The 288,358-nt window shown below is 41.8% G+C and overlaps 2 protein-coding genes across 4 annotated transcripts; one reads left to right on the top strand and one right to left on the bottom strand.

Annotated features, from left to right (window-relative positions):
* Positions 1-18,444: 18,444 nt before the first annotated feature.
* LOC125465745 (rap guanine nucleotide exchange factor 5) lies at positions 18,445-189,749 on the bottom strand. Of its 3 annotated transcripts, XM_048559525.2 has the most exons (26): positions 189,466-189,749; positions 169,593-169,649; positions 164,066-164,172; positions 160,744-160,865; positions 150,092-150,263; positions 143,561-143,645; positions 142,110-142,158; positions 140,841-140,905; positions 131,336-131,485; positions 92,745-92,860; positions 92,318-92,406; positions 78,759-78,837; positions 65,523-65,670; positions 65,341-65,438; positions 60,952-60,982; positions 52,388-52,460; positions 45,545-45,694; positions 44,538-44,635; positions 42,698-42,820; positions 38,746-38,915; positions 33,474-33,564; positions 27,662-27,712; positions 25,105-25,192; positions 22,070-22,134; positions 20,758-20,812; positions 18,445-19,651 (listed from the first exon to the last, which is right to left on the bottom strand). In XM_048559525.2, exons 1-26 carry the CDS (start codon positions 189,637-189,639, stop codon positions 19,533-19,535), a joined length of 2,625 nt encoding a protein of 874 aa, XP_048415482.1. In that variant the 5' UTR covers positions 189,640-189,749; the 3' UTR covers positions 18,445-19,532. The 3 variants fall into 3 exon arrangements, with proteins under 3 accessions (XP_048415482.1, XP_048415489.1, XP_048415499.1); XM_048559532.2 differs by lacking the exon at positions 131,336-131,485; XM_048559542.1 differs by lacking the exons at positions 92,318-92,406; positions 92,745-92,860; positions 131,336-131,485; ... (6 more) ...; positions 169,593-169,649; positions 189,466-189,749 and adding an exon at positions 86,031-86,070.
* Positions 189,750-263,023: 73,274 nt separating this feature from the next.
* Positions 263,024-265,353, top strand: LOC125461092 (interleukin-6-like). The gene is made up of 5 exons (XM_059641095.1): positions 263,024-263,039; positions 263,142-263,308; positions 263,548-263,661; positions 264,044-264,196; positions 265,174-265,353. The coding sequence occupies exons 1-5, from the start codon at positions 263,024-263,026 to the stop codon at positions 265,351-265,353; spliced, it is 630 nt and encodes a 209-aa protein (XP_059497078.1).
* The last annotated feature ends 23,005 nt before the right edge of the window (positions 265,354-288,358 follow it).

A 288,358-nucleotide genomic window follows, 5' to 3' on the forward strand; every position in this document is an offset into this window, starting at 1 on the left:
TTTTTGTTACACAAAAGTTTAGGAAGATTGGAAAAATACTCAAAATTGAAAAAAAAATAGATAAATGGAACTGAGAGGCTGATCAGCCATAAGTGACAACATTAGAACAGGCTTGAGGATTTGAATAGCCCATTTCTGGTTTTTCATGTATTTTATGAAGGACTGTCATTGCTTAGTAATGTCAGGGACAATAATGTGCTAATTTTATTATTGTTGAACTATGCGGCAGCTGTAACGGAAATAAATATTCGTGTGTGCTATCAGTATTGCCTATTTGGTTGTATGCAGACCCCTTCTCCCACCACCCCCCCAACAAAAAAATGGATTGTGTGCATTCAATAAGTCACCATAAATCGCTGATGGAATATACTGAGAGGACTAGCAATCATCAGGGAGCAAGGTAAATTGAAACTGAGCAGCTAAACTGAAGAGAACTTAGGCCAAAAGGCTCCAAAAATCTCTACTGTTTCTAGGCTTACAAGACAATACCCTTAGAGATGGAACATTTCCCTTCACTTATAAGGTAAGTGAGGCCAATGAACGTAGACTGGAGATCAGCTTCTGACAGATGAACCATTCTGAAACATAAAAGCTAGGTACACGATCAAGACCATTCACTCCTCCAGGTCTGCTCTACCATTGAATATCATCATGTCTGATTCTCTATCTCAATGCCAAAGTCCTACATTGCCCCCATACCCCTTGATGCATGTAAAATCTATAAATGTATGTATCTCTTTGAATATATTCAGTGACTTGGCTTCCACAGCCTTCTGTGGTAGCGCATTCTATAGGTTCACTATCGTCTGAGGGAAGGAAGTTTCCTCCTGACAGTTATAACACTCCTAAATGGCCTACCCTATATTCTAAGGACATGTCCATTGCCCTAAGCTTCCAATCAGACCTCCAGACAGGCAGTGGTACATTCTGATTGGGAGGGGTGAGGAAAGGAGAAGGGAGAATGACACCAGAGAAACATCAGGCGGCCCCAAAAAATGGTATGATTGTTTCAGATATTAATTTACAGCAGCTAGTTATACAGAGGACCCCAAGAGGCTACATGGAGCTGGTTGAATGGCACTGATGAAAGATAGATATATTATGTGATAGGATGAAGCAGAAATAGCACCAATATAATCTTGACCCCACTGTCCCCACTCCACTTTGTCTATGGACTCCACTCCATTCTCTTCTTTCTGCCATCAGTTGTTCTGACAATGCAATCTTCCATACTAGTGTTTCCAATATGCTCTCCATTTCTTTCCTGAACCAAGGATTCCACCCACCATGGTTGACAGGGCCCTATATTGCATCCTTCTCATTTGCTGAACTTCTGCTGTGACTCCGACCCACCTCCTTCATGAAACCACAATAGGATTCCCCTTGTCCTCCCTTCCTGTCCCACCAGCCTTCAACAGATCATTCTTTACCGGTTACACCTCATCCACTATAATATCATTGCCAAACATATATCTTTCTCTTGCCTCCCCTTTTGAGTATTCTGAACGGGTTCCTCCCACTCTGACGCTGTAGTCCACTTTTGAATCCAGTAATCCATCCCAATACTCCTTCCTTTCTGATGTCTCCTCCCTATGCAAGGTGGAAGATACAACACCCGCCTTTTTAATCTCACCCCTTTACATTGTTTAAAGCTCAAAGCAATTGTTTCAAAAAATTCCAATTTATTTGCATTTCTTCTAACACTGAGTACTGTATTCACTGCTAATGGTGGAGCCCAAACAGAGAATGGGTGATTTCTTCAGTGAACAGACACATTCAGCCCACACATGTGACTCCTTGCTGCTGGTTTCCTGCCATTTTAATTCTTCTCTATCCTTGGCCTCTGCACTTTTTCAATAAAGTTCAATGTAAGCTTTAGGCACAGCATCTCTTCTGTTTCTTTTGTTTTGTCTTGTTGTCAACTCCCTTAGTCTTGTCTCACCCTACCTTCTACGGTTTAATCCCTCCTGTCTGATAAACCAATACAGACCTTCCCTTTTGTTAAACACTAAATAAAAACTGAAAGAACTGTGGATGCTGTAAATCAGGAACAAAAACAGAAGTTGGTGGGAAAGCTCAGCAGATCTGAGGAAGGGTCATCGGACCTGAAACATTAATTCTGATTTCTCTTCACAGATGCTGCCAGACCTCCTAAGCTTTTCCAGCAACTTCTGTTTTTCTTTCCTTTTGTTAAACTCACCATCCTGCATGCATTGTCTCTGCATTTATTTTAAAACATACAGTTCAATCTCTACCTATCTCTTTCCAGCACAGATCATCAGCCTGAAACATTGGACAAACTCTTCCTAGTCCTGTAGTTATGGGTTTAAAAGCTGGACTGGAAGAAAACTTGGAGATTGGGTCGACAGGTTGCTGGCCTACCCAGGGGTCAACATGACAGAAAGGGGGGATGGGGAGTGGGGGTTAGTGTCAGGGAAGACTCAAGTTAGGAACAAAAATGCTGAAGAAACTCGGTAGGTCTGGCAGCAACAATTGACAGCGAGTTAATGTTTCAAGTCGAAAATGAATTCTTCAGAACTGGACTCTGTTGAGACCTGTCAGCATCAGAACAAAGATAATAAAGTGTGAAGCTGGATGAACACAGCAGGCCAAGCAGCATCTCAGGAGCACAAAAGCTGACGTTTCGGGCCTAGACCCTTCATCAGAGCTGATGAAGGGCCCAGGCCCGAAACGTCAGCTTTTGTGCTCCTGAGATGCTGCTTGGCCTGCTGTGTTCATCCAGCTTCACACTTTATTATCTTGGATTCTCCAGCATCTGCAGTTCCCATTATCACAGCATCAGAACAAACTCCTCCAAGTGCCAAGTCCAGTACTCAATGGACAGGATCCTATTGGCAGGCTGGGAGACCATTAAGGCTTAAGGCACAAGGCCCCAATGAGAAGGAAAAATGAACCTCCAGGGAGGTTTTCGCTCCAATCCAAGGTGCTGACCAGCCTTGTCCCACCTCCAATATGACTTTAGTGTTGAAGGAAGCTCAGTCTCTCCATTCTACTTGTCAGTGCCCAGCTTTCTCAGTGGGACTGTAAGACTTCTATACTCTGGGTCTTCTGATTGGGCCTCTGGCCTCAGGAAGCCATCTGCCAACTTGACCGATGTTTGCCAGCTTGTCCATCAATGAACTGGCTTTATCCTGAATGATGGCACCAGAGGGCACACGTTGCACAGTCAGGACTTGGCCAGGAACTGCTCGCACACAAAAACAGTAGCTTGTAAACGTTGAAGTAACCCAAGCCCCAGTGACTAGCTTGGGATGGCTGCAACTATTTCAGCTCCGAGGAAAACAAGGGAAATGACAGAAGGGACAAATCCTTACTTAGTGAAAGAGTAATGAAGCAATGCCCTTGGGCTGGAGCCTATAATGAAAGGACACAGTCTCAGCAGATGAACCAGATCCAATGAAAGCAAAGCACCACAGTTCAGGAAGATAAGGAAAAATGATAAAAATGAAGGATTTTGGGTGTGCAGCCAATGAGAGCTCCAGAGATCAACCTTCGCAGAAGTGGAGGACCCTGAGTTGGCAGTGTGGACTGAGGGATCGCCTGGCCAGTGTGAACTCCTATTCTTGGGTATTAGTCTTTATATTCTGCGATTGTTCAGGGAACTTCAGACAAACCTAATGGATGTTTGCATAGACTTTAGTCTTGTATGAATTGCATGCCTGCTCTTAATCCTTTTTTAATTGAACAGTGTGAATTGTGTGTCTGTTTTTAACTAAATAAAGTTGGTTGTTAGTTGACAGAGATCTGACTGTCTTTCACTTTGTGCCAGGCCAATAACCATTGTCAAGGGCGGTAACCAGGAAGCAAAATGATCCTAAAAGAAAACAATCATCAGAAGATTGCTGCCATTAACTCCGTTTCCATCAGTACAGACGCTGTCTGACCTACAGCATTCTCTGTTTTACTTCAGATTCAGTGATGGCTGCTGAACACTCTAGAGGGCACTAGTGAGCACAATTCCAGTATAACCACTGGGGGTAGTGGGAACTGCCAGTGCTGGAGAATCTGAGATAACAAGGTGTAGAGCTGGATGAAAACAGCAGGCCGAGCAGGAAAGCTGACGTTTCAGGTCTAGACCCTTCTTCAGAAATGGAGTGGAAGGGGATTCTGAAATAAATAGGGAGAGGGAGGAGGCAGATAGAAGATGGATAAAGGAGAAGACAGGTGGAGAGGAGACAGACTGGTCAAAGAGGCGGGGATGGAGCCAGTAAAGTGAGTAAGGTGGGGAGGTAGGGAGGGGATAGGTCAGTCCAGGGAGGACAGACAGGTCAAGGGGGTGGGATGAGGCTAGTAGGTAGGATATGGGAGTGGGGCTTGAGGTGGGAGGAGGTGATAGGTGGGAGGAAGGATAGGTTAAGGGCACAGGGACTAGCTGGACTGGTTTTGGGATGCGGTTGGGGGAGGGGAGATTTTGAAGCTTGTGAAGACCACATTGATACCATTGGGCTGCAGGGTTCCCAAATGAATAATGAGGTACTGTTCCTGCAACCTTCGGGTGGCATTGTTGTGGCACTGCAGGAGGCCCAGGATGAACATGTCGTCCGAGGAGTGGGAGGGGGAGTTGAAATGGTTCATGACTGGGAGGTACAGTCGTTTGTCGCGAACTGAGCATAGGTGTTCCACAAAGTGGTCCCCAAACCTCTGTTTGGTTTCCCCAATGTAGAGAAGGCCGCTCCAAGAACAGTGGATATGGCATACCACATTAGCGGATGAGCAGGTGAACATCTGTTTGATGTGGAAGGTCTTTTTGAGGGGTGGGATGGGAGCGAGGGAGGAGGTGTGGGGGCAGGTCTAGCACTTCCTGCGGTTGCAGGGGAAGGTGTCGGGTGTGGTGGGGTTGGAGGGGAGTGTGGAGCAGACAAGGGAGTCATGGAGAGAGTGGTCCCTCCAGAATGCAGACAAGGGCAGGGACCCCACTACCAAAGACATTTTTCCATCCCCACCCTTATCTGTTTTCCGGAGGGAGCACTCTCTCCGTGACTCCCTTATCTGCTCTACACTCCCCTCCAACCCCACCACACCCGGCACCTTCCCCTGCAACTGCAGGTCGTGCTACACCTGCCCCCATACCTCCTCCCTCACCCCCATCCCAGGCCCCAAGAAGACATTCCACATCAAACAGATGTTCACCTGCACATCTGCTAATGTGGTATACTGCATCCGCCGATCCCGATGTGTGGCCTCTTTTCTACATTGGGGAAACCAGACGGATGCTTGGGGACCACTTTATGGAACGCCTACATTCGGTTCACGACAAATGAATGCACCTCCCAGTCGCGAATCATTTCAACGCCCCGTCCTACTCCTTGGATGACATGTCCATCCTGGGCCTCCTGCAGTGCCACAACAATGCCACTCGAAGGTTGCAGGAACAGCACCTCAAATTCCACTTGGGAATGCTGCAGCCCAATGGTATCAATGTGGACTTCACAAGCTTCAAAATCTCCCGTCCCTCAAATGCATCCCAAAACCAGCCCAACTTGCCCCCTCCTCCCTAACCTGTCCTTTCTCCCACCTATGCCCTCCTCCCACCTCAAGCCCCAACCCCATCTCCTACCTACTAACCTCATCCTGGTCCCTTGATCTGTCCATCCTCCCTGGGCTGACCTATCTCCTCTCTACCTCCCCTCCTACTGGCTCCACCCCCACCTCCTTGACTTGTCTGTCTCCTCTCCACCTATCTTCTCCTCTATTCATCTTCTTCCTGTCTCCCCCTCTCCGTAAATATTTCCAAAACCCCTTCCCCTCTCCCATTTCTGAAGGAGGGTCTAGACCCAAAACGTCAGCTTTCCTGCTCCTCTGATGCTGCTTGCCTGCTGTGTTCATCCAGCTCTACACCTTGTTATCTCAGGATATTGTTCTGTTGTTTTCGAAGACTCTCTTTTTAATTTTTAATTGCTTAAGTAGGCACTAGATGGTGCTACACTTCACTATAACAAACGCACTTGGGGTAATACATTAGCATGGTGTTTCATATAGTCAGGGTTGTTTTATTACCTGGGCTGACAGTTGGCAGAATGCATGGCTTCTCAGCCTGAGAGACACAGCAAGAGGTTGAAACCAATTCTTGTTTTTAATTAATGTCAATATCAGCTATTAAAGTTTACTGGTGCAAATTGAAGTAAAGAACATAGAAATTGATTAACATAATTTTTTGGTGGAAGAGGGATTGTCGCAGCCATTCGGGTTAAAATGGGCAACACAAAAACTGTGTGAAATAACTCAACAGAGGCCAATAACCATCACCCTTTATTTACACATGAATGGTCTTTGTCTTTAAGATGACAAAGTGTGGAGCTGGATGAACACAGCAGGCCAAGCAGCATCTTTAGGAGCACAAAAGCTGATGTTTCGGGCCTAGACTCTTCATCAGAGAGGGGGATGGGGTGAGGGTTCTGAAATAAATAGGGAGAGAGGGAGAGGCGGACCGAAAATGAATAGAGGAGAAAATAGGTGGATAGGAGCTTTTAGGTCGGGAGGGGATAGGTCAGTCCAGGGAGGACAGACAGGTAAAGGGGGTGGGATGAGGTTAGCAGGTGGGAATGGAGGTGTGGCTTGAGGTGGGAAGAGGGGATAGGTGAGAGGAAGAACAGGTTAGGCAGGCGGGGACGAGCTGGGCTGGTTTTGGGATGCAGTGGGGGGAGGGGAGATTTTTTTTTTGAAGCTTGTGAAGTCCACATTGATACCATTGGGCTACAGGGTTCCCAAGCGGAATATGAGTTGCTGTTCCTGCAACCTTCGGGTGGCATCATTATGGGACTGCAGGAGGCACAGGATGGACATGTTGTCTAAGGAATGGGGAGGGGGAGTGGAGTGGAAATGGTTTGCGACTGGGAGGTGCAGTTGTTTATTGTGAACCGAGCGGAGGTGTTCTGCAAAGTGGTCCCCAAGCCTCTGCTTGGTTTCCCCAATGTAGAGGAAGCCACACCACGTACAATGGATACAGTATACCACATTGGCAGATGTGCAGGTGAACATCTGCTTAATATGGAAAGTCATCTTGGGGCCTGAGATAGGGGTGAGGGAGGAGGTGTGGGGGCAAGTGTAGCACTTCCTGCGGTTGCAGGGGAAGGTGCCGGGTGTGGTGGGGTTGGAGGGGAGTGTGGAGCCAACAAGGGAGTCACGGAGCGAGTGGTCTCTCCGGAAAGCAGACAAGGGTGGGGATGGAAACATGTCTTGGGTGGTGGGGTCGGATTGTAGATAGCAGAAGTGTCGGAGGATGATGCATTGTATCCGGAGGTTGGCGGGGTGGTATGTGAGGATGAGAGGGATTCTCTTAGGGCGGTTATTGCGGGGGCGGGGTCTGAGTAATGTGTTGCGGGAAATGCAGGAGACACGGTCAAGGGCATTCTCGTCCACTGCTGGGGGGAGGTTGCAGTCCTTGAAGAATGAGGACATCTGGGATATATGGGAGTGGAATGCCTCATCCTGGGAGCAGATGCAGCGGAGGCAAAGGAATTGGGAATAGGTTTTCATCTTGGGGCCTGATGTTCACCTGCACATCTGCCAATGTGGTATACTGTATCCACTGTACTCGTTGTGGCTTCATCTACATCGGGGAAACCAAGTGGAGGTTGGGGACCGCTTAGCAGAACACCTCCACTCAGTTTGCAATAAACAACTGCACCTCCCAGTCATGAACCATTTTAACTCCCCCTCCCATTCCTTAGACGACATGTCCATCCTGGGCCTCCTGCAGTCCCATAATGATGCCACCCGAAGGTTGTAGGAACAGCAACTCATATCCCACTTGGGAACCCTGCAGCCCAATGGTATCAATGCGGATTTCACAAGCTTCAAAATCTCCCCTCCCCCTACTGCATCCCAAAACCAGTCCAGCTAGTCCCCGCCTCCCTAACCTGTTCTTCCTCTCTCCTATCTCCTCCCACTTCAAGCTGCACCTCCATTTCCTACCTACTAACCTCATCCCACCTCCTTGACCTGTCTGTCCTTCCCTGGACTGGCCTATCCCCACCCCTCCTCCCCATCTATACTCTCCTCTCCACCTATCTTCTCTATCCATCTTCGGCCAGCCTCCCCCTCTCTCTCCTTTATTTATTTCAGAATCCTCTCCCCATCTCCCTTTTCTGATTGAAGGGTCTAGGCCCGAAATGTCAGCTTTTGTGCTCCTAAGTTGCTGCTTGGCCTGCTGTGTTCATCCAGCTCCACACTTTGTTATCTCGGGTTCTCCAGCATCTGCAGTTCCCATTATCTCTGGCCTTTAACTTTAGTATGATCTCTTCAGCATCAGCTCTAAGAATTCAGCTCTAAGAATGTCAGTATCTCTGACAGTTCTCTTTTTATCTGCTGCCACATCTGAATGCAGGCTGTGACCCCCGTGAATGGTAAGAGGACTTGTCAGCTTTGTTCATAGATTGTGCTGCACACTCAGCCTTCTCTTAAACTATCTGAAAATATAACTACATGGACATAGCCTTGCGGTGTAGATATTTTTAATCCAAACTGTTCAGAGATGTTCTTACACATGTCTGGACCATGTGGAATTTGAACCACGACCACCAGATCTAGAGGTAGGCACACTACCATAGGAATCCCACTGTAAACTACTGCAAAATGAACACTAGGCCAGAGGGTTCCATAGTAATGGACGTAGTGCAGGAGTATTAGAGATGAAAATGAGCAATTGAACAGACGCCACAAATCAGCAGGGGAGGTAAAGTCCCCACAGGACCACCCTATGAAGGATTTGGGAGAAGGTGATCAAGAAGGTCAAACCGCAAAGTCTTGACCTGAAGATGTGACAGCAGCAGTGCCGCAGAAGTCTAAGAATCTCATCTGGATGGTATCAGGCAGTGAATGCATCTTTACATGATCTCCCCAACACAATAGGCTGTCACTGCTTAATGCAATATAGCCCCGATTAACAGTTTCCATGAGCATGGGATAAACACTTAACTTGATATTCTGCCTGTTGTCTTACAGGATGCATTTTTTTTTCTGTATTGTGGCATTAGCTATGATGAGGTCTATGGCATTCACTCCAGTGAGAACATTCAGAAGACCATTCGATTTTGTGCATTAGCCTGTTCTCGACTCTTACCCTATTCCAATGCTACAATTGGACATAATAAGCAAGCTGCTAATGGTGTGAGCATGGACTTCCTGTTTCCCACTCGTCTCAGTTCTTTCACACAAACGTTGCCCTTGCCCAGATACAGCAGAACCAGGAAGAGAGCGATAGCAGAGTGCACATGAAAAGCTCACTGATCTGATACCTTTAGCCAAGAGCTTAGAGCTTGGCACTGCAACTATCTCCAAAGGCCTTAAAGGTGTGATCAGCACATGTTGAGTCATCTGGCCATGAGTGGGCTTTAGCCAGGCCTAAGGCAGAAGGTGAGGTGGTGGAGAAATTCGGTTGAGGAGGACTCATTGGGGCAGGGGCAGCATCCTGGAGAACATTGCTAGTCATTCACATTGGGTTGCCAGGCACATTAGATGGCCTGTCAGTTGGCTTCTGTCACTATCAAGGAACAGGGGGTATCCTTGTATCAATTTAGCAGAGGACAGAATGTAGAGCTTGCCCTCTCTGCCACCTTTGTTCCATTTCCCTGCTGTGCTGCAGGCACTGAAGCAATGCAATGGAGCACCCATAACCTCTTTTGTATGATTAGATCATCTAGTACCCAACCCTAACTGCTTTGATCTGTTAGCCCCTTACCATAAGGATGTGACATCACTCTCAAAGACTCTGGAACTCACCACACCACCTGCAAAAATACTGCAGTCTCCTCACAATTGAAAATATTGTGAAAATTTAACTTTTCTGCAGTTAGGGAACCTAGCCCAATTAATGGCACTACTGCATGATCTTGTTTGTGTAAATAACAGAGACTGGTGGCAGATTAATGTCAAGATGTAGTATCAGGTTATCGCATCAGGTAGTTGGGTTGTGTGCTTGCATAAGGCTGAGTCAGAGACTTCTGGTGCATGTGCCTGTATCCTAGCAGGTATCAAAATATCACACAGGCTGTGCAAGAAGTGACCAGTGGCATGAGAGAGTACAGTCTGAGAAGTGCAAGGGATCTGTGCTGTAGCTACAGGTGGTGACATAGGAGAAATGTCCTATTCCCCTATTATGTGCTTAGGCCTCAATCTTTTGATTTTAAAAAAATGAGATGAAGGTTGCAGCTGCTTCCAATTCCAAACAATTGTCTTAAGCAATTCCTATTGGCTTCTTCCAGTTTTCCATGTTAATTTCACAGGAAGAGCTATGAAAATACCTACAGAAAAATGAATTGCTCTTTGCACCGTTGTTTGGGGCTTTATTGAGAATTCTGTCTCTACTGTCAGCCTTCAGTTTTGCGCTAGTTAACTCAGCTAAAAATTAGGAGAACCTTTCTACTGGGTGTACTGTTCCCAAAGGTAATTCAGTCCCAAGTTCAAGAAAAGTGCAAGGAATTATTGTATGTGGCCCTTCTTGACCTGATTAGCCCTAGTCTCTGATAACCTCCTGAAGGATTATGGATGTCTTCCCCAAACTTGGCTCCTGTAAAAATTTTGTTACCGTCCTCCAACTTTCCTGCTAAACTGCACAGCCACACAGCTGCTGGGAAGATCCACGCACATAAATCATTGTGCTGAAGCATTACTTCTGCTTCTAAAGGCTGCTGCCATGTGCAGATATGGGAGGTGGCTGCAAGAAAAGTTACAAAAAAAATGCTGCCCACTCCACATTGACATGCAAAGCCATGAATGTCAGCAATAGCACCACCAGATTCCCTATTTCAGTGAAAACCAGGGTTAAAACAATCTCTGTCATTGTATTGACTCTTCTCTTTTTCATTCCAATGCCCCTCACCTCCAGAAAATTTTTTTACAGGCGAGGACATACTCTCTAGGATAGACTGATCAACCCATATTTTCAATCTGAAACCCAAACCATTTCCAACTTCAGCCTCAGTACACAACTGATATTTGTTTGAGCACTCAATCAGAAACAGAGCTCGAGTTTGTTGTCAATTCTTTCCCCAAATTCTTTCACCAAACAGTCTGAAAGCTGGTCCTCTCCCTAGCAACTTCCATAGAAAAACATTGTTCCTGTCATTACAGCAAGATTGTCATAGAATCATAGAATCCCTACAGTGTGAAAATAGGCAATTCAGCCCAAAAAGTCCACACCGCTCCACCGAAGATCATCCCACCCAGACCCATTCCCCTAATTTCCTGTGTCTAACCCACCGAACCTAAACATCCCTGGACACTATGCACAATTTAGCACGGCCAATCGACCTACCCTACACATCTTTGGACTGTGGGAGGAAACAGGAGCACCCAGAGGAAATCCACACAGACACGGGAAGAATGTGCAAACTCCACACAGACAGTCACCTGAGGCTAGAATCTCTGGCGCTGTGAGGCTGCAATGCTAACCATTGAGCCACGTGCTGCCGATTGTCGAGTGGTCTTCTTGAAAGAATCTACAATCATGTTGTGGAAATTTACAATTGTTATAAAACATTGATCTTATACTTAATCAAAATTGTGAGTTAATGCTAGCCCAGCACTTATAGGCCATCATTAATTGCCTAGCCATCTCAGAACTTATTGAACTGGGAGTTGAAGCAAATCATGCTTGATCCTAAGGCACTGCCTTAGAAAGTGAATGGATATCAGAGGAGACTACATACCTGCAAAAATCCATTGAGATTAGATTTATTTTTAAATAAAAACAACCTCTTTCCTTGACTCAGCAAAGACTGCCATTATTCCCAGCGAAGTAGTAAGCTTGCAGCTCTGAGTTTGCATCAGCTGGTTGGGGGTCAGAATTTCCGATCCGCCTGTACATGTTTGGGAAGTCTGATCCAATGATTAAAATGCCCTCATCCTTTGGTTTTGGTGCTGATTTTATTTCCCATCTGTCTTGACCCAATGCACTTGAACTCAAGACCCACTCTTACCAAAGTCACAATACATGTGAGGTTTTAATGAAATTCCCAAATATCCCAATTTGCCTCTGATGTACGCTTCCCAGGATTAAAGCAAACTACACCAGGTTTTTTTTCAGCAATTAAAAGCAACTCCATGTAATGGAACACTGTCACAAATTGCCACCAGTAATAGTGTCCAGACTAACATAAATAATTGCTAACATATCACAAATCTGCTGGAAAATAAAAAAAATATAAACTGCTAAATTTCCACAAGAACAACATCTGCTTGTACGTTGGACAGTCTTAATTGACCTTTTTGTTGGCAGTAAGAACATTTTGAAGTTTTTGAAAAGATGCTGTTTTTTAATGCCTCTGTGTATGGTTGACTTACCTGAAACTTTGTCTACTCTGAATTGTAGTACTTTAAAAAATAACTTTGAACACAGAAAATAACAAATTCTAAATGCATACAGCTATGGTATAAATAAACTCATTGTCAAATAAAGTTAATAGGTTCAATGTCAAAGAATCAAAGACATACACAGATTAACATATAATAGAATCATAGAAACCCCACAGTGTGAAAGCAAGCAATTTGGCCCATCAAGTCCACACTGGCCCTCCAAAGTGCATCCTACAAAGACTCATCACATCTCTGTAACCCTCCATTTCCCATGGCTGTTCCACCTAGCCGACACATCCATGGAAGCTATGGGCAATTGCATAGTCAATCCACCTAACCTGCATGTCATTGGACTGTGGGAGGAAACTGGAGCACCCAGGGGAAACCCATGCAGACACGGGGACAATGCACAAACTCCACGCAAACAGTCACCTGAGGCTGGAATTGAGCCCCTAGGTCCCTGGCACTGCGAGGCATCAGTGCTAACCACTGAGCCACCATTCACCCTGGAATATAACAGCCCTGATTTTATTATTTATTATCACAACAGTAAACACAGGTCCATAATTGCTTAAAATTTCACCTGGGAACAGCCTTTTACATTAGGAACTGTTTAGAATATAATGGAAACATTTAAATTAACATATAAAGAATGCATGTGACAAGTTTTGTCACTTCTACTTAAATCAAAGCAGAAGCAGCCCAGAGGGAAGGTTATTGGCTAGCTCAAATCACTCCCGAAGGTATCTATTTATTAACTTCTTCAGAATAATACTACAAACAAATATATAAAGAATATATTTAAGATATTGTTACAAATTGTGGAGGTCAAATCTTGTTATTCTGCTTCTTATTCCTTTAGTGGATTGAGATTTTCCAATCAGTTGCGGTTAGAGGTTACTAGTTCATTGCTATTGCTATATCTCTTAACGAAATTAAGCAGTTTCCAAGGCTATTCAAAAATGTTTAATAAAACATCAGGCCTAGATGTTCATCACAGACCTTCAACCCAGTGCCAGTATCAGGCAGGAACAAGCTGAATTTTGTCAGGGAATGCGGGAATGTTGGGGGCAATACCACCTTGGCCATTTCCCATACCACATCCTGATTAGTTGGAATCAGTCAATTAACTGACTGGTAAATGGTTCCTTCCCTTTACAGGACATAGATCACACCTCCGAGAACTGACAGGCCATTGAAGCATCAGCAGCCCCGGACTAATAGCTATTTTTTTAACTGCAGCCAGCCCAGAACTTCGACATGGACTTGAGGGTATTTTCACGAGTGTGGCCCTTGGTAGGGTGGAGAATGGAGGTGCCATCTGTAGGCTGCAAAGTGTCCAATCAGGAAGGGCTCTGTCCAAGGCTCCACAGAGCTCCCTAAAGCAGTGGAAGACTTCTACTGCTGGTAAAATGTCAGTGGCAGCAGGAAGAGGCCCTTAAGTGGTCCTTACTTGATCACATAAGGGCTTCAGTTTTCTCCAGGCACAAAGACTGTTGTTGACCAGCCCTGCCTTTGAGGGAATGGTAGAGCACTGGGAAGGGGTAGACACACCCCCCACCCCCTCTGCCCCCTCCTCCGAATGGGGGTCTAAGGGCCCTGTTACATTCCAGTCAACTCCCCTCTATGGAGCATGATGGCAGTGAATATGGCTATGCGGTGTACAAGTTCTAAATAGGACTGGTAATGAACTAAGTATTCAAAAATTGGGGTGAAAGTGAAGAATTGTGAATTCACACGACCCTTCTAAAATGTTAGAATTCCACGAAAGCCCAAAACACCTCATCTAGGGTAGTGAGATGAAACAAAAATATGTTTCATCCAAACAGCAGTGGGTCTTTAAAAATTAAGGGTGAATGTTCATGAAGGAAGATGATATGAAAGTGGCAAACAGAGCTCTGTTTTCACTTTGGCCACCCATCAAGCTCTCATTGCCACATCTGTTATGGGTTAAGTGTAGAATGTAGCTCCCTTCTCACTGCTCTAAGACATGCCTCAGCTTGAACAACAGAGGACTCCTTTTCCTTTCAAGTGTGACATTTCAATACAACACTCATACACCATTTCTTTTGCTTCCCTGACTATTCTGATCATTTCATCACTTCACCTGACAAAACAGCAGTGCTCTGAAAGCTTGTTTCAAATAAACCTGTTGGACTATAACCTGGTGTCGAGGTGACTTCTGACTTTGTCTATCCCAATCCACCACAGACACCTCCACATCCTGGTTATTTCATTTCAGACTGGTCTAAAGTAGACGGTTTAGCCGTGCTCTTTCTTGGTATGCAACGGTGAATGAGTCAAAATTGCCCAAGTCTTTCTCCAGGCATACAGAGGAGATTTCTATTTTTTAATCTGGGTAGGATTGCAACAAGATAGAATACTTGGCTAGAATCTTCCTAGGTCACTGAATGATGTGGGCTCTGACAAGAAATTGGGAAAATCAGGTGAGATATTTAGCAAGGCCCTTCTTGACATCAAGAGCAAAGAAGGCATATTTTCTAACCAGTCCAGTTTAGGATTCTTGAGCAGTGCAAGGCCTATTTACAAGAATCATTGCTCAAAACCACCATTATTTCTTTCTCACATCTGACTGATATGCAATTTCCTATTCTCCCACTTGCTGGATAGAAACTAGAAGCCAACAATTCCTGATATGAAGGACAGAATGGATACCTAATGACTGCAGCTCATGGTTTGTTCCTCCAGAACTCCATCTCAGGACACACTTCCATCGTACACAACCCCCATGTCCATGGATACAGGCATTTGGTACATACCAGCTGCATCATGTCATCATGGCACATCCCCAATCCAGTTTCTGCACTGCCACGCTGCCCTTTAGAGTGTGTTATGTCATTGTCACATCTACAGCATGTGCTGGCATTCAATGTGAAAAACACAGTGCACATGCATCAACAAATAGCCATGTCTATAAGTCAGAGGACAATAGTACTCAGTCAAGGCAAGTGGAGTTGCCATCAGTCCTTGTGCAACTGATCAAAAGCAGCATCTGCAATTAATCCAGGGGTGTGGGCACCTTGAGACAATTAGATTCTCTCACTATCATGCAGGGACTGCACGATGGTCGGTCCTGTAGTTCCAATGCAAGCCGTCAGCGGGTTCATGGATCATCAATCAAGAGAAGCACAGATATCAGTGAAGGGTCTGGGCAGTCATGTATAAGGGCGGGGGGGGGGAGTCACAGTCAGCCCTAGGTGTCAATGGAATTAAAGTTAAGATAGGGTTTCAAGCCGAGCGGTAGTGGTAAGGAGAAAGGAACTCAATGCCGTGGAATGGAGGCAGCCAAGTGGGGTTCACAGAGGAAAAAGCCAGTAAAGCAGGGAAATATCGACTAAGTGGGTAGGAGCTGGTAATGCCTAGATGGATAGGAGTGCTGTGAGGAGAGGGGGGTTAGATATGGGCAGTCAACATTGTGGCCTTGATGGAGGAGTGGGTGGTGGCATGAAGGGGAATGTGGAGCAGTGGGCATGACCAAGCTGTGGACATAGAGGTCAGGAGGGGAGAATGAGAGTTGCAGTTATAATTTCAAGTGGTGACTGAGAACATTGGGGCTTTCAGGGAGTGCCAGTTAGAAGGGGACAGTGAAGTTCGGAAGGAGAGAGCCCTGATGACCAGGCTAAGGCTGGGAAGCATGGTCGCAAACAGAACCTGCAATATCTTTAATGATATCTAGATCACTTTACACAACCTACAAATGGATAGTGGCTAAGATCAGATCCAGACGAGGCAGACTCCATTCTGAGAGATGAGATGGTCATCAAGGGAGCAATTGCAGCAATCATGTTTCTGCACTGTCCAGTTTAAGCCCTTTTCATTCATATCATTGTGCACGGGAAATGCACACTGTGTACAACTGTGTGAAGTACAAATGCTGGCTGGATCTTATTTTGACTATCATTAGTTATTGCAGATTGCAGAGGGTATCCTAGGTGACCTTAAAAGATGTACCCATGAGCCACAAAACATATAACTAATGCAAGACCTCAAAGACTGTACAGAGGTAGAGAGCAGGGAATTCCCTCTCACCTTGAAATGTAAACATAATGCAATATGCTTTCATATACAATATGTTTCAAGGGTGATTCAGGCCAGAAGGAGAAGGGTTCAGTACTTACTCAGCACTTACAATCTCCACTTGTCACGTTGCAACATGACTGCTGCGACATTCATCACAATAAGGTGCAATGCCAAAGTATCAAGTAGAGTCATTCCACAAGGCGCCTTGTCTGAAGTCCCATGTCATACCATGAAAGAGTGGTTGAGGTAGGAATGTGCAAGGCAGTGTCAGGTATACCGCGTATGTACCAGGAGGAGCATTGCTTTGCGGTTAGTGTGCCACCACATGCATAGCGAAGGGCAACTTTGAACTGCCAATGCTTGAACATGGGCACAGCTGGGGTTCTAACATGGAGGTGGCACCTGGGATGCTGGAATATCCCTGCAGCAGCGAGCACATCTGCTAGTCATTGAAGTAAGTTTTGGATGATCAGATGAGAAAATATGAAGGGCATTAGTGAACCAAGCTTACAACAACTGATTATAGTTTCATGGTTACTATGATTGAGAGAACACCTTTATATTTGAGAGTTATTAATTAAATTAATTAGCTTCCATTGTAGGGTTTGAACCCATGACCCCAGAGCATTACATTCTGGGTTATAACCAAATAGCACTGCCATGACATCACCATCTTCCTCAACGGCACCAGCATGATTTTGCCTTGAAGTATTCGCAGTGTGTAACATCACCACCTGCTGGTCAACATACAGTATCACAAATACACGTCACAGACATGAGGTGAGATGGGGTTTGGTGGCAGACACAAATAGTTATTCGCCTTTCCTGCTCTGGAGCTCTTTCTCCCAAAAGGTGAATGTTTGGGTCTCTATAGAACTCATTTCTTCTTAAAGTGAACCCAACACCTCCTCGCTTTAAACATTGGCTTAATTCATGTAACAAATAATACTAATAATGTTCAAGGTAAACATTCATATGTGGATGTTAGTTGAAGCTGCAAAGATTCGAAAAAGTCTGTCCCTGCAGCAATAGCAAGGATACATTTCAGTCATGCCTGAGTATCCAGTTACTGAATTTAGCAAACACCAGTGTGAAATTAAGGGTCATTCAAGGTGTGGAGAGGTTTACAACATTGAATACACTGTTTAAACACATTGGGCTGGAATCTTCTGGAAAAATAACACTAAACATGCCATTCTGGTGTGCAACTTTGTCAAAAAGTGGAAGAATTAAATGACTTGGTGTGTTTTCTGAGGGTCCAGAATTCACTAGTCAAGATATGCACCTTTGTTGTTTGCAATTTGTCTTTAGGTTCCTGTTATTTTTAAAGGCGTCTGGATCTTCATATTAACTGCACATTAAATACCACACGGAATATTGAGTCTAGTAATTAAAAACATAAGTATCTTTTTAAATATGTGACTATTATTAATTGGTGACAATAAATGTCTCTGCCCCAGAAAGTACTTAACAGTTGACTCTCCTTCCTTCAGGTGAATTCTTGTTGGAGGTCTTTAAAATTTTATATTTAAATTTAAATTATCCACCTATTGTCTTTTTTGTCCTCTCTCACTTAATCTAATTTTTAATTACCTCTTTTTATTTCCCTTTCTGTTCGGATTTGGTTTGAATTTATCCACACCATTTTAACCCTTTTTTTAAAAGTTGTTCTGCTGCTAATTTATCATATTTTAAAACTCATTGATCAAAGAAGAACACTTTTGGCATTATTGTTGTTCATTCAGGTTCTAAATGTAAACTTTTTAACTGAAGGTGCTGGCCAGCAAATATCTGCCTGATGACATTTAATGTGTGATATCCTATTCAAGTGTATTCTAGCTCATTAATTTTGCTCGAAACCTCTTGCTGAAACTGCAGCAAGTGAATGTTGGAGTTCTGAGAACTGGTGTAAATTGCATTTTTAAAAAATTATCTGCAACATTTTTCTGTGGCTTCAGCTGGTCCCAACATAATATCTCTGGCAGTACAACATGAGAAAGTTAAAGAATTTTTGGGCCACTAGTTCGATATGCAGGTACAAACTTTACAAATGTGTTTTATTTAGTTTAATGCACAAATACTCTTGGTACTGTTTTGACTATGGGACAATAGGCTTCCACATCAAAGGAAGCTGCACCATCATTAGATATAAAATTTACTAAAACCTTAAACCATTAGCTTCATTAAACTGCTTAGCATGGCATTTATGTTTATAGCACTGTTATACAGTCATTTTTTTTATTCAGCAAACTCTTCTCAAGAAGAAATACATTAAAACGACTAAAATATCAGACAAAAATTTCTCTTCCCGGTTGCCCAATGGTGCGACATTCCACATTTTAATATGCATTAGGTTTTTACCATCACTGCTCCTGGAAATTTTGGTCCTGAAAAGTCCTGGCAGGCTTTTAGATATGGTGATAGCTTTAACATTTTCCATCCCTTTGACAATACTGATTGCTGGAAATGCCTACATTCAGTGGTGCACAGTGTTGCTGGGAGAGGCACAGCAAGTAATTTAAAGACTCAAGGCATGGTTAGCTTTCTTTTAAGCAGAATGGGCTGCCAATTCTAATTGATAGATTCTGCTCCTTTATTGGACCAATGGCATTTGTATTAAATATTTAAAACTAACTGCCTCTTTGAGTTGTTGTAGCTCAATGTTGTCTGCAGCAGTAACGATTTCCTTCTCTCTTCATGCAGGTCTGCTTCTGGGCATTTTCCCAGGGCCAGTGGCAGGTTCATCCAATTGATGCAAAGTCCAATTGCCACATGTCAAGATAGAGAAGAAGGTCCTCTGTCTTTGTGTTGAGAGTTTGGCACAAGAAAAGTGAATTAAAAATTGTCTTCTGACAAATATGGACAGAACTCTGTTTTGCTTAGTTTTAGCAAACAGTAGTTGATTGATTCTTAGCTTGTTCCCTGTTCAGTGCCTCTGCCAAAAGGTTCTTGCAACATAGCTTCTTGACTGAACACCGTAGAAGTGTCTTATTAAACTAATTATTGCTTTCTCACCAAGTTGTGTCGAATTTGTATGTAAACTGTGCCTATGATTTCACAAGAGACTCATCATGTAGCACAACGGTCCAGTCACTTTGCCACAGTTGTCTTGACTGCAATTGTGTAGCTTCTACTCAACATCAATACAGTGATCTTACAAGTTGATGGAACTTTGGTTAAGATCTTGGCTCAAGTCTGTGAGAAAGCTGAAATAATGTCTCTTGGCTTTCAATAACGTGCAAGTAGTGAACATATGCTTTCACATCCTGATGGTCTTTCTGATTATCTTCCATACCTAGAGTGAGGGCAGAAATCACTGTCATTATTGTCCCGCTGAAGCTTCCTTGCTTGTCATCTAGTTGTCTTATCTGTGTGAGCAGCCAACATTGTGAGAACTTTTCCCACCCACATACTGAGCTATATCCCTTTGAATAGCCTCCTTATGTCATCTTCATGATCTTCTTTCCTACCTGAAGCAGGGTGCATTCACACAGGCACGCTACAATAAACAGTCTACAGAATTTTTTTCTTAATTCTTCATAAAAACAGAAATAATAACCCCTGATGAAAGCAGGATGATTTCTCTAGCAAAAGGCAGAGTGTGGAGAATAATTATGTCCCAATTCTCTGTTGTCCAGAAACAATTCCAGTCACTTGCAAGCATGATTGATGGAGAAATTATCAAACATTCTCCCCATTCTGGTCAGGAATACTGTTGTCAGTATGAGCAGCAGTAGAGTTTCTGCATGGTAGAGTTTCCAATTTGTTCTACAGTGCATACTGTCGCCCACAAATCCAGATCAAAAGTTTACAGGGACCCTAAGATCACATTGGAGTATTTTTTAACACATGCAATCTACATTATGTTTCACTGAAATTCCATCAAATATGAAGTGAATTGGAATTTTCATACTGTCTGGATAATAGTTCTCTTGGAAAGCCTGAATTCAAGCTTTAAAACTATCTGACTTGGAGAGGTGCCCAATGGTAGTGGAGAGAGATTTGTTGTACTTAGTTTGTGAGTTCACTTTCCTAAGTGAATTTTGACCAAATGTTAAATTTTAAGGTGAGGATTTTTCATCAAGTAATCCATTTTTATGAACTTAAAATATTAAAGAATTAATTTGCCCTTCTATATAACTCAAATCCTGTCTTCAGATGCACACGTCCACAAAAAGCTGCACTAATGGCCAATTGAGGGGGAGTAGGACATTTTCCTAACAACCTGCTCAGAGATGTTATTACACACTCTGGAGCAGGTGGGCCTTGAACATGAGCCTCCTAGTCCCGAAGTAAGGTTATTACCGCTGCAATCCTTTTATTTTCTGCTTGCTGATACTCTGTAACACTTCCCCATTCCACATCCCCAGCTCCAGGTACACAACCACTGTTGATACTCACTGATCTGATTACTTCTGCAGTGTCTCAGCAACCTGATGGAGTCTGCAATCATGTGCTGGGAATAGAGAAAAATGGTTAAAACACCAGCAGAAACTGTTCACTGAGCCATCCGTAAGCCAAGAATTATTTTCAATATTTTCCCCTGGAAGACCACTTGGTTAAATACAGTTTCTGCAACAAAGCCTTTCCATTTGGAAGAAGATAAAATGTTGTGCTTGCCAATATAAGTCAACAAATAACAGGTAACATATGTTGATACAAAGATAAAACGCAAATTTCACTCAATATTGTCTTAATTGCTGCTACAGGTGAGAGATTAACAAAATCCCTGCAGCAGTTTAAAAAATATTTAAACCTTCACATTGCTCACTCAGGAGTTCTGCTGATCTCCCCCTTAAGTTACAATGGCAGATAGGAACAACTAATTTAGGAACAGAACATTTTAAATTAACCTTGAACTATTGAATGGAGCAACAACTCTCCCTTCAAGTAAAGTTAACAAAACCCTAAGCTCCTGTTCAATGCACCAGACATTGGTAAGTAGTGTTAGTACAGGAGAACAATCTTTTATGTATCTGTTCCAGTCTTTTAATGCAATTGAGTAATTGTACTTTTACTGCTTTTGTTGCTGAACTACATACACTGGAATTACAGTTGAGAATGTGGACAAGTACATGATTTTCCACCTAATTCACTTGTTAATAAATTATGTATTACCAATCCCTATGTGCTCACCAAGTGAATGACTTCCCATAAAGTAGAAACACAGGCCTTTTTAATTAAGCAATGATTTTGGCAAAACATTGAATTTCAGTAAATTCACCTTTCATCCCCAAGCGGAACTGGCTGCCATAATTCGCTCGAAAAAAGTAATCTAACATTGTTCAGATAATGTGAAAGATGTGACATTCCCCATTTGCAACATTATTTTTATAAAAATTTGGATTTCACTTACATAATTTAGGGAAGGAAATCCATCATCCTTACCTGGTTTGGCCTACATGTGGCTCCAAACTCACAGCAGTGTGATTGACTCTTAACTGCCCTCAGAAATGGACTTAGCAAACTAGTCACTCATGTAGCAATTAGGAATGGGCAACAAATGCTGACTCAGCCAGGACTGCACTCATTCCATGGACAAATAAAAGATGTAGCTAAAAAGAATGTTAAATCATCTAGAGAAGACAAACTTTAAATTCAATTGTCTTTGGATATACTGTAGACTGAGATATATCAAATACTTAAGCATGCTGGAAGGTGATCTTTGAGCGGAAGTCATTTAGGAAAGAAAAAGTAAGTAAATTGCACATACCAGCTTTTCAAAGTTGACAAGGTTGTCCAAAAAGGTTTTGTTTCCTTCATGAATAAATGTTACATCTAATGGGGCAAAGGAATGGAATAACAAAAAGTCACCAAAACAGCAAAATAATAAATGCAGATTAAATTGATTAGCTCAATAATTGTGCACTGACACAGCAGAGAAATCAATGTGGTCTGCAGTGTTGACTGGGATACTTATAATAACTTCAACTATTCAGATAACGCAAGACATGAATTATGGGTATATACAATTTAATTAAAAATTTGGGAAACTTGCTTAAAACAAAGAAATTAAAATTGTGCAACATAGAAGTTTAAAAAAAAATATTTTACACCAGTCTTATCAATTTCTATTGATAACTACACATACAACAGACATGCAAATTTTCATTTTCACTGGCTGGGTGGTAATCTGATGAAGCACATAATTGAGCTTCTATAGACGCAGCCCGATTTTTAATCTATTCAGTACATGGTATTCAATGGGATGAGTGCTGGGTTAGTTCAGTTATGAGCTGAGATTAGTTATCTAGGATCATAAAATAATAAAAGGCATCGAAGAAAACCAGCGGGCTCTGCTCAGTGCTCATATAGATCCTTCAAAGGTGATGACAATCCCATCAGCAGAGGAAGGTGATGGAGGTCCATTTGTGTGACTGGCAGAGATAGAAATGGTGAGGGAAAAAAAGTAGTAAGTTCAATGACACCAGAAATATGTAGGTTTGGTTTTTCAGAAAGTTTCAATGAGGTTCCTTTATTTTTCAAATTGTGAGTTGAGTATTGCTGCAGAGGCTAACACTTACTGTTCTTTCTTACTTGTCCTCAAGAAAATGGTGGTGTACTGCACTCTTCAATCACTTGAGTTTTGTGCGGTGGAAATACACCTAGAGTGGTGTTGGGAAGAAGTTCCAGGACTTTAATCCAGAGGCAGTGGAGGAACAGCAATATTGAACCTAGTCAGGATGGTGTGTAGCTTGGAGGGGAATGTGAAGGTCTTCTAGGTGATTGAGTTTTCAAGGTTTGGAAAGTAATGTTGAACAAAGCTTTGCAAGTTTCTACAGCATGCCTTGTACATGGGACACACTGATGCCACTCTGCACTCATGAAGTAAGGAGAAAATGTTTGAGGTGGTAGTTAGGATGCCAATCAAGCAAGTATTTACCACCTTCAGTGTTGTTAGAGCTGTACTCATTTAGGCAAGTGCAGAGAATGCCATCGCAGTTCGGACATGTGTTGCAGATTATGGACAGGAATTGGTGGATCAGGAGCTGTATTACTCCCTGTAGAATTCCCACTCTGGCTGCTGTTGTAGCAGCTGTATTTTTATAAAAACTGAAAGGACTGCAGATGCCGTAGATCAGGAACAAAAAGAGAAGTTTTGGGAAAACTCAGCAGGTCTGGCAGCGTCTGTGAAGTAAAATCAGAGTTAATGTTTTGAGTCCGGTGACCCTTCCTCAGAACGGGTCTATATTTTTATGACTGGTTCAGCTAAATTTGGGTCAGTAGTGACTCCCAGGATGTTTATATTGGGGAATCAGTAATGCTAATGCTATGGAATGTCAAGACATATTATTAGATTTTCTCTTGTGTAGATGGCCATTACTGGCACTTGTGTGGCATGAATATTACTTGCCACTTATATCAACCCAGGACAAGGAGCAAATGGGCACGACTTATTTCAATGCCCGAAGAGCTGCAACTGGTGTCAAACGTTGTGCAAAAATCAGTGAACTTCCCCATTTTTGACATTATGGTTGAGGGAAAATTGTTGCAGAAGAGCTGAATTGGGCTTAGACCGCCCCGAAGAGTTACTGCAGCTTTGTTTTGGAATTGAAATAATTGGCCTCCAACAATTACTTCCTCTTGTGCAACCTGCAGAGAGTTCCTCTCTGATTCCCATGGACTTCATTTTTGCTTTGGATCTTTAATATTTCCTTCAAGGCATCTTCAAATGTCTTAATGTCAAAAGCTGTCATTCTAACCTCAATTCTGGAATTCTTCTGTTCATATCTGGTTCAAGATGAAAATGAGACTGGTAGCTGAGTGGTTCAGTTGGAATCCAAACTGAGCAGGTCTTTGGTTAATAATGTGGTTGATGGCTTTATCAATGATATTTTCTACCACATTGCTGATGATTGAGAGTAAATTGATGGGTGGTAATTGGCCAAATGGGATTTGACCACTCTATTGTACATAGGATATGGCTACACGATTTTCCGTATTCTTACATGGTGGGGTGGGAGTGTGGCTGTTTCTGACTGACACATAGTCAGTACTATGGGATGTTATCAGGGTCACCAGCATTTGCTGTATGGCTCACCTGTACCTGGATATCAGATGGAGTGAACCGAATTGGTTGAAGGTTAACATGTGCAATGCTGAGCACCTCAGGAGGAGGCCAACATGGATCATCCACTCAGCACTTCTGGGTGAAGATGCTTACAAATCCAAGAGCAATATGGAACGAACAACATAAAAAGGACATGGCAATTGAGTGCAATAGAAGTCAGATTCAACATTTCTAAGTTTTATGTATTTTGTGATTGAATGTGATCTACCGTATGTTGACATTCTTAAATTTTTCACTTGTTACGCAGAGTTCAATACTGTCATCACTGTTCTTCTGATATTTAAATGAAAACTTTAAGGTCATGTCAACAAATAGCCAGCAGTCATTTTTACATTTAATCTTTACACCTGCTCACCTAATCTAATTATCAGTGACCCTTAGTTACTCCGCAAATCACTTCTGTCTGAGATTAACTCACTTGTTTTTCAATCACAGGATTATGTTGCCTTAGAACCAAACATGAAGGAAATCTACTGGCGTAATGGTAACTACCCAAAGGCCCAGGTTCAAGGCCCACTGCTCCAATAGTGTATCATAACATCTCTGAACAAGTTGATTACAAAATATCTAGAACAAAGAATGCTGAAGTAAATTACATTAAATTGATCTATTTTCATGTCAGATAGCTGTACAGCTAGCCATATTCAGTCCTAGGAAAGTGCCCAGTCTAAGATTACCTTTCAACAGCAGAGGCATGAAGGGAATCTTTGGTGGCTGCATCTTTTTGAAAGCATCTCTATATGCTTTATGATTCAGGGATGGATCCTGTAAAATAGTGAGATGTTTAATGTGCTTCATATAAAAAAAATGACAACTACACGCTACTTTGACAATGACAAAATTTTGACGCTTTCTGCATTTCTTAAAAATGTACTTAACAGAAATTTCCACGTAGATTTCTCAATTGCCTGCATTAAATTCAAAGCAAACTCCAGAGAAATTACATTAGTGATCATGTGTATTTCTTCTGGAATTTCTGCCAATCTTCCAAAATGATAGAGAGCAGCCATGGAAATACTACAGAAATGTAGGACATAGGAGGAGGCCATTCACCCCATTGAGCCTGCTCTGCCATTTAATACAGTCATGGTTGATTGAATTCCTCAAAGCCTTTTACCTGCATAATCCCCGTAGCCCCTAACGCCACTGATAATGAAAAAAGTATTGAGCTCTACTTAAATATACTCAAAGAGTGAGCTTCTTGTCCCATTTCTCCTCATCTTTGTCTTAATTGCATTCTCCTTATTGTTTATTGTGCCCCCTGGTTCTAGACTCCTTGATCAGAGGAACCATCCTATCTGCATGAAACGTGTCTATCCCTTTTAAGAATTTTGTAGGCTTCAATGAGATTATCTCCCATTCTTTGAATCTCCAGAAAATACTGGCCAGTTTGCCCAATCTCTTTTCAAACAGCAGTCCCACAATCCTGGGAATAAGTGTGGTGAATGTTTGTTGCACCCCCTCTATGGCAATAATACCTTTCCTGAGGTAAGGTGACCAAAATTGCATATTGTACTCCAAGTGTAGTCAAACCAAGCTCCAATATAATTGAACCAAGACTTCACTGCCCTGTACTCAAATCCTCTTGCAATAAAGGCTTCCTAATAACTTGTCGGGCCTGCATGTTAGCTCTCAGTGACCAACTGACAACAACAAAGTCTCATTCTACATCTATACTTTCTCACTTTGCACCATTTAAGAAATACCCTACAAATTTTCTTCCAGCTGAAGTAAATAGCCTCACATTTTTCTACATGATGTTTTATCTGTCATGTTTTTGCCCTATCACTAAAACTGTCCAAATTCCTGAAAATATCTTTCATCTTACTCACGGAACACATTCGTAATTAGTTTTGTATCTTCTGCAAATTTTGAAATATATTAGATCCCCCATAAAGGTGGTGACAGAAAGGAAGTAAATCTTGGCACTTATCAGGGCAATAAACATTATGTTGAGGTTTGAAAACTTTCCGTGTCAATACCCATCAATCACTTCCAGGTCAAACCACTGGTGAATCAAAACTGTTCCAACCATTTTGATGTCAGCCAGCATAGTCTTAGAGTTATTATGCCCCATTTGAGTCTTTTCCACGTGTCTGTAGCTGACAGGTTTCGCATGCCAGTCTGTGATGGTTGCAACTTGGTCTTCATGTCAGCTCACTTCAGCTCTCAGTTAATTCTTATTCAAGCCAAGCTGGCCAAATCTTGATTTCAGCTCCACGGTTAGCCAAGCACAGCTCGCCAGCGGTTAAAACGGTTCGGTTTGTTTTAAGGGAAAACTCTTGATGCTTTATTTCAAGAATAACTTTAATGTGGGCAATCACTCCAACTCTACCCAATCGTGCCTGAATTCCAAGTTAAAGGGAAGTCCTTTTTTTTGTAGTATCCAGTGATAAACATTTCCATTTTTCATCTTCAACCATTCTTAATTTCACTTTCTGTGACTCGATGGGTTAGGGACAGCTGGTGGCAAATTGTGTTTTTGTGTTGTGCTAATAAATTGTATTAAATAGGAATGAGGCTGAGAATGCCCAAGTTATTCCTGTAATTTGGAGCCACACTGGAACACAACATATAATCCCTGTGATAGCGAATTTAAAATCACAAATCATGGCCTTGTTATGAACAGAAGAGATCTCCAAATGTGTTTCATTGCTGGATGGTACCTCTCGTTATTTCACAGTCAATGATACAGTTTCGAAGGGTAATCACTGCTGTAATGTTAGAAACACAGCAGTCAATTTGCACAAGCTAGGTCCAATAACAGGAAAGAAATAATTGACCAGATTATTAATTGGAAGAAGGATAAAATTGGCTAAGACATTAAGAATTGCTCTGCTTTTCTTCCATAGTGCTGTGGAATCTTTTGCTTCTATCTGAGATTGTAGGCAGGACCCAAAAGACAGCACCTCCTACACTGAAGCATCTCCTTACTACAGTATTGAATTGTCAGCTGATTACATGCTCACATCTCTGAAATGCATTTTGATGCCATGACCTTCTTACAGAAATAAATGTTCTACCAGAGAACCAAAGCATGAAATCTCAGAACTTCCAAGGAGTAACACTTAGGAATTTGGGCATGGAGCATAGTGGACTCTGCAAGATTCACCTTCAAATTCATTCTTGGCATCAATATCTGCATTCCCAATATATGAAGCTTTGAATGTAAATGTATGAAATTACTCCAGAAGTTATGTTCTGAATATTTTAAGTTGGTGCACAAGCACTTACCGTAAAACTTTCAAGTTCAGAGAACAGCTTCTTAAATTTCCCAGGTACTTTCTAAGGAAAAAAAAACACAACATAAATATGAAATTCCAATTTGATAATATCTTTTAAGCAAAATGTTTAAATGGATAACAGACAGTTGTTCTCTCTCATAATTAATTTATAAACAGTGAAGAATCAGTTGAGATCCAACACAGACACAGCATTGAAATGTAGTTTATACAGCAGTTATTCAATATAGGGATCTGGCCAGAAAGGTAAGTTGACTTCTACATTTACTAACATCTTACAGTAGTTGCCATACATTTCAATACTTTTCCAAATGTCAAGTGCCGTAATGCATTAACAATGGAAAAAGAAATCCTGTCAGGCTCTCGTGTCATGTTTTGCTCTGCGATTTAAATCTGTTCACAACTTTGGCTATTAAAACCAGCCTTGCCTTTAAATAAAAAAAATGCAATATTTGTTCCCTTCATAAATTATAGGCACTTTGCTTTGAAATTGAAATGGGACAATATTCTATCCTGTCAATTTCAGACAATGCAACCAGAAATTTGTTTAATAATCCAATATGAATACGTGGATGGATGTCAAAGTGATTAATCACTTTAATTCAATAGGTGGTCTATTCCTCCTTTAATTATTGAGATATTTAAGTTATAGTAACAGAATAGGCATTGAATATAGTTTCTTGTTTGCGTATAATCCTAAACAACACTTAAAGATTACAATTTTTACACAGTCATAGGTTTTCTTCTTTTCCAATGTAATTAAAATATTTAAATTCAGTGTTTTATTAGACTTTTAGGAGTTTAACTTATTCCAATGATTCCAAAATGATCTCCCACTGCATTTCATGGATCAGGGACTGCACATGGCGGTCACTGGAAGAATGGCAATGGAGGGTACATGGCAGACATTGAGGATAACCTTTTATTTGTTCCCAGGTTTTGTGCATCGCTAACGAGGCCCACATTTACTGCCCATCTCAGTTGGGGTGGTGAACTTTCTTGACCTTGTCCTGCTGAGCAACTGGGTGGTGAGCTACCTTCATGAACTGCTGCATTACGTGGGGTGTAGGTTGATGCACAGTGCTGTGAGGGAGGGTGTTCCAGGATTTTGGCTCAGCAACAGTGAAAGAATGGAGATTTAGTTCCAAGTCAGAATGGTATGTGACTTGGAAGGGAACTTTCAGCTGGTGGTACACCATTTTATCTGCTGCCTTTGTACTTTTACATTGTAGAGGTTGATGATTTTCAAGGTGCTGTTGAAGGATTCTGAATGAATTATTGCGGTGCATTGTGCAGATGGTACACACTGCTGCCACTGTGCATAAGCAGTGAAGACAGTCAATGCTGTAGATGCTGTGGTGCCAATCAAGTGGGCTGCCTTTTCCTGGATGATGCCAGCTTGTCACATATTGTTGGACACTGGGAAGACACAAGATAAGTTATTCACCACAGAATTCCTAGCCTCTTACCTGTACATACAGCTACAATCGTTGCATCATTGGTCTGGTTCAGTCTGTGGTCAATGTTAACTCCCAGAATTTAAAAGTAAATGAATCACCGATGGTAATGCCATTGATCATCAAGGCAAGATGATTAGATTATCTATTCCAGGAAACAGACATTGCCTGGCACTTTTGTGGCATGAATGCTACTTACCACTCATCAAACCAAGAGTGGATGTTATCCAAGTCTTTTTGCAAATAGACACCAATTACTTCCTTATCTGCAGTCACGACTGGTGCTGAACATTTTGCAAACATAGTGAATATCCCCACCTCTGACCTTTATGATTGAGGGAAGGTCATTGATGAAGTAACAGAAAATGGTTGGGCCTAGGACACTACCCTGTGAACCTCTGGGATTGATATCCTGGGACTGAGATTATTGACCTCTAGTAACAACAACAGCTGTCTTTTATTTTGAGCTGGGTATGAGGTTCTCTGACCTGCAGAAAGATTTCCTGATTCATTTTGATTGCAGTTTTGCCAGGGTTCTTGATGCCACACTGTCAAATGCTCCCCTGATGTCAGTGACTGTCTCTCTCACTTCACCTCTGGAGTTCAGTTCTTTTGTTTGTGTTTGAACCAATGCTGTAAGGTGGTGAGGAGCTGTGTGGCCCTGGTGAAACCTAAACTGAGCTTCAGTGAACAGATGCTGAGCAAATGCTGCTTGATAACAGTTGAGGACACCCTAACCACATCACGTTGATTGAGTAGATTAATAGGTTGGTAATTGGCCAGGTTGGATTTGTCCTGCATCTAATGGGTAGGCCCTACTTGGGAAAGTTACAACATTTCAGGGTTGATACCAATGTTGTAACTGCATTGAAACAGGTTGGAGAGGGGTGTGGAGCAAACATTGACAGAATGTTGTTGGGGACCATAACTTATGCTGAATCTAGAAATTTCAGTTGCTTCTTCTTATTATGTGGAATTAATTAAATTCACTGAAGGTCTGAGGTGCCCAGCATCAGAAGAGATGGATCATCTACTTGGCAATTCTGGTTGAATTTGGAAGCAAATGCTTCAGCTTGTCTTTTACACAAATGGACTGTGTTCCCTGCCTCACTGAGTTTGGGGATATTTGTAGAGACACTTGCTCATGTTAGTTGTGAAACTGCCTAGCACTATTCATGACTGGATGTGACAGGACTGCAGAGTTTCAATCTGAAACGTATGCTGTGTGATCACTTAGCCCTAGTAGCTTCATGTTGCTTCCACTGATTGGTATGGAAGCATTCCGGTGTTGGAGCTTCACCAGGCTGACACCTCATTCTTAGTGAGGGGGCTCTGAAACAAATAGACAGAGGGGGAGGCAGTGATAGAAGGTGGATAGTGGAGCAGATTGGTGGAGAGAAGACGGACAGGTCAAGGAGGCGGGGATGAAGCTGGTAAAGGTGAGTTTAGGTAAGGATTTGGGATGGGAGTTGATCAGTGAAGTGGGAGGAGAGGATAGTTGGGAGTGAAGACAGACAGGTCAAGGAGGCAAAGAGAGGGAGGGCTGGTCTTGGGATGAAGTTGGGGCTGGGGATATTTTGAAGCTCAAAGTCCACATTGAGACCATCGGGTTGTAAGGTTCCAACGTGCAGGTCCTCCAGTTTTCAGGTGACACTGGAGGAGGCCCAGGATGGACATGTCGTCCAGGGAGTGGGAGGGGGAGGTGAAGTGGTTCATGACTGGGAGGTGTTGTTGTTTGTCATGAGCCAAGGGTAGCTGCTCCATAAAGCGGTCTCCAAGCCACCGCTTAGTTTCCCTGATGTAAAGGAGGGCAGCTAACAGTCAAGCACATCACTGTAGGTCTGGAGTCATTTTAGACCAGACCAAGTGCTAATGGCAGATTTTCTTCCCTAAGTGATATTAATGAATCTACAGGGCATTGGATGTCGAAGGAATTTAAGTCTGTGTTGAGTGGATACAGGATGGTTTAGTTGCCTGAGAGTACCTGGGGCGGTAGAGGTAGTGGGTGTGGAGAGACAAACGAGCTTTAGGGAATCTTTAAGCAACATTGGGAGATTGACTACTGTTGTGGAGATTTTAGGCAACCTGCCTCAGTGCTAGGAACCTGCAGCAATGCATCATGATTCACAAAGTTCACCGTGAATAGAACCCATCTGAACTGACATAAACCTCAGCAAAGTCACATGTTGATTGGGTATATGGATTTTCCAGAGCCCTGTTGAAAATCTTGTCCCTGGACACCAAATGATGTGAGGAGACATTACATGAACCAGAATTCAACAGGTTAAGGGCAATTTTATTGATGGCGTTGAAATAGTAAGGAGAATAAATGAAGTTATTTGGGATAAGATATTTTCTCTGGTTAAGGAGCCTAGTAATAGGAGGCATAGTCTTAAAAATAAGAGCCAGGATTGTCAGGAGTAAACTTAGGAAGCAATTTTACCCGTAACGAATGGGTAGTTGGAATTTGAAACTTAGAAATAGCAAATTACATAAATGATGCTATTATTTTTAAATCTGAGATTTGATACTTTTTACTATTAACTAAAGGCAGTATAAGATACAGGATAAAGGTGGGACAATGGAGATGAGGTACAAATCAAGCATGGTTCCATTTTTCGCTAGTGCTCAACAGGCTAAATTATTCGAACCTGCCATTGTGTTTCTAATGATTTGCGGACGTCTGATGCCTGTTTATATTGTCTCATTTTCGCAAGTTAATTATTTCATCCATAAGAGTTAAAAAGAATCAAGTATGGGTTGAGATCAAATTCTATTGTACCAAACAATAATTTTAAATGTGGATTACTAACATGCCAAAGGCAATGTCATGAAATCTGTGTGCGCACGCTGAGCAGAGTTCTTTTATTCTGGTAGTTTGACATCATTGACATTCACTTGATATTTTGGTCACTTATGGAGGGCCAAGGAGGATCTCAATGAATGAGGCAACATGTCTAAAGTTTAGTTGGCCAAGGGATAGAGTCATAGAGTTGTGAGCACAAACAGACCTTTCAGTCCAACTCAACAAGGCTGATCAGTTATTCAAAATTAATCTAGTCCCATTTGCCAGCATTTGACCCACATCCTTTAAACCCTTCCTAATCATGTATACATCCAAATGCCTTTTAAATGTTGTAACTGTACCACCCTCTACCACCACCTTTGGCAGCTCCATCCCATACATGCACCATCCTCTGCATGTGTGAAAAAGTTACCTCGTAGGTCACTTTTAAATCTTTCCCCTCTCACCTTTAAACCTACACCCTCTAGTTTTGGACTCTCCTACCCTGGAAAAGACTTTGACTATCCAGGCCCCGCATGATTTTATAATCCTCTATAAGGTCACTCCCTCAGCCTTCGACTCTCTGGGCAAAATAGCCCCAGTCCACTCAGCCTCTCTCTACAGTTTAAACCCTCCAAACTCAATGAATGAGACCATATTTACATTTTACCTCCTATCTCTTAACAGTTCTTTGTCAGCAGGATCTAAATTGATATTGAAGTGTTCTACTTCACTAGGGCACAGGCACACTTCCTGATCCAATACCACAGAAATGAAAGTAGGCCAGTATGCAGCAGATTGGACTGCATTCCCTAATTTGCTGAGGTCAAGGCAGCAGTTTAACATCAAAGCCAAAATCCCAAATGTAATATTAAATGCAAATTATGGTTCTTACTCACAATAGTCCACAAAGCTTTTTGCTCAATTGCCCTGACATCCTTTTGAACTGAGATAATAGGAACCGCAGATGCTAGAGAATCCAAGATAAAAAGGTGTAGAGATGGATGAACACAGCAGGCCAAGCAGCATCATAGAAGACCCCTCAAGGGCTAGGCCTGAAACATCAGCCTTCTTGCTCCTATGATGCTGCTTGGCCTGCTGTGTTCATCCAGCGCTACACCTTGTTATCCTTTTGAACTGATCTATTTAGCATGCATTCTTTCGGGGGGGGAAAAATAAGTTTGAAAGGATTACAAAATATCAGTGAATTAATTACAGCCAAATGGTTTAAAAATTACTGTATTTCATCAGCACGTAGAATTCCAAAAATGATTGGAAGTTTAGAAACAAAACATTGCGCTTCCAGTGTTTGAAAGATGCGGTTGAACTATGTCAGTCATTGCTGCTGGTTCACACCTCTCCAAATCTTTCTGCCATAAAGCAATGGGTGTGGTGTAACTGCATCCTGATTGATAGTATGTCCCTGCATGTTGACAAGAGTTAATATTGACACCAGTCTCAAACACACACTGATTCCCCATAATGTTAAACGTATTTGTATGTTTTCACTTGGTTACATAATGAGATTGTACATCTCTGATGACAATAATTTGACTGCTTACCTCCCATGTCTGAGAGAGTCGACAGATGGCAGCACTGTTAAGACCCATGATTATGGCGAAGGAAGAGTTAAGGTTCCTTAATGCCCTGCAACTAAGAGATGGAAGATGACACTTATTAACATGTAGTGAAATTAGAAGTCTAGCGTCATGTGCAAAACTGTTATCTACTGAAATGCTGCAAACCTCTCACAGAATACGGAAAGCTGTCTGCTGTCCAGTAATCTTGCAGTCACACATTGAAATCTAATTTAAATATGCCAATTTGGAGAAAAGTGGTACAGATTTTATTTTCCTATCCTGACTTTTCTGTCTCAATCACTGTAAAATATCTTTGGAAATCCAGGTTCGTGTCATTTGGTCCCGTAGGGTTCTTGATTACTTTAGGTAGGGTACAAAGTACTGGCTATGCTATTATCAATTATCTTAAGAAACTTACTATTTAATTTGATCCCTTTGTCACATCCCAAAAGTCAGGTCATACACATGAATTCTGATCTGCTGTTACGTATGACCACATAAATGTCACATCCTCGTTGGTACTACTACCATTATAGGAATGTAACAAAGGCTTTGCACGCCTCAATAGTTGTTACTAGCTCTCAAAGTGTAATGTACACAGATTAAAATGTGCTAACTGTACCAAAAAGAAAGGAAAATGATTGAAGCAGTTTCTGTTCATAACAAATTCCTAACTCTTATTTGCCAGCCCTTGTTATATTACAGAAATGCACGTGCAAGTTAGAAGTAACAGCAATATCTTGTAAGGGGTAGTGGGAACTGTCGATGCTGGAGAATCTGAGATAACAAGGTGTAGAGCTGGATTTCTGGAGAAGGGTCCAGACCCAAAATGTCAACTTTTCTGCTCCTCTGACACTGCCTGGCCTGCTGTGTTCATCCAACCTTACACCTTGAGTCAGCGATATCTTGTAATGTATTTTTCATTTCTAAGTGCATATGTGATTGAGTTAAGTGCTTATCATAAGTGTTTGGAGCTTACATGGGCATTTTTGGATTGTTGTGCAGCCACAAAGCCATGCATTGTGCAAGGAACATTGCTATCTAGCATCAATAATAAATATCATAAGTAGACACCCATCGAGAAACCAGCCAATTCCAAAATGCTGAGGATCTTCTTTCCCAGGTTAATTCAGCTCAGTTTAGATCAGACTGGTTGCAAAATCATGCAGAGTGTAAAATAAGTTCTGCTGGCCAGCTGTTGCCAGTCATCTAACCATCATGAAGTGTTAAGGTCAACCCCCAAACTTTAATGTTATTTCTCTTTACAGTTCCTATTCTGCTCCCTAAATTTCACTTTGGGCTTGGTAATTGGTTGGGCTGTCATTTGAGTTTGGTCCCTTATTTGCAGGGTTGAAGTGACATTTCTTTGGGTTGTGTTCTGTTGTTTCTAATTCCATACAGTTCATTTCTTTTAGAAAAAAAACTGCTCCTGATGACATTGCTGAGGATTGATGTCTGCAGTATTCAATTGTTTGGTGCTTGATTGTGTGTGTCTGGTATTTATTCTGTGTAAATTTTTTTATTCCTGGATGTGGTAAGTTGGAAAGAGAGACTGAACTGGGGAAAAATGTAAGCACAGTAACAAGATATTTTGAAGCACTGAATAAAACTCAGAGGTCATGGAATGTATCATTTGCATCATTTTGCACATAAAACTCAACAGTATCTTCATGACAGCTGACCAGTCCTTACGTCTTCAATCTATATCATTTGTCTTTATTGATCTTTGATGGCATTTCTACATTTAATGAGCATGTTGGTGAATATATTCTATTATCCACACAAACTGAAATATACTGCTTTTTGTACTAAAACAGGACCACAATTTTACAAAACAATCAATCTGCACAGTTTCAGTTATGAGTCTAATATGAGCTGTCTCAAATAATTTCAACCTACACTGCCCAAGGATGAGGTCAGGAAAGGATAGCTCATAAATTGTAAAAAATGTTTAAGCATCCACTTTCAGTTTTAATGGTAGCCGGGTGGTAGGGATGGGTGTGGCAACAAAACTGCTCTGCAGCCACAGACCTGCCATCTTAAATACAGTTACTAAGGTATGAAGTAAAATTAGCCTATAATGGGTTCGGAAAATACATGAAAGGGTAAATGAGTGAATAAGCAGGTGCAGATATTTCAGTAGATATTTCATATTGCTCAACCAAAACTTATTCCAGAAATAGAGGACGCATTGACCAAAATATTCCAGACTGGATTCCAGAAAGGTTACAGCAAGTGAGAAAATCACTAATACCGCACCTCTGTTCAAGAAGGGAGTGAGGCAGACAGCAGAATACTACGGGTCAGTTAGGTGCTTAAGTCCATTTATTAGGGAAGAAATAGCAGGACATTTTGAAAGAGAAATCATTTTTGACAAGCTTGATAGATCTCTTTCAGGTAAAACAAGCAAAATTGATAAAGGGGAGTCAGTAGATGTACTATTTGTGGATTTCCAGAAGGCACTTGGCAAATAGACACATTTTTTTAAAAATTGCACAAGATAGGAACACACAGTATATACAGTAACACAGTTGTACAGATTGAGGATTGGTAACACACAAAAGACAAAAAGTTAGGATTAACTGGTATTTTTCAAGTTGCAAAGATATAAATAGTGAAGTGCCATAAGGATCAGTCCAAGGGCACAATGATTTACTATCTACTTGTATTCCAAGTGACTTGGTGAAGGGGCAGAGTGTTATGTGACCAAATTTAATGATGATTCAAAATAGGTCGGAGGACATGTTGGGATGAGGGCATGAGGAATCTGCGACAGGGTTAGGGGATACACATAGGTTCAGCAAGTGGGGAAAAAAAACTTGGCAGATGGATTTCAATGTAGGAATGTGTGAGGTCATGCATTTTGGTAGGAAGAATCAAAAGATAGACTCTTATTCAAACGGGGAGACAGAAACACAAAATATGCATCATAGTGGGATCTGGGTTTTCTTGTACAAGAAACACAAAGTTAGTATTCAAATACAGCAAATAATTAAGAAGTGTGATGTAGACTATGAGATTTATATTCATAGAGACATACAGACTCTGAGTCCATGCTGACCATGGTCCCAAACTAAACTAGTCCTACTTGCCTGCATTTGGCCCATATCCCTCCAAACCTTCCTATTCATGTATCTATCCAAATGTCTTTTAAATGTTGTAACTGTACCTGCATCCACCACTTCCTCTGGCAGTTCATTCCACAAATGAACTACTCTCTATGTGAAAAAAGTTGCCCCTCATAACCTAGTTAAAACTTTCTCCTCTCACCTTAAAAATATGTCCCCTAGCTTTGAACAGCCCCACCCTAGGGAAAAGACACTTGCTATTCATTTTATCTCTGCCCCTCATTATTTTGTAAACTTCTATAAAGGTCAGCCCTTAACCTCCGACACTCATCAAAAAAATGTCAGCCTACCCAGCCTTTCCTTATAACTTAAACCCTTCATTCCCAGCAATATCCTAGTAACTCTGTTCTGAACCCTCTCCAATTCAATACTCTCCTTCATGTAGCAGGGTGACTGTGTACAGTATTCCAGAGGAGGTCTTAGCAATGTCCTGTACAATCTCAACATAACTTCCAAATTCCTATCCCCAAACCCTTACACAAAATATTATTTACTGTAACTGTGGGCTTTTGAGTTAACCACGGGTTTTTTGTTTGCCTGCAGTTAATAGTTAGCTTATAAGGATTTCTATCGTCATTATGATTTCTTTTAAAACAATTTTTGAAGCCTTGCTTTTAAATTGGTGTGTTATGCACATTGGTAGAGTAGGTTGTTGTTCTTTTCTCCACCTATCCAAATATCATAATCTTTGGCTTTCATTCAGGAAAGAGATCGTCAATGAACAGGATGCTTTCTCCTTAACGCCTAATGTTATATTTTTTACTTGCAAGCATGAATACAATGGTGTCAAGCATAAATGCTACTGAAGGTCTTTGTGTTTCATTAACAAACATTTGTAGCTCTGATTTTCTGGTGACGAGCTACTTGCATATATGATCCTTTGACTGGAAGTAAACAATTAGTGTTGTATAACAACAGAAGCCAAATAATTTCACCAAGTTAATCAACGCTTAAACCCCTTCACCTCCTGCACGATACCTTTCCCTTTGCCCCTTTGAGAATACAATTCTACCCTGCAGGATCTCAACAAAAACGTGTTTCTGGAAATTTTCATATTCTACAATTAGGCAATTAAAAATAAACATGCATCTGCTTTTTTTTGTTGAAACAGAATGCTCAGGGTAAATGAAAAAAAATCGTGGGAGTAAGCAATAACATACTTCCCCGTTGGCTGGTAACTCACACCAATGAAGTATAAAACAATAATCTATCCATGTAATGAATTATCACCAGAGAGTTGTAGTGTTCCAGGTATAAATCAAATGTTCCCTAGCATCCCAGGGCTCATTTCTGTTCATAGTGTAAAACAGAATGGCTCTCTGATGACCATGAATTCCAACTGTTCTTTCACTTGAGTTAAACAGACAATTATAACTCATTCATGGTCTTCCTCCAAGGGCCTGCTAAGGCCTGTGGCTGCTAAAAGAAGCCTTATCATCAGTATAATTAACTCTTAAGGCTCCAAATATTAGGAAGAGCATTGATGAAATTTGTTGTACATTAGTTTTTTACTTTTTTTTTGATTTTTTTTTTCTTCTGGTAATGGGTGATGACAATGTCATTGCTGAGGATGGCTCGTAGGAGTGACCAACCCAACAGAAGGAGGGAGCTGAATTAGCAAAGCAGCGAGACTGATTAACATAAGAGTGTCCAGGAGCTACCAGCTCAGTTAAATGCATGTTAGTGAGACTTCTCTGTGCTCAGGGCTCAGTAACTCTCAAGACAGATGCCCCTACTTAGATCATCAAGGAGCTCTCTTTTTTCAAATGGAAAGCACAGAAAGATAATTATGTTACAGTTCATTACTTTTCAGCAGAATTTTAAAATCGTTCCCACATTTTGGAAAAAAGATGTCAAATCTTCACATGTATCTCCACAATTAGAAAAGTCAGCATCTTACAAATACAATGCAACCATGTAAATATGCATTGTTAGCATAGGATATAATGAAAATTGTGAACAGCTTCTGCTTCCTAGTACCAGAGAAAATCTCTGCCAAACACAGACGTCAATGACATATCTCTTTTAGAGCCGCAGATGTGTCCCGGAAATAATGTGACCTTGGAACTGCTTTTGTTTTACAATCCTTTTTTAACCTTTTTGTACAGAATGCCTTTTCCACTTACTGAGCAGCAACCTTTACGAACTTTTTGACAAGCTGCACTCGTTTGGATAGCTGGCTACAGAGGAGGACTTCAGTGGCAACCCACAGTTGAACCTCATTGCACCGCTGCAGCAGAAAGTCAAGGTTGGCAGTTGTGTTCCTTCTGTGGAATGTGTAATAGATCAGTTCCTGCTGCAAAGGGCACAGAAGGAGAGAAAATCAGTGAATATCCCTACACATGTACCAAGGAAGAAAATAGCTGTTATCTAATGGAAGTGATCCACTGAACCAAGCAATATCTGCATATTCAATCTCCTTTAACCCAAGTGTTTGATTTCTTTCCGAGTAATACTTTGAGTTGTAACAAGCTGTCCTAAATCACTTTTGTAAAACATAATTTGATGCTCATTTAGGCAGCAACCATGGCTCACTGGGTAGTGCACTCACTTCTGACACAGAAGGTTATAGATCCAAATCCTGCTGTAGACTGCTGAGCACAAAATCTGAACTGACAACTGATTACAGTACAGGGGAAATGTTGAACTGTTGGAAGTGTGGTCTTTTGAAAGGGTTGTCAAATCAATACTTCGACTCTTTCAAGTGTTCTTTTTACCAATGTCTTTGCCAATATTTTAATCCCTTGAAGAAAATCACTAAAACACATTTTCTGGTTATTATCTTTTTTTTGTGGATCTCACTGCAAACAAATTCACTGCCATTTGGAGACATTGCAACATTAATTACAATCCAAATGTATTGGGATGTTGTGAAGCACTGAAAGGTATTATATGGACACCAGTTATTTGTCTTTGTGCTACTCTGTAGACAGTACATGGTTCAAAGTGACCGCAGTGGAGTTTTCATTGTCTTGATTTGTAGAAAACCTTAAGATCAAATCTAGAGAGGTATCTTGTGCAGTTGTTACATGAGCAACATTTTTTGGCTTTATATTAGATAATATTTCCAATACATAAATGACATTTTTTAGATTATTGAGTCTAGTATCCAAATGGGTCACTAATGTCTGGATTACATTTGACTACAGAACTGCAGCAACTTGGTTAACTGCCATCTGAAATAATCTAGCAAGCCATTCAGGTCAAAGCCACAAATGACAGCACTGTCCACACCCTGTATACCAACAATAACGAGGGGGTGCAGAATCCCAGTGCCTGAGTTGCTAGACCCCCCCCTCACCATGGGGCAAGATATGAATAGTTGGAGGAAATGACATCAGTGACATCCCAGATACATTCATGGATCGAGGATTGGGAGATGCAACATATGCCCCCAGTTCCTCCCCAAACTGAGCCACTGGCATAAAGACTGATGGAAGCTATGAGCAATTCAGGTGCTAGGATGTAGTTATCACCCACTCCTTCTAAGCACAAGTCCCTGACCAATAGATAACACATTTTGGTAATGATGGGCCTGGATAGCCTTAAATTGGTGTCTGCACTGTCTTTCAATCAGTTGAAGAAAATGGCAGTGAGGCCTCTACACGTGAAGTCTCATCATTCTCCTTCACCTCTTGGTGGACTTTCACTCATTCCTACTCCGTCTGGAAGCTGCACAGCAGCCAATGGAGACTTCTATTCCTGCTGAGCTTGTTGAAGAAGTTGTAATTACTGTATTTTTCTACACTGCCTTCAGAATAGCACTAGGCCAAAAGTTGTCCAGCAAAGGTGATGTCCACATGAGATCCACGAGCAGATAATTTATGGGTAATGTTAGAAAGATAAAGCAATTTTGATTACAAAGTTCCATGATCACAAAGACTCATGTCATGCTATCAAAGTGTGGTAGAGTGGCTCCCCGAGGAGATCATTTTCATTGCTCCATAGGGAGCTCTGAGGTATGTGACTTTCTCCAACTGTGCATTGCACACCAAAGCTTTGATACAACGTCGAGAGTAGAAACTCTGCTAGTACACCCCTTCCAAACTGCTATGGAATGTGACTTTGAAATGGGAAGTTAAGATTCTGCTTTAATGACTTGTTTTTAATATAGTTGCTCAGCTGATAATGACTAGGAGGTAATTTGAGCACACAATGTGATTGATTGATGTACTCCAATGCTGTTGACTATAATTTCCAAGCTGCAATCTTAGGCACCAATTGATGTGCCAATAAAGTGCAAATTAAAGATAGATGGGAGGCATTTCTGAGTCAATGGAAGCTTGAATAGTGCAATTACCCCAGGAGGAAATCTAATTCCAGAGTTTATTTGTTCCCAAAGGAAAAAAGCAATATCTTACTTTGCCCAATCTGCATGTAGTGTCTGTCAGTTTATGTGAACATTATTGTGCAATTGACTTTCAATTTGACATTGCAAAGTTCTAACTTTGCTTCAGTACTAGTAAGTTGCAAGCTTCACCTGTCATACATGAAGTTCCCTCATTCTTCATGTTTCTTGTTGTCAAGCTGTTGCTTTGGCCCTGTTGGCTGTCAGCCTATCCACATTTCTGTTATCTCCTTTTACATAATCATTAAGGTCCTCAGTTTAACTATAGAACCCAGACACAGGAAATTCCTGTCCTCTTTTTAGTCCAACACCTTCCCCCTGTCAATTTTGGAGTTGCAGTGAGCTGTTTGAACACTGTACCCAATACTCCCTGTTTCCCCCCCATTCACTTTGAGGCCTCACCCTGTTATCAACAATCATCTCTTACCATTGTCACGATCCCTTCAGGGATCCAATACAATGAAGCTCATCCTTAAATTCCAGTTGCCTGCTTTCTCCAGGACTACAAGGAATGTCCCTCACAAGGACACTGACCATTAATGGTCCAACCCCAAGTCTGACTCAGCAGGATAGCTGGCATAAGCACTGTCCATGCCCTGGATGGACAGTCTACAGCACCCCACCTAACCCACCTGTAATAACCAGAATGCTTGCATGCATCCTCCAATACAAACACTCATCCCTGGGCTCTGGGAGGAACAAGCAGCTATGTGATGTTGGCCAAACCCCTGAACTGATCTCAGGTAAGCTCCTTGTGTGATTATGATGGCATTCCCTGACTGTCTGTGGGCCCTCTTCACTCCACCAAGGATTTCTTGCCATTTATTTGAAGCACATGTAGTACATTTTCTGTGTAAAATGCTGGCACGTACTGGAGGTCTCACATTGACGCAGCAGAAAGTTGTATGTTCCTGATCTGACTGATAGATTGAGTGATGAATGCTTCCTACCAAACCCAGCTGGCTGTCTTTCCCTCTGCACTTAAAACATTATTAAGTCTTATTAAGCTACTTCAAATTTATACCTGAACGTTCACTCTGCTCAACCGAAGTCATTTGTTTTCTACTGAATTTGAATGACAATGTCAAAACAACAATTTGAGTTTATATAGTAACTTTAAAGTTGAAAAACTTTGAAACAAGGAAAGTGTTGTTATGAGGATCAACAAAAGGCTTGGCAGAAGAGATGGCTCGGTTTAAGTGAAGTTTTTAAGCAGAACGAAAGTGGAGAAATCCGAGGATTTTGGGTGTAGGCAATTTCAGAGCACAAGGTGCCTCAGTAGCTGAACACAGAAAACATTGGCATCAGAGGAATGAGAATTTGGACTCAATAACTTTTGTATAACATTTCTAATCAGACATATCCAATAGTGAACATTTTATTCAAATACAGAATGGTTATCAATTTTTATTAGTCGTGAGAAAGAATTAACTTTAACTTACTTAATGCTGTTCAGATTAATTTACAATCATCCATAAATGAAAATTAGACAAATTGCTAATGAGACCCACTTGTCAGTGTTCTCTAAGAAGCTAGTTAAAGGGAACAAACTGCACAGTGGCTCTCTCAGGTACCCTGCTTGGGGTATATTTAATTCAGAAGTTGTCCAGAAAAAAATCAACCACTACACAAAATGTTCACTTACAACAGTGTAGCTCCTGAACACAGCAAGTAAATGTTTTGACATGTGCAAGTAAATTACTCCATAGCATGTTTAATGAAACACTTACTTCACAAATGCAGTTGAACAAATCCCAATCAAAATTGGTTAATTTGTTGGCCAATTGCCAGGTATTCATTCCAAGTATTTGGATAGTTCGTTGTAGTATTTCATCATTTTCTGCTGTAAGAGTCTGGAATAGACACACAAGTATCAGATTAATAACTGTATATATGATTTCTGCTGGATAAATAATGAAGAAGTTGGATGGCCCTGGAATGTTGCTAAGGGACAACTGATATCACCATCTAGTTTTTCTGATGGCGAAATAGTCATTACTCCGCATAGATGGAGTTGTGCCTGGCAAAGCTCCGAATCCCCACCCAGGCAGGCTCAAAAGACTTCACTGGGAAAGTGAAAAATCCGTTAGCAATTTCTCTTTGCCTGGAACCTTCAGAAAGTCTCCATTTAAATCAGAATTTGCAAGGTTCTGAAGAAATTAATAAATAACTAGTCAGGAAAAATCAGACTATCTAGTGGTCTAACTCCTGAGTAACTATTTAACCGAACACACTCTAACCGGACACACTCTAACCAAATACATCTCCCCTAGATCACGCAAAGGCCCAGGCCCCAATCTAGTAACATCAGGACCTGACATTTCTGAATTGCTTTGCATCTGCCACCAGTGCTCTCCATCCTCCCTTACCCCACTGCTGAACACAACCTCCCTTCCCCCAACAACCCTGGATACTCCTCCCACACCAGATCCAACCTGAACTGATCCGAATCCAGTGCCCACTACCAGACCAGATCAGACTCAACCTTCCTCACCCTCAAACCCTGCTGGAAAGGACCAGCTCAGACCCCCTGTGCTCAAACTCACCCGGCCCAACCCTCCTCCCCAACAGACCTAGACCTCACCGACTACACCCTGCCAGACAGAACCTAACACTCCCCTCCCAACCCCATTGCCAGACCTTACCCACACTGTTTCTAACACACACACACACAAACACACACACTCCCATCCCTCAATGGACCTAAGTTCTCTCAGCTACAACAATGCATCACATACCTCATCGCACCCCCCCCCCCAACCTAGGCAACAAACAACTTTGCACACTACCCCCTTCTAACTTCGCATCCTACCCCTACCCAGCTGGAACCCTACTTACCTGGCACTCAACCCCTACCATCTGGCATCCCACCACCCTCCCCTGTCCTCCATCACCACCGCCCTGCCCCCCCACCCCAAACGAAGCACCCTACATTTTCTTAAGTACTTAAGACAGCAGGTGTCAAACTGGACTTAAAATGCTGCAGCTGATGGCTGAGAGAAAGGGGTTATGGGTTTGCCTTCCCCCTGACAGTTCTGGTCATACGAAAGAAGTGACAGAAAAGGAGTATGGCTCCACATTTCTGAAGAAGCCTGACCAGAATCTCCCCTCAGAAATATGGAGCTCTCTCCCTTCACACAAAAAAGGAAGCAGCGGCAATCTGTGCCTGTTTCCCACTGTTTGAAAAAAGCATCAAAGTCCCATCACATCCTGGTAATGACCTCCTACAAACTCTTACATCAGGCACAAGATACAGAATCCTGAACACGCACAAGCAGATTCAGGAACGCCATTATCAAACTGTTGATTGGACTCAAGCCTCAAATAATGTAATCTGTATGACTCTAAGTCTTCTTGATCTGTACATCTTTTGCTTGTTGTGATCTGCCTGTACCACTCATAAACAAAGCTTTACACTGTATTTCGGTGCACATGATAATAACATCAGAATCAAATCAAAACAAATCATTCTATACATGAACAGTTCTCAGCAGATATCACAGAGTAGTGAGATAAGCAAGGAATGTTGTTGTATGGTACACTGCATAAAATAGGAAAATTGTTTCGTACCAAGATATCAGTGGGATCTTTTTTACAAACAAATATGCGAGTAGTGGAATCCAGTGATGTAAAAAGAGACACATCATCAGGCTGAAGAATTTGCCTTTCTAGAAACAGGAAAACTTGAATTAAAAATCAGGCTAAACAACCACATCAATTCTTAAAAACCTGTTAAAACAGCAAGCAGTGGAACCACTTATCATCTGCATCAAAACAATCAATAGTTTCAAAATTAGGAACATAAATAATAATTGTATCTCCATTATTGTTGGAATTAGTATGCTAAGACAAAAGATTATAACCCTATATCACTTAGACATTTGAAGATTTAAATACAGGGTGTATTTCTTTTCATGTACTAGCTTAGGTTTGAATGCTGTGAAGGTCACAGTTAAACAGCTACTTTTGACTTTAGTCAAAAATATTCTTTTGCCCCAAGTGCTAAAAGCCAGTTAGCTAATAAACCATTCAAAAAGAAACAGGGCAAAAGAAGGATTGATTCAGTTTGATTGCTGCCAGCCAACAAGCGTCAAAAGGAAATACGACAAAAGAATTTCAACTAACCTGCAAATCCAAGAAACCCATAATAAACTATTTAACTATCAATAGTCCGCTGTTTATTCTCCCTGAATCATCAATACAGATTGATCTATGCATCACTTACAGTTTGGACTTATTACTCGTTTTAAATCTGTAAGTATGCATTGCATTATTATTTTTTCTTGCACTTAGCATGTAATGAACTAATTTCACTCTTAACTCGAGGAGGTCTGGTTAAAACGGGCTCCTTTTAAAACACAGGATCATTCGGCCTCGAAGAAAGGCATTCATAAAAGAGAGATCCTTTCTAAATTAATCCTGCTGTGACCAACTGAGGGGATGGGGAAAATACAGAGCGGGAGCCAGTTCATCTGACCTCATCCGGAAGCTTGATATTTTGGGGTATCCTGGTTAGAACCTGATCATAACATGTGACAGAATCTTTAAATTGGCAGGGCAAGAAAAAAAAAACTTACCATCAGTGGAAGTGACTGCCATGAGCATCAAATCTTCGTCAGATTGCTGGAGTTTCTCAGCCACAATGTGAAGAACTTGCTGTGCTGATGTTGACATCTTAGTTCGGAAACTGACATAAGAGTGATCTGCCACATAAACACGGCAGTAAACTGCCGGGAAAGGAACGAAACATTTAAAGATAAACTAATTCTCAGCATTTTGGGATATATGGGTAAAACCTGCAGACAGCATGAAGGTATTGATTATTTAGCCTGAAAAAGAGATAATCATTACTTTCTAATGTTGTCATATTATAGCTGTCTGTACTTTCCAGAGAAAACAGTAATATAATACAAGAAGTCAAATGGCAATTTCAAAACAACACCTTTCTGTAAATTCGCATTCTGCTTGATGAGTGTGGGCTAATATCATAGTGAGTTAAGTGTGCATCTTGCTCACTGGTAGGACTATTCTAAATTTACAGATCACTGCTGAAATGAAACAAAAACAGAGGTGTCTGGAGAAACTCAGCAGGTCTGTGGAGAGAAAAAAAGTAATCATTTCAAGTTCAATGACCCTTCTTCAGAAAGTTCCAAAGTAAATTTCCATTTTATTCTATTTTTGTAGCTTTGAGTTGTTTTAGCGGCGGGAGTCCAGGAGAAAGTTCAAGGGCAGCCTGGGAACGTAAGCTTCCACCCAATAAATTTGGGAGCAAACTAACACCCGAGACACTACACGCATAGTGTCTCCCGCCCTTCCACCTCCTCTAGCCTAATAATAATGACTAAGTGTGGTGAGCAGGTAAGCTATTTGCATTTTTTTCCTCATCTCTTCGTTATCTTTCGGGCTGGTCACCTCGACGCCAAACCCTCTGGGAGCCGGTAGGAAGGCAAAGCCGGACTCTGTTTGAGTACAGAACGGAGTAAACTTGCTGGTGCAGAAAACTGCAAAACTAAAAGAAAACCAACTAATTTTAAATAATTAACTAAGTAGAGATGGCAGGCCAGGTGATGTGTTGTAGCTGTATGATGTGGGAGCTAGTGGATCCCATTGAGAACGGCAGTGGCCACATCTGCAGCAAGTATCGGCTGCTTGAGGAGCTCCGGATCAAAACTGAATCCGAACTCCAAACAGTGCGGCACGTCCAGGAGGGGGAGAAATACCTGAATGCTGTATTCCAGGAGGCAGCCACACCTGGTAGTTTAACTAATGTTAATTCGATTGGCATGCAGGGACAGAAGTGTGTGACTGCGAGTAAGGAAAGTAGAGGGACCCTGCAGACAGGAGCACAAGAGGTGCAGCCCTTGACATTGTCCCACAGGTATGAGGCACTTACTCCTGCGTGGATGGGGTACAGGGCTGCAGGAAGGATGAGTCAATTGACCATGGCACCATGGTCCAGGAAGCCATTCAAGAGGGGGGAGCAAAAAGACAGAATGTAGTTGTAGGGGAATCCATCATCAGGGGGATAGACAGTATCCTTCGCGAGCAGGATAGAAAATGCCGCATGACGTGTTGCCTGCCTGGTGCCAGGGTGTGAGACATCGCTGACCAGCTTGAGAGGGTACTAGAGAGGGAGGGGCAGGATCCAGTTGTTGTCGTCCATGCAGGTACCTACAACATAGGCAGGACTAGGAAAAAAGACCTGTTTCGGGATTAAGAAAAGCTAGGAACAAAATTTTTAAAAAAACAGGTCTTCAGAATCATAATCTCTGGATTGCTGCCCATGCCACATGCAAATTGGCACAGGGAGGTGAGGATCAGCGGAGTAAACACGTGGCTAAAGACCGATGTGAGAAAGAGGGTTTCCTTTTCATGGGGCACGGGCATCAGTTCTGGGACAGGAGGGATCTACACCGCTGGAATGGACTCCACCTGAACAGGGCTGGCAAAAAGGGTAAATAGGTGGTTAATAGGACTTTAAACTAGTAAGTGGGGGGCGGGGGAAGGGAGAAGTGAGTGTAGAGGGAGAATAACAATTAATGTAAGGCAAAGCAGCAGGTTAGCAGGTGACGAGGAAGCTTCAACTCCATTGAAAATTAGGAAAAAAATTAAAGGGAAGAAGAACTCAACAGCTGTTAGTAATGGAGGTAATAGGACCCAAAAAGCAGGTGCAAAAACTGGCATAAGGGCACTTTATCCGAATGCTCAGAGCATTCCAAACAAGGTAGATGAGTTGACGGTGCAAATCATGGCAAATGGGTATGATTTAGTGGCCAGTACAGAGACATGGTTACAGGATGGTCATGACAGGGAGTTAAATATCCAGGGCTATCAAACTGTTCGGAAGGACAGACAGGAAGGTAAGGGAGGTGGTGGGATGGGCAATGAACATAGAAATAGCTAATGCATGTAAAAATGGTGCAGCAGTTATCAAGGGGGATTTTAAGCTACATATCGATTGCTCAAATCAGATCAGTCATGGAAGCCTTGAGGAGGGGTTCACAGAATGCATCTGCAATAACTTCCTTGAACAATATGTAATGGAACCTACGAGGGAGTGAGCTATCCTAGATCAAGTCCTGTGTAATGACATAGGAATAATTAATGATCTCACAGTTAGGGATCCTCTCAAAAGGAGCGATCACAGCATGGTTGGATTTAAAATACAGATGGAGCATGGGAAGGTTAAATCCCATACCTATGTCCTGTGCTTAAACAAAGGAGACTATGAAGGAATGAGGGAGGAGTTAGCTAAGGTAGAATGGGAGCAAAAACTTTATGGTGGGTCAGTTGAGGAACAGTGGAGGACTTTGAAAGCAATTTTTCACAGTGCTCAGCTGAAGTATATTCCAGTGATAAGGAAGAACTGTAAGAAAGGAGAGAGCCAGCCATGGATGTCTAAGGAAGTAAAGGAAAGTATCAGACTGAAAAAAAAGCAAAGAGTAGTGGGAAACTAGTGGACTGGGAAATCTTTAAAGGCCAACAGAAAGCCACAATAAAGTCATAAAGAAAAGTAAGACAGATTATGAGAATAAACTAGCTCAGAATATAAAAACAGGCAGCAAAAGTTTCTATAACTATGTAAATTGCAAAAGAGTGGCAAAGGTAAACATTGGTCCTTTAGAGGATGAGAAGGCCAATTTAATAACTGGGAATGAGGAAATAGCCGAGACATTAAACAGTTATTTTGACTCGGTCTTCACACAAATAACATGCTGAAAACTAACGGCAAGAAGGTTAAAGCAGGTGAGGACCTAGAAACTATTATCATCACTTAGGAGGCAGTGCTGGTCAAGCTAATGGGGCTAATGGTAGACAAGTCTCCTGGCCCTGATAAAATGCAATCCAGGGTGCTAAAAGAGGTGATGGGGAAAATAGTAAATGCACTTGTAATTATTTACCAAAATTCACTGGACTCTGGGGTGGTTCCCGCAGATTGGAAAACAGCCAATGTGGCGCCACTGTTTAAAAAAGGAAGTAGACAAAAAGCCAGCATCTATAGGCCAGTTAACTTAACTTCGGTAGTGGAGAAAATGCTTGAATCTATCATGAAGGAAGAAATAGGAAGACATCTGGATGTAAATTGTCGTATTGGGAACACCCAGCATGGGTACAAGGGTAGGTCATGTTTAAATAATTTGGTGGAATTCTTTGAGAACATTACTTGCTTCGTGGACAATGGGGAACCTGTGGATGTGGTGTATCTGGATTTCCAGAGGCATTTGACAAGGTACCACACCGAAGGCTGCTACATAAGATAAAGTTACACGGTATTATAGGTAATGTATTGGCACGGATAGAGGATTGGTTGACCAGTAGAAAGCAAAGAGGAGGGGGAAATGGGTGTTTTTCTGGTTGGCAGTCAGTGGCTAATGGTGTGCCTCAGGGATCAATGTTGGGACCTCAATTGTTTACAATTTACATAGATGATTTGGAGTTGGGGGCTAAGCATAGTGTGTCAAAATTTGCAGATGATACTGAGGTGAGTGGTAGAGCAAAGTGTGCAGAATACACTGAAAGTCTGCAGAGTTATATAGATAATCTAAATGAGTGGGCAAAGGTCTGGCAGATGATATTGATAAGTGTGAGGTCATCCATTTTGTTAGGAATAACAGCAAAATGGACTATGTTTTAAATGGTAGAAAATTGCAGCACGCTGCTGTGCAGAGGGACTTGGGTGTCCTTGTGCATGAATCGCTGAAGCTGGGATTGCAGGTGCAGCAGGTGATTAAAAAGGCAAACGAAATTTTGTCTGCCATTGCTCAAGGGATGGAGTTTAAAAACAGGGAGGTTGTGCTGCAGTTGTATAGGGTCCTGGTGAGGCCACACCTGGAGTACTGTGTGCAGTTTTGTTTCTTTACTTGAGAAGAGATGTACTGGCACTGGAGGGGGTGTAGAGGAGATTCACTCTGTTGATGCCAGAGTTGAGAGGGTTGGATTATGAGGACAGACTGAGTAGACTGGGATTATACTCATTGGAATTCAGAAGAATGAGGGGGTATCTTATAGAAAGATATAAGATTATGAAGGGAATAGATAAGGTGGAGGCAGGGAGGTTGTTTCCGCTAGCAGGTGAAACTAGGACTCGGAGGCATAGCCTCAAAATAAAGGGAAGCAGATGTAGGACTGAGGTCAGGAGGAGCTTCTTCACCCAGAGGGTTGTGAATCTATGGAATTCCCTGCCCAGTGAAGTGGTTGAAGCTACCTCGCTGAATGTTTTGAAGGAAAGGCCAGATAAATTTTTGAACAGTAAAGGAATTAAGGGTTATGGTGAGTGGGCGGGTAAGTGGAGCTGAGTCTCAAAGATCAGCCATGACCTTATTAAATGGCGGGGCTGGCTCGAGGGGCCAGATGGCCTACCCCTGCTCCTAGTTCTTATGTTCTTATTTTTGTTTTGGATTTCTAGATCTTTTACCGTCTAATTAAGGTTGTATTCATACAAAGGTAGATTCATTTCTTATACATTAAAAAATGCATCAGTTGCAGTCCTTTATTCATTCATGGGATGTGGGTGTTGCTGGCCAGGCAGCATTTATTGCCCATCCCTAATTGCCCAGAGGGCAGTTAGGATTCAACCATATTGCCGTGGTTCTGGGGTCACATATAAGCCAGGCCAGGTAAGGATGGCAGTTTGTTTCCCTAAAAGTCATTAGTGAACCAGATGGGTTTTTCCAACAATTGACAATGGATTCAGAGTCGTCATTAGATTCTTAATTCTAGATATTTACTGAATTCAAATTCCACCATCTGCCATGGTGGAATTCGAACCTGGGTCCCCAGAACATTATGTAGGTCTCTGGATTAACAGTCCAGTGATAATACCACTAGGCCATCACCACCCCCTGTCATCTGTGTAATATTTGTCAAGTTTGGATTATGTTTGAAGGCAGAGGGATGTCACTCAAATTAAATAAATCCCCTGATGCCCAAGGCTGTGCACAGTGTTCAGAACAGACAGGATCAAGAACCAAAATAAATTAGTCCCCAGAACTCAATGAAATTAATCAGGTGAACTGCAGGTTCCAGTCATTGCCTAATGAAACTCAGTCTGTGGCAGCAACATAAGACAGATCATTTAACCAACACAACTGACCTTTATGGCTGCTGATGTAATTGCAGTTCATGTTTTTGGATACAAAAGAGTCCAAACTTAACTGAAAGAACTGCAAATGCTGTAAATCAGAAACAAAAACCAAAATTGCTGGAAAAACTCAGCAGGTCCGGCAGCATTTGAGGAGAGAAATTAGAGGTAATGTTTTGAATCCAGTGAGGAAGTGTCACTGGATACAAAACGTTAACTCTGATTTCTCTCCACAGGTGCTGCCGGACCTGCTGAGCTTTTCCAGCGATTTCTGTTTTTGAATCTAAATTTAACATTATGTTGCTTGTTTTATGGACTTGAACTGGTCACAACAATAACCAATTCTTCTGTGATTTCTACCCTGGACGATTTTTTAGCGAGACTTAGTGAAACGAGGTTGCTATTTTGGTTCACTTGGGACAGTGAGAGGTTTTCAGGTTTGGAGCTACTTAAACGTAAATGAAGAGTTCTCAAAGAAAACCAAAACGTTTTAATTATTTCTGGTGTTCGACACAACAGGAGTGTTCCTGCTGGTTTAATAAAAAGAATGACGAGCTGTTTTTGCCCTAGACTTGCCCCCTCTTAAGATCACCATCACGGCCCAGTCTTATCCTGACACAGACTGAGTTTCATTAGACAATGACTGGAACCTACAGTTCACCTGATTAATTTCATTGAGTTCTGGGGACTAATTTATTTTGGTTCTTGATCCTGTCTGTTCTGAACATTATGCACAGTTTTCAATAACCCAGGAAGATTCTTCTCATTTATTTACTAAACTCAAGATCTGACTCATTTTCCCACATCCACCACAAAAGTCTGTTGTAAATGCAAACCACAGAGATCTGCTGATCAGCTACAACCAGTGAGTTCATAAATATTAGCTCCTTCCCTCCAGATTGCACCCATTTGAAGTTACAAGGTGTAGAGCTGGATGAACACAGCAGGCCAAACAGCATCAGAGGAACAGGAAGGCTGATGTTTCAGGCCTAGATGCTTCTTCAGAGAATGTCAGCTTTCCTGCTCCTCTGATGCTGCCTGGCCTGCTGTGTTCATCCAGCTCTACACCTTGTTATCTCAGATTCTCCAGCATCGGCAGTTCCTACTATCTCTGCACCCATCTGAAGACTGACTCGTTATCAAGGGCTGAAATTTGGAAAAAAAAATACTGAGCAAATCGAAGATCTCCACATGGTCTTCAGTTCAACAGAAAAGCTTGCAAGTATTTTTTCCAGAGTCTCAGGGAGATACAGCTGTTCAAGTTTAAATTCTATTGAAATGAATCTAATAGAGAGGTTGGGGTAGGTTCTTTATCCACAGATTCTCCCCCCGAACTAACCTTCTTCAGCTTGATATGCCTTAGGTTGCAGCCACTTCTCTCTGCAACTGAATTGATGGAAATTTGTTGTATTCTGTAAATAAAAATGGAATATATTGGCAAGAGAAATGATAAATATTGCTTACTAAATAAAATCATGCAGATTTGTATCTTTGTACTAATCTTAGACATTTGCTATGAACAGACTTTATAAATTTTTGGCAGGCATATACAATGGTCAGTTCACATTTAATGATCATCAAATTATTCATGAATTCCTATTGAAATAGATAGATAATGAATGCACTGGGAAAGCCTTGAGTAGTACACAAGCATCATGCTCGAGAAAGTTAAAAATAATTAATGTAATCTCTTCTGTTGATATCTTAAAAAAATGCATATAAATGGTTTTAGGTGTTGTGGTTTTCTGTGCAAGGTCAACTTTCCGCAGGAGCTTAAGAATAAGTTGAGCACAATAGGGGAAAAAAATGAATGCTATCTGGAGTCCACAAATAGTAGTGAAATAGTTGTCAAAACTCTTCATTAACTTTTGGTAAAACCCCTTCTTGACTTCTCCATTCTAATGAAACTGTCACAGTATCAAAATTGTGTTCTTTATACTTTAGGGACACAATAGTGGGAGGGTACAACTACAGAATAATAATTACAGATTACAGGAGAAATCTACATTACGTGTGAATATAGGAAGTTATACAGAAGGGTTGAGGAAAACAAGATCTTGATAACATGAATCAGATTTGGGCATCTGGGAAGTGAAAACAGCTGCATTTTTTTTAATGTATAATTATTTATCATGCAGTTAAATCTACACATTTTGTACAGATATCTTTTACACCTAGTTTCTCTATATTCAGAGACCTGACTTCAGAGCAGAATGGTTCCATCCTCTTTAATGCTTATAAAATCCCTTATTATTTCCTTTTATGTTATCTACTAGTATTTGTTCTTATTCTCTCAGAGCACTTGCTTGTTTTTAGCCCTCGCATTACGTTTTCCATATTCCTTATAATTTCATTGTTTGCTGCATCCTTATCATATACTTCTCCTTAGATTCCAATTCGGATTTAACTTCAGTTTGGCAATGGAAACTTATTTTTTTGGAGGACCCCTTTAAGCTTCAAAAAATATATTTATTTTGTTTTCTACCCATTTCCTATTTGAGGATTCCCCACTGGTGATCTGTATCATGCCTGTTAACTTTCCTGTTCAGGTCCTTTTAGACAGTTCACTTCTTATTGTGCTGAACTTTGTGTTTTTTTTCTATTCCATTTCCATTCTATTCAGCGCAGGATTTCTTCAGGGGAGCATCCAAGGTCCATTCTTCTTTAGCAGCTTCATCAACGACTTTCAGTCCATCATTAGGTCAGAATTGGAGATGTTCACTGATGATTAAACAGCATTCAATATCAGTCACGAATGACTCAGATACTGAAGCAGTCCATAGCCAAATGTAGTAAGATTTGAACAGTATCAGCCTTGAGTTGACGAGTGGCAGGTGATATGCACAGCATACATGTGTCAGGCAACGGCTACATCAAACAAGATATCATCTAACCACTGAGCTTTGACATTCAATGGCTTTACCATTGCAGAATCCCCCATTATCAACATCCTGGATGGATGCCATTGACCAGAAACTGAACTGGTCTAGCCATATAGATATTATAGTAACAACAGCAGATCAGAGGCTAGGAATCCTGCAGCCAGTAACTCATCTCCTGACACCCCTGTTCACCATCTACAAGGTACAAGACAGAATACTCTCCAGTTGCCTGGATGAGTGCAACTCTAAACTGAAGCAGCTGACAGCATCCAGATCAAGGCAGGCCTCTTGATTGGAATCGCATCCTCATTCACTCACCTACAACTGACACACTTGAGCAAAGTGTTAATTTTCTTTATTCATTCAAGGGATGGGGACATAGTTGGCCAGGCAACATTTATTTCCCATCCCTACTTGCCCAGAGAGCAGTTAAGAGTCAACCACATTGCTGTGGGTCTGGAGTCACATGTAGACCAGCCAAGATATCAATGGTAGTTTCCTCCCCTTAAGGACATTCGTGAGCCAGATGGGTATTCCATCTACAGAGTGCACTGCAAAAATTCATGAAGCATGCCGATACAGCTCCTTCCAAACTCATAGCCAGTACAATGTAGAAGGATGAAGGCAACTAATGCATTGGAAAACCACCACATCCTAGTATTGTTGCTACCCTATTAATCTAGAGGCCCATGCAATGTTCTGGGTACCGAGGTTTGATTCCCACCATGACAGGCAGTTTATTTTGAATTCTATAAAATCTAGAATAATGATATTAATGATGACCATGAAACTATTGCCATTTGTTGGAAAACCCATCTGGTCACTTATGTCCTTTAGGGAGGGAAACTGCTGTCCTTACCTGTTCTGCCCTACACATGACTCCAGACCCTCAGCAATGTGGGTGACCCTAAACAGCCCTCTGGGGTGGATAACAAATGTTGGCCTAACCAGTGACACTCATTCTGTGAGTGAATAAAGAAAAGCCATTCATTTTGGCTTGGAAACATGCCCTTCTTTGGTCTTTCACTGGGTCAAGTGCTGGAACTCCCTTCTTATGAGCACTGAGGGTGTGCCTACACCAAGTGGAGTACAGTGGTTCAAGCCGACAACTCATCACCACCTTAAGAGAACTAGGTGTGGGGAATGAATGCTTGCCTAGACAGCAAAGCCTGAATTTTTTCCTGAATTTTTTAAAAGTCTTAATTATGCTTAACATTGACTCTTCATAATTCTTTTTACTGTTATGCTAAGAATGTTGTGCTCACTATTTCTCAGCTGTTCTTCCACAATCAACAGTCATGTGGCCATTTCATCTCCAAACACAAAAGCAAACAATTATTCTTTCTTTCCTGAAATACAGCACATTGATCTAATATAAGTCCTGGATGTATTCAGCAATGTACTCTCAGTCTAACGAGGGAAATACAAAATCATTCCTTATTATTTCCATTTTGTTTCAACACATCAGTATGAATAGTCTACAAATCTTCCCTTCTCCATTTATTGGTGACCTGTAACGCAGACCAAGAATTGTCTCCTTTCTTATTGGAATAATGGCATCTGACATCACAAAAAGTAGGAGTTCAGCCATTGTACTGTTAGGTCTTTGGCAGTGCCATCTGATTTGACTTAGCGCTGGAACATTTTTCGAAAATACGTATAAAATTTCCTGTTGCAAGTTACCAAATGAAGATCCATAAATGATAATATTCCATGTAAAGCCCTGGAACAATCATGAAATTCCTAAAAAGGCAGTAATGGAAAATTCATTGCCAAATCTGCAAAGGAGCAGCAAAAGACTTACTACAGCTGAGAACATAAAACAATTAAATCTATCATATGAAGGTGGACCACAACCTGTGCACCAACAACTAAACAGCCAAAGGCATTACATTTATACTAGACCCATTCATTATACAGGCTGGACAGCACAAAAAACACATCATTCAGCACGATTGATTTATGCCGGTATCTATGCTCCACATGGATTTCCAAATGCACCTCCTAATCCAAACCTTTCATAATCCTCCCCCTCACGTGTTTATCTAACATCTTAACTGCACACGAATTGTTCTTGTATAACATAAAATCATTGTAATATCAGTGATAAACAATAATAGCCAAAGATAAAAACAAATTATGTTCCACATCACTACCATTCACCTGATACCTTGTAATAAATTCCAAGTTATTACAATGATAATAACGATCAGTGATTACTTCCCCAGACCACAAGGAAAAGCCTTGATTTTACTTATACTTAACTTTAATTACTTAAGTCGGTAAAATGTGCATCTTACGATTGGCGTATGATCTTTAATGTGCTCTAATGACTCATGCATATTTACATACTTTGTAGTTAACGATGTTATTAGGTTGTGCAAAAATTACTGCAGGAACGTGGATTATCATTAACTGAAGAGTTGCTAATCATTGAGGCTGTATGCCAAAACAACCTTTGAATTAAGAAATTAGATGTGGAAAAGTTACAATGCAATGAAAATGAATTACTAACTTGCAAACAAATAATCAACTGATCAATTAACATCGGGGAAAACCTGCAATTCATAGGAATCATGTTATATGTGAAAAGCATTAATTTGCTAATCAAGCTGATCATCCTGCATTTTAGTAGACCTGAATTCAGAAGTCTGAAATTTCTGAAGTTATTAGCTTTCAGAAACAGCAATTCAGTTGGGTTCTGCAGGACTACATTAGCATTAGCTGCCTGCACTGATTTCTCTACATTTGCACTTATATTTGTTAGCCAATCAAGGGATTAATTATCTGAAGTTTTGGCCGACACTGAGTTCCTGCAGGCTTTAATGCATGCACCAATATGATGCTGGATCATACAGTCATAATCAGAGTCAGACAACACAGGAGGCCCTTTGGCCCAGGTCTGAGCCACCCGATCTGCACTAATCTCACTTTCCAGCACATGGCCCCAAGCCTTGAATATTTTGACATTTCAAGTGCTCATCCACATTTTTTTTAAAAACAGTGAGGGTTCCTACCTCTACTACCCTCCCAGACAGTCCATTCAAGATTCCCACCATCTTTTGGGAGAAAAAAAATCCTTAAATCCCCTTTAAACCATGTGCTTTGCACCTTAAAATCAACTGTGTTGGGAAGGAGAGATAACAAAGTGTGAAGCTGGATGAACACAGCAGGCCAAGCAGCATCTCAGGAGCACAAAAGCTGACGTTTTGGGCCTAGACACTGAGTTGTTGATCCTGGTTTATTTGAATGCCTTTGCTTCTCGAAAATGTTATTAAAGGGTAGTGTTCAAATTAAATATACAGTACCCCAAAGTTTATTTTTATATGAACCGACTGTAGCTCAACACTTTTCCTATCTTCAGTGTAATGTTGTGTAATTATTTCCGAATAGTTTAAACTTAGAACATAGAACATAGAACATTACAGCACAGTACAGGCCCTTCAGCCCCCAATGTTGTGCCGACCTGTCATACCGATCTCAAGCCCATCTAACCTACACTATTCCATGTACGTCCATATGCTTGTCCAATGACGACTTAAATGTACCTAAAGTTGGCGAATCTACTACCGTTGCAGGCAAAGCGTTCCATTGCCTTACTACTCTCTGAGTAAAGAAACTACCTCTGACATCTGTCCTATATCTTTCATCCCTCAATTTAAAGCTGTGCCCCCTCGTGCTCGCCGTCACCATCCTAGGAAAAAGGCTCTCCCTATCCCACCTATCTAAACCGCTGATTATTTTATATGTTTCAATTAAGTCACCTCTCAACCTTCTTCTCTCTAATGAAAACAGCCTCAAGTCCCTCAGCCTTTCCTCGTAAGACCTTCCCTCCATACCAGGCAACATCCTCGTAAATCTCCTCTGCACCCTTTCCAAAGCTTCCACATCCTTCTTATAATGCGGTCACCAGAACTGTACACAATACTCCCAAGTGCGGCCGCACCAGGGTTTTGTACCGCTGTAGCATAACCTCTTGGTTCCGGAACTCGATCCCTCTATTAATAAAAGCTAAAACACCGTATGCCTTCTTAACAGCCCTGTCAACCTGGGTGGCAACTTTCAAGGATCTGTGTACATGGACACCGAGATCTCTCTGCTCATCTACACTGCTAAGAATCTTACCATTAGCCCTGTACTTTGCCTTCCGGTTACTCCTACCAAAGTGCATCACCTCACACTTGTCTGCATTAAACTCCATTTGCCACCTCTCAGCCCAGCTCTGCAGCTTGTCTATGTCTCTCTGCAACCTACAGCATCCTTCGTCACTATCCACAACTCCACCGACCTTAGTGTCGTCTGCAAATTATTCAACTTATACATAAGGTAAAAGGACCAAATACTAAATAGAGTGCAATCCATTTTTAACAATTGTGTAGCCTAATTAATTATGGACTTTGATAAAATTGATCAAATTTCATGATGACGGAGACAAAATGTCTGAATACAACCCTACTTATTCACTTAAGCATGAAACTAATACATTCACATGCTGTTAACATATGTTAGTGAACAATAAGTTTTGATTATTGTTTGAAGGTGTATTCACACTATAACAAAAACATAGGGGCAAATTACTGGATTAACTCCAGTAAATATTAACATGCATACAAAGCATCGCAAGGCTAAACTGCAATGGAAAAACACCTTAATCTCACTTCACTAAAGCAGCATCAACATCAATCTTAAAACAATGACTTGTTTAATGCCCTACTGGGTAGAATTTTTATTTCCTACATGCAAGCCATGCTTCAAAATCTAAGATTAAGGTAAGTTAAACTGAGACCTGTGTTACGCATGACAGTTTTAGTCTGAGGTTAGGGAACATGGTGGCACAATTTTTGGTAGATTTTGATAGATTACAAGTGATTTGTATGTCAGCAATTGCCCAGATATCATAATCAGTAGCATCTGCTGATCTTGATGCCGTGGACTGTTCCTTTTCAAATTGTTTTTTAAAACTAGCACCAAGGCAAAAGGATTTTCAGGCATGCAGCAGCTGTGATGTCAATAAATTGAGTAAACAGCCATTCACATGGAAGCATCTGGTTAAAAGTGCTTGATATGTCAATTTTAATATATGTTTTTAGTTTGTAAAGCAAGTGATCACCCTATAATTTACATAATGTCCCCCTGACATTCAACGGCGTTCTCAACTCTGAATTCCCACACAAAAATCCTGGGAAGTTACCATTCACCACAAACCAAACTGGACCAGCTATATATTAAAGTGTGGAGCTGGATGAACACAGCAGGCCAAGCAGCATCTCAGGAGCACAAAAGCTGACATTTCGGGCCTAGGGTCTAGGCCCGAAACGTCAGCTTTTGTGCTCCTGAGATGCTGCTTGGCCTGCTGTGTTCATCCAGCTCCACACTTTATTATCTTGGATTTTCCAGCATCTGCAGTTCCCATTATCACTGGACCAGCTATATAAATGCCATGGCCAAAGGAACAGGTCAGAGACTTGGAATTCTGAAGCAAGCAACTCACATTCTGTCTCGCCAAAGCCTGTCTGCCATCCATAACGTAACAGTCAGGCTTCCAGTAGCATTCTCTTATTGCCTGGATGAATGCTGCTCCAACAACAAAAAGGTTGACAACATCCACAACAAAGCAACCTGCTTAGAGACAGTAAGGGCCACAGATGCTGGAAACCATAGTCTATAGATGTGAGGCTGGGAAAGCGCAATAAGTCAGACAGCATCCGAGGAGCAGGAAAGCCAACAATTTGGGCCGAAACCCTTTGTCTGAACATTTCTGGGAATTTTCTGGCAAAGCAACCTGCTTGTTTGTTACACCATCCATTATCTTGAACAATCACTACTTCATTGACATATAATGGCAGCATGGTATACCATGCTGCACTGCAGTAACTGAAAAGGACTCCTTCACAAGTAGCTTCCAAATTGCTCCCTCCATCACATACTAAGACAAAGACAGCACATGCGTAATAACACCACCACCTGCCAGTTTCCTCCAAGCCACTCACCATCCCGACTTGTTGCAATATTGCTGCTTCTTCACTGTCACTGGGTCAAAGTCTTGAAACTCCCTTCCTAACAGTGGCCATGTTCACTTTTACTTTAAGGTCTGCATCAGTTCAAGAAGGGAGCTCACTACTACTTTCGTCGGGCCAATTAGTGAAGGGTAATAAACGCTACCCTAGTTTGTAATGCCCACATCGCATGAAGAATAAAAGTAAAGCAACTTTAAAAACATACCTTTTTTTCCAAAAGGGTGGACTTTTTATTATACTGGAGAAATCTGTCATTCTTCAAATACGGAATTAGTTTTTAGGGTCAATGAGAGTGTTTAGGTTCAATTATGAAAGCCAGTTGTATCGCATTGAACAAGCTGTAGTTTTTTCAAGGTTTTATGCAACAAAATTAACAGCATTAGAGTGGTAGTTCCAATTAGTTATTTTCCTTAGGCTGCAATCTGGTGTTGGAGAGACCTCGTCAGTGTCTTCTGGAAAAATGTAGGGTCGTTGACAACAAGTTCTGGATTTCCGAATTATTCTGAGCGTGTACAGACTCCACAGTTTTCTTTTTGTTTCAACGGAGTAATGACAGCAAACACTGACAGGCTGGTTATCTAATGTACTACAACATTCAGACCATGAAGTAAATCTACCTGCTAAGGAAGCCTGCAGTAGGAGATGCTAGCCAACAAATATGGGTCAGAAATATAAATTCAATGTGCTCGGAGATCATTTATGAAAAACTGAAGCAACATGCATGCAGAGGCATAAGACGGAAATTATTTTCTGCTAGATACAACACAATTGTTTGTAAATTATAATGTAAAGACATTCAATTTCACACCTATTAGTGATAACATTCTGCTCTATTTTGTTTCCTCCCAGAACCAGTGGCTATGTTTCACAAGTAATGCATCCTGTACCACCACCATCACTATACAAGGCAACTTCTCCTTTAGAATACAACACTGCAAAATTTTCGTGGTTAAGTGCAGGAATGCTGAAAGTAACAGATCTTGAATTTATCATAAATATGTTACCTTTTTGTGTGGTGAATATTCATCAATGGTGCTGAAACAGAAACAAATCAATGCTAACTAAGTGCAATGTCAAATAAATCATCACTTTCCTTTCCCTTTCATTGTATTTGATGATGTCTAGAAGACAAGCAAAAAACAACTTGCATAAATGTCCTGACTCTTTGAAATAACCCAGTGGGAAGTATGTAAAAATGGCTGAGATTAACCTAAACCTCACTCCTGCACTGTATACAGAAGTCAATCACGTACTGGCTGGACTTATTGTTGGCCCCTGGCAAGGCAGACCACGATCAAAAACTTACTACAATTGGTTATAGGTGGAAATCACCTTTGTTGCTAACAATCTGCTTTATGCATGCTTTTCCAGTCCCGATTCACATTGGCAAAACAACTGATGGAAGGCAGTGGAAAGTGAGCCATAATGCGTAACACATTTATTTTGAAAGAAATAAAGGCCCTATGTGGAGCAGGAGGGATGAGGCAGGGTGCCTTGAGAAACAAAATCCGGGATGGAGTGTGTGCTTTATCTAGGGTAACTCAGACCTTGAGATTCTCACAATTGGATCGTGTTGGAGGCACACACTTACATGATGACGTGAGAAGATCTGAATGAGCAAGGGATGTGTCAAAGAGAGGAGAAAATGAAGCAGGCTGATGCAGAATATGTCTAAAACAACAGGAGCGTGATGCCCAGTGTGGAAGTGTTTAGGACTGTCCTGGAATTTGGCCTCCTGCCTAGGGTCTGACCTTCCTGAGACACCATTGTACCTTATCTCCTCCACCGTCCTCGCTTTTTGAGTCTGCACATGTGTGAGTCTGAGGCCATTCGGCAACAAGAGAGCAGAGGGATTGTTCTCCTTGGTGAGTTGTTTGGCTTTGGAAAGTGTCTGTTTTGTGGGGGCTATTTCTAGCAGGCAGCCTGGGAGTGAATTCCAGTAATCTCCTCCCTGATACGGGGTGAGGTGTGAGTGGGTCGTGATTCTGTAATTAGTTTGAAAAGGAAAGGAGGTCTCAGGCTTAAGCCCCAACCCCAGTCACTTGCCTCATCCCCACCCCTAGCTATGCTTCTACGATATGGGCATAAACGCTTCAGCGCCATCTCCACTCTTATGGTCTTAGCAAAATGCCTCATGCACCTCTCATTGTTTTCTATGAAATGAATGATCAGAGGTCATGGGATGATCAGAATCAAAGAACTCAAGGGACAATCTTTGAAATCATTCCAAATTTAAAGCGCAATTACATCAAGAAGCAGTGAGACTCAAGGAAGGGACAGGCAGTCAGAGTCTCTGACTTATGTTTTGGGCTAGCTTATTAATCTTTCTACTTTCTCTCATTCCACATTAAGAACTGCTTGAGGTCAGAAGTCTGTCATTTTTCAGGTAAAGGAAAATGTGTGTTGACTATGCAGGTTTGAAGGTTCACAGAAGTGTTATTATCTAAGACCCTAAAGATGATAATAGGCCTCTGCTCAAGTGATATTGGGGGATGAGTGAAGGTTGTTGGGATTTAACTAATGACAAAAACCTTACTGGGACATTGATCTCATTCACTTTTTATGCAGGCGATCGGACATTTCGGGTTATTATTCCGGGCCAAAACTCAACTCTTTGTATATTGCATATAACTGACATGCATGAGATGAATCTGTACCTGAAAGCTGACCTCATTAAACACAATTTAAATGAGTGTAAAGGGCATTATACTTTGTAATCAGGCACAACTGTGAAATGTTAGCAGCGAAATGCCTGGGACCTCACCAAAACTTAAAAACTGCCATTTACTGCCAAAACTGAGCAACATATCTGCAGGGGGTTTAAAGCATGCTGAGAATTATGACTCCTCTGCCAAGTTTCACACTTTTCTAACAGGAAGGCGGCACTGCAATTTCTAGCAATGTCTTGAGAGAAGACAAAAGGTAGTGTGGTGAAAATTTAAATGACAGAGTTAACAATAATAGTTTGAGGTTGGATCAGATCAGGGCACCTGTTGTTGTTAGATCTGTCCCTACATCAACCACGACAAAGGACTTTGTCCTACTAGGTTGTTACTTGTTACATGTGAATTGACACCAGCACAACAAATAACATTGGATATCTGGGCCCTGAGTAAACAGAAAAGCCATTACAGTTGTTTCATTTACAAATCAGATTAAAGGACTGGGAAATAAATAATGGAAAGCGTAAGAATTAAATGAGGTGAATTCAGTATCCAGTGCAGAGAAGAAAACAGAGAGGAAAAGAAAGGTTGGATAAGCAGAGGGAAAAAATATGCAGAATGGAATTACAAGAGTTGTAAAAAATGATATTTTCTTAAAATTTCCTAAAACATTTCACAATTTTAAGGAATAAGGCTCCACACTTGTAATTGTTTGGTTTAGTACCAAAGGGATTGATTGGTAGTCATTAACATTTATCACCATTCAGTAGGTGCTTATAAACTTCCCTAAATATCAGCTTGGCTTTAGTTTATTTTTTATTGTGCAAACACTACTTCACATTGTTCAAGTTATGGCAATGGTGAGGAATACAACAAGATGCTATTTTTGTGAAACTGGTGAAGTGGCACAACTCAGCCAGTAAGTTATGGATATTGTTACTTATATTTAGTGGTGGATCTGTCTGACTAGACCATATTATTTACATATGAATGACAGTGAACACCATTAGTCTATTAAGTTGATGGTGTTATTTTGAAGAACATTTTCAAGATATTGTCATCTATTTGATGGATTGGGTCAGCCATCAATACTAAATCAAGTAAAAAGAAGTGAACATTATAATGATGCTACAATAAACACCCTTTTGTTTGCAGATAGAATCTTCAAATGTTTTCAATGTAAATATTGTTCTGCAATATTAGGGCCAAGGGAAATTAACAACAATAGGGACATAAGTTTAACAATTATAAAAGCTTTTTGAATTCAACTTTCAAGCCTCAACGTCATGTGAAGTAAAGTGCAGGAGTTCATTACTGTCTTGAGCATGATAGAATGGAAGCTTTAAATAATTAAGCCCTTGTTTTTCATGAGAGCACCTGAACTGTATTAATATTTTCACAAGGCCAAAAACCATTTACTGAACATTACTAAATGATATTTTGATGATGTAGAAACAGGTCTTAACCTCCGAAACTTACTCCATATACACTATTGTAGCAAGTGTGACTGGATTAAAATAAGCACACAATATAGAAACTGATTTTCACTTTTTAACTAAAGATATATATTCTGCTTCTTTAGAATGTGAACTAGACTTATAGCTTACTACAAAGCTCCTTAAATGAATAAAGTGGCAAGTGTACCTGTTCAGTGTAAAAGTGAGCTTCAAGGATCAGGGAGGACTCAAGCTCCATACCATGAATTAAGTAGTATCAATCTCCCTGGGCTAGTGAGGGGGAAGAATAATCAGGTAGTATTCTATCTCCTGGTCACTCTACTTAACGTCTGTGTGTGGACATCAGATTCAAAGCCTATTGTGCTTGATCATGTATCCCCTACAGTCCACGTATTCTGTTGACACCCATGGTCTACACTTTGCCAGAGAAACCCTTCCAATTTCAGGGAATACAAACATACTAGGAAAAGGAAAGAATTTGATCAGTCAGCCTGCAACTACCTCACCATATTCAAATGGCAGCAGGAAGGCCAGAGTCCAGGATTTGACTGACCTCCCTCCACTACCATCATCACTGTCTCTTAGAAGAATTTCAGGAATCAAATAGTAATGTTTCAGAGAACACTACTGGGAATCCTGCTATTCTTTGCAATTTGAATAAATATTTGGCACTCAATTTTTAAACTCAAATAAGTGAATCTTATTTTAAAAAGGACGTTTTAATCTAAGCAATACTAGAAAGTAAGTTAAACTATGGATGGGCACACTAAATTGGGGAAACAGACTTTTGAGAAGGACTTTTTAAAATCAATTTACCACCACATGGTACAAACTTATAAATTTATGTTGACTAATGAAATAGCAAAGAAAATAGCATGGTTTAATTGAAATATTTCAAATTTCGATCAACACAAAATAGAAATCTTGACAGAGATTACAGTGTTTATTTAAACAAAGTGAATATTCAGGTCACTGCTGGGCACATTCTTTGCCAGATTATGTAACACTACTTGATACTATATAAGAATTAAAGGTCACTGTGGGGAAATCTTGACCAATTACTGGGTAATAAAATGTCATAAAATGGAAGTTATTACCATTCTGTTGTGGAATGTACCCATGAAATGAATTGTTAAGAGTGCCTCATGAACTATGCCCCTCCCCTTGAGTTGTCACCACAATGAATGATAACAATGTAGCCACAATTCCTCAAATATTAAAAGCAGTAAACAGCACAGTTCCAGGCAAGAAATGTTATTTTCATTGTACTCACTGCCTGCGAGGAATCCAAAACAGGCTCTGAAGTTCTTTCAATCCCTTTTCCAAACTAGGATATTCATAAAGATCATCAAGTACGCACCTATAAAGGTTCTGTAGCACAAAAATTAGGAACTACATATTGTGAAGACTTTAAAAGAAAGACAGAACGTTTTTTTTCTTTCAGAAGTACTGTACCTTGAAAACCAACTTAGTATTTTCATCTTCTCGTAACAAAGTCCTGTAAAGATATACCCACTGTGAAACAATGCGTAGCACTTTGCGCTTTCGATACAAGCTGTTATCTGAGCCTTCTTGTTTTTCTGTAAATGTCTTTGAACAATAGGTAGCACTCAGTCAAGGAAAATATCTTTGTGATTAAGACAAAAACAATTTCTTACATGTATTGTACATCCAGTCTGTTTGTGGAAGTCAGAATATGATTTATTTTCTGGCTCTGATGTTTGGGAGAAGTCAATATAGGAGACCAATCTTTCTATGTACATGGGTTAATCAGTGACCAACTGAAATGATGCTGACTGCCATGAGCTTATGGAGCTGCTTCTGCCTCTATAAGTGCTGAAGAAGTCTAACAATCAATATTTAGTTCAATATGTCTGAACACCAGCAACAGTATGCAGTATTTAATGGAAATTCAATAAGCTTAACACAATGGTATGGTTACAAACATTGTCCACTGATGCTCAGTCTGTGTTCCAAGAGTAGCAGACTTTATCTTAACTTCTCAGTCTCTCAAAAGATATTCTTCCAGTATGAAGCTCCTCACATAAATATCGTGTTTAACACTTTCATCCACTCTGGGATTTATCTTCATCAATTTAAATTCACGGTTTCTAATTCATAAGGTAAATTGTTGTGCTTGTGCCTGCTGCCTATTAGAACAAAATTGCACCATTTTAGTTCAGCAATATTTATTGGTTCGTGATTCCTCTAAATGCATTCCTGGTTGGAGCACAAGGAATATGAGTGGACATGACATCAAAACAAACACGGACTGACCAGAATGAACTTCTCAATTGGGCAATTAATTTGCTAGGGATGCCCACGTCCCACTTAAAAACGCAGCAGCTGCTGTCACAATCTCACAAGAGGAAAAAAATTGATAAAATATTATCAGTGCCCTTTAAAATATTAATTAGTTCAAAAGAAATGATGATTATGTACTGCCCAGTCCCCAAGGGTGAATGGTAGCTCCTATAATTATGTCTGTCAAAAAATACCCAACAATGTTGTCCTAAATCAATTATCTTACTTCAATCAATTGCAGGATCATAGCCAGTCTCAATGTATGTTGTAACCAGGTTTTCCATTAAATAAAGTTACCCTCTTCTCGCCTGGAGAAGGGCTCAGATTCAAAGACCTTGCTTTTTGGGACATGAAATGATTTGCTAACTGCACTGGCAGTTCAAGCATCTTTCTGGGTATCAAAGAATCAGCTTATTTCCTGCCATTAATTTTTTCATCTCTTCTAACCTTTTTCAGATGATATAAATTTCCAGACTGTATTCATGTGATGAATGTGCAACCATTCTGTAAATAATTGGAGCTCCAGAATGTAAATTTGGACTTTGTAATTCAGATCCTGAATGTATCAGCTTATCTCATTCACTATGTAGGGATTTGGCAGCACTGAGTTTAAAATGTTAAATTTTGTTATTAGATATTAGCTCAATACTATACGCTCTCATGGCCTTTACTTTTCTTCTCTTAGATGTGCTGAATCTTAGTGGGTTAATGATCCACCAGCATTAACCACATATTGTACCTAAAATAAATGGCCATCCTTCACATGGCCAAGTAGACAATGAGTGATACAGATTCAACAACCATCAAGAAATATCCTAGCAAAGCCAACTCAGTTCTCATTCAAATATTTGCTATTTTCCACCAGCAGTCAGTCATGTTTATGGGGAACAGAAACCTTGGTCGATCTTCTTCCTCCCTTTTGGCATTTAGATAAATATTGACAATTTTACTCTTGTACTGACAAAGATTATTAAAGAAGCATGGACCAGCGATGAGATCTGGGTCTCTTCTGGTCAGGAGAATTGAATTTCACACTGGGCAGTGTCTTCACCATCATTGTTTGATGAGCAACGCGGACTATAGTGAGATTTGCCACAGAATTGGACAAGAAGTCCAGTGAAGACCATCTCAAGGTCAGAAACCTCTTGTTCCACCTTTTACGCTTTTTTCAAGCAGAGTGGTGTGTTTCTTGCTAGTTGGCAATTGAGGGGGTATTATTGCTTATTAAACAGCTTACTGAATACACCTTGTTAATATTCGGCTTCCTATTTTATGAGGTGCATTAGAGAGCTAGGCATCAAGAAAACTCAACGTGGAAATTACAGCATATACGTGGTGAAGCCAGCTGGCCCCTTGCTCCAAGAAAGCCTCCATTTTGGATACACAATGCCAACATCCCCGGATCCGCTCCACAGGCACTTGCTGTATACACTCCACATCCACAGGCATTGACATCTGACATTTGCCTGCCTCTACGAACCCTCGTTGCATATCTCTGATTCACTTACAAGATGCTTCTGCACTTTGGGCTCCAACTATGACATAACACTGCAGCTGTGCTGTCAGGAACACACTCAGCTCAGGGGCTGGACCAGGCTGTATCACAGTTCTTTGCTTGTTCTCATAGCACTCACTCAATGTGAGCTGACCTGGACGTTCACAGCAACTCTGCCTTCCATTGCATTGCCTTGCTGTGCCTTTTTGCACATTGCCCCCTCATCCAAAGATACAAGGCTCACATTGCTTCAATCTTGATCTTCCATCTCACACAGACAAAGAAGCAAAGAGGTTTAGTTGTCAGCAAACCTCAGTCAAGTCAAGAGGGGCAGTTTTTGCTCAGGGGGTTTCAACACAATATACTAACGGCAGCCTCTGATATCAGTCCAGGATCTTGGATACGGTCAATTAGCCACTGGGGAATGTCAGAGTCAAGATGCTCTCCACACAGTGAGTGAAGGCCATTAACTTCCTCCTGACAATATTCTTCTTCTGTACCTAGGTAGTGACCTCAAACCAGCTTGGCATGGCCTAATGTCACGGCCTCTTCTCCTAGTTCTGAGGGACCAGGAAATCCCACCTGTGCACCAACCTAGCCAACAGGAGACAATCACCTGCCATATCTGTTCAGACCTGTGTCCCCATACTTGGAGTATCACAGATGGGGGCTGTACTGGGAAATTGCCAAGACAATCATGTGGGACGTCAGAGGTCGTGAGCTGTTGTCGTGTAACATTTTGTTTTATCTTTCAACCTTCTCAAGTGTATGTGATATGATTTTGGTATCCATCAATGCTCTTTCAACTGAGAGAATAGGCTGTCAGTAAAATTATTAGCTGCTAATGCCGTTCCATCTTTTAACCAATTGCAAAGTACAAACACAGGCAAATCTCACTGTTATGAAACTAAGTCAGAAAGATTTCTGCAGATATACCGCAGAGGAAATGTGGCCATTTATACATCGTTTAGATCATTAAAAGCTCGGTACTCTTACATACAAGGACAAGAACCTCTCGTTAACAAGTTACGTAATCCCAAAAATTATAGCCCATGAAATACAAGAAGTATCCTTAACTGCAGTTTGAATTGGGTTTAAATGACTAGCCACAAAGATGCTAGGGTTCTCCCATGTTTTATACTATTATTGAATATAACATACAGTAACACTGTTTCTTTGTAGCTTTGGTGTGATACAGTATACAATTAATGTATCAGAGGAGCAAAGAAACAATGGATATACACTTTGCTTTTCTGCAACAGCTCAGGAAATGTTTTTACATTAATGGTACTTTATATTGTAAACCAATGTTTCGTGAAAACACACTGACCTTGAAATTCCTCAGAGTGTTTGAACAAGGGGAGGGCAGATGATGTAGTTTGCATGAATTTCTGAAAGGCCTTTGACAAGGTCCCACATGGGAAACTCAAAGAAGGTTAAAGCTCATGGGATCCAGGGAAGCTTGGCAAGTTGGATCCAAAATTGGTTTAGTGCTGGGAGACAAACGATGGTCATAGAAAGCTGTTTGTGTGACTGGAGCCTGGTGTGCAGTGGCATACCCAGGGATCCGTGCTGGCTCCCTTATAGTTTGGGATATTCACAAATGATATAGATCGTGGAAGGCATGATAACTAAGTTTGCAGATGACACAAAGACTGGCTGGGCAGTTGACAGTGTGGAGGAAAGGAATATTCAATGAATGGCAGGACACTAGGAAGCTCAGAACAACAAATGAATCTTGGGGTATTTGTCTGCAGGTTCCTGAAGGAAACAGGTCAGGTTAATAGGGTGGTTAAGAAGGAATACAACATACTTGCTTTTCTCAGTTGTGACAAAGATTAAAAGCAGGGAGGTTATGTTGAAGCTATGTAGGATTTTGATTCGGCCACAGCTAGAATACTGCGGGCAGTTCTGGTCACTGCATTATAAGAAAGATGTGATTGTACTGCCTCGGATAGAGCATTTCAATGATGAAACGAAGCTGCGATAGGATTAGGGTTAGGGATAATCTCAAGTTGCTTTCTTTCGAGCAAGAAAGGCTGAGAAGGAGCCTGATAGAGGTGTATAAGATTCTAAGGGACATATTCAGGGAAGATAAGAAGCAGCCATTCCCCTTAAATAAAGGAAGGGTCAAGAAGAGAAGACACAGTTTTAAATTTACAGGTATAAAGTTCAGAAAGGATTTGAAGAAAACATTTTCTCATCCAGAGAATGGTGGGGATTTGGAATGCACTGCCTGGGGGTTGGGGGGGAGGTTAGCTGAGGCAGAGAACCTCACAATCCTTTAAAAGGTAATTGCATGAGCATTTGAACCATCATACCATTCAAGGCTATTTGTCTAGTGTGGGAAAGTGTGACAGGTAAGGGAGTTGCGTCTTTTTGGTGGTACTGACTCAATGGGTCAAAGGGTATTGTATGATTCTATGAACCCACTGAAATCATCCTAGAGCCCACCACAGGTTTAGTCTGGGTTTTATTTATATATGTGTATATATATATATATATATATATATACACACACAAGTACAGACAAATGGCCAGATTAGGGGGAGATCAGTTGGACTGACTGATACTGCATGTACATTCCATTACACCTTTAAAACCTAACATTCATGGGTGAGGCAACGTTTCAACAACAACACTATTTATAATAAATGTTGTTGAAGACCCTACCCTAGAATTCTATGAGAAGTAAATAATCATCAATTAGTTAGTTGGAATGAAAAGTGTTAGAAAACGGTCTTTAAGTTTTGGTATACGACATTAAATTCAAACCAAATAGATGGATCAGAATGTTTTAGAACATAGAACATAGAACAATACAGAGTAGAACAGTCCCTTTGGCCCTTGATGTTGCGCTGACCTGTGAACTAATCTAAGCCCCTCCCTCCTACACTACCCCATCATTATCCATATGTTTATCCAAGGACTGTTTAAATGCCCCAAACGTGGCTGAGTTAACTACCTTGTCAGGCAGGCAGGCTGCTCCACGCCCTTAACACTGAGTAAAGAACCTGCCTCTGACATCTGTCTTAAATCTATCACCCCTCAATTTGTAGCTATGCCCCCTTGTACAAGCTGAAGTCATCATCCTTGGAAAAAGACTCTAACTATCCACGCTATCCAATCCTCTGATCATCTTGTATGTCTCCATTAAATCCCTTCTTAGCATCCGTCTCTCCAATGAGAACTGACACAAGTCCCTCAGCCTTTCTTCAAAGGGCCTGCACTCCAGACCAGGCAACATCCTGGTAAATCTCCTCTGCACCTTTTCCAATGCTTCCACATCCTTCCAGTAATGGGGCGACCAGAACTGCATGCTATATTCCAAATGAAGCCGCCCTAGCATTTTGTACAGTTGCAGCATGACATCACGGCTCCAGAACTCAATCCCTCTATCAATAAAACATAACACACTGTACATAACATAACATGATGCATTTTGGAAGGTCGAATTTGAAAGCTGAGTACAGGATTAAGGATAGGATTCTTGGCAGCGTGGAGGAACAGAGGGATCTTGGTGTGCAGATACATAGATCCCTTAAAATGGCCACCCAAGTGGACAGGGTTGTTAAGAAAGCATATGGTGTTTTGGCTTTCATTAACAGGGGGATTGAGTTTAAGAGTCGTGAGATCTTGTTGCAGCTCTATAAAACTTTGGTTAGACCGCACTTGGAATACTGCGTCCAGTTCTGGGCGCCCTATTATAGGAAAGATGTGGATGCTTTGGAGAGGGTTCAGAGGAGGTTTACCAGGATGCTGCCTGGACTGGAGGGCTTATCTTATGAAGAGAGGTTGACTGAGCTCGGTCTCTTTTCATTGGAGAAAAGGAGGAGGAGAGGGGACCTAATTGAGGTATACAAGATAATGAGAGGCATAGATAGAGTTGATAGCCAGAGACTATTTCCCAGGGCAGAAATGGCTAGCACGAGGGGTCATAGTTTTAAGCTGGTTGGTGGAAAGTATAGAGGGGATGTCAGAGGCATGTTCTTTACGCAGAGAGTTGTGAGAGCATGGAATGCGTTGCCAGCAGCAGTTGTGGAAGCAAGGTCATTGGGGTCATTTAAGAGACTGCTGGACATGTATATGGTCACAGAAATTTGAGGGTGCATACATGAGGATCAACGGTCGGCACAACATTGTGGGCTGAAGGGCCTGTTCTGTGCTGTACTGTTCTATGTTCTATGTTCTATGTTCTATAACAAAACATAACATCACTGCGAAGCCTCTTCCAGGGATGCCTAACCTGAAGAAGTTACCCTCCTCCCTCCGGACCAACCTCAGGGAATCTCTCTCCCACTGCAACTCTCTTGTAATCTCTTCAGCCTTGAAACTGCTCGACCATGTCCTGAAGCAAACCAGGTACCACAGCCACATCACCTTCCTCAGCACCTGCCTACGGAACCGGATCATCCCCATTGGACTACAGTCTACATTCAAGCCTTCCCAGTTTGGCCCCAACCGTGACCACCTCTACACCCAGAATATTCAGACCCTCCAAAAGCGTTTCTCCCTGCGAGTCCTGAACAGACACTCTCAGCCATGTGCCGGCACCTCCAGGCACTGCAATCCAGCCTGCCCCAGCTCAGAGCCTCCCTCTCCCAAACTGCAAAGGACCTCTGCTGTTTTTTGTCCTCCGCAGGATCCACAAACTGAACACCCAGTTTTACTCAGCTTTACTGGACACCAAAAATCTAAGTACAACAAACTCACTGGCTCCTGCCACCCACAAGGGGATTCCTGCGCCTCCCATATCCCGAGCCTATCCCTGCCCCTCCCCGACCATGCACCCGCTGCCACTGACCATGAGGACACGGCCGGACACCCCACCAATGACGTCACGCCCGCCTCCGCTGGGCACACCACTTCCGGGACCGCTGCTGCAGTCACCGCCTCCGCTTCCAGTTACAACACCACACACACCACCCTCACCGCAGCTGCTGCCGCCCACCCGGCTCCTCCCACCGCCGACGGAACCCCGCGGCCGACGCCGACGGAACCCTGCCGACGGCCGACAACCTCATGACTCTGCCCACAACCTCCACAGCCAGCAACCCCACAGTAGACAGCCACACTGAGCCCTACCGAATCTTCACCATCCCCCCAGACCTCCCACTAACTGAGGACGAACGGTCAGTCCTAAGCAAGGGGCTCACCTTTGTCCCCCTACAACCACACATCAATGAATACCAGTCACGGTTGGACATAGAACAGTTTTTCCGCCGCCTTCGCTTCCACGCTCACTTCTTCAACCGGGAACCTAACCCTCCCTCCACTGACCCCTTCACCCACTTCCAACGCAAGTCCTCCTCCTGGACACCACCCCCAGGCCTCCTACCTTCCCTCGACCTCTTCATCTCCAACTGCCGTCGAGACATTAACCGCCTCAACCTCTCCACCCCTCTCACCCACTCCAACCTCTCCCCCGCAGAACGGGCAGCCCTCCGCTCCAACCCCAACCTCACCATCAAACCCGCAGACAAGGGTGGCGAAGTGGTAGTATGGCGCACTGACCTCTACATCGCCGAGGCCAAACGCCAACTCTCCGACACCTCCTACCACCCCCTCGATCATGACCCCACCCCCGAGTAACAAATCATCATCTCCAACACCATTCATGACCTCATCACCTCAGGGGACTTCCCACCCACAGCCTCCAACCTCATTGTTCCCCAACCCCGCATGGCCCGTTTCTATCTCCTTCCCAAAATCCACAAACCTGCCTGCCCTGGTCGACCCATTGTCTCAGCCTGTTCCTGCCCCACTGAACTCATCTCCACCTATCTGGACACCATTTTCTCCCCTTTGGTCCAGGAACTCCCTACCTACGTACGTGACACCACCCACGCTCTCCACCTCCTCCATAACTTCCAATTACTGGCCCCCAACACCTCATTTTCACCATGCACCTCCAGTCCCTATACACCTGTATTCCGCATGCAGATGGTCACAAGGCCCTCCGCTTCTTCCTCTCCCGCACGCCCGACCAATCCCCCTCCACCAACACCCTCATCCGCCTAGCCGAACTCGTCCTCACCCTCAACAACTTCTCTTTCGATTCCTCCCACTTCCTACAGACAAACGGGGTGGCCATGGACACCCGCATGGGCCCCAGCTATGCCTGCCTCTTTGTAGGTTACGTGGAACAGTCCCTCTTCCACACCTACACAGGCCCCAAACCCCACCTCTTCCTCCGTTACATTGATGACTGTATCAGCGCCGCCTCTTGCTCCCCAGAGGAGCTCGAACAGTTCATCCACTTCACCAACACCTTTCACCCCAACCTTCAGTTCACCGGGACCATCTCCAGCACATCCCTCACCTTCCTGGTCCTCTCAGTCTCCATCTCAGGCAAACAGCTTGTAACTGATGTCCATTTCAAGCCCACCGACTCCCACAGCTACCTAGAATACACCTCCTCCCACCCACCCTCCTGCAAAAATTCCATCCCCTATTCCCAATTCCTCCGCCTCCGCCGCATCTGCTCCCACGATGAGGCATTCTACTCCCGCACATCCCAGATGTCCAAGTTCTTCAAGGACCACAACTTTCCCCCCGCAGTGGTCGAGAACGCCCTTGACCGCGTCTCCTGCATTTCCCGCTAGGCATCCCTCACACCCCGCCCCCGCCACAACCGCCCAAAGAGGATCCCCCTCGTTCTCACACACCACCCCACCAACCTCCAGATACAACGCATCATCCTCCGACACTTCCGCCATCTACAATCCGACCCCACCACCCAAGATATTTTTCCATCCCCACCCTTGTCTGCTTTCCGGAGAGACCACTCTCTCCGTGACTCCCTTGTTCGCTCCACACTGCCCTCCAACCCCACCACACCCGGCACCTTCCCCTGCAACCGCAGGAAATGCTACACTTGCCCCCACACCTCCTCCCTCACCCCTATCCCAGGCCCCAAGATGACAGGTTCACCTGCACATCTGCCAATGTGGTATACTGTATCCATTGTACCCGGTGTGGCTTCCTCTACATTGGGGAAACCAAGCGGAGGCTTGGGGACCGCTTTTCAGAACACCTCCACTCGGTTCGCAATAAACAACTGCACCTCCCAGTCGCGAACTACTTCCACTCCCCCTCCCATTCTTTAGATGACATGTCCATCATGGGCCTCCTGCAGTGCCACAATGATGCCACCCGAAAGTTGCAGGAACAGCAACTCATATTCCGCTTGGGAACCCTGCAGCCCAATGATATCAATGTGGACTTCACCAGCTTCAAAATCTCCCCTTCCCCCACTGCATCCCAAAACCAGCCCAGTTCGTCCCCTCCCCCCACTGCACCACACAACCAGCCCAGCTCTTCCCCTCTACCCACTGTATCCCAAAACCAGTCCAGCCTGTCTCTGCCTCCCTAACCTGTTCTTCCTCTCACCCATCCCTTCCTCCCACCCCAAGCCGCACATCCATCTCCTACCTACTAACCTCATCCCACCTCCTTGACCTGTCCGTCTTCCCTGGACTGACCTATCCCCTCCCTACCTCCCCACCTATACTCTCCTCTCCACCTATCTTCTTTTCTCTCCATCTTCGGTCCACCTCCCCCTCTCTCCCTATTTATTCCAGAGCCCTCACCCCAACCCCCTCTCTGATGAAGGGTCCAGGCCCGAAACATCAGCTTTTGTGCTCCTGAGATGCTGCTTGGCCTGCTGTGTTCATCCAGCCTCACATTTTATTATCTTGGATTCTCCAGCATCTGCAGTTCCCATTATCACTCCCAATAACACACTGTAAGACTTCTTAACAACACAATCAACTGGGGTGGCAACTTTCAGGGATCTATGTACATGGACACCAAGATCCCTCTGCACATCTACACTACCAAGAATCTTTCCATTGATCTGGTATTCTGCCTTCCTATTATTCTTCCCAAAGTGAATCACCTCACATTTATCCGTATTAAACTCCATTTGCCACCTTTCAGCCCAATTCTGCAGTTTATCCAAGTCTCCCTGCAACCTGCAACATTCTTCCACAATGTCCACCACTCCACCGACTTTAGTGTCATCTGCAAACTTACTCATCCATCCACCTATGCTTGCGTTCAAGTCATTTATAAAAATGACAAACAGCAGTGGATCCAAAACAGATCCTTGTGGCACACCACTAGTAACCGGACTCCAGGCTAAATATTTTCCATCAACCACCACTCGTTGCCTTCTTACAGAAAGCCAGTTTCTAATCCAAACTGCTAAATCTCCCTCAATCCCGTGCCTCTGTATTTTCTCCAATAGCCTACCATATGGAACTTTATCAAAGGCTTTACTGAAGTCCATGTACACCACGTCAATTGCCTTTCCCTCTTCCACATGCTTGGTCACCTTTTCAAGAGGTTGTCTCTCTAACAACCCTTAACGGTCATCAAATGAAATGTGGCTAGAGGACTATCAGTCCAGCATTCACTATCCAGGAGTTCACAACTCTAAACTGGTTATGAGTGTGCCTTGTTTAGCCAAAATCAGTTAAATAGATCATGCAAAAGAAAAATAGAATGTAAGGAAATAATGGGGTTAATGAGGTTGTTGCCAGGATAATGAAAACTGGTGAGGAACTGGACTTTAGCAATTTGATGCCAAAGTTACTTTCTTAATTTTGTTTGGTTTCCTCTCTGCCTGATTTATTGTGTTATAAGTTTTTCATGTTAACTCTCTGCACTACCTATTGATGTTATTCCACTTAGTTCCTTTCATGTCAAGTTTCTCACGTAGGATAGGATCCAACTCAGTATCACCACTGACCTTTGGCTGACATCTTAACCAGGTATTAATAAACCTGTTACATGCTGCCAGTATTTTCTACTTTTAATTCATATTTCCACCATGTCCCACCAACCATCCCTGGTTGGACCTGATTTCCTTGGCCGAAACTTAGAAAGGCCATAAGACTGGTTAGAACAGGAAGAACATCAACCACGTTCATCTCATGGGAAATCTATACTCAGGAACAAGAATCAAGCGCAAGTAATATACTTTTAGCTCTCGAATCCTCCTTTAATGACTGTTTCATTCTATTTCTGTACTCTATGAAGCAATTGTGATTTTTGTTAACTTTAATTTTAGTGTCCACTTTAATTGACAACAGAAGCATAGAAAAAAGCAGCACAAGGGAATACTTGATATTAAGACTATTGTTTCCTCATTGCTTGACATACTTGCATTGGTTAGATTTAACACTGTAGGATAATCCCAAGTCAGTTCATGTTTACTGCTGTCACTGCATGCAGTACATGATGCATTGTGTCAGGGAGTACTAGCAGCTTTCAAAGACCTGCTGATCACTATTAAAGATAGTCTTCTACAGACAGTTTGAAGTGGGCAGGAACAGGAAAACAAGGCAATTTAGACTGTATTTCAGGATGCAGCTGTACAGTCCTGCAAGGAAGCGTGCATTGTGTTGGAGCTGAGCCACATTTTCCGGTGAACTACAACATCACATCAAGCTGGAAGGAAGTGGAGCATAGAACCATCATCTGTTCGCAGCAAGAGATAGAATAAGGAAGAATTTACTGCTCAATGTGCACAGCACTGGTTCAGAATGGCACTATCACAGAGGCAGCAAACAGCATCCAAATTTCTAACTCAGAAATGATGTAATTCATAACTTCGCAGTTAAGATGGTCATTCGTACTGTTATTAATATGTCAGCACTCGTTTTGACCCCACATTCTTGTGATCAGATAGTTATTGGAGCAGCTTTTTGGAATTGTGTCAAATCAATGCAGAATCAGTGTCTCTGCTGACTCGGTGGGAATTGCCCTGGAAATTAAAGATTTTGATTGACATGTCCCTTGAGCATGGAAAGGCCTACTAAAGTAAGAGAATTCCACCTCACTTAAGATAATAGTTAATCCAGAAAAATTAGGGGGATTAAAAAATTAATCTAACCCATTCATGAGTATTAAGGAACACTGCCACCCAGTTCACCACTGATCTCCCCCTGACTACAACTCCACTAACCCCTACATCTTTCAGACCCCTGACAACCACCTCCTAATCTAACTCAATTCTTGGCATCCAATCCAACTGTACACGTCCCACCAACCCGTCCCTGATTGGACCTGATTTCCTGGGCCAATTCTGGGGCTCAATTCCCTGGATTGTCTGAATGGCCTCCCCACCAGACTCAAAACTGTCCACAAAGCTAGCGCTCCTTCCTCAGCAACTTGACCTACAATCCTTTGCATCCAAAACTCTGAACCCTAGCGGAGCACTCCATCATTTACCTGGCATCTACCACCTGGCATCCTAGAGCCCTACCTACCTGACAGCCTATGCACCTGATACCCTGGCACACTACCCCTTACCTGTCCCCTCACTCAACGTATCCATTTACCTTTCTTCAGTCTCTGTCAGAGTCTCTTTGGGACTTTTAATTCCTGAAATACAACGTGAGTTTGTGTAAAGGTTCAAGTCCTGGTCTGTAACTCTGCCCCTACACTGAGTGGATTTTTCTTTGGCTATCTTTGGTGAACATACTTGGGATCTTGGCTGGATGTATCAAAACTATGTAGGGACATGTTTTTAAAACAATCCACAGGTATCCCAGCTGCCATTGGCATATCAGGGCCATTAGTTTTCAAGTGCAAAACATGTAGGAAGCCACACTTGTTACAACACTGGTTGATTCTACAAATATTATTGTACAATATAACACATGTAAAACTATATGGAATAGTTTGAACATAAATGATTATATTAGCACTATTTTTAGGTTTATGACTTAATACTGCAGGTTCAACTAAGGCAAATAATTAAATCTAATTATTCTGAGGGGTACCTGTCCCTGTCGAAAGGTATTTGACAAATAGCTTCATAACTATAATAATTCTTTACATTTTAGTTGCTTTGCAGTCTCTCCAGAAACCTGAAAGGATATTGCCTCAGTAATGCGTGACATAAGTCATTGGTCGACATGAAGACTGTGTATGTGAGAAGAAAGTCATCCAGCAACGTATCTGCAAAAGAAAACTTTGTTAATCTGAGGCATCTGAATATTAAATCCTTGAATGGTAAATTATTCTGTTCACAAAATATCTGAACCCTGCTGACACCAACATTTCAATGACTACTTACTTTTCCTGTTTCTTCAGCAGGCGAATTGATTACTATTGGCTCCTCACAAAGCCATGTGCAATAACTGAGAGAAAGACTCATAAGTCTCTGTTTCACGTACTTTTTTAAACTAAAATTATGCGCAACTCTGAAATATTATTTTGTACTCAAGCGCTCCTGTAAACTTCTTTTCATACAGAGACCTATTTTTCTCTTATGAGCAAGATGTTTCCATTGAAACTGGGAAACTCAGGTTAAGGCTTTCATTGTCATTAGGTCATTATCAAGATATTCTGCAGAAATTGGCAGTTTAAAAAAATGTTCTAACGAGGTGCAATGCCTACTTAAATTAAAATAATTTCTTGAAACAATACACCTTACTGGAATTTGGCTGTAATTATTAAGTGTGGTGGATATTTGCAAAAGAAAATGACGTACAAACTGATCTTATCCCTGTGTTGTGACCACTAACCGATTGTGGCTGACTACAGCTAATGTTCATCAAATATTTTACAAGAACTTTTTTGAGTCCTTTGTCATAAACTGTTTGTTAGGTGAGTCAGCTAGATGGCAAGATTGTAGGGTAGAATAATGCTGATTGTGTGGGTTTAATCTCCCTGTTGGCAGATGTGGTTTGTAGTGATTTGCCTCCTTATTTGGCCACATGATATGGAGTGGTATCCTCAAGCTTCATAACCAATAATCTCTAATGGTTAATTATCTACCTTTTCATAAAAAGCAATATGGATGGAAAGCATCACTCCTTGGGGAATTTTAAACTGATGGTATGCAAAAAAAATCTCCTTGACTCTCCTTGCACTGAGTACATGACCCACTGCCAATATTTGACAAGAGAGTGGATTAAAATGTTTCAAAAGAGTTTAAACAGTGTGATATTTACAGGATAACAAAGTGTGAAGCTGGATGAACACAGCAGGCCAAGCAGCATCTCAGGAGACAGTGGTATGAACGTAACCCTGCAATAACAGAATCATCACCGGATTTCATTGTACTATCATGAGATTGCACGGTAGAAGATAGTGCCTACCACACAGTTTGTTCACAGAAAACTGCTTTAAGCTGTTGAATATGCAAGGAATGGTTGGAATATTTTAGATTGCAAACAGATTCTAGATGTCCCTGAAATGACATATGTCTAACCAGAGAGATATAATTATATCCTCAAAGCCAGAGACCAACAACAATTACAACTTGTATTTATACAGTTTCAGTCATAAAATGGGTGGAATGAAAAGTAAATATACCATTATTTTGTTAGCACTGAATGCCAAGAGAAATTGGTCTGAAAAGTGCTTGTTGAGGTAAGTGAATGTATTGCTCAAAACTTTGCCCAGTTTCTACACTTAACATTTTAGGAAAATAGATTGTTTTACTTTATTCATCATGGAATTAGGCATCACTGACCATGTCAACTGCTGCAGTCCATGAGGTGTAGGAGAACCACATTACCAACAGGAAGGGAGTTGCAGGATTTTGACCTAGTGACGGTGAAGGAATGACAATATAGTTCTGAGATAGGATAATGTGTGGCTTGGAAAGGAACTTACAGGTAGCGGTGCACCCATGCATCTGCAGACCACCCTTCTAGGTAGTAGAGGTCACAGGTTTGGGAGCTGCAGTTGAAGGAGCCTCAGCAAGTGAAAGCAATACATCTTGTGGACAGTGCACACTATTGCCACTGTGTGCCAGTGCTGAAGGCAGCAAAGCTGTGGGCCTCAAGAGAAGTACGCATTAGCCACGTGACATTTCTGGTGAAAGATGAGTGCCCTTTGCCCTGACGTGTTAGACTGCTCTATCATTGAGGGCGGGGATATTTGTGGGATGTCCTTCCTCTGGTTTGTTATTTAATTGTCTGTCATTATTCATGACAGAATGTAGCACCATTACGGAGTTTAAATCCAATCTGTTGGATGTGCAATCACTTAGGCATGTCTTTTACATGCCGCTTCCACTGTTAGGCCTATGTTTATATGAATTAGTAAAAACTAGGGTCCCAATACCCACCCTGGGAACTCTACAACAAATCTCTCTCCAGCGTGAAAGGTATCCACAAACCATTACACTCTGTATCCTATCGCTGGACCAACAGATGGAATTCAATTTAGATAAATGTGAGGTGCTGCATTTTGGAAAAGCAAATCAAGGCAGGACTTATACAGGTGATGGTAAGGTCATGGAGAGTGTTGCTGAACAAAGAGACCCTGGCATGCAGTTTCATTGTTCCTTGAAAGTGGAGTCGCAGGTAAATAGGATAGTGAAGGTGGTGTTTGGTACGCTCACCTTTATTGGTCATTGTACTGAGTGCAGGAGTTGAGAGGTCACATTACAGCTGTACAGGATGTTGGTTCAGCCACTTTAGGAGTATTGAGTGCAATTCTGGTCCTCTATTGGAAGGACATTGTAAAACTAGGCGAGTTTCAGAAATGAATTGAAGATGTTGCCAGGGTCAGAGGGTTTGAGCTACTGACTCTTTTATTCCATCAGATATTACTTTTCTCACATGTCTGTTGTGTGACACTGTATTGAAAGTCTTTTAAATGTTCACATATACCACAGCAATAGCTGTGCCTTCATCAATCCTCTCTGAAACCTCTTCATAAAATTCCAGCAAGTTAGCTCAGCATGCTTTCCCTAAAGAAATCCATGCTGAGTCTCTTTAATTAAGCCAAATTTGTCCATGTGACTATTAATTCAATCTCAGATTATTGTTGCTGTAAATTTCCTCACCATTGAAGCTAAACTGACTTGTCTATGATTGTTGAGCATATCCTTCTATTTTCAGGAAAGACATTAGGCTTGTGATTTTCCAGTCCTCTAGCACCACCATCTGAGCTCAGGAAAGACAGAGGGTTTATGGTCAGTGCTCTGCAATTTCTACATTCACTTCCTTCAATAGTCATGGAGGCATCTAATCTTGTGCTGACCAATAGCATATCCAACTTCCTCCTTATCAATTTTGAACCCTGCTAATGATTGACTTTCCTGTTCTGACTCGGTGGTTTGGGTAACATAATAAAGACAGATATCAAATCTTTACTAATACCTCAGCCTTCCCACCAGCCCTTCTCCCCTCTGCATATAGATATTTTCAATTGTTATCAGTCCTACCTCTTCCTTTTACCATCCTTCTGCTGATTATGGGCTATTGTAATATAGAGTCATACAGTCATAGAGAAACAGACCCTTCCGTCCAATTCGTCCATGTCAACCAGATATCCTATATAAATCTAGTGCCATTTGCCAGCATTTGGCCCCTATCCCTCTAAACACTTCCTATTCATATACCAATCCGAATGCCTTTTAAATGTTGCAATCTTACCAGACTCCACCATTTCCTCTGGCAACTCCGTCCACACATGCACTACCGTCTGCGTGAAAAGGTTGCCCCTTGGGTCCCTTTTAAATCTTTCCCCTCTCACCTGAGGTAACCTTCTTCGCTGTCCACTACATCTCCAATTTTAGTGTCACCTGCAAACTTACTAACCATACCTCCCATGTTCACATCCCAATTGTTTATATATGTCACAAAAAGTAGTGGCCCCCACACCAATCATTGCGGCACAACACTGATTACAGGCCTCCAGTCTGAAAAGCAACCCTCCACCACCACCTTCTGTCTTCTACCTTTGAGCCAGTTCTGTATCCAACTGATTAATTTTCCCTATATTCCATGTGATCTAACCTTGCTAATCAATTTATCATGCGAACATTGTCGAACGCCTTACTGTAGTCCATATAGGTCCTATCCATCCCACTGCCCTCATCAATCTTGTTTTTTACTTCTTCAAAAAACTCAATCATGTCAGTGAGAAATGATGTCCCACACATAAAGCTATGTTTACTATCCCTAATCAGCCCTTGCCTTTCCAAGTACAAGTAAATTCTGTCCCTCAGGATTCCCTCCAACAACTTACCCACCACCAATGTTAGGCTCACCAGTCCACAGCTCTTGCTTTTCCTTCCAACTTTTCTTAAATAGTGGTACAACCTCCAGTCTTCCGGCACCTCACCTGTGGCTATCAATGATACAAATATCGCAGCAAGGGGCCCAGCAATCACTTCCCTAACTTCCCACAGTGTTCTCGGGTACACCTGATCAGATCCCAGGGATTTATTTAACTTTCTGCACTTTAATATGGCAATTAACGTCTGATAATGACCGGTTGTCCAGTTTAAGGATAATTATTGTCCAATGTTTTGGAGACAACTCCTCCTATATTCATGAAGTCATTCATGCCCGGCTGAGAGGACAGACAGAGCCTCAGCTGATTGTTTGGTTCAAAAGGTGACGCTGCTAAGAATGCAGCACTTTCTTAGTACTGCATTGGAGTTATTTAGCATTAAGCATTTTGTTCTTATAGCTAAATCTGGCTGCCGGCACCAGGATAAAGGTGCAGATTTGTCTGCTAGTTCAACAATGATTTTTTTTTTGCTGCTTTTGTGTGCTTTGTAGCTGAAAGGGTTACTTTTGACAGTAGGAGGAAAACACTTTATTTGAGCTTTTTACTTGTCTGAGAGTAGTAGAAAGGATCATCTCATTACAAATAGGAGTTTGTTTCTTAAAACTGTTTCTTTTCCAAATTGTCATTAAAGTCAAATTACTAATAGATTAGATTATTTAGGCCTATTCCTCCAACCCCACTTTTGCACCGCATAGCCTGAAAGTGAAAGGCATCACTTGTCCGATGTCCTGCGTATGGTTTCAACCAGAGATGCCATCACTTCTGTCACGGATGCATCAGGTCTGTCCACTGTTAAATTCAATTACCTTTTCTGCACAATTGCAAAATGTTATCAGTCTGGCCAGGACATATATCCAATGAGGTACTCCTGTGGGCAACCAAATGTGGCATTTAGAACCTCTACCTCCTGTTCATGATGCATGTACTTGTGCTTTACACTTTGCAATTATAGTAACCATCATATAAACTATAGCAAAATTAACCAACTGGGTGTGAACTCTTTGTTCAACTATTATAAAGTCAGCAGTACTTTGGTATATGAGGAAAATATTAAAAAATATTTCTGGCAGTGAAATATCAATAGTCACCAATAGGGACAGCAAAAAAGGGACAATTCCCTTTTACAATCAAATGAAGGCACAAAAATAACAGGTAGGAAAGGAGCAGTTAAGCTTGCTCCACCCTTGACATATGAACCACATGACTAAACGTTTCTCACCACTCTCCTGGCAGAGGCAAAATAAAAGAGGAAGCCTATTATTAGAAACAGAAATTGCTCTGAAAAGTCCCCCCGACCTCATCAGGCACTCAACTCGAGGTTAGGACTGGCAGATAATTAAACTCCACTTTTTGTCTGAATACTATGATATTGGTAATGCTATTACAAACACAGATTGGCAATATCCATTGAAAACCAGGAGTAGCCCCTCAGAAATTTAGTTCTAAAACTTAGAACATCTGGAAGGCTAATTACCCATTGTTCTAAATTATTACTTTGACAGAAGAAGAATGTAGAAACAATCATTCCTTTTCTTTGCTCTCAAGATGTTGCCTGACAACAGCAGCACGCACGTTGTGAATCATTCCCTGACAAGTTACTAATATGGCCTTGGGTTAGCCTGGATGATGAATATCAGCGGGATATTTGACTATGGATGCAGAAAAGCTTAGCCTATACCTCACCTGATGCCTATTATATGCGCTGGATAATGACCAGGATCAGGAAATATGGTTGATTTTCCATGGTCTATCCCAGATTGACCAAAGCAAGTGGTTGCATTTCCTAATCCAACCAGGATGTGGAGGTGCCAGTGTTGGACTGGGGTGGACAAAATCAGTAGTCACACAACACCAGGTTATGGTCCAACAGGTTTGCTTGAAATCACAAGCTGTCAAGGTATAGCCCCTTCATCAGGTGAAGCTGGACTATAACCTGGTGTTGTGTGACTTCTGACTTAATCCAACCAGAATTAAATGATTGAATTCAGCATAGATGATGGATTCAATTTGGAATGTTCACTCTCAATGGATCAGTCACCCATTGCCTGAGAAAGCCCTGGAGATGAAAATGTAACACATCCAGTGTGGTCCAATATAAGCAGACCACCTGCATGTTCAGCATTTTGTGTTGTTAGAACTTGTGTGCCCGATACTGTGATGTTTTTATTCATTAAATTAATCGCCAATCAAAAAAAAACCTGAAGTAATCGCTAAACAGTAGTGTAATTATGAAGATTTTTAATCATTTAATTGTAACTAATATTTAGGTCTGAATGAATGAAACCTACATTGTCAGCTTAAACGGGTATATTTCATCAGTATGGGAAGTACTGTGAATGAAAATCAGATAATATTTAACATGATAATAAGAACAACATGGTCATAACAGACTAGTAAAGGTCTTAATAAGAACATTCAGCATAAACTATTGAGGCTAGGAGGGGGAAAACAACATCAGTCAGGGTTTCTATTTCAGCAACACTTGTTGTAAAGTACAAATGTGTGGTTACAAAAAGATTGAGATTAGTTGTGGTGTGCTATATGTTGAATTGCCTGCCAGGACGCATGGTCTGGATTCATATAACAACTGCTGGGAAAAAGTACTAAAGAGCTCCTGGTGTAATGGAACCAAACCACAACAAAGAACCAATATCTAGTGAGGAAAAGTCAGGAGACAAACAAACAAAGATGCTTCCCTCGTGTTAGCAATAATTTGTTTGAACGTTTGCTTATTGATGAAATATGAACATGAAAATGAAAACTTGCAGGATTTATGTTCCAAAGAAAAATAGCGACAATCAATAAATTAAACCAAATTGTTTCCTTTTTGAATTAATCATACCCATAGGTTTAAGAGATTGTCTTTAGTTCAAAGGTAATGGTATAACAGTTAGAAGACCTGAATGTAGGTGAACAGAAAATGCGACAGGCACTGCATGAAGACTGAAATGTTGCGTGTGTGGTAGAGATTGATGCTTTTGGAACTGATCTGTATGGATAAAATGCTGACAATGAGGCATTCCTACAATTTATAGCATTTACCCTCTAACAGTAGATTAATTCACCCACTAAAAATTTCAACACCACATTGATTTGCGATTATTTTACCTTACCATTTAATGATCATTCAGCTCAGACGTCCCGCTGTACTGTAAAATGGACTGAAAAATATGTTGGCAGAACTCAACTGTTTTTCATTGATTGACAAGAAAAATGTTGGTTGTGCCTTAAGGTACTAATAGTTAAGTGAACAGTTTGAACTCTGCTTTCAAGACTGTTGGATTATTCCTGCTGTAACCTGCAAATCCTCATAAGGTAGCATTGTATTACAAACAAGTTAACACAGGTACCATTATGTCTGGTAATATAAAAGTTAGATGAGATAGGCCACACTAACAGCATGTTGGGATTTTACATCCTAATGCTTTTCTTCAACATCAAAAAAAATTGTAATAAAACATGCATCCATCTCAATCATTTTTCTATGGTTTTTAAAAAGAGCATCAGCTCCTTATTCATAAATAAAATTTACATGACTGTTTAATTGTAGCATCAAATCAAATAATGAGAAACTAAAAGTCTGCCTAACTGGATACTTCAAATACAAGTGGAAGTTTTGAAGACAGTCATTGTCTCATCAAATTTCCATAACCTTAATCTGGGAAGGAGGTGCATAGAGGGGAGTTGTTTGCACTGTAGGGAAGACAAGAAAGCTGAGAGAGACTTCTGTGGTACAACTGTCGTCAGCAACCTAGACACTATGAATTCAAACAACATTATGGTAAAATATAACTTAACTGGTAGTAGGGAAAAGTCAGTGAAAACTGGAATCCCTATTTGTTTCCTAATGAGCTTTAAGACCAACTTGCATTTGACTCCAGTTCTCCACTACATGACACAAGAAAAGCAGCAACCACTAATACAATTAACAATAGAAGGGCACATGGCAAGGAATACATTGCATTCAGTAATTGAGTGCAGTTAAGACAGAGATAGCTAACTTCTTGATTAGAAAGCAGATCAAAGGTTATAGGGAGAGTGCAAAAGAATGGGGTTGAGAAACACATCAGTCATGATGAAATGGTGGAGCAGACTCAATGGGCTGGATGGCCTAATTCTGCTTCTCTATCTCGGTCTTATAAAGGAATAATAGTTCCGAATATATATTAAAATATACAAATAAAAAATACATAAATGAAGGGATTGTATTCAGCTACGAATAAACAGGACAGGAACAAGGAAAGTCAGGTAGACTTGTAAACTGCTTTAAATTTGATCTTCCAGCTATGACACAAGTATCATACAACACACTTAGTCAGAACAGGGGAATGCAAAACATTGAAAGCATCTTACGAAGTGATTGGTATTTGGAGATATATCACTGTTCTGCATGAGTTCACTAAATATGTGAATAACACCCGTAATTATAGTTATGGTACTCTGAAAAATACATTCATAATAAGTTTATAATTTATTGCTAACTTAACTCATTTGGGGGTACACTTCAGTGATTATTTTTAGCCTTAACATCTGAGAAATCAAGAAAATTCGTAGATACCAGTAAGTAGCAGCACTTTTAACATTATGAGACACCTTGAAACAAGAAGGCAACTGCGTTAAATTAAATGATAACCCACAGTTATTTACAAATCACAATGGAGAGGGATGGAATATAAAAAATGTGTGAAAGAAATCAAATAATAGCAAGTCAGGTCCATGTATAAATTCTATACCTTCTGTGCATAACCTAGGTGAGTAAATTAACATGTTTTGGCTGCTCAGTTGCATAGGCCCTAATCTCTGAGCTCTCCCTACCCCTCTTGTCTCTCTTCACAAAGCATTGCAACATAATATTAATTTTATACAGCCTTTTATTTTAAATTGTTATGCATAGCTCACATACTTCTTTATTTTCTATCAACCTACTCTTTTATCTGCTTCAAAAGCACATGAAAAGCTACATGAAACTCTAAATTCACATGATCAATACATCAACTGTGTGTATTAACAGTTAACATCACAAATATCGTTTCCACTTGTTATAAAGTAGTTCTTGAATTACACCACAATGTAGTTTGCTTTCACCATAAACTTGGTGCTACGGAATGCAGATGTCTCCATCTAGAAGCAATCAGCTCTTGGCAATGACTTTGAAACACAACAAAATGTGTAGATCTTGCTCAAGCCATTAATGTAAATATACTGATGGCACAAATACCTTTCAGAAATATGATTCAGATATGCAGTCTGACCTTGGAAATCATGTACTCTGCTAATGAGAACATGTCATACATTCAGCTATTTCCCATACCGAAGGGCAGGCAGGCCATGGAATGATTGCACATTACCCAATTGACTTAGCCTGAAAGCAAGTATCACTCAAGAGGAATCACAATCACTCAATTTGTTGACAAAATGTAGTCCAATTTAAATATGTTACTGTGGGAAGAAAAACTCTACATTTTTGTACGTTTCTTACTGAGCTCAAGCTATGACCTCATTATTGACGAAACAGCAAAGGCTCTGAGAAATGAAGGTTAAAACCTATTAGAATAATTAAAATCGACAGAATTGCTATCATATGGTCCGAAGATGAGAGTTGTAGGCTGATTCCAGTTTGCATTAGATTGATACAATTTTTTTGACAGTATCTGAATCTCAACATTACGTTACCCAATTTACTTCCTAGACTTTGATATTCTATTTTAATTATAGTTACACTTTTAAAGCGGTGATTTTATTGTCATGATCTAATACTGGTTGGCAAAATTGTACTCCAACTGGAAGTATACGAAGAAATTTCAGTGGTATAAGTACTGCAAAAATGTCTTGGGGAATACACTCCCAGGTTGACATTTTGTAAAAGATCACTTGAGTATTTGCTAATAATTGTATTATATATTTTCTAAAAAACATTCTGCCGGAAACAAAGAGAATATAAAGGTGGATAAATCTCTGGGACCTCATCTACTGTATCCCATAATGTTGTGGGAAATAAGAGAGGAAATTGCAAAAGCCCTCGCAGAAATTTTTGCATCATCTATAACTACAGGTGGATGTCTGGTGATTAATCACCTTCCAATACTGCATCTTTATTTAAGCAAGTTTGTTAGAAGAAAGCAGGGAACTGTAGTCCTGTTAGTCCTGTGGGTATGCTTAAATAGTTGGAGGTGACTTTAAATGATGGGATTTATGAACATTTAGAGAGCCAAAAAATGATTAGGGATAGTCCACATGGTTTTGTGCGAGTAAAATCGTGTCTCACAAACTTAATTGAGTTTTTTCAGAAATTACCACAAAGATTGATGAGGGCAGAGCAGTGTACATTGTTGACTTGGGCTTTAGTAAATCCTTCGACAAGGTTCCACATGGTAGACTAATTAGTAAAGTTAAGTCACATGGGACTCGGGGTGAGCTTGCCAATTGGGTGCATAATTAGCTTAATGGCAGGAGACAGACAGTGGTGGACGGCTGCTTTTTAGACTAGAGGCCTGTGACCAACAGTGTTCGACAAAGATCAGTTCTGGGTCCTCTCTTGTTTGTCATCTATATAAATGATTTGAATGAGAATATGGAAGGCATGGTTAGTAAGTTTGCAGGTGACAACAAAATTGGTGGCATAGCAGACAGTGAAGGTTTTCTAACATTACAAAGGGATCTTGATCAAATGGGTCAATAGGCTGAAGAATAGCAGATAAAGTTCAAAGCAGATAATGCGACGTATTGCATTTTGGTACAACAGACAAGGGTAAGGCTTATACAATTAATGGAAAGGCCTTGGGCAGTGTTGTACGACAGAGGGGCCTAGAAGTTCAGGTACAGAATTCTTTGAAATTTATGTCACATATCCACCAGTGGTTAAAAAGGCATTTATCATGCTTGTCTTCATTATTCAATCCTTGGAGTACAGGAATTGGGAAGTCACGTTGAGGTTGTATAGGACATTGGTGAGGCATGTGTCCAGTTCTGGTCGCCCAGCTATAGGAAGGATAGTATTAAGCTAGAGAGGTTTCAGAAGAGATTTAACAGGTTGTTGCTGGGTATGGAAGGTTTGAGTCACACAGAAAGGCTGGATAGGCTGGGACTTTTTTCACTGGAGCATTGGAGATTGAGAGGTGACCATATTGAAGTTTGTAAAATAATGAGGGCATAGATAGGGTTAGTTGCTTTTTCCCTAGGATGTGAATTTCAAGACTAAGGGGCACATTTTTAAGGTGAGAGGAGGGAGATATTAAAAAGACATGAGGGACAATTTTTTTGCACAGAGGATGGTTCAAAGTGTGGAATGAACTTCCTGAGAAAGTGGTGGATGGGGGTAGAGTTACAACATTTAAAAGACATTTGAATAAATACATGACTAGGAAAGGTTTGGAGGCGGCAGGCTGGACTAGTTTAGTTTGGGATTCTGTTTGGCATGGGGTGGTTGGGCAGAAGGGTCCATTTATGAGCTGAATGACAAAGTACAAAACAAAATAGTAGATAGAGAACCAGAGCTAAACACAGTAAACACATTTGATTGTGCTACTTTTAAACGAAAACATTTGAGCACGGGAGCGAATTATTTTGATTAATCCAATGACACAATGTAGTAGTGATTTTATGTAAGTCTTATTCAATATATTAATTCTATGTCTGTTTGCTACAGTCCATAAAGCAACCCTACACCATCACTCTCTGTCTTCTGCCGTTAAACAAATTATGCACCCAATTGCAGATTTTACTTTTTTTAAAAACTCAAAGATTAAGTTGTAAATTTTTAATTCCCAGGTTTCATTTCAATAAAAGGAGTTCTGTCTCCAAACTCAAACTGGCTGGAGTGCTGTGCGGGTTGTTGGACAAGAGTGACAATTACATCAAGAGCTGCACGGCACTGGGGATGCAGAAGAATGCCTAGCTTAAAGTTGGTGCTGGGGAAGGTCTTAAAGGAAACAACCACAATAAGAGAGAGTGAGAGGGGGGGGAAGAGAGAGAGAGACCAGCATGAGACTGTTTCTCTGAGTCGACAAAGATTCCATTTGAGAATAAGTGTTGACAACACATGCTGGTCTCCTCAGGCATGCAATGTCTTCGACCCAGGTTTTTGCTGCCTTGTGTGATGTCATGCAATCAATAAGCAGCAATCTAAGGAATATAAAAAAAAAGCTGTAATGCCTCATGGAACCTTTTGGGACACTAATTCGGCAACACAATTATTTAAACACACCTCCTTCACCCTGTCAATACAAGATCCTACCAAAAGACTTTACATAATCCTAACCTCAGGATTTCAGGGTTAAATAATAGTGGGTGGGTAGAAGCTTCACTCTGCCCTGAATGAGGCCTCTCTGGAATCCCAGGGCTGAAAAAGGCAGCACTGCTTTTCTAAAAATATGCAGAATTTTGGAAATTTTTCAATTGTCCAATTAAACCCAACAAGGCACAGTAAAGAACCAAACTGTTGAGCAGTGCATTCTATAAAATCCTATTGACAATGATTATAATTATAAAGTCATAATTTCAGTCAAACTTTTAATAATCAAAACTTCTGTAATATTTCAGTTTTAAGTTTCTTCACTAAATGAACTGGACCCTCTGCTTGGCTCAAAGTGGTTCTTTAATGAGGCTAATAATAAAATTACTATCATATACGCTGATTATTCTCTGACATAAAATTCATCACTATTCACCAGCTATCAGTGACTTGCATTTGCCTTAATGATGAACCCAATTTCAATCAAAACAGATGTACACATAATACCTAGACACAAAATGTGAATGTAATGCAGTTCAAGATTTGACCTAAAGAATTTTAGAGTCAATCTTGATTTTAAAGGTCAGTAAATGCTTAGAAGCTTTTACTGTCTCTATCTCTTTAATTGTACTAAAGTACCATTAGGTTTGCAATGCTAGGTTAATTGCTCTCTCTAATTATCACTGGATTACAGCAATGCTTTATCTCTTAATGCAACGTGACAAAATCCTGAACATCCTAACTCATGCATTATTATGATCAATTGTAATATTGATACCATTTCAATCTCCCAAGTACAGTGCATGATTCGGAACCACTTCGCTCAGTTCGCTATGGATTTACAAGTTGTATCATGGGCAGGGAGAAATGGTAACAGTTGGTCAACTAACCCAGAAAACAAACCATTTGAGTTTAGCTTTCTGCAAATGATAAAACAAAAAAGTTGCTTCCGACGATACTACACAGTAAACAGGTTAAAACCTCAGAAACTTCAGAGAGACCTAAAGAGCTGGTTATTCTTTACAATAAAATGTTCTATATATTTAGCCAAGCAAATAACAAAAACATTTAAAGAAAAATAAGCATTATGAAAGGGATACAGAATCAAACATATAATATCTAATCATATAAATGTATCTATTTGATTTAATAGCAAGATAATGCTCTTACCTGCCCCTTCACATTCACCTTCCTCTAAGCGCATACCTTCGAGCAGATGCTCTAGAATCTTCTCAGGGGTTCCGGCCACCACCGTGTATCTATTAGAGAGTAGAGATTCGACTGAGTCATCTTCTGCTGAAGACTGTGAAGGATTACTCCATTCATCTTCTGAATCCTCGTCAATATATTTAAAATAAGGCACATCAAAAGCTGGCAAGGTCAGACCAGTGCTATCTTCAAAGATTTCGGAAACACTTTTGTTTTCCATACGGAGATCAAAAACTCTTAATATTGAACTTGCTTATTATTTTGTTTCTAACTACCAGTGCAATGCATAATTTTAGTTTTGCTTTTTGCCCTCTCTCACTATTAAACTCCAGCTGATCTGATCCATCCAGCTGCTGAGTGCTCTGCAGTGAATAAGTGAACCACTTACCTCCCATCAGTCTGGGCACTCCCTGCAGTAGGGGCTGGGCTAGATGACGACATTTTTTTCAGGATGAGTACATCTTGGCCTCGTTCTTTAACTCGAACTGTGTTTACTTCATCATTCTGTTACAGGAGAAAAGAAGCACATTTTGGACTTTCAAGAGCTTTGCACGGGAGCTGAAAGGACAGATTCATTAGCTGAGAAAGAAACTGCCGTGTTATACAATGTTCAGTAGAAATCTGGCATCTTGTATTTCCCTGCCGTTAATGCTGTCGACTCACAGCTAAATGTCATTTAGTTGTTCACACGCAGGGGACCAGTTATTTCAGATGGCTAGCGTATGCTTCAGAATAATACGAACAGCAAGGGGTTCAATCCCTGGGGTGACCCTTAAAATTTCAAGGACGCCAACTGGAGAAGAATAGCACATGCATGTAAGCAATTCTGTTTTACTGTTTCACTACATAATTTTCTTCTAAAAGCAAAAGAACTTTCTTCCAATTCACTTTACTTCTCTGTTCCGATTTAAATGCAGGAGATTAGGAGACAATATTCCAACTCTGCTGAATTATGTCATGTCAATCTTCTACCAAGGGAAAAGGTCACATAATGACTTTGGTAGGTATTAACGTGTATTAGCATATTTTTGGTTCAGATTTAAAACAACTAAAAATAATTTTCTCCTGGCAGGCAAAAAAAAACAACTGAGACAATTTGTGAGGTAGCAAATCCAATCAATTGAAGTAGCACTGTATACTCAAATGAACGACTTTGTTGGCATCAATCTAGGTTCAGCTTTGTTCTCCAATTACAAAGTTAAACATTGAATTTGCACCCCAGAAACTTGATCACATGACCTGAGGGGCTACTGCAGTTCAGAGGTGCCACATGTTGGACTTGTTTGAAGCTGCCATGACTCTTGATTACCCACAATACACCAGTGACAATGCTCCCATGTCAAGGCCATAGAGTCTGGAAAAATCTCAGCTCCACAACACAAACTTTAAAAATGGCCTCCCACACCCCCTTTACCAGTCGCCGGGTGAGTGGGATGGTGATGGTCTGGATAAGGAGTCAAGGCAGACAACCTCAGAAAAGACCAAGAGGGTGTTGTGTTTCCGAGCCCCATCCATGATTTTTTTGCCACTGCAGACCCCCATGGTCCCTCATAGACCTTTTGCCACCCTATGCCCATTATCTTATGTTCATCACCCCTCTGAATAATTCATAGGGCCCATTATATCCAGTGCGACAACTCACTATAAACCAATATCTCTCACCCACTATCCTTTTCAATTTCCTCACCATAACAACACACTAATTATCCAGCAATCAGGAAGCATCATGACAGAAATTAAAATTACCAATGTGTTGGATATGTCATTATTGAAAAAATACGATGTCATTGGTACAAAATAAACATCCAATACTCATTAGGGATTTGAAACAAATATTTGAGTTTTCAATTCATTTTGTTAGCAAACATTTCACTTAAGTGGTAGCACCTTATGCCAACAATCATCTTATCAAGCCATTAAAATCTTATTCCAATAAATATTTCTGTTCAATAAGGAGGTGGAGCTGTCCATCAATAGGCACCACACTGTGAAATGCAGCACAAATCCTTTAAAGGTTTTATTTAAGCAGAACTTCAAAATATCTTTCTTTATAACTCCATGTCTTTTTGACAATTTCTTGACCACATTGCAAGTCCCCATGAGTTGTTGTTCTTTTCCAGCATGTGCATTTTTTTTCACATTCCCAACATGTGCCTTGTCTCTCCCATGTGTTCCAGGACCGCAACCAAAAGGTTTACATTTTTCTCCAAAAGAGAAGTAGTAAATGTTCCACCAGTCCTTAACTCACACCTCCTCACTGGCACACACTTCCCATTCCCAACTTATGCAATCTGATAACCTATACGCATTACATATGGCCCCTCATACTTCAATGCCAGCTTATTGCCTGTTTTTACAAGCGAGCCTCTTCACCAACCCATTGCCAATCCATTGAGCATCCTGGATGAGTGCAACTGCAACAAAACTCAAGAAGCTCAGCATCCAGACAAAGCAGCCAGCTTGATTGGCAACCCATCTAATACCTTCCTTCATTCATGCCCTTTAACACTGACCCACAGTGTCAGTAATGTGTACCATCTACATGTTGCACTGTTATAACTCACTAAAGCACCCTCAAAACCCAAAACCTCTCCTGCCTAGAAAGACAAGGACAGCAAATGCATGGGATCACCACTACCTGTACGTTTTCCTCCAAGCAACCATCCTCACTTGGAATAGTATTGCCCTTCCTTCAATCCTTACATTCCCTTCCTAACATTACTGTGGTGTCTCTAGTCCACAAGGACTGCAACAGTTCACCACTAGCTTCTTGAGGGCACTTAGAAATGGGAAATAAACCCCAGCCTAACCAGTGATACCTGTAATCTTTGAATGAATAAAAAGACTCCACAGGTATACATTCATATAGGACAAAAAGTATAGTTCTATTTTTTAAAATTTCTATACTGCAGACAACGATCTGTTGAGAAAAGCACTGTTAATTATCGTTTTAAAATTCAATCATGGGATGTGGGGCAGGGGTATACATCATGGTAAGGCCAGTATTAGAGGTGGAACTAAAAACTAACCTAAAGGGAACAATGTAATGATTTTGTAAAACTCTGCCTGGTCCACTAAACCTCTTTAGGGAAGGAAATATGCCAACCTTACTTGGTCCAGCCTACAAGTAGCAATGTAATTGACTGTTAAGTGCCTTATGAAGTGCCTCGAGCAAGCTACTTAGTTCCAAGGACAATTGAGGATAGGCAATAAACAGTAGCCCAACCGCATTCCATGAACAAATGATTTTTTTAAAAAGTCAGCCTGGGCTACTTCACAATTAGAGAAGCTGTGAATACAGCTGTAAACTGAAAAAAAAGGTTCCACTCCTGATGTGAAGGAGCAGCCAAAGATAAATGGACTGCTAACACGTCCCTGAAATACTCCTGTAATTACACCTGTGTCTTTGATGATCTGTCTCTAATAACTACAATTAGTTTGCTATGCATCAGGTTGTGACTCTAGCCATTGAAGAGTTTTCTGTCTGACTCCTACTGGGTTTTACTCAGGCCTTTTGTTGTCAAGTTGATTTGACTGCTGTCCTGAAACCCAAAGCAATTGCATTCACTTCCAAAAAGACAAAATACTGCAGATGCTTGAAATCTGAAACAAACAACAGAGAATGCTGGAGAAACTCAGCAGATCTGGCAGCATCTGTGCAGAGCGTAACAGAGTTAATGTTTTGAGTCCAAATGTTTCTTTGAGTCTGGGACTCTTCAGAAGGGACTGTTCAGAAGAGTCATATTGGACTTGGAAGAATGGTAACTCTGTTTCGCTCTCCATAGATGCTGCCAAACCTGCTGAGTTTTTCAAGCATTCTCCATATTACACTCACTTCCACATCTGGATCAGGTCTGGAACAGAATGGTTTGAGAAATCTGAACTATGTATCTGTGAACAGATTAGAAATAGATAAATGTTGCTTGATGGAACAATGGATGACTTATTTGCATCGCTCATTACTGGGTCAAGCTGTGTAAAATTGTCTTTAAGCAACTATTTCAGTCAATGCAAAGCTGTTTCTCACTCTCATCAAGAAGGGTCTGAAGACACAAATAAAAGCTTCATTTTGTACAAGTTGCCTTTTTTCAATGAGGCAAAGTGATGCGCCAAGTGGGAGGGAAGGCACTTCAGAAAGTTAGAAGATACACCAATTATTCCTTTCAAGTAGTACTTCAGGTTAATTTTAAGTTTATTAGCATTTAATTCCATCACCAAGCTATTACAACAGCATAACCGCTGATAATGTCAGTGACAAAGGACAGAGTCATGAACTCTCTGTGACTATATAATACGTTGCTCAATGAACAGAAGGCAAATTGTGTTACAATGTAGGACCCACTGTCGTATAGCCTTAAGAATTTTTATCTCATGGCATAAATGGAAATTTAACAAAACTGGAAAAGGCTTTTATTGCATCAGATTATGCTTAAGCCAAATAGGAACTCAAGATTGCTAATACGACTGGTGAGAAAATACACCATGTGTTGCTTCCATGGTATTTCCAGTTCGTCCTAAAGTTCATCAGCAGGAGCAATATTTCTATCCAGAACTGGTGGCAATTCATTCAAACGCTAAAGATACTCTGAAGTAGTCAAGTTGGGAGTTTGAGCTGAAACATTAGTTTAGCCTGCCTTTGCAGTAAAGATGTTACATGTGTGGGCGAATGGTAACCCTGAGACTTGTTAAGAAGGTGTCCGTTTATGCTCCCTGGGCAAAGGCCATGCCAACGTGATGCCTAACACTTATCCTAATCTCTCGATTTAAAGCGTGCTCACTATTTCACATTCCGTACCACAGATATTGTGCAGAGGAGTTAGAAATCACGTTGTGATTTTGAGGAAAACTTCATCATGAACTTTGCCAAAACCTTAAAATAATTATTCTTGCAAATTCTCCAAGAACTTCACCCCAAATGAGTGACTGCTGACCTACTCCATCTTAATGAGCCCCTAACAGGACGGCCCATGAGAAAGGGAGTATTTGCTTAAGGGGTCCTTGCTAAAGTCCTTTCTTCATTTGGATGAAGGACAGGAGGAGAAGGTAAGGCCAGGCAGTGCAGCACCATTTGCTGGAGGAACATTAATGGTAGAAAATGTATCTGAGTCTTAGGGCCTTATCTTGTGGGACATTCAATGAGGTGACAATGTGCCATCTTCTGCGTCCATGCTAATTAAGTCTGTGGCGGAAAGGTCTGTGAACAGCATTCTGACACCACCATTATTAAGGGCCACAGAGGGCAATTAATACTCATTTATGAGCCTCCTCTCACTGCATTAACCCTATGTAAGGTGGCGGACTCACCATGGGGAGAACATGGCAAGCAAACCCAGGAGTGTTTGACTGCAGCTCCCGGGGAAGATCCCTTATTCAAGAACACTTGGCGCCTGATGGAAGGACACAGCATCGTGAAAAGGGTGTTCCCAATGGGAGCCAACACCAACCCTTGCTGCTCGCAGCTTCCTTCTTGCCATCACCCACCTCTGGCCTGGGACCAAGTGATGACGCTAGGCCTTGGGTGAGCAGCGAATGTTACCTCTTCAAGAGCATTGTTGGAAATGTGCTGCCAACTTCAGATTGGACAGCAGTGAGCAGTAAGCTGCCCTCCCCACAGTCAGCGTTAATCATGAGGATGACCTTCCACTGGCTCATCAAATGCCAGAGTTTAAAAACAAATGTGGTAGGTCTTGCCAAAAAGTGGAGATACAGAGCTCTCGCAGACTGCCTCACTGGAGGCTGAGAACCTCATCAATGTTCTGCCCTTTGGATCAAAGATCAGATAGCAAAGCATCTACAGTGGAGAATACAATTCAAAAAGTCAGCTTAGATTTCAAAAAGGATGATCAACAGCCCGGGGGGGAGTGGGGCTACCCAGAACTCGGAGGCCATATCTACGGTCAGGGCTGCTGTATCTGCTTGCTTCCAGGTTTGACGGGTACCCAGGATTTTGCCTTAATATTATCATGAAGAGGAAGCTGGAGTATCAGCAGTGGTGAGGCAGCTTTGGCAGGGGTGGCATTCTGGGCCCAGTCAACAGTGGCAGGGCTGCTTCAGCCTGCTTCCCCTTTGGTGTTGCGTCCTCAGGGTTTGGCACCTGTGGAGTGAAGCAGCATTCTGTAGCCACTCAGGGAAATCAAGTAGTCATGTATGGAATGAGAAATGAAATTTGCCCTAACTTTGTATGATTTATTTCTTTTTATAATCTGTGTAATAAATATGGCAGTGGCTTATGGAAACTTATACATGTTTTCATGAATACATGGAACAATAAATTACTATTACTATCACTTGAAAGAAAACCTTGCCCAATAAACATAAAAATTAGAAATAATACGAACTGCAGATGCTGGAGAATCCGAGATAACAAAGTGTGGAGCTGGATGAACACAGCAGGCCGAGCAGCATCTTAGGAACACAAAAGCTGACATATCGGGCCTAGAGGGTCTGGGCCCGAAATGTCAGCTTTTGTGCTCCTAAGATGCTGCTTGGTCTGCTATGTTCATCCAGCTCCACACTTTGTTACAAAAATTAGAAACTCGGCTTTATTGTTTTGAGATATTAATGTCCATGTTGCCCAATTAGTCAGGGGTTTTCTTGTGTAGCGGCAGTATGGTGACACATTCAGAAGGACGTCTTTGGGATGATTTCTCCTGGACACAGTTTGAACCTGGAAAGCTTCTGAGGTGACCAAAATAAAGTCTTGAGCTGCGGGTACGCCACCATCAACTCAAGAACTGCATTTTTATGAAGGCCTCAAAGTATGCACTTAGAATGAGCACACACAGAATCATTGAGCTCTAACTGAAAATTAAATTGCCACAGTAGAAAGAGAAAATGCTGTAAAAACTCAGCAGTTGTGGCAGCGTCTGTGGAGAGTCAAATAAAAGTAATGTTTCAACTCTGATATGACTTCTTCAGAACTGAGTTTCTTTATATTCTTTCATGGGATGAGGGCGTTGCAGGCCAGACAGCATTTATTGCCCAACCCTAATTGCTCAGAGTCAACCACATTGCTGTGGGTCTGGAGTCACATTTAGTCCAGACCAGGTAAGGATGACAGTTTCCTCTCTGAAAGGACATTAGTGAACCAGATGGGTTTTTCTGGACAGTCGACACTGGATACATGGTCATCATTAGACTCTTAATTCCAGAACAAAAGCAAAGTTGCTAGAACCGGGGAAGTTCTGAGGAAGCGTAACCGGACCCAAAATGTTCACTCTGTTTTTTCCTTCACAGATGCTACCAGACCTGCTGAACTTATCCGGCAAATTTGTTTTTGTTCCTGATTTACAACATCCACAGTTCTTTGTTCAAGATTTTTTTTGAATTAAAATTCCACTATCTGTCATGGTGGGCTTCAGACCCAGGTCCCCAAAGCATTGTCTAGGTTAACAGCCCAATGACAATAGCACTAGCTATTGTCTCCCATACTAAATTGATTAGTGAAGTGAACCAAACTAAATTACTTGCTAGCACTCATTAATGGGGATCAATAGCAATTTGCAGTTAGCAGTATAATTAACCTTTGTCTCCTAACAGTGATCAGGCTAAATGGGAGTAAAGAAGTTGTTGCTAAGGATTATGGACAATATTCTTTCCAACCTCTGGGATTGTATCATCCTACAGAGGGCACACACAAGTTGATCCCGAAGTTATCACACATGCTGAGTTATGAAAAATAAAAATGAAATGAGCAGCACTCGTAAACAAATGACTTCTGCACACCTTAAAAAAGGAAGAGGGTATGTTGATTGTAGGTACTACTTAAAGCTTCACCTGCTGTTGGGAGTCAACTGACCAAATAGCTTTTTGAAGAAGGTTTTGGAAACTCTTCCGAAGATTCTCTGGGCCATATCGTCAAGATTTTGCTAACACCCTACCGATATCTATCCTTGAAAATATCTGAGAACCTAAGAGAAGAACTATCGTGGTTATTAGACAATCCAATACAAATTACCAGGAGAAAGGTAGTGATGGGGATCATATGAGTGGACCCTGATAGTCAAAATGAAGAATAGGAAGAAAGCATAAGCGTATTTAAAATTGCACCACGCTATAAGAGAGACAGCTTGGTGAACTACATCCCTTCCCCTTGGTACACAATATCTTTCTTCCTTTGGACTTCCTCCACCAGAACTTTCAGTGGTGCACCCAAGGACCTGTATGACCTCCCTCCCAATCCAAGAGCCATCCAGAAATGCTCCACCTTCAGCGACAGTGTGCACATGAAGGCGAAAGGTATTACTTCAGGAAAATTGCCTCTTGCCAGAACTTGAGCACCAAATGTGCATGGTGCTGTTTTAGCACCTGCTGGCACATTTTCAGCATGGTAGCCAGCTTCATAATTACATACTAAAACCTAATATTTCAATAGGCTTGTCATTTATCACTTATCATTAGTTTGCACCCTTTCCTCAAAATAATCCTGATTCTGTGAGATATCCCTAGTTGTATAGTACCTGGCAAAATGTGCCAATAACAAGTCTATCAACATAGAATTCTGTGAATATATTTCTAATTCTCAACTGCTTTATCTTTGAGTCATTTGAGTGAAATGTAATATGTCTTGGACATTGAAGCATCTATAAAATAAACTCCAAATTCAGCTCGCTCATTTCACGTTCATTGCCAAATTCAATCAAAATAACCTTTGCACCTGAAGAACTGAAAAACTGAAATGGCTTAAATGATGGCTAGTGTAACTGCCCTTCACATTAAAACAAGCAATTGACCAAGTGTGGCAACAAGAAGCCATAGCAAAACTGACATCATTGGGAACGAGAGGAACCCTCTCCCCTGGTAGGAGGCATGCCTATCGCAAAGGAATACGTTTACGAATGTTGGAGGTCAATCTTCTCAATCCCAGGATTTAACTTGAGGAATTCCTCAGTGTAATATCCTAGTCCCAAAAAAAAATCTTCAGCTTCATTATCATAAGGTTAGAAGTTGGGATGTTAGTTGATGACTACATATTGTTCAGCATAATTTGCAATTCCTAAGGGAAGGAAGCAGTCAGAGTGTTCATAGGCAACAAGACCTAGGCAAGATTCATACTTTATAAGTAGTAGAAAGTGACATTCACACTATAAAAGTGCCAGGCAATGACCACCTGAATCTAAACACATCTTCGAATCGCCTCCTACAAACACCTTGGAGGTTACGATTGACCAGAAACTGAACTGGACTAGCTATAAATATTGTAGCCACAGGAAATTGCCAGACGCTCAGAACCTTGCGGGAGTAATTCACCTTCTGACTCACCGAAGTCTGTCCAGTATCTGGTACCAAGAATGCCTCACTGCCTGGACAGTTACAACTCCGCTATCATTTTTAAAAGTTTTCACTATCCAGGACAAAGCAGCCTGCTTGATTGGGACTTTAAAACATTCAGGCCCTCCTCCACAAACACACCGTGGCAGTGTTGTGTACTTATAGAAAGTGCAGTGCAACAATTCACCAGGGGATAGACAACACATAGCACATAGAACATTACAGCACAGTACAGGCCCTTGGACCCTCGATGTTGTGCCGACCTGTCATACCGATCTCAAGCCCATCTAACCTACACTATTCCATGTACGTCCATATGCTCATCCAATGACGACTTAAATGTACCTAAAGTTGCCGAATCTACTACCATTGCAGGCAAAGCATTCCATTCCCTTACTACTCTCTGAGTAAAGAAACTACCTCTGACATCTGTCCTATATCTTTCACCCCACAATTTAAAGCTATGACCCCTCATGCTCGCTGTCACCATCCTAGGAAAAATGCTGTCCCTATCCACCCTATCTACCCCTCTGATTATTTTATATCTTTCAATTAAGTCACCTCTCAACCTTCTTCTCTCTGACGAAAACAGCCTCAAGTCCCTCAGCCTTTCCTCGTAAGACCTTCCCTCCATTCCAGGCAATATCCTAGTAAATCTCCTCTGCACCCTTTCCAAAGGTTCCACATCCTTCTTATAATGCGGTGACCAGAACTGTACACAATACTCCAAGTGCGGCTGCACCAGAGTTTTGTACAGCCGCAGCATAACCTCTTGGTTCCAGAACTTGATCCCTCTATTAAGAAAAGCTAAACACCGTATGCCTTCTTAACAGTCCTGTCGACCTGGGTGGCAACTTTCAATGATCTATGCACATGGACACTGAGATCTCTCTGCTCATCCACACTACCAAGAATCTTACCATTAGCCCAGTAACACATTCCAAAACAATGACCTTTAGAAGGACAATTGCAGCAGATACATAGGAACATGACCTGCAGGTTATCTCCAAACACATAACATTCTGTTGCTGGGATAAGATTCTGGAACACCATTCCTAACAGCACTGAGGGTGTACATGCATGCAGTGATTCAAAATAGTAGCTCACCATCAACTTCTCAGGACAATAAATATCGATCAGTGTTGTCCACATTCTTTGAATGGCTTTCTTGTGTTGGTAACTTTTGTCGCATAATCAGTATGGGCAGAATGTGGAATTTCCTGTGTTTACTTACACAGAGGTTGTTAGTAAACGTATTCACTGAAGGAATTTTCTTCACTAAACCAGGAAGCATTCAATCACGATTGCACTAACCTTGAGCAACAACCTTTTATCTTTTGGGTCTGTAATAATCCCAGCACATCCTGGTGAATGTCCTCTGAACTGCAGTCACATCCTTCCTATGGGGTGGTAGCTAGAACCGCACACAGTACTCCAGCTGTGACCCAACTACTGTTATGTATAACTTGATCAAATCTCCTTGCTCTTCTATTCAATGCCTTGACTATTAAAGCAAATATCCCATGTCTCTTAAGGATTGGTGGACATACATACCCGGGTCCCTCTGAACCTCTGTTCTTCCTAGGGTCCTACCATTCAATGTATACTCCCTTGTCTTGTTGTTCCTCCCAAAATGCATCACTTTACACTTTTCAGGATCGAATTCCATTTGCCACTGCTCAGCCCATGTGACCAGCCTGTCCATGCTCTTCGGTAGTGCACAGGTTTCCATTCTCCCTATTTACAACAGCCAACAGTCATTTTCCAGATGCTGCCCCATCAAAATCCTCATCTGAGTCCTCGTAAACCAAGTGCAGCCTTGTCCTCCTGGGAGCTGGCACGTTATGATCCTTTCTTCCTAACTTATTTACAGCCCATTCATTTCCTGAGAATCGCCATGTGCCTGCGCAACTCCCCAGGGCTGCCATCTAAAAGTTGTGCAGTGCCAGAATTTGGGTTGAGGTCTGGTATCTGTGTGACAAGTGACAATGTCTATTCCTCCTTCAGTGTGTTTCACACCTTTGGCTTTCATCCTGCTACACCCTTGGCAGGCCAAGTGGCAGTTATTGGGTATTGAATTCATTATTGAATAAGGGCAACAGTGGAATCATGGAAGCAAATGATATAAAGTAAATGGTTAGACCATCTGTAACTTGTACATTCTAGACTGTAGTGACGTGGGATTTGAGAAGGTGCAATAGGCAGGAGCGTATCACCATCCCAATGGCTTCAATCATGTCATTGGCCTCAGTGAGAACTGCTCCAATTATTTCCAGCAGCATCTCATCTGCAGGGATGAGCATATGAAAGTTGCCCAGTTCCCCCACTCTCCCATCCCCAACCACAATCTCCATTAGCTGCTGGCTATTATAAGCCCACTAGTTCTGTAACAGAAAGGGAAATTTGTCAGTGAATGCGCTGTAATGAGTTTTCCTGATGTGCCTACCACGATTGAATAGCTGGCCTTGTATGCATGCTTAAAGATGCTGCTGTGAGGTTTCCTGGAATTCAAAGTGTGTATGGGTGGTGTGAACCACACAAATGACAATAAGCTTTCAGTTGTGGTTGACGGAGATTGTTGGCAGGAGAATGAAGGATCTGTGGTGCATGGAACAATGTGAGCTGAGTTGCGTCATTGGTAGGGTATGGAATCATTTATTGACTTTGACCATCTGTGTGAGGTCAACAACAGCCTGTAGTTTTATAGCATCTCCAATGTATAAAACATCCCAAAAAACTTCATAGAGCTTTAAGATACAAAACATAACACCAAGCCACATAATGAGATATTAACACAAACAATAGTTGCCAAGCAGAGGAATGATATTGGTGACAATGGCACAAAGTTTACATAGGAAGCAAAGACAATGGCCTGCATTCAATGCTGACACAGGGTGTGAGTTGATGGGGGTAGGGATCATCAGTGAAGAAAGAGAGGGAGAGAAAGTGCTGTGAGTTGGCAGAAAAAGGTGACCTTGCTTCGTCAGTCTGCAGGATCCAGGGCCACATCTGGCCAGGATGTCCAAGTTCAGCTGTACCACTGACAGAATTGGCCATACTAGGCCTGCACCTGAAGGACCAACATAAATCAATCAACACATGCCTTCATAAACCCATAAATCAATCAACACATGCCTTCATAAACCCATAAATAGTTAATTTAGATCTGCTGATTGCGCCTGAATTGTGGACCTCTCCTAGAGCCCATTGGGAGGTCTACCACTTGCCAAAACAGCCCCCAACTGCTGGTTAAATTGGCAACTAAAGAGATTCAATTAGCCTCTGGGCAGGAAGGCCATCTCCCACCTTCCTCATTGCAGAAAGATGGTATGGCATTTGGAAAATAATAGGCAAGTCACTCTCACCTTCTCACACCATTTTGCTCTCCCAAATATTCCCCTAAACCCTGCACTTCTAACCTCACTATAAAAAGGCCAGTAAAATTCCAGCCAATAGCTTCAGACTGCTCAGTATTAATCAAAAAAATTTCTGCTCATCCACCTCATTGGATGTTGGTGAAGCAGTCTAATAATTTAGAGTCAGTGGTGGAGTCAAGTGATTTGGTGATAAATTAAAGCAGGGAGCCATTAGCACATGTATGGAAGTTGACAACGTCATTGAAGGACAGCGTGTAGTAGGAACTAGGAGGGTTTCCAAAGACTGATTCTTGGGATTAGCAGTTGAAACATTGTAGAAGTGGGAAGAGGAGTTGTTGATTATTTGCCTTGATTGCAAACACACAGGATGCCATTTGTGACCTAGTAGGAGATGTTTCGGGACTGTGGGGAAAACTAAATGACAGATTTAAAAACGGACAAATATTGGCAAATACAGACATGAATTTGAGAGGTGGCAACATCGTCAAGAAACTTGGAGAGGAAAAGGATGTTTAAGACGGGGTGGCAGCTTGCAAAGACAGAGGCCAAAGGCATTTTCATTTGAGGAGATGAGATTATGGTAGTTGTAAAACTAAAAAGGAACAGAATCTGAGGAGAAAGAATCATTGACAATAACGCGGGAACCAGAATGGGAACTCATGTAGTCAACAGCATAATGGGCAATTGGATCGAGAGAACAGGAAAAGTGGGTTTCATGGACAACGAGAGGTCTGAAAGGGTATCAGTGGAGGTAGGTGTAAATCTTGGCAGAGATAGAAGATTATGATTAGAGTGGGGACAAGTCAGAGAAAAAGTTTGAGCTGGCTAGCTGCAGGCAGGGACACACAGAGCCAGCTGATTGGTTGATCTCAAAATTGATTTTTTAAAAATAACTCATTAGTGATGGCAGTTGAGGAGATTTGGGAGAGGTTCAAGAAGATGACTTGCAGTCCAGCAAGGAATCTAGAGAGTATCTTTGATATTGTAGAAGGTAATAGTTCTGGAGGAGTTAATGTGTATGCTATATTGACTGCACATACTTCATTGGTTTCACAAACAGTCTGCGAATGGAGACAAAGAGTTCTATTTTAGATTTCCAAGGGAGCAGACATATCTCTATCAGTTCTTCAAATTCCTAGCAATTATCCTGACCAAATGCAGTTGTAATTATTGCCATCATGCAAAAACATTCTTGTTATCTATGAGCTGTGTTTCTTCTGCAGACACTCTATGGCAATGTATCCTCTACGTTTAGTCACCAGATATGCCAAGCCAAAGGCAAAGACACAGGAGGACTGCTGACAGTGACTATGTTAAACAATCCTTACTCAGTACCACATACTGGGAGAGGTGACAAACAACCACAAGTTACCAGGAATGGTCATTTTGGAAATACCACTTGGATCCAAACGCCACCATGAGAAGAACAAATCTAAAAGACCCAGAAAAAAAGTAAAACAGGAACACATTCAAGCATGAGAATTTATGACTTTAACAGCATTATAGCTTTTAGGAGACACAGTCATCAACTGAGACAGCATTACAAAAAGAGAGAGATTGAAACAGTCCTGGAAGCGGTAAAAAGGCCTACCTCAAGTCATCTCTCACTCTTCAAAACCCCAGTTGCTCTGTATGATTCACTCGTTCTACTACAGCATTTTTCCAATGCATCATGTGTTTAAAAGCACCAGATCAAGCTATAACTTGACACAGACCAAAACATGACATGATGAGCTTGTGTCTAGACACAATTCTCATGTGACTAAATTGGGTGAAAAATGCTCTTCTGAGATTGATTTCTCAAACTAAAGTCTCTTGGAGATAAATCGAATAGTTTGGATCTGACACAGATCCAATGTACCTGGCTGGAAAATTTCTTTTAAGGTTGACTGTAAAAGTTCTGCAGAAAAATATTCGATTTTAAATTTGAGAACTCAGTGAGATTTGAATCAAAACTGAGCACAGGCACACAGGTTAACTCCAGTGCTGCTCGAGTTGGGCAGCGATATCTACAAATGGTCAAGCTTTTAAATAAAAATTTTTACTTAAGTATAAGTTGACGAAATCAGAAAAACCTTTCAAGCTTTTTTGCACAAATATAATGGAATCATATTGAAGATATTATCATATGTCAGATACAGAGATGTCTGATCAATGTGTTCTATTTTTAGCTGAGGCAAACTGCAAAATTAATCAGGTTCAATTAACATAAACCTCATGCTGAGTGCACAGGAAGTTATCGATAATTATATTTCACCCACTCTGTGACGATACAGAACTGATAACAGACAGTCTCATTGAAATAACCAATGAGTCAAACTGACAGTTTAATTAGCATACATGTACTCACATGTTTTGAAAACTTCAATACATTTTATAATAATACTTATTTGTAAAATATAGCAGGCATGAAGGTTGAATGGCATGCTCCTGCTCCCAAATGTTTATCTTATGTTTTCTTAAACTCAATGTTGCAAAAATTTACATTAAGAAAACTGCCAAAATTTAAATAAAGAGTACACGGGCTAACTCAAGGTATTTCTAACTTCATGAGAAAGAGTATATTATTGTGTGTACTATTAATGTATACATACTTCAGGCTTTTTTTGGAGTGATAGTACTTTATCCAACATTTTAACAGTAAACCTGAGGATACAATTAGCTGTGATATCTGCAAGAAAAATGCCTTTTAAGTTATTTTAATTATCCTGTAATTAGAGTCCACTTTTGGGAACCAAACAGACAATTTTAATTTCTGCCTAGAAGATTAACATTTTGAGATTGATATATATTTTTAAAAACATATTTCTTCAATGAATATGACACACAGCTGTCTGCCTCGGAGCCATGTTTGAAAACCTACATCTTAAAGTGGTTCTGCTGGACTAGTCAATGCTCATACAGAGCCTCCCCTCTGCTTGGATCTTGAAATATACTGCAAAGTAAGCAACATATTAAAAAGAACAAGACTAAGAAAGACATTTTACTTGTACTGTATCTGTCACATAGTGGTGCAATCTATATTTGCGTAAGATTCCACCAATCTTTCACTTAGTTCAGTTTGTTACTGAGCCCTTTCAAAGATATAAATCACATTTAAAATAACAAGGTGCAGAGCTGGATGAACACAGCAGGCCAGGCAGCATCAGAGGAGCAGGAGAGCTGACCTTTCGGATCCGGACCCTTCAGAAAATGGGTCCATTCCTGAGACCTCAGCTTTCCTGCTCCTCTGATACTTCAGGCCTGCTGTGTTCATCCAGCTCTACACCTTGTTATCTCAGAATCCAGCATCGGCAGTTCCTACTATCTCTGAATCACATTTAAGACCTCTGCTGCTGTTTTACAAACATGAGCTCTCAATAGAGAACCAGAAACTACAGTCAGTCAGCTCAAGCTTACTGCTAGCATAACATGTATATGGTAACTAGTGTGCACTGAATGACCATGAACATATATGACTCCAATCATCATGCCAACATCACAATGAACAATCTCATCCAACAATGGCCCCCACTGTGTTCACAGGGTCACTGGAAGGGTACTAGTTATCATGGGGCTGGCAGGCACTTATATCCATACAAACATATTCTGCCATTTGCTTGATCCTTCCAGCACCTAACTACTTTAACAGGAGTGTGGTGTTCAGGCATGGGGAGGGGCCTAAGAGAGCTCAACAAGTTTCTTCTTGTAGTAACAAAAGAAGGAAATCCAGATTTTAAAGATAATAAAGTGTGAAGCTGGATGAACACAGCAGGCCAAGCAGCATCTCAGGAGCACAAAAGCTAACGTTTCGGGCCTAGACCCTTCATCATTGCTGTCTGATGAAGGGTCTAGGCCCGAAACGTCAGCTTTTGTGCTCCTGAGATGCTGCTTGGCCTGCTGTGTTCATCCAGCTTCACACTTTATTATCTTGGATTCTCCAGCATCTGCAGTTCCCATTACCTCCAGATTTTAAAATTTATTTTCCTAGACAAATTCCATGATTTATCTATGAGCTTGCAGGCTACTTCCCTGCTTTAGACTTTCAGACCATTGGGACACTATTGTATTAATATCTAGCAGTGGATAATTCACACTTTTCCTGGAATATTTAGCTCCAGCTTTATATCTCGTGCCTTCAGAGACTGTGAAGCTGAAAGTGCTGTAGCTGCGTTGCAATGCAAAGTAACAGCATTGACGTGGGTTTAACTCCCACACCTGCTGAGATTCTCATGAAGCTCCCACTGTTTCAACTTTACCCCTTGCCTAAGGTGTGGTGACCCTCAGGTTAATCTCACCACTAGTTGTTTCTCATTAACGAGACAGCAGCCCTGTGGTCCTTTGGGACCATGGTGCCTTTACCCATTAAGGTGAGTCGCTAGTCACTGGCCCCTTGCCATCATTGGCCTTGCAAGGACCAGCCAGAGGCTCTAATTCTTGAGAGGTCTGCTAGTCCCTGGTTTACAAGGGTTTCTATGTTCCAAAATGGGTGAAGTTCAGCTAACATTAGTCAAGTGCATTGGACAATATCTACAATGCAAACTGAAAGAACTGCAGATGCTATAAATCAGGAACAGAAAGGGAAATTGCTGGAATAGCTCAGCAGGTCTGGCAGCATCTGTGAAGAAAAGATCAGAGTTAACGTTTTCGGTCCAGTGACCCTTCCTTGTGTTCTGAGAAAGGGTGAGAAAACCCGAAACATTGACTCTGATCTTTTCTTCACAGATGCTGCCAGATCTGCTGAGCTTTTCCAACAACTTCTGTTTTTATTCCAATATCTACAATGACCTGTTACCAATTGTAGAATGTTACTTAACTAATAACTAGCATGTTTAAATTTGTAACTATGATTCCAGTATCTCAGTAGGAAGCTGAATTCACAGGAAACACAGGTTACAGATATAGGATCAGTGTTTAGTCACTCATCTGAGCAACATGCTTCCTTGTTGAAAGCATGGATTTGTTATCTTAATCTCTATGCACAATAGTTTTGTGAAGAAATTCGAAACCACAACTCAGCAGATATAATTGCTTTACTGTGTTCCTTGCAATTTTCTCACAAAATACAAGCTCAACAAGATGTTGCATGTCATAGTTAAAGGAAAGAATACTTTTCCAACTGAATATTAGGATCAAGCATTCCCTAGTCAAAAGATCAGCGGGATGTAGAGTAAAACTGACATTATTGTATCCCAGTAACAAATCACAAAATCAGAAGAACATTTTCTATTGCAAAAGAGATCATTTTTTTTCAATACCATATCATAGAAACAGGTAATTTGACATTGTGGCAGTTTTTATTTATGTATAGTTTTATGCTGCATATCAACGTGGCAATAGATACATCTATGTTGAATCTAACCATTTTCTTTTCCCTATCAGAGGAGGATTCCATCCGTTTGACTGAACTAATCGCCTCCAACCCCATAAACCTCAAAGAATTCTTTGATCCTCTCAATCTGGCCTTTTGTGCATCCTCAATTTTTAATTTTAACTGCTCAACCATTGTTGGCCCAATTGCCTGGGCTCCGAGCTCTAGAAAAGCCTCCCTCTACACATTTCTGTCTCTCTACTGTACTTTGTTCATTTAAGTAACTCCCTAGAAGTCCTTGGTTTGCACAAGCTTTAGGTCACCTGACATTCGCCCAGATTTTCACAGTCTCCATAAACCTTTAAAAACTAGTGAGCGGAACTCATTACTGAGATCACTCACACCATTCGTATTGTACCAAAGCCCCTAACCCACAGCATAGAAGTCATGATCTTTTTAAGATTAGATGTAAATGAATGGCAGATAACACTTGTGGAACTATGATTTGATATTATTTGAATCCATAGTTCTCGAACAATTAAAGATAAAATATAAGATATGTTAGGCAGTGTTCAGAAAAAGCAATACATTCACTATTCATTGAACTTTCCTCAATGACTTTTGCTATATTATTATGAGCGCTTTCATTGACAACTCGAAGAGGTTATTAAATGCTGAAGAGTATTTGACAGAAATATGGATAGAAAAACGAATAAAAATTCCTTTCTTAAAGAAATTACTTGATTGAGAACATGTAAAAGTTTTGAATGTGTTTTCTTGAATAGGAGAGCTTTTTATTAAAACTTAATTCATATTTAGACCATTAATTTAGATCATCTCAAGATAGCTGAGGTCTTTCAATGTTGTATACTGGGTGAGCTGGCATAAAGTGTTTAAGGGCCTAGAGGCAAATGAGTTGGCAGGAATTTGCATGTTGTCTACAAGAGGCATGGAAATGGGCAGTATCATGGGTTGGCATGAATTGCCATTATTTTGGCCTGGGCCATAGATTGGCATGGAAAAAGTTTCGGCAGTGGGTGAAGGAGAGTTGATGGGCTAAGCAGAATGAAGGCTAGAGGGCCTAACGTTAAGGAGAACTAATGGAACGAAGTCCCTGGGAACCTAGAGGACTTTTTAAACAAGTCACCTTGGCACTTGACTGTCCCTGTGTAATACCTACGTGATGCATCTGTGGGCAATAGGCTCATTTGGCAATAAGTCTCATTTGTCCACCACCCAGCACTCTTAATACCCACGTACCCCAAATGGAGATTATGCCATTCAGGAAGTTTTGCCCAAGACTGATGTAGTGACCAGCAGAAACATATCCCTGTCATGTTAAAATGTGTTTTATAATGCTCCTGCAAAGCATCTTGGGACATCTCATCATGTTCAGGCACTTTGTAAACATTAGCTGTTGCTGATGCTGAATCTTGAATTTGAAACCCAATGTAATTCAACTTACTTGAACTTTGATACATAGGCAAGTTCGGATGAGGTCAGGTAAAGCATACTTCAGTGGGGATTGGAATGGGGTGAGTATTGGGATGAAAAAAGTTCATTGTAAAATCGTTTAATAATTGATGCATTTTTCTATAGCTACACAGCCCCTTTAATAATTCAGGAAAACATGAACACTAAAGGAAATGAGGTAGCAAATGTACTTGGGATGAGCAATGCCAGAACATTCAGAAATGCTGGTCAATACTGATTGACATCTATTGAGGCAAATGAATCACATCAATTGTCTACATAGTGCAATGACTCATTTGTATACAGTAAGTTAGCATAAAGTTTAGGCTTAGGCCACAGAAAATATTTGGCTGTTCTGAGAAAAGTAACAAACAAAATCTTCCCAATAGCATTAAGGGAAAGTAATTGTTTTGAAATACCTCTTTGTGCTTAGTCACATCTCTTATGTTTTTGGATCTAAAACATTCCTACATATTTTCAGCTCATTAAACAAAGATTGCAAGTGTTATTCTGATGTGATATGGTATATATCTGGACCAATAATCATCCACATTGTCCACTTCCCTCTCAACTTTACCACTGAATGAGAAGTGGCAACTTTCACCTCAGTGCTAATGTTGGGTACCTAACAGGCACAGCACACAGTGCCTGTATTTTTTCTGACTTGTGCCATAGCACTATCTGGGTAAACTGCAGGGCACCCTCGGGCAAGGGCCTTGCATTGAGATTTTGTGCATGGGAGAGTTGGGGGTTAAGGCAGATAGATTGCAAAACTGAGAATAGACGAAAGTCTGATGACAACAGTGAAAATGACCTGAGATCTAAAGAAAAAGCTGGATCTTATTAAATCAAAAGCAGTACACTGTAGATACCGGAAATCTGAATTAGTAATCTCTGTAGAGAAAGAAATGGAGTTAACATTTCAAGGTAATGAGTTTTCATCAGAACTGCGAATAGTTAGAATGTGCAGGAATACATACAGGCTCTGCAATTGCCTGAGAAGTTAATTTTCCAAGGGTGCTCCACACCCTTTGCCTGTGTCTCTTACATTGATTTCAGTGCCAGAGTCTTTGGCCAAAGAGATGCTATGCATCCGGATACTCATCTTAGAAATGTTACACAGTTTAATCCCTGGTGTTACTTAGTAATTAACAACGTAATTCAATATACCACCCCAAACATAGCCCTCTCAGACTCCCAACCACCAGCTCTGGCTCGAAGCAGTTATTGCTTCTAACCTAACCCTCACCCCCAAACCCCAATGTCCCACCCTTTTCCTCACCCTGACCAGACCACCTAACTACTGATTGGTGTAGAAGAGTAAACTAAGGATGCAGGCTGGGTGGACTTGCATTTTGGTGCTTTCAGTCAGGTTGTTGCAGCTCCACATACACAATTACTCAGTTTTAACCATATGAACACTCAAATTAGGAGCAGAAGAGGCAATCACCAGTTTGTGCATACACCACTGCTCAATAACATCATGCTGATCAGATCATTCCAAATCCCCATCTACACCGATAACTTTTCACCCTTTGTTTATCAAGAATCTACCTACCTCTGTCTTAAAAATATTCGAGGCCTTCTCATATATCCTTTCCCTATCCACTCTGTCAAGATCCCTCCAGGATCTTGTACTAGCTGCAGTTTTAATCATGAATTTCAGCATCAAGGGACAGATTGTTGCTGATTGTGAAGTAGATATAGAAAGCTATCAACAACCTACCGGATCATGTTGTCAATGCTGATAAATGATGGTATGGCAACATCCTGGAACATTCCTCGTAATACCATCAGTTATAAGTTGACAGTGAGTTATTACATTACAGTTGGTTATGAGGACAATCCTGTTGTTATTAGTATTGCTATTTGCTATCAGTATAATTAAATTACTGTTGGTCATAGTGGAATCAAAACTTACACTGCCCAAAGAGGAGTCATATTGGACTTGAAATGTTAACTCTGTTTCGCTTTCCTGACTTGCTGCCAAAGTTGCTGAGTTTCTCCAACACTTCACATTTTTATTTTCACAATTTTTAGTTGCTCCTCTTTTCACCTCAGTTAACCCTCTTTGCCTGCTCAGTGGTGCTGTCCTGGTTCCTAGAAAATGTTATACAGCTGCTACTGGCTCAAAACCCCAAGAGTAAAAGGATTGAATTTTGGCAGCTAACCATTTTAAAGTAAATGCAATAATACCTGTAAAAGTCACGAGAGCTGGTAGCATATGGTCAGATGTCATGGCTACAGCATCATGTAACTATCCCATCAGAATGCCTTCAAACAGAGTTGATGACTGCACACGGCCTCCATGTTCTCTCCAGGTTGATCAATCAGCTCTGACTGCTAATCAGTTTAAAGGAGGGAACTCAGAACATATCAGAGGTTCCCTGCATGTGCTCGGACTACAAGAGGTGCCCACACTGCTGGATTGCATGCACTAAGTTAAAGACCTTCTTTAGTAAAAACCGAAAGAACTGTGGATGCTGGAAATCAGAAACAACAGAAATTGCTGGAAAAGCATGTCTGGCGGTATCTGTGGAGAGAAATCAGAGCTAGCATTTCAGGTTCAGTGACCCTTCCTCAGAACAGGACCTGAAACATTCATTCCGATTTCTCTCCACAGATACTGCCAGACCTGCTGAGCTCTTTCAGCAATTTCAGTTTTTGGTAAAGATCTTCTTTAATCTGTTTCCTGCCTGGAAAGCTAACAGAAGATAATATCCCATTTAAAAATACTGTGAACATTGAATTATTTCAACATTCAACTTCAAAGTGTGAAATCAGAGATGAAATTTAATATAAATCTTTAGAAGTCAGACTTTTTTTTCTGAGTAATGCATCTGTGCAGTATGTCTGTGCTATTTAATCACCTCATCTTTGATGGAGTCATGTTTGAAAAAAATTAAAAGCAGAATAAACAAGTTGGCCAAAAAACTCTACTGAATGGAATCTCAAAAAGAGCAACCACTTCTATATCTCTTCATATCCAACTATATCATCCTTTTGGAAAATCCACTGATTACAAAGTTCCAAATGCCCAACACTAACACTAACAGGAGTAATACATTGTAACCATTTGAAATGTCATAAAAGTTACAGCACAACCCATTCCTGTACATCAGCTTTGCTCGATACATTGGTCTTACTTGCTAATGTGGTTGTTTCAGATGTTTTGATTTGGTTCATCTAATCTTATACAGCCTGTAAGTTATTTATCCCAGGAAAAGTAACATTTCTACATGAGTTACTATTTGAACTCTATTTGATTTTGAAACTAATGCTACCAATGATCTATATTTTCTTCTGATTGCAAAAGCGATTTCCTCAGCAGGATTAGGCACTTTGAACTGATTAATAATCACATCCCAGGATCCAAACGGCTAGGCTCTCCACTAAAACCATGTATAGTGATGGTTTGTATGTTCATTTCGTGGCTAGTGAGTACATTGTAAAATCCAATACACTCTGCTCCAGTGGCCATCCGAAGCTGTGAAAGAGCGATTTGTTGAAGCCTTTGTCAAATTGTACTTGTTTAAAAGGGAATTATTTGTAACATATATTCTTTTGTCATTTTCCATGTGAAATAACTCCACAGAGGCAGGTATCCTGTTAACAAGTTACCCGTTATTTACACGTGGAAAGTCCTTGACACTGGTGCAGCTCCTCAGGGCCAGCTTTCACAGTGCTAGAGTGTCTGACACTCCTCTGTTTATCTGTCGGCCAGTGCTGCCTGATTGGTCCAGATCAACAGCTCCAATTAGGGAACTAAAATTCTATGAGGTCCCCCTGGCTGACCTCATTACAGTCATTGCATCATGTATAGCAAAATTCTGATGCTAAGAACATAAAGAAAACAATAAGTCTCTTGAGGATGCTCTACCATTCAATAAGAACATGTCTGATCTGACTGTGGTCTTTACTTATCTGGTTACCTTCATAAGGCCCTGATAGATCCAAGCTGTTTCCTCATCCATACTCAGGTCTTTGAGGTTCACAGTAGGTTGTACTGTGGAAAGGGATCTTCAATGCCAAACAATACAACTCTAATTTCATCCACCCTTTGTGGTAATAACTTCATAACTGCATCAGGTAATAAAAAAAATGAACAATATTATATCAAATAAATTCAAGCAAGTTCCCTCCTCTACAATGCAAAATGTGCTACCTTTTAATGCTTAGCTGCAGCTCTTAAGAACTGTAATACTTCCCAACTCACTGTCACCGTCAGTGGGAGGTACAGCTCCTAATCCAACTGGGAGATTTATTCTTCAATTCAACCTGCAAACATGACCTCAAATTTTCAGGTTGTCTGTAATTTTAATTCTACATCCCACATTAACGTCTCTGTCCTTGATCTCCTGCGTTATTCTGAGGAATCTCAATGGAAGCTTGAGAAACAGAATCTTAACTTCCATTCAGGCATTATACAGCCTCCCAGTCATTGCATTGATTTCAAATTTTTCAAATCATAAACTCTGCTCCCAATTTCTTTTTTGGGACAGCAGCTATTGGCAATAATTCTGCTACTTCCAATTACACCACCTCTATGTCCATCTGTTTGTTCCTTACTACAATCCCTCCATTTTACCATCTCATCATCTTTTTTGCCATTTAATGTCACCCACCTGCTAATTTATCATAGCCATCTCTTTCTGTTCTTTCTTCTCCTTTGTGTGTAAAACCTACAATGTTTCAAGCTTCTGCTGAATGAACTTTGACCTCAAATTTTAACTCAGAGTTGGATATTACATGCCTCTTTGCATGTATTTGGTAGCAGTGAGGGAACATAAAATGAATGGGTGCCCAGGCCACCTCCTTTCCACCCACTCCAAAGCTTACCCCAATAATCAAATCAGCACCCTATGGATCATAATTCAATTAAGAATTAGATCAATTGAACTTGCTACTCTGCCAACACTATAAGCTGATTGGCAGTGGGCATGCAAGCAATGATGGGAATACTGTTTTCTTTTTAAAGCCTTAAAAATGATGGCGAGGAAGAGGGTTTCAAACTTCAAAGGGTGCCCTTTGCACGTAGAGCACACCCTCCTCATAAGACAGCAAGACCACTTCCTTCCTACCTGCCTGGACTTTAAGTTACTCCTGCCCTCTTGCTCCTTCTTCCTAAGTTGCTGGAACCCTTTGCCCTGTATACCCGTGAACACTGCTGCCACTGTTGGAGCTGCCAGCTAACTGGACTGGCCTACTTCACATTAAGTTAGTCCACCATCGGCAAAAAGGTTTTGGGGCAGACTCAGTTTTTTGGCTAGCTACCAACTTTATTGCAGCAGTTGGCGAGGTGGGGTAGCAGTCCCCCTGTTCCCTATAAAATTCAGCCCTCCATTTCTATTTCCACAGTTGTTGCCTGACCTGCTAAGTACTACTGTCATCTATAATAGTTTTCTTTTGTTCAAACTCTCCAAGTGGATGAATTACTACCAGTAAGTTGACTTATCTCATTCATTTGTAAATGTCCTAACTGTTCATAACAGTCCTGGGATAGCTTCAATACATTAATGGGAAAATGGTAAGAGTGGTAAATCATGAATCAATAGAGTATAGAAGATAATAAAATGTGAGGCTGGATGAACACAGCAGGCCCAGCAGCATCTCAGGAGCACAAAAGCTGAGGTTTCGGGCCTAGACCCTTCATCAGAGAAGGGTCTGATGAAGGGTCTAGGCCCAAAACCTCAGCTTTTGTGCTCCTGAGATGCTGCTGGGCCTGCTGTGTTCATTCAAGCTTCACATTTTATTATCTTGGATTCTCCACCATCTGCAGTTCCCATTATCATCAATAGAGTATAGACTGTGTTTTTATTGTACTGAAATGTACCATGGCATTCCTACTTCAGAATTTTACTTAACTGCTGCTGACTCGCAACTGTTGTACAGTCAATTACCTGTATGTGGTATTTAACTAGATGTTAACCTGGCTGTTACCCTGTTTTAACTGGTGTGTGTCTAAAAGTATCAGAGTTTGCTACATGTAGCATGGTATGGATGGAGTGTGTACCATTTGTTAAAAGCAGTGGTTTGCTAAAGAGAGTGACAATGGAAGCCTGAGGAAAATGAACTTCTATGTAGAGGGGAAGAAGGAGCTGTGTGTTTTAAATCAAAACACAAAGGTAAATAGAGAAACAATCAGCTAAGGTACTTACAGATTGTTGGTTTTTAAAAACACAAAATTGTAACTGTATAACTGAGACCCATTGCCTGCAACTGTGCCATGTGGGAACTCCAGAAAGCTTCATATCGTTTGGACAAAGACTTCTGCAGGAATTGCCTCCAGTTGTTCAAACTTGAACTTGGCTTTCTAACTTTGCAGAGTAGCTGCAGAGTAGATAGATGGCTCTAACTTTGTGCAACGCATGTTCTGGAAGGTAGTCATCCTGCAGCCACAGTGAGATGTCCATCATAGATGGGAGAATGAAGCAGGCAGTATGGAAAGCTGTCAGAGATGCATAACTCTCAAACCAGTTTCCAGTGCTCAAGTCCAGTGAGGATGATGCAGTTTTGAGTCATGGAGGTGCATTGCCTAGAGCATACCACAAACCTATGGGGCAATCCATTGTAAAGAAGCTGCAGCAAAACTGAAATGCCATCAAAATAGGGTCTTCAATAGTTGGGAACAGACAGGTATTTCGGCAAGTACGTAATCTCTCATGCTGTCATGTCTCCCTGGACCATTGGTAAATGTCATCACCTAGAAACATTATCAGGAGCAAAGAGGAACATTATCATGGCTCATTTGGTCACCGATGATATATAATGGAAAGGAGTTGTGACTCTGCAGTTAGAGGTTCAAGAAAATTAGGATAAAACAGGTAAATCTGTGGTTACTGAAATCTGCAGGACAGGAGTTTCCATGTTCCTAGGGTATTAGGGTGAGTTGTGTCTATAATACTGTTAATACGCTTGAACAGAGCAGAGGACAATGTCATCAGATGATGAATATTTGGGACTGTGGGCAAAGAGATTTTAAAGGCTAATTCAGAAATAGGAGGGAGCAGATGAACTGCTTTGTATTTGTTCCACAAGATGGTTTTGGGGAGCAGACATAAATGCATATGGTGAGCAGTAAATAAGGCTGATGAGCTGCATTGGAATATAATATTTTGAAAAATTACACATATGTAGGAGGAGAGGAGGAGAGGATTAAGAATACAATATCGCTAGCTGCAGGGTATTCAGGAAATATAAAGGAAAACAAAACAGCTTTTGGCAGCATTGATCAAAGAAACTTTTATAAGCACTGGAGACAATTGAAGTAGTTGAGAGTTCAAAACTATTTAATTCAGTTAGAATTGTGGACTAGATATTATTATGGGATTGATTAGATAGCATCAGCCAACAAGTAGTGCGAAGGTGATAATTTTTAGGTAAATTTCTAAACAATGCTAGAACTACAAAGTTGAAGTAATAGGAGATTTTAATATCTCAGTATAGACAAGACTAATAACCATGTAAAGGGCAGAGAAATGGAACAAAACTTCCTTTCAACTCAACAAGCAATGAAGAGGTACTCAATCTAGTTCTGGGGAATGAGTTAGAACAAGAAAACCATTTTTCAATTGGAAAACACTGCAGGAACTGTGATCATAATATCACCAGGTTTAGAATAGCTAAGGAAAAGTACAAATAACAATCAAGCTCAAAAAATACTTGACTAGATGAGGGTTTACTTCAGTAAGTTGAATGGTTATTTGCCACTGGTAATTTACAATCAAAAATCAGTAGGCAGAAGAGAATTGTTCTAAAGCAGTCCTTAGGCATCGATGATGACTTTCTTCCAATCAAGTGTTGTGGGTGCAGAGACATCTAAACTGTCCAGCACTGGATCTGCACACCCACTGGAGGACAGCCAGGGTCTGTTTAATGAAATTGGTAGGTGGGACACTTGGGTTATTCACAGTCTTTCTGCTGATTCCTCTTGACCTCCATCTGGGCCTGTCAGAGATATTCAGAATGGTTGGCACCTTTGTGAGTGCCAATCTTTTTCAGATCTGATGTCATATGCTACACGTTTCCATGAGTTGGTGGGGTTTCCATTTTTTTCAGGGAACTGTAAGGGCACCCTTGAAGTATTTCCTCTGCCTTCCGGGTAACTGCTTGTTGTAATGAAACTAGGGCAGAGAGGAAGTTCTGAGGAAGGGTCACCTGACCCAAAATGTTGACTCTGTTTTTTACTCCACAAATGCTGCCAGACCTGCTGGGTTTTTCCAGCAACTTTGTTTTTGTTCCTAAGTTAGAGAGCTGGTTTCAGAAGTTTTAGAAAGCACATGGCCTGCCCAGAAGGGTACCTGATCATAATCAATGGCTCAATATTGGGGATGTTAGTCAGAGAGAGCACCTTGATATTGAATCATCTATCCTGTCAGTGGATTTTCCAGGTTTTTAAGTGACATCCCTGATGATATTTCCAATGTCTTCGAATGTCTGTTGTATGTTGTTCATTTCTCCAATGCTTACAGAAGATCCAGTAACACTGATGACACTATAGACCATGAGCTCAGTGTCAGATGTGAGACGTTTGTCATCAAAGCCTTTATGCCTCAGGGCCACAATGGCACATGTCTGCCCTTGCTCCCAAGGTATAGGAATTGAACCACATTTTCCAATAGCTTGCTGCAGATCTCAGTAGTTGGTGCACTGTGTTTTTCTGTTAGAGTGGGCTAAGAGAGGATCTTGGCCTTAGGCTAAATATCCAGAAGACACATATACCTCATCTATAATAGCTTGCAGTTCAGCCTCTGAGTCTGCACACACCTAAAGCAGTATCCACTTTCTACAGCTAAACTGGGATGGCCTTGGTGCTGGACTGGAAACTACACAGATTGAACAGTTTTCGTTTCTCCAGGAGATTAACTTACACTAGCTTGATGAATTTAGGATGGAACGTTCTGGCAAAGAAGATGGAGAAGCGTTTTGAGCAGGAACACAACCTTGCTGGACCCAATTTGCACAAATACTGGGTCTGTGATGGATGTATTACTGAGGATCAAGTTTACATGCTGTCATGCAAGAGGCAGATAATGATGATGAATCTCTATAGGCAACCAAATTTGAGGAGAAAACTCTACCATTGCTCCTGGTTGACAGAGTCAAAGGCAAAGCAGTAATTGAACAATGACAGACTTTTAAGAGACGCCTTTGGAAAAGAGTAAACAAATTTTTATTTTAAATACCAGGCACCCAACTTGCAATTAAGGCACTTTAGAATATCTTCTGCAATTGAAAAGTCTCTGGAAGTGCTCTGTAGTGATAACAGTGAATATCTTAAAAAACATCTGTAACTCCTTTGATAGCAAAGTGTAGAGCTGGATGAGCACAGCAGGCCAAGCAGCATCAGAGGAGCAGGAAGACTGATGGTTTCAGGCCTATACCCTTCTTCAGAAGAAGGGCCTAGGCCCGAAACATCAGCCTGTCTGCTCCTCTGATGCTGCCTGGCCTGAATGTGTTCATCCAGTTCTACACCTTGTTATCTCAGATTCTTCAGCATCTGCAGTTCCTACTCCCTCTGTAACTCCTTGATGCTGTCTGACACTTTAAATGTTTTCAATTTCCTGGGCCTTTCTGTGTCCTCTTTATCATGGACACTGAATCTACCTACATCCCCCATGAGGGTGGTCAGAGGGCTTTCCACTTCTGCCTTGAGTGGAGATCCAAACAGCATTCATCAATCACTAACCTCCTCCAATTGGCTGACCATGTCTTCTTATTGAACAATTTTCTCCATAACTCATCTTGCTTCCTTCAAGTTCATGACTTTCAATGTTGGGGAGACAAACACACATTGGGATGACTCCTTCACAGAACACCTTTATTCACGCAGTAAGCATGGTTTTCAGCTTCTTGTGTTTGATCAATTTTTTGTTCCACCCTGCACTCACATCGATGTTTTTCCATGGTCTAACAGCACCTCATTTATTGATCAGGCACTTTATAGCCTTTGGGACTCAATGCTAACTTCAACAATTTCAGACCGTATTCTTGGTGCACATTTTGCTTCTTGTTTCTCACATTGTTCAATTTTTCTCTAAATTTCTGTTTGAATTAAGCATCTGCTTGCATCAGGCATATTTTTTGATTAAGAGATAACAAGGTGTAGAGCTGGATGAACACAGCAGGCCAGGCAGCATCATAGAAGCAGGAAAGCTGACGTTTCGGGTCTAGACTCTTCTTCAGAAATGGGGGAGGGGAAATAAGGAGAGAGGGGGATGCAGATAGAAGATCGATAGAGGAGAAGATAGGTGGAGAGCAAACAGACAAGTCAAAGAGGCAGGGATGGAGCCAGTTAAGGTGAGTGTATGTGGGGAGTTAGGGAGGGGATAGGTCAAGGGCTCGAGGAGAAGCAAGGAGGGAGGAGATGGGGGTGGGGCTTGAGGTGGGAGGAGGGGATAGGTGGGAGGAAGGACAAGTTAAGGAGGCGGGGACAAGCTGAGCTGGTTTTTGATTCCTTTTTTCTTTTCTTGCTTCATCATCGTTCTCCCCAACACTGGAAAATTTATTCTTCTGCCATTCAATTTCTCCTGATAGTTATCCTTTCACTGTTTTGTCTTATCCCACCCACCTTTGATCAAACCTATTACACTTCTAATCTCTATTCCTAGACTAATGAAAGGCCATAGACCTAAAATGTTAATTTGGTTTGTTGTCACAGATATTGCCGCAACTAGCTGAATACTTCTGTCTTTTTGGAGTATTTTTTCATATGTCCATCATATACAGCTTGCTGCTTTTCCAAGCTGACAATACTGACCAGGTCAAAAATGGAAAAATTCCAACTATAATACCAATCACATACTCCAGGAACATCAAAGCACGAAAGATCTGGACGGAGTATGTATAATTCGTCAGTACATGCACCAAGCATGCAGGGGAATACCAATGGAAAAATTCTTCTTTGCAAGTATGAAGATTGATCATAGAATCATACAGTACAGAAGAGGCCCTTTGGCACATCAAGCATGTCCCACCAACAAAAAACTACTACGTACTCTAGTCCCACCTTCCTGCACTAAGCTTGCATGTTTTGACACAAGTACTCTTCCAAGTACTTTTTAAAAGTTGTGAAGTTTATTTCCCAGGCAGTGCATTGCAGATCTGTACCACCCTCTGAGTAAAAGTGTTTTTCCTCAAATCCCCTCTAAATCTCCTGTTTTTCACTTGAAAATTATGCCTTTCTCTAAAACAAAATATACCAGCGTTCGTCTCTATTTGGATTTTCTGTACTCATTTGAAAAAAAAAGTTTTATTATCCTGAGATAGTAGGAACTGCTGACACTGGAGAATCTGAGATAACAATGTGTAGAGCAGGATGAACACAGCAGGCCAAGAAGTATCAGAGGAGCAGGAAAACTGACGTTTCGGGTCTGGACCTTCTGAAAAAGGGTCTAGACTTGAAACGTCAGCTTTCCTGCTTGGCCTGCTGTATTCATCCAACTCTACACCTTGTAATCTCTCTTCCAATTCTCCTGTTGTATTTGGCATTCCATGAATATTGTGATGGCTATGTTTATAACTGCTTTGCCCTGTGTGGAAATGAATGAACCTGATTTGGAAAGTCACTGTTTCAGTCCCTGTTCTGGGCCAACCTCCACCAATGCTGTGGTATTATTGCTACATTTGGTCTCAGGGTTCTAGATTATGACTTCCCCTTCCATTGACTGATACAGAAATGTGCCCCTCTACGCATGTTCACTGAGGACAAGATTGGCCTCCTTGGCTTTGCTGTCTTGGTTGAACATCCTGCCAATTTGTGAAGGTGAAGCCAAATCTACAAAACCTGAATGGCCTTTATGAAGTGATAACAAGAAGGGTCAACAAAGAGCAATACACTTGTCGTATTTTTAGCAAGGTGTTTGATGTGGTCCAATGAGGCAGACTGTTCACAAAGGTAAAAGCTCATTGGGTCCAAAGAATGTGGCAAGTTAGACTCAAACTGGCTCAGAGGCAGGATGCAAAAAAAAGGTGGTCAAGGCAGCATATTGGAAACCATGTATAGAATGTAAGAACTGGGCGGTTAGGTCAACCGTGGCTTAATTGGAAGCTCTCTCCCCCTCAGAATTGCAAAATTTTAAGTTTAAGTTAAACTTCATTGCTTGATCATAATAGTCAGGACTGGCATTTTAACAAAAGAGCACTGCGCCTCAGATAATATATAACTGAGGTCCCATTGGCCTGCTCAGGTGGCTGTAAGGTAAATTAGAACATAAGAACATAGAACATAAAACATTACAGCACAGTACAGGCCCTTCGGCCCTCGATGTTGTGCCGACCTGTCATACCGATCTCAAGCCCATCTAACCTACACTATTCCATGTACGCCCATATGCTTATCCAATGACGACTTAAATGTACCTAAAGTTGGCGAATCTACTGCAGTCTGTGGTATTATTCTGAAAAAGAGCAGAGAATTCTCTCGCTGGCCAATATCACAAAGAATAGATTTCAAGTCATTATAATATTGCTGTTTGTAGCAGCTTTTTGTGTGCATGTTGGCAGTTGTACTTCATGCATTCGAGCAGAGATTAAGCTCCAAACAGTAATTAATTGGCTAAAGAAGTTTTACATATCTAGTGATCACAAAAACTCTGATATAAATGTACTGTTTATTTCTCAAAGCTGCACTAAACATTGAATGCTGCATGCAGTTCTGGTCATTGCACTGTAGGAAAGATGTGCTTGCTTTAGAGAGGGTTCAGAAGAGACTAGAGATTTTTAGTTATGAGAAAATGTTTCATAGGCTGTTTGGACAGAAGAGGCTGAGGGGAAATCTAATTGAAGTGTACAAATATATGTGCAGCTTACAAAAACAAGATCGCTGGGGAAGCTCAGCAGGTCTGGCAGCATCTGTGAAGGAAAAAAAGTTAACTTCTCAGGTCCAGTAACCCTCCAATTCTTTTGGTTTTTACATATGCGGTTTTGTCTGTTTCAATTGACCGCTCTGTACCAGGTGATATGGATTTAGGGTAAAATGAAGGAGGCTCTGAAGGAAAACAAATCTTTCAGCCATAGGGTGGTAGGCACTTGGATTTCATTGTCTGAAGGAATAGAAGATGTACAACCATCTGAACAATTGGAAAAGTGCTAAAACTTGGAAGGCTATGGATCAGAAGAGCCAGAATGTAGGATTAGGCTGGATGGCTTCTTGTCAGTTAGTGTGGTCAATAATGGGCCGAATGGACTCCCTGTGTGCTATAAATTTCTAAGATGTGCACAAATGAAAAATAATCATTCAGGCAAGCTTATCGAGGGCAATGGATTTATTTTGATGCTGCTCCAAAGGGCTTTTCTGAAGAAGGGAGAATATTTCTAATAAATTTAACCCAACACTTTTACAGTTACATCTCATCTCTGCTAAAGGCCCTGTGTTTGTCTTTATTGATAGTCAGATAATTGTATGTCATATATATATACACACATGAAAGTCGATATGGTTTACTAAATTCATATGATTCAGCCAGAAATCTGTTTGCCTTACCACCACGTTTTGGAGACTAATCATTTTCCATTTATGGGGTTAAGTTGATAGGAGGTTAGCATCTTCTCCTTTACTGCCTCTATAAATGTGAGACTCCGCATTGTTTAGGCACCAGTAAAACAGGTGCGCATGATTTTAATGCCAAACAAAAATGAGTCAGATTCAAAACAGCCCTAACAGCACCTCCTCCACTTCCTTATAAATACAGGTACACAAGCCCTTCTGCAGCCTGTACAATATTGGCCCACGAATTGGTTTTTTCATGTGGTTTTCATAGTTGTAGGATACACTCAAGATGTGCGTGCTTGCCCCTGAAAGTCATCGATGACTGATGTCAGACAGACTATTTATTATATTTTTGTGCTTGTGCACCAATATTTTCATTGTTACTGAACGTAATGAGGTGTTCGTAGTTTGCACTTAAAAACATGATTTAAGTGTAGGAGTGAATGCTTTGCGCATAATAATTGTTTATCCTGCGGTTGAGGGTAAGACCCATTTTGATTGACTTGGCCCATTTTAGATTAACTAGTATAAATAATCACTTCTTCCACTCAAACACACTGTACCCAGATAAATTTTGGTCCCAACATGTCTACCGCCATAAGCACCTTTATAAGTACAGATAAATTTTGGTAATTCCTGATAGCTGGTTGTACTTTTTTTTAAACCATGTAACTTTCTCATGAAAACAGCAAATGTGAAGTATTTTTCCTATATTATGTAATTTGTAATAGTTGAACTGCATGTGTTGAAGTGAAGACATTAGTTAAAACAGGGTAGATCAAGTGAAAGTTTATACACATCAACTAAGAGCAAACCCCAGTAACAAACTGATCAAGAACAAACTATGCTCCATGCACCTTGGAGTCACACTTCAGTATAGGCTCAAGTCCCACAGAGGCCTGAAACAGTTACAGAAAAGACCAAGACCAGGAAACACATGATCCAGCAGCAAGCATAAGCCAGGATTGAGTGCACACAGTAATTGTACTGCCAGCCTGACTTTATGGGCCATGCCACAGAATACTGCTCCCACGTTCGGGCAGAAGCAATTACACAAAATAGCTGGCCATTGTTCTCAACCTATCGATGTGAATAATCAAGTGGTAACATTAGAATCAGCTGCTGTACGATGGCTGACGGTACAGTCTCATATTGTGCTTCCTGGTGTGTGGCAAAGGCAAAAACACAATTTGACTGCATTGAAGTAATCTTAGATCTTCTTTTCCATGAAGATCTGAACAGCTTATCAAATATGCAAATCAAAACATACTGGATGCAGCTTTTGACAGAAAGGAAAACAACACGACCTCAGGGCTGACACCAGTTTTGCCAAAGACCTGGTGACAAACCAGACAACTGAGCCTCCCTGACACTGGGGTCTACACTCAACAGGACCAAACTCTCCAGGCAAAGACTCCCTCCATAACTGAAATTTCATGTTGGCTCAGCATGTGATCATGATCACCTAGATTAAACTGTTCAGATCAGTGAGATTAAAAAAATCACCATTTTCATCTTTATTTGAAAAACTGATTATTTTCTGGGAGCAATCAGCTGTTCAGGTCAAGCATTTCTGATGAATAATTGCCACTAAAGTCTCTTAATAAAATGTTGCCTTTTCAATCCTCTCAAGGAGAACAAGATTTGCATTATCAGCTTATGATGCAGTGAATAAGTCAGCCCTCATTTTCACTTCGCAATTTTTGATACAGAGAATGACAGTATCTTAAGTCAAAAAAGAAACCAACCTTTGCACAAAAAAGATCCATTTTCTTTCCTATGTAACAGAATCATGGAATAATTACAGTACAGAAGCGGCCATTCAGCCCAATGGGTGAAGTCTTGTCCACCTTCCCTACCCCATCGCAAGTTTGGTGGTGCGAGGTATTTTGTTGAGCAGGAAGGTGGCTCATGGAGACCTTGTCACCTTCCCTTACACATTCTGATTAACTCCCTGGCACAAAGATCTGGGGTAGGCCTTGTTACCATCACTGCCAATCGAGACCCTTTAGTGCACAATCAATGGCCACTTAAGGGCCTAATGCTGGCACAATGGTATTTATGTAGAAGTGGATGGGGTGGGAGAATGGGGAGAATGACAGGCAAACCATGGTTGTGATGGAGATTTTCCTGTGTTTCAAAGCCTCTCTATGACTCATAATGCATTCTTCTTGTTTCCTGAAAACTTTTTGTTAGATCAGAGTCATGTAACTCTTCAATTGCCTGATACTTTAAGTGTGCTTGGCTAATGATTTTGCAGGATCTCTGCTGCTGGAATGCACAAGCTTTTTCTAATGACCTCTTCGTGCTAATTTTACAGCATTGCCTCATGAAGTATTTGCATGCAGTGACACATGATAAAAGCTGTAACACAGCTTTAAAATTACTGCCCTTTCAGCTTAAATTACTACACTGTTTAATCTTTCTGTTTTTCAGTCGAGAGTTTTTGCTTTAATTCACACCATGGCTGATGATTTTTTAGCTCACTGACTCAACTGTAACTTTTTGTGTCATTCTCTGAGGTATTCATCTGTGTTGAGTGTTGTTATGAGGGTTGTGGGATTTTTGTTTTTAGCAATTAGCAGGCATTCTTTTTAAGTCTTCTGGTTCATGTTTGCTTTCCTGTCTTTTCTTGAGAGCAGGTGTCAAAATGAATACTGTTCATCTGTCTTCACCAAGGAAGAAGATGCTGTGTCAGCCATAGAGAAACAGGACTTAAATTACTCACTCGATAATTACAGATGATAATAAAGAGTTACTGTATAGGTGCACTGTTCTTAAAAAAGGCACAGGGATCAGATTAGATACATTAAGGATACTGAGGGAAATGAGAATAGAAATTGCAGCGGTACTGGCAATAATTTTTCAACCTTCATTAGACTGTGGGTGGGGCCAGAGAGGAATGGAGAACTGCAAAAGTTACATCCTTGTTGAAAAAAAAAGCCATAAAAATAAGTCTGCCAACTGCATGCCAATCATTATAACTTCAGTGACAAGGGAACTGCTAGAAATAATAATTTGGGATAAATTTACGAGCCAAAGGGCCAAATCCAGGTTAATTAATAAGGCCATAGGACATAGGAGCAGAAATTAGGCCATTCAACTTATCGAGTCTGCTGTGCCATTCAATCATGGCTGATAAGTTCCTCAACCCCATTCTCTCACTTTCTCCCTGTAACCCTTGATCGCCTTGATAATCAAGAACCTAGCTGTCTCAGTCTTAAATGTACATAGATTCACCACTCTCTGGCTGAAGAAGTTTCTCCTTATCTCTGTTCCAAAGGGTCTTCCCTTTACTTTAAGGCTGTGCCTAGTCTCTCCTACCAATTGAAGCATCTTCCCAACATCCATTGTGTCCAGGCCATTTAGTATTCTGTAAGTTTCAATTAGATCCCTCGTTATCCTTCTGAATGACAATGAGTCTAGTCCCAGAGTCTTCAAACATTCCTCATAAATTAAGTTATTTAGGACAGCCAGCATGAGGTTTGCTGAGTCAATGTTGAGAATTCCCGGGGGAGCTCCCTCCCAATTGTATACCACTGTGCTGCCACCTCTGCTTCTGTTGGGACAGGACATACCCAGGAATGGTGGTGGTAGTGTCTGGGACATGAGTAAGTCTGTCACAGTCTGTGGCTTTACAATTCTGTGAGATTGCACTGCCAATTTTGACACAGGCCTTCCAATAGGGACGGCAAGATCAACAGGGCTGTTTCTGCTGTTCTTGTTTTCAGTGCCTTGGTCAATGTCAGGTAGCTCATCTGATTTTTTTTTTAAAAAGTAACAAGCAATACAATTGAATGGCTTGTTAGGCCATTTCAGTGGGCATTACAGAGTCAACTGCTATGGGTCTGGAGCCACATGTAAGCCAGACTGGGTGAGGATGCAGATTTCCTCCTCTAAAAGGACGTTAATGAATTGAACAGGTTTTCTGACAACTGACAATAATTTAATGGATATCATGAGAGTTTTAATTCCAGGTTTTTTATTAAATTCAAGTTCAGTCAACTGCTGGGATGTGATTCAAACCCAGGATCCTCAAACATTATCTAGGTCTGTGGATTATTAGTCCATGAATAATACCACAATGACACCACCTCCCTCATACAGCCGAGGTGTTCGTGAATTTTCTTTCATTGTAACAAGTAATGTGATAACATATATGGAACTCAACGCTGCATGTAACATATAGTGGTACAATTGTGTGGTTTAAAAGGTTGTTATGTTTTGGGATTGTGGGTGGATTTTAATCCCCTTCCTAATGTGGCAACAATAACAGTGAACAAGATAACTAATTAGGGAGAATGCAAAAAAAAAATTCTCAACTTCAAAGCAAACTTGCTCAATTTTCCCCTCAAACCTTAAATAGTGAGTTCAGAATCGTGCCGTCAAGTGGCAACTAACTGATGTGCGTCTCATTAAAATCCAACTCAGCCTATTAACATCACAGATGAAATTCAATGCTGAGAGTTATGACATTAGTACAATGAACATAGGCAGACAGTACAAAGGGTATTTTCTAATGTTTGTACAGGAGCAGAGCGACCTGGGTGTATACGTACACAGGTATTTAAAGGTGGCAGATCGGATAAAGATGACTGTTAATAAAACATACAGTATTCTAGACTTCATAACTAAAATATTAAAACTTATGGAACACTGGTTAGACATCAGCTGCAGTACTATATACTGTTGTGGGCTCCACGATAAAGGAGCTATGTATGAATGCATTGAAGAGACTGCATAAGATGTTGCAAGAATGGTTCCACTTCAGTTTTAAGTAGATTGGAGAAGTTGGGACTGTTTTCCTTAGCGAGGAGAAGGCAGAAGAAAGATTTGATAGAAGTTTTCAAAATCATAAAAAGGTCTGGACAGAGTAATAGATGAAAATTATTCTCGCTCAAAAATGAAGCAAGAACCAAAGGGCACAATTTTAAAGTTTTTCACCAAAGAATAATCAAAAAGTAGGAAAAAACATTTTCATACAGAAAGTAGTTGGGGTATAGAATGCACTGCCTGATGTTATCGTGGTGAATGGTTCATTTGAAACATTCAAAAGAGCAAGCTTCTATTTAGAAAATCATACAATGTTCAGGGGAAGAAGCAGGAGTTTGTCACTAAAATAAATGCTCAGAGAGCCAGGTGCAGACATGATGGACTGAATGGCCATGTTCTGCTCTGTAGCAAAGCGGGGATTCTGTGAATCTATTCCTACAGAGATGCATGGAATTATTATTGATTTCATACTTGAACCAATAAAACAATATTAAGTGAGGTGTGTGCCCCAGAATTTAGCTTTAGTGTAGTCCACATTGAAATGCAATGCTTTGGCTTCAGACATAATCAGAACGGTTCTGATAACTGATGTTTTCTGTTCTGAAAGAGTCAGGAATGACTAAATAAGGTGAGAAATGTAAGAGATGAGCAATAATTGGTGATTGCATCTTCAGTAGAGCTCAGGTTATCATAGTAGAAGTGAAAGTGTATAAACAAAAGTAAATACTTATTTACAAGGATGCTTCACCTGTGTCCTCTATGTGCCCTCAGTTTGTTTACTTCTTCTCCCTTCCACTATGTCAAGGTACAGGTCTGATTTCCGCATTTGAGGTGGGCAGAGCCTACTGTGTGGTTAGATCTGTTGATTTGGAAGATTTGAGTAGCCTTGTGCCTTCTGAGGACACTCGAGATACGTCCTGCCCCTTGACTCTCTCTGTCTGTGATCCCAAAGCAATCAGCAGGACAAGCCAAGGAGATGACTCTGTATCTGGGCAGCAGAACGTCAGCAGGCGTTTCCCTCCAGACTCAAAGTCTCCTCACAAAAGGGTAAGTGTTTTGGGAAAAAAAAAGACTTGAGAACTGCATTTAATGTTTAGTGATTTTCAATTGCTGTCTGAGAGTAAAAACAAAAAAGGGATATTGTCTCTTTAATACAGACTGCATAATGAATTTCAGAGTGAAACAGAGACTACAGTAAAGCCCAATATAACCCAACAAAACTGTACTGTGTTTCAGTTGACAAGCTGAACATAGATAATATCCATGCCATATGCAGCTTTAAAAATGAAAATTTAATAAGGGCTCACCTTTGAAATCCAGCTGACATTCTCTTGGATTATTGGCTGAATATGACAATTATCTTCAGTTAGAATGATATGTGCTGCAGGTGAGTGTTTCTGGACTAAGCCAATGCCATCAAAATCATCTTCCTCTTTTAACCCGCATACTACTCCATCCTGGATCGGCAAGGGAAGAGCAAATAGATATCTTAACCCACAATCCCAAGGCATGTAGCCAGTGCTCAATTACACCGTCAGGAATGCAGCTTTAGATCACCAGAAAATATGTCAGCACTATCCATTCAGAGCATTTTGGTCATCTCTGAATATTCGTAGTACTGTCACTCAGATACTAATTTTTTAAAACAGAAACATTGTCAATCAAATCTTGTCCAGGAGACAAATTTACAACCTAACAGTGTAGTCTGATGCTTGGCTTATTTGGCTTATTTTTGTCGTTGGATCCTTTTCCTGTAAATTATACAAGGACACTACATCACTCAAAACTCCTGGGAAAAGTTGACCAAGTAGCATTTAATGAGAGGGAAATGAACTAAATGTTTTCAAAGTAATTAATTGCTGTAAATGTATGCCATTTGTCCAGGCAAGTGGTCTGTGAAATATTTACTCTTACACAATTCATTTTTCTGCTTCTTACTCTGCTATTTGGAGGAAAGTAACAGTATCCATGGGAGTCAGTTATCATCAAAGTTGTTTCTTGGCATTCATCCAGTCCTACATTTAAAATAGCAGTGTCACAGCTCTGAGACTGATTCACAAAGTCGTCAGAAGACAATGTGAAAGTGAGACCCTGAAACATGATAGGATTTTGAAAACGTTGTAATTATCGCTCACATCACCGCACCATAGCCCACCATAGCAGACAGGAGCCTGCACCATAACCCATTTTGCAGCACAGCCTTCATTGTATTGAGACAGTAGGATAAGGTCACAGAGTTCAGGGTTAAAGCTTGAGAGTTAAACTCGAACAGATGTCTCAAGCATCACAGGTGATGATGGATTCTGCCAATAGAAAGCAGAGATGATTCAGAGGCAGACCCAGGAAAAGATCTTCAGGACTCAGAGGTCTGGGGTTCAAAAGCAATGCTGCTATCCGGACATTTCAGGCATCCAGGTGTAATATGGACATAAGTGTTAAGTATTTTCTGGTGCATCATATTGTCTCTCCTTCATCTGTCATTTGCAAAGCTTGGAAGTGTTGTAGTGACAGGAATGAGGGTAGATCTCATTGACCATGAGATCCCTGATTGGGGCTGTTTACCTGGGCCAATCAGGGAGCCCTGGTTGACAGCTATAAATAGGAGATTCAGAGACTCTCCTTATTACAGGGACTGGCTCTGAGCTAGCTGGTCAGAGCCCACATATTGTGCACATGCAAACAAAGGGAGACTTGGTGATGAGATACTAGCCTCTGTGCAGCTATTTCAGTTGGGAACATCAGTTCTGCTAGTAATCATCACATTGTTAAGCAGGGTAGTACTGTGGTATTTATGAGCTTACTATTAATCTGGACCTGGCCATCTCCACCTCACAACCAAACCTTCCCAAACACATCCATCAGTTTTACCTCAGAAGTGAATTAATATTTCAATTTGTGACTAAACTGACAAAATCATTCAGTGTTTGAGAGTTATGTTTCATTAATTTCATACTCCCAAACACCCCAATTCATTAATTTAGTTACAATACTTAAGGGTAGAATTTCTCCAATATTCTCCTATTATAACTTCTGTAGAAGATCAGACAAATCCCTGTGGAAGTTGCAACCATTGTGCTTTTAACCAGACCACGTCAAATGTTCCTTAATTTATTACACTTCCAGATGTGAAACCCCAAACTGTTAAGCTCCCAGATGAAAAATGGTGAACTTGTTTCTTTCTTTATTCACCCACTGCTTTGGTTGATAGAAACAAGATTAAATTGGAAAGGATCCCTTCCTGTAGGAATACCTTTCTTCCGGATCCAAATGAACTGATAGTTTAAAAGGAGCTTATTTAATCAGGCTTTCTGGAATTAACAGAGATAACACACTGGGGAGCTGGAGGAACACAGCAGGCTAGGCAGCATCAGAGCAGCAGGAAATCTGACGTTTTGGGTTGGGACCCTTCTTCAGAAATTAGCAGCTAGTTGAATGTTATAGCCATTGCAGTGGAGGTTACTGGGAGCTTTGGAGTTTATAGTCAAACAGTCGATTTCATGACCCTTCCTTTTGCAGATTGGTTGAGATTTGGTAAATCTGATTCCTCTCAACAGTGATTGAAATCCAGAACTCTGAGTGAGACACAGTCCTTTGCTATCCTGTTTCCCCTTTGTCTGTGTGCTAGCTAGCTGATTTCTAGCAATCAGAGTTCAGGAGGGCCTTTACCTGCGACACAGGGGTGATAAAGGGATAGTTCTTTGGCTGTGACCTTCACAGCATTCTAACACTTGAGCCCAGGCTAATATTTGCAAGAACAATTTCTCCCATTCAGTTGAGTCAAAATTGCTTTTTTTTGTAAACCCTTGTCCTGTGTATTCTTTAAAGAAAAATACACAAAGATATTGGAATTACAAGCTAAAACTGTCAGTATTTTGGCGTTCATGGTCATGACATTAGTTTTTCAACATTTCCATTTACTCCAGAATCAGATAGTGGAGGAAAGAATATTTTAGATATTCTTAGGAGCTACCTCTCACAGTTAATCAGCAGATCTCAGCTGTCAGTTAAAAATGCAGTAAGTCAAAACCCACATGACGACTGACCGCTATCCCGGAAGGACAAAGGCAGAATCAACAGTCAGCTCCAAATGAATGTCATGTACTTTAATGAGCAGTACTATCAATATCTCGCCTGCCTGATCTTTGCCAAGATATGAAGATAGGAAGGGAGGAAAAGAATACATGACATAAATAAAACTGAAAATCCTCCAATGCATTAAATTCAAGGAGACATTTTAGCTACAAGCACAACCTGATTCATCGAGCTCTGTTGTTATTAGGCTGATCATGAGACAGAAAGGATTGAATAATGAACATCAATGTTTACATAAGAACCCACTTAAGCACCGTAAATAAAATAAGCAGTAAAATTCACAATTGGAGGCAAAATCCTAACTAATCCTTTAAATGGATCATTCCAAATACAACTCATATTATTAGGGATATGAAAGTAGGTGATTAATGGAATTGAACAGTCGCTTTTAAACTAGAGGACTGGCTACAGCTCGATTCACAAAGTTGTGGTAGACATGACATTTCCTCTCCACATCTGTCATTCTGACTGCTTTGGTAGAGGACTGTGGGAAGGGATGTTTCTATGCTAACTCTGTACACATCGTCTTCTTTACAAATAACAGGAACACATGCTAGGAAAAGAACCATGTTGCAAATCCCATCTTTTCTAACTGATAAGGGTATTTGGAATCAACTTTAAGTATGGAGCAGAAATTCGATTTTGTCCTACCTCTTTCACAGAAGTCATGAATGACAATTCTGGGGGCCAATGACTTGCACAAAGGGATAGTTTATTAACTGTGACCTTCACGTCATTCGAACACTTGACCCCATATTTACAAGATTTACAAGAACATTCTGTCCTGTTCAGCTGAGTCGAAAACCCCAGCAAGTTGGCTGAGTAGGCATAATGATGGCCCCCAGGACTTAAAGTTAGACTTTACAAGGTTTAGAGGCTATACCAAGTATGAAAACTTCATGCATTTTGGAGTCGGGAACGGAACAAACTGACAGAGTGAATGGTGCAGAGATAATGGGAACTGCAGATGCTGGAGAATCCGAGATAACGAAGTGTGGAGCTGGATGAACACAGCAGGCCAAGCAGCATCTTAGGAGCAGAAAAGCTGATGTTTCAGGTCTAGACCCATCATCAGAAAAGGGTTCTGCAGGCAGGTGCTGAGGAAGGTGATGTGGCTGTGGTACCTGGTTTGCTTCAGGACATGATCAAGCAGTTTCAAGGCAGAAGAGATTACATGAGAGTTGCAGTGGGAGAGAGGTTTGTCCGGAGGGAGGAGGGTAACTTCTTCAGGTTGGGCATCCCTGGAAGAGGCTTCACAGTGAGGTTAAAATTGTAATCAGAGATAACGGGAATTGCAGATGCTGGAGAATCCAAGATAACAAAGTGTGGAGCTGGATGAACACAGCAAGCCAAGCAGCATCTTAGGAGCACAAAAGCTGACATTTCGGGTGTCGACCCTTCATCAGAAAAGGCTTTTCTGATGTTTCAAGGTGCCAAATAGTAAAGAACAGTTCAGAAGGGCAAGATATTCACATCTTAGTAATTGCCTAGGGATCTTGCACGTATCTGTTAGTGACTACAACAGCTACACCTTTTGAAATGGCACTCCTCGTAGTTTACAAAAATCCCCTTGCAGATCATTGAAGTGCCATAATTTCCACAAGTGTGCATTCAACAATGTTGTGCACCTTGAAAAACAATCAGAGTGACAAACATCAGTAACAATCAATCATTCTGATAGGCATCATCAGTAACAGAATTGCCATAATTGCCCACTCTGGCAAACAAGCCGTTAGTTAGCTGTCTAACATATTGCTTGCCTACCAATTGTGAGATTCTGCAAATGTCTGCAGCAAAGCCCTCAAAGGAGCTGATGACAAAGAAGCTGAGGTTGAGAACCACTGGTAAAGTATGTCCACCATTTGGAAGCAGGCCTTGTACCAGCAGACTGCAAGAAACAAAACGAGAACAAGACCCTGAGTGTCATGAGGCGCCAGAATTCCAACAAAGAAGGGAAGCTCATGCTTTAATTCATAGGTTGAGGGTGTCATGAGGCGCCAGAATTCCAACAAAGAAGGGAAGCTCATGCTTTAATTCATAGGTTGAGGGTGTGGCCTCTTGCACGCTGAAACCCTGTCTTTTTTGACCTGCTGGTTGGTGAGGAGCATGCTGTTGTTGCTTTTGTGCTGATATTGATCATCTTGGTCCTCATCTGAAGTCCAAAGTAAAACAGTGCAACTGGCACCCAGACTGATCTGATAGAACTGCAATGTGGAAATCAGAAGACATAACCTTTGACCTGTCAGTTTCCTCAGTAAAAAATTAAACAATGTCTTTTACACACACAGGCAATATATCACTTACGGAGTTTCAATTCTTGGTGACATTTTTTCCTGTTATATCTTCAGCCCACAGCCATAGACAAAAGGGGAAAGGGGCTGCATTTAAATGATTATTCATTTTCCCTTCTCAAGTTTGATAATTTGCTGTCCGGCCATTCTTCTCAGAAAGTCAGAGAATGAGGCAGATAACAGTTCTGTAGAAGAATTGTACTCAAAATGTTTCACTCTCCACAGATGCTGCCAGGCCTACTGAGTTTCTCCAGTATTTTGTTTCTTTCAGATTTCCAGCACCTGCAGTATTTTGTTTCCATTAGAGAAATTAGTTATTTTGATGCCACAGTGATGCAGTGAAATGCCATTCATTACTATATTGGAGTTAAGAGACTGTGATAATGGACTAGTGGGAAAATTCTACAGCTTCCAGGCTAATTCCAGTCATGGGACTATAGCAGCAATTTTAAGAGTCTGGCAGAGTTGATCGTTTGTCTTTTTCTAAAATAAAGGGATTTAAATCTGAGAATCAAGACAGAATATATATTTACCAACACAAAATTATATTACCTCATGCCCTCTGGCCATTACACTGTTTATTTGCTGCTAATGTATTTTTGCCCTGGCTTCACTGGCATGTTCCAGGAAGCACAGGAAACACGTTGGTCCAAAAGCTGCATTAATTACCCTGCAGTTGAAATGAAATATTCAAGTTTGAAATCACCACATATTTATAACCTGCCTCTCCTGAAGGGGTTGTTGCGACAGTTCCATGCAGAAATTGGCAGCTTGCAGCTACCTTCCTAGCACATTGTTGATTTCCCTAGAAGTAGTAGTTTTCAACTACTATCACTCGCTCCAAAATCCATGCATTTCAGCCCTTCAGTATGTAAATAAGCTGCCTACTGCCTATTTTTAATTCTATCACAGAAACAGAGAAACTGGATAGTGATGGATCAGGACCGATCCACAGCTGCTATATTCAGACAATCACACGTACTTATTTAAATGAAATTTAATGAAAACCACCTACAGAACTGGGAGGAGCAAGCAATTTGTATTGTTTTAATCCTCCCCATGCAACTCATATTCCTCTATTCCCTGCCTTTTCTTATATCTGTAAAATACCTCTTAAATGTTGCTGTTGAATCTGTCTCCACCATCTCCTCTGGCAGTGCACTTCAGGCCCTTACCACTCTCTGTGGTAAAAAAAACTTGCCTCTCATATCTCCTTTAAACTTGGACCTTTTTTCTTATACCTATAAGTAATTGACATTTCTACATTGGGCGATAGACTCTATTTTTCAAAATTCTATTAGGCCACCCTTATCTTTTGACATTCAAGTGAAAACAAACCAAGTATGTTCAACCTCTCCTCATAGCTAATACCCTCCAAGTGAGACAACATCCTGGTGAACCGTTTCTGTACCCTCTCCAAAGCCTCCACATCCTTTGACAGTGTGGTGACCAGAACTGCACACAATGTCCAAATGTGGCCTAAATAAAGTTGTACACAGCTGCAACATGATTTGCCAATTTCTTTTATACTCTCTGCCCCCATCAAATGAATGCAAACATGCTTTATATCTTTTTGACCACTTTAACCACTTACGTTGCCACTTTCAGGGAACCATGGACTTTGTATGTCTAGATCCCTTTGTATGTTGATACTAACAAGGGTTTTACCTTTTACTGTATACTCCCCTTATGCATTAGACCTTCCAAAATGCATCACCTCACATTTGTCTGGATTAAACGCCATCTGCCATTTCTCCGTCCAAGTCTCCAAAGTATCTATAGTCTGCTGAATCCTGTGGTATTCTCCAGCAATCTTCTCATTGTCTGCAGCTCCCCAATCTTTGTGTCATCTTCAAGCTTACTTATCAGACCATCGTACATTCTCTGTTTACATACATTACAAACAGCAGGGGACCTAGTATTGACCTCTCTCTATTTCACCTGAAATATCTAAATCCCATTACATTTAGCTGCCAGTTTTGTGGCCCTGTCTCAACTACATCTCTGTAATAGCTAAAACTTCATAGTTATATGTATTAAGGCAAGCTCTAAGTTCATCTGCCTTATCTAAGATATTCTTCAAATTAAAACAAATACATTCCAGACCACCAGTGCTGCTGTGTTCAGTAACTTCTTGTTGTATGTTCTCCCTTTTAGTCTTGCTGATCTTAGTCTCAGGTACGTCCTTTGTCATTTTACTTGTTGACCTACTGATCTGGCTCCCTCCCCATTATTACCACATGAGTGTTTGCTCTGGAAGACACTCCAATGATCCACATACTTCAAGCCGTCTCTCCCACACCAGCTCTTTGGCCACGCATTTAATTGTGCTACCTTCCTGTCCCTAATCTCACCATCATGTGGCACAGGACGTAATCCTGAGATTACAATACTCTGCTGTTCAACTTCCCATCTAACTGCCTGAGCTCCCTTTGCAGGGCCCCTTCTCTTCTCTTGCTAAATGTTGAAGAGAGGGGGACAGCACCTACACAGGTTCAATTTGAAACAGGCTGAGAGCCTGTTAAAGCCTTCTCCACTGGAGGACATTTAGCAAGATCCCCTTTGTGGGAAGAATAGGCACAGTGAGGTTATGATGCTCAGTTTAATTGGGACATAGTGGGAGTGAATGTCTTCACAAATTCCCACTTGTGCATTGTAACTTCAATCCTTGTGTCATATCTCCAGACATTTTGCTACTCTTCCATTCAAGGTATGCCAAAGGACAAGAAAAAGGAGGCCCATGTAGAAACTCAATCTCGTTTTTATAATTTCATTTGTAGGATATGGGAATCACCTGCGAAGGAGCAATTAGGGATGGGCAACAAATGTTGGCCTAGTCAACAACACCGGCATCCCATAAATATTTAGCCTGGAAATGAATTTTCATATAATTTACAATTGCTTGGATAGAGTAGAGTAATCTGCACTCCTTGCAGTGTAATGACAGATAGTTAAAGGAAATTAAGGCCCAATATGTTTTTGATACAAGTTGATTTCACAATTTTACCAAGTAATTTACAATGTTGAGCATTATTTTAAAATGTACTGGAGAAAAAAAGGCTAAACTAAGGCTCATGGCATCTCCCAAAAAATGGTAAACCATCTAAGGTAATCAGGGGTTCATTTATTATGCAGAATGAGCCTCTCAAAAGGGAGCTAATTGTGGAGGATAATACATTGCATGATCCTAACTACAACATCAAAAGGAAGAGAAGCTAGCCATCGAAATTAGTTTACAATATATCCAAGGCTCACAAGGAAAAGATAAAGATCTTGTCCTTTTTAAAATTGTTAGTCTGATGCCAAAGTCCCCATGATTCCCCTTCTGGACCTCAAATTAGAAAGCAATGGAGTCATTTAATTTTCCTAATCACCAACTAAATGCAGCAAAATAATCTAAGATCCCTTTGAGGAGGAGGAGACTTACTTTTACAGCAGCTGGGATGAGAGAGAAGGCAATTCCTTTCTCTTTCTGTCATGATACCACCAATTACAACAGTACTATAAGGCAACCCAACTTGCATTGTCAGAATATCTTCATTCCTGTCAGAAGGTGAGACTAGACTGTTTGACCAAATAATTGGTCAACTTTCCATCCTGGGCCAAAAGAGCTTTGGCAGGGTTAGAACTCAATCATTTGACTTCATATTCTGCAAAATAGAAGCCGCCCGTGTTTGCTAAAGAAAGACTGATTGCAGTTAGATATAATGTGGGGTCTAGCCTTAAGCTTAATGATGATGTTCGGAAAAGCACATTTATCTGGTCATTAGCAACAGTGCTGCTATTTGCTACTACATTAACTGACTTGTATCTTATGGCTTTAAATGCCTCTATGATCAATCGTACATTACCTGTTGCAAAATAATGTTGCATTTGGTAATTTCCCTGTTTCCAAAAAATGTTTTCATACATCTGTCTTTCAATACCCAGAAATAAAAAAAACATGGGATACAGGCCCAACTCTGGTATCCACTTCATCCTGTTCCTATTATTTCATGGACAAGAGACACTGCCGCTCAGTTCCTTGACAGGAGAGACTGGTGACACTTATCCTAAAAAAGTGCCTTGGTGTAGGCCCGAAAAATTGTAGCACATGTAAACATTATTCATTATCATTCTGAACACGAGAGTAAAACTACCTGGTGTTTACATTTCAGATATTATAGATCTTAACAAAAATGACAGATATAGCTTCTGGCTTTTCTTCTCCCTAAGATTAAAGAAAAAATTAAAAAGAGTTTTCATAAAGGTAGGAACTCCACCTTTAACATTTCAAAGAACAGCAGGTGCAGCTCCTCCCACAACATTCAATATAAAGAAAAACTAGGTCTATGTCACTGTTCAAGGTAGCAGTATATGCTGGTGCATGTCCATTTATTATTATCTGTTGATAAAGATCAAACATCTCATTACTATGCAGTAAATATACCTTATTTTGCCTGATATTGTTCACAGAGCCTTTCAATTCAACTGGCTTGTTCTGTTCTCCGCATGCTGGAAAAAAAAGTCCATGAATGTATCATTGTCCAAGTAAGAATTGTATCACAAGATATTTTATCATTAAGAAAAGCGCAGGAAATATTTGTGAACCACTTTGCCAAACTTTTCTGAATACTTTCCACAATGTATATTATGCATTCTGCCTGCTGGAGAGGTCTCAGATATTATTGCACATCAGCTTTCTGAAAACATGGATATTCTTTCTACCTAATTCCACCATCATTTTGTTACCAACCTGAGATATTCTTGAGACAGTGGTGGTGGCTCTTCTTGTAGAATGACTGCAGTCCGTGATTGCAACAAGAATAGCATACCACAGGTCTATGAGGTAGGGGGTTCCAGGATAGTAGAATAAAAGGAACAGTGATATATATTCAACGGTTTCGATGAGAGGTCATTGATCTTGAATGGTGACACTATTTCTCTCTCCACTGAAACTGCCAGGTTTACTGAGCACTCCCTGCGTTTTCTGATTTTATTACCAGAGTTAAATTCTTGTTTATCAAGATCCTCATTGATACAAAAAAAGATGCTGCCTACACCTGAATTTTTAATTTTTTTTTCCAGCTTTTTGATGCTGAAAGACACACTGTGCATTATCACATTTTTACATCTTTTTATATGGCAAAACATCCCAAGATTCTCAGGAATGTTATCAAAGAAGAGTTGATACTGAGCACATAAGAAGATTGTATGCCAGGTGAACAAGAGATTGGTCAAAAAAGGCAGGTTTTAAGAAGGACCAGGTGAAGAAGCAGACAGGTTTAAGGGAGAAAGTTTCAGCACTTAGGAACTCACAACCGAAAGCATGGCCACAAATGGAGAGGCAAAGAAAATTAGAGGTGTGCAAGACGTCAGATTTGGAAGACTGCATGTTTTTCCAAGAATATTTCCATATCAATTTTCAACATTTGTGGATTTTGTCCCCTTGTTATCTCTCCATTTGGTTATTATAAATGCAGCTCAGTGAGATATATATTTAATTGTGACCTTTTCAATACAATATAATTGGAACTATTTTAAAGCAGTAACTGGTCCAAAAGCTGATACTGTTGTACAAAGATAAAACCTGGTAGAAAGCCCGTCATGAGGTTAATCCATGTTACTCGAAGGATGGTATCAGTAATACATAATAACCTTCTACATTGAGTCAATGCTCCTGATGCAAAGTAAGTGTGAGTGGGATTAAGATACTCACATGGTGCTTCTCCCCTTGCAGCAATAGCAGCAACCAGCTCTTTGTTCACCTATTGTCAAAAACAAGCAACATAACATGAGAGTGGGTACTTGCTCTGATTAACAAGCTGCTGTGCTTCAGCAAATGCATTCTGCAGCAAAAGAGGCTGAAGAATACTTAAACTTTCAAAAAATGGATAAAAATATTAACAACACAAAGATACTTGCAGTAAAGTTTTGCTGGAAATGACAACTGACAGCAGCAAAAGTCAAGTTAAATTATTAGGATTGGAAATATTGAATACAAGAGTTCCAATCCATTCGGGAGCTCTGGCAGCTACACTCAAAGCACGTAAAGGCCAAATGTTAACTTAAATTATTGCAGTGAAAATGACCACTTCCAATGGTTCAGTCAGGACACTACACTCTAAACTCTTCTCTGGCAAAAATGGATTTAATAAAGTGATTGCAGTTATATGTTTCCTCCCTAAATAAACTGTCATTCACCACACACAATTCAATGTGTTTCAAAGTGATAAGGTGCCACAGAAGTGAGCTCTCATTAACTTCAAATATAGATTTCAAAGGACAGCTCACTATCAATTACCAATATATCATTGATGCGGCCCTGAGCTTTCTTGGAATTTCTGCAGCTGCACCGTCATAAATGCACCAGATATGGGGTGGAAACTCTGTTTACTATGTAAACCAATGATGTATTTCCAGTGATGTGCATTGGCAAAGCCTGAGCAATTCAATGCCAAATCAATTGAACAAAGAACAATGGATGTTCATTTAAACTGCAGTTTGGATGACCCACAAGGATCAAGCGTCCTTTGATCCCTCCAGGGTCTTTTAACCCCTGCAAGTTGGTTTGTACCCAGGGGGAAGAGGTGGAATTAAAGTCCAAAGATCTATAATACACCTCCAATGCACCCGCTTCCCAGTCTATTGGATGTGTTTGGGGTGACTGAGGAACCTGTTCTCAGGAAAAGGTCTGTAATTAAATATTTTAATGAGGCTGTATTCCACCACTCCCACAAGATTTTTACTTTTAATGTCTGTATCACTGATGAAAAGCTATTTGGTTCTTGAAAATCTAAGCTTATAGTAGTTGGCATAAATTTCTTGCCATCATAACAAAGCCTTTTAGCTGTTTTGCAATCTGCAGCCACCTTCCAGCAAATTTAATCTCTTCTCTGACAAAAAGTCAAATTGCTGGCACTACAGAGCAGGTCTGGCAGCATCTGTGGGATAAAAGCAGAGTTAACATTTCAAGTCAGGTGACTCTTCATCAATCTCTTCTTTATTGCCTTCAAAAAGAGTCAGCCTGTAAACTGGCTGCCAACTCACTCTCATCTGTTTTACACAATGACCGTAGACCACCTTCACCAACAATTGCTGATGTTACATTTTTAGTGAAAGGGCAGTGTTTCACATGAACTTCTTAATTCATAAGAAATTTTTTTTTACCGTGGTCGATAAAAGAGCAAGACCCTGTATTTGGAGGATTTCATCACGTGATGCTATTTTCTCCTCTGCTGGACTTTGCTCTGATCTGAAAAGATAAATCATTGGAAAATCCATAATTCTTTACCTAATTCAATGTGTTTATTTAGTTTGGAACAGTGTAAAATATGTACTGTATGCTCAGAGCAGAGAGAAGGATATCAGCTGGTGACTTGCATTTCCTCATCTTAAAGGCCTAAGGTTCAGAAACATTTGAGCTCATTTACTCTTTTTAAGATGGTTATGATCCAAACATTTAGCAATTGCACACAGCTTAGATGAACAAACATTTGCAGCATTTAGTGCTTAAGTGGTCAAATGCTCAATACAACCCAAAAGTAACAATGTGGACTCAACAAGCACTCAATTTCTATGCACTGCTAACACTGTTGAAAGTTAGACTGCACAACGCAAAGCCAAACACTCAAGGGAGAAATTGGTTCAGGCTGGAGTGAGGTTTATGTGGCAGAGGAAGATATTCTCAGCAGGAAAACACTGGCTCATGGTCAAAGGGAGAAGATTTTTTCTTTAAAGCAACACCTAACGCCTTGGCACAAGAGATGGACTCAAGAATTGCGGAATCACAGAATTGTAATACTCAGTGAGGCTATTTGGCATATTGTGTCTTCATGGACTGTCTGAAAGAGCAAATCATTCATACCATTCAACTGCTTAGTCTAACCCACATATTCTTACTTTTCAGATAACCATCAAATTCCTTTTTAAGTTCGCCAATTGATCCTGCATCTACCACCCCCTCAAGCAGTGGCTTCCAGATGTTTTCCTCCATGTCAGTTTTGTTTCTTTTACCAATTATTTTACATTCATACCCTGTCATCCTTTATCATTCACGGAATTGAACAGTGCCTTATAAATGCTGGACAGGCTTTGGGGAGTCAGGAGACAAGTTACGTGCTTTAGAATTCCTAGCATCAAATCTGCTCTTCCAGTCACAGTAATTATATTTCTAATCCAGATCAATTTCTATTCTTGGGTAAACATGAGGAAATTGATACAGAGGGATTCGGTGATTGTAAGACCATCGAATACCAAGGGGTGATTGTTAGATTCTCTCATGAGAGATGGCCTATGTCTGGCACTTGTGTGGCACAAATGTTAATTGCCATTTATCAGTCCAAGTCAGAATGTTGTCTATATTTTGCTATATACGGATCAAATGGCTTTAGTATTTGCATGGTCATAAATGGTGCTCAACATTACCATCGATTATTGTACATCAACAGTTGATCTAATGATGGAGGGAAGGTCATTGGTGAAGCAGCTAAGAATGCGTGGGCCTAGGATGATACCTTGAGTAACTACTCCAGCAAGGTTCTGAAACTGAGATAGCTGATTTAATCACAACCATCTTGTGCTAGTATGACTCCAATTTGTGGAGAATACCCAGCAGATTTCCAATGACTCCAGTTTTGATGCTGCCTAGATGTCACGGGCAATCACTCTTAATGCGCCTCTGCAGTTCAGCTGTTTATTTTTCACATTTGGACCTAGATTGTAATGAGGTCAGGAGCTGAGTGGGCCTGGCAGGATCCAAATTAAGTACCAGTGAGCAGGCCGTGGTTGACAAGTGCGAGTTCCTTTTTTGATATCCAAAATAATTGATCCATCCATTGTACTATTATTTGATTTAAAATTATTTAAAGGGATTGGCTATCACTTGATTACATTAGCCTCATGAATTTACATCTTGGTATCAGTAGGAGATTGGGTTTGTGTGCACATGCAAAGACACATTTGGTCCCTCTGCTGAGTGATGAAGTAGCCAGGCAAAATAACCTCAATTATTTAGAAACACAGTCAGCACTGGAGTACATACAGTAATTTATAGTTACTTGAGAGGTCACTGTTTTGAGTCAATGTACAATTAATTGCATCCATAGATGAACTACTGATAAATCAAATACATGAGTTTGTGTCATTACAGCTGAAGTGCAAAAACTGCATTTTACCCCTAATAGTTATGTTTGTTTGTCATTCATTTCCCAGCAGATTAACTTCCTTTATAACATTTTACCTCAATCTTCCATCGTCCCCTGTAATCTTGAAGATGGCAGCTTCAGCTGCGCTAGATTTCTACAGGCACTAACAGTCTTTGATATGCCACCTAAGAGGTTATGTTATTCAGACATTTCTAGATGTCTTACTGGTCACTTTATGATATCCTGATTTCAGTGAGAACCTTACCTGCTTGAATCATATATCAGTTATACTCACATGTTACTAAAATTACGAGATAGAAAAATTATTTTCTAAAAGCTAAATGTTGAATTCCAGCAATGCACATGTAGCTATTCCTTGGGCATGTTACTATGCTAGGCAGAGTTAACTACACATCTTTCAGCAAAAATTACTAAATCACATCATTCCCAGCTGATGGAAAATGTACAAAAAGTTTAACATGGCAAATATCAATGATGTTCAAAGAACTGTAAGTGTAACTGGTTCATGGGTCACATATCCTGTTGAAATTTTCTTTCAAATATTCCTTTCAATTATGTAAAAATGCGATATTCCCAGGTTTGTTCCTTTCAACCTCTCTATTTCTGCCGCCTCCTTAAAGACACCTTAAAACCAATCTGTTCACCAGATTTTTGATCACCTGTCCTAACACTTCTTTCAGTAGTTTGGGGTAAAATTTTGTTTGACAATCACCCCTGTGAAGCTGCTTAAAGCATTTCATAATGATAAAAGTAGTATATAAACGCAAGCTGCTGTGGTATACGTGGCATTCTAATAATCTTTTCAATAGTAATCTGATCACTGACTGTAATTAGTCACTGTCACACTACCACCTCCAAAATCCTGTTCATCAGTTTGATGGTGGCTCCAGTGCTACTCAAGACCATGTGTAGGACATGAAACTAGAGATTTCTGATGCTGAGATGAGAGTGCTATTCATTCTAACCACATTACATTATCTTCCATGTTTTTTAATTCTTCCCCTTTCCACACTTGGCCTCTAACTTACATACAGTCATAGAGATGTACAGATGGAAACAAACACTTCGGTACAATTCATCCATGTTGACCAGATATCCTAAATAAATCTTGTCCATTTGCCAGCATTTGGCCCACATCCCTCTAAGCCCTTCTTATTCATGTACATATCCAGATGCCTTTTAAATGTTGTAATTGTACAGCCTCCACCACAACTTTTAGTTTTGGACCCACCTACCCCAGGGAAAAGACCTTGACTATTTACCCTGTCAATGCCCCTCATGACTTTATAGACCTTTATAACGTCACCCCCTCAGTCTCTAACACTCCAGGGAAAACAGCCCCACTCTATTCAGCCTCTCCCTATAGTTCAAACCCACCCAATCCTGGCAACATCCTTGTAAATCTTTTCTGAACCCTTTCAAATTTCACAACATCCTTCCTATAGCAGGGAGTATTCCAGAAGTGGCCTAACTATATTCTGTGCAGCTGCGCATGGCCTCCCAACTCCTATACTCAATTCACTCACCAGTAAAGGCAAGCATACCAAATGCCTTCCTCATTATCCTATCTACCTGTGAATCCACTTTTAAGGAACTATGAACCTGCACTCCAAAGTCTCTTTGTTCACTGCAGCACCTCACACTCATCTAAATTAAACTCCATCTGCCACTTCTTGGCCCATTGGACAAGCTGATCAAGATCCCATTATACTTTGAGTTAATCTTCTTCGCTGACCACTTCACCAACTATTTTAATGTCATTTGCAAACTTACTAACCATACCTCCTACATTCACATACAAATCATTGGCATAAATGATCAAAATCAGTAGTCTCAGAACTGACATAATGTGAACTGCAGATGCTGAAGAATCCAAGATAACAAAGTGTGAAGCTAGATGAACACAGCAGGCCAAGCAGCATCTCAGGAGCACAAAAGATGACGTTTCAGGCCTAGACCCTTCATCAGAGAGGGGGATGGGGAGAAGCTTCTGAAATAAATGGTGAGAGAGGGGGAGGCGGACCGAAGATGGATAGAGGAGAAGATAGGTGGAGAGGAGAGTATAGGTGGGGAGGTGGGAAGGGGATAGATCAGTCAGGGGAGGACGGACAGGTCAAGGAGGCGGGATGAGTTTGGTAGGTGGGAAATGAAGGTGCGGCTTGGGGTCGGAGGAGGCGATAGGTGAGAAGAGGAACAGGTTAGGGAGGCGGGGACGAGCTGGGCTGGTTTTGTGATGCAGTGGGGGGAGGGGACGAGCTGGACTGGTTTTGGGATGCAGTGGGGGAGTCTCCCCATCCCCCTCTCTGATGAAGGGTCTAGGCCCGAAATGCCAGCTTTTGTGCTCCTGAGATGCTGCTTGGCCTGCTGTGTTCATCCAGCTTCACACTTTGTAGTCTCAGCACTGATCCTTGTGGCACATCACTGGTCACAGGCCTCCAGATTGAAAGCAACCCTCCACCAACATCCTCAGCCTTCTACCTTCAAGCCACCTCAGTATCCAAATGGCTACTTCTCCCTGTATTCCATGTGATCTATACTTGCCAACCAGTCTACCATGAGGAACCTTGTTGAATGCCTTACTGTAGTCCATGTAGATCACAACCACGGCTCTGCCCTCATCAATCCTCTTCATTAGTTCTTCAAAAAACTCAATCAAATTAATGATGCATGATTTCTCACACACAAAGCCAAGTTGACTATTTCTGACTAGTCCTTGCCTTTCCAAATACATGCAAATTCTGTCCTTCAGAATTCCCTCCAACAATGTAACCACCACTGATGTCAGGATCACCGGCCTATAGTTCCCTGGCTTTTCCTTACCACCTTTCTTAAATAGTGACACCACATTAGCCAACCTCCAGTCTTCCAGCTGCTCACCTGTGGTTTCCCCACAGAGTTCTGGGATACACCTGATCAGGTTCTGGGGATTTATCCATGTGCAGGTGTTTTAAGACATCCAGTACTTCTGCTCTATAATGTGGACATTTTTCAAGATGTTGCTTTTATTTCCCCATGTTCCATATCTTCCATATCCTTGTCTACTGTAAACACTGATGCAAAATACTTGTTTAGTCTCTCCCCCATTTCCTGTGGATCCACCCGTGGATAACTTTGCTGATCTTTAAGTGCTCTATTCTCTCCCTAGTTACCCTTTTGTCCTTAGTGTATTCTTAGAATCCTTTCGATTCTCCTTAACCCTATTTACCAAAGCTATCTCATGTCTGGTTTTTGCCCTCCTGATTTCCCTCTTAAGTACATTCCTACTGCCTTTATAACAAAGTGTGGAGCTGGATGAACACAGCAGGCCCAGGAGCATCTTAGGAGCACAAAAGCTGCCGTTTCAGGCCTAGACCCTTCATCTCTCTCTCCTACTGCCTTTATACTCTTTCAGGGATTCGCTTGATCCCTGCTGTCTATAGTTGACATGTGCTCCCTTCTTTTTCTTAACCAAAATCTCAATATCTTCAGTCATCCAGCATTTCCCATACCTATCAGCCTTGCCTTTCGCCCAAACAGGAACATATTGTCTCTGGACTCTCATTATCTCATGTTTGAATTCTCCCTAATCCCAGGAGTCTATAGTTGCAGTGCCTATCCTCTTCTCTAACCTTCTCAATTCTCATCCCTCTTTCCTTATAACTCTGAGCTAACTTTCCATGCGCCTCCATGCGGCTCCCCAGCTCTAACCAGCTCCACCCTCCACTATCATCAGCTCTTTCCCTTCTCTCCTGAACCACCCACCTCCAGCAATATAATACATACCCCCAGCCCTGCCCTAGTTTCTCCATCCCTCCACTAGTATTTCTTCACCTTCATTGTTGCAATGCACGCGCACAGACACACACGCACACACCCACCCAAATCTAATCGCCCTTTCCAAATGTCACTCAAACAAAAGGCTGGTTTTGCCTTTTCACAAGTCACAACATGTGCACTTTTCATATAAGACTCACCCATTTCCTGATCTCCAGTTGTAGAATAAGTCGTAGCGGCTGAAGCAGTGTTCGTCAGCAAGTATATTTGTTTTGGTGACATCAGGCGGATTTAGCTATTTACAATCTTGATTGCAATGTTTGTTTTATCAACAACATCCATTTGCAATGATTTATTTAAAGCTGCCTGATTTTTCTCTGCTGGCAATCTTTTAACTTACTCAGTGAAGCAGCGTGTGCAGGCGCAAAAAGTAATCCAAGCCAGCAAAATCTTTGTAGATTTTAAGCTGCAATGCAGAGCAGCTTATATTTTCAGTCCCTTTAAATTCATTCTCTGTTAAGGGCAAGTTGACCCAAGTTAAATAGCATACAAAACCAAGCTTGTGGAGTATCCAACACTGAACAGATCACAAGCTTCAATGGAAGTGAAAAGTGGAAGAGATTTATAAGCAGGCAGCTGATTAGATATTTGCTGTTTTAAATTCTCACTCAAAATTACAAATAACGTTTCCTTCTGTTTCACCCCCCTTTATCCTTGTTGTTATACAAAGTCATTCTAAAAAGAGGACAATTATTACCGAAAAGTAATAAGATATACTAACATTACTTGCAGATTTGTTCTGGATTGAACATAAGGGACTATGTGGCTGAGTAGTCTTACACCATTTTTCCACTCGCCTTCCATCCTGAAGGGACAGGCCAGATCGTCATATTCATCATTTGAAAACTGGTAGATGATGTCCTTATCCTGAAAATTCTCTTGATTTTCCATCACTGAAATAAAAAGATAATTTGTGACATTATTCTGTGATTTGTGCTGTGAGAATCTCACAGTGCAAGCTTTAAAGACTTAAATGAAGTATTAAAAAGTAGTGGCCTGGTCTGCCAACTGTAGTAGTAGAAAGTGGATGGTATGCTGTTTCCTTACAGAAAATGTAAATGCTTCTATTTCAGTCAAATGGAGCATTGAAAGAGACGAGAGATAATGGGGACTAGAGACTCGATCATCTTGGGGAAAAAAAAATCTGGCTTGAGAGAAAAACACAATGGCCACATATGCCACCACTTACTTTAATTTTTGTAATTATGCAGCATTGCTAGGGATTTATTAAATGAGACCTCATATCTCCAAGTTAATATGAAACGAGGTGCTTAATGTTCTTTCACTTTCTGAAAATCCACTTAATTTATGTAGTGTGAATTCAGATCATGAATGTTGTTATTCTAAAATAATATTCTTTTAACTGCATCAACATCACATGAGAAAGAACTTGTAATTAGAGAGAAACCATGTATAAGTGTTCCTGAATGTGTCATATTTTGAACAATGGCAGTTGGAAGGGAATTACATCACTATCTGCAGGGATGCAAAGTGAAGGTTCAATATAGTCCAAGTTCTTTTGAAATTCAAATGAAAATGACGCTTTGGGTGATTAAAGGCCAATGTAACTCCTGCCATTTCTTTCCTTGTAAAATGTATAACCAAGGCAATGCCAACATGAACTGTAAACCCTACAAACAGTCATATTGGGGAATTTATTCTCCTTGAGTGATGAAAGAAATGAAGAGACATTACAGATGTACAAATCGCACTCCACTCTCATAAAAATGACTATTTCCAACCACTTGAACATTCAAATGAAGGAATTGACATAATGTGAGATAAGAAGGTGTAGAGCTAGATGAACGCAGCAGGCCAAGCAGCATCAGAGAAGCAGGAAAGGTGATGTTTCAGGCCTAGACCCTTCTTCATAAATGGGAGAGGGGAAGGGGGTTCTGAAATAAATAGGGAGAGATGGGGAGGCGATAGAAGATGGACAGAGGAGAAGATAGGTGGAGAGGAGACAGACCGGTCAAAGATGCGGGGATGAAGCCAGTAAAGGTGAGTGTAGGTGGGGAGGTATGGAGGGGATAGGTCAGTTGAGGGAGGATAGACAGGTAAAAGGGGGCGGGACGAGGTTAGTAGCTAGGAGATGGGGGTGGGGCTTGAAGTAGGAGAAGGGAATAGGTGGGAGGAAGGACAGGTTAGAGAGGTGGGGACGAGCTGGGCTTCTTTTGGGATGCGGTTGGGGGAGGGGAGATTTTGAAACTTATGAAGTCCACATTGGTACCCTTGGACTGCAGGTTTCCCAAGCGGAATATGAGTTGCTGTTCCTGAAACCTCTGGGTAGCATCGTTTTGGCATTGCAGGAGGCCCAGGATGGACATGTCATCTGCGGAATGAGAGGGGGAGTTGAAATGGTTTGCGACTGGGAGGTGCAGTTGTGTAGTGCAAACCGAGCATCCTGGGATGGGGGTGAGGGGGGAGGTGTGGGGGCAGGTGTAGCACTTCCTGGGCAGGGAAAAGTGCCAGGTGTGTTGGGGCTGCAGGGGAGTGTGGAGCAGACAAGGGAATCACAGAGAGAGTGGTCCCTGCAGAAAGCAGATAAGGGTGGGGAGGAAAAAATGCCTTTGGTGGTGGGGTCGGATTGCAGATGACAGAAGCGTTGGAGGGTGATGTGTTGGATCTGGAGGTTGGTGGAGCGGTACATGAGGACGAGGAGGATTCTATTTTAGTTATTGCGGGGACGCCGTGTGAGGGATGAGTTGCGGGAAATGTGGGAGACACAGTTGAAGGTGTTCTCAACTGCTGAGGAGGGAATTTGCGGTCCTTGAAAATCGAGGACATCTGAGATGTACAGGAGTGGAATGCCTCATCCTAGGAGCAGATGCAGTGGAGGCAAAGGAATTGCGAATAGGGAATGTCATTTTTGCAGGAAGGTGGGTGGGGGTAGATATATTTTGGTGGGCTTGAAATGGATACCAATTTCTAGGTGATTGTCCAAGGTGGAGCCAGAGAGTGGAGGGGGACTGGTCAGGCCTGCGGGACAGGAAGAAGCGAAGGGCCTTTAGGCCATCTGTATGGGGAATGCAGGTGTATAGAGACTGGATGTAATATCTTGAGTATAACTGAGATTAGAGCAGTTAGATTTTGCCACTATTTTTAACCAATGCTCTACTTTAGAACATAGAACATAGAACATTACGGCACAGTACAGGCCCTTTGGCCCTCGATGTTGTGCCGACCTGTCATACCGATCTCAAGCCCATCTAACCTACACTATTCCATGTACGTCCATATGCTTAACAAATGACAACTTAAATGTACCTAAAGTTGGCAAATCTACTATCGTTGCAGGCAAAGCGTTCCATTCCCTTCTGAATAAAGAAACTACCTCTGACATCTGTCCTATATCTTTCACCCCTCAATTTAAAGCTATATCCCCTCGTGCTTGCCGTCACTATCCTACGAAAAAGGCTCTCCCTATCCACCCTATCTAACCATCTGATTATTTTATATCTTTCAATTAAGTCACCTCTCAACCTTCTTCTCTCTAACGAAAACAGCTTCAAGTTCCTCAGCCTTTCCTCGTAAGACCTTCCCTCCAAACCAGGCAACATCCTAGTAAATCTCCTCTGCACCCTTTCCAAAGCTTTCACATCCTTCTTATAATGCGGTGACCAGAACTGTACGCAATACTCCAAGTGCGGCCGCACCAGAGTTTTGTGCAGCTGCAGCGTAACCTCTTGGTTCCGGAACCCGATCCCTCTATTAATAAAAGCTAAAACACTGTATGCCTTCTTAACAGCCCTGTCAAACTGGGTGGCAACTTTCAATGATCTGTGTACATGGACACCGAGATCTCTCTGCTCATCTACACTACTAAGAATCTTACCATTAGCCCTGTACTTTGCCTTCCGGTTACTCCTACCAAAGTGCATCACCTCACACTTGTCTGCATTAAACTCCATTTGCCACCTCTCAGCCCAGCTCTGCAGCTTATCTATGTCTCTCTGCAACCAAAGGCATCCTTCGTCACTATCCACAACTCCACTGACCTTAGTGTCGTCTGCAAATTTACTAACCCATCCTTCTACGCCCTCATCCAGGTCATTTATAAAAATGACAAACAGCAGTGGACCCAACACCGACCCTTGTGGTACACCACTAGTAACTGTTCTCCAGGATGAACATTTCCCATCAACTACCACCCTCTGTCTTCTTTCAGCAAGCCAATTTCTGATCCAAACTGCCATATCTCCCACAATTCCATTCCTCCGCATTTTGTACAATAGCCTATTGTGGGGAACCTTATCGAACGCCTTGCTGAAATCCATATACACCACATCAACCGGTTTACTCTCATCTACCTGTTTGGTCACCTTCTCAAAGAACTCAATAAGGTTTGTGAGGCACAACCTTTCCTTCACAAAACCATGCTGACTATCCCTAATCAATTTATTCTTTTCTAGATGATTATAAATCCTATCCCTTATAACCTTTACCAACAACTGAGGTAAGGCTCACTGGTCTATAGTTACCAAGCTTGTCTCTACTCCCCTTCTTGAACAGGGGAACCACATTTGCTATCCTTCAGTCATCTGGCACTATTCCTGTAGACAGTGACGAGTTTAAGATCAATGCCAAAGGCTCAGCAATCTCCTCCCTGGCTTCCCAGAGGATCCGAGGATAAATCCCATCCATCCTTTATCGCAATATTTTGTTAGTTTTATAGATGCAAGGCATTACTGAGAAAAATGCTGCCTCGGAAGCTCATTTTTCAGATAAGATGCTAAACAGAGGCCTTTAGTGAAGACCTGCTGGTCACTTTGCCTGTTGTCACACTCTTGTGTTGTTCCACCTGAGTGGCTATATTGTGGCTGGTGGAAGATTGCTGATTTTCAGATGGGAGAACAACACATGACCTTGCAAGACCACCTTAAGTAGCTCTGGACCTTCAAGGATGAGCTTCTGACTGTACCATTTTGGCCTGGATAGCAGCCTGAGGGGCATCAGCTAAGGCATAAACAGATGGCCAGTAGTCAGACAATGAATGTTGTTATTCCTAAGAGAGGACTGAAGTTTTGTGCTTCCTGGTATCATCCCACAAGACAGCCTCTCAATGATGAGGTGGTGGCATAGTAGTAATGCCACAGGACTAGTATTTAGGGACATGGATTCAAATTTCAGTGTGGCACAATTAATAAATCTAGAGTGCCAAAAACTAGTCTCCATAAAACTATATCCCTTCGGAATCACTATTGGGAAGGAAATCTGTCATCCCTCATCTAATCTGGCCTACATGCAACTCTAGACCCACAAAGTGATTGCCTCTTAACTGGCAGAGATAGTAAGAACTGCCAATGCTGGAGAATCTGAGATAACACAGTGTGAAGCTGGATGAACACAATTCAGAGATCAGTTAAGAGGCAGAGATAACACAGTATGAAGATGGATGAACACACCAGGCCAAGCAGCATCAGAGGAGCAGGAAAGTTGACATTTCGGGTCGAGACCATTCTTCAGAAATGAGGAGGGAAAAGAGATTCTGAAATAAATAGGGAAATAGGGGAAGGCAGAGAGAAGATGGATAAAGAGAAAATAGGGTGAGAGGAGACAGACAGTTCAAAGAGGTGGTGTTAGAGCCAGTGAAGGTGAATGTAGGTGGGAAGTTAGGGAGGGGATAGGTCAGCCCAGGGAGGACGGACAGGTCAACGAGGCAGGATGAGGTAAATTGATAGGAGATGGGGGTGAGGCTTAAGGTGGGAGGAATTGTTAGGGAGGCGGGGACTAGCTGGGCTGGTTTTGGGATGTGGTCAGGGGGTTAGATTTTGAAGCTTGTGAAGTCCTCATTGATACCCTTGGACTGCAGGGTTCCCAAGTGAAATATGAGATGCTGTTCCTGCGACTTTCGGGTGGCGTCATCGTGGCACTGCAGAAGGCCCAGGATGGACATGTTGTCCAAGGAGTTGGAGTGCAGGAGTTGAAATGGTTTGCGACTGGGAGGTGTAGTTGTTTGTTGCGAACTGAGTGTAGGTATTTCACAAAGCGGTCCCCAAGCCTCCGTTTGGTTACCCGAATGTAGAGGAGCCCACAATGGGAACAGCGGATACAGTATATCACATTAACAGATGTGCAGGTCAACATCTGTTTGATGTGAAAAGTCTTCTTAGGGCCTGGGATGGGAGTGACGGGGGAGATACTAGGGCGGGTGTAGCACTTGCTTCGGTTGCAGGGAAAAGAGTCAGGAGTGGTGGGGCTAGAGGGGAGTGTGGAGTGGACAAGGGAGTCACAGAGAGAGTGGTCCCTCCGGAAAGCAGACAAGGGAGGGGAGGGAAAAATGTCTTTGATGGTGGGGTCGGATTGCAGATGGCGGAAGTGTCGGAGGATAATGCGTTGGATCCGAGGTTGGTGGCGTGGTACATGAGGATGGGGGTGATTCCATTTTGGTTATTATTGCAGATAGGGGGTGAGAGGGATGAGTTGCGGGAAATGCGGGAGACACGCTCGAGCGCATTTTCCATCACTGTGGAGGGGAAGTTGCGGTTCTTGAAAAAAAAGGACATCTGGGATGTTTGGAGTGAAATGCCTCATCTTGGGAGCAGATGCGGCAGAGGCAAAGGTATTGGGCTTAAGGGATGGCATTTTTACAGGAAGGTGGGTGAGAGGAGGAATATTCTAGGTAGTTGTGGGAGTCGGTAGGATTAAAATGGATATCGGTTTCCAGGTGGATGCGAGAGATGGAGACAGAGAGGTCCAGAAAGGAGAGAGAGGTGTCAGAGATGGTCCAGGTAAATGTAAGGTTGGGGTGGAAGGTGTTAGTGAAGTGGATGAACTGTTCGAGCTCTTCATGGGAGCACGAGGTGGCGCCAAAACAGTCATCAATGTAATGGAGGAAGAGATGGGGGATAGAGCCAGTGTAGCTTTGGAAGAGGGATTGTTCCATGTACCCTATAAAGAGGTATGCATAGTTTGGGCCCTGGCGGATACCCATGGCCACCCCCTTTGTTTGTAGGAAGTTGGAGGAATTACAGGAGAAGTTGTTGAGGGTGAGGACGAGTTCGGCTAAGCGGACGAGGGTGTCAGTGGAGGGAGACTGGTCAAGCCTGCAGGACAGGAACAAGCAGAGGGTTTTTAGGCCGTCTGCATGGGGAATGCAGGTGTATAGGGATATGGTCCCCGTCTCCCTAATCATTCCTCCCACCTCAAGCCCCACCCCCATCTTCTACCCACTAACCTCACCCAGCCTCCTCGACCTGTCTGTCCTCCCTGGACTGACCTATCCCCTCCCTAACACCCCACCTACACTCACCTTCACTGGCTCCAACCCTACTTCTTTGACCTGTCTGTCTCCTCTCACCCTATCTTCACCTCAATACATCTTCTGTCCGCCTCACCCCTCTCCCTATTTATTTCAGAATCCCCTTCCCCTCGCGCATTTCTGAAGAAGGGTCTCGACCCAAAATGTCGAGCCAAACATGAGTTGCTGTTCCTGTCCGCTTGGAAACCCTGCAGCCCAATGGTATCAATGTGGACTTCACAAGCTTCAAAATCTCCCCTCCCCCCACTGCATCCCAAAACCAGCCCAGCACGTCCCCAACTCCCTAACCTGTTCTTCCTCTCACCTATCCCCTCCTCCCACCTCAAGCCACACCTCCATTTCCTACCTACTAACCTCATCCCGCCTCCTTGACCTGTCTGTCCTCCCCGGACTGACCTATCCCCTCCCTTCCTCCCCACCGATACTCTCCTCTCCACCTACCTTCTCCTCTATCCATCTTCAGTCCGCCTCCCCCTCTCTCCCTATTTATTTCAGAACCCTCACCCCATCCCCCTCTCTGTTGAAGGGTGTAGGCCCAAAACGTCAGCTTTTGTGCTCCTGAGATGCTGCTGGGCCTGCTGTGTTCATCCAGCTTCACACTTTATTATCTCGGATTCTCCAGCATCTGCAGTTCCCATTATCTCTGACCACCTGAATTGAGTATCTTTTCATTCAAGTCAGTTACAAAGCTACTGCCTCCAGTATCACAAGCATTTTAGGCTGAAAGGGCTGTTCACTCAGTGGTTTGCATCTAAAAGATACAACCACTGTCTTCTCTTTGAACTGTCTCAGATTACAATTTACATTACTATTGCAGTCAGTGGTGAGTAAAGTAATAAAAACATGTCATGGCCCAAGGTGTAAAACAATGACACAGAAAATTTATGGCTGCATTATGGGCAGCACTATCACTAAACAGAGCATTGCAGTCCATGAGTATGAACGGCGAGACCCGACTGATTCTGGTAAAAGGACTGTGTCTGTCACACCAGAAGTTGCTCTCAGCAGGAAACAAGTAACCAGACCACAACAACTTCATACACTACACCTCAAACTAGTTGTAAGATCCAAGAAAACAGAGTAACGGTCCATAAAGTGGCACCTTTACTGTCTGTTAAATAGACTGGTCCCAACACATTTAGTGCCTGACAACTTATCAGTTGTACTTTAATTGAACCAGGGATTTCCCTCACAAAAAAAATTTACGGCTTGATTATAATTGTTGCTGTGTTTCCCCAAATCTTAAAAATGGGTTAAAATTTAATGCCAAAATAATATCACATGATGGATGTATCTGCACATACGCAGATGGATCATGATGATTATTTTAGGTTGGGAGCATAGACTTTGAAATTTTAATCATTCTTGTAGTGTCACCACCATTGCCTATCCTTGCAAATCTACTTAATTTGCAAACATTTACTTTTCAGCATTCTAATAACAGAACTCAAAATACATTCTGAAATACTCAAAGTCATCGTCTGAACACGAGTGTTGCTGATGGATTCGATAAACTGTCCATCCCTACAGCAGATACATTGAGGTGATACCACAGCACCCACTATGGACACTGTGAAAATTACCTAATATCAGCCCTTTCCACCATGATAATGTTGATAGAAATTCCAGTAGCCATTGTGATTTTTAAAAATTTTCTGAATAAATGCCACCTGTCCTTTACCACTTTTTTTTCTAAGCATACATCCATTATATCTCTTAAACTATTTCAAAGGCTTTCACTACAGCTGGCGCTATACACACCCATGTAATTCATGCCTTGACCTTGTGGAAAATAATAGAGGTGAGAGCAAGTGAATTGCAGTTACTCTGGAATAAAAAGCTAGCCCCATGGCAGCTATGTAATCACTGGCAATTGTTGTAAAAAAAGGGTACAGTAATGTCCTTCTGGGAGCAAAGTCTGTCATCCTAACCAAGTTTGGCTTACAAACAAATCCAGACCCACATCAATGTGGTTGACTCTTAACTGCCCTTTAGGCAATTAGGGATAAGCAATAAATGCTGGACTGGCTAGCGAAACTGAAGTCACATAAATTAATTTTTAATAAACTAAAGGCTTCCATCATGTAAGCACCCATTACAGTGCTTTAGAACTTGTAGCCATTTTATATTATATAGTATAAACCTGATTGAACTTGATGGCATTCTGTAAGCAGATGTAAAACCAAGATATGGTATATTTTTTGTTCTTATGTATGTGCATCTCTTGTAAAACCAGTGCTAGAGAGGTATGTTGAGAAGAAAATTTGTCAATATTGAATCTGTTTTTAACTGTCAGAGGAAATCATACTATCTTTATTTGGCAAAAAAAGAGTTAATAAAAACAGCGCTCCTAGTTAAAAAAAATAAAATCAGATAAAGAAACGCATTGGAGAGACGCACATATGAAGCCAAGGCACCTGTGCTACATTTCTATCCATTGCTATACATTAGTTTAATGATGCCAGCCTTTTAGACCCAGTCAAAAAGTGCAGCAGCACCATGTTACCCAGCCCCAAAACAAACCGGAGACGCTGCTCTACTTATAACCAGCTGCAGAAAGTGAGAGTTTGCAATGGCAAGCAATCTCAGTTGACCACCCAGTGCCTTACTGCTTAAGGATGAATGTGACCTCCATAAGGTAGAATTTTACACCATTTTTGAAGGTGAGACAGTTCAATCTGAAGCAAGAGTGTTAAATTTGAATAAGAGAAGTAATGATGGCATGACACAACAAAGTGGCTGAGGCGGATTGGTAAACTACTTTACATAGGCAGTGGATAGTCTGCAAGGAAAAAAGTAGATTACAATATATTCCTTCAAGGGAATCAAAAAAGCCAGGCAACTGCGGCTGACATAGGATTGTATAAGATTAAAATTAAAGGCTTCTAAAGTTATGCCTCCTAAAATGCAACACCTTACACTTACCAGGAATAAATTGCAGCTGCCATTACTCTGCCCTATTTACCAACTGATCAATATCAAATTGTAGCCTGAGACCATCCTCTTCACTATGAGCAATACTAACAATTTTCGTGTCATCTTCTACTTTCACATCGAAGTCGTTAATATATTTAACAAATAGCAAGGGTCCCAGTGCTGATTCTTGTGGTAACCAATGGTCACAGGCTTCCGATCAAAAAAGCATCCTTCCATCACTTTTTGTCTCCTATTTTTAATCCAATTTGCTAAGTTACCTTGGATCCCATGGACTCTTTTACCTTTTGGATCAGTCTTGCATGTGGGACTTTGCCAAAAGCCTTACTGAAGTCCATATAAAATACATCAACTACAGCACCCTCAGTGAATTACATCAACTTTTCAAAAAACACAAATTATTCAGACAGGATCTCCTTCTAATAAATCTGTGCTGATTATCCCTGATCCACCATTGCCTTTCCAAGTAATAATTCTGCCCCTCAGCCCTTTTTCCCAATAACTTCCCTACCACTGACATCAGACTACATGGTCTGTGATTACCAGGCCTATACCCGCTGCCCTTCTCAAACAAAGGAACCATATTAGCTATCCTCCAGTAATCTGGCACTTCACCAATGATCAGCGAGGTATTACATATCTCCACCAAAGCCCCAGCAATCTCCTTCCTTACCTCCCACAGCAGCCTAGGATACATCTTATTCAGCCCTGGGGATTTATGCACCCTAATGCTTATTAAACATGTTCTACAACGTCACCAGCCCAGCCTTCACTTAGAGTTGCGAATCCTTGGAATTTTCTACCCCAGAAAGTTGTGAAACTCTTGTGTTTGATTATATTTAAGGTAACAATTGAAAGATTCCTGAATATTAATGGCATAAAGGCTCATGTGGAGAGTGTGCATAAAAGATATTGAAGTGCTTGATCAAACAACAGAGCAGGTTTGACATTCTGAATTGTTATTTCTGTTCCCATGTTTCTATAAGTTTGTGCTTTTTAAAAAAAATTCAGACACAGATCAAGCTGATTTCCCACTAGATCACATAAGTGGCCCAGCTGTCAATATTTGCCCACTTTTGTGAAACCAGAAGCTGAAGCTGAAATAAAATTGGTAAGCGAGTATAATTGGCACATCACTCAATTCTGAAAACTATTTCATTCATTGTTCACACGTTTACCTGAAGATAGAATTCCCAGATCTAACAGAATCTGCCAGATTCCCTCTGCCTTGGTCCGCGTATAGATGAAAGGACATTGATCCAGTAACCAGTCCACCATTTCAAAACCCACACAGCAGGTCCTAGGGATAAAGAATACTTTCATTTCAAATTTAAAGGGGTATATTTCATACAGATTTAGTTTGTCTTGTGCCTATTGTGAGAGGTTAGCAGATTTATTCTTCTGTATTTTCCCCCATGCCTTTTACATTATAGACTTTTTCTTATTGTCATTCTAAGAATAGGAAAGCACAAACTGATTCAACAGTAAACATTTGAATAACCTCAACAGGCTAGATACTATTTGCATTTAATTACTCCATGCTAATCCACAAAAGGTCATTGTGAATGTATACCCTTAGATCAAAGAGGTAAGTAAGAAAAATGATCAATGCTATATTGCTTAGCAATGCTACTGATTGGAACACTCTTCCATGGAATAGTTGAAAAAGCTTTGCAACTGCTTTGAAGAATTCTGAAGAAAGAATTCTTTATACTTTTCTAGTCAGATTCTACATATAAATTTTTAAAGAAAATTGCCCCTTGGTATATTATAAAGTTCAAAGTGTGTACATTTCTAAATATATAGATCTGTTGAATACCACTAAGCTAGGTAGAATAATTCCTTTCTTGGAAACTAATTGATAGTTTGCAACATGAAGGCCTAAATCCCCTCAATCCCCTAGCTCACCTCAAATAGTATTGAGTGAGAGTCATACAGCATGGAAACAGACCCTTTGGTCCAACCAGCCCATGTTGACAGTATACCCAAAACTAAATGAGTCTCACTTGCTTGTGTTTGCCCCATATCCCTCCAAACATTCCTTACTTTTTTACTTATCCAAATGTCTTTTAAGGATTGTGACTGTACTCACATCTGCCATGTCCTCAGGAATTCATTCCACACACAAACCACTCTGTATAAAAGAATTTCCTCATGTCTTTTTTAAAATCTTTCTCTGCTCACCTTAAAAATATGCCCCGTAATCTTGAAATTCCCCCATTCTAGGGAAAAGACATCTGCCAATCATCTTACCTATACACCTCATGATTTTTTAAACCTGTATAAGGTCACCCCTCAACCTCCTACATACCGGTAAAAAAAGGTCTCAGCCCATCCAGCCTCTCCCTACGACTCAAAGCCTCCATTCCAAGCCACATCCTGGTAAATCTTTTCTGCACCCCCTCCAGCTTAATAATATCCTCCCTATAACAGGGCAACCAGAACTGGACACAGTACTCCAGAAGAGGCCTCAAGAGTGTGCCAGAATGGAAAGGTCCCAAACCTAATGTAAACTTGCCCTTGGGCCTCAGCAGAATAAAACTGGAAAGCTGAAAGTGAAAGCCAGATACCCCAGCGCAACTTGCATTTACAAATTTTGCTTTAAAAATTTTGGCTCATATTGAGACTTAGAGGCACATCTGGAAAGAGGGCAGAAAATTGAGAAAGGGGTGAAGACCACCACCGTCACTTGAAAGTTCCCCTCCAAAAACATCACCCTGACTTTGAACCATATCACTTTTGTTGGATCACAATCCTGGAACTCCCTCCCAACAATACTGTTTTTACTACATTTCAAGAGCTACAGTGGTTCTAGGAGGAGCTTACTGCCACCTTTTTTTTAGGACAACTAGAGATGCATAATAAATGCCATCAACATCTACTTTCTGTGTGCAAATTTTGTTCCAAATGCAGTGACGGCAAAAGTAATTCAACAGTAGCCTACTCTGGGTTACCAACCACTGGCAGCTTGTGGTTGTGATTTAACTCTGACAGCAATCATTGTCCCTAATCTTTTAAAATGTTGAGCAAGGGCCAGGCTAATTCATAGTGATGGAGGCTACGCCACTGTTGATTCTCAGGAAGAGTTACTTGTCTTACTTAATAAGAGGCTCTTTATTGCACAAGAGCAATAGGCTCAATTGTTATTGGCTATTTAGACATAATTGTTCAAGATTACCAAAAGCCACTAATGACATATCTGTCAGTCACGTGACCTTGTGTTAAACTGCCCAATTCTTCACCCAAAGATGTTGTCATATTTGTTAACTAAGAATGACCATGGCAACGATCTGGTGCTTATGTACAGATCAAATGATTGAAGAAACTGTATTCCCTCACGCATCATGTTGTGACAATGAAATTCATTGCAATCAAAGCACATCTTTAATGATAACACATAGACAGGATTTATTGGATCAACTGCCTATTCTTAGACCACTCTCCTGTTCCAATAACGTCAATAAAATTGAATATCAAGTAGGACACATACCAAGTGGTTGATACGATAATCCAGATATCACGTTATTGAGTGCAATATCAAAATAGTGAAGAATTTGCCCGGGTAAACACTGGAATGTTGTCTGGTGAATCTAGACAGAGGCCAATTATTTCAGATTGAGATAAGGAAACGTTTGCTTGCTTCAAAGGACTGTGAATCTTTGAGTTTTCTACCTCAGAGCTGTGAATGCCCCATTATTGAGGATAGTCAAGTCTGCGATCTGTAGACATTTTATCTCAGGTAGTCAAGGGATAAGCAGAGTGGGCAGAGAGTGGAGCTGAGGTAAAAGGCCAGCCATGTTTTTAGTGAACAGGGGGAGAAAAACCGAAGCCCAGTATTCTATTCCTGTACCTATTCCTTCAGGTCTGCTTAAAGTATCCACAAACAACAACAAAGAATTGAATTGCTTGTCTATCCATGTTTTCACACCTTGTGATGAAATTTTGGGAAGATGAAAATTCAGATGATGTTGGACATAACTTCATGCTTCACATTATAATCTTTTGCACTTGCTTGACCAATTTCCACCTCTTCTGCATTGATAATATTAATGCAAACTAGCAGAAAATGTGTTGCTGTCACTTTACTGCTAATTAAATGTGGTATTTGGAACATTTATATGTTTTGTGTTCACCAGGAATTGGGTTAGGATCATATTCCTAAGAAAGCATGTCAAGCTAATCTGAATAAGGCTGACAACATATTTCCTTGGCTTTGATTGAGTTCAGGATGGAAAGGTGTGCTATAATTTTGATTATACATAATTTCTCAATTACTTCTGTAAGACTTACATTTCCCACTCTCTGTTTGCTGTAATCTAAAGACGTGACAACTATGATAAATCAGTTTTTAATTTTTATCCCAACTTGTGATTTCTTTCTTCTACTGTAGATGCTGCAAAAAAGTGTGGGAAATGTATTTGTTATATTTCGCCCTGATAAATATTTAACTTAGACATTCCCAGCCAACTCCACAGACTGATTTTCATTTTAAAAACTTACATGCATTTTCCTCTGGTGGTCACTCGATCTTTTACAAGATGAGGTGCTTGTTTCAGAAAGTTCTTTCTTAGCGCTTTCCCTGCACAGCAAATAATTTCAGAATATATCTATGATAGAAAGAATTAAAGAATTTGATATGGTCGCAGAACATCAATCACATCTGTAACAAGAGTGCAACATAGCTTGGATATTTTAGAAACTCAATATTTGGAGTAAGCCCAAAGTATAAAAAAAAATTATACTGTCCCTCACCACCTCTATGCCCAATGTCAATATCTGCATATTTCATTTAATGGTCTGGTTTGTGTAACCACATTCTCTGTCAGATGCAGAAGGACTTCACTATCTCTCCTGGTTGTCTGCCTTCTGGAGAGACCACTCTCTCCGCGACTCCCTTGTCCGCTTCACACTCCCCTCCAACCCCACCATACCTGGCACCTTCCCTGCAACCGCAGGAGGTGCTACACTTGCCCCCACACCTCCTCCCTCACCCCTATCCCAGGCCCCAAGATGACCTTCCATATCAAGCAGATAGTTACATAGAGTTACATAGAACATTACAGCACAGTACAGGCCCTTCGGCCCTCAATGTTGTGCCAACCTGTCATACCGATCTCAAGCCCATCGAACCTACACTATTCCATGTGCATCCATATGCTTATCCAATGACAACTTAAATGTACCTAAAGTTGGCGAATCTACTACCATTGCAGGCAAAGCGTTCTATTCCCTTACTACTCTCTGAGTAAAGAAACTACCTCTGACATCTGTCCTATATCTTTCACCCCTCAATTTAAAGCTATGCCCCCTCATGCTTGCTGTCGCCATCCTAGGAAAAAGGCTTTCCCTATCCATCCTAACTAACCCTCTGATTATTTTATATGTTTCAATTAAGTCACCTCTCAACCTTCTTCTCTCTGACGAAAACAGCCTCAAGTCCCTCAGCCTTTCCTCGTAAGACCTTCCCGCCATACCAGGCAACATCCTAGTAAATCTCCTCTGCACCCTTTCCAAAGCTTTCACATCCTTCTTATAATGCGGTGACCAGAACTGTACACAATACTCCAAGTGCGGCCGCACCAGAGTTTTGTACAGCTTCACCATAACCTCTTGGTTCTGGAACCCGATCCCTCTATTAATAAAAGCTAAAACACTGTATGCCTTCTTAACAGCCCTGTCAACCTGGATGGCAACTTTCAAGGATCTGTGTACATGGACACCGAGATCTCTCTGCTCATCTACACTACTAAGAATCTTACCATTAGCCCAGTACTTTGCCTTCCGGTTACTCCTACCAAAGTGCATCACCTCACACTTGTCTGCATTAAACTCCATTTAATGCTCATTTAATGACAAACAGCAGTGGACCCAACACCAACCCTTGCAGTACAGCACTAGTAACTGGTCTCCAGGATGAACATTTCCCATCAACTACCACCCTCTGTCTTCTTTCAGCAAGCCAATTTCTGATCCAAACTGCTATATCTCCCACAATTCCATTCCTCCGCTTTTTGTACAATAGCCTATTGTGGGGAACCTTATGGAACGCCTTGCTAAAATCCATACACACCACATCAACCGGTTTACTCTCATCTACCTGTTTGGTCACCTTCTTAAAGAACTCAATAAGGTTTGTGAGGCACGACCTTCCCTTCACAAAACCGTGCTGACTATCCCTAATCAATTTATTCTTTCTAGATGATTATAAATCCTATCCCTTATAACCTTTTCCAACACTTTGCCAACAACTGAGATAAGGCTCACTGGTCTGTAATTACCAGGGTTGTCTCTACTCCCCTTCTTGAACAGGGAAACCACATTTGCTATCCTCCAGTCATCTGGCACTATTCCTGTAGACAATGACGAGTTAAAGATCAATGCCAGATGCTCAGCAATCTCCTCCCTGGCTTCCCAGAGGATCCTAGGATAAATCCCATCCCGCCCAGGGGACTTATCTATCTTCACCCTCTGTAGGATTTCTAATACCTCTTCCTTGTGAACCTCAATCCCACCTAGTCTAGTAGCTTGTATCTCAATATTCTCCTTGACAACATTGTTGTTTTCTAGAGTGAATACTGTTGAAAAATATTCATTTAGCGCTTCCCCTATCTCATCTGACTCCACACACAACTTACCACTACTATCCTTGATTGGGCCTAATCTTACTTTCGTAATTCTTTTATTCCTTAAATACCTATAGAAAGCCTTAGGGTTTACCCTGATCCTATCCGCCAACAACTTCTCATGTCTCCTCCTGGCTCTTCTGAGCTCTCTCTTTAGGTCTTTCCTGGCTACCTCGTAGCCCTCAAGTGCCCTAACTGAGCCTTCACATCTCATCCTAACATAAGCCTTCTTCTTCCTCTTGACCAGAGATTCCACCTCCTTCATAAACCACGGCTCCCGCGCTCTACAGCTTCCTCCCTGCCTGACAGGTACATACTTATCTAGGACACACAGGAGCTTTTCCTTGAATAAGCTCCACATTTCACATGTTCACCTGCACATCTGCCAATGTGGTATATTGTACCCATTGCACCCGGTGTGGCTTCCTCTACATTGGGGAAACCAAGCGGAGGCTTGGGGACCGCTTTGCAGAACACCTCCGCTTGGTTCACAACAAGCAACTGCACCTCCCAGTCGCGAACCATTTCAACTCCCCCTCCCATTCCTCAGACGACATGTCCACCATGGGCCTCCTGCAGTGCCACAATGATGCCACCTGAAGGTTGCAGGAACTGCAACTCATATTCCCCTTGGGAACCCTGCAGCCCAATGGTATCAATGTGCACTTCACAAGCTTCAAAATCTCCCCTTCCCCCACCGCTTCCCAAAACCAGCCCAGCCTGTCTCTGCTTCCCTAACCTGTTCTTCTCTCACCCATCCCTTCCTCCCACCTCAAGCTGCACCTCCATTTCCTACCTACCACCTCATCCCGCCACCTTGACCTGTCCATCTTCCCTGGACTGACCTATCCCCTCCCTACCTCCCCACCTATACTCTCCTCTCTACCTATCTTCTTTTCTCTCTATCTTCGGTCCGCCTTCCCCTCTCTCCCTATTTATTCCAGTTCCCTCACCCCATCCCCCTCTCTTATGAAAGGTCTGGGCCCGAAACATCAGCTTTTGTGCTCCTGAGATGCTGCTTGGCTGCTGTGTTCATCCAGCTCCACACTTTATTATCTAACATTAAAACAATGTCTACTTTTGGCCTCCTGTACAGATCAAAATTTACAACAGAGCATTGCATGAGAAGATAACTATCCTTGGATATCAATTTCTTCCAGCTTAACACTTTGTGAAGATACTGCAAGATCATATAAAACACAACATATTTCATTTGTTATTACTAAAATTAATTCCTCATCAAACTAAAGTTTTCTATTTATAGTTGGGACTGATGCCTGATGGTGTGAATTACCTGGACCAGAAGCAGGAGGCTCCAGGAATGATAGTAATTGACACTCAACCTCCTCAGCAGAGTTCCCATCATTGATCACACCTTGACAAACAACTCATTGGGCAAAGCACTTAAAATCTAGTCATCCTTGCTACATTGGCAGCAATCCTCAGCTAAGTCTCAGGAGCAGGAGGGGAATGCACTCTCATTCACCGGCTGCACAGAATTTTTTTTAAAACAATTGTTGTTTTCACAAGTTACATTCTGCTGATCATTGGGAGTTTGTGCCTTTTTCAGTAATGGAAAGTTGTGAAAAGCTGCTCACAACAGCTGTTAGGTCCATCATTGAAGTACCTTGTTGACTTCTTGGTAAAATTGTTAAATTGGAGACAGAAGGCATAGAATGGGGAAGAAAGGAGGTATTTCTGACTACGAACAAGTTTGTAATGTAGTTCCCCCAAAGGTGGGATTTAGGATGATTACCTTCCTTGTTATACATGGACTTGGGTCTGTGGAGTATAATTTTAATGTTAATGGATAATACCAAACTTGCTAACTAATTAAGTAGTGAGCAGGATAATAACAAACTTCAAAGGGATGTAGACAGACTGGTAAATTGGGCAGACACATGGCAGATGCAATTTAATGAGTGGAAATTTGAAGGATGCATTTTGTGAGAAGCAAGATGGAGAGGCAGTTTAACCTAAATGACTTTGTAAGGGGGCTGTAATCCTTAAAGTGTCAAAGCCAGTTGTTAAAACTCTTACGAAAACAGATTGGATATTTGGCTTTGTAAATAGGGCCACTGAATAGAGAAACTGTAAAGTCATCCCAAACCTTTACTTGGCACTGGTTTGAATTAGTTTCATGAAACATCAGATAATTTTTAGGCAGCATACTTTAGGGATGATGCTAGGCCCTTGGAATGTATAGAGGGGAAGCATCAGGATAAGGATGAGCAACTGCAGCTATGAAGTTGGAATTACAGCTAAAAACAGAAATGGTCAAGATAGACGCAAGTGAATTTTCAGAGTTTGCAAGGTTTTGATAGAGAAAATAGAAACCAAATCACTGGCAAGTAGAAGTCATTCTGAATTCAGAAATAAAGCCCGTGACAAGTAGGCTGATCACCAGAGGCTATCAATGTGCTAATTATTTTAAACCAATGAGAAGGGTAATGAGGAGAAATAATTTCACACAAAAGTATTGTTATGATCAGGAATGTACTACTTGGAAAGGGGACAGAATCAAATTCCACAAGAACCTTAAAGTGTATGAAATGTAGTAGAAAATAACTGAATTTTAGGGTAAAAGGAGACAAAATTGTGATGCATTGGATAGCTGCTTCAGAGGCCAGCCCACTGCTCTGCTGCATAGATTTACACCTGTCTGCTTTTTGGGTTTATAACAAGTAGACAAACTCATATGTCAGACAATAAAAACCAAAACAACTGCAGATGCTGTTAATCAGGACCAGAAACAGAAGTTGCTGGAAAAACTCAGCAGGTCCAGCAAAATCTATGAAGAGAAAATCAGAATTAAAGTTCCAGGTCTGGTGACCCTTCCTCAGAACTGTCACTTTGTCATTGAATTAAGAAATGCACATTTGTTTACAGGTAATGTAGATCAACAGCTTTCGAGTCAAAGGGAGGAAAAATCAGAGTAAGATTTAAGCAAGGGTCCAAATTTGTCACTAAGTGTATCTAACTAGCTTGGTTGTCATGTATAAATCAGTTTGGGGCTTTAATCAAGCCAGTCTCCTTTATAAATGATATATAGGAACACTTCTGCAACAGACACAGAAATTAGAGTCGCACTGTATCCAATTACTCCACTTCCAAATTTCTATAGTGTCAGTTTAAGACTTGAATAACTTTAGAATCACAGAACTCCAATAAGAATTAATGCTCATCAGACAGTTAACTGAATGCTCCATTTTAATAAACAATGTACAAAATGCTAACAGCTAAAATAGACAATTAATGTTTGCAGATTTCTTCTTAGCACTAGCTGTGTTAAAGCTCATTACGTGCAATGGTCAGCTGATCGCCACGTCTTGACTATTTACTAGAACTAAATGACAGAAACAGTGAGGAAGGGAACTTTTACCAGAAACTTCCAAGATATTTACCTTTCTTCTGGAATTTGATGGATGATTATCATCATTTTGTTCCAAGGTGTCCACCTGCTAATGAAAGAATTTAACTATTATCACTCTGTAATAGAAAACAAAATTTATACCTGACCAAACAACCAAACAAACTATGAGTAATGACACAGCCGATCAAAATACCAGTGCACTCCCTTGCATCAACTGAGTTCTATATTTTAATTTGGTTTAAGATATGAAAAGAACACACAAGCATGTGTAATGCCCAAACAATGGGCACAATATTCTCTGCAGCTTTAATGGGTGGATTTGGACTTTGAGGCAGCCATTGGTGAGATGGCAATCAGGCCAAATATGTGATATCATCAGTCGGTAATCCAGGTCCTCATTAATGTTTAAAAACTGAAAGAACTGTGGATGCTGTAAACCAAGAAACAAAAACAGAAGCTGCTGGAAAAGCTCAGCAGGTCTGGAAGCATCAGTGAAGAAAAGGATCAGAGTTAACGTTTCAGATCCAGTGATCCTTCGTCAGAGCTCATTTATGTTTAATTGGTTGAGAGGCTCCTGTGGACCAGTGATAGTGTCCCTACTTCTGAAACAGAAGGCCTAGGTTCATGTCTCACCAAGGTAGAGGTGTATCATAACATGAGGGGTGGAAAAGAATCCAAGTTTAATTGACACACAGCACTTGGCATTTCCATTGGTAAATACAACCCAAACATCTGCAGTTCACCTGCTTTCCACTTTTATATGCACTTCTTCTTGCTATTTTCTTGCATGTTACTCTTTCCCCATGCTGTTCACAGTCAGAACTCTCCTCTGCTCCCTCAGCATGTTCATAATGGACTGAAATTTTACTAGTCCTCTGTACTGAAAAGCAAGCAGGTGAGGGAACATCGGAATGGTGTGAGTCATTTGACCTACAAGCCTGCTTGAACTTTCAATAAGGTCATGGTTGATCAGGTTATGCTGTCATCTCCACTTTCCAGTCTGCAACCCATAAACCCTTGACTTCTTTGTCTATCAAAATTAAAATATCTCCACTGCCTTCTGGGAAATAGAATTTCACATTACCGACACTTAGAGGAAGAAAGTTTTCCTTTTCTCTGTTTTAACAAGTACACCTCTTATGTTCACTAGGTTTAGTCTTCCCCACAAGAAGAAACATTCTCCACTCTATTCAGTACCACCCACCCATGCTCTCAGGTTTCAATAAGTTGTATTCTGCTAAGCTCCAGTGGGTATAAGCCCAAATTGTTCAACATGTCTTCACTACTAATTTGAATGAGTTGAGTAAACTTTCTCTGAACTGCTTCTGACACATTTAGAGATATTGGGAACTGCAGATGCTGGAGAATCCAAGATAATGAAGTGTGAAGCTGGATGAACACAGCAGGCCAAGCAGCAGCTCAGGAGCACAAAAGCTGACGTTTCGGGCCTAGACCCTTCATCAGAGGGGTCTGGGCCCGAAACGTCAGTTTTGTGCTCCTGAGATGCTGCTTGGCACGCTGTGTTCATCCAGCTTCACACTTTATTATTCTGATGCATTTATATTGTTTTTCCAATACAGACCAAATCTGTAAGTGTACTCCAGATATGGTGTTTCCACTGCCCAGTATAGCTACAGAAAACTTCCCTCCTTTGGCCTTCCATTCCTTTTGCAGTAAACAACAACATTCCATTTATCTTCCTAATCATTCGCTGTACTTCCATATTAACTTTACATGATTCATGTCCAGGAAGGTCAGATCTCTCAGTACCATGAAGTTCTGCAATCTCTTTCCGTTTAAATAATATCCTGCTTTTTTAATCCATAAGACCATAAGATACTGGAGCAGAATTAGGTGACTCAGCCCATCAAATCTGCGCTGCCAATCATGATTCACATGTTTCTCAACGCCATTCTTTAGCCTTCTCCTTGTAACCCTTTATCTCCTTAATAATCAAGAACCTGTTTAACTCTATCTTAATTACACTCATTGACTTGGCATTCACAGTCCTCTGTGGCAATGAGTTCCACAGATTCACCATCCTCTGCCTGAAGGAATTTTCTCATTTCAATACTAAAGAATCATCTCTTCACTTTGAGGCTGTGCCCTCAGAGTTTAATCTCTCCTACTAGTGGAAGTACCTTTACCATGTCCACTCAATCCAAGCCTCTCAGTATTCTGTAAGTTGCAATGAGGTCCCCCCTCATCCTTCTAAAGCCCAAGTACAGACCCAGAGTCTTCAACTGCGCCCCATATGACAGCTGTTCATTCTCATGTGCATTCTTGTAAACCTCTTCTGGATCCATTCCAATGATAGCACATCCTTCCTTAGATACTGAGCCCAAATCTGCTCACAATAGTCCAAATGCAGCCTGACCTTTTTAAGATCCCGACACAGCCTCAGCACTACATCTTTACTCTTGTATTGTGACCCTCTCGAAATGAATGCTGACATTGCATTTGCCTTCCTACTGCCAAATTGGACAAGTTCACTTTTACCCATGTAATGCTCAATCTGTTCAAAGCTTACCCACTCACTTAACCGGTCTCTATACCTTGACAAAATATATACCTTCACTTTTCAACTTATTTTTCTATCTATTTTGGTGTATTCAGCAAATTTAGCAACTGTACGTATGGTCTTCTCATCAAAATCATGAATGTATATTGTAAATGGTTGAAGCTCCAGCATTGATTCGTGCGGCAATCCACTCATTAAAGCTTGCCAACCTGCAAAATACTCATTTATTCTTCCCAGCTTCATGTAAACTAACCATCCTTTATCCATACTAATACATTATAGCACACATCATGTGTTCTTATCTCGTACAACAATCACTGATGCAGCAGCATATCAAATCCTTTTTGGAAATCCAAGTACACCACACTGATCCATTCCCCTCTATTGACTGAATGTTATTTTGTCAACAAACTCTAAGAAATTCATAGTTAATGTGATTTCCATTTCAACAAACCATGTTGGCTCTGTGGGAACATTTTATAATTTTCTGAGTATCCTGCTTTAACCTCCTCAAGAATGGATTTTAGCATCTTCCTGATATAGATATTAACCCAGTTAGCCCTGTAATTTCCTGCTTTCTGCCTCCCTCCTACTTTGAATAAAGGTGCCACATTTTCCAATCAGCTTCCAGCATGTGAGGAATTTTAAAAGATTATAAACAATGCATCTACAATCTGTGCTACCAGTTCTTTTATGATCGTTGGATGCAGACATCCCAGTCTGGGATTTTGTCCATCTTTAGGTCCAATAGTTTCCTTGGCACATTTTCCCTTGTAATAGTGATTGTTTGAAGTTCATTCTTCCTTAACACCTCTTGGTTTACAATGATCTTTGGGAAATTCTTAGATTTTCTACTGCAAATGCCCCACAAAATACCTGGCCGATAACTCTGCCATTTCTTTGATTGCAATTCTAAATTCCCTAGGTTTAATCTTTAGAGGACAAGCATTGGCTTTACTTCCTGTTTTCCAACTCAAATACTTGTAGAAAAACCTTAGTACCTGTGAGCTTTGTCTCATAATGTGCCTCCTGTCATTCTTTGCTGGTTCTTAAGCCTGTTTAATTCTCTGGCCTGCAATTAGTATTTGCAGATTGTACAACACATCTTTCAATTTAATACTCTCTTTAACTTGCTTACGTACCTACAGATGAAGTAGCTTTCTCAAAGAATACTTTGCAAAGGACAATATATCCAGTTATTCATTTAATGTGCCTTTAAATGTATTGGTTATATTGTTGGCCAAAACATGTGGAGCTGTTCATTATCTCTATCATTAATTTCAACAAATATAAATATAAGGAATCTGAATATTTTATAAAGTAAATCTTTATTTTTACATGACTTCAAGTATAACGCTTCAGACTGACTCATTTGTCAGTGATTCATTATTAATTGCAATAACCTCTACTCTCTTAAATTGCAGTGCTGACGAATAACAAGGATAATTGGATTAATATGAATTGCAAAGAACTTGTCCATATTTTAATTATTTTTGCAATATTCTGAAGACTTTGAGAAAATCATGAAAGCAGATACTTGAGACTGTTGTCAGTGCATTTCATGATTAAAAACTGCATGAAACAAAAGTAAAACAAAGCTAAATGCTACAGGAAACAGGCAGATGTGGTAGGGACATAAGAACTAGGAGCAGGGGTAGGCCATCTGGCCCCTCAAGCCTGTCCCGCCATTTAATAAATCATGGCTGATCTTTTTGAGACTCAGCTCCACTTACCCGCCCACTCACCATAACCCTTAATTCCTTTACTGTTCAAAAATTTATCTGGCCTTACCTTCAAAACATTCAGCGAGGTAGCTTCAACCACTTCACTGGGCAGGGAATTCCATAGATTCACAACCCTTTGGATGAAGAAGCTCCTCCTGACCTCAGTCCTACATCTGCTTCCCTTTACTTTGAGGCGATGCACTCTAGTCCTAGTTTCACCTGCTAGCGGAAACAACCTCCCTGCCTCCACCTTATCTATTCCCTTCATAATCTTACATGTTTCTATAAGATCTCCCTTCATTCTTCTGAATTCCAATGAGTATAAGCCCAGTCTACTCAGTCTGTCCTCATAATCCAACCCTCTCAACTCTGGAATGAACCGAGTGAATCTCCTCTGCACCCCCTCCAGTGCTAGTATATCTCTTCTCAAGTAAGGAGGCCAAAACTGCACACAGTACTCCAGGTGTGGCCTCACCAGGACCCTATACAGCTGTAGCACAACCTCCCTGTTTCTAAACTCCATGCCTCTAGCAATGGCAGACAAAATTACATTTGCCTTTTTAATCACCTGCTGCACCTACAATCTTACTTTTAGTGATTCATGCACAACGACACTCAAGTCCCTCTGCACAGCAGTGTGTTGCAATATTTTACCATTTAAAACATAGTCCATTTTGCTGTTATTCCTAACAAAATGGATGACCTCACACTTATCAATATCATCTGCCAGACCTTTGCCCACTCATTTAGATTATCTATATAACTCTGCAGACTTTGTGTCTTCTGCACACTTTGCTCTACCACTCACCTTAGTATCATCTGCAAATTTTGACATACCATACTTAGTCCACAACTCCAAATCATCTATGTAAATTTTTAAAAATTGCGATCCCAACACTGATCCCTGAGGCACACAACTAGCCACTGACCGCCAACCAGAAAAACATCTATTTACCCCTACTCTTTGCTTTCTACTGGTCAACCAATCCTCCATCCATGCCAACACATTACCTGTAATACCGAGCAACTTTATCTTATGTAGCAGCCTTTGGTGTGGCACCTTGTCAAAATGTCTTCTGGAAATCCAGATACACCACATCCACAAGTTCCCCATTGTCCACCATGCAAGTAATGTCCTCAAAGAATTCTACCAAATTAGTTAAACATGACCTGCCCTTCATGAACCCATGCTGGGTGTTCCCAATGGGACAATTTATATCCAGATGTCTTGCTATTTCTTCCTTAATGATAGATTCAAGCATTTTTCCTCCTACCGAAGTTAAGCTAACTGGCCTATAGTTAACACGGTATGAGGCTAGATGAACACAGCAGGCCAAGTGGCATCAGAGGAGCAGGAAAGCTTGACAATTCAGATGGGACCCTTCTTCAGAAAAGGTTCTGAAGAAGGGCCCTGATCTGAAACGTCAAGCCTTCCTGCTCCTCTGATGCTGCTTGGCCTGTTGTGTTCACCTAGCCTCACACCGTGTTATCTCAGATTCTCCAGCATCAGCAGTTCCTACTATCTCTGGCCTATAATTACCTGCTTTTTGTCTACTTCCTTTTTTAAACAGTGGCATCACATTGGCTGTTTTCCAATCTGCGGAAACTACCCAGGGTCCAGTGAATTTTGGTAAATATTTACTTGTATATTTGCTATTTCCTCCATCACCTCTTTTAGTACCCTGGGATACATTTCATCAGGGCCAGGAGACTTGTCTACCTTTAGCCCCATTAGTTTGCCAGCACTGCCTCCTTAGTGATAAGGATAGTTTCTAGGTCCTCACGTGCTATAACCTTCTTGCCATTAGTTTTCGGCATGTCATTTGTGTCTTCCACTGTGAAGACCAACATGAAATAACTGTTAAATGTCTCAGCTATTTCCTCATTCCCAGTTATTAAATTGGCCATTTCATCCTCTAGAGGACCAAGGTTTACCTTCACCACTCTTTTACGATTTACATAGTTATAAAAACTTTTGCTGCTTGTTTTTATATTCTGAGCTAGTTTATGCTCATAATCTATCTTACTTTCCTTTATGACTTTTTTGTGGCTTTGTGTTGGCCATCAAAGATTTCCCAGTCTACTAGTTTCCCACCACTCTTTGATTTGTTTTTTTTGCAGTCTGATACTTTCCTTTATTTCCTTAGACATCCATGGCTGGATCTCTCTTTTCATACGGTTCTTCCTTATCACTGGAATATACTTCTGCTAAGCACTGTGAAAAATTGTTTTGAAAGTCCTCCACTGTTCCTCAACTGACCCACCATAAAGTTTTTGCTCCCATTCTACCTTAGTTGACTCTTTCCTCATTCCTTCATAGTCTCGTTTGTTTAAGCACAGGACATAGGTACTGGATTTAACCTTCTCACGTTCCATCTGTACTTTAAATTCCAACATACTGTGATCGCTCCTTTTGAGAGGATCCCTTACTATGAGATCATTAATTATTCCCGTCTCATTACACAGGACTAGATCCAGAATAGCTTGCTCCCTCGTAGGTTCCGTTACATATTGCTCAAGGAAAGTATCGTGGATGTATTCTATGAATCCCTCCTCAAGGCTGCCATTACTGATCTGGTTTAACCAATCGATATGTAGATTAAAATCCCCCATGATAATTGCTGTACCATTTTTACATGCATTAGCTATTTCTATGTTCATTGCCTGCCCCACCACGATGTCATTATTTGGTGTCCTATAGATCACACTTATCAGTGACTTCTTCTCCCTGCTATTCCTAAGTTCCACCCAAATGGATTCAATGTTTTGATCAGTAGAACCTATATCATCTCTCACTACCACCCCAATATCATCCTTAAAAATAAGAGCTACACCACCTCCCTTACCTTCCAGTCTGTCCTTCCGAACAGTTTGATACCCCTGGATCATGACCATCCTGTAACCATGTCTCTGTAATGGCTACTAAATCATACCCATTTGCCATGCTTTGCAAAGTCAACTCATCCGCCCTGTTTCGAATGCTCCAAACATTCAGATAAAGTGCCCTTATGCCAGTTTTTGCATCTTCTTTTTGGGTCCTATTACCTCCATTTCTAACAGTTCTTGAGTTCTCCTTCCCTTTAACTTTTTTCCTAATTTTCAATGGAGTTGAAGCTTCCTCATCACCTGCTAACCTGCTGCTTTGCCTTACATTAATTGTTATTCTCCCTCTACGCTCACTTCTCCCTTCCCCCCTACTTACTAGGCTAAAGTCCTATTAACCACCCTATTTACGCTTTTTGCCAGAACACTAGACCCAGCCCTGTTTAGGTGGAGTCCATCCCAGCGATATAGATCCCTCCTATCCCAGAACTGATGCCCATGCCCCATGAAAAGGAAACCTTCTTTCCCACATCACTCTTTTAGCCACGTGTTTACTTCCCTGATCCTCGCCTCCCTATGCCAATTTGCATGTGGCATGGGCAGCAATCCAGAGGCCTGTTTTTTTAATTTTGTCCCTAGCTTTTCATAAACCCAAAACAGGTCTTTTTTCCTCGTTCTGCCTATGTTGTGGGTACCTACTTGGACCACAACGACTGGATCCTGCCCCTCCCTCTCCAGTATCCTCTGAAGCCGGTCAGCGATGTCTCACACCCTGGCATCGGGCAGGCAACACACCATTCAGGATTCTCTTTCCTTCTTGCAAAGGATACCGTCTGTCCCCTACCACTACAATCTGTCTTTTTGTTTCCCCGTCTTGAATGGTCTCCTGGACCATTGTGCCATGGTCAGTTGACTCATCCTTCCTGCAGCCCTGTTCCTCATCCACGCAGGGAGCAAGTGCCTCATACCTGCGGGACAATGTCAAGATGATCATTAAAACAACTTTCTGTGACATATAATGCTACAAGTTGGGTTACGTCTATACATCATATCTCAGACCAGCTTGCAGTAGAGCTCTATCTCATTAATTATATTATATATTTATATCAAATTTTGCAGGAAAGTTCTAAATATAAAAGTGAATTTTTTAATGCGATTATACCAGCAAATTCTTCATTACATTTTCCCCAAGGCCATAATCCCAAACAATACCTTGTTCAAAGGCTATTCACAGAAGTACCTCAACTTTCAAGTGTAGCATTGTGGACAGTGAAAACTAATTCTTCATAAAGAGATGAGCAGCTCAGAAACTTAAGATATAATGGTTTAATTGCAGTCCTATAGTTTTAAAAGCCTTCATTTACTTGATAACTGGTTGCTGGAATAGCATATGATGTATGGATTACTTTCCTTATTTGCTCACAATGGATGCAAAAGAAGAGTGAATGTTGCTATATCAAATATCTGGCATCTACCCACCAAGAATAGTTTGAGGCTCAGAAGCACTTTCAATTCTGTCGAGACTACAATTAACAGTACAGAGGGTTGTGGAGGGGTAGATGCAGGAGTCAGAGCTTTCTATCTCCAAGATTGACATATTCATGAGGATTGCCCAGGACCTGGCATCAAACAGGCAAAGAATTGCCAGTCTTGTGGTTGAGCAGTCCTGATCAATTTTGACTAAAGACCTGGGACAAACCAGGTAATTTACAAGAGAAACCCATTAAAAGGTGCCTCAGCTTTCAAATGAAACTATTTACTTATATTTGCAAGACTTCCTTAGAATATCACAGCAATGGGAATTACTTTGATGCATTTTAAATTATTTTGCTCAGATATGAATCTCACGGCTGTGGTTAATGTCTTTTTTCAGATAAACCTTCTTTAACGGTAATAAAAATGAAGTCCATATGGAATTCTCTTCCTCAGCCAAATAAGGCATTTCCTGGTGCTGCTAATATCTGAAACAATCAATGTTCATTGATGGTATTCATTATTTATTAACTGATAATTAGCAATGCCATTTCATGAAGTGGAAGGATGCTCTCTGAGCTACGAGAGATGCATTATTAGTGTTTCCATTTTTAGCGTAACTCTGAATTAACAGTGTTCATGTTCAATTATAGGTCTCACAAGATTTTATGCAATTGCTTTGAACATTTCATTTTATTTTGTACCTTTATACAATTAATAATTAGGAGTGTTGAAATAATTTCTGGAAGATTTCTCTTCCCATTGAGAATGCAGTCCTTCCGTATCATGCCATAGCATTCCAGAACAATGAAAAGATTGAACAGGAAGTTCCCTTTCAGATGTAGGGATCTTTATACTAGCACAAACTAAACTAATAAATTATAAATTAACACAATGCAGACTACATTCAAGTGACCTGTTAATCCAATTGCATGATATTGCATTTTTGTCATGGCATCACTGCAGTAACATTGAAAGTTTTTAAACCGTGGAAGGAAAGATTCCCTACCAAATACTTTAATTTTAATAGCTTTCGATCAGAAAGAGGCTGGGTATCACCAGTTGTTGAGTTTATAAAATTTGCCAAGCACCAGGCAAAACCAATTTATGTTTGATCAGTGAATCTAATGTGATAAAGTGGCCCAGAGATGGGAGCTTTAAGAACTAAATTCTAGAACTTAGAGTCTAGACAGCTGATGTGCAGCCACCAATGAAATAATAAAGGATGTAATAGAGATTGAGATTTTCAAACACTTAACATTTCACCCAACCACAACTTTCCCATCCTTGAACACCAAGATACTTCCCAGTGTTACTGAGTCATAAAGCATGAAAACAGACCATTCAGTCCAATCAGTCCATGCCAACCATAATTCAAACTAAATTATCCCCATGTGCGTGCACTTGGCCCATATCCCTCCAACATTTCTTATTCATGTACTTGCCTAAATGTCTTTTAAATGTTGTAGTTGTACTCTCATCACTTTCAGTCTGCTGACATATTGGGGGAATAATTGGACTTTGCTTAATTGTAGCCATAGATCAAGACCTTGACTATTTACCCTATCCAAGCCCATCATGATTTTATAAACCTCTATAAGGTCACCCCTCAGGCTCTGACACTCCAGGGAATATAGCCCCAGCCTATTCAGCCACTCCCTATAGCTCAAACCATCCAACCCTGGCAGCATCCTTGCAAAACTTCTCTGAACCCTTTCATGTTTCACAACATCCTTCCTATAGCAGGGAGACCGGAATTGCACACAGTATTCCACAAATGGCCTAACCAAAGTCCTGTGCAGCCTGAACATAACCTTACAACTCCCATTGCCAGTGCACTGATCAAGAAAGGTAAGCATACCAAATGCCTTCTTCATTATCCTATCTACTTGCAACTCCACTTTCAAAGAACTATGAATCTGCACTCCAAGATCTCTTTGTTCAGTGGTATTCTCCAGGACCATATCATTAAGTCTATGAGTCCTGCCCTGATTTGTCTTTCCAAATGCAGTACCTCACATTTATCTAAATTAAACTCCATCTGCCACTTTTCAGCTCATTGGCCCATCTGTTCAAGATCCCATTGTACTCCCAGGTGACGTCCTTCACTGTCCACTGCACTTCTGATTTCGGTGTCATCTGCAAAGTTACTAAATGTACTCCCAATGTTCACATCCAAATCATTTGTATAAACAACAAAAAGCACTGGATCCAGCACCGATCCTTGTGGCACACCACTGCTCACAGGCCTCCAGCCTAAAAAGTGTCTCTCCAACACCACCCTCTGTCTTCTAACTTAGAACCACTTCTGTATTCAAATGGCTAGTTCTCCTTGTATTCCATGTGATCTAACCTTGCTAACCTGTCTACCACAAGGAACCATGTCGAATGCCTTACTAAAGTCCATATTTATCACATGTACTGCTCTGCCCTCATCAATCCTCTTTGTTAGTTCTTCAAAAAACTCAATCAAGTTAGTGAGATACGATTTCCCACACACAAAGCGATGTTGACTATCCCTAATCAGTCCTTGCCTTTCCAAAAACATGTAAATCCTGTTCCTCAGGATTCCCTCCAATAACTTGCCCATCACCAATGTCAGGCTCACTGGTGTATAGTACCCTGGCTTTTCCTTACCTCCTTTCTTAATGTTGGCTCCACATTACCCAACCTCCAGTCTCCCAGCTCCTCACCTGTGGCCATCGATACTACAAATATCTCAGCAAGGAGAACAGCAATAATTTCCCTGGCTTCCCACAGAGTTCTAGGGTGCACCTGATTAGGTTCTGGAGATTTATTCATGTTTTTGCATTTTAAACCATCCAGCACCTCCTCCTCTGTAAAATGGACGTTTTTCAAGAGGTTGCTATTTATTTTCCCACATTCTATATCTTCCATTTCCTTTTCCACAGTAAACACTGATGAAGATACTTGTTTAGTATCTCCCCCATCTCCTGTGGTTCCACACATAGACAACCTTGCTTATCTTTAAAGGGCTCTATTCTCTGCCTAGATCTCTTTTGCCCTTAATGTATTTATAAAATCTCTTTCGATTCTCCTTAACACTACTTGCCAAAGCTGTCTCATGTCCCTTTTTTGCCCTCCTGATTTCCCTCTCAACAGTACTCCTCGTGCTTTTATACTCTTCTAGGGATTCACTCAATCTCCACTGTCTACACTTGACATATGCTTCCTTCTTTTTCTTGACCAAAGCCTCAATTTCTCCAGTCATCCAGCATTCCCTACCAGCCTTGCCTTTCACCCTAACAGAACCTGGAATAGAGTGAAAAGTTCTGTTTCCCCTTATCTATGGTAAGGTATACTGGAATTGGAGACTGTCCAGAGAAGGTTCACCAGGTTGGTCCTGCATGTGGAGGATTTTCTTATGGAGAGAGGCTGAGTAGCTTGGGCTTTAATTCATTGAAGTTTTGAAGAGAATGCCTTATTGAAGCATTTAAGATATTTGGGGGCTTTGACAGGGTAATGTGGAAAGCTTGTTCCTCCTTATGGGAGAGTATAGAGCAGAAATTATATCTCAGAGTAAGGGGGCCATCCATTTAAGTCAGTGATGAGGACGAATTTTTTTTCCATCAGGGTCTGGTTAACCTGTGAAACTCTTTACTGCAGAAGTCTGTCAAGGCTATGTTTGTAACTGCATTAAAGGCTGAGATAGACACATTTTTAATCAGTAAGGAAATCAAGAGTAATGGGGAAAAGGCAGGAAAGCGGAGTTGAGGATTATCAGATTAGACATGATTTCATTGAGTGGTGGACCAGAGTTGATGGGCTAAATAGCCTACTTTTGCTCCTATGTCTCAAGATCTTGAGCTCTAAACTGGGGACATGAGACAAATAAAAAAAAAATGGTGGTGAAATAGGTAAGGAACCCGACATTGTGTTCTTGTTTGGTATCACCAAGGAGTAATCGGCAGATGAGACACAGGAGAGAAACACGGATAACTCCCGGGGGAAACTCCAGAACTGATGGTGCAGGATGTTGTTACACTGACTGAAAACCGTAATGACGCCACATATTCCGTTTGATATTGATATAATTATATTAGTGCCACAGGTCAAACTTCATTAGCTAAAATGTCTGAGAGTGAAAATGTCATCCTTGCACTATCCAGGGAGTTTTTATGTTGGTTTTAGTTCTATTCATTTGTGTGGAAATTGACTTCAACATTTCAACTGATCCTGCCCAGTATTCTACCTTTTCTAGCCAATGGAGAATTCCTAGGTTGATTTTCCCTGGCCATGCTGACAAGCTTGGATGTGGGGATAAAGAGGGCGGGAGAGGGTGGAGGTGTTGAGGTAGGTGCCGTTTTAAAAATAATGCAAAACACACCAGCCTCCATGGAACCAGGCAATTTGGAGACCTGGAAAGATACAGGAGCTACAGGTTACCATGAATGACTCCTGTGCTTGAGGCGTAGTGAACCTCAAGTTAAACCACCACCCGTTGTCTCTCTCTCTCTCCCTTTAATGAGTGAGCACCTCTATGGCCTGGTAAGATTAATGCAAATTTTTAAGTCGCAACTATTACTTTTGTTTTCATTAATATAGCTAATAATTAGCAAGAAGTAAGCATGCTATGACAATAGATTTAAATTCCATCAAAACATTTTAAAGTTGCCTGCCAACAATGCTTTTACATCTTTCTTGTAGCAATAATGTTTTTGACATTTTAATCTAGTGTTTTAGTCTAATATCCAGCATTTCTAGCCAGCATCCAGTCATTGGGCCTTGTCGCCTTTGAACTATAGTGCACAATCCCTTGAGAAATTTAATAAATAAAACAGTCAAAAGAGAATCTTTGGGTTGGATTTAACCCTACCATCACCAATGATGCTGCAAATTAGAAAGATATGGTCACTCCAGCCCCATTATACATTGGTAAGTCCCTGACGCAAGTAATGTAGGCATTCAGCCAGTTCACATAATGGAGACCATTGTGATGTTGGGAAGCCCTCAACACCAATCCCCATCCAGGAGCTGGTGCCGTATTTAAAGAGGCAGACAACCCAATGTCAGAGCTGAAATTCAGAGTATGGTTTTCTTCACAAAGCTTTGAAATGGAATTGTCCATCTTTTAGATTTCCGTTACTATTGAAATGAAAAATTCTCCAAGGTCCAAATGAAAGAGTACTCCAGCTTCACATGAAAAGTCAATCGGAGGAGTCACCTCTTTTCCAAGATGTCTCCATCCAGACAACTTGTCACATCATGGTTTTTGCTTGCTGCATGACTTCTTCCATACCATTTAAGAGTGCAGACTACTTCCTGCTACTGGCCACAAGACACCATTAGATATGACCAAGGTAGTGTGGACGGGGGTTTCTGCAGAGAAGAACAGCTATGACCTTCATCTGAGGCACTCAATCCAGCTCTGATAATGGATATTGTAAATTACCTCCTCCATACTGCGAGAGTGAGTTTGAGAGTTAGACTACCAATGAGGGGATCTCGGAGAAAGAAGACACTTTTATTTGAGTGCTACCCTTTAAAATGAAGTGTAATAACTTAGATTAGATTACGTACAGTGTGGAAACAGGCCCTTCGGCCCAACAAGTCCACACTGCCCCTTGAAGCATCCCACACATCCCTGAACACTACGGGCAATTTAGCATGGCTAATCCACCTAACCTGCACATCTTTGGACTGTGGGAGGAAACCGGAGCACCCGGAGGAAACCCACGCAGACACGGGGAGAATGTGCAAACTCCACACAGACAACTTAGCTGATGATTGAAACTTTAGTACTTTTTTCAAACCCAAGTCAAGTTGCTCAAAAAAGTATGAATTAAGATTTTCCATGGAACATTAGACTGTCAGAATTGCTTGAAAAGCCAAATAATGCACATGATAGTTTCAGAGATAGTAGGAACTGCCAATGCTGGAAAATCCGAGATAACAAGGTGTAGAGCTGGATGAACACAGCAGGCCAAGCAAAACGCCAGCTTTCTTGCTCCTATGATGTTGCTTGGTCTGCTGTGTTCATCCAGTTCTACACCTCGTTATCTCGTATGCACATGATGTAGTATAAGTAAACAAGTTCTAGTCCATAACGAGGAAAATCCTCATTGTAATCTATTTGCACTTTTATATCATTCATCCAATTCACTGTATGGCCTGCCAACCATTAACCAAATCACAGAAAGACATTTATATAAGCTAGTCCTCAAACATGAATGGCAACACACTGATTCATGGTACCAACTTAGATCTGCCCATTTTTTCTTCCTAATTTCAATTTCTATTTTTAGACAGCTTCTAATCCCACATCCTGAGAAGACTGGGTCACCCACGTCTTCAGTGGCATCGTGAATACCATTCCTTTTTTAGACAATAGTAAACATGAGCTGCTGGGGACAGGACTGAAATGAACAGTTCCTGTTTTGCAATTCTCAAGGGCAGCCATGCGACTACACCATACTCCATTTAGCTGAAAGCAGATGAAATACATCCAAACAAGGCATGCAGGTTCATGCGAACGGCTGACTGCCCTAAAACTGGAGTCATGACCTGGATGGTAGTGAACACTTGTTGTACATGCTTGAACAATCAGGAAACCCCTTTTCACAGGAATTCGGTGTAATAATAGCCCATTTAAAACCATATGGCAAATTAAGAAAAAAGAAATTGTATTGGATATTAGTACATGTACATTTTTAAACGAACTACACTAAAATGCACATTTTCATCTAAACAGAAAGCTGCAGAGCCAGTAATTTGACCTTATACAGACAAAATGTCATGAAATGAATATTTCTAATGCTAGTATTTGACAGATGATCATCTATAAAGTAACAACAAGAACATTTACTGACAACTTCACTGAACTGATCCATCCTATGGGAAGCAGACTTTAATTGACTATTTTTAATTGCAGTGTTATTAAATCACAATTAGAATGCAATTGTTTGCATACGAGTATTGCAGTCAATAATGAATGGCCAATCAAAGCATTTTCTGCAAAACAAATCTGTTCAATAAAATTACTTACTTGTTGGCATTGATTTCTAAACTAAAATCACACAAACTTTATATTACACCAACAGTCTAGCAATAAATGTGTTCTACATTGTGATGATAAATAAAAATGAGGTTAAAGCAACTATTACAGTGCCAGGTATACAAAAGGCTTTTCACAAGTTTGCATTAGCTACGTAAAAGAAAAACTTTAGCATTTCCTGCAAGAACACTGATAGGAACTAATCAATAAAAAGTGATTAATGTTGAAAAAACACATTGTGACATTTTTCATCTGACAGTCAAAGGGAAATAACATTTATACTGTATGAGCAGAGAGTACTGATTTTGTTTTAGATCAGTCTATTTGGATGTTGTATGATGCCGTTTCATAGCCTTCCCATTCTGAGGTGGAATTTAAACCTAGCCCTTTTTGTAGGGGCACTGCACTATGTTGCAAGATACTAAGAACTCTTAAAAATAATCAACTGATATGAATAACCTATGACACACTCTGTGACAGCTGTGTTTTGAAACTGGACGTTCTCTCCCAAGTTAGGGCCGCTACCACCATGCGCAAGAACCATAACCTGGAGAGTGCTGATTTATTGGCAAGTGGACTCTGATTGGTAGAGGTTTTACCATGGAGAATACACAAGTTGCTTGATGATTGACAGAGACAAATGTGTCTTTTTTCAGCAATAATCAAGTTCTTCTTGATCAAATGGCTTAAATAAATGGCTGGCAAGTGATGCTACCCAAGAGTAAAATGGTTTCCTTTATCACTGAGTTATGGCCAAATTCAAAAGTAGAAATTAAACAATATTGTATGACTATTGGGTAAGTGTTGTGCGGTAGCATTCCATTACAAAAGAGGTATTGCATTCTCAATTAATGTCACTTGTAGTTTTTAGGACATCGACCAATGAAGATAAGCAAAAGGTTATGGGCCAAATATTCTAGCTTGTATTCTGCAGAGGCTGGTTGAATGGCTGAAGATGTACACCAGGACCCTGTGGAAGTCCTGACACACAGCCTTACTTGAGAATGGGCAATTTCTCTTTTCCACGGTGCCCTCCACAAATATCTCCAAGTCGGTTTAGAATCTCAGATTCTAAACTTGCTGGATTAGTTAGATGGATTAAAACCTGGTCTGTTTGCTGGGTAACTACACAGCTGACGCCAAACGCTCACCCACCCCCACCCCCACAATAACCTGCCAAACCACAACTGCCTCACAAACATCAGACCACCTTGCTGATTATGTCTCAACTACCCCAAAATCTGATTAAACTAGTTTGTCAATCTATTTATACCCCTAGCCCGGCCCATGGATCCCCCAACATCATATTCAGTTACCCAATCCCCTGAACATCTCACCAACCTGACTGAGTGCCCCAAAGCACTCACCCACCCATCATCTAGGCATTCATATTAAAACTGAGTATTAAAACCTAGCACAAAAGCTGACGTTTTGGGCCTAGACCCTTCATCAGAGAGGGGGATGGGGAGAGGGTTCTGAAATAAATAGGAAGAGAGGGGGAGGAGGACCAAAAATGGATAGAGGAGAAGATAGGTGGAAAGGAGAGTATAGGTGGGGAGGTAGGGAGGGGATAGGTCAGTCCGGGGAGGACGGACAGAACCTCCAGATACAACGCATCATCCTCCAACACTTTCGCCATCTACAGTCCGACCCCACCACCCAAGACATTTTTCCATCCCCCCCCTTGTCTACCTTCTGGAGAGACCATTCTCTCTGGGACTCCCTTGTCCACTCCACACTCCCCTCCAACCCCACCACACCCGGAACCTTCCCCTGCAACTGCAGGAAGTGCTACACTTGCCACCACACCTCCTCCCTCACCCCCATCCCAGGCCCCAAGATGAATTTCCATATCAAGCAGATGTTCACCTGCACATCTGCCAATGATCCTTGACCTGTCTGTCCTCCCCGGACTGAACTATCCCCTCCCCACCTCTACTCTCCTCTCTACCTATCTTCTCCTCTATCCATCTTTGGTCCGCCTCCCCCTCTCTCCCTATTTATTCCAGAACCCTCTCCCCATCCCCCTCTCTGATGAAGGGTCTAGGCCCAAAACGTCAGCTTTTGTGCTCCTAAGATGCTGCTTGGCCTGCTGTGTTCATCCAGCCTCACACTGTGTTATCTCGGATTCTCCAGCATCTGCAGTTCCCATTATCTCTGATTAAAACCTAACACATCCTGTCTTATCCCAGCGGAGTATCCCAAGGGATGCTGCACTGCACATTTCTGTGAAAGCCAGGTTCTGAAGATCCCAGAAGAAAGGAGCGCCAGCAGTAACCCAACCAGCATTTCCGAAGCAGCAGCAATACTTTGACCCTGTTTGTTCGTCTGTCCATAGGACATCTCAAAACCTGCTGGACAGATCTCAACTAAAGTTGGCACACTTATGATATTGTCCCCAATGATAGCCTGGTTAGTTTTCTAGATCCAAATGTAGATCCTGGAATATTTTTAAAGAACCCATTAACAGTAAGAGATAAGGTAAATTGACATTTTAAAAATTAATATAATGGGCTGCTTTAAGCCTTTCATCATTGAAGGTCGGCAGAGGTAAAGTTTTCAACCAGTTTGTTAATCTATAAAACAAACTCTCTCAAAAACTAATAAATGGTTTATAACAAAACTTGATACATGGATAGAGTATGGTTCAAGGGAGAAAATATTAGTTTTTATTTCACCAGCACATGGATTCTGGAATTATTTAAAAGATATCAAGAGAATGGGTGGTTTGATTTTCTTTTACAACACATGGATTATCTCAACAGTTGTGGTGGAATTTGTCAGAGCTGACAAACTGAGAGCTTTTTCAGAACAGAATGTTGGATTTGGTTTGGTCTGAAGTTTCCTAACTGTGATGCAAGTTCATGATAAAAGTTTTTTTTTGACAGCTTTGTCATTACAGAATATCAGCAAAGCAGGGAAAAGCTCAGGAAGACCTATATATTTGTAATAATTGAGTTAACACAACATAATGGAAATATGCACTTAGTAGTTAACTAAACCAAAGCAAAATGATAACACGAAAACTTCATTGTATTATTACTCGTTTGAAATTCTAACATTTTTGACAATTATGAAGGTATTTTTAAAATGAATACAGTTTTGTAATTTTTTGTGTTCACAGTCAAAAATTTCAGTGACATGGAATAGAAAGGCTTTCTATTGCTGACATGCAGCATTAAGCACTTCTCTCTCCCTAATGAGGTGCAACACAGGGTGATACTTTATTCTGCCTTAACAATGTGTTATAGTCTTAAGTTTTACATTCCTCACACCAAACAGTTTCCACAAGTGAGGTAGTCAATTAGTACAGCAAGAAACTTTGCCATCTAATCAGTGTGCGTTGGACTCAAACCAATGTCCCCAAGGTTGAAGGAGCCTGTGCAATTACATTTTGCCACTCAGTTCTTCACCACAGAGGTTTAATATAAAAATGTGACAAGAATTGTAATTAGTCGGTATTATCCTTTGACCAGCCACATATTACTAAAAACATACTTATTTCTGAGCTGTTTGTGGTGTCATATTGTTATTGCCATCTGCTAAAGGAATGGTAACATGCAAGTACAGTATTTGAGCAAAATATTAGTTTTTTGTAGTTTTTTTTAAAGTTGTGCATGCTAATATAGAGAAGGCCATTACAATTTTGCAGTAAATTGAAAACCAAGAATATTTTCCACTCAGGGGACCTCTGCTATTATTTTTAGATACCAAAAAATGTGTAATATGCCATAACAATAGTTCAGACAATGCATGTTTGAGTGACCTTCAATTTTCTCAGCAAAATGCTTTCAATTTCAAATTTCCCTCTCTCCCAGATAATATTTTGCAAAAGTATTTCGTTTACATTACTGAGCTACCAGTTCTATTGAGCAGTATGCAAAACTACAAAGTGACATTTTGTTTTAAGCAATTAATTGATGTTTACGATGTTTATCACGAAGTGTGAAGTGTTAATATGTCTTACGGTTCAAACTAATAGAATAATCAAACTCTCCTGACAGATTCAAACAATAGAAATTAGATTATAAAGTTTGAGTTTTCCTCAAAACATTTCAGTACATGACTGCAGATTAAAAGTGTCTTTTTAAAAAAAACTCTTTATTCGCCTGAGCCTGTATTTAATATATGTTCCACCCTCAATAGCAAACAATCTATTCGCAAAGATATGTAACCTGTCAGCAAATTACAATTACCTGCTTCATATTATATTGTTCGATAAAATGTTTCCTCTTGAACCTTGCAAAAGAATACCTAGTAAAATAGTGATCACATCCTCTCATAAATGTAATATAATTTTGCCCTGTATTATTTGATTACAGTATAAATTGCAGAATTGTACAATTACCACATCAGCCTGCTTCTTCTTGAGGTTCAATCCATTTTTCAGAAGTGCAGGTAGGTCTTTTATCTTCTGTTTTAATTGTCCTTGCCCCTTTACGTTTCTGCTCCATTTAATAGCAGCTAAAAGTCCTACTTCTGGGACACAGAAACTGCCAGGAATATCAGTCCGTTGAGCCATTCTCTCACAAGCTGGCACAGATACTCATTTTTCCTGTACTGCAATGTAGTTCAGTTTGCAGCTGAGTCCACTGTGTTCTGTTTGATAAGCTGCAGTTTTACATACTCCACCCAGCCATTTGCCTTCTGCTGTGCATATAATCTGCATCTGCATTGTATATCGCATACTGAATGAGGTCACCTACAGGTGCAGGATATCCCATTATGCAATGTTTCCTCTTCCATTGTAAACCTCCAGTGCTCTGAGAAAGCTGGTTTCCATCTCAATTTTTGTTTCATACAAATCTGAACATTCACAATTAATAATTAAATTGTCACAACTGACGCTTTGCAGTTCAAAATAATGTCACTACTTTGGACAATGCAGTGCTAACCATCAAAAAAATCAACTGTAAATATTAAAATTTAGGTTACATTTGTGTTAGCAGACACTAGATGAACAAATGAATTTCTAAACTGTAATACTGTAGATGTGCTTTGATCCTTATCAGAGTTCTATAATGTCCAGCGACACAGTATCTCAGATTTGTCATGCTTATTAGCTTATTACTCTAAAGCAAATAATTAAACAATAAAAGTATTTAACAATAATTAATGAATATTCAAATGCTGCATTTGCCAATTACACAATGTACATTTCTTTCTTCTGTTAAACAAATAATGAATCCTTTGCTTTACTTTGAGATTTTAAAACGTCTGTTTCAACGACAATGTTCATTTATATAATAATTTCAATAGCTAGTTAGTATTACTCTTTGTTCATTAAAGTAATTGCTGTTTGTTCCTTACTTGTGCCGGACTTCCAAGAGACTGTTCTATTAATTAACGGCAAGCGACATATAAAAATACATCTTGCCACTTTGCATCTTGTACTATTTAAAGAATGAAGACAATGCAACAGGTAGTGTGTACCACGGCATTACTCTGTTGTATTGTCAAATACTGTTAGGATAACACAATGTCTAAAATATATGCCAAGGTGCCATACATGGTAGGATTCACCATGTCCAAGCAACTTTAATATAGTGGTGGTGATTCATCTAGTGTAAAGCCAGTTTAAGAAAAAAATGTTTCCAGGTTTTTGGTGGCCTTTACAGAAATGTTTCAAAATTAAGTTTTAAACTAATCTTCGATATCAGCAAAGAAACCAACAATTCTGCCAGCTTTTCATTAACGTTGAAAAGCAATGAACAAAGCTCTGTGTGCTAACACAAGAACACAAGGCTCCAAATTTTCTGGCCAGATGGGAAGCAGAACTAGCAATAAATCTCATGTTGGCTGGATATACATCATTTCCAACAGGTATAATTATCAAAAATGAGACTGTCATATCACAGCAACATTAGGGATGATCGCTTAGCAATTTCAGCTTTATTACTGGTGCTAACAAAGATATTGGACCCATTACTGTAGGCCAAGGCTTCTCAACCATCTCTTTGAGATGTCCCTCAATGTGATACCAAAAAAGACCTCTTGTAAGATTGCCCACCCCTAAATGAAAATTAGTTAAACAGGTTTTGAAAATTACACAATAGAGCATATTATTCCATGAAAGATAATCCATCACTTTCGCACAGTTTGAGTCAAAATAATATCATCCATTTAGCAGTTCAACAGAGGAAAGATTCCCTCATTAATCCATACAGCAATATCATGAACCCATTTACAAAGAACCAATGTTCAACAGAAGGCTGTAAAATACCAAAGTGGAGAATAAGATGCTATTTCTCCAGTTTGCATTGGGCTTCACCAGAACATACAACCAAAAGAGAAATGTGAGCACCAAGAACAAGATGGTGCATTAAAATGAAGAGTGGCTGGAAGGCCAAGGTCATGTGTCTGGACTGAACAGAAGTGCTTCACAAACTGATCACTTGTGGTTGGTCTCCATAGTGTAGAAGAGGCTGCACTGTGAGAATGAATGCAGAAAACTAGATTGAAAATGATAGATGTAAAACAGCTGCTTCTCCTGGAAGGATGGTCAGAGCCTTTAACAGTGACGTGGTAGATGGGTAAATGTTTCCCATCCCTGCAACTACATGGGAATGGTCCATGGGTGAGGTTACAGTGGAGCAGGAGGGAACAGGCTCTTTGGATGGCCCACAGGAGGAAAAAGCATGTTTGATGATGGCAACTTGCTGCAGATAACAGAAATGAGGACAAGCTGAATCCTTCAGTGATTCTGGGAGGAAGAGGAGATGCCCAAAGTGGAGGAATTGTGTGAGACTCACATTGAAAGTTCTGCCCAAAAATGTGGAGGGAGTCCATATTTGAGGAAAAAGACTTTTCAGAAGCATTATGTGGATATGTTATGAAGTTTGGCAAGATTTTTAAAGGTAATTTATGTACTGAAAACATAGCTAGTGAGCAACTGATGAAAATCCAGTATTAGTGATAAGAAAACATTGCAATTCTTGTCAAAATGCCATCTGGTTCACCAATCTTCTTTCGGGAAGAAATATGATGTTTTTACCTAGTCTTACTTACATGGGACTCCTGATCTATAGCAATCTGGTTGGCTCTTAATTGTCCTTTGAGTGGCTTCTGGGCCACTTGTAATAAACTGCTGCAAATTCAAAGTGAAATGAAACAAGAGCTCCTAAGATGCTGCTTGGCCTGCTGTGTTCATCCAGCTCCACACTTTGTTATCTCGGATTCTCCAGCTTCTGCAGTTCCCGTTATCTCCAAGAGGTAGCACCCTGAAGGCTTTTATTCCAACTTCAGATATCAATGATAAAGGCAGTTCTAACAACAGGATATATCTAATGTTCTTTATTAAAGCAAAGTCCACAAAAAAGCACTGCAAAAATCTTAACCATGTAATGCTTATAATTGCAAGTGATCTGGATTACATGGACTTGTCCAAGACTTGTATCAGATGGTCTGCCCAATCCAGTTCAACCTCTAGTCACTGATCAGATGGTCTTGTTCTCAGCTAGCTATCACCAGCACAAGATTTCTTATTCTCTTTCTCCATAGTGTGTTGAAACTCTCTACGCAGGCTCCAGCAATTTGATCAGTTCAACTATTAGCAAACGTTACTGATGTGCCATGCTTTCCATGACAGGTTTGATCAATTACACATTAGGACTTGTTTGTTTTGCTTGAAAAGAGGGTTATTCCTTGATTTTAATCAAATTTTGATCTCAGACTTAACTTGCTCAGCCTATTGTCACATATATGTCTTGCAAACAACCAAATGCTATTTACACAGGGCAATTTTCTGATCAAGCACTCTGTTTAGCTGATAGATCTGATATCCTGGACTATTTTAAAACAAGATTCCAGCCTTTCAAACATTAAGTCCATTACAGTTGAGTCACAGCATTTAATCAAAATACACACTCTTTCAAACATAGAAACACAATAAAACTAATGACATTTCTACCCATTCAGTCATTGTCCAGCATTAACTTTTCAGTACAGCTGATTTCATATGGTTTTTCTTTCATTTCATTTCGGTTAAACTAGCAAATGTTAGGGTAGTATCTCCAATCCATTATCCCCCTAGGAAACAACAATGGCAAATCCCTGGAAAATCCTCCTTACTAATTTTTTTGGATTTGTGCCAAAATTGGAACAGTTGTCCCACAGACTGATCAAGCAACAAATAAAAGCAAGCTAGTGTGGGTGCTGGATATCTGAAAATAACAAAGTGCTGGAGAAACTCAGCAGATCTGACAGCATCTGTGGAGAGGGTAACAGAATAAATGTTTTCAGTCTGATATGAGTCTTCAGAACAAGGAAACAATAGCCTGATGCGGTTGAACTCTCAGAATCACACCTTTCAGATAATTCTGTGACACTACCATACTGCCTATCAATATCATCATAAATGCCCTGTCCCACAAGCTGGTCAGAGCTACCACAGATGGTGTCAGTGGTGAACAATCAGGAAGATGTTGTCCTGGGAGTCTTTGACATTGACTTTGGATCTTGCAGACTCTTATGGCATCAGGTCAAACATAGGCAAGAACATTTCTTTCTGATTACAAATTACAAACTCACCAACAGCAATCATGCCCCACCCCAACCTGGATGATGAATCCACAAAAAACACCATTTGGAAGAAACAGAAAGCATCAAGGACACAAAGTACTCTTGGCCTGGGTCTGGGACCTCAATATCCATCACTAAGAGTGGCTCAGCAGGAACACCACTAAGATAACAAAGTGTGGAGCTGGATGAACACAGCAGGCCAAGCAGCATCTCAGGAGCACAAAAGCTGACGTTTCGGGCCTAGACCCTTCATGAGAGAAGAGCCTAGGCCCGAAACATCAGCTTTTGTGCTCCTGAGATGCTGCTTGGCCTGCTGTGTTCACCCAGCTCCGCACTTTGTTATCTTGGATTCTCCAGCATCTGCAGTTCCCATTATCACTCACACCACTAAGACAACTGGATGAGCCTTGAAGAACATAGCTGCTGGACTATGTCTGCAATTTTTGGACAGGAAATCAACAAAAATAATTCTAAGTGATATGTGATACCTACCACAGATTCATTACAATATTTGAGAGTGACCATTGTATAGCTCTGTGGAAACGACGTCCCATTTTCAAGTCGAGGATACCCTGTAACTTGTTGTGCAGGATTATCACAGGGCTAAATGAATTAGTTGTTGAACAGATCTTCCCACACAAAATTGGACGTGGATAATGTGTTGTGGGCCATCAGTAGAACTGTATTCAGCTACAATCTGTAAACTTATGACCTGACATATCCCAGACAGTGACACTCACATCCTGTCTAAGATTTTTTTAAAAATCCACACCTTATATCTGAAAACTTGCTGAAATGTCCATGCAGGTGAATCAAACATTTGAGAAATAAACAGGATGATGTAAAAGTTCCATTTACCTTTTGAGATTGTGGTTTGCAGACTTAAAATACAGAAGGATGTTTGATATTTTCAGCCTTACACCTATTGAACCAGGAATCTATATTCATGATATCAAGAATTGTGATGCCATTATTCCAGCTGTAATGTATTTTTACATTGATCACACTCTGGAGATGGAACCAAACAGATTACACTTTAACATTTGTCCTCACATAATCAATAACAAGATATTACAATCCTTTTTAAAGGCAGGAAGCCCACTTCTGCATTACACAGGCTGTCTGGCGAAGCATTTCAGGGTCATTAGCCTGGTGTGTAGAGTTAAAATGAATTGGATTGCAAAAATGTACACAAAACAATCATGGTATTTGTCAATGTAAGATACTCAACAATTTTCTTTGTATTCCTCTGATACATTGAGGTTTTAATCATTTTATTGAAAAAAACTATTATAACAGCCGGGTTCAGCGCTCCCCAAAGTCTGTCAGGATGCTGAAAGCCAAAAATGTGGCTGAGCCAGCAACATTTTGTCTTTAGCCCACCTGAACAGCAGGCTGGCTTGGGCAAATTGACTTTTTGTCCCTGATGTACACGTGTAGTAAAATCTAAAATCTTTGTCCTTCACAGAGGGTTAATCAATCCAACCAATCCCACATTTGTCCACCAAAAAATAATTATTGCCAAGGAACTGGGTCATCAATAGTAACACATATAGTGACCATCGAAGATAAATATATCAATGCAAAATCTTTTTCGAAACAATCTGAAGGTTTGCTGGATTGCATCTAACTTAATCTCAGATTCTTAGTGTACCTGAAACACCTCATTAAAAATCCATGCCCCGTACTGACACCTACTAGAACGAGTAATATTCTTTAAATTCTTCATTAAAAATCCATCTCTAAACAAGTTGGGACACAAAAAAAAATTCAAAAAATTATTTGCTTCACTTTTGTTTGACACAAACAAAAGAGTTTGATAGAGTAAATATTGGAAGGTATCGTCTTAAACATAAATAATAATTCAGTGCCATCTGTGCTTCAACATGCAAAAATTTAAATATAGGAAAAGGCTGTCTAGCTTGGGACTTTATTCTCCAGAGAACAAAAAGAAAAGGACAGGCTTAATAGCAGTTGCAGATTTATACAAGATACAGAGCTATTGGGTATTTGACAAGCTGCTGCATAAAAGACTGATCCAGAAGATTTGAACCCAAGCAGTTAAGGGTAGAACATTAGCTTGGATAGGGAACTGGCTGACTGACCTAAAGCAGAGGGCCGAGATAAATGTGTCTTCCTCTGGATGGCAAACTGTAACTAGTCAGGCCCTGCAGGTTTTAGTTCTCAGGCCCCAACCATTTGCAATCTATGTAAATTATCTGCAAGCAAGGACAGAGTGTGACATAGCAAAATTCACATATGATGTTAAAATAGATGGAGGTGCAGGCTGTGATATTAAAAATAGGTGAGGAAGCAGGCTGTGATGAAGTGATAAAAAGTTTACAGATGGATATTGATGGGTTAGAAGTCTGGGCCAGAATCTGGCAGATGGAGTTTAATGTGGGAAGGAAAGAGATTGCCCATTTTTGCTGGAAAAATAAAAAGGAAAAATTATTATTTCAATGGAAAGCAGATTTAAAGTGTGTCAGTGCAGGGGGATCTGGTCATCTTTGTGCATGAATCACAGAAATTGGATTTGCAGCTGCAGCATACAATAAGAAAGGCAAATGGAAGCTTTATTGCAAAAGGACTGCATTATAAAAGTCAAGAAGTATTGTTGCAATTATATAAGGCATTGGTGAGACTACACCTCCAGTATTGTGTCTAGTTTTAGTCTTCTTAGTTAGGGAAGGATGTGGTGGCACTGAAAGTGGTTCAGAGTAGGTTCACCAGATTGATTCCAGGGCTGAAAGGACTCTCATATGAGGAGCGGTTGAGTAGCTTGAGCTTGTACTCACTGGAGTTCATGTACTCATGGAGTACATGAACTCCAGTACAGTTCATGTACTGGAGGTACATGAAATGCTGAAGGGAATTGCTAAAGGCGGGGGGGGGGGGGGTGCTTTGAACAGATGTTCCCCCTTTTGGGACAGTTTTGACTCATAGATATCAGGTGAGAGGAGGTAAGTTCAGAACTAAGATGAGGAGAAACTACTTCTCTCAGAAGACTGTGAATCTTTGTAACTCGCTGCCCCGGAGTGCTGGGGAGGCAGAACCAATCAACACATTCAAAAAAGAATTTGATATGTTTCTGATGAAAAGCAGAATAACGGGCTATGGGGAGCAGGCAGGAAAGCATTGTTGAGGCCGGGATAAGATCAGCTATGATCATGTTAAATGACGGAACAGGCTCAAAGGATTAAATTGCCTACTCCCACTTCTACTTCCTATGTTCATATGTAGGATCATTATTGTGGAGAGACCAAGAACAGGAAACATAACTTACAGGAACTAAAACACTTGAAAGTTATTGTTTGGAGTTACACTGCAGATTATCAATAGAAAACCATGAAAGGCTTTCATAAAAGTTTGTATTAATTTCTATTAATAAAGGGTGAAATCTTGAACACTGATTCCAGAATCAAGTTTTGACAAATAGCATCAGCATTTGCCTGCCAGAAAATGCAGTTCTCTACCTTTCTTGATAGATCTAAACAAGTTGAAACATTTGAGCAATTGTATTAGAGCTAGATGCTGCATTTGACATCATTAGGTGTGATTTAGGCAACAGGAAACTAATGAAGTAACGAACTATTGTTCAGTAATGCTGTAAAAGTCTGCATATGCGTACATGTCTCCATAGCACACGTTTACATGTGTGTGTTGTGTAGTTTGGGACCACGCTTGTTCATGTGAGTGTTGTGTACATGTCTGGCTGTGTGCATCAGCCTGTTGAGGTCAGTAAAACCGAATGGGTTTGGAGTGAGTTGGAGATGAGCTTACAGTGAGTTTCCTGATGTTTTCCCAATATAACATTTTTCTTACGTGTTCTGTCATGATAGGTTAGTTAAGATTGTCACAGAAAATTGCTACCAGAAGAGTAAAAAGCCATTTTTCCCTTATAGGCACAGCACAATTACACATGGGCTCAAATCTGGAGATATCAACTGACCAGTCATGGTTTCAATTATTTCTACATCCAAGATGAGTTGAGACTGGAACAAGATCATTCAATGTCAGATCGAGTTGGACCACACAAAATCAGGTGCTGCTCGAAATCTTCCAAAGCTGCTCATTCTGGAATACAAGAATAACTCCTGCCTTTGCTGACTTACTACAGACCAAACCCTGGTCAAGCAATGTCTATTTTACTACTTTTTTTATCCTGGTTTTCAAATCCCTCCTTGGACTAGTCCCTTCCTACGTCTAATCACCTCCAGCCTCATGAACCTCCAAATGCGGCCTCATTAAAGAATCTCTAATTTAATTACTCAACCAGTAATGCATTCAAGTGCCTGGTGCTAAGCTCTGGAATTCCCTCCCTACCCCTCTCTACCTTCCTTCCTTTTTTCCTTTACTCCTTTAAATGCCCCTCAAAACCTGGCCATCTGAAAATTTAGATGCCTATGTATCTGTGATAAAATTTGTTTGATAACCTTCATGCCTGGAGATATTTTACGACAATTAAGGCACTGTATAAATTCAAGTTGCTGTTGTTGTTAATCACAGATAGCTTGATCAACAAAGCAATCTGTCTGCAGATTCTCAGCACTGGTCCTGAAGCAAAGCTTGCAATTGACAACCTGAATGCGGATATGAAACTGATCTCAAAGGGAAGTAACTTTCCACAGTCCAATGCTATGAGGACAAGGATTGACAAGGATCTCTCAGCCTTGACTTTACTCCGGGATTGGCTGACCCAAGAAAAATTAACTCAGACTGGTGAACGTTCAATCAACATGGCTCTGTCAGAGGCAGACTGGGTTACTCCCAAAGGAGATTGGAGCTGACTGGTTATGGGTGTGAGCTGGGTAAAAGCCTGCTCTGGGCTTTTACAACTCGACTGCTGTCTAATAAAAAAAAACAAAACCAAAGACACCCTTCCAGCTATCAGCCTCACACCCTATCCTCCCACACACTCCGTATGCCCTGTCTATGCCTCATACCCCTCTATATTCTCTTCTGCGCCTCCTCCCATTGTCTCACTGCTCTTACGCACTTTACCTGTCTAACTAGTGCATGGCTCTTCACATGCCCAAAGCACCTTATGTTTTTTAACCCACTCACACAGCCACTCCCTTATGCTAATCTATGGCCCTGTACCCACTGTTGTGGCCCTTCATAGCCCTAATGTTAACTTAATGCCAATGCATGCCCTATCAGCAATCCACTATTTTTGACTCTCCCCTCTCCATGCCACCTCACCTAACATCCACCATGAGCGAACTTCAACAACATTGCTGACATACAGTAAAGTTGTGTGACTGTCAAAATTGTTAGTCAAAAGCCCATTCATTGATGATAAACATTCGATGCATTGAAATGTCTTCAACTAATCTTTTAAAAGATGCTTGCTTGCTTTTATAATTTCTTTGACAGTTCCAATAGGTTTATGGACATTCTTTTATCAGTTTTGGAATCCTTACACCCCTCTTCAAGATGTGCTGAGACTACATCCACTGGGGTACTTGAACAATCCAAAGCAATTTTACACAAGTGACTTGCTCTGGTTGAAGGCAGCCAATACCTGATCAAGGAGCAGGACATCTAAGAGAGGAAGGAGCTGACTGCTCAAGTGCCATCCCTTACGCTTTCCGTCAACCCCTCAATACCCACCTTCCTACAACACCACCACCACCCCCCCAAAATTTCGCACCAAAGGTCTTAGTCACAGTCACCCTGGAACTGTGGTGGTTTATTTCTCTGTGGAAGCCATAGCCGTCTCTGTGGCATTGCTGTGCAGAAGAGGCCAGCAGGTCTTATAATTTGAGATCTTTATTGCCAGACGCTTGATTCCAGGAAAAAAGCATGCCTCTGACCTCACCTACTGGCTTGTGGGTCTCTCACCCATCCTCTAATGTGGCAAACAAAACCCCCAAAGACTCAACAAGATTCCGCCCCAAATCTGAAACTGACATTCTAGTGTTGCCGAGTGATAATGGGAACTGCAGATGCTGGAGAATCTGAGATAACAAAGTGTGCAGCTGGATGAACACAGCAGGCCCAGCAGCATCTCAGGAGCACAAAAGCCGATGTTTCGGGCCTGGGCCCTTCATCAGAAAAGGTAGAGGGGGAGAGGGTTCTGAAATAAATAGGGAGAGAGGGGGAGACGGGTTGAAGATAGATAGAGGAGAAGATAGGTGGAGAGGAGACAGACACTCACCTCTACTGGCTCCATCCCCACCCCTTTAACTTGTTTGTCTCCTCTCCACCTATCTTCTCCTCTATCCATCTTCGATGCGCCTCCCCCTCTCTCCCTATTTATTTCAGAACCCTCTCTCCTTCCCCCTTTTCTGATGAAGGACCCAGGCTCGAAACGTCAGCTCCTGAGATGCTGCTTGGCTTGCTGTGTTCATCTAGCTCCACACTTCGTTATTCTAGTGTTGCCAATAGCTTTGCTGAATTCTCTGGTCATCCACAGAAAGACCAGAATTCTGTGCAAACCTTCATTTCTTCTGGTAATAATAACTTTGAAAGCTTGCTTCTCATGGCCTTGAAAATATAACTTATTCCTGTATCAACGATATAAACTCTCCTGGAACATTGGACCAGAATCTTGCGGCCATGCCTCAGCCTTGTGTCCTTTTATTCCCCAAGAAGCCACTGTTGTTTTCTGAGGTACAGCAAACTGTAATATGTACAAAGCTGAGAAGGAGCAATGCCTGAGCTGTGGTGCTACTGGAGCCTGAACTTTTAAATTTATAGGCGGGAGGGTCCATGGCACAAACTACTTATTTTCTTCTGTTTGCCTGCTCAGACCATACTAGGAATGCACTCTTCACTACACTGTTCACAATGTCCCTCTCTGATGTGAAAATGATGATCCAGCTACAGTGTTTCAAATAGGGTCTCTGATTTAAAGTATTATTTTCATTTGATCAATGCTGTGGACTCACTTCTGCCATGCTGTGTTTTCTTTCTAGACTATTATAAATGAAACTAAAGGAAAACCACAAAATGCTGAATGCAAAAATCTTCTTCAAATGACTGCTCACTGTCTGGAGTAACTAACTAAAATGGTTCCTGTGATGACATATTTCTATTATATTTAAATAACTATATTATATATTAACAAGCACACCATCACAGCAATTACTGCCTTCTTGTAGATGTTCAACTAGTCATACCCACTTCCCCCTGTAAGGTGACATTGAAAAAGATGTAAATTTACAAATGAGCAATGTATGTAAGATACTGTGACTTTAATACAGCCCTCCCCTGTAATTACAGCTCCCTGTAATTTGTAAATTGCAAAACTATTTTAATGGATGATGTATGGAGAGCTCAAGAAACCCAGTGGCTCTACATGTACCATGTCACACCCATCAGTATCTCCAAATCATTGATATTTGAAGTTAGCTTTTTTTTCATTGCTATCACCTGAACAATTCTAATCAATTTAATTCAACCAAACTCCTGATTAAAAAAAGACCTCTCCTTTAGTAGCCAGCTGTATCTTTTTATGGTTTTTAAAAATTCATTTATTGAATATGGTTGTGGCTGGTCAGGTCAGCATTTATTGTCAGTCTCTATTTGCCTGAGCACAATTAGAAATCAATTAATGTTAGAAAGTGAGAGTAATATGAACACTAAATATGATGATACGCTTTTCAAAGACTGTAAGGAGAAACAATGCCCAAAATGCTGTCAACTTCAATTATCGGGTTTCTCACTGTAAAATTGCTTTTATCTGGTTCACATGCTGCTCTCACTCTTATAAATAGCCATCACCTCATAAGCAGCAAGACTTTTGCATCAAATGTAGCATTACCAACATACCATTTGTATTAGTTGCATTATACCTTATACGTTCATGTCAAAACATTTCCTGAATGACTCAGTATATAAATGTATCAAGCTACACAGATCAGGAAGTTACTAGCTTGGTGCCTGTTTTGCGCTGACTCTATTCAAATCTTGGAGAGAGGAAACAGATTACAACTGGTTAACTGATATGACTTGAGATTGCATAAATTGAGCTATAACCATGAAAGGTAAGTGTGTGGTCACTTTACAGATGTAATGAGTGATGGCAATGGGAACAGAGTTTAACTATAAGTCCTCATGTAATAGTGGCAGCTATCTTTTGACCCTTAAGTGAAAATGCCCTCCTCTTACGCATCTTCTCAGTATAGTGTATTGATGTTTTAAGAGTAGGGTAATTACTGTTAGATTGTATCCTCTTTAAATGCTGTCTGCTCCTCTATACACCTTACTGTGGTATTCCCCATCACCATAACGTAAGGTTATTCCCATCGTTGTTAGCCCTGACATCGGGAGGGACATGTTGGAACAAACTTTGCCGTTAATTTCACCCTGACAGAAGCAGTAGAAAATAAATTTAGGTTGTGTTGAATTATCTGCTTCTAAACTAATATAAACAAAGCCAAAAACAAACAAAGAGGTTGAGCACGGATTTTTGATGGCGGCCTCTTACTGTTGCAACATATGCTACACACACAAAGCTGACACAGTAATTTAGGTAGCCCCTATGTAACAGGATTGCACCTACCTCCCATTATGTTATAATCATACATTTAAGTAAGTACGCATTGTATATTATCACAAGAGGCCAGTAGGCAAACTGGATAGAAAATGCTTCAAAAGGCGAAATTGCCAATGAAACACTCATTTTCATAAGATGACAGGGCTATAAGATATAAGAGCTGAATTGTGCCATTTGGCACACTGAATCTGTGCTGCCATTCAATCATGGCTGATCTGTTTCTCAACGCTGTTTTCCTGCCTTCTGCCCATAACCCTTGTTCCCCTTACTAATCAGGAACCTATCTATCTCTGTCTTGAATACACTCAATGACTTGCCCTTCACAGTCTTCTGCAGCAATGAGTTCCACAGAGTCACCACTCTGGCTGAAGAAATTCCTCCTTATCTCAGTTCTAAAGGGTCGTCCCTTTATCCTTGGGCTGTACCCCAGAGTCCAAGTTTCTCCTGCCAGAGGAAAACATCTTCTCCATATCTACGCTATCCAGGTCTCTCAGTATCCTGTAAGTTTCAATCAGATCAGCCCTCATCCTTCTCAACACAATCAAACCTGGAGTCTTCAACTGTCCTCATATGACAAGCCCTTCATCCCTGCGATCATTCTTGTTAGCCTCCTCTGGACTCCCTCCAAATCCAGCAAATCTGGCCTTAGATATGGGGCCTGAAATTGCTCATAATATTCCAAATGTGGTCTGATTAGAGCCTTACAGAGCCTCAGCAGTACTTCTCTGCTCTTGTTTTCTAACCCTCTTGAAATGAAGGCAAATGTAATATTTGCATTACATTTGCCTCTATTTACCTTCCTAACTGCTAAATGAACCTGCATGTTAACTTGACAGGAATCCTGAACTAAGACTCCCAAGCCCCTTTGCACTTCAGATTTCCAAAGCCTTTCCCTGTTTAGTAAATAGTCTGTGTCTCTAACCTTCTGACCAAAATTTTTAACCTCGCACTTTCCCACATTGTATTCCATTTATCACTTCTTTGCCCACTTACCAAGCAATTTCAGGTCCTTTTGTAGCCTCCCCACTTTCTCAACGCTACCTGTCCCTCCATCTATCTTTGTGTCATCTGCAAACTTGGCAACAATGCTCTAAGTTCCTTCTTCCCAATCGTTAATGTATAATTTGAACAGTTATGGCCCCAACACAGTCCCCTGCAGACCTCTACTGGCTGCCATCCTGAAAAAGACACCTCTATCCCCATTCGCTGCCTTCTGCCAGTCGATTCTCTATCTGTGCCAGTAACTTGCTGTTACCGTGGGCTCTTATTTAGCAGCTTCCTGTGTGGCAGCTTGTCAAAGGCCTTCTGGAAATCCAAATAGATCATGTCCACTGGCTTTTTTGTCTAATTTACTCAATACCTCCTCAAAGGATTGTAACAGATTAGTCGGACATAACCCCCTTGATGATACTGTGCTGACTCAGCTCTATTTTACCATGAACTTCCAAGAACACTGCAATCTTGCTGTTAATAATGGACTCTAAAACCCTACCAACAATTGAGGTCAGGCTAACCATTCTATAGTTTCCTGTCTTCTGCTTCCCTTCCTTTTTGAACCGGAGTGTTACATGGCCAACTTCGCATCCTCTGGGACCCTCCCTGACTACAGACATTCCTGAAAAAGCGCCACAAATGTCTCCACAATCTCCTCAGTTATATCCTTCAGAACTCTGGAGTGTGGTCCATCTGTCTGGGTGATTTATCTGCCTTCAAACCTTTCCGCTTCTCCAGCACCTTCTTCTTAGCGATGGTCATTGCACTCATCCCTGCCCCCTGACTCTCTCGAAATTCTGGTTTACTGCTGGTGTCTTCCAGTGTGAAAACTAATGCAAAGTACCTATTCAATTCCTCTGTCATTTCTTTGTTCACCATTACTACTTCTCCATCTTCATTTTCCAGTAGTCCAATGTCCATTATTGTCTCTGTCTACCTTTTAGACATCTATAAAAACTCGTGCAATCTTCTTTCATGTTACTAGCTAGCTTAGTCTCATATTTCATCTTCTCCCTCTGATTGCTTTTTTTAGTTATCGTCTGCTGGTTTTGATTTTTGGTTTGATTTATTGTAGTCACGTGTACGTAAGTACAGTGAAAAGCTTTGTTTTGTGAGCAGTACAGGCACATCATAGCAAACAAGGACATACAGATCATAGGATGTTCAGACAGCGCGAGGCACACAAGATTACGGCCGCAGAGAAGGTGCACAAAGCAAGATCAACCTTAGTAAGATCAGCAACATTCAGCAGCTTAACAACAGCAGGGAAGAAGCTGTTCTTGAACCTGTTGGTGCATGTGTTCAAGTTCCTGTACCTTCTGCCTGATAGAAGAGGTTTGAAGAGAGTATTACTGGGGTCAGAGGGGTCTTTGATGATGTTGGCAGCCTTTCCGTGGTAACAAGAAGTGTAAATGGAGCCCATGGATGAGAGGTTGGCTTCTATGATGGTCTGGGCTGTGCACAGTTTCTTATGGTCCCCAGGAGAGCAGCTGCTGCACCTGGCTATTATGCACCCAGATAGAATGCTTGCAATGGTGCATCTGTAAAAGTTGTTTTTTGAAGGCTTCTCTTCCTCTGACTTCCCATTGATTTTCACCACATTCTTCTTCTTCCCTTGCCTTTACGCTGTCCCCTGACTTCTCTTGTCAGCCAATGGTTGCCTTGTCCTCCCCTTAGTATGATTCTGCTTCCTTGGGATGAATTTCTGCTGTCCCTCCCAAATTACCCCCAGAAACTCCTGTCGTTGTTGACATACCATCTTTCCTGCTAGGGTCCACTTCCAATCAACTCTGGCCAGCTCCTTCCACATGTTTTTGTAGTTACCTTTACTCAATTGTAATACTGTTACATCTTTGCCCTCTCAAACTGCGGAGTTCATTCTATCATATTATGGTCACTGCCCCCGAGCGAGCCCTTCACCTTCAGTTCTCTAATCAAGCCTGCCTGACTACACATCATTAAATCCAGAAGTGGCTATTCCTTAGCTGCCTATACCACAAGCTGCTCCAAATGAAATCTCATAGACATTCGACAAATTCCTTTTCTTGAGATCCGCCACCAGCCTGATTTTCCCAGTCTACCTACATATTTGAGCCCCCATTGAGTATTTCAGGAGTGTCTTTCTTACATTCCTTTTCTATCTCCTGTTTTATTTTCATCCCCCCATCCTGACTACTGCTGGGAGGCCTGCATATAACTCCCATCGTTTTTTTATCTTTGTGGTTCCTCAACTCTACCCACACAGATTCTTTCCTTCCAGCTCCATCACTTCTTGCTATTGATTTAATTTCATTTTTTACTAACAAGGCAAACCCTCTCCCCTGTAGCTAGCTGCATGTCTTCTAACTGGGATGCGTATCCTTGGACATTTAGTTGCCAGCCCTGATCCCGTTGCAACTACCCCTCCATGATACCCACAATCAACCTGTGCTACAAGCTCATTTACCTTGTTTTGTATGCTACATACATTAAGTATAACATCCTCAGTCCTGCATTGACTGCCCTCCATCTCACAGCTACTTCATAATCTGCTGTGCCTGAAGTTAGATTCCTGATCCTTTCCGTTCTCTCTGACCTATTGCTTGTTCTTGGAAACATTAATATCTGCTGAGTTCTCCCCGCTTTAACTGTTTTTATAATTTTCCATGCAACTGAAGCCCCTCTTCCAACTACTTAAGTTAAAGCTAAATCCAAGTAAAATATATCTAACTCAGCTGATCACGGCAGCATCAAGACATTATAACTATCAGTCAATGTTACTCTGAGCAAAACATTAGAATTAAATCAAGAAACTCAAAGACACTACGCCAGCTTGTTTTTATTTACATATTTGCAACACTACACCAGCTTGTTTTTATTTACATACTTGCAAAGGTGGACAGATGGAACTCAGCAGCTGGAATTTCAGGGATAACTCAACTGTGTGAGGAAATTTGCAAGACCCAGATGAGGAAACCAAGAGCGCTGGTGATCTTCTATATGTACTCGACACTGAACTAAATCTCAGCACTGGACACAGGACACAGACCCACATCCCACATTCGACACATCCACACCCCACACTTGACACTCCACACCCCACATATGACAGACCCACACCCCACATTCGACAGACCCACACCCGACACTCGAACCATCCAAGTTTTAGCCTTCCTTCGATTTTGCATGTTGTTCACAACCTCCCTCATACTCTCCCATCAGTCTCATCCCTCACATAGACAGCTCTGTCCCTCAGATTGACAGGACTGACCTGTCCCTCACACAGATAGCACAATCCCTCACACAGTCAGCCCTGTCCCTCACACAGTCAGCCCTGTCCCTCACACAGTCAGCCCTGTCCCTCACACGGACAGCACTGTCCCTCACACGGACAGCACTGTCCCTCACACGGACAGCCCTGCCCTCACACGGACAGCACTGCCACTCACACGGACAGCACTGTCCCTCACACGGACAGCACTGTCCCTCACACGGACAGCACTGTCCCTCACATGGACAGCCCTGCCCTCACACGGACAGCACTGCCCCTCACACAGACAGCCCTGCCCCTCACACAGACAGCACTGCCCCTCACACAGACAGCACTGCCCTCACACAGACAGCCCTGCCCCTCACACAGACAGCCCTGTCCCTCACACAGATAGCCCTGTCCCTCACACAGACAGCACTGTTCCTCATACAGACAGTCCTGTTCCTCACACAGACAGCACTGTCCCTCACACAGACAGCCCTGTTCCTCACACAGACAGCCCTGCCCCTCACACAGACAGCACTGCCCCTCACACAGACAGCCCTGCCCTCACACAGACAGCACTGCCCTCACACAGACAGCACTGCCCCTCACACAGACAGCCCTGTTCCTCATACAGACAGTCCTGTTCCTCATACAGACAGCCCTGTTCCTCACACAGACAGCACTGTTCCTCACACAGACAGCACTGTCCCTCACACAGACAGCCCTGTTCCTCACATGGACAGCACTGTTCCTCATACAGACAGCACTCTTCCTCACACCATTGTGTTGCCACCAACTACTGATTGTCTTCTTTCTCTTAAAGATCTCATTTACTCACCCATTCCAATGTTTCCTGGAGGATGGGACATGAGTTGTCTCTGCTCACCACAATGAACTGGACTGAGATCACTTCCACTTTCTCATTTTTTTTTAAGATAAACATCACTTCATGTCTTTGAAATGAGTTGGAAGCAAGGATCCCCTCGTGTGTGGGCCTTGATGCTTTCTACCTTATGCTACCTTTCTCCAAGCCCTTTTTGTTTGGTTAATAAATTAATGGCAATCAGGTAGTGGAGCTTTTGCCCAATTTTTCTGATGCAAAAAACATACTTGCCTCAATTAGGAATCATCAGTAAATCATAAACAATGTGGAATTTTACCATCACTATCCCACCCCTGGAATATTATAGGCTAAGTTGCTTTTATAACAGTTAAATTAATGTTCTACCAAATGTTGTGATTTATATATTACCTGTAATAATGCCACATCAAATCTTCTCAGAAACAATCCACAAAACATTATGACAGGGTAGCATGTCAATGCTAGGACCTCGGTTTGAACATTGAATGAGTTAAAGACAGGTTTGTTCATTGAATAAAATATAAGCATTTTTGAATGAGATAATAAAGTAAATGTAAGCAAAAATCAGGAAAGGTGCTTAACGGGCAGTTGAATCATATCACTCATTTTACAGTGATTTCCTAATTCAATTTTACCCTATGTCAGGTGAGATAATAAATTAAGGCCATCACTAAATTATCAAAGGGTCTATTATATAAAGAGAATATGATCAGTAATTTCTTAAAACATTTATCCCTCCACTGAGTAGATTACATTTGTAAGAACTTCATGTGAGGCTCAGTAGACCACATTATTTTGGTTGTCCATTAATTTTCTCAATTGTTTTCATATCTATACATTGATAGAAATTTGTAAAAAAAAAAGGAATTTAACACACCCATTGTGTGAGGCATGTCAATTTGCCAAAAATGGAGAATGGTATCAAAGCGCAGCAGGTGGGTTGCTTCAGAAAGGGAAAATGAGATTAACATATGAAGTATAAGCTTTCATTTCAGCACATTAATAATGACATCTAATAACGCTGCCACTAATGAATCTCACTAATACAATTAAATTGTTACTCCTGCATCATGGGTATGCTGCACAGTTCCTCCAAACCATACACCTAAGCTGCCGTACTCAAAGTCCTATTTTTACGGTGTAATGATTTGGGATCAGAATGAATTTCAAAAGGGCTTCTTTGCCCTCCTTTTAAAGCTTGCAGTCTGCCCTCAATTCCAAACGACTAAGCTGCATGATGATCAGTTATTATAATCTTTCATTCTGAAATGCCAACATGAATTTAGATATAAAGCAAAGGCAGCCAGAGGTGAACACGCTGTCAGAAGTGGTGTTTCTCTTTACATTACAATTTTATGAATATCTTATTAGGCTGAGCAATAATGGTCTGCTGTTGAATCGAGGGTAGAAAATAATATTTACATGAACTGCCCCACAAAATTTGAAGAAAGATACATCTTCCAAAGGCAGGGCTCAAAATGTTGTTATTTTAATAAGGGAATTGATTTACAAAAAATTATTAGCCTATTAAAATATTGCACTCATATAGAACTTTAGCTAATGCTTAGAGTATTATGTTTGTTGTTTCCACATTACAGTAGGATATTGAAAAGATGAAGTAAAGATTTGCAATGATGTTTGAACCCTCTACTATGTTAATTTGCCTGAACTTAATTGGAACAGTTTTTGTGCATCACTAACTTCATTTGTGTTTAGTGGTCCCTGTTAGAATGCACTTGTGTATACACATTAGATGATTTCAAATAAGGTGTGGTTATGAGCGTTCAATGGTCATGTGATTCACTGTCCTTTAGGGATCAAAATCAACCGTTTTATGTGGCCTGGCTTACATGTGACACGCAATCTTGTGGTTAGATTTCAACTCTCTTCTGAAATGGTCTAGCAAGTCACTCAGTTATATTAAGCTACTAAAAAGCATCAAAAAAAGAAAAGAATCTGGGTGAACCATTGATCGTCTACCTAGGTACTGGAAATGACAACAGTAAACACAGTGCTATTGATTCTGTAAAGTCCACTTTGCCAGTATCTGTGACTTTTTGTTAACATTGGGAGAAGTGTCCACAGACTAGTCAAGCAACAACCAGTTATAGACATCCGGAATCAATAATAGACAATGTCCCAGACACCGGCATGAGCATCCCTGGGAATGTCCTGTCCCACTGGCAGGATGTACCAACCAGAGGTGGTGGCACAGTAATATAAAGTACGGAGGATGTTGCCATGGTGTCTTGGTATTCATCAACATTGACTCTGAAGCCCAAAGCATCTGACAACTGCAGGTCAAACATGGGCAAGGAAATCTGCTGATTACTACCTCCCCGTAGCTGAGGACTCAGTGCTCATCCATGTTGAATAAAACTAGCAGGAAGCACTGAAGTTGGCAAACTCAGATTGCACTCTGTATGGGGCTCTTCAATGTCCACCACCTGGAGTGACTCAGTAGCACCAATACTGGCTGAGCTGACCAGATTCTAAAGACACAACTTATGGACTGCAGAAAGTGCTGAGGGCACCAAGAAAAAGGGGGAAAAGCTATTTGACTTTGTCCTCACCAATCTATCTGTCAAGGTGCATCTATCCATGAGAGCATCGGTTGGAATGACCACCACACAGTCCTTGCATAGATGGCATCTTCACGTTGAAAAGACCCTCCTTTATGTTGTCTGGGCCTGCCACTACACGAAATGTGATAGATTTTGAACAACACAAGCAAGTCAAAACTGAGAGTCTGTGGGCCAACAACAGTGGCAGAATTGCATTCAACCAACATCTAGAACATAGAACATAGAACAGTACAGCACAGCACAGCACTTTCGACCCACGATGTTGTGCCTACCTATTGTCCTACTAAGATCAAAGTAACCAACGTATCCTACATTTTATTATCGTCCATGTGCTATCCAAGAGTTGCTTAAATGTCCCTAATGCATCTGACTCCACTACCACCACCAGCAGCGCATTCCACGCACCCACCATTCTCTGTGTAAAGAACCTACCTCTGATATCTGCACTATACCTTCGTCCAATCACCTTAAAATTATGCACCCTCATAATAGTCATTTCCACCCTGGGAAAAAGTCTCTCAGTGTCCATTCTATCTATGCCCCCCATCATCTTGTACACTTCTATCATGTCACCTCTCATCCCTCTTTGCTCCAATGAGAAAAGCCCTAGCTCCCTCAACCTTTCCTCATAAGACCTGCCCTCTAATCCAGGCAGCATCCTGGTAAATCTCCTCTGCACCCCCTCTGAAGCTTTCACATCCTTCCTATAATGACATGACCAGAACTGAACACAATATTGTAAGTGTGGTTTAACCAGGGTTTTATAGAGCTGCAGCATAACCTTGCAGCTCCTAAACTCAATTGCCCTCCCAATGAAAATCAACACGCCATACGCCTTCTTAACAACCCTATCAACTTGGGTAGCAACTTTGAGAGACCTATAAATGTGGACCCTAAGAACCCTCTGTTCCTCCACACTGCTAAGAATCCTGCCATTAACCTGGTATTCTGCATTCAAATTCAACCTTCCAAAATGAATCACTTTATACTTCTCCGGGTTGAATTCCATCTGCCATTTCTTTGCCCAGGTCTGCATCCTGTCAATGTCCCGTTGCAACCTACAACAGCCCTCCACACTATCCACAACTCCACCAACCTTCGTGTCATTGACAAACTTTCTAACCCACCCTTGCACTTCCTCAGCCAAGTAAATTATGAAGATCACAAAAAACGCAGGTCCCAGAACAGATCCCCGTGGAACACTATTGGTCATCGAGCTCCGGGCTGAATACTTTCCGTCTACTAACACCTTCTGTCTTATATTGGACAGCCAATTCTGTATTCAGGCAGCCAAATTGCTCTGAATCCCATGCCTCCTTACTTTTTGAATGAATCTCTAACCTTATGGCCTGGCATATTCCTCACTTTATCATGACCACCAATCCTTGCCAATGAGGAAGAAGAATACAAGAGGACAAGTAAGGAGAAGCAACATGCAAAGCCAAAAATGTGGTATCAACCTGGTGAAGCTACATCACAAGATTACCTGCATTCCAAAGAGCAGAAGCAACATGCAAAAGACAGGCCTAAGTGATCCCACAACCAATGGGTCAAATCTATGCTCTCCAGTCCTCATCCAGTTGGGAATGATTGTAAACAACTTAAACAACTAACACAAGGAAGAGGCTCCACAAACACTCTATCCTCAATGATAAGGGAGCCCAGACCATCAGTGCAAAAGATAAGGCTGAAATATTTGAACCACCTTCAGTCAGCAGTGCCAAATGTCTCATTCAAAGATCCACAGCATCACAAATGCCAATCTTCAGCCAATTCAATTCACACCATGTGATATCAATAAATGGCCAGAGGCCATGGATTTTGCAAAGGCTGTAAGCCCTGCAGCATTCTGCCAATAGTACTGTAGACATGCGTTCCAGATCCTAACTAAGCTGCTCCAGTGCAGCTATAACACTAGGATGTACCTGACAGTTTGAAAAATTGCCCAGGTATATCCTGAACACTAAAAGCAGGACAAATCCAACTTGGTCAGTTAGCACCCCATCAGTCTAGCCTCAATCATTAGCAAAGTAACAGAAGACATTGGCAACAATGTTAATCAGTCTATTTGATAATGGGAACTGCAGATGCTGGAGAATCCAAGATAATGAAATGTGAGGCTGGATGAACACAGCAGGCCCAGCAGCATCTCAGGAGCACAAAAGCTGACGTCTTGGGCCTAGACCCTTCATCAGAGAGGGGGATGGGGGGAGGGTTCTGGAATAAATAGGGAGAGAGGGGGAGGCGGACCAAAGATGGTGAGAAAAGAAGATAGGTGGAGAGGAGAGTATAGGTGGGGAGGTAGGGAGGGGATAGGTCAGTCCAAGGAAGACAGACAGGTCAAGGAGGTGGGATGAGGATAGTAGGTAGGATATGGAGGTGCGGCTTGGGGTGGGAGGAGGGGATGGGTGAGAGGAAGAACAGGTTAGGGAGGCAGAGACAGGTTGGACTGGTTTTGGGATGCAGTGGGTGGAGGGGAAGAGCTGGGCTGGTTGTGTGGTGCAGTGGGGGGAAGGGACGAACTGGGCTGGTTTTGGGATGCGTTGGGGGAAGGGGAGATTTTGAAGCTGGTGAAGTCCACATTGATACCATTGGGCTGCAGGGTTCCCAAGCAGAATATGAGTTGCTGTTTCTGCAACCTTCGGGTGGCATCATTGTGGCAGTGCAGGTGGCCCATGTAGGACATGTCATCTAAAGAATGGGAGGGGGAGTGGAAATGGTTTGCGACTGGGAGGTGCAGTTGTTTATTGCGAACCGAGCGGAGGTGTTCTGCAAAGCGGTCCCCAAGCCTCCACTTGGTTTCCCCAATGTAGAGGAAGCCACACCGGGTACAGTGGATGCAGTATACCACATTGGCAGATGTGCAGGTGAACCTCTGCTTAATGTGGAAAGTCATCTTGGGGCCTGGGATAGGGGTGAGGGAGGAGGTGTGGGGGCAAGTGTAGCATTTCCTGCGGTTGCAGGGGAAGGTGCCGGGTGTGGTGGGGTTGGAGGGCAGTGTAGAGCGAATAAGGGAGTCAGGAGAGAGTGGTCTGTCCAGAAAGCAGACAGGAGTGGGGATGGAAAAATGTCTTGGGTGGTGGGGTCAGATTGTAGATGGCGGAAGTGTCGGAGGATGATGCGTTGTATCTGGAGGTTGGTGGGGTGGTGTGTGAGAATGAGGGAGATCCTCTTTGTCCATCATGGGCCTCCTGCAGTGCCACAATGATGCCACCTGAAGGTTGCAGGAACAGCCACTCATATTCCGCTTGGGAACCCTGCAGCCCAATGGTATCAATGTGGACTTCACCAGCTTCAAAATCTCCCCTTCCCCCACCGCATCCCAAAACCAGCCCAGTTCGTCCCTTCCCCCCACTGCACCACACAACCAGCCCAGCTCTTCCCCTCCACCCACTGCATCCCAAAACCAGTCCAACCTGTCTCTGCCTCCCTAACCTGTTCTTCCTCTCACCCATCCCTTCCTCCCACCCCAAGCCGCACCTCCATCTCCTACCTACTAACCTCATCCCACCTCCTTGACCTGTCTGTCTTCCCTGGACTGACCTATCCCCTCCCTACCTCCCCACCTATACTCTCCTCTCCACCTATCTTCTTTTCTCTCCATCTTTGGTCTGCCTCCCCCTCTCTCCCTATTTATTCCAGAACCCTCACCCCATCCCCCTCTCTGATGAAGGGTCTAGGCCCGAAACGTCAGCTTTTGTGCTCCTGAGATGCTGCTGGGCCTGCTCTGTTCTTCCAACCTCACATTTCATTATCTTTAATCAGTCTCTTGCTCAGCAATAATCTACTCACTACATTTGGGTTCTACTAGGGCTACACAGCTTCTGACCTCATTGTAACCTTGAGTAGAATTTGTACATAAGTGCTGAATGGTAGTGATGAGATGAGAGTGACAGCCTTTGGCATCAAGGTTGTATTCGACTGAGTACGACATTAAGGAACCCAGTCAAAACTGGAATCAATAGGAATCAGGGGAATAATTTATACTAATTAGAATCATACCGATGTTGACGAAAAATGGTTGGTGTTTTTGAAGGTTATTCATCTCGATTAAAACACATCACTGCAGGCATTCATCAGTGTAGTGTCCTAGGCCCAACTACCTTTAGTTGCTTCATCAATGGCCTCCTTTCCAATATAAAGTCAGAAGTGTGAATGATCACCAATAACTCTCAATGTTCAGCACCATTACTATTCTTAAGACATTGGAGCAACTTAAGATCAAAACCTGGAAAATATCCAGGCTTAGGCTGAGAAGTAATATTTGAACCACACAAGAGTCTGTGATGAATATCTCTAACAAGAGAGAATCTAAACATCTCCCCTTAATGCTCAGAGGCATTACTATCTTTGTATTCCCCATTTTCAAGAATTGGATGTTACCATTGACCAGAAACTAAACTTGACCAGCCATCAAATAAAAGTACTGCAAATGCTTGAAATGTAAAACAAAGACTCAGAATGCTTGAGAAACTCAGCAGGTTTGGCAGCATGTGTGGAGAGAGAAACAGAGTTAACTTTTTGGGTCTGGCATGACCCTCCTGAATGCTATTCCATACGAAAACCATATGACTACTGTGACTACAAGAGCAGGTCAGAGGCGAGGAATGCTGCAATGTGTAACTGCCCTCCTGATTCTCCAAAGTCTTCCACCAGTGAAAGAATGTGATAAAATAATTTCCATTCCCTTGATAGGAGTAGCTCCAACAACACTCAAGATGTCCAACACCATCTAGGATAAAGCAATCTGCATTTGCAGCACGTACCCCACCTTTAACATTCAGCACAGCGTGTGCCAATTACAAGATGCACTGCAGTACTTCACCAAAGCTCTTTCAACAACACTTTCCAAACCCATGAATTCCATCACCTACGTGGTCAAGATCAGCAGATACATGGGAACTTCACCAACTACAAGTTCCCCTCCTAGTGCGCACCATCCTGATTTGAAACTACTTCATTATTCCTCCAATATCACTGAATGAAAATCCTGAAAATCCCTTCCTAACAGTACTATATTGCGAAAACTGCAGCAGTTTAAGAAAGCAACTTACTTTTTCTGGAGCATTTAGCAATGGCTAATAAATTTTGCCCTCACTAAGGATGCCCACACCCCACAAATGACCTTCTAAAAATTGCCTTTGAAAACTAATGCTCTCTTCTTAACACATGTATTCTTAAATTCTTCCTTCCTGGCAAATACTGAGAACACAACCTCATAGAACGGGAAGAACTTAGCCCTAGTGCAACTCAGACACTGCACTGTCTTAACTGTAACACTCCTGTGACTATGAAAAGCAGCAATAGCTCAATGGAGACAGAAAAGGAGGCATTGGGAACCTGATCGTGTAATCTCTGAGCTCTGAGCAAATCATGAGAAATTGAGAAACACAAGAAAATGAGGGAGTCTCATAGGCATTGAAGGGTAGAAGGATGTCTGCAAAACAAAATGATTGAGAGAGGATATTGAAGATATAGTGCATTGGATAACATTTCACATTATTCCAGTGCTTCTTTGATATAATTTTGACAGCTCTAACAAAGGTTGTCAAGCTCATTTACACTGCCATTCCCCTGACAAACCTCCTGCCTATCAGCAATGACATCCATCCCTCCCTATACCCACTCAATTCCCTGGTCAGCGATTGTCTTATTGTTCCTACAAGCAGATGAGCCTTCTTTGATAACTGTGATAAATTTGTTTGCTATTATGAATTTTTGGGTATGTTCCCATTTAACCTTGAGCCATTACTCATTAGTAGCACTCTCCCTATTTGAGTTAAAAGCCTCTGGATTTAAATCACACTCCAAAGTACAAAAGTCGAGATTGACAACTGAATGCATTACTGAGGGAACACTCTGCTGTTTTTCTGACAAGATGTTAAACTAAGGGTGGCTGCAAAAGATCCCATGGCATTATTTCAAAGAAGAGTAAGGATGTTATCCATAGTGTTCTGGCCAAGATTTATCGCCCAATCAACATCGCAAAAAATAGATCATCTGGTCACTATAACATTGTTGTTTGTGGGAATTTGATGCTCACATATTGGCTGCCATGTTTCATCTCTTACAACCATGATTGCACTTCAAAAGTAGTTTGAGACATCCAGTGGTCAAGCAATGCACTTTACAAATATACAATTTTTGAAATCTTCCCTTTTTCTTGAAATTTTTCTGAGAATTTTCTCAATTCATTTGCTTTTTTTGAAGGGATGGGAAGGAAAATATGTTAACTATATTGACTGGAATGGTGAAATATTGTACAATACCTATTTGTATTCAACTTATGGAACTAGATATGTCTTATATCTCATGTGGAGAACAGATTTTCTTTGGACTGTTTAAAATTACAGAAATCTAAGAATTGTTATTAAATTCACTGACGTGAAACAGCTTAAAGCTGCTAGTTTTAGAGTAACTTATGTGATCATTAAAGATAATGCATCAGATTAGCATGCAAAAATATTACATGCCAAAATGTAGAATTCACTTATTACCAGTATTGATCCAACTATGATCTTCCTGCTCAGCCTACTATCAGTGCAATTTATAAATATAATTGTAAAATGTTCTGCAAACGCAATCACTGGTAGTTTTCAAGTAAGATTCATTCAGTTTTTAGAATTAACCAAAATATGCATGTTTAACAATTTCAGTCCATACTTCTTGTTTTCTGAGCCTCCATCCCAAACCCCGCTATCGTTTCCTGCCAAAAAATAATTCCTGGACAAGAGCCGAAACGGTACATAATGTCCTCCATTGACATGCTGGACATGTTACTCTGTGAAGCTATTTTTTGAGCGGACTCATCCCTTTTAACATAGCGAGGTTTTTATATATAATTTATAATAAGTTGTAAACAGCTATAATCCTACAAAGTCCCCCTCAGTTGTAGCACAGACGTTATATGAAAAGTCACTGAACTCAAACTTTAACTCTGTTTTCCTCCACGGATAATGCCATAACCTGCTGAATACTGTGATATTGGGAACTGCAGATGCTGGAGAATCCATGATAATAAAATGTGAAGCTGGATGAACACAGCAGGCCAAGCAGCATCTCAGGAGCACAAAAGCTGACGTTTCGGGCCTAGACCCTTCATCAGAGAGGGGGATAGGATGAGGGTTCTGGAATAAGTAGGGAGAGAGGGGGCGGCGGACCGAAGATGGAGAGAAAAGAAGATACGTGGAGAGGAGAGTATAGGTGGGGAGGTAGGGAGGGGATAGGTCAGTCCAGGGAAGATGGACAGGTCAAGGAGGTGGGATGAGGTTAGTAGGTAGGAGATGGAGCAGCAGCTTGGGGTGGGAGGAAGGGATGGGTGAGAGGAAGAACAGGTTAGGGAGGCAGAGACAGGCTGGACTGGTTTTGGGATGCAGTGGGTGGAGGGGAAGAGCTGGGCTGGTTGTGTGGTGCAATGGGGGGAGGGGACGAACTGGGCTGGTTTTGGGATGCGTTGGGGGAAGGGGAGATTTTGAAGCTGGTGAAGTCCACATCAATACCATTGGGCTGCAGGGTTCCCAAGCGGAATATGAGTTGCTGTTCCTGCAACCTTCAGGTGGCATCATTGTGGCACTGCAGGAGGCCCATGATGGACATGTCATCTAAAGAATGGGAGGGGGAGTGGAAATGGTTTGCGACTGGGAGGTGCAGTTGTTTATTGCGAACCGAGCGGAGGTGTTCTGCAAAGCGGTCCCCAAGCCTCCGCTTGGTTTCCCCAATGTAGAGGAAGCCACACTGGGTACAATGGATGCAGTATACCACATTGGCAGATGTGCAGATGAACCTCTGCTTAATGTGGAAAGTCATCTTGGGGCCTGGGTTAGGGGTGAGGGAGGAGGTGTGGGGGCAAGTGTAGCACTTCCTGCGGTTGCAGGGGAAGGTGCGGGTGTGGTGGAGTTGGAGGGCAGTGTAGAGCGAATAAGGGAGTCACAGAGAGAGTGGTCTCTCCAGAAAGCAGACAGGGGTGGGGATGGAAAAATGTCTTTGGTGGTGGGGTCGGACTGTAGATGGCGGAAGTGTCGGAGGATGCCGCATCCCAAAACCAGCCTAGTTCGTCCCCTCCCCCCACTGCACCACACAACCAGCCCAGCTCTTCCCCTTCCCCCACCGCATCCCAAAACCAGCCCAGTTCGTCCCCTCCCCCCACTGCACCACACAACCAGCCCAGCTCTTCCTCTCCACCCACTGCATCCCAAAACCAGTCCAACCTGTCTCTGCCTCCCTAACCTGTTCTTCCTCTCACCCATCCCTTCCTCCCACCCCAAGCCGCACCTCCATCTCCTACCTACTATCCTCATCCCATCTCCTTGACCTGTCCGTCTTCCCTGCATTGACATATCCCCTCCCTACCTCCCCACCTATACTCTCCTCTCCACGTATCTTCTTTTCTCTCCATCTTCGGTCCGCCTCCCCCTCTCTCCCTATTTATTCCAGAACCCTCACCCCATCCCCCTCTCTGATGAAGGGTCTAGGCCCGAAACGTCAGCTTTTGTGCTCCTGAGATGCTGCTGCCTGCTGTGTTCATCCAGCCTCACATTTTATTAACCTGCTGAATACTGCCAGCATTTGTCCTAAATCTCCAAATATTTTAATTGTATTCAACAGCACCATCAAGAGGCTTTGATTGGTATTTCAGCTGGATCATTATTAGTAATAAGGGCATGCACCCAATAGCCTAGAAAATTTTTGCAGCGTACCGTATCAGCTTTAGTGTGAATACATATGTTGACAGCATCAAAATTATAGCAGCAAACATCAGACTAAAGGTTGAAATGTAAAGAGTTTTTAATTGTTGTAAATTACTTTGTAGAAAAGTTTCTTTCTGTATTGATAGGGAAGAAAGTGGGGTTGGAATTGAGTTAAGTGGGAAATAGGTTGAGAAGGACACAGAGAAATGATGGAAATCCAAGTGTCTGTGATGCAGATAAGGGTGTCACGAGACCAGGTGAGATGGTAATGTTGCAAAGTTGGGTAGAATACATGTGGATTGGGAGACAGGATGATGAAATTTGGGGTTTGCAAAGAGCTGGGGCGGCGTCAATATTGTGTGATCCCTTTAAAAGATCATGCGTTTTGTCTGTGCTTGGAGATTTGAAATAAATGTCTTGAGCAGTTGCTTGAAAGTTTGTAAGTACACAGAGCGGCCAAATTGAAACATTTGGATCAAAAGGCAGTACAGTTAGCAGGCGAAGCAGCAGTTTTTCCCAAGAAAACAAGCTTTTTCAATTTCGCCAATGAATTTGAACCAGGCACTTAGATACCAAAAACCAATTAATTTCAAATCTGATGATTTTGACAACATAGAACCAATCCTATTGTAATAAATATTAATATGTCATCAAGAGTATAAAAGAACGGGGCAATTGTAAAAAGACTCCAGAGTTAGCTGCCATCTACCAGAAATAACAGCCCTCAGACTTCAAGAGAGAATCGCTGGGTCTCACAGCCTCCTCTATGTCTTAGAAGAAGCACCATCTAAATAACAATGGTATCAATGGCACAACTAGTTAATATTCCTGACAGAAGAATCAACGGAGAAGATATTCCTGACAGAAGAATTGATGGAGAAGGCACAGAACATTCTGGAAGAAATGTAACCTGGATGTAATTTTGAGAGACTAAATTTTTTTTCATATATAAGTGGGAGTTGTACTTATTGGAGGAGCAAAACATTGGAATCTTGCTTTTTTCAGGAAAACTTAATAGCTACAATGGATTTTTCAGTTTGTTAGTAGTTTAATTAATTTGTTCATTGTTAGAGTTAAATTAATAAATTGTTACTTGTTCATTTTAAAGTGCGTGTCAAGGATTTATTTTACTTCACCACTAGACATTTCTGAAAAACAAGTTACACCAGTTTGCAAGATAATAAAATGTGAGGCTGGATGAACACAGCAGGCCCAGCAGCATCTCAGGAGCACAAAAGCTGACGTTTCGGGCCCAGACCCTTCATCAGAGAGGGGGATGGGGTGAGGGTTCTGGAATAAATAGGGAGAGAGGGGGAGGCAGACCGAAGATGGAGAGAAAAGAAGATACGTGGAGAGGAGAGTATAGGTGGGGAGGTAGGGAGGGGATAGGTCAGTCCAAGGAAGACAGACAGGTCAAGGAGGTGGGATGAGGTTAGTAGGTAGGAGATGGAGGTGTAGCTTGGGGTGGGAGGAAGGGATGGGTGAGAGGAAGAACAGGTTAGGGAGGCAGAGACAGGTTGGACTGGTTTTGGGATGCAGTGGGTGGAGGGGAAGAGCTGGGCTGGTTTTGGGATGCGGTGGGGGAAGGGGAGATTTTGAAGCTGGTGAAGTCCACATTGATATCATTGGGCTGCAGGGTTCCCAAGCGGAATATGAGTTGCTGTTCCTGAAACCTTCGGGTGGCATCATTGTGGCACTGCAGGAGGCCCATGATGGACATGTCATCTAAAGAATGGGAGGGGGAGTGGAAATGGTTTGCGACTGGGAGGTGCAGTTGTTTATTGCGAACCGAGCGGAGGTATTCTGCAAAGCGGTCTCCAAGCCTCCGCTTGGTTCCCCCAATGTAGAGGAAGCCACACTGGGTACAGTGGATGCTGTATACCACATTGGCAGATGTGCAGGTGAACCTCTGCTTAATATGGAAAGTCATCTTGGGGCCTGGGATAGGGGTTCCGCTCGGTTCGAATAGAAAAGATTTTTGATCCACCTACCCACTCCCAACTTCCCATCCCAAAAGCAAACAAACATGTAAACAAACCAGGAATTGTTTGAGTATATATTTGAAATACTGACAGGGTTTTTAATTTCTTGATGGATTTATAATGTGTTCTGGTGACATTCTGTGAATTGGAATTAGAATTAAGTTTATTAACATGTGTACTCAAGTACAGAAGTATAGTGGCACAATGAAAAATTTACAATGTTGCCCCACACAGTACCATCTTAAGTACAAAACACCTAGGTACAAATCTTACATACAAAATAGAGAAATAAAGAAAAAATATATATCACCTCACAGTTGTTCATAGTATGAGATGCTACCATTATCAAATGTTTTATTCTCAAAATCGCAAATTACATGATCAACCATCTTGCTCCATCAACTCACCACTGTCACCCAGTTTGGTGGGCCTGGAATCATCTGATCCCATTCTTCTCTGTTTAGTTGGAAGTACAGAATCACCATCCAATACCTCTCCTAGCATTTCTACACCATTATTGCCAGCATTTCCCAAGGACCTATCCTTGGTCCACTTCTATTTCTCATCTACACAGTGCTCTTTGACAACCTCTTTCAAAAATTCACCAAGTTCCACTAATATACTTAAAAGTCCCAGCTTGTAATGTATTCCTATATAATAAAGATGCCCAATGTATGATTGCAATATTAAAATTGTGATTCAGCCACCTTGGTGTCATCTGCAAATTTTGAAGTATTACATTTAGTCCCCACCTGCAAAGCATTGATGTATGTTGAGAAAAGTAGGACCAAGTTCTGGAACCCTACTGGTCACAGTCTGCCATCTGAACCACCAATTTATTCCTATGCTCCGCGAGCCAATCTTTAAGCAATGTCAATTCATTACCTGTAATCCCATGTCCTTTAACATTTTTAACCAACCCCTGTGGGGCTTGTTATCAAAACCCTTCTGAAAATTCAAATGTACTACATCAATCAACTCCCTTTATCAATTTTGTCAATACCATTCTCAAAAAACTCCATCAAGTCTATCGAACATAATTTTCCGATTGCATATCCATGCTAAAATGCGCTGAATTTTATCATCATCACAATTCATAAACCTCAGGAGCTATGCTGGCTCCAAATGGTGCATTATTGAAAATAACAGGATCAATGATCAGCTGTGGGCTGTTCTTCTTTCACAGTAGAATTACAATATTTAATATCATCATATAAAGGAGAACAATATAGCTGTTGTGTTCACTATCTGAAACTTAAATGTCATCTGTGAAGTTTGAGTCTACTCAATATAAGTTGTAAATGAGGGCTTTCCTGTTGTATGTGTAGCTAAACCAAGTCTGCATGTGACAGGTTTGTCTCCACCTTCAACTTTAAGTGTCGGGAGCTACAGAGTCTGCTTAGCATAATGTGTTTGAGAAAAACCCTATGCCAGTCTTACTAGAACCGACTCTTATAATAAACGAGAAGTGGTTTGACATCCTAAGCTGTTCCACCTGTGATTCCAGATGACATTATTACATTGGCTGATGCTCATGGTGCTCTTGAGTAATAACCCTTTTAGACCCAACACCATTTTCAATCACTGCAATGGAAATTTGCAGCTGAAATTCCAAAAGGCTGAGAGCTGGATATTATAAAGAGAAATCAGGAATGTCACTGATAATGGGAACTGCAGATGCTGGAGAATCCAAGATAATAAAGTGTGAAGCTGGATGAACACAGCAGGCCAAGCAGCATCTCAGGAGCATAAAAGCTGACGTTTCAGGCCTAGACCCTTCATCAGAGAGGGGGATGGGGTGAGGGTTCTGGAATAAATAGGGAGAGAGGGGGAGGCGGACCGAAGATGGAGAGAAAAGAAGATAGGTGGAGAGGAAAGTATAGGTGGGGAGGTAGGGAGGGGATAGGTCAGTCCAGGGAAGACGGACAAGTCAAGGAGGTGGGAATGTCACTGTTCCTTGTGCACATAAAATCTCATTCACAAACAATTGACCTTGTTAACAAGCCAATACACCCAAATAATATGTTGCAGTGGGAGCAGAGGAACATGATTGGTGAAAGTTCTGTTTTCCATCAAGAAGTTTCGTAAAGGCAGTTATAAAAGGCTAATGAGAGACTATGGGTGTTTTTAGCAGACCAAAGACTTGAAGACTTTTTTAGTGCTGCTAATTTGTTTTACTTTTATTCATGTTTTTAAAAATTAGGATTTTTCCTAAGGGAAAGTGGAGACATCGGAAAACCTTGCCCAAGAATGTCCAAGGCAGAGGGAAAGCAACTGGGAAGGATCTGTACACCCACAAGTCCCACTGCCGCTGGCAAGCTGAAGAAAAGCCCATCATAGAAAGGAGGATGTGGCAAATCAGGAATCCAATTGTGCCATTCCCTCAAGCACCATCTGCCCCCTGCCTATGGCAGAAACAGTAGGCTGGGCATTGGACTCATCAGTCACCTGAGAATTCATTTTTAATGTGGAAGCAAGTCATCCTTGACTACGAGGGACAGCTTAAACAGAAGGAACAACAAAGTTTGCTCATCTTGCAGAGATCGCCTTGCAATTCATCTCTTGACAGACTGAAGGTTGTACTGCAAAATGCACCTATGGCAGCGCCACCTCTGGCTGTTGTCTGCAGTGTGTAACACAACCTAGCCAGCACAGAGGGAACACTCTGGCAGGGGACCTTTTGATGGAGACAGCCTCATCCCCCTGTGATAATTCAGGTGAACAGGAGCCATGCCAGCCAAGTGGGTCTGGGTTCCCAAAAGACACAGAAAGATTTCATTAGAGTCAAAAAGTCATAAGATGTACAGCACGGAAACAGACCCTTTGCTTTACATCAGCAGTGTGTTTGCAACAATACTTTATTGGTTTATCTCCCACTCATGCACATCAAAGCTGCGTCTGCTAACAATTGTTAAGTCAAATACTAATGCCAGTCAGAGGGATCCACATAACCTTAAACTTTCATAACTGCATTTAGTTAAGTCAAAGCCAGCACATTACACTCAGATAATGCATGAATGCAGCCACAAGATCATGTGAAAAGGACAATTATTTAATTAGAAAATGAATCCACATACTTTCTAATTCACAAATATGAATTCTTTCTAATTCACAAATATGAATTCACGAATATGAAAAAATGTGTAACAAATGCATCTTTTGAATTCTCTAGAATAGAATAGAATAGCCCTTATTGCCACATACACTCAAATGAGTGCAGTGAAAAGTTTGTAATGTCATATCTCGGCACCGTCTTTGATACAGGGTACCTAGGGACAGATACTTGAAGTGTTGTTACAGAATTAAAACATTACTCTGCTGCCATCTTATGTCTAATGGTGCTGTAGCACAGTGCTCCCCACCCACCTCAGCTTGGGAGACAAGCTGGTAATCCTTAACACAAGCAGAAGTTGCTGGAAAAGTTCAGCAGGTCTGGCAGCATCTGTGAAGGAAACATCAGAGTTAACTTTTCTGGTCCTGTGACATTCCTCAGAACTGACTTGTGGAGATGATGGCCCAGTGGTATTATCGCTGAACTGTTAATCCAGAGACACAGATAATGTTCTGGAGACGTGGGCTTGAATCCTGCCATGGCAGATGGTGGAATTTGAATTCAACAAATATTTGGAATTAAGAATCTAATGATGACCGTGAATCCATCATTGATGGCCGGAAAAACCCATCCGGTTCTCTAATGTCTCTTAGGGAAGGAATGTGCCATCCACATATGACTCCAGGCCTGCAGCAATGCAGTTGGCTCTTAACAGCCCTCCAGGCAATTAGGAATGGGCAATAAATGCTGCCTAGCCAGCAACACTCCTCATCCAATGAATAAATAAAGAAAAAAAAGACCTCTGGCTGGGGTGACGTTAGCGGGTGATTTCTCATTGCCTGACATTGTAAAAACGCCATCTTGCTGGGGGCCTCCTGCACATTGTTGCACTTGGAAGCATTTGTGCCAGTGGCAGAAGAGCAGAGGAGGGCTCTCCTCATCAGAAATTCCCTGACAGGTGCCCCAGTGGCAATAGCAGCTCAATCACTAGCCTGTGGACCATTTGGCTCACACTGCTTTTGTGAGAGCCAGGCCCTGTATGTGACTCCAGGCTCCTCATCTCCTTTTCACCTTGGCTGTAGGCCCTCAATTGCAGGGACTAGGTGAGGGAATGCAGGTCAGCATGCACAGCCAGCATCCCATCAGTGAGCTACTTCCATGACAGTCACCAGTCTGTCAATGCATGAAGCCAAACAATCTGTAGAGTGTTTATCACAATTTTCATGACATGGATGAACTTTTGAAATGTCCACACCAGTGTATGAAAACTCTCACAAAGCTGTGCCACATGTCTTTTGCTTCTCATGCAGTACATCCAGCATCTGCTACTGACTGACCACTTGAGACGCTCATCATCAGCCTGTGGCTGAGCATCAAAGTCAGCTCAAAGTGTTAGACACTTGCTCTGTCCTAGTCTCTGAGAGCCACTCGGGTAACTGTAATGTGAAGATCCCTTAGCACTAACGCACACGTACTACCCATCAACATGTGATGCTGCATCCCCTGAGATTCTCTCCTTCTCTGCAGAGGTTAGTGGGGTAAGGGTCTAGAATTTCTTTCTACCACTGCCAATGTTTGTCAGTTGGAAACAGAAATGGAGAGAACATGAAGAACACTCACTGGTACTGTTAGGAGATGGTAAGCTGTGTTTCAACCTCAGACCCTTCCATATTCTGAAAGACCATCCTCCCTGAATTCCCCCAAACTCCACAGTCAAAGCTAATGATGTTACCTTCCCAGCAGTCTCCACTGTCTCCAAGGCAGCTACCCACAGCACCTAATCACCCCCACACCTACACCTCACTTCAGCATGTTTGCAGGAGAAAGTTGCACACCTCTTAAGTCTTACCAACTCAGAGCCTTCTTCCAAACTTGTTTCAGTCAGTGATCCAGCTCCCCTTATTAGCTTCAAGCTCCAGAAGCACCTCCTCCACCAGATTTGCGTCAGCTGACAAAATAATTTTTTTTGGTTTCCTGTTGCATTTTTCTCAAGGACTGCTGCTTTTTTTGGTTTTGGGGGCTTCTATTTCATTTCAGTTAACTCATTTACTAGGTGATGCATTTGAGTATCAACATTATCTTCTGCATTCGTGTTGATGTATTGAGAAGCAACATTAGAATAATTCACCAATATCCTGTATGACCCATTCAAAAAAAGAAAGAACTGTGGATGCTGGAGATCTGAAACAAAGTCAGAAGTGTCTGGTGAAACTCAGCTGGTCTGGCAGTACATGTGGGAAGTAAGCAGAGTCAGTGTTTCGAGTCCAGTGATCCTTCATCAAAGCCTGTTCAGACTTGAGACATTGACTCCGCTTTCTCCCAACAAATACTACCAGACCTGCTGAATTTCTCCAGCAATTTTTTTCCTTTATAATCATCACTGTTTCCTAAATGTAAAGCCACAATGTAGAAAGAAGTCATTAATATCCTGAGCACCACAGTATTTAAAGGTAACAGACTTGAGTCAGGCACATATACTTCCTCACAAAACCTGGCACACACTTCTAGACTCAAAAAGTTATCATTCTAAATACATTTTCCAGGGGCTGGTGAGGTTGCAACTAAACTGTTGCATGTTTGTCTCGAATACAGTCACTGTACCCCCGTGAGACTCTGAGATGTGAAAGCATAGAAATGTAAATCTTATGATATAACATTATTTCATAGTAAATTATCCAATTAGCACACTTGTCATTACAATTGCATTATCCCCTAATTCTACAGTCTTAAGCTAGAAACTCCACATTGATTTACAAGGGAATCTGTTACCTCATTGACTTCTATTTTCATGGTTTCCAGTTAGATGGCTATTACATTTTTGAAAGGTTTAAAATGGCTCACTTCCTCTGGCAACCTTCTCTCCCTTTCGCAGATGATTTTCTCCTTTGCAGATCTGCACTCTTATTTACAGCCACTTGCAAACACATGCCTCCATCAGTGCCATACCACAGTGTCAACTCTAGATTTTTATACTTAATTTTCAGAAGAGGGCTCAAGCCCACAACCATCAGGCCAATCAAGTCAGAGCATCCACGATGCATATTCAGTGAACATCTATTAAAGGCACATGTGAAAACTTAGTTACATTTGCCTTTCCATTCAAATCATGTTAGTGTTATCCATTATAGTAATGTCTTCATTTATCGTATATCCATCATTTTTGTAAACAGAACAGAAACTGATATAATGCTGTTAAGAAAGATGGAAGAGCCAATAGGCTCCTGACAGAGGCGCTGTTGTATTAGTAATATAACTGTTCATGTCCACACAGTAGAAAAAATTTATTACCAAGTCCCCTGCCCATGTTTTTGATCCATTAGAGGAGGAAACAATGGATCAGAAGATAATCAGGGACCATAACGGGTACAGAGTAAAGACCAATGAACCCTCTTTCTATCCAAAACAGTACATATAACATAAATGTAAAAACTACCTTAACGGTGTTGAGAAATAGTGTTTGGAAAAGTCACATTTTATTAATCCGGTCACAAATAAGTTACACAGCCTAGACTGGCAAAGATTAATATCAGTACTCTGTTAAAATACCAGCAAAAGTGATAACAGCACTCTTCACTTGCAGCTTCTCCCAGGTGATTACAGAAAATCTGATAAAGACTCGGCAGTTTTTGTTCATCATTTTTTAATCAGGGTCACAGCTTGCCTTGTTTCAGCATGTTACCGACTGTAGTTGCACAACAAGGCTGTTCTCAATGTTAGAGGATTGAATATAAAGAGCGATCCTTAAAGAGAAAGTTCCGGATTTTCATACCCAGGTTGGGTGCTCAGAGGCAGGAGAATTCCTGGCCCCATGAGCCCAATTTTAAAAATGGTTGCCCACGCACTCCATTTTCAGTCAGGCAGGATGGGCAAGGGTGGAGCTCGAGCAACGTGACCAATGGAGTGCTGAGGAGGCTGCCAGTCACTAAGGTGGACTGAGAGAAAGCCACCCACTGGATCCAGATCCATGGCAACTTTTATCCCTACAGTGTCAACTCACCTTGTATCTATTAGTACCCATGCAGGAGAAAAATTGAAGCTCTATTAATAAAGTTCTACCTTTATTCCCCTTGCAGGCTCAAATCTTCTCTACATTCTCTCACAGAGTAACTGAATCCCACTCTGATCAAGGGTACTATTCACCACTGCCACCCCAACGCTGTCACAGTTCTAATCCACAGAAAAACGTTAGCTCTCCAAATGTGGCAATCCAATTGAATCCACAATGTACAGATCTGCTCCTAGCAGGTTCTATGAGCACCCTCCAGGTTCTACTCCATAGGGATGCTAAAATCCTACTTAGAACATAGAACAGAGAACAGTATAGCACAGTACAGGCCCTTCGGTCCATGATGTTGTGTCGAACTTTTACCCGAATACTTCACCGGGTGCTGATTTAAATGGCCAACTGTCTCTGTACAACATTTGTGCTCCAAACCCAGGCTGACTCATTGAAATAGGAAATGTCATATTCAGGGGGTGAGAATAACAATTTCAGACGACTTTGGCTATTTTTGCCATATTAGCTCCAAGGTTCCACTGTTCCACCAATGCTGGTGCTACAGAAGCTCAAGATTCAAAATTTTATCTGGAAAACTTCCTACTATTTCTGTTGTGGCCCACATGACACTCCTTTATTGTATGGTGTTATTAATGGGTGCTGTGCCATTATATACCAGTATTGTAGAGAGTGGGTAGATTGAATAAATAGAGCGATCCTTCAAGAGGAAGGTTTGGATTTTCATTCCCAGGTTGAGTAATCAGAGGCAGGAGAATTCCTGGGCCCAAGAACCCAGTCTGTAAAAATGGTTGCCCACACTCTCCATTTTCATTTGGTGAGGTGGGCAGGGGTGGAGCTTGAGCCGTGTGACCAGTGGAAAGCTGCTAGGAGCTTTGTGGATTCAATTGGATTGCCACATTTGGAGCGCTAATGTTTCCCTATGGATTAGAACTGTGACAGCATTGGGGTGGCAATGGTGAATAGTGTCCTTGATCAGAGGTGGGTTCACTTACCCTGTGAGAGAATCTAAAGAAGATTTGAAGCTGCGAGAGGAATAAAGGCTAAACTTTATTAATAGAACTTTGTGTAGTTGGATCATGATGCCCAAAAGACCATAAAACATAGAAGCAGAAGCAGGTCACTCGACCATATGGGGAAACAACCTTTCCAAATCTATCCTGTCAAACCCCCTTTTATGTCTCAATAAGGTCACCTCTCATTTGCCTGTATCCCAACAGGTACAAGCCTAATCTATTCACCCTCTTCTCATAAGATAGTCCCTCCATAGCTGGTACCAGCCTAGTGAACCTTTTATAGACCTCATAGAACCCCGACAGCATGGAAACTGGCCATTCAACCCATCAAGCCCACACCAAAACTCTGAAGAGAATCCCAGTCAGAACACCCCTCAATCTTGGCCTATCCCATAACCCTGCATTTCCCATGGCCAATCCACCTAACCTACACAGCTTAGGAGTGTCGGATGAAACCCTCTAGAAACACCAACAGAGTGTGCAAATTCCACACAGTCACCCAAAGATGGAATCAAACCCAAGACCCCGGTGCTATGAGGCAGAAGTGCTAATCACTGAGCCACCATGCCACTCCATCACACTTCCTTCAATGCCAGTATAATTTTCTTGACATGAGGAGCCCAAGGCTGTTCACAGTATTCTGTCTGTGATTATTGTGACACTGGAGGAGGCCCAGGGTGGACATGTCATCCAGGGAGTGGGAGGGGGTGTTGAAATGGCTCGCGACTGGAAAGTGTTGCTTAGTTTTAGGAATACACACTACTTTTACACTCCATTTCTTTTGAAGTAAAGACCAACATTCCATTTGCCCTCCTCATTCCCCACTGAACCCGAAAACTAACTTTGTGTAATTGATAGACTCCTAAAGCCCTATGCTCAGTAGCTGTTGAGGTTTGATAATGGATTGGGTGGGATATATCTAAAAATCCACAGGTTAAGTGATCCACGTTAACTCATTTATTAGCAATTTTAAAACTGTGATGAAAATATTAAGCAGTAAATTTATATATTAAGCAAAGCGATAAGTATATGTTTCACAGTAAATACAGATATAAAACAGTAAATATATACGTAATCAGAGATAATGGGAACTGCAGATGCTGGAGAACCGGAGATAACAAAGTGTGAAGCTGGATGAACACAACAGGCCAAGCAGCATCTCAGGAGCACAAAAGCTGACGTCTCGGGCCTAGACCCTTCATCAGAAAAGGGGGATGGGGAGAGGGTTCTGAAATAAATAGGGAGGGGGAGGCAGACCGAAGATTGATGGAGGAGAAAATAGATGGAGAGGAGAGTATAGGTGGGGAGGTACAGAGGGGATAGGTCAGTCCGGGGAGGACGGATATGTGAAGCAGTAAATGTATATTGATGGTCTCATGCCCTTCCACCGTTCAGGGAGCCTGCTTTATGACGGCCGGTCTGGAGAACTCGGGGTTCCTGGCGCCAATCGCAGTGAAGTCCAACAGCATATAACACATGCATTAAGTTGACAGTTTCTAATAAGAAAATATTCACAGCTCAATTCTGTATCAATAAGATGCTGAAGCCTAAGAAAAAAAAATCTGGAATGAAGAGTTCAGAAGCAGAGATGATTTCCCCATTGGTCCAGGAGCCAGTCGAAGAGGAGACAGGGCCAGATGAGATTGATGAAGATCTGCTCTTTAGTTCCTTTGTGATCCAGTGATGCAACAATACTTCTCCAAAACGCCCTTTCTGTCCCTGGTGTAACCCCTCTCCCCTGCACCCTGGCCCTAAGTGAACATACCCAACTGGAACACTTATTGCTTGGCCGATTCTGACAGGTCCATGGTCATGATATCTACCCCTGGTTTTCACATTAAACAACCACCTCCTTGCGACCTTCCAGTCTTTTTGACACGGAAGTCAGCAAACAGCACATCAGTGAGTCTCTGGTGTTAATGTTTGTGGAGCCTAGCTGCTGCCACCCTGCGTTATTGAGATTGGTTTAAATTCCCACATGGGACTACCACAAACTGAGCTATCAGATTTTAATTTTGTGTGCTTTCAAGTTGTGTGTGAACTTCGGATTTTGTTTCACATACCCACTTCATCATCACAACATGACCATTCTCAAAATGAACTGATCAAGATCAGCATATTTCACAGATGGAGCTGGAGGAACACAGCAGGCCAGGCAGCATGGGAGGAGCAGGTAAGCTGACGTTTCAGGTCGGGTCCCTTCACTAGAAACAGGAGAGGGGAAGGGGCTCTGAAATAAACAGAGAGATGGGGGGTGGGGTTTGGGCTGGGGAAGTTAAATGGGATGGTGATAGCAGGTAGGTAGTGGAGGCGATTGGTCAGTGAGGTGGGAGGAGCAGATAGGTGGGGGAGAAGACGGACAGGTCAAGGAGGTAGGGATGAGAGGAAGGTCCGGAGGGGGTGGCCATGGGCACCCGCATGGGCCCCAGCTATGCCTGCCTCTTTGTAGGTTACGTGGAACAGTCCCTCTTCCGCACCTACACAGGCCCCAAACCCCACCTCTTCCTCCGGTACATTGATGACTGAATCGGCGCCGCCTCTTGCTCCCCAGAGGAGCTCGAACAGTTCATCCACTTCACCAACACCTTCCACCCCAACCTTCAGTTCACCGGGGCCATCTCCAGCACATCCCTCACCTTCCTGGACCTCTCAGTCTCCATCTCAGGCAACCAGCTTGTTACTGATGTCCATTTCAAGCCCACCGACTCCCACAGCTACCTAGAATACACCTCCTCCCACCCACCCTCCTGCAAAAATTCCATCCCCTATTCCCAATTCCTCCGCCTCCGCCGCATCTGCTCCCACGATAAGACATTCCACTCCCGCACATCCCAGATGTCCAAGTTCTTTAAGGACCGCAACTTCCCCCCCACAGTGATCGAGAACGCCCTTGACCGCGTCTCCCGTATTTCCCGCAACACGTCCCTCACACCCCGCCCCCGCCACAACCGCCCCAAGAGGATCCCCCTCGATCTCACACACCACCCTACCAACCTCCGGATACAACGCATCATCCTCCGACACTTCCGCCATTTACAATCCGACCCCACCACCCAAGACATTTTTCCATCCCCTCCCCTGTCTGCTTTCCGGAGAGACCACTCTCTCCGTGACTCCCTTGTTCGCTCCACACTGCCCTCCAACCCCACCACACCCGGCACCTTCCCCTGCAACCGCAGGAAATACTACACTTGTCCCCACACCTCCTCCCTCACCCCTAACCCAGGCCCCCAGATGACATTCCACATTAAGCAGAGGTTCACCTGCACATCTGCCAATGTGGTATACTGCATCCACTGTACCCGGTGCGGCTTCCTCTACATTGGGGAAACCAAGCGGAGGCTTGGGGACCGCTTTGCAGAACACCTCCGCTCAGTTCGCAACAAACAACTGCACCTCCCAGTCGCAAACCATTTCCACTCCCCCTCCCATTCTCTAGATGACATGTCCATCATGGGCCTCCTGCAGTGCCACAATGATGCCACCCGAAGGTTGCAGGAACAGCAACTCATATTCCGCCTGGGAACCCTGCAGCCCAATGGTATCAATGTGGACTTCACCAGCTTCAAAATCCCCCCTTCCCCTACTGCATCCCTAAACCAGCCCAGTTCGTCCCCTCTCCCCACTGCATCACACAACCAGCCCAGCTCTTCCCCCCCACCCACTGCACCCCAAAACCAGTCCAACCTGTCTCTGCCTCCCTAACCGGTTCTTCCTCTCACCCATCCCTTCCTCCAACCCCAAGCCGCACCCCCATCTACCTACTGACCTCATCCCACCTCCTTGACCTGTCTGTCTTCCCTGGACTGACCTATCCCCTCCCTACCTCCCCACCTATACTCTCTCCACCTATCTTCTTTTCTCTCCATCTTCGGTCCACCTCCCCCTCTCTCCCTATTTATTCCAGTTCCCTCTCCCCATCCCCCTCTCTGATGAAGGGTCTAGGCCCGAAACGTCAGCTTTTGTGCTCCTGAGATGCTGCTTGACCTGCTGTGTTCATCCAGCCTCACATTTTATTATCTAGGGATGAGAGGAAGGGTTAGTCTTAGGGTGAGGCCACAGGTGCGGAGATTTTGAAACTGGTAAAGTTCACATTGAGACCATTGGGTTGCGGGCTTCCAAGGTGGAATATGAGGTGCTGCTCCTCCAGTTTCTGGGTGGCATCATTGTGACACTGGAGGAGGAGGGCCTGGGTGGAAGTGAAAGGGGAAATCCCAGATGTCTTCGTATTTCAAGGACTGCAAGATCCCCACTTCAGTGGTTGAAAATGCCCTGAATCTCACCTCTTGTGCTTCCCGCACCTCAGCCCTCACACCCACACCCCGCAATAAAAACAAAAACAGAATTCCCCTTGACCTCACGTATCACCCCATTAACCTCCAGATTCAACACATCATTCTCTGCCACTTTCTCCACCTGCAATCTGACCCCATTACAAAGGATATATTTCCCTCCCCACCCTTATCTGCCTTCCAGACGGACCGCGCTCTCTGCGACTCCCTCATTTGCTTCACATTCCTCACTAGCCCTACCACCCCCGGCACCTTTCCCTGCGACCGCAGGAAGTACTACACATCCCCTCTCACATCCATCCCAGGACCCAAAAAAACCTTCCACATCAGACAGATGTTCACTTGCACATTTGCTAATGTGGCCTATTGTATCTACTGTTCCTGATGTGGCTTCCTCTACACTGGCGAGACCAAGTGGGCACTTGGAGACCACTATGTACTGCATCTATGCTCGGTTTGCGACAAACGACGACACCTCCCCGTTGCGAACCACTTTAACTCCCCTTCCCACTCCCTGGATGACACATCCATCCTAGGCCTCCCGCAGTTTCAGAATGATGCCACCCGAAAACTGGAGAAGCAGCACTTCATATTCCACCTTGGAAGCCTGCAGCCTGATGGTCTCAATGTGGGCTTTACTAGCTTCAAAATCTCCCCACCCCCCACCTCATCCCAAGACCAACCCTCCCTCTCATTCCTGCCTCCTTGACCTGAGACAACCTGTCCATCTTTTCTCCCACCTATCCGTTCCTCCCACCTCACTGACCAATCCCCACCACTCCTTACCTGCACTCGCCTATCACCATCCCACTTACCTTCCCCAGCCCCATCCCTCCTCTCTCAATTTATTTCAGAGTTCCCTTCCCCATTCCCCATTTTTGAATAATAGTCCCGACCCAAAATGTAAACTTTCCTGCTCCTCTGATGCTGCCTGGCCTGCTGCGTTCCTCCAGCTCCACACTGTGTTATCTCTGACTCCAACATTGACAGTTCTTACTATCTCTCAGCTTTGGGCTGGCACCGTCGCTCAGTGGTTAGCACTGCTGCCTCACAGCGCCAGGGACCCAGGCTAGATTCTAACCTCAGGTGACTGTCTGCGTGGAGATTGCACATTCTGTCCATGTCTGCGTGGGTTTCCTCCGGGTGCTGTGGTTTCCTCCCGCATTCCAAAGATGTGCAGATTGGGTGGATTGGCTGTGCTAAATTGGCCATAGTGTTCAGGGATGACTGGTTTACAGGGGACTGGGTCTGGGTAGGATGCTCTGAGGGTTGTTGTGGACGTGTTGGGCCGAAAGGGCCTGTTTCCACACCGTAGGCATTCTATGACATTTCACAGCTTCTTTGTTGCTTCAGTATCCACACAACCATCACTGTGCAATGTATGAAAGGACCAATAGAGGGCACTGAATGCACTAAGTAATTTTGCTAAATACTTAAGAAGTGTGTAGATTTTGGTGAATGCAGAGTCAGCCCAAATGTGATATTCAGATAAAGCAAAGCCAGAGGATGAGGGTTGAAAAAGGAAGAAAGGGAAGAGGCAATATAAAAACAAATGAAGACAGCATAGGGGTGAAGAAGAGTAAATTAAAGAAAAGATTAGAGTGAGGGGAAGAAGCAATGAGAGAGGGGGAGAAAATGATGGAAAAGAGAAAGAGGCTGGTCATAAAATAGGGAGGAAGACAAGGAAAAGAAGCGGATCAAATCAAATGGAGAATGTGAAATATAAGGGAATCATGAAGAAAACAGAAGAAAGACTAGCCTTGATATAGTGGCTTAGAAAGTGTGTTTCACAATCTCACAATGCCTGTCACTGTTGGAATGGGATGGAGCACGTGAGAACAAAGTCAGCAAAACTCAGCTGGAGGGGAAACTATCAACTTTTTTTAATTAGGTAAATAGCACAAGATTTTCCATTCAGTTGAGAGAAGAATGTTAGCTTAACTTCCCTCCATCCAACATCATTATCATACTCTCGTCAGACCAGACTTTGAAGGTTACATATAGTTGTCATTTTCAAGAAACAAAAATTATATCCAGGCGCTGGTGTTAGTACAAAGAAGATATCCAAAACTGAATATGGGCCATGAGAAAAGGGGAAAGAAACCTAAGCTTTTCAGCCAAGGGGGATGGTACTCAAGAGTAGATGCTGAGAGTAAAAGTGTATAAAATTATTAAGGGAGCTGAAATATTTTACCCAGATTATTGCTTCAAGTTAAATTGCAGAAGTAGAACAAAAGGACACAATAAGGAAACAATAACTTTTGGGATTAATGTCAGGAAATTCCTAATCCAAAAAATGATCAGATATTACACAGATAGAAAGTTAGGAACTCTCTGATGAGATGAACTAACTGGACCAAACAGTTTTTCTCATTTTTGATTATCTTAACACCAGGATCAGACTAGGAGGTGATATGTGGTCAAACCACAATCCACCAAACACTGGATTGGCTCTCTGGGATAGGGAAAGAAAGCTAGGTTTAGGCTGAAGTTCTTTAGTGTCCATCTTTATTCAGGAGCGCCAGTAACTTCTCATTATCATGGCCAGCTTTACAGAAAGAAAAAAATACTTTTGCAATTTTATAGATGCAGTGTCAGAATGATGCCATTTAATAATGGTCAGGACCTTCTACTTGTTATGACAAGTTGTGATTGAAAAATTCTTTGATATATGTAAATATATACTAATAATTCAACATTTAGAGAACTAATACATACCTAATTTACAGTTGAATTAACAGATTTTCATCCTAAACCTTACATTCCACATAAAAATACATTGGTATTCCGTAGTACATATGGTCAGCATTGGTGTGATTATAATAGATTATAATAGATCCCAAAAAATTACTAATCTCTGATAAATTTCTAAAAATACACATGACACTTTTGCCTTGAAAAGATCCATGATGAGTTACCCATAAACATGACCTGGAATTCTGATGTGACCTATCCCCTACCTACTAACCTCATCCCACGCGTTTGACCTGTCCGTCCTCCCTGGGCCGACCTATCCCCTCCATAACTCCACACCTACACTCACATTTACTGGCTCCAACCCCACCTCTTTGACCTATCTGTCTCTTCCCCACCTATCTTCTCCTTTATCCATCTTCTATCCACTTTCCCCTCTCTCCCTATTTATTTCAGAATCCCCTTCCCCTCCCCCATTTCTGAACAAGGGTCTAGGCCCAAAATGTCAGCTTTCCTGCTCCTTTGAAGCTGCTTGGCCTGTTGTGTTCATCCAGCTCTACACCTTGTTATCTCTGTAAAACAACTTGGCTGTTCATTCTGGGCAGGTAGATGTCAGTATATGACACAGTAAAATTTATTCAATTGTTTACCTGTTCTGTTCATCCAGTTTGTGTAATGCTGCATAGAAAATGTTACCACGTAGCTTGAACTGCAACAAATTAGCTAATCTTTAGTCACAGATCAAAGTAGGTATTTGACAAAATTAAAGCCTTCCAACATGTGAGGAATTTACACCCACGTAGAGAAATCTCAATGTACTTCACTGTTTATCTCAGTGCACAATTACATTGCTTACAGGTAGTATTTACACCCCAGGCACATTTCACACCTCATTAATCATTGTGGTCAGAAACATCTGCATACCAGATAATAGAGATACTTGTTCCTAGAAATGTATTAGTTCATTCAAATACATTATGCCTGTTTTATCAGGTTAGTATCAAGAAATTTTAATTATCTTTCCAAGTAAGGTATCTGCAAAATTTGAATGCTTTCATTTCAGAAGTTTTCAAAGCATAACACATTCAGTCACAATCAAAAGACTGGAGCAATAAATAATTGTCATCCTAATGAGATTCCACAAATATTGTTTCCACATAATTGTAAATGAGCAATTATTTAGCCTGCCTCTAAAGTTCAAACAACTGAAAACATTGTATATTACAAAGTTTTTGGGGGTTTACTTTAGTCATAGCATGGAAACAAGTGCTGAATTGGCACAAAACAAAAATTGAAAGAACTGTGGATGCTGTAAATCAGAAACAAAAACAGCAATTTCTGTTTTTTTGTTAAATAAGCACTATGCTAATAAGAGATAAGAAAGTGTGGAGCTGGATGAACACAGCAGGCCATGCAGCATCTTAGGAGTACAAAAGATGACGTTTCGGGCCTAGACCCTTCATCAGAAATAAGGATGACCGGACTGAAAGATTAGTCTTGATGATGATCATAATTTGAAAATGCCTACAGTTTCAGCATTCAGGGACTGATTTGTTTTGCTGGGGCTGTTTACACAGTTTGCATTCATCCAATTCTCCTGAAGGTGCGAAGTTAGTTGGAAAAGAAGCCAACATGAAAAGATGATTCAAAACAGAGGCATGCTGATTCTCCACTGTCACACTGGAAACCCTGAAGATCCAAATGGAAGTGGGGTTGTCCTCTAACCACACTAGGGAACAAGGCCAAAGAGGCAGCTGATGCACCAAGTGTTGAGAGGAGTATACCTCACTTGTGACTCTCCACAACTTGTCTTCAGAACCGCAGGAAATTGACTGTTCAGAAATGAGGATCAGGGTAGGATCCCTCCATTTTACAAACACACTCGAAGTACTTCACAACCACCAGCATCAGACCCTGAATATATATCATACACAATCTAACTATGCTATTGCATCCTTCACAGGTTATACTCATAACTGAGATATATCTCACAGCTCAACAACCACTGATGCCACACACAGGCTCATATAACACACACACATACACGTAAACTCCACACAAATGCAAATACGCATACATATAAAACACATGCAGACACATATGTAGATACTGCACAGATATGCACAGACATGCACAGACAAACCATACACACACACACACACACACACACGCACACGCACACCAGACACCCTTGCAGACAGACACACACACACACACGCACACATACCAGACACCCTTGCAGACACACACACACACACACACACACACACACACACACTCACACACGCACACCAGACACCCTTGCAGACACACACACTCACACACACACACACACATACACACACACGCATACACACCAGACACCCTTGCAGACATACACACACACACACACACACACTCACACACGCACACCAGACACCCTTGCAGACACACACACACACACACACACACACACACACACAGACACACACACACACACGCACACATACCAGACACCCTTGCAGAAACACACACACACACACACACACACACACACACACACACACACATAAAGAAGGCACATGTTAGAAGGCATCAGGGCTTTAAAGGAGGATGCACTGTATTTTGATTCTTTCAATATTGTCTTCACAGAGTCCCAGGAGCAAGATTCTTTTCACTCAACATTCAGCAAATGCAGCAGCCAGGTCACCCAAACATCGTTGCTAAGGAAGAAGAGAAGGGGAACAAGGAAGAACACATAACATGTCATTACCACAGGAATCAGTTCAAAGGCTGGCACCGCATGTAATATTTAACAATAGGCCATACTGCTATATGTTGTTGATGGAGGATGTGAACTTTGAAAACAGTGCATAGGGTGCCAGTCAAGGGCAATGCTTTGCTCTTGGTGGTGTTGAGTTTCTTGAGCATTGTTGGAACTACACTCATCCAAGCAAATGGAGAGTATGCTATCATACTCCTGACTTGTGCCTTGTGAAAGGTTACCAGGCTTTCGGGACACAGAAGGTGAGTTACTTGATGTGGTATTCCAGTTTCCAATTTGCTCTCGTAACCACAGCACTTAAATGGCAGATCAGTTCAGTTTCTGGTCAATGGTAACCACCTAGTTGTTGATAGTGGGGGAATTTAGAAATATCATTGAATGCCAAAGGGAGGTGGTTGGACTGATGAAGTGTGAGAGCGAAGTAGTTATACTCATCCAACAGTGATTCAGAAGGCCTGGATGACAGAAGTTCAGATCCCATTTAATAAATTTGGAATAAACAGCTGGTATCAGTAGTAGTGACATTGAAACTTGCAGATTGTTTTTTAATCATTCATCCTGTTTTGGGGAAGGAAAAATGTTGTCCTTTTCCAGTCATTTTGCCTGTAAGACTAAGATCCTGTGGCCAAATAAAACAATGCACAGGTATGGTCCCATTGCCAAGTTTGTGAACCTTCAATTTAGGTGACATGGATAATTTTAATTAGACGTTTTATATAATGTTGCACATGACCATTGAAGATCTCAAAGTGTTTTAAAGCTAAGGACATACTATGGAAGTGCAATCACTGTTATAGGAAACACAATTGAAAAGCTTTATACAACAAATCTACATAAACAACAATGAGATAGTAGCCAAATAATCTATTTTTTATGAAACAAAAACAGAAAATACTGTAAGAGCTCAATAAGTCTGGGAACATCTGTGGAGATAGTTATAGCGTTAATGTTTTGAGTCTACTATGACTTTTCTTTGGAACTTCATAACAAATTTAAAGTGTTACCTTTGCTTCTGTCTCTATAAGTGCTGTCAGACTCATTGATATTCTCCAGCACTGTTGGTTTTATTTCAAATCATCAACATCTACAGTACTTTGCTTTTATTAATCTATTTTTGTAATATTGAGTAAGTATTGGCCAGAACAGTGGGTTTAATTCCTTTTTTCCTAATAGTTCTCTGGGATTCTGTATGTCTGGCAGAAGTGATGCCTTATTTAAATAAAAACTGAAAGAACTGCAGATGCTGTAAATCGGGAACAAAAACAGAAGTTGCTGGAAAAGCTCAGCAGGTCAGGCAGCATCTGTGAAGAAAAAATCAGAGTTAATGTTTCGGGTCCCTTCGTCAGAACATTTCTGCACTGGAGTGTGTCCAATTCATTTTTCTATGGCTAAACCCTGGAATTGGATTTAAACAAAACCTTTGTGAGTCAGAGGTGAAACTGCAATCGGCTGAGTTAGAGCTGACACAAAGGAGGATTGTAAATGCCTCCACAACTTCCTCCTTCAGTATCCTTGGCAGCAGCTGATCCATTCCTGGCAATGTGACCATTTTAAGTGGAGCCAACATTTCAGTTATTGCTCTTCATTATTTCTTTAGCCATTAATATCTAAAAAAACTCCTCTTTCAGTATGAAGTTAACAGAATGATAATGGTAATGATAGATATTCATATATCATCCAGGAGGCTCTGGTTAATTTATCCTACCTTTCCGCCCTCATGCAGCGTACCAGAACTATCCCTGTGCTATCTCATTTTTAAAAGCAGTCTAACTGTTCCATTCCAGTTTTGTCAGGCTAGCTTTCATCCAAATTTATCTAGAGCAGACCTTTCTCACTCCAGTAAAAATGTTTCCACTGCAATTGCTTTTATTTTCCGGCTCTGGTTTAATCCTTATCCTTTTCCATAGCCAATCTAAACCTTTTGATATTGGGTCACTCCCTCCTAAGTGTTCCTCTACTGACTTGATCCACTTGGCTCACTTCATGCACCATGAACATGTCCAGCAATGTCTCCTTCCTTCCTCACTGTTGTAGAAAGAAGCTGGATTAGAGAACTCTCCTGGAAAGAGCTTTGAGGGTTTTCCCTTTCACTGCTCTGAGCACTATTATTAGCCCATCTATATCAGGCAAATTAAAGTCCTCCGTTATAATTATTCAGCAGTATTTTGCTCAAATATGTAAATTTCCCCAGAATTCGCTCCTCTATATCCTTCCCACTGGAAGGCATTTCATCAATTATATCCAACTTTTTAACGTACCTCTATTGTTTCTTAAATTTAATACTTATTCTATGGGCACTGCATATATTTTCATTTGTGAAATGTTGTTGTGAAAATTGAGCTCATTAAGTATGTTTTCTCAATATATTATTTGTAATGAAGGTACATAATGTATTACTGTTGTTATTTGGAAACTTGACCTCTAAAATGGTTGGAACAATGTATGGTTTTAGTTTGAGTTGTATTGTGTTAAAAAAGATGTTTTAATTTTACTTTGAATTCTGTCATTGGGATCAGGTTGTCTGAAACTTGTTTACATGGTTTTAGATGTGGCTATTAAGAAACTCTTAAGGTAAATAGTTCAGTGCTTTCTAAAACAAGACTAGAAGAGACAGAAAAAGTACTGGGCTCTTACCTAGCAACAAGGTGTTCTATGATGCAGGTGGGCAGAAACAGAATAATTTCCTTTTAGAAACTGTGTACTATTCAGATGTCCAGTAAGTGTGAATGTTTATTTCAGAGAGAACAGGCCTATAGCAGCAACAGTGAAGTGTAGCAGTCTCCAGCACAGTCAGGGCAGGAGATGAAAGTCCTGAGAAGCTCCGGAAACAAAGGCTTTGGAAGAAGAATTTAAGGAATGCATGTTAGGAAATAAGTGAGATTAATTAGGAGCTCTTTAGGGACTCATGAAGAGACATTGGCTGAAGAAATTTTATGAACGTAGAGATTTACTGGAAAGAAACGAAGTACAGTTGTGCCATTCAAACAAAGATCGTTATTATGGAAACAGGGTCACCGTTCTCTGGGATTGAGTGACTATGAGGTTGTTCTTGCTGGAAAAGGTTGCTGATATCTATAATAGCATTGTTTCAACTAGTGATGTTCTTGTATAGTGGAAACATAGTTTGCGTTTATTTATTTTTTGAGTATTATATACTGTAATGTTCTTTGGTATAATTGGCAGCCTCTTATAAATATATTTAGTGGCTGCCCACCAACATTACCAAATCGCAAACTTAAAACTTATTGTCTGTCAAGCCATGTTTCACTCTGGGACCTGACTCATTTATCATTTGGAATTATTTAACATGAACTGCTTAAAAAAAAGCCAAAGGACAAATGGTAAATATTACTAGCACCACATTTCACTTGGAGGCAGATGGAACACATGGCATCCTCAGCTGAACATGAAAGAAAGTGCCATGGCAGAGAAAAATAGGGAATAATAAAGGAAATATCAATTCTGATTTGAACATGTATGAGGAGGGCAACATGGAAATAATTGCGCAGGCTACTCGATATTTTCATCCGAATAAGTGTACTCTACTGGAGGACTCTAGTTCTGGCCTGACATATATTAACTATCTGTACACATGGGTCCAAAGCAAAATACTGCAGATGCAGGGACTGTTAAATAAAAATTGGAAAAGCTGGAAACATTCAGCAAATAATATTCTGATACTTCATGAGAAGAGTTACCATCAATCAGAAATGTTAACTCTTTTTCTCAACAAAGATGCTGCCTGGCCTATGGTATTTCCAACATTTCCTATTTTTGCTTCGTATAGGAGTCAAAAGGAACATGCTTCATCACCAAAGAGTCAGCCTGGTACCATATGTTTTGGATGAAAAGGAGGGCGTACTAAGAAACCATGCAGGATGAAGGTATAATCACTGTCGTCAGGATACCAAGGCATATAATTTATTACCTACATTTGCAAAGAAACCCCAAATAAATCAAAGGAATCCTTTCCTGTTGTAGCAGAAAATTTGCCTAGCATAGGACCATGCAGGTGCAAAAGTGAGCCCTCTGCACCAGAAAAACAAATCAATGCTTTCAAAGTCACCACACTTTCCTTCTGTTTTTATAGTCTTCACTGAGATAGTGAGGCATTTCTGACAGCAAGAAAATAGTTCTTTAATGGTATTCATGTTGCAACATGCATAACAAATTGAGAGATGTTGTAGATATGACCTGATGGAAGATGGAAGCAGGCCAGTGCATGAATGTTTAGGGTCACAGTGACCATCGCAGCCACAACGGATGCTTTGTTTACCTGTTTCTTGGCTTTGATTATTATTTCAACAGGTACTTGAACACTGTCACAATTTCCCCGCAGAATTATAGTACCTGATAAATTGTTACTTGGTAAAGGTAAAGTAGGAAATCCAATCCTTATGCAGCCCTTTGTTGTATAAGCCCTCCTCTGCATGAAAACCAAAAGAATTGCAGATGCTGTAAATCAGTCACAAAAACAAAGTTGCTAGAAAAGCTCAGCAATTCTGGCAGTGTCTGTGGAGGAGAAAACAGAATTAACATTTCAGGTCTGGAAGGGTCACCAGACCCGATGTGTTAACTCTGTTTTCTCCTCCACAGATGCTGCCAGACTTGCTGAGCTTTTCCAGCAACTTTGTTTTTGTTGTTGTTGTTAAGCCCTGCTCTGCCCTGTTTTTCGTTCCTCTTTTTCAACATTTTGTGTAAGCCAGTTCTGCTCATTTTCTCCTTCTGCCACTCCTCCGCATTCTACATCTTCAAGGCAGACAAAACAGAGCAGACACATTCCAATTGCTTTGGGAAACTAATCCTCTAACGGAGGTAGGACCTCCTAAAAATCATTTTCTGCATTTAGCTCTCTTAAACAGTAGCCAGATATAAGATCAACAATCACCAGAACACACTCAAGTTACCAAAGAAGTCCAAATAAAGACATATTATCAGAGCTGGATATCAGGAACCATATGCAAAACTGTTACGGGATGACCAGAGAAGGGCTTAGGCCTGCCTTGTTCCAGATTCTTGGCAGTCACTATGGGCTAAGAAGCATCTATAACCAAGAAGAAAAAAAGAGTCCAAAGTGCTCCTCTGAGGTCACAGCATTCCTAAGGGCACCTGCCATCTGCCATCTTGCCTACATTACCATTTCCAATGTACTTCCAAGTAGGGAAAGCTGCTTGCAGCGCAGCTGGAAATTGGATTCCTGACAATGAGCAAGCTCTCCTCATGTTGTGTCAGCTGACAACTCTCCAAAATGATTGAAGATTGACCTTAGGCCAAATGTGGAGCATATACTGATACATGACATCAGGTATGTGCTTGAAGATAGCTCATTACCAACTTCATATCCATGGGATAGCTCTTTTGATTTTTTTCATGAGTGACATCGGTATGTATACAATTCACATAGTTTCTCTTGCCCCTTCAATCACTGGAGAATCGTAGACACAATATTGAGCCTATCGTATCTATCACTATCTGCTGTACTGCTTTTAAAATAGGGTCAGTTTGAGTTCAGCAGAAATGTGCAGCTACCATTTGTTTGAGCAATCTAGATCGAAATACATTTTCTTTCCAATTACCATGAAGGAAAATTAGTAAATGTCAGCAATCTAGCTGCACACTGTTCATAGCCCTCAAAAACCATAACTGATTGCCTAACTTCTATGTGCCATCTCAGAAGTCACGTTATTACATGCATCCCTAGGCCTCCTTTTCCACCCTGCTAATTTCATATCTTGCTTAATTTCAGACACCTGTATAAAAGGTAAAGTTTTGGGATTCTCCCAATTGACAAAGGTTGCTGAATAATCCTGCAGTAATTCATAGAAGTTATGCCATAAACCACAAAGAATGCAAATTTCCAGTAATATATAATCATCATTGGAATCCAGGATGATATTGGTATCAGGAAGATATTAAAATTTTATATGAGACATCTCAGAAAGGGAATTTTGTGTGAAAGGAAATTTAATTCTATCACTTTCTCTAATTGCCAATTTGAAATAATTTTCCCTGGTCTTTATGCCTACTGTGGAATGTAGATTGTAAATATTGAAAGTGTAAAATTGTACTTAGGCACCTAAGAGTAGAATATGTTGTTTTGAGCCAAATTGAAACTAACTACAGGTTCTGTAATTTTGAAAATTTTTATGAAGTACCTTTAGAAGTTTTATGAATAAATTATAGTTTTGGGGGAATTAGGTCTTTTCCATGGCTAACATTCCGGATGTAGATTTTGGATGTGAAATGTGAAAATAAAATAAATTAGATTAAAACACAAGTTGGGGAAGAAATGATGAAGACACAAACTTTGGAAGGCAAAGTGATTGGCTAGAATTAGTTGGAAAGAAGTAATGGCCTCTGACAAGAAATTTATACCACTTAAGTAGCAAACTGTCCAAAGTTGGTGGACAATTTTATGCTGCTCTGCTATTAAATTCATAAAAACAGCATCTTTTCCATATTATTATTGTGGGTTAATTGCTCATTAAATTTGCAATAGAAAGCTAAGTCTAGTAATTAAAAGAGATGTTTTAACAATGTGATAATTGTATATGTCAGTCACTCAATCTCTTTAGCTTAGCGATCAAACAGTTTGAAGAGTGGAATTTCATTCTCTGATTTATTATTGGGGATTTTAAGAATGCTAAATTTGATTTTTCTTACTTTTCCTTTCCAAACTCTTAACTTTTCTTCTGATCCAACCTTTCTTTGCTTTTTCATTTCTCTTTCTGTATCTGGTTTTACACTGAATTCACCAATTCTATTCACAATCTAGTTCAGTTGCTCTTCGGAGATAGCAGGAACTGCAGATGCTGGAGAAACTGAGATAACAAGGTGTAGACCTGGATGAACACAGCAGGCCAAGCAGCATCAGAGGAGCTGGAAAGCTGACGTTGTGGGCCTAGACCCGTCCTCTACACCTTGTTATCTCAGTTTCTCTTCAATTATTTTCAACATTTATAACTTATTGAGTATGGAAGTAGGTCTTATCATTCAGTCTTGTCCCAGCTACCCTGTTCCCTTTGTCACAAATTTGTCAGCTCACACTTGCAGTAATGCTTTCAAGAAGGGAAATAAAACTGAAGGGCATGCTGTATGTATTGTGATGCCAACCATTACCAAATTGTGATTATGATGTGGAGGTGCCGGTGTTGGTCTGGGGTGGATAAGGTCAAAGATCACACCGCACCAGGTTACAGCCGAAAAGGTTTATTTGAAATCACAAGCTTTCAAAGCACTGCTCCTTCATCAAATACAGTGAGAAGAGTTCACACAGAGTTTGTAGGTAGAGAAATGAAGGGCACAGACATCAAACGATCATACAACTGGTGTGAGTGGACTGGACAAACCTAAAATGGTTGACTGACTGCCTCCTGTTGAATCTTTAATTGTTGTTGGAATAGTACTGCCACCATCCTTTTCACTGACTGGGTCTAAGAACCTACTTGATTTACCGTGGTAGAGAAAAACCACTAGTGAGTTTATAAAAGAACAGTTTCATGTCTTAAACAAGATGTAGTCTGTTGCATGATAGCAATCGTTTACTTGATACATTAGTAAGTTACACATTGTTACAAACCCAACGAGGGGACCTTTGGATATAAGTCTGTCCTCTTCATGATCCTAAACTGTTCTGCATTTCCCATCACTCAATTCCTTATTATTCCAATATTAGGTCTTTAAGAACAATTACCTTATACAAACCCTGCTATTACCATCTTCCTTTATGCTAAGTATGATGTCAGCCAGTGTAGCGTTTTCCCCACTTCAGACTCCCATTTATTTCAATTCTACCAGGGTTTCTTGATGCCACTCATGGAAATATGCCACCTTGAGGTCAAAATTAGTCATTCATACCCTGCCTTCTGGAATGTCATTCTTTGGTTCTTGTTGGCTGTGAAGTCTAGAATTGGGTGATCTGAGCAGAGCCAAAGTAAATCATGAATTGATTATTGCTGAGTTAATGGCACTTGATAGCACTGTTAGAAACACCTTCCATGACTTTTTCATGATGGAAAATAGATTGATGATACAATCATTATTTAGACTCGACTTTTTTTTGTGAGCAGGACATACCTGAATAACCTTCTAAATTATTGGTAGGTAGACAGTAGTGTTGTAGTTTTACTGGAAGAGCTTGGCTAGAATCAAGACTAGCTTTGGAGCAGAAGTCCACAGCTCAATAACTGAGATGTTTTCAGAGCTCATAACTTTGGCAGTATCCAGTCCACCCTACTGTTTCATGATACCCTATGAAATCATTCAAATTAGCTCAAGACTGGCATGAAGGGGATCTTAAGAGGAGGTGAAGATCTATCACCAACCTGGAAGACGAGGCTAAGAATGCTTCAGCCATGCCTTTTTCAATCATGTACTAGCTCCACTTATGAATCAGGAAGGGAGATGTTGATGAAAACACTCTTTCAGATTAGGTGTTTATTTATCCACCACTATTCACAACTGGATGCAGCAGGACTGCAGATCTTTGTTTTGATCCTTCAATAGTTAAACTGTTTAGATCCATCTATTACCATGCTGCTTCAGCTGTTTAATATACTTGCAGTCCTGTATTGTATAGAAACTAGATTGGAGGGCAGACATATTGTGAATACTGGCAGACATCATCACCATTTCAAGAGATTGATAATGTCAAACTGGTATTGCCCCTTGCTTGTTCTTCTGCTCACTTCATCCAACCAGGCTTAGTCCCTTTGAGTGAGAGGGTGGGGGGTGCTGGTGGCTCAGGTGGCTTGATGGATGGAATGGATCACAGTGGTGTCAGCAGCACAGGAGTTGATTCCTCTTGTGACAGAGATGAATTTGGGACCTGACTCTTTGTTGTACCGGTGGCAAAGATTGTAAAATTGAGGGTTGGACCTTCTTTCAGGAAGAGAATTAAGAAGTCTTTACAATCTACATCTTACAACTGTACCATTCAGGTATGTGGGGTCCTGGATTTATAAAGTTGAGGTTATTAAGGAATTGAATCAAGAAAATGTGGAGTCATTAGTCCCTCTGTAAAGTGGAGAGTGGAAATTAGCTTGAGATCATCTGCAGGTGGTGGGGGAACTAACAGTGAAGGTAAGAGAAAGACTTAATAAACAAAAATCAAATATAGAATGGGATAGTTTTTATTGATGCATATTTATTAGCACACGAAACAACATAAATATCAGGAAGTGCTGGGGTGGACATTTAAATCCAGCAAGAGGGATGCAGGTTGCAAACCCGTTTAACCATATGGCGTTGTCTAGTTTATAAGATCCTCACTGAAAAATCATTTGGCAAATCTTTATTCACCCGGTTAGAATAAACTACGGTGGATCTCGTGTTGTTTTTCCTTGTTTGTTAAACGATTCCACAAGCTTTCGTTTTAACTTCCACAATTTTCTCTGCGGATTCACGCCAGTTCTTCAATAAATCCACAGTTCAAAAGGGAAATGAAAATCTCTTCTTCAAAGTTACATCGCCAGACGCTTCAAGAACAGCAAATGTTCCCCTCGCACAATCGGAGAACGCGATAATGTTAGGAGTAGAGGAAGGAGAAACAGACATATTCAAAGTGGAAGTGTACTCATTGCTCTGTTCACGGTACGGAACGGAGCTGGGTACAAACAGAAGGCGCTAGTTAACCGCATGAGGTTTGATAGCATCTGTAGATGTAGGCTCTATCTCTGTCTCCACAGATGATACCAGACCTGCTGCGTTTCTCCAGCACTTCTGTGTGTATTTCAGATTTCCAGCATCCACAGTTCTTTGTTTTTGTTAAAGATTCTCAAGCACCATTCAGGGAAGGATGGCGGGCCCTGGGTGGTGTGATTCCGGCCAGAGTGCGAGACCGCCTCGCCTGACTTGCTGGACGTTATTCAGTCACTTCCCAAAGCCGTCTCTTCCATCTCTCAACACTTTCTGAAACACGTCAAGACGCAAGGCGACTGACCTCGGCTAACTGTTGCACACTTCCTCAAGTTTGTTTTGTAGAAAGTCCAACAAGTGCAAATCCGGGCAGGTCGTGAATTAAAATGAAACAAAACAAAATGTCCCGCAAGCTTCCTATTTGCATTTACTTGTGTTGATTTTGGGAGAGGAGTTAAGGAAAGGATTGTTTTAGGCATGAGGTTATGTGAGTTCGTGCGGACTGTTACAAATAATCAGCAACAAAGTTACCGCAGCGGGAACGCCTTGAAAATACAGCACTCGGAACGATAGCGTGTGTGTGTGTGTGGCTCGCAGATCATCGAAACCAGCGTTATTTGGTATCCACCACCTATGTTATATCCTGTAGATGTGAAGACATTTTGAAAATTTATCTCCAGTGTAATTATATTGCCATTTCTAGGGCAGTTGAATCTCTTAAACACTTAAACACCTTGTAATTGGAGAATCTTAATACATATAAAATTTATTGGATCTAAATTAGATTTGCAATCAGACAATAAAGTGCACCTATATTCTAACTTTCGTCATCTTCGTAAATCCCAAAGAGATCGACAACTAACAAAATACGTTCTGAAGTGTTGTCACTGTTGAGATGTCGGAAAATGTATCTAATATGTGCACAGCAATATTCCACAAATGATAAATTTAGTGGTGTAGGCTGAGAAGTGAATATTAACTAGAAGAACAAAACCTCCCTAGCTTTTTAGCTGCTAAAGCAGATAGTGGCTCAGTTAATGTCTCGTCTGAAACAGCAGAGTGGCTCACATTCCCTCAGTCCTCCACTAAGTGTCAGGATAAAGTGCATGCCTGCGTCTGTGAATTGGGAACTGAATCAATGGCCATCCCAATTGCAGATTAGAGTATACTCTTCTAATTAAGCAATCCCATGGGATTGAGGATGATTTAAATACTGCTGGTGAACCACTAAGACAAGGTTGACATCATCTGCAGGTGTCTACTGTAGTATTTCTACACCCTTAAGCACCAAGTATGAGATCATTTTGGAGAGGAAAGACGTTGCTGGTTCCACACCAGTAGTGCACATTTGTAAAATGAATCTTTTGTATGCCGCAACATACAACCAGTGCAAGTCAAAGTTCAAAGAGCTCATTCTGACTAGATACAGCTCATATCTCTGTAATGTTCATACTTAATGCCGATAAGGAGCCAAAGGAATTGTGGTTAGCACTGCAGTCTCACAGCACCAGGGACCCGGGTTCGATTCCAGCCTCGGGTGACTGTCTGTGTGGAGTTTGCACATTCCACCCGTATCTGCGTGGGTTTCCTCCGGTTGCTCCGGTTCCCACAGTCCAAAGATGTGCAGGCTGGGTGGATCGGCCATGCTAAATTGCCTGTAGTGTTCAGGGGTGTGCGGGTTATAGGGGGTTGGGTCTGGGTGGGATGTTTCAAGGGGCGGTGTGGACTTGTTGGGTCGAAGGGCTTGTTTCCACACTATAGGGAATCTAATCTAATCATCTATCTCTCAGTTTTAAACTGTTAGTTTTTAATTAACATAATCCCAGTGAGCAAGACTTTAGGCTAATGGATTTGCATCCTTGCCATTAAGTGCCTGAGATTTTTTTTACTGTAGTATGCAGCTTCTTAGCAACTTATGTCTTGTTTGAATTCACTTACTTTTTGAGTGTCAAATAAATTAAGAACTACTTAAACTCAGAAAATGTAGAAGGACATAAATAAAAGCAAACGATTCAATATGACTATATTTTCTGGCAGCTCATAAAAAGACACGCATCGTTCTCCAAAGGTTTTTCTTCACTGAGCATAACATAGCCATAGCAAGCATTGTTGCTACCCTTGTGGTTTGCCAAACCAGAACAATATACTCAGAAGATTTTGCTGCCAATCCACATATTTGAGAAGACACTTACTTTATTCACAAGGCAATGTTTATAGTGCAGGACAAGAAAATATGTCACTGTGGTCTTTACCCGGCTTGCCTTGATGCTGAATGGATTGTTATAAGATTCACTGAAGGATTTTTAAAATTGTTTCAGGGGAATCTTAGTTGTGGAAAAAGAAAACTTGAATGTAAAATGGTGCAAACACTGAGCAGGTTGAGCGGAGCAATTAATTTGTGCTCTGGAGATAATGGGAACTGCAGATGCTGGAGAATCTGAGATAACAAAGTATGGAACTGGGTGAACACAGCAGGCCAAGCAGCATCTTAGGAGCACAAAAGCTGATGTTTCGGGCCTAGACCCTTCATCAGAACAGGTTGAAGGGGGAAAGGGCAATGAAATAAATGGGAAGAGGGTGGCAGCAGATCAAAGATGGATAGAGGAGAAGATAGGTGGAGAGGAGCATATAGGTGGGGAGGTAGGGAGGGGATGGGTCAGTCTGGGGAGGACGGACAGGTCAAGGGGGCAGGATGAGGTTAGTAGGTAGGAAATGGAGGTGCGGCTTGAGGTGGTAGGAGGCGATAGGTGAGATGAAGAACAGGTTAGGCAGGCAGGGACGAGCTGGGCTGGTTTTGGGATGCAGTGGGGGGAGGGGAGATTTTTAAGCTGGTGAAGTCCACATTGATACCATTGGGCTGCAGGGTTCCCAAGCGGAATATGAGTTGCTGTTCTCGCAACCTTCGGGTGGCATCATTATGACACTGCAGGAGGCCCAGGATGGACATGTCGTCTAAGGAATGGGAGGGGGGAGTTAAAATGGTTCACGACTGGGAGGTGCAGTTGTTTATTGCAAACCGAGTGTAGGTGTTCTGCAAAGCAGTTCCCAAGTCTCTGCTTGGTTTCCCCAATGTAGATGAAGCCACAGCGGGTACAGCAGATGCAGTATACCACATTGGCAGATGTGCAGGTGAACATCTGCTTGATGTGGAAAGTCATCTTGGGGCCTGGGATTGGGGTGAGGGAGGAGGTGTGGGGGCAAGTGAAGCACTTCCTGCGCTTGCAGGGGATGGTGCCAGGTGTGGTGGGGTTGGAGGGGAGTGTGGAGCGGACAAGGGAGTCCTGGAGAGAGTGGTCTCTCCAGAAGGCAGACAAGGGTGGGGATGGAAAAATGTCTTTGGTGGTGGGGTCAGATTGTAGATGGTGGAAGTGTCGGAGGATGATGCGTAGTATCCGGAGGTTGGTGGGGTGGTATGTGAGGACGAGGGCTTTCCCTTTTGGTGGTTAATGCGGGTATGGGGTGTGAGGGATGAGTTGCAGGAAATGCAGGAGACACGGTCGAGGGCATTCTCGACCACTGTGGGGGGAAGTTGCGGTCCTTGAAGAACGAGGACATCTGGGATGTACAGGAGTGAAATGTCTCATCCTGGGAGCAGAAGCAGCAGAGGTGAAGGAATTGGGAATAGGAGATGGAATTTTTGCAGGAAGGCGGGTGGGAGGAGGTGTATTCTGGGTAGCTGTGGGAGTCAGTGTGCTAGAAATGGATATCCATCTCTAGGTGGTTGCCTGAGATAGAGACAGAGAGGTCCAGGAAGGTAAGGGATGGGTTGGAGATGGCCCAGGTGAACTTGAGGTTGGGGTGGAAGGTGTTGGTAAAGTGGATGAACTGTTCGAGCTCCTCTTGGGAGCATGAGGCAGCGCCGATACAGTCATCAATGTAACGGAGGAAGAGGTGGGGTTTAGGGTCAGTGTAGGTGAGGAAGAGGGACTGTTCCACGTAATCTACAAAGAGGCAGGCATAGCTTGGGCCCATGCAGGTACCCATGGCCACTCCCTTTGTCTGTAGGAAGTGAGAGGAATTAAAGGAGAAGTTGTTGAGGGTGAAGATGAGTTCAGCTAGGTAGATGAGGGTGTTGGTGGAGGGGGACTGGTCGGGCCTGCGGGACAGGAAGAAGCAGAGGGCCTTTAGGCAGTCTGCATGGGGAATGTAGGTATAGGGACTGGACGTCCATGGTGAAAATGAGGTGTTGGGCAACTGGGGAATTAGAAGTTCTGGAGGAGGCGGTGGGCATGGGTGGTATCACAGACATAGGTAGTGAGTTCCTGGACCAAGGGGGAGAAAATGGAGCCCAGATAGATGGAGATGAGTTCAGTGGGGCAGGAGCAGGCGGAGACAATGTGTCGACCAGAGCAGGTGGGTTTCTGGATTTTGGGAAGGAGATAGAAGTGGGCCGTGTGGGGTTGGGGAACGATGAGGTTTGAGGCTGTGAGTGGGAGGTCACCTGAGGTGATGAGATTGTGGATGGTTTGGGAGATGATGGTTTGGTGCTTGGGGGTGGGGTAATGGTTTGGGAGATGATGTCTTGGTGCTTGGGGGTGGGGTGATGTTTTGATGCTCGGGAGTGGGGTTTACATGTTCACACGCAGCACCATGCTCTTTGTAGACAAAAGGAATTTGCCTATACATTTCCTCTCTTCCAATAGGAAAGGTTTATGGAGATTGTCACACATACTGTAATGCAGCGACCGGACCACTTAGAGTTTACCTGCCACGTTTGGACTTAATGAGCTAAGACTGACAGGCAACAGTTACTTCTGCATCTCCATGCCAACCATGGTCTATCTGACCAGTATCCTGTTATAATGCAGCATATATTGATATTTCCTTTATAAGTTTGGTTTCTTGTGTCCCTGTCCCAATGAGTGCAAGATAAAAGCCTTCAATTTTTGACTTTGTATTTCTCTTTTAGCAATAGGAAGTGCTACTTTTCTAATGTAGCGCCTACAATTCAAATGCCCAAGAATTAAGAGCAATAACTTCAAATATAATTTTCATTCAAAGGTTTAGGCAAAACAAAGTTTAAAATCAACTTGTCATTTTTATAAGGTGGTAGTAACTGGAATGGGATGAGGAAAGTAAATAAAGTAGATAGCAAATGGATTTAACGTTAATGTCTAGGAGAAGTATCACTCATTAAGCACATATTGGGAACTTGGATATTAGATTAGATTCCCTACAGTGTGGAAACAGGCCCTTTGGCCCAACAAGTCCACACTGCCACTTGAAGCATCCCACCCAGACCCGTCCCCCTATAACCCACACACCCCTGAAAACTATGAGCAATTTAGCATGGCCAATCCACCCAGTCTGCACATCTATCTTTGGACTGTGGGAGGAAACTGGAGCACCCGGAGGAAACCCACGCAGACATGGGGAGAATGTGCAAACTCCACACAGACAGTCACCTGAGGCTGGAATCGAACCAGGGTCCCTGGCGCTGTGAGGCTGCAGTGCTAACCACTGAGCCACCATGCTGCCCTTAAGTTCCCAAAAGTTGCAATTCAGTAACTTCAGCAGACGAAAGTTCATTCAGTCAGTATTCATAATACCTCCTACTTTGCAGACATTGCTGGTTCCACACCAGTAGTGCACATTTATAAAATGAATATTTTGTTTACATTGATACAAAAGTAAAATGCTGTGAATCTGTAATTTTTAAAAAATCAACAGTTGGAAATAATCAGCAGAAGCATCAATATCTGTTTTAGATCAATTACATTTTGTAACGTAACAGTAGAACACAGAGAAAGAATAACTGGAGATAAGGAGTGTACCATAGGACTGGAAAGTGGCCAATGTAATGCTGTTGTTAAAAAGGGAGGGAGGTAGAAGATGGGAAATTATAGGCTGGTTAGCCTGACCTTGGTCATGGTATGATTTTAGAGTCTATTATTAAGGGTGGGTTTCTGGAAAGCTTGGAAGTGTTTGCTAAAAAAAAAATGTGGCTGTTTCAGCACAACAGCATCAAGAGAAATCATGCCTGACAAATCTGTTCGAATTCTTTGAGGAGGTAAAGAGCAAATTAGACAAATGAGAGGCAGTGGATATGATCTATTTGGATTTCAGAAGACCTTTGACAAGGTACCAAACACAAGGCTGCTAAATAACACAAGAGCACATGGTATTAGGGGCGAGGTACTGGCATGGATAGACAATTGGATGACTGACAGAAGGCAGAGAGTGGGAATTAAGGGGTCTTTTTCAGGATGGTAGCCAGTGACTAGTATAGTTCTGCAGGGTCAGTGTTGGAACCATAATTACTCATGTTACATGAACAATCCAGATGACAAAAAGATAGGTGATGGGGCAGGTATTGTGGGAAAGTGTGACGTTATACACTTTCATAGGACAAATACATATGCAGACTATGATCAAAATGAGGAAAGGATTTAAAATCTGAATCACAAAGGCTCTTACGAGTTCAGGATTCTCTTAAGTTAACATGCAGTTAGGAAGGCAAGTGCGATGTTAGCATTCACATTGAGAGAGCTAGAATACAAGAGCCAGGATGTACAGATGAGGCTCCATAATGGTCTGGTCAGATCACATTTGGAATATTATGAGCAGTTTTGGACTCCCTTTCTAAGGAAGGCCTTGGAGGGAGTCCAGAGGATGTTCACAAGAATGATGCCGGGGATGAAAGACTTGTCATATGAGGTGCAGTTGAAGACGTTGGGTCTGTATTCAGTGGAGTTCAGAAAGATGAGAGGAAATCTTATTGAAACTTGTCGAATACTTTGAGGTCTGGTTAGAATGGATGTAGACAAGATGTTTCCACTAGGACCAAAGAACACAGCCTCAGAGTGAAGGGATGACTATTTGGAAGTGAAATAAGATGGAATTTATTCAGCCAGGTTGTGAATCTGCGAAACTCCATTGCTGCACAAGGTTGTAGAGGCCAAATCCGTGAGTTTCTTTTAAGACAGGGATAAATGAATTTTTGATCAGCAAGGGGATCAAGGGAGAAAGCAGTAAAATGGAGTTGAGAAATGCGTGGAGTAGACTTGAAGTACTGAATGGTCTAATTCTGCTCCAATATCTTTTGGTGTAAGGATGCTGCAGGAAAGGACAGAACAAATGGGAAGATCTATGATAGAGTAGATGGCAAGAAAGATTAAAGGATAAAAGATATGATGATGCAAAGCAAATGGAGATAATAATAGAACAAGAGGTAAAAGCAACAACAGAATCAGGTAAAGGAAGTGTAAATGGGAATAGCACTTCTAATAGGTATAAATCACACAACACCAAGTTATAGTCCAACAGGTTTATTTGAAAACACAAACTTTGGGAGTCTTACTCCTTCTTCAGGTGTTAGTGAGAGAGATGATATCAGACATGGAACTTATAAGTAAAAGATGAAAAATTCACACCATTGCTGCAGATGTACTACAAAGCCTAAGATGCTGTTAAATCTTCAATCAGTTAGAAATCTTTAATTGATTAATAAGTATATGTAAAGCCCCAAATTCCTTTCAAGCCCCTGTCCTGTGAGAACTAAATGTGTAGTCAGTGTAAAGAGGTGACATTTTAGGTCAGACAATGCATTTTAGGTATGGAGGCTTGTTTAGAATCTGTTTGTGTTTTGGTTTGGCGTCAGACTGGCTTTATTTCTAAAGTAGCAATTTATAAAACACTACATTGAGTGACTGTCCATAAATTGTGTGCTTTTTGAACAAAATAAAATGTATCTGCAAATACAAATTCAATCCATAGATTCAGTTGTGTGTGTGCGTGCAATAATGTGTGTGTGCATATGGGAGTGAGAGTGACACAGTGTGTGTCTGAGAGAGGGTCTGCGTGACACTATGTATTGTGTGTGCACATTTATGAGAGGGAGTGCGTGTGTATGTATTCGTGTGTGTGAGTGTATGCTTGAGAATGTATAGTGGGGTGGGTCACTTGTGGTGTGACACAAACCCAGGAATCCGATTGAGGCCGTCCTCATGGGTACTGAACTTAGCTATCAGCTTGGCGACATGGCATTGTTGTGTATCCCAAAGTCTGCTGTGAAGGATGTTTATTGGAAAATCCAAGGCTGAATGTCCTTGATCACTGTTCCCCCACTGGGAGGGAACATTCCTGTCTGGTGATTTTTCTGCAGTGTCCATTCATCCATTGACGTAGCATCTGTATCTGTGTCTGTACCTGATACTACCTCTCTCACTGGCACCTGAAGTAAGGAGGAAGATTCCAAAAACTTGTGTTTTCAAATAAACCTGTTGGGATATATAGATTCCAAGCGGAAACCAAGCGGAGGCTTGGGGACCGCTTTGCAGAACACCTCCGCTCAGTTCGCAACAAACAACTGCACCTCCCAGTCGCAAACCATTTCCACTCCCCCTCCCATTCTCTTGATGACATGTCCATCATGGGCCTCCTGCACTGCCACAATGATGCCACCCGAAGGTTGCAGGAACAGCAACTCATATTCCGCCTGGGAACCCTGCAGCCATATGGTATCAATGTGGACTTCACCAGTTTCAAAATCTCCCCTTCCCCCACTGCATCCCTAAACCAGCCCAGTTCATCCCCTCCCCCCACTGCACCACACAACCAGCCCAGCTCTTCCCCCCCACCCACTGCATCCCAAAACCAGTCCAACCTGTCTCTGCCTCCCTAACCGGTTCTTCCTCTCACCCATCCCTTCCTCCCACCCCAAGCCGCACCCCCAGCTACCTACTAACCTCATCCCACCTCCTTGACCTGTCCGTCTTCCCTGGACTGACCTATCCCCTCCCTACCTCCCCACCTACACCCTCTCCACCTATCTTCTTTACTCTCCATCTTCGGTCCGCCTCCCCCTCTCTCCCTATTTATTCCAGTTCCCTCCCCCCATCCCCCTCTCTGATGAAGGGTCTAGGCCCGAAACGTCAGCTTTTGTGCTCCTGAGATGCTGCTTGGCCTGCTGTGTTCATCCAGCCTCACATTTTATTATCTTGGAATCTCCAGCATCTGCAGTTCCCATTATCTCTGTTGGGATATATCCTGGTGCTGTGTGATTTCTGACCTTGTCCACGCCAGTCCCACATCAGCACCTCCACATCAAAGTAGTGGAGGCAGAGCACGTAATCTGAAATTGTTGAATTCAAGTTGAATCTAGGAAGTTGCAAAGTGTTTAATCGAAGATTAGGTGCGGTTGATCAAGCTTACATTGAACCTCACTGGAACACTGCAAGAGATCAAGAGTACGGAGATCAAAGTACAACTTCAAGTGAATAAAAACGATGAGTCGTTTTAAGCTTACAGTCAAGATGCATTCAGTCTTTCCAATGGAGAGGAGAGACTGTATTTTTAGTGGTGAATATGACAGGCTAAATTTAAAGAAGTACAAGAGAAGAATTTTCATGGTCTTGAATAGACAGAGGGGAGCATGTAAAGTAACAAGTGGTGATTCTCCAGGACATACAAGGAACAGCATCATATGAAGGGGTGAGGTTGTTTGAGTGATTGATTGTGGTGGAGGGAATGGTTCCTGCACAGCACTGAAAGAGAAAGGGAGGGGATGAAAGGACATTTATGGAGGTAGCATTAAGTTGGAAGTGGTGGAACTGGTGGTGTGTGATCTATTGAATGTGGACATGGGAGGAGAGTGAAGGCTGAGGGAAGGGATAATTGCGATTATTTTCCAGGGTAGGGGGAGTCCAAAACTAGAGGGCATAGGTATAAGATGAGAGGGGAAAGATTTAGAAAGGACCCAAGGGGTAATTGTTTTCTCACAGAGGGTCGTGCATGGCAGGAACAAGCTGCCGGGGGAGGGGGGGTGGGGGTGGTGGAGGTGGGTACAAATGCTGACAAATAGGACTAGGTCAAATTAGGATGCATGGAGATGAGTGGACCAAATGATCTGTTTCCATGCTGTATGACTTTATGACTCTCAAAACCAAAAATATTGGCTACATTTGTCAGGTCTTGTATATCTGTGGACAAACAGGCAGCATTGTTGTTTCACAAACTGTTTGCTTTCCTCTTTACAGATATTGCCAAACCCAAATAGTTTTTCCATCAGTTTTTCATTTTTAAATTTAGATTTCCAGCATCTGCAGCATCTTGCTTTTGTATTGGGAGGACAGTTATGAAAGGTGAAACCTTCCAAATAAATTTAACAGAAAATAGGAGGATGGAATTAAGTTTTTGCAAGAGACAACATGAAAGGAATTGTCAGCCGACGCCGACGGAACCCCGCCCACAGCCGAATCCGACGGAACCCCGCCCACAACCTCCACAGCCAGCAACCCCAGAGTAGACAGCCACACTGCGCCCTGCCGCATCTTCACCATCCCCGCAGACCTCCCACTGACTGAGGACGAATGGTCAGTCCTCAGCAAGGGGCTTATCTTTGTGCCCCTCCACCCACACATCAACGAATACCAGTCACGTTTGGACATAGAGCAGTTTTTCCGCCGCCTTCGCTTCCATGCTTACTTCTTTAACAGGGAGCATAACCCTCCATCCACTGACCCCTTCACGCTCCTCCAACACAAGTCCTCTTCCTGGACACCACCCCCAGGCCTCCTACCCTCCCTTGACCTCTTCATCTCCAACTGCTGTCGAGATATCAACTACCTCAACCTCTCCACCCCTCTCACCCGCAGACAAGGTTGGCGCAGTGGTAGTATGGCTCACTGACCTCTACATCGCCGAGGCCAAGCGCTAACTCTCCGACACCTCCTCCTACCGCCCCCTTGATCATGACCCCACCCCGAGCACCAAACCATCATCTCCAACACCATCCATGACCTCATCACCTCAGGGGACCTCCCACCTACAGCCTCCAACCTCATTGTTCCCCAACCCCGCACGGCCCGTTTCTATCTCCTTCCCAAAATCCACAAACCTGCCTGCCCTAGTCGACCCACTGTCTCAGCCTGTAACTGCCCCACCGAACTCAACTCCACATATCTGGACTCCATTTTCTCCCTTTGGTCCAGGAACTCCCCACCTACGTCTGTGACACCACCCACGCCCACCACCTCCTCCAGGACTTCCAATTCCCCGGCCCCCAACACCTCATTTTCACCATGGGCGTCCAGTCCCTATACACCTGTATTCCTCATGCAGATGGCCTCAAGGCCCTCCGTTTCTTCCTGTCCCGCAGGCCCGACCAATCCCCCTCCACCGACATCCTCATCCGCCTAGCCGAACTCGTCCTCGCCCTCAACAACTTCTCTTTCGATTCCACCCACTTCCTACAGACAAAGGGAGTGGCCATGGGGACCCACATGGGCCCAAGCTATGCCTGCCTCTTTGTAGGTTACGTGGAACACTCCCTCTTCCACACCTACACAGGTCCCAAACCCCATCTCTTCCTCCATTACATTGATGACTGTATCGGCGCCGCCCCTCGCTCCCCAGAGGAGCTCGAACAGTTCATCCACTTCACCAACACCTTCCATCCCAACCTCAAGTTCACCTGGGCCATCTCCAACACATCCCTCACCTTCCTAGACCTCTCAGTCTCCATCTCAGGTAACCAGCGAGAAACTGATGTCCATTACAAAACCACTGACTCCCATAGCTACCTCGAATACACCTCCTCCCACCCACCCTCCTGCAAAAATTCCATCCCCTATTCCCAATTCCTCCGCCTCCGCCGCGTCTGCTCCCAGGATGAGGCATTCCACTCCCGCACATCCCAGATGTCCATGTTCTTCCAGGGCCGCAACTTTCCCCCCGCAGTGGTCGAGAACGCCCTTGACCGTGTCTCCCGCATTTCCTGCAACACATCCCTCACACCCCGCCCCCGCCACAACCGCCCCCAGAGGATCCCACTCGTCCTCACATAACACCCCATCAACCTCCGGATATAACGTATCATCCTCCGAAACTTCCGCCATCTACAATCCGACCCCACCACCCAAGCCATTTTTCCATCCCCACCCTTGTCTGCCTTCCGGAGAGACCACTCTCTCCAGGACTCCCTTGTCCGCTCCACACTCCCCCCCAACCCCACCACACCCGGCAGCTTCTCCTGCAACCGCAGGAAGTGCTACACTTGCCCCCACACCTCCTCCCTCACCCCCATCCCAGGCCCCAGGATGACCTTCCATATCAAACAGATGGTCACCTGCACATCTGCCAATGTGGTATATTGTATCCATTGCACCCGGTGTGGCTTCCTCTATATTGGGGAAACCAAGCGGAGGCTTGGGGACTGCTTTGCAGAACACCTCCGCTCGGTTCGCAACAAACAACTGCACCTCCCAGTCGCGAACCATTTCAACTCCTCCTCCCATTCTTTAGATGACAACTCATAGCAACTCATATTCCACTTGGGAACCCTGCAGCCCAATGCTATCAACGTGGACTTCACAAGCTTCAAAATCTCCCCTACCCCTACTGCATCACAAAACCAGCCCAGCTCGTCCCCTCCCCCCACTGCATCCCAAAACCAGCCCAGCCTGTCTCTGATTCCCTACCTGTTCTTCCTCTCACCCATCACGTCCTCCCATCTCAAGCTGCACCTCCATTTCCTACCTACCACCTCATCTTGCCTCCTTGATCTGTCCATCTTCCCTGGACTGACCTATCCCCTCCCTACCTCCCCACCTATACTCTCCTCTCTACCTATCTTCTTTTCTCTCCATCTTCGGTCCACCTCCCCCTCCCTCCGTATTTATTCCAGTTCCCTCTCCCCATCCCCCTCTCTGATGAAGGGTCTAGCCCCGAAACATCAGCTTTTGTGCTCCTGAGATGCTGCTTGGCCTGCTGTGTTCATTCAGCTCCACACTTTGTTATCATGAAAGGAATTGTAGTCAAGTTGCTGCATAAGTCAATGGGCTTACAATGCAAAATGGCCAACAATTGATCCCCAGAAATAGAAACCAGCAAAGGTGACCGAGGCAAGAGTTAGAGATTGATTGACTTATTGTCACGTACCAAAATACAGTGAAAAGCTTTGTTTGCAAGTGCTACAGGGAGATCACAGCAAACAAAGGATGTAGGGATCAAAAAGATTTAGAGGCATACAGGTTACATTGCAGGTTACATTATTTGAGGCTAGAGTCCATTCAACAGCCTGATAATGGCTAGAAAGAAGCTGTACCTGAACCTGCACATGTATGTGCTCAGGCTCCTGTAATTCTGCCTGATGGATGAGGTCACAGAAGGTGTGACAGGGTCCACTTTGCACACCAGGGTGTGACAGGCTTTTGATGAGAGATAATAGGAACTGCAGATGCTGGAGAATCTGATACAACAAGGTGTAGAGCTGGATGAACACAGCAGGCCAAGCAGCATCTCTGCTCCTAAGATGCTGCTTGGCCTGCTGTGTTCATCCAGCTCTACACCTTGTTGCCTAGGTTTTTGAAGATGTTGGCCATCTTTCCGTGGCAGCGAGCTGTGTAAATAGAGTTCATGGATGGAAGAGGTAACAACGTGTAGAGCTGGATGAACACAACAGGGCAAGCAGCATCAGATGGGCAGGAAAGCTGACGAAGGCAGCTCAGACTCTTACTGGTTCCTTAACCAAAACGTTTTATCTCACAGGAAGTGAGTGCACTACAAACAATAATACTGTTCAACGCCAGAACAAGTTCATTCAGGCAGGGCAGGGCAGTGATTGTTGGAATTTGGTTTTATTAACACTAACTAAACAGAAGAATATTGTTGACTTATCTGAGATTCGCCAGCCATTGCTGTGTCTGATGCTGTATTGCCTGTTTCGCAATTATCCTTATTTGACTCTGAATCACAGCTTAAACAGCAGTGCACGTTTCCCTCAAGTTATGGGATGGCGCAAGGGTAGAATATGGTCAACTCTTAACTGCCTTCGAAACAATTAGAGTTGGGCAAAAAATGCTGGCCTAGCCAGTGATGCCCACATCCCGTGACTGAATAAAACAAAGCTTTTTACTCATGAACAAATTGACCTCGGGAAAGAATTCCAAGTTTCTTCTGTTCCTACAATAACTGGGGATTACTTCTTATCTTCACTACATCAATGCCTCAATAACTACAAGAACAGAGAGCATGTTTATGGTTTGATTGCAATTACAGAATGGATACAATCATTCGGGATACAATTAGAAAAGCACATGTATAATTTCATTATAAATAGCAAATAGAAAACCTTCTTGCTTGATAGCTTCCTCGACTTCAAATCAGCACTTGTATGTACCCCATTGTGAAACTTCAGTTTTGCTTCTCATCCCTCTTTCTGCGTGTGATTATTATTTGATGCCAATGAGTTCTTAAAAAGTACAAGTCATTTGTTCGATTGGTCTCAGCTCATGCTCCGAAGAGCACACTGTGCAGACTTCATGTCCTCTGCAAAAGATCTATGATTTGTTCAGTATTCGATTGTTTATTTTCTCTCTATATTCAGTGAAGCAACTAAAACATAACCTCATTTAGCCACAAATAGATGCAAAGTGGACAGGTTAAGAAATGAAGAAAAAGGCTGTACATGATACGAGTAATGCAATAGCAAGATAATCACAGTATGCAACATTTTAGTGCTGGGAACGAAATGTTTAATTTTTTGAAGATATCACTGGGTTTTAACTGCACAAGTATTATTCAAATTATTATCACTAAAGTTGCAGAAACAAAGCTGAAGATCTAAGTTTAGACTGAGGCTCATTGAGTTACACAACCAACATGAAACGAATACAATGAGCAGTTTTGTTTTATATTGCAAATTAGATTCTTTGGAGGATAACAACCAGGTGATCAGTGATCTTTCAATTACTTTCAGGGATTTTTAAATTTTGTTTAAGCAACATTATTTTCAATTTTCAATGCAGCTCTGTAGTGATAATTCAACTCCGTCGTTTTTTTATGGAAAGCCTGCCAATTCGCGTTATGTACAGTAATTCATGATCACCGTAATCTTGGGAATTCAGGTGATGTTTTCTCTCATCCTGACGCATACATGGTCACTTCTGTACACCTTTAGTGTACAGAAACGGTGAGTAATTGATCCTGTGACGTGTACATGCGAAAGGAAATTACAAATCGAATCTTCCCCAAAAGTGGCGATTAATAAATAGCGGTGAAACTGGATCACGACTACAACAGATTTTAGACCAAGCGGTTGTTAAACACCGGAGAAGAAAAATTTAACATGAGACCTGTCCAATGTTAGTGAGCATTGCAGCCTGTTACCTCCTCATGTCTCCTTTCAGACAGAGTTTGGGCAAGTGTTCGTTTCTAATGACCTTCTGTCTCTCTTTTTCCTGCAGATTTCTGCCAACTTTTCCTGGTGCTGTTTGCAGGGGCCGCTGCTTTCCCTGTAACGGAGCTGTCAGGAGGGGAGGTGCGCCTGCCTGTAGCAGCCCTGTCCTGTTCAACCTGTGTCCCTCTGGCAATGGAAATCCGGAATACATCGGCTGAGCTCCGGAACACTCAGGTTAGTCGGTGGTTGGAGACCGGACAGTGGCGTCTGTGCCTTGGAAAAGTAGTGGTTGCAGAGCAGGAACAGAAACTTGGGGACTCGGTGTTCGGAACAGGAGATGGGGGGAGGTGGGTGCACGTGTAGGGCTGGATGAGAGATTTAGGCAGAGCAAATCGGGAACTCGAAGTTTGAAGCTTTTAGAAAGGAGCAGGACTTCGTTTGCACTCATTATGTGATCGTTCTTGTCCTCGTAGCTGTGTGAGTTTTTCTCGCTCTGTGAGCAAGACTGGAGCTCGCTGCTCACTTACGGTTTCGACCAGCCACACATCCGAGCCCAGGACAGATGCTTAAAGACAAATTTCCACAAGGTGAGTGAGAGAGCGAGAGGGAAGAGTTAATTCAAAATTAACTGGTACATCACAAATGACATAGAGAGGCACATATACAGAGAGAGTGAAAATTCAACCGGAGTCACGTTTAGCCGCATTTTCTTTGACGGCGATTAGAATAAAATTGATGGCACAGATTCACAATTGAATTATATATTTTACATCAACCGGTTCATAAAGGGCATTACACACCTCTGGAGCAGATGGGATTTCTACCATCAGCGTTCTACCACGGTCAAGCCAGCAATTTTACAAAATATTTCCTGTAGCTGTTTGGTTGAAATTAATAGACAGGTCTTCAAAATATACTAAAGGGATTGTGACAAGCGTGCATCCTAATTCTTGTATGTATTCAAACTAGGAAACGTGTTTGAAAGCGATCGCCTCTGGCCTTCAGAAGTACAAGCCCTACTTGTTGTTGGTGGAAACATCAATCCCCAGTTCGAATGACCGAGTAACATGGATGAGATCCAGCACCCAGCAACTGGCTGAACTGATCATGAACCAGGTCAGTGTCAGCAGAGACGAGACAATGTGAGGTATTGCATTTCGTAAGGCAAACCAGGGCAGTACTTGCAGGACTTGTACATTCAGTGGAAGGGGCCTGGATGGAGAGTGTTGCCGAACAAAGAGAAGGGTCTAGGCCCGAAACGCAGCTTTTGTGCTCCTGAGATGCTGCTTGGCCTGCTGTGTTCATCCAGCCTCACATTTTATTATCAAAGAGACTTTGGCTTACAGGTTCATATTTCCTTGAAGGTGGAGTGGCAGGTGGAAAGGGTGGTGAAGAAGGCGTTTGGTACACTTGCCCTTATTGGTCAGTGCATTGAGTATAGAAGTCATGTTGCCGCTTTACAGGACATTGGTTAGGCCACTTTTAGAATAAGTTCAGTTCACTTTACTACAGGAAAGGTTTTGTTAAAATTTAAAAGACTCAAAAAAGATTTACAACGATATTGCCCGGTTTGCAGTGTTTGAGCTCTGGGAGATACTAAGTAGGCTGGGGCTATTTTCTCTGGAGAGTCAGAGACTGTGGTTAAACCTTACAGAAGCTGATAAAATCATTAGGGGCACGATGGGGTGAATAGTCAAGGTCCTTTTTCCCCAGTGTAGGGAAGTCCAAAACTAGAGGACCTGGGCTTAAGGTGAAAGGGGAAAGATTTAAAAGGGACCTAGAGGGGAAACTTTTTCAATCTGAAGGTGCTGCGTGTATGGAACGAGCTACCAGAGCCAGTGGTGGAGGCTGGTATAATTCCAACATTTAAAAGGCATCTGGATGGGAATAAAAAATAGGAAGGGTTTAGAGGGATAGGCGCCAAATGTTGGCAAATGGACCTGGATTAATTTAGGATATCTGGTCGGTGTGGACGGGTTGGACCGAAGGGTCTGTTTCCGTACTGTACAAATCTATCACTCTCGGATTAAAGGACGATATTCTGAAAACAGAAAATCCACCTTACCAAGTATCACGTTTTCTTTTCATTTCAGTTAAAGGCTGAGTTCGGCATCACTAATCTGCGTGAGGCTGAACAACAGGTTTCACCATCAGAACAGGTGCCAAAAACAGACTGGAGCACACAGGTGACAGTGCATGTCATCCTTCGGGACTTCACTAAATTTATCGAGCTCACAGCCCGAGCCATTCGCTTTATGAGAACGCAATCAAGTCTGTGAAGTTCTACATCGGGTTTAGCCAAATCAAGAGCCTAAGTTTCTCAAGGCACGGATATGATTTATTTATTCGGTTATTTATTGACTAATCTACCTGCCTAACAAGAGGGTTAACGAGTAGGTGTAGTGCAGAGAAAGATTGGGGACATTACAGGATTGGCTGATTTTCATCACATAGGATGGAAACCTTTTCTCCATTCCGCCTCAAGGTCCGCGGAGCTCTTGATTAATTTAAAAATTAAGTTAAATTATGCTGTATACCATTAGTATTGGTTGGTCGTGAATCCAGGAGCTGGGGCGGCTCATTTGTTTCGGATTGTACCCGGACGAACACAGTTTGGGAACTCGGCTTTCTGCCAAATCCAATGTCACTGCATCCTCTGCAACTGTGGCCAAGTACGAAGCAGCAGCTGCTTCAGCGTATGAACATTGTAGTTCAGCATTTGATCAAACAATCTTTCATTAGCAACTAAAAGGGTATTCTCCAAAACGAACTTGTATTAATGCACTGTACAGTACTGTGAAGTCGATACAATTACTTGGAGAATATTGTTTACGTTGTTCAACGTAATTTATACAATTTTATTTTTGTTCCATCTTTTATACAATTTATAAGCTGCGGTGTCTTTTTGTTAATTTATAATGAATAATATTGAACGGTGTGGAATTACAGTATTCATGCAATATTTATATATTTTTATACTATTAATTCTGATACACTTTTTAAGTATCTCAGTTATAGACCTCTGTACTGTTCACTGTTGTTTTAATTAAAATTGAGATAAATGAAAATCAATTTATTCAAGACTCAATGTAATTATAGGAAGTCAAAAACTTGAATTTAACTCGTGCCTCTCACCACCACTTCACAATGGTAGAAGTACCTTTGAAGTGGTCATCGTTACAACGTAGGAAGTGCTGCCATTTATTTGCACATAAGATCTCCCAATTGGCAGCATGGTAACAACAGGATAACCTGATTCTTTCTTTTGATGTTGATTCAGGAATTAATATTGACTAGGATATCCTGGCTCTTTTTAAGAATAATGCTATGGGATCATTTCTTCTCAGCTGAGAATTGTTAGCTCAGTTATCTAGAGTGCATTGTAGCATAATGGCAATCTGTGTGCTTGCTGAGATAATTGTTGGGGTCTGCCTCTTTGCAGTGATATCAGGGCACGATTTTCAAATGACATTGTCACATAAAACAATATGACTGAGACTTGGTTTAGTGTCTCATCTATTGGCAACACTTTTGACTGCCTGGAGTGTGTAAGTAGGCTTAGATGGTATTTTTTTATTAAAGGTCAATCATGTGCATAGTAAAGATTACTGAAGAACTTAAGAGCTGAAGGAAACTATCTTAAATGTTGCATGATCTATTGAATGTTACCACTTTCAGAATTCGTTGCACTCTCAATGAAAAAGCAAACTGGCAACAGGCAATTTTAAAATAATGTACTTCAATAAATTGCATTAGATGAATTAACAGTGATTTTAAAAGGTTTGGCTAAAACTCTTTAAAGACCCTTAAAGAAATGCATGATACTGTAATTTTGGAAAAACATCATTTAAATTCTGCAAATTACTTGCATCCAGAGTTACAATGTATTCGTAGACTCATAGAGTCATACAGCATGGAAACAGACCCTTTGGACCAACTAGCGCATGCTAACAAAAACAGAACTGAGTTCAGAAGAAGGGTCACTGACCTGAAACATTAACTCTGATTTTTTCTTCGCAAATGATGCAAGACCGGCTGAGCACTGACCATGTTCACAAACTAAACTAATCTCACCTGTTTGCTTTTGGCCTAAATCTTTCATATTCATGTACTTATCCAAATACCTTTTAAACACTGTAACAGTATCTGCATCCACCACTTGCTATGGAAGTTCATTCCAAACACTAACCACTCGCTGTGTAAAAAAGTTGCCCCTCATGTTCTTTTTAAATCTTTCTCCTCGCATCTTAAAAATATGCCCCCTAATTTTGAACTCCCTCACCTTAGGGAAAAAGACCTTTTCTATTTGCTTATCTATGCCCTTCATGATTTAATAAAGCTCTATAAGGTCACCCCTCAACTTCCTACATCCAGCCTATCTTTATAACTCAAACCATCTATTCCTGGCAACATCCTGGTAAATCTCTTCTGAGCACTCTCCAATTTAATAATATTCTTCCTATAACAGGGCGACTGGAACTGCACATAGTACTCCAGAAGAGGCCTCACCAAAATCCTGTACAAAATGAGAATAATGTCCCAACTCCTATACTCAAAGATCTGAGCAATGAAGGGAATCAGGCTAAACACTTTTTAACCACCCTGTCTAGCTGTGACTCGAATTTCAAAGAATTATGTACCGGAACCCTTCAGTCTCTCTGCTATACAACATTACCCAGGACTGGGCCATTAACTATATAAGCCCTTCCCTTGTCTGTTTTACTAAAATGCAAAACTTGCATTTATCCAAATTAAATTCCATCTGCCATTCATTAGCTCATTGACCCAATTGATCAAGATTTATTTTTAATCTTAGCTAACCTTCTTCACTGTCCACTATACCAACAATTATGGTGTCATTCACAAATGTACTAACCATGCCTCCTATTTAATCATCCAAATCATTTACACAAATTACAAACAAAAATGGACCCATACTGATCCCTATGGAACATCACTGGTCACTGGCCTCCAGGCAGATAAACAACCCTCCACCAACACCTTCCTTCTTCTACCCTAAAGCCAATTTTGTATCATGTTGTCAAGCTCCCCCTGAGTCCCATGTGAGATAATTTTATGAATTAATCTGCCATGTGGAACGTTATCAAAGGCTTTACTAAAGTCCAAGTAAACAGCATTGACCATTCTACACTCATCAATCTTTTTGGCTACTTCTTCAAAAACCTCAAATCAGTTTGTGAGAAACAATTTCACTCGCACAAAGTAGCCTGACTATCACGAATCATTGATAACAAAGTAAAGATAATGATGAAGGGTTGACGCCCGAAACGTCAGCTTTTGTGCTCCTGAGATGCTGCTTGGCCTGCTGTGTTCATCCAGCTGCAAACTTTGTTATCTTGGATTCTACAGCATCTGGAGTTCCCATTATCAGTATCATGAATCATTCCTTGCCCCTCCAAATATGCATGTAAATCCTATCTTTCAGAATCACCTCCACAATTTACCAAGTACCAATGTCAGACTCACTGGTCTATAGCTCTAAAACATTCTAATACCAGGTCAAAAATCACACAACACCAGATTATAGTCCAACAGGTTTATCTGAAGACACAGACTTTTGTAGTCTTGCTTCTTCTTCAGGTGTCAGTGAGAGAGCAGGCATCAAACCCAGAATTTATAAGCAAAAGATCAAAGGGTCATAGAAGTTAATGTGAATGTGTTGAACTAATCTAAGGTGGCTGTTAAATCTTTAATCAGTTAAGAAGGATTCATATGCAAATTCCAGAATTTCTTTCAAGTCACTATCCCGAGATAACAAAAGGTTTTATCAGAGATAATGGGGACTGCAGATGTTGGAGAATTCCAGATAACAAAGTGTGAAGTTGGATGAACACAGCAGGCCAAGCAGCATCTCAGGAGCACAAAAGCTGATGCTTTGGGCCTAGACCCTTCATCAGAGAGGGAGATGGGGTGAGGGTTCTGGAATAAATAGGGAGAGAGGGGGAGGCGGACTGAAGATGGAGAGAAAACAAGATAGGTGGAGAGGAGAGTATAGGTGAGGAGTTAGGGAGGGGATAAGTCAGTCCAGGGAGGACGGACACATCAAGGAGGTGGGATGAGGTTAGTAGGTAGGAAATGAAAGTGTGGCTTGAGGTGGGAGGAGGGGATAGGTGAGAGGAAGAACAGGTTAGGGAGGTGGGGACAAGCTGGGCTGGTTTTGGGATGCAGTACGGGGAGGGGATGAGCTGGGCTGGTTTTGGGATGCAGTGTGAGAAAGGGAGATTTTGAAATTTGTGAAGTCCACATTGATACCATTGGGCTGCAGGGTTCCCAAGCGGAATATGAATTGCTGTTCCTGCAACCTTCGGGTGGCATCATTGTGGCACTGCAGGAGGCCCATGATGGACATGTCATCTAAGGAATGGGAGGGGGAGTTAAAATGATTCGCGACTGGGAGGTGCAGTTGTTTATTGCGAACTGAGCGGAAGTGTTCTGCAAAGCGATCCCCAAGCCTCTGCTTGGTTTCCCCGATGTAGAGGAAGCCACAGTGGGTATAGTGGATACAGTATACCATATTGGCAGATGTGCAGGTGAACATCTGCTTAATATGGAAAGTCATCTTGGGGCCTGGGATAGGGGTGAGGGAGGAGATGTGGGGGCAAGTGTAGCACTTCCTGCGGTTGCAGGGGAAGGTGCCAGGTGTGGTGGGGTTCGAGGGGAGTGTGGAGTGGACAAGGGAGTCGTGGAGAGAGTGGTCTCTCCAGAAGGCAGACAAGGGTAGGGATGGAAAAATATCTTGGGTGGTGGGGTTGGATTGAAGATGCAGGAAGTGTCAGAGGATAATGCGTTGTATCCGGAGGTTGGTGGGGTGTTATGTGAGGACGAGGGGGATCTTCTTGGGGTGGTTGTTGCATCCCACTGCATCCCAAAACCAGCCCAGCTTGTCCCCGCCTCCCTAACCTGTTCTTCCTCTCACCCATCCCCTCCTCCCACCTCAAGCCGCACCTCCATTTCCTACCTACTAACCTCATCCCACCTCCTTGTCCTGTCCGTCTTCCCCGGACTGACCTGTCCCCTTCCAACCTCCTCACCTATACTCTCCTCTCCACCTATCTTCTTTTCTCTCCATCTTCGGTCCGCCTCCCCCTCTCTCCCTATTTATTTCAGAACCCTCTCCCCATCCCCCTCTCTGATGAAGGGTCTAGGTCTGAAACGTCAGCTTTTCTTCACACTTTGTTAAAAGGTTTTATCAGTTGCCTCAGTATATCAATGACGACATCCCTGATCAGACAATGCATTTTAAGTGTGAGGCCTCATTTAGAATCTGGCTGTATATCAACTTGGACTGGTCTTATTTCCAAAACAAGAATTGATAAAATGCCACATTGACTGTCTTCAAATTGTGTGCTTTCTGAACAAAATAGAATGCAACTGCAATTACAAATCTGCAGATTAAATTTCACCCCATTAATTGAGTGTGTATGTGCATGTGTGCATGTGAGCTGAAGAGAGAGAGAGAGTGTGTGTGTGTGCCTCTGAGTGTGTGTGCGCATGTATTCAATTACACCAGTAACCACAGTAATATTATTGGATACTGGGCAGGCAACACTTAGCTGTAGTTAAATAGATATTGAAGAATTAAATATAATTATTAGTTCTTTCATAAGGAGTGACTGAATTCATGTAGATTTATATTACTTTTATTTTGTAAAGTGTTTTTATTTTGACGATTAATGTAAAATAAGTTCAAAATCAAAAGTTCAGCATTTGCCGACGCCATGTATTTAAATCACACTATGATAAAACCTAGGAACTAAAATTTATGCAACATGTACAAATGTATTCAAACTCAGACTAAGAAAATACACTGAAGAGTTTGTTATCAATCAATTACCAAGATCAATTGCACAAAAGTCAAGACCAATTTAGATATACTAAAGAATATGCCAGCCAAATGTTGACAAGGCTCCATTAACATATAAAGAGTGAGGGTATCGAACTATCCCAAGGAAATTAAAAATCCCACCTCCAGCCGGGCTGGTAACTAGCTATGAGAGATAGAACATAGAACATAGAACATTACAGCACAGTACAGGCCCTTTGGCCCTCGATGTTGTGCCGACCTGCTATACCAATCTGAAGCCCATCTGACCTAGGGACTGCAGATGCTGGAGGAACTGCAGATGCTGGAGAATCCGACATAACAAGGTGTAGAGCTGGATGAACAGAGGAGGCCAAGCAGCATCTTAGGAGCAGGAAAGCTGACATTTCGAGCCCAGACCCTTCAACAGAAATGGCGGGTGGGAGAGGGGGATCTGAAATAAATAGGGAGAGAGTGGGAGGCGGATCGAAGATGTATAGAGGAGAAGATAGGTGGAGAGGAGACAGACAAGTCAAAGGGGCAAGGATGGAGCCAGTAAACGTGAGTGTAGATGGGGAGTTACGGAGGGGAAAGGTCAGTCCAGGGAGGACAGACAGGTCATGAGGCGGGATGAGGTTAGTAGGTAGGAAATGGGGGTCCGGCTTGAGGTGGGAGAAGGGGATAGGTGAGAGGAAGAACAGGTTAGGGAGGTAGGGATGAGCTGGGCTGGCTTTGGGATGTAGTAGGGGGAGGGGAGATTTTGAAGCTTGTGAAATCCAAATTGATACCATTGGGCTGCAGGGTTCCCAAGCGGAATATGAGTTGCTGTTCCTACAACCTTCGGGTGGCATCATTATGGCATTGCAGGAGGCCCAATATGGACATGTCATCTGAGGAATGGGGGGGGGAGTTGAAATGGTTGATGCCTGGGAGGTGCAGTTGTTTGTTGTGAACCGAGCGGAGGTGTTCTGCAAAGCTGTCCCCAACCCTCTGCTTGGTTTCCCCGATGTAGAGGAGGCCACAACAGGTACAGTGGGTACAGTATACCACTTTGGCAGATGTGCAGGTAAACATCTGCTTGATGTGGAAAGTCTTCTTGGGGCCTGGGATGGGGTGAGGGAGGAGGTGTGGGGGCAGGTGTAGCACCTTCTGCGGTTGCAGGGGAAGGTGCCGGGTGTGGTAGGGTTGGAGGGGAGTGTGGAGCAGACAAGGGAGTCACGGAGAGAGTGGTCTCTTTGGAAGGTAGACAAGGGTGGGGAGGGAAAAATATTTCTGGTGGTGGGGTCGGATTGTAGATGGCGGAAGTGTCGGAGGATGATGCGTTGTATCCGGAGGTTGGTGGGGTGGTACGTGAAGACGAGGGGGATTATTTTTTGGTTGTTATTGCGGGGAAGGGAGCCCAGCTCATCAAGCACCACCCCCATTTCCTACCTACTAACCTTATCCCACCCCCTTGATGTGTCCGTCCTCCCAGGGCTGACCTATCTCCTCCCTACCTCCCCACCTACACTCAGCTTTACTGGCTCCATCCCCACCTCTTTGACTTGTCTGTCTCTTCTCGACCTATCTTCTCCTCAATCCATCTTCAATCAGCCTCCCAATCTCTCCCTATTTATTTCAGATCCCCCTTCCCCTCCCCCATTTCTGATGAAGGGTGTAGGCCCAAAATGTCAGCTTTCCTGCCCCTAAACTGCTGCTTGGCCTGCTGTGTTCATCCAGCTCTACACTTTGTTAACTAGCTATATCTTGCTTGAAGGACACCCATTCAAAAGGCAAAAAGGGAATGTGATGTGCTTTTGTCAGTCGATGGAAAGCCATTTTGCCTGTTCAGTAAGTATGCTTATGTCTCATTTTGGATTATCTTCTTAACAATAGTCTAATATAGGAAAAAGGCAGTAAATTCTTTTAAATACAAATACATGCTCTGTGTACTAAAACTGAGAAGTTAAATTTTATGAATTTATGATTCTTTTCCAATTGGCACTTAATTAATTCTGCATTATTGTGTAATATTTCTATATTCCAGTTCTGTGCAGATTCATACTTCTCTTAGTATTTGAATTGCTTGTCTGAATAGTACAGTATTGTCATACCTTATGGTTTACACTCTTGCCCAAACTTGAGAATTCAAAGGAATTTCTGATAAATTGGATTGAATCCAATTGGATAGGCATCCAAAAATCCTTAGACATGTCAGCTTGGGTTGTTATGCTCAGCTCCTGGGGAGGCAGCAAAGTCTAGTAACTGGCTCGAGGAAAACTATTTGTGAAAACACTACCAGATTGTTGTCTCTATTTTATAACACCCATGAACACTTTTCTGATTTAGGTACAATATAGTTATTAAAAGTATAATAATATTATAATATTTCTCAATTTATTTGTACTCTTTTAAGTATAAGTAGATTTCAACACATATTATAGAATATACTTAAAATCCCGAGCTCACCACTCAATTATGAATTGACCTGTGAAAATTCTAGCTCAGGATAGATACTTAAAATGCCTCTTCAAGGTGGTTTGTGCTATGTGAAGATTTTTCAGGCAGAATGTTGTGCACTTTTTAAGAGAAAATTGAAAAATACTTGAAGCAGAGATAGGGTTAAAGAAGAAATGACAACAGAGGTAGTGAGGTGTGTACTATATTTCAATCCCAAAGAAATGGTATCAACTGAAAGGCCTCATTCTGTACTGTGAAACATCAAATGATGAGAATATAGATCATAGATCATCAATCTCTACAGTGTAGAAATAGGCCTTCGGCTCAACAAGTCCACACTGACCCTCAGAGCATCCCACCCAGCCCCATACCCCCAATCCACACATCTCTGAACACTATGGGCAAATTAGCATGGCCAATCCACTTAGCCTGCACATCTTTGTACCATGGTACCTTGTACCAGTTCAAGGCTGCAGGATATCTTAATTCTTAGACTGCAGGTTGGGAGGTTCTGATTCCATGCATAAACATGTAGAATAACTAACTAACTAACTAATGCAAGTGGGCAATTCAGCCCTTCAAGCATACTCCACCATTCGATCATGGTTGATCATCCAACTCAGTACCCTGTTCCCACTTTCTACCTATACCCTCTGATCCCTTTAGCCATAATAACCACATCTGACTCCTTCCTGGAAACATTCAATGTCTTAGCCTTAGCCACTTTCTGTAGTAGAATGTAATTAATAGACTTGGTAACTTGCAGTTTGCGTGCCTTCCTGGAACAGGTGGGACTTGAACCTGAGCCTCCTGGACCAGAGGCCAGGAACCAACTACTCTAAAGTAAGTCTTCACTTTCTGTTTACCTGAGTTTCCATCTACCTTCTCTGACTTATGCAGGTAATTCCCATTATCTGTATTCTTGCCTCATTGCTCAAATAACCATTCTCACTTTGATAGATACTCTTCTTGTATTTTTTTAAAGACTGTAACCACAATATTTCTTTCATTTATCTGTCCACTGTGAAAAAGTATCTTCTTATAATTTCTGGGGAAAAAATAATTAAGTTGAATTAAAACTAGGAATTGTAACAAGTCATTTAAATTAATTGCCATGAATTATTCGATCACACACTTTCCAAGTGTGAAAATATAAATAGTGTTGCACTTTCCTAAAATTCCAATAATCTTAAATGGTAAGAAAGAGAAAGATGTCCTAATCAGCATCCAAATGAGGCAACAGTGCAAGAATTCCAGTTTTCCAAAGATGATAAATTAGCATTAAATTACTCTGCAGCTAAGACTCTGCCTCACAGTCTGCATCAAAGTAGCAACTGAGGCCATATGATTGTCGATAGTGGCTCTAGGCTAGGGAGGGGACAAAACTTATCATTATCCAGTAAATGCTGCTGGGAAATATGTGTGAAATGGGTGTGGACAAAAATCAAGCTTAATTATAGTATATCCACTCACCTTCTCCAATTGAATAAACTGCTAACTCATACCGGCTATAATCTCTTGCCTTTGAATGCTGATTTTAATGCACTGCGTTAGCAAACAGTCCTAAATATGTACATCAACCTCTTTTCATTCTGACCATCAATTTTGGTGTTATCCTGATCTGCCTTTGATAATTAAAATCCTCTATTATTACAGTTCAATTTCTTCAGCAAACTTCTTTACATTGTTTACAATTTCTTTCCCTTTCATTACACGCGTATTACAGTTGTCATATATGAAAAGGTTAAAAGGGCCACATGCGTCTGCATTGAGCATTTGATTTCCCAATGCAACTCACTATTTTTTTAAAATCAGCTTCCTCAGAGATGTTATTAAACACCCCTAAAGCAGGTAGTTAACCAACATCAGAGGAGCAGGAAAGCTGGTGTTTCAGGTCTGGACCCTTAGAACATAGAACATAGAACAATACAGCGCAGAACAGGCCCTTTGGCCCTCGATGTTGCGCCGACCTGCAAACTAATCTAAACCCATCCCCCTACGCTATCCCATCATATGCTTATCCGAGGACTATTTAAATGCCCCTAATGTGGCTGAGTTAACTACTTTGGCAGGCAGGGCATTCCACGCCCTTACCACTCTCTGAGTAAAGAACCTGCCTCTGATATCTGTCTTATATCTATCACCCCTCAATTTGTAGCTATGACCCCTCATACAAGCCGACATCATCATCCTAGGAAAAAGACTCTCAATGTCCACCCTATCTAATCCTTTGATCGTCTTGTATGTCTCTATTAAACCCCCTCTTAGCCTTCTTCTCTCCAATGAGAACAGACTCAAGTCCCTCAGCCCTTCCTCATAAGACCTTTGCTCCAGACCAGGAAACATCCTGGAAAATCTCCTCTGCACCTTTTCCACATCCTTCCTGTAATGGGTTGACCAGAACTGTACGCAATATTCCAAGTGAGGCCACACTAGCGTTTTGTACAGTTGCAGCATGACATCACAGCTCCAGAACTCAATTCCTCTATCAATAAAACCTAACACACCATAAGCCTTCTCAACAGCACTAGCAACCGGGGTGGCAACTTTCAGGGATCTATGTACATGGACACCAAGATCCCTCTGCACATCCACACTACCAAGAATCTTTCCAATGCCCAGTACTCTGCCTTCCTATTATTCTTCCCAAAGTGAATCACCTCACATTTATCTGCATTGAACTCCATTTGCCACCTTTCAGCCCAATTCTGCAGTTTATCCAAGTTCCCCTTTAACCTGCAACATTCTTCCACACTGTCCACCACTCCACTGACTTTAGTGTCATCTGCAAACTTACTAACCCATCCACCAATGCCTGCGTCCAAGTCATTTATAAAAATGACAAACAGCAGTGGTCCCAGAACAGATCCTTGAGGCACGTCACTAGTAACCAGACTCCAGGCTGAATATTTTCCATCAACCACCACTCGTTGCCTTCTTACAGAAAGCCAGTTTCTAATCCAAACTGCTAAATCTCCCTCAATCCCATGCCTCCGTATTTTCTCCAATAGCCTACCATGTGGAACCTTATCAAAGGCTTTACTGAAGTCCATGTACACCACGTCAACTGCCCTACCCTCATCCACATGCTTGGTCACCTTCTCAAAAAACTCAATGAGGTTTGTGAGACACAACCTGCCCTTCACGAATCCATTTGACTATCTCCAATCAAATTGTTGCTTGCTAGATGATTATACATCCTATCTCTTATAATCCTTTCCAAAACATTTCCTACAACAGGCATAAGGCTCACTAGTCTATAATTACCTGGGTCATCTCTACTGCCCTTCTTGAACAAGGGCACAACATTTGCAATCCTCCAGACCTCTGGTACTAAACCTTTATACAATGATGACTCAAAGATCAAAGCCAAACGCTCTGCCACCTCCTCCCTAGTTTCCGAGAGAATCCTCAGAAAAATCCCATCCGGACCAGGTGAATTATCTACCTTCACACCTTCTAGAAATGATAACACCTCCTCCTTACTAACCTCAATCCTTTCAATTCTAGTAGCCCATAACTCAGTCTTCTCCTCTACAATATTCTCCTTTTTCTGAGTGAAAACAGATGAGAAATATTTGTTTAGCATCTCTCCAATCTCCACAGGGTCCACTCACAACTTCCCACTTCTGTCTTTGACTGGCCTTATTTCTACTCTAGTCACCCTCTTATTCCTCACATACTTATAGAAAGCTTTAGCCTTCTCCTTTATTCTACTTGTTAATGTCTGCTCATGTCCCCTCCTTCCTCTTCTTAACTCTGTCTTTAAATCCTTCCTAGCTAGCCTGTAACTCTCCATCACCTCATCTGAACTATCTCGTCTCAATGTCACATAAGCCTCCCTCTTCCGCTTAATAAGAGATACTATTTCTTTAGTAAACCACAGTTCCCTTACCTTATCACTTTCTCCCTGCCTGACAGAGACATGGCAATCAAGAGCACGCAATACGTGTTTCTAAAACCAGCTCCACATTTCGATTGTCCCCATCCCCTGCATTTTGCTACCCCATTCTATGCCTCCTAAGTCCTGCCTAATCACATTATAATTGCCCTTCCCCCATCTATAACTCTTGCCCTGTGGCATGTTCCTATCCATTTCCATCGCTAAACTAAACGTAACCGAATTATGGTCACTCTCTCCAAAGTGCTCACCTACCACTAAATCAAACACCTGGCCTGGCTCATTACCAAGTACCAGATCCAGTGTGGCCTCCCCTCTTGTCAGCCCTTCGACATACTTTGTCAGGAAACCCTCCTGCACACACTGGACAAAAACTGAACCATCCGTCGTACTAGAGTTATAGCATTTCCAGTCAATGTTGGCAAAGTCAAAGTCTCCCATAATGACCACCATGTTCCTTTCACTCCTGCCCAGAATCGTTTTGCCAATCCTCTTCTCCACATCGCTGGAACTTTGTGGAGGCCTATAAAAAACTCCCAGCAGTTTGCCCTCGCCCGTCCTGTTTCTGACCTCAGCCCATACCACCTCAGTAGACAAGTCCTTGTCAAAAGTTCTTTCAGCCACCGTTATACTGTCCTTGACTAACAAAGCCACACCTCCCCCTCTTTTACCACCTTTTCTGATCTTTGTGAAAGATCTAAACCCTGGAACCTGCAACATCCATCCTGACCTTGCTCTATCCATGTCTCCGGAATGGCCACAACATCGAAGTCCCAGGTACCTACCTATGCTGCAAGCTCACCTACCTTATTCTGGACTGCAAGCTCACCTACCTTATTCCTTCAGAAGAAGGGTCCAAGTCCAAAATGTCAGCTTTCCTGCTCCTGTGATGCTGCTTGGAATGCTGTGTTCATCCAGCTCTATGCCTTGTTATCTCAGATTCTCCAGCATCGGCAGTTGCCACTATCTCTAAAGCAGGTAGGACTTGAACCTAGCCTCCTAGTCTAAGGGTAGGGACTCTACCACTGCACCACATGAACGTTGCAATTTTGAGACTAATTAATTCAAAACAGAGACACTCAAATCACTGTATGCCATTAAAAAAATCTATTTCTAAACTTGCAACTCAATCCTTCTTGATTTCTCCATCTGAAAGTTTATTTAAAGAAATATTTTAATTCCCATTCTCCATTCTATTTTTCTTTAAATTAATTGCTTCTATTACATCTATTCTTAGCAAGTCAACTCTAGACATTTTTAAACAAACTGATCAGAAGCACTCTAGAGCCAGTAGGACTTCAATCCAGGAAATTACCACTGAGGACTGTTGAAGGCTTCTGCTCTCCAATGAGATATTAACAAAAGGCAATAAAATGTGGGGCTGGATGAACACAGCAGGCCAAGCAGCATCTCAGGAGCACAAAAGCTGACGTTTCGGGCCTAGACCCTTCATCAGAGAGGGGGATGGGGAGAGGGAACTGGAATAAATAGGGAGAGAGGGGGAGGCGGACATCTTCGGTCTGCCTCCCCCTCTCTCCCTATTTATTCCAGTTCCCTCTCCCCATCCCCCTCTCTGATGAAGGGTCTAGGCCCGAAACGTCAGCTTTTGTGCTCCCGAGATGCTGCTTGGCCTGCTGTGTTCATCCAGCCCCACATTTTATTATCTTGGAATTCTCCAGCATCTGCAGTTCCCATTATCTCCATCTCTATTAACAAAAGGCTTTGTTTTGATTCTTGGATGGATGTTAAAATAAAACATGGCTTTACTTCAAAGAAGTGCAGTGGGAGTAACCCCTAGTGTCTAAATCAATAGTTATCCTTCAAACAATATTTCAAAAAAAAACAGAATAGCTGATCATTATGACATTGTTGTTTGTGGCAGATTTCTGTGCAGAAGTTGGCTATTATGACATAGAGTCACATAGCATGGAAATAAACCCTTTGGCCCAACTAGTTCATGTCAACTATTTGCCCAAATTAAACTCGTCCCACTTGCCTGCATTTGGCCTATACCTGTCCGAAGCTTTCCTATTCATGTTACGACAGCAAGTATGGGCAAAGTTTAGTGATTGATAGGCAGGTGGATGATCTTCCCGACTGAGTGTTAAATTAGGCACAGAAACATCAGGTCAACAAAGCTGAGAAGCCTACCCACCTTACATTTAAGGCCAAATAAGTACCAGTGTAGTCTATTAACCAGATAATTCTTCACAATAGAATGCTACCTGTGTGATTTAACTATAATCACACGGGCTTTTTGGATTGGTAGGAATTATTGCATTACAACTCAGACAACTACAGAATTGGTTAGATGCAAAAAAGGGAAGAACACTGAAGAGAAGTCTGTGACTGAATCAGCAGGAGAGGTCAGTGAAATGCCTAGTGTTTAACTGGTGGCTGATTTTACTGCTCAAGAAAGAGGGTTCTGTGAGGAACTCATTGGGAGGAGAGGCTTGAACCCGAGGGGGAGGAGCTTTTCCAATTCACTGCAGCAGCTGAAGTCGTGGGAATGGTCCATTCAAGTGAAAGCTCCCACAGTGAGAAATACAGAGAGAGAAAGGAGGACAGGAGGGTTGTTAAATAAAGGCAATAACGGTCAACTTTCCAGACATGAACACATCACGGTGACCCTGACAGCTCAGAGGCCAATGATGACAGCATGGGCATTGCACATTCACGGAGAAGGCACTAACGCTGAGAGAAGCATTCCAATTGTTATTGCCAAATGAGTGAGCACCACAATCATAGAAGGCTCTATTTCTCCAAGGAAGCAATAACATCCATGCCAGACATGATCAGCATGGGGAGATCACGTCTACCCATATGCCTGTGGCACTAAAGGTAAGTCTAGTCCTAAACTTCAATGTTTCAAGATCCTTTCAGGCACATGCTGGGTAACTATTTGGCACATTTAAATTTTCAGCTCACCTCTGTAGCTTTCAGCAAAATGTAAATGTCCATATATTTTTCACTAAGTGAGTCAGATTGACAGAGCGATAGGCACAATGAAGGCTTCCAAAGCAGCATGTCTTTCCAAATGCCTCTTCAAAGGACCTTTGTTTTTCATTCAGAGGTGTAATGGCATTGCACTACCTGTCAATGTAAGTTAGTCCCAACGTGCAAACACTTTGAGCTGGATGGCAGGTCTGACATATGGGGAGAAATTGACTAGGTTAGCATTGTTTTCGCAAGAGTTCAGACAAATGAGGGGAGATCTCACAGAGACTTGTAAAACTCTAGCAGGACTAGACAGGATAGATGCAGGGTGTATGTTCCCAATGGTGGGTGTGTCCAGGACCATGGGTCACAGTATGAGGATTCTGGGTAAACAATTTAGGACAGAGATGAGGAGACATTTCTTCACCTAAAGTGTGATCGGCCTGTGGAATTCACTTTCATTGGAAATAGTTGATGCCAAAACATTGAATGTATTCAAGAGGTGACTAGATATAGCACCTGCGGCCAAATGGGATTAAAGATTACTGGGAGAAAGCAAGATTAGACTGCCGAGTTGGATGATCAGCCATGATCATGATGGATGGCAGGGCAGGCTCAAAGGGCCAAACAGCCTCCTCCTGCTCCTATCTTCTATGTTTCTATAGTGTATAAGGATAGATGCCTACATCTCACTGAGGTTTCCACCTTCTCCTCAGAGATTAACACAGGGTTGATGTCTGTTCAGCCTGCTAAATAATCTACTGAAGGAATGCACTGATCTTGAATCTTTGATCTATACACACCAACCCCATTCCCCAACATCTTTGCCCCCATTATCAAGAGATGGTCCTTAGGATATTCACCAGCCCCAGCACTGACTCTAGCATTTTACTTGCCAATCAATTTGTCCACTACCGACTGATGATAATCTCTGCTCCTTCTTTACTGCATATTCAGGCACCGCGTGTTCTCCTCCTTTCATTCTGAAATCACTGATCAGTTCCTTAGTTTTGGTGACGTTGAGAGACAGATCGTTTTCGTTGCACTGCATCACCAAGGCCTCTATCTCCTTTTTGTAGTTTGACATGTCATTGTCAGATATCCACCCCCACTACAGTGGTGTCATCAGCAAACTTGTAGATGGTGTTCATTTGGAATTTAGCAACACAGGTGTGATTGTACAGGGAATACTGTCGGGGACTGAGGACATATCCTTGGGGGGCACCCTTATTATTATGGAGGACGTGCAGTTACCTATCCTCACTGATTACGGCCTATAGGTCAGAAAGCTGAGGATCCAGTTGCACAGGGCCGAGCCGAGGCCAAGGTCATACAGTTTTGAGATCAGTCTGGAGAGGATAATGGTGTTGAAGGCGAAGCTGTAGTCAACAAGCAGGAGTTTGATATAGGTGTCTTTGTTGTCCAGATGTTCCAGGGATGAATGCAGAGCTAGGGATATGGCATCCTCTGTGGACCTGTTATGTCAGGTGGAAAACTGTTGGGATCGAGGCAGGTTGGGAGACTGAAGTTGATGTGGGCCAAGACCAGCCTCTCGAAGCACTTCATGATTACTGAAATCAGAGCCATTGGGCGGTAGTCATTAAGGCACACTGCATGTGTTTTTTTGGGTACAGTGATGATGGTGGTCTTCTTCAAGCAAGTGGAGACTTCAGCTTGTCGGAAGCATGGGTTGAAGATGTCGGTGAATACCTCCACCAGTTGGTCCACACGGGATCTGAGTGCTCGGCCAGGGATACTGTCCAGGCCCTTGAGTTGACTCCCAGGAAAACCGATCCAAGGTCTGAGGCGGTGACAGGGGGAATGGGCGAGTGTGGGGTTGTCGGTGCAGGCATCACCATGCAGCTGGCATTCTGCTCAAACCGAGCAGAGAAAGCATTCAGTGCATTGGGGAGGGATGTTTCATTGTTCACGATCTTGCACTGTTTCATTTTGTATCCTGTAATGGCGTTTAGGCCTTGCCATAGGCAGTGGGAGTCTGTTTGGTAAGTCTGGGCCTCTAACTTGGTCTGGTACTCTCTCTTAGCCTTCCCGATGGCTTTGCGTAGGTAATACCTGGATTTTCTTTATTGGTCCCGGTCACCCGACTTGAATGCTGCACTTCTCACAGTGGATTTCCAGGATCATCCAAAGTTTACATTTAGGGAACACTTGGATAGACTTGTTTGGTACAAGTCCTCCATACATACACTAATGTAGTCCATGACTGTGGTGGCATATTCGTCTAGGTTTTCCGCTGAACATTTGAATACGGTCCGGCCCACCGATTTCAGACAGGCCCAGAGACTGTCTTCCACTGCCTCTGACCAACATTGTACTTCTTTTAGCAAAGGATTCTCCTGTTTCTGCTTCTGCTTGTGAACTGGCAGGAGGAACATGGTACTGTGGTCAGATTTTCTGAAGTGAGGGTGGGGATGGAGCAGTAGGCTTTATCACTCTTCCTTTGCAGAGCACAGATGGTCATTCAGCCCTTCCTGCATTGCAGCCAAATCCTAGGTATAGTCCCATGGCTACTGGCCACCTCCATCAAGGCATTCTTTCTCAGGTGGGCAAGTCTTTTCCATGGAAGGAGGAACACCATCAGTTCATTGACAGTTTGGAGTAGAGCATGCATGTCATCAAAGAAGTCATCATAAACCATGGTACAAACTATATACCTTCCTCTGTCATTGCTGATAGAATTAAGTTAACTTTGCCTTTCCACAAACCTTTGGATTCTTCACCTCAGTTTCCAGTGGCTCGCATTCACTCAAGTGCCACGGATTAGCAGGATCACAGTAGCCACTCTGGCTGCAGTTTGCCTTAACTGCCTTACTTTTTTGTTCCTCTGGCTTTCTTGAGCCAACAGTCCACCCATTCTCCTCCATGCTCCTCTGTTATCGTCCCCTTCCTCCCTCATCCTTTCTCCACTCCCCTATTCTCCTCCTCCACTTCCACCCACTGGTTCCAAATGTTGAATGTTAAATTCTGCCCTACATTTCAAAGGTGATCTTAAGAAGTTATAAAAATGTAATCTTTCCATTAAATGATACAAGTACGCTGCAGGGTTAGAAATGATTGAAGGGATGTGAAGATTGAAGACAATAGGCTAATTTTCTAGGTGGTTGAGAAGTAGTCACTTCCCAGAGCATTTTCTGAGCTGAACCTGGATTCCTCCATCACTGGCATGTTTGTGATCCTGTCACTTACCAAAGTTAAACCACTGCCAACCAACCGCAATTTCCTCCCTGAAACCGCATTTGTCACACAGGAAATTTGAGAAGAAAAAACAACTCTTTTTCTCACTTACGACCTCTGGCCAGGAGGGAATTAAGTTTCTGGTGCAGCAGTTTAATAGTTGCAGAAAGCTAAGGGACCATATCAATTTCAACTGATGATAATGGCCAAAGAAGCCTCAGAGATGTTAATTGGAACTGCCCGCAAATTACTTGAATCATCTATGGACATCCTGGCAGAAGTGAACACCCTGAAGTAATATCTAATGGACTGAAGGAGGCTGTGATAAAAGGGTGTTGTCAACTGTCTGGAGGGAGGTATCATGAGGTGGTCAGTGAAAGCCCTACCATCCAAAGAACTCGCACACAGTGCCAAAAGAGGCTGAATACCTCAGAAAGGGAGCTAAGTCGAGGCCCTAGTACATGGGCCCATTATGCTTCACTCAGCTCAGGCTCTAACTCTCTAAATACCAGACCAAAACTCTGCCAAGGGCAAGTTATCCAAACATTCAAATGCCATCACTCTCTCAACTCACTTTGCTTGGCACAAAGGCCTTTACTATTCTCAAGGGATAACAAAAGAGCTATTATCTCCACTTCTCGCACTAAAAAAATTATCTTATAACCAGGATAACGGAAGAATTACCAGGGAGAATCCACATCACTGAAAATCTGGAGTCCATAGGTTACAGTGATGTTAGGCTGTGTTGGCGTTACAGAAATGACGGTTGTGAGGAAACTAAGAATCAAAAATCCACACAACTTTTTCCTTGCCAATCTATGTCACAAATGTATCACGGCAATTACTGATCGGATGACCACAGCACAGTTCTTGTAACAATAAATTTCTGTCTTCACATTGACAATACTTTCCTTTGTATTATTTGGCACTGCTATTGTTTTAATTGGCATAGATTTGGAACAAATTTAACAACTCAAAACTGAGCATCATGAGGTGTTTTTGTCTATCAGCGACAGCAGGATTATATTCAATCACAATCTAGAAAAAGCATCAGGCCTACCTGAAAATGAAGTGCCAACCTGGTGAAGCTACAACACAGGACTGAAAGGTAAAGTCACCATAGTCATATTGGGTCATAGGGCTGCTTTCTCATTAGACAGGGACAAATGGTGGTGGCTTAACCTGAAGGTCGTCATGCCTCAGGCAAGGGGACAGATTGAGAAAGAGAGCCCTTCATGATAACCTCAGTCAGTGCAGGAAGTGAGCACACTCTAGACTGTAAACCAGCTGTCCAGGCACTGAGCTAATCCACCCCTGCATGCCAAACAGTGCAAGTAGTCTGCCGTAGACAAGGCTAAGTGATTCAACAACCAATGGATCATATCTAAGCTCTGCAGTCCTAGTCAAGAATGGCCGTGGACAACCAAATAACTAACAGGAAGTGGAGGTTCTACAGATTTCATTTTTCCCCTGTGATGGAAGAGCACAGCACATCTGTGCAAAGTCAGAATTGAAGTATTTGCATCCATCTCCAACTAGAAGTGCCAAATGGATGATCCACCTCAGCCTCTTTTCCAGGTCACCAGCAACACCGGGACCATTCTTCAGGCAATTTGATCTATACCATATGAAGCAGTACCTAAATACATTGGACATTGTTCAATCTGTTGGCCATGGCAACATTTCAACGTATTCTTCAGATCTATTTGCATCCCTAGCCAAGCTGATCCAGTATGGCTGCAGTGCTGACATTACTCAGTAATGTGGAAAGTTGTCCGAGTATCTCCAGCACACAAAAAAAAACAAGAAAAATCTAACCAGGCCAAATATCATTCTTTCAGCCTACTCTCAATCATCAGTAAAGTAATAGAAGGGTTCATCAACAATGCTCTTAAGCAGTATTTGCAATGGAACAACCTGCTCAATGATATTCAGTTTGTGTTCTGGTTGGGCCACTCAGCACCTGGCCTCACGCAAACCTTCATCCAAGCACGAGACACGAGCTGAATTCCGGAGGTGAAATGAGAATGAATGACTTGCCCTTGGTATCATGGCCGCATCTGATCAAGTGTGGCATCAAGAAAGCCTTGTAACACTGGAGTCAATAGAAAGCAGGGGGAAGAAATGTATAGGTTGGAGTCATGCCTCTTACTGAGAAAGGTGGTTGTAGTTTTTGGTAGTCAATTGTTTTAGTTCCAAGACATCTCTGCAGGAGTTGCTTTTGGTGAAATTTTAATTGTTTTGTATTTAGCCTATTTTCCTAATCTACCTGTTTAGAGATGTTATTTCACACCTCTGGTGCTGGTGGGACTTGAACCTGGGCCTCCTGGTCCAGGGTTAGGGACACTACCTTGGCATCACAAGAGGGCCCCAATTCCTTGGGGTAGTGTCCTCAGCCCAATCATCTTCAGCTGCTAAATCAATGATCTTCTTTCCATCGTAAGGTCAGAAATGGGGATGTTTATCAATTATTGCACAATGTTCAGTATCATTTTCAAGTCCCCAGATACGGAAGTGCTCCATGCTGATATGCAGCAACACTTGGATGACATCTAGGCTGTCGGTGATAACATGCAAGTAACATTGATGCTACACAAGTGCCAGACAATCACTTCCCACAAGAAGAAATAATCTAGCTGCTGCTGCTTGGCATTTCAGCACTGTATACTCCACTATCAACATCCTAGGGGTTACCATTGACCACAAAGTGAATTGGCCCAGCCATATTAATGTTGTGGTTACAAGAGAAAATCAGAATTCTGCGCTGAATAATTTACCTCCTTTCTCCAAATGCCTGCCTACTACAAGGTATGAGACAAGACAGTAACAGAATACTGGATGGGTGCGGCTCCTACAACACTCAAGAAGCTTGACACCATCAAAGTCAAAACAGTCTATCCGCTAACCTCAACATTTGCTCCCTTCACTTCGAACACCAACACTTTCCAAACCTATAAGCTCTACCTCTTAAAAGGCGAAGGGAGGCAGATAAATGGGAGCAACTCCACCTATAAACACCCTTCCACATTCTATCCCAAGTTGGAATAATTAACTTCACTGTCACTGGTCAAAGTCCTGGAACTCTCTTCCCAGGAGCATTGTAGGTGTCCCTACACCTGAAGACTGCGGCTATTCAATAAGAGTAGCTCACCACCACCTTCATAGAATAGAATAATTGTATCCCCACAATGTGGAAACAGGCCCTTCTGCCCAACAAGACCACATTGTCCCTCAGAGCATCGCCACCCAGACTCAGGCCTCATGACCCACCTAATCTACACATCCCTGAACACTATGCATCATGCCACCTTCTCCTGGACAGTAAAAGATAAGCCCCAAGGGTTGACCTAGCCAATTATGCCAACATCCCATGATGTAATAAGAAAACATGAATCAGGTGTCCATTCTTTCCTGTGCCCTGCTTGCACAAGCTCTGAATTTAGTCATGGTCTATTATTTGTTAACACATTAAAGGCTTGCACAAGACTCAAACACATTACATCTGCACTTTGCATTCTCTTCTTCATTGTGTAGCACCCTCATTGTTCAAGGATTGCTCATCCTGATTCAATGATGCCATTCTATCACAATAGGGACAGAAGAGACAGCTCCCCCCAAGTATTATGTCAAAAGGTGCATGCCATTGCAATTTTTAACCTCCACATTCTAACTAACTGATGAAGGACCTAGGCCCGAAACGTCAGCTTTTGTGCTCCTAAGATGCTGCTTGGCCTGCTGTGTTCATCCATCTCCACACTTTGTTATCACTTGATCTATGTTTTGCGTTGCTCCCTCAAATAATTCAATAGGTTTCACTGTTTCCTTGGAAAATCATTATATATTTAGTTTCTCTGTATTTTTCTGTTGCATTTTTGAATAAATACTCTATTATCTTGCCTTCTAATGATATAGAGTCATAAAGTCATATATCCGTACAGCATAGAAACAGACCCTTCAGTCCAGCTCATCCATGCCAATCAGATATCCTGAGTTAATCTTGTCCCATTTGGCAGCATTTGGCCTTTATCCATCTAAATCCTTCTGGTCATATACCCATCCTCTTGCCTTTTAAATGTTGCAATTGTAACCTGTAGTTTACTTTTAACTTAATTGTGTCATCTCGCTCACTTATAGTATTCTGGACTAAATTGTCTTTGACATAGAAACATTAGTATCTGAGATTACACCAAATCATTTTGTCTATATTATCAGGAAATTGAAATTCTAATGCCTTAGGGAGGGGAGCAGCCACACAATAATCACCATGATTGACAATTGGCCTCAATGCAGGAACAACAATTTTTTTTTAAAGCAGCAAAATTCAAAGAGCGATATGATGTAGAACAAGGGGATTTAGGGAGGGTGTTGACAATATGCCATGAGAGAACAATGGAATGCCTTTCAAAGAAAGAGGAAGTGGAGGATGTCAGGTACAGTTACCATGTTTAAAAGACATGAATAAGAAATGTTTGGAGGGATATGGGCCAAGCACAGGCAGGTGCACTACCCTAGTTTGGGATTATGGTCAGAGTGAATTAGTTGAACTGAAGCGTCTGTTTCCATGCTGTATGACTCTATGATTCTATAATTAGACTGGATTTGCACAGCCAGAAAATACACAAAATCAACAAGTGCGAGCTAAAAACGAAAGCAAATTTAAGTAAAGAAGCAAAGTATCCATGAAAATCGTTCACAGAGATAGGAGGAAGAACAGTGGAATATGAGGATCAATGGTCGGCACAACATTGTGGGCTGAAGGGCCTGTTCTGTGCTGTACTGTTCTATGTTCTATGTTCTATGTTCTAATACAGAACTCTGCACAAGCAAATTAAATGAGTTGAAGACTCAGTTAAAAAGCATATCTACAGAGATAAAGCACCAGAGTCAAAGGATAGAACTTAATGCCCAAGCTGCATATGGACGCAGAGAGATACTTAATTGGGCAAGACATTACAATGTGCGGGTTCTGTTTCCATCTCGCTTCTTCTGC

This window comes from Stegostoma tigrinum, chromosome 2 (genome assembly GCF_030684315.1).
Source record: "Stegostoma tigrinum isolate sSteTig4 chromosome 2, sSteTig4.hap1, whole genome shotgun sequence".
NCBI classification, from domain to species: Eukaryota; Metazoa; Chordata; class Chondrichthyes; order Orectolobiformes; family Stegostomatidae; genus Stegostoma; species Stegostoma tigrinum.

Bases quoted from the DNA above. Each gene is read 5' to 3' on its own strand.
- LOC125461092 (XM_059641095.1), top strand. The intron at 263,309-263,547 runs GTTAGTCGGTGG...TTGTCCTCGTAG, and splicing joins CTGAGCTCCGGAACACTCAG to CTGTGTGAGTTTTTCTCGCT. The intron at 263,662-264,043 runs GTGAGTGAGAGA...TATTCAAACTAG, and splicing joins TAAAGACAAATTTCCACAAG to GAAACGTGTTTGAAAGCGAT.
- LOC125465745 (XM_048559525.2), bottom strand. From the start codon at position 189,639: ATGGCTCAACGGACTGATATTCCTGGCAGTTTCTGTGTCCCAGAAGTA. The intron at 143,646-150,091 runs GTTAGTATATCT...TTATCTTTTCAG, and splicing joins AGAACAAATCTGCAAGTAAT to ATCAGAGCAAAGTCCAGCAG. The intron at 65,671-78,758 runs ATATCCTTTCAG...ACTGAGTGCTAC, and splicing joins TGTCACGCATTACTGAGGCA to CTATTGTTCAAAGACATTTA.